This window comes from Sorex araneus, chromosome 2 (genome assembly GCF_027595985.1).
Source record: "Sorex araneus isolate mSorAra2 chromosome 2, mSorAra2.pri, whole genome shotgun sequence".
In the NCBI taxonomy this organism is placed as follows: Eukaryota; Metazoa; Chordata; class Mammalia; order Eulipotyphla; family Soricidae; genus Sorex; species Sorex araneus.
In genome coordinates, this window is record NC_073303.1 from 216387873 (window position 1) to 216676230 (window position 288358).

Genomic DNA, 288358 nt, shown 5'->3' on the forward strand with positions numbered 1-288358 from the left:
AAAACAGCAAGTTGAAGTAGCATGGATAAGCTGAAGAAGTTTTACTAAAATGCAATAAAAGTAATGAGAGACTTGAGAATTGAAGACTGTGGGAACTTGTTAAAGGAAATTGTACCTTTTAGGACAAGGAAGACAAGCTAGGATGTAATTTAATAACTGCATTAATATAGTATTCACATAGTTCCTCCCTGATAGGTAAAATAACAAAGCACACGTAAAGTACCAAATTATTTCCAGGCTCTTGAACATATTCAAACATTTTTCTCATTTAGTTCAGTTTAAGTCTTGCACCATGAGAGTAAAAGCAGGCACGAGTATAATCTGTTTTAGTGGTGGTATGACACAAACTTTATGCAGCTCTTTCAAATTAAATTTCTCCACTGCTTCTAACCTGCATCGTAGTGACTCTTACTTTATAAAAGATTTTACCAATGTGTTTAATATGGGCATTGTTCCTTAGGCCAAAGTGTAATGAAACGTCTATGGAAGCAACTTGCCTTTCAAGTGACTTTCTTACGTTATGAGTGCATTGTGGACTTGCTTCTAATTTGCTATTGAATGTCAGAAGATAAAGGGTCTTGGTATCCTAGTAACAGGTGTGTTTTTCTTTTCTATGCATCCGTCTTTAGAGGTTTGCTCTGAACCACAGCCCATAGCATTGAACAAAGCTGGTTTGCACAGAATAGCAATGAAAGAGGATAAGGACAGAACCATTATGTGTGTGAGAACATGTGTGTCATAGGGAAATAGCACTTTGTCTTTATTGAAAACGCTATGATTTTTCCAGGCTTTAAAATATATTTTACGAGGCAGATAAAGTTGCAGAGTGGCTGCATAAAACTGTCAGGAATTCTTATGTTTATTTCTAATTGTTGCCTAGATGCCTCCCAAAATAGCTTGCAGGAGATTTTTGAGACATTTCTCTATTGTTTGACTGCCAGGTTCACAAAAAGAATAGATGAAAATTTTCAATTGTCTTTGGTTTATGCACAGTTGTCACTATGTTGCCTGAAGCCTCCACTATATTTAAAGGTTCTGAAAACAATTCATTTTCTATACTTGAACTTCTGGAACTTTAGAAACTCCTATAAGGGAGAAACTTCAAACATTTAGAAGCAGATGTAGCTGACAACTTATTTGCTCTAGGAAAATTGTTTTGCAATGCATTTTTTAATTTGTTTTTTTTTCTCCATGTGTTTTACCTTGTCCAATGTTGTATTTCAAAAGTATGTGATCCTTGATTATTTATTTATATTAACAGGACATGCTGAAAGCTTTCAGTGGCTGACAATTTATGTTGCAATTGCTAGAGCAAAAGAAATCTGTATGGACTGTTTACATGACAGTGTAATCATCCCAATATAAAGGCACAGAGTGTGGTTCCAACATATGTGCTGTACTTCTATGTACTTTATTCCATGAAGATTTGCACCATCAATTTTGCTCGAATGGGCACCAGTAACGTCTCCATTGTGAGACTTCTTGTTACTGTTTTTGGCATATCAAATATGCCACAGGTAGCTTGCCAGGCTCTGCCGTGCAGGCAAGATGCTCTCGGTAGCTTGCCAGGCTCTTTGAGAGGGATGAAGGAGTTGAACCCGGGTCGACTGCATGCAAGTCAAATGCCCTACCACCGTGCTATCACTCCAGCCCTACTTGCACCATATTTTCTGACTATGTATTTTACTTTTGGCATAATACTGTTTTATCTCTTAGAAATGATACACATGTATGTTTTTAAATGGATACCAGTGCACTTTGTTGTAAGTGATGTTTTACGTAAACTGAAAAACAAAGCTAGAAATTCTATCAAATTTGGAACAAAAATTATTTTCATTTATCACTTAGGGGTTAACATTTATTCACGATAGTGTAACTGTTTATATGCTTTAGGAGTAGATGGTGTCACACCAGGCCCACTGCAAAAATACTCATTTTTCTCTATGGCTCAATGGCACTTAAAAAAAAAAACCCTTTTTATTGAATAACTCTGAGACAGACCCTTACAAAGCTGTTCATGATTGGATTTCAGTCATACAGTGTTCCAACACCCATCCCTCCACCAGTGTACATTTCCCAGCACCAGTGTCCCCAGGTTCCCTCCCCTCACCCCTCACCCTCCACCCCTTCCATCCCTCTGTGAAAGGCATTTTCTACATTCTCTCTCTGTATCTGTCTCTGTCTCTGTCTCTGTCTCTGTCTCTGTCTCTGTCTCTCTCTCTCTCTCTCTCTCTCTCTCTCTCTCACGATGGCATTCTTTAGCCTTGGCAATCTCAGTTCTGTGGTCAGTAGAAAGGTTTGTTTTCATTGGTCATTGTCTATTCCCTTCCTGTGTTTCTTTATGTAACATGCATGAGTGAAATGATCTAATCTTTGTCTGTTTCCTTCTGAATTATTTAGCTTAGCATTATCCACCCCACTTCCTTCCACGTTAAAGCAAAAGGCAAGACACCATGTTACAGCACCTCTTCTTATAGCCAAATTACATTCCATTGATAAAAAAAAACTTCTGTCTTTTTTTCCCAAATGAAAACAAATAAAATAATTTAATACTTCTCCAATGAGTGATTTCAGCAATAGAGGAAGATATTTTGTTTTATAATGAAAGTGATATTCCAAATATGTCATAAGGTTTAATAGTGAGTTCCTTCAAACTTGCCTTGATTTTGAGAATTTTGCTGGTTCCTTAGTTGCTTAAAAATAGTTACAAATGCTTACCAATCTTTGATCTATGCCTAGGCATGATAGTTGTTTGAATTCATTATGGGTTTGAAATTGCATAGTTTTATGCCTAAAAAGTCATTACTCATTCTTTGGTAAAGAAGCCTTGTCTCATCAATTAGTTCAACTTAGTTTTCTCAAAATAAAATTCATAGACCAGGCAAGATAAATGCTTATTCTTTCCATTAACTATCAATTCATTCAATTCTCTAAGCAAGAAGTGGGCACTCCAGTAACTTCCAACTGAATTGTACTTTTAATGTCTACCTGCATAATTATCAACATTGTTGGCTATGTATCAGTCCATTACGTTCATTAAAATTTGTTCATATTTTCCAATCTTCATCAGTGGAGACCTCTTCATGTTTACTTTTATGTGTGCAATGTAGTCTTTGTAAACTTTCTTTTATTGGTACAAGATATTCTAGACAAATGTTATGACTTCTACTCCAGATACATAATTTTCCATTTCCTTGAATTAAGAGAATGCCATGGCTCTTTATGGTAGCTTATGGAAGTCTCACATGAAAGTGTAAGTGTGCTAATATTTACTGGGTTTCTATCGTTTCCTGGAAATTTCATTTGACAGGACTAGAAAATGCATACAGATTATAGACTGTATGTAGGCTATAAACAGTGGTGCTGAGGGCTTGCTCCTGATTCTGTGCTCATGAGTCTCCCCTGGAGGTACTTAGGGGACTACATTCAGTATCAGGATCCAACCCAACCTGGCAGTGTGCAAGGCAAGTGCCATATTTCTGTATTAAATTTCTGGTCCCAGGAAATGCATACTTAAAAAAAAAAGTTGGACCAAACACACAGCTCAATGGGCTGTTAATGTCTCTTTATTGCATCGTCATCTAATATAAAAAATAGCTTTAAAACAATAAGTGCATTTTTTCTATTTAAAATCAGACTGCTAAATCAACTTTAATATTTTTAACTTTACATATGTTATCTCGTCACTGTCACTGTCATCCTGTTGCTCATAGGTTTGCTTGAGCGGGCACCAGTAACATCTCTCATTGTGAGACTTATTGTTACTGTTTTTGGCATATCGAATACACCTGGGTAGCTTGCCAGGCTCTGCCGTGTGGGTGGGATACTCTCAGTAGCTTGCCAGGCTCTCAGAGAGGGGTGGAGGAATCGAACATGGGTTGGCCGTGATCACAAAAACGGTTGTTGGGTTAACCAAATTTCAGTGTCTTAGAGACAATGTCAATCAAATTTTCAACTTATGTCACTAAGACTCTCTGGAGTTGTCCCAAGTCTAATTTCTTAGACTTGATTTTTACTTATGTGAATTTCCTGTAAATTTCGATAAATTCTTGTTTCCTGTAATAAGAATATCTTCGTTTTTGGATCATTCCCAGTAGTGCTTAAGGCTTACTCCTTGTTCTGTGCTCAAGGATCACTCCTGGTGGCAGTCAAGGGATTATATGTGGTGACAGGGATTCCTGGTCACCACATGCAAGACAATCTCCCTACCTGCTGTATACTGTTCTGGCCTCAACAAGACTGTCTTGGATTAGGATTGTGGTGAAGATGGCTGGGACAGACACATCCAGCAGTAATCGGGGATTATTTCTGGCTCTTTGCTCAGAAGTGACTGCTGACAATGCTCTGGAGACCAAATAAATTTCCAGGGATTAAATTCTTGGGGTCAGCTGCACGTGAGACAAGTATCATCTCCTCTGTACTACCTCTCTCACCCTACAAGACTATCTTGGTGAATCAAAAGAGCTATCAATGAAGGAAATTGTGTCATGGATAAATTAAACAAGGTGCAAGTATATATTTTTCCTTCATCTTTTGAAATGGTCAATTTTTCCTAAAATTATACTTTTTTATATTTTACTTAATTTCAATTGAAACTCTGATGTCTCTTCTCATGATCTCTTCAGTTTGGTGAACATCAGAATGAACATCAGGATGTTCCGATCATCAGAATGTTGCTGTGATGTAATCTTTATACAGGGTCACCAAGGGTTCCTTCTCATGCACTTGAGTACTGAGCTGAACATTTGTCCCCAGCCGTTGAAATGGCTGAGTTCTCCCTCCTCATTTTTTCCCCAAGATTCCATGTGGTTGAGGGTGGTAAGGGTGAAGTAGTGATCTGGGTCTCCTGTTCATGCTTTCAGGCTAGTGCTTATGCCTCAACTGATTTCTGCTCATCTTGGCTGACATTTGAGATTTCTTGAACAGAACCCATGGGGGTGGAGCTAGCTCCTTAGATGTGGGAAGCAAAGCCTGGGCTGGGTCCTAGGTACATCCAGGTAAAGGTTTAGTCAACAGAAGAAACAAATTGGTTTACCTGCGGTGGTAGGAAGCAAAATATGAACCTGAAGCCTGGAAGGACTTAGGATATTTGTAACATGTTATCCAGGTATATTAAGTATGAAACTTTCAATAATTTTGAGTCAAAGGCCAAAGAGCACAAAGAAGAAAAATATTTAACAAAGCATAGATAGATGGACTTTCAGTATTGGTGCCCTCTCTTCATTGTGTGCTAACATGCATATGTACATATGTGTGTATATGTGTGTACATTCACAAGTGTGCTGTTTCTATTGACATAGGTCAAAATTTATTCATATTCTGCGAGGGTCTTGTGGTTTATTTATTTTTCTTTTTTGGTCACACCCAGCAATGCACAGGGGTTACTCCTGGCTCATTCACTCAGGAATTACTCCTGGTGGTGCTCCGGGGACCATATGGGATGCTGGGAATCGAACCCGGGTTGGCCGCGTGCAAGGCAAACACCCTATCCGCTATGCTACCACTCCAGCCCCCAGGGTCTTGTGGTTAAAATGATGTAACAAACATCAGATTGTTTAAGATTATTCTCTGGTTCTCTGGTAAAACTAAACAACAAATCCCCAGAAGTGATTCCTGAGCAGACAGTCAGAAGTAAACCTTAAACACCACTGGATGTGGTCCAAAAGGAAAAAGAAGACTATGCGATAAAAGTGTGTTTTTCTAGAAAATATGAACTTTGAAAATATGAATTAAATGGACAGACAGAAAGCAGTATATACTTTAACAGAATATAAGAATCAGGCCAAGATTCTACTCTTTTGTTTCTATATTTTATTCCAGAAAAAGTATATGCATCAAATTAAATACTATTCAACTTTAAAAAAAATATTGAATCAAAATGAGATGCACAGTTACAAAGTTGTTCATGATTGGGTTTCAGTCATAGAATGTTCCAATACCACTTCCTTCACCAGTGTACATTTCCCCTCTACCGATGGCCTTAGTGTTCCTCCCCCTCACTTCCTCTGCTTCTATTGCAGGCACGTTCTCTATCTCTCTGTATTCCTCTCTCTTTCTGATGTAACTTAATTTTTTTAAAATTGATTCACTGTGAGATAGTTACAAAGCTTTCATGATTGAGTTTCAGTCATACAATGATCCAACACCCATTCCTCCACCAATGCACATTTTCCACCACCAGTGTTCCCATTATCCCTCCTGTCAACTCCCCTCATCCCACCTTTTGACTATGTGGCAGACACCTTCCTTCTTACTATTTCTCTCTACTTTTGGGCACTATGGTTTGCAATACAGGTACTGAGAGGCCATCACGTTACTATTCAACTTTTTGATTTTTTAAAATTTCAATCAATGTTATGCCTTTGACAGCCGTTGTGTACTATTACTTCATATTATAGATGGGCCAGAGTTTACTTTTCACTTACTGATGTATATCTGGGTTGCTTCCAGGTTTTGACTATTAGAAAATAAAACTTCCAGGAGGACAAATATACAAAAATTTTGACATATACACTTTTAATAGTAAATAAATATCTATTCCTTTAAGGCAAATGCCCAAAAGTGCAATTGCTGAGTATATGTATATGGAAGTTGCATGTACAGTTTTAAAAACTTTCCAAGTTTTTGTAGCAACTGCACCATCTTTCATTTCCAGTAGTAATGTATGAGTGAATCCTTTTAACTCTATCCCCGCCAGAACTTGGTATTGTCACCATTAAAAAATATATATTACTTAAATAAACACTTACAACCATCCATTCATATATGCATGTTTTAAGTCCATATATTCAACCAATGATAGATTGAATATATGTACTATGCAGTATATAATTTCTTCTGTGTGGAACATGTATAGACCTATTTTAATGTCACTAATTTATAACACAGCTTAACAAGTATTTGTATATATTTTACATTTTATTGGATATTGAAGTAATCTAGAGGTGATTGAGTCTATGATAAGACGTACATGGGTTACATACAAATACTATATTATTTTATATAGGCATACCTCGTTTTATTGTACTTCACATTTTGTGCATTCTGATATTGCATATTTTATAAATTGAATGTCTGTGGTTAGTTAAATATCAGTACCTATATCTGCACCATTTCTTAACATCATATTCTTCAAGTTTACTGTCTTTGTGGCACATTTTGGCAAATTTTGGCAACGAGTTAATTATTTTATTATTACTACGTCTGAACGTGTGGAGAGGGGCCTTGAACGTGTCTGTGGCTGGGTTCTGGAGGTCTTCTGCTGCCAGATCTCTGCTCAGGGTAGCGATGGAAACACACCCCACCCTCTCCGAGGGGCCCCGGTGAAGACACCCAGGTGCAGGGGCAAGAGACTTTGCATCACTCTCTTCCGGGAGCTTGGTTTTAGAGGAATCCAGGTGTGCAGGACCCTGGATTGAGATCTCCAAGCCTGCTCGGATCATGCCTGGGCCTCTTCCACCCAGATCCCCCATTTTCCAGTAGCTAGGCAGTCACACCCAGAAACTTGCCCCGGTGCCATGTAATCCCATCAATGGACAACATCTAGAGACTATAAAACCAAGCTCCCAGAAGCGCACGGCTGTGACATCTTATAGCCTGGTTGTCCCTCTTGAAGAACATGGCAAGCTACCAGAGTTTTCCTGCCCGCACTAGAGAGCCCGGCAAGCACCCCGTGGCGTATTCATATGTCAAATACAGTAACAATGATGGGTCTCATTCCCCTGATCCTGAAGAACCGCTAATGCGGCACCATTGGGAAGGACGAGTAAAGAGAGGCTGCTAAAGTCTTAGGGCTGGGATGAATGGAGACGTTACTAGGCCCATTCATCAAATCGAGGATGGGATGATAGTGATAGTGATTATTATGTCCATGATAGTAATCCATGATCAATGATCTTTTTTTTTTGGGGGGGGGGCACAATCATCAGTGCTCAGGGCTTGCTTCTGGCCCTGCACCTAGACATCACTCCTCATGGTGTGCAGGGGATCATACAGAGGATTAGGATTGAATTCAACTAGGCCACCTGCGAGTCAAATGCTCTATCTGCTATACTATTGCTCTGGCCTCCATGATCAATGATTTTTGATGTTGCTATTATAACTGCTTAGAGACACCATGAATGATGTCCATAGAAGATAGGAAATTTAATTTAGAAACTGTTGCATATGTCACAACTGCTCGTTAACTGACTCATTTCCCCATGTTTCTCCATGTGCCTGCCAATTTCCAGAAACACAATATTAAAATTGGGCCAATTAAAAAATTCTACAATGATCTCTAAGTTTTGTAATGAAAATAAGATTCACACATTTTCCCATTTAGCAAAAATTGTAGAAATAATTAAGTTTCATGAGGGAAGCGTGCAAATGCTGAGATCGATTGTCAGCATTGGTTAGCCAGGTTGTCAATGAAAAATAGACACTTTTGAAGGAAATTCAAAATGGCAATCCAGTGAATACAAGAGTAATGTGGAAGCTAGATGGCTTTATTGGTGATATAAAGAAAGTTTAGTGGTGTACAATAAAGAACCCACCATCCACAGAAGTTCCTTAAGCCAAGGCTGATGTATAGCAAGTATTTAGCTCCCTTCAACTCTGGTAGAGGTGAAGCTTCAGACGTTTAAAGCTAACTAGGACTGGTTCTAAGGTACAAGGAAAAACACTATTTTTAAAAATTTTTTAAATTTTATTGAATCACCGTGATATAGTTACAAGCTTTCATGTTTGGGTTACAATCTCACAATGACCAAATACCCATCCCTCCACCATTGCAAATTCCCCACCACCAATATCCCGGGTATACCCCCCCTCTCCCACCCTCCCCCTGCCTCTAAGGCAGACAATATTCCCCATTCTCTCTCTCTACTTTTGGGCATTATGGCTTGCAACACAGACACTGAGAGGTCATCATGTTTGGTCCATTATCTACTTTCGGCATGCATCTCCCATCCCGACTGGTTCCTCCAGCCACCATTTTCTTAGTGATCCTTTCTCTATTCCATCTGCCTTCTCCCCTCCCCTCATGAAGTAGGCTTCCAGCTATGGGGCAATGCCCCTGGCCCTTGTATCTACTGTTCATAGCCTCATGAAAAACACTATTTCTATAACAGCAAAGTGAAGCAGCAAGTGCTGATGTAGAGATGCAGCAAGTTATCAGATCTAGCCAAGATCATCGATGATGGTGAACACACAGGAAACAGATTTTCAGTATTGGCATAGATTTGGGGGAAAAGGAAGCTTTATTCGTAGTTGTTGGAGAATGTTGACTGGTTAAGCTCACAGTATTTGGAAAACTAAGTGGACATTTTTGAAAAAAATGAATAACCCAGAAATTCCACTTCTCTGTACTTACCCCAACCAAAAGCTTAAAAACACTGTTTCAAAAAGACGTTTGCACTCCCAGGTTTATTTCAACACTGTTCACAACACCTCAGATCTGGAAACAAATTTGGGTAAGGGTAAGGAAATGATAGTATATATACCATGGATTACTACTTAGCTGTAAAAAAGGATGAAATTGTGCAATGTGCTGGCAGGTGGGTGCAACCAGAGAGTAACACACTGAGTGAAGTTAGCTAGGAGGAGAGACAGATACAGGATGATTCGTCTCATATGAAGGATATAGTAGGGAAACAACAAATGTCCAAAGACAACAGAATCTGGAACTGGTCTGTCCAATGGTGCTTAGCAAAATATGGGGTAGGGGATAATTGGGAAGGGAACCTGAGACGATGGTGGAGAGAAGCAAATACTCTGGGGAGAGTGTGGAGTTGCAATGTTGGAATGTTGTATGCATGACCCTTATCATGTATCAGTATAATAAATCATGGTGTTCTAAAAACGTGTAAAGTAAGTATTTCAACCTAATATTTAGACTGTTTTTTTTCTTTTTTTGGGGGGGGTCACACCCAGAGATGTTCGGAGTTATTCCTGGTTTTGTACTCAGAAATCACTCCTGTCGTGCTCAGGGGACCATATGGGATGCTGGGAATTGAACCCGGGTTGGCCATGCACAAGGCAAATGCCCTACCTGCTATGCTATTGCTCCAGCCCCTAGACTGAGTTTAGAAGTTAAAGCCAATATCACTATTTTAAAACATGAGATATAGAACCAAACTTTCTCCAGAAACTTTCTAACAGCAGATGTAGGATTTGGCCCTGAGCATTGCCAGATGTGGTCAAAAAAATCAAAACAAAATATAGTCCCATAGCAAAATAAAATACTCTAAACAATAACCAAAAATTTCACCATTGCTACAAGCATTTTGTGTTTTAAATATGCTGATTTCAGTAAGACAAGTAACATATGAATACTTTTCATCTTGCAAAGTCAGTTAGAAAGTAAAAATGCTTACCTCATTCCTAGTTCCAGTTTTTCTCAAAGTAATTATCCATCAATAGTTTTGTATGCATTTACTTAATATGGGATAATAACTGCATACTATATTGGATCACAGAAATGATATGTTATATGTAATGCTGCATGAAGTAATGGAAATTTCTGTCATGTAGTAGTGAATGCTTTTTATACCAGTCATATATATAGACTTACATTATTCATTTTAACCATTGTGTAGTGTTACACAGTATGGAGATATCATTTGTTTCCTTTATGGTTGCCATTTGTTAAGTTTTTATAAATCATAATGTTAAGTAATAGGTAGCAAACACTTTATAATATAAAACGACACATGATATTAGAAAAGACTTTTCACAGTAGAAGAAAAATACTGTAATCTCCCTGCATGTTGCTTCTTAAAGATAGAGGATGTAGTTATCTTATTTTCACTGTTACTTAGCATCAGTGTTCAACACTTAAAGCCAGTGGGAAAATATTTGTTGACTTTGAAATCCCTGGTTATATTGATTATATTTCTAAAAATGGTTCGTGCAGTTGCCGATTTGGAGGAGTCAAGCAATCCAATACTTTTGGAGTTGACTTTAGTAGATCACTATCACTGTCATCCCATTGATCCTCGATTTGCTTGAACAGGCCCAGTAACGTCTCCATTCGTCCTAGCCCTGAGATTTTAGCAGCCTCTCTTACTCATCTTTCCCAATGTTGCCACATTAGAGGCTCTTCAGGGTCAGGAGAATTAGACCCATCATTGTAACTGTATTTGACATATGAATACGCCACAGGGAGCTTGCCGGACTCTCCTGTGCACGTAGAAAAACTCTGGTAGCTTGCCATGTTCTCTGTGAGGGAGAACTAGGCTATAAGATGTCTATAAGATGCTTCTGGGAGCTTGGTTTTATAGTCTCTGGATGTTGGCCGTTGGTGGGATTACACAGCACTGGGGGAAGTCACTAAGTGTGACTGCCTAGCTACTGGAAAATAGGGGATCTGAGTGGAAGAGGCCCAGTCCCAATCCAAGCAGACTTGAAGACCTCAGGCCCGGGTCCCACACACTTGGGTTCCTCTGCAGGTTCCTTCATGCATGAGGCTAGTCCAAATGTGTGGAGAGGGTCATTGAGCATGGTTCTGGCTGGGTTCCTGAAGTCTTTGACTGCCGGGGCTCTGCTCGGGCGGGGAGGAAAACTCAACCCACCCCATCCGAGGGGCCCTGGTGAAGTCAGCCAGGTGCGGGGGCAAGAGACACTGCAAGGTAGATATAAATTGTAATATTTTTGCAAACAATTTATAAAAGTTAAATATTGATTATTGGTTTAATCAATCTTGTCATTTGGCCTCAATAACCACAGAAGGGATGACAGATATAGCAAAAACTTTATGTTGAATGTCTCTAAATGTGTTACATATTTACTAACATTTCTGCATTGCACACGTGAATGTATGAATGTGTATGTTTGTGTATGTTGTGTGAAACACATTTATCATATGGAGTAGTGAATCGTAAATTAGGGGTGGAGACAAGATTGACATGAATCAACCAAACTGTGGCTTTTATTTCTGTGACAAATGTTATTTAGAAAAGAAATGATTTTGGAAGGTTTACCACAGTAGAGATGTTTATTACTTCACTAGTTTAATTGGGAAAAATTCTTGGCCAAAATGACACCAAGAAAGGGTAAGTAATCATTCGGGATGGGAGATATGTGCTGAAAGTAGACAAAGGACCAAACATGATAGCTTCTCAGTATTTGTACTGCAAACCATAATGCCCATAAGTAAGTAGAGAGAGCGTCACTGTCACTGTCACTGTCATCGATTTGTTCGAGCAGGCACCAGTAATGTCTCTCATTGAGAGACTTATTGTTACTGTTTTTGGCATATCCAATACGCACGGGTAGCTTGCCAGGCTCTGCCTCTCGGGCTCGATACTCTCGGTAGCTTTCCGGGCTCTCTGAGAGGGGCGGAGGAATCGAACTTGGGTCGGCCTCATGAAAGGCAAACGCCCAACAGCTGTGCTATAGCTCCAGCCCAGAGAGAGGGTATGGGAGAAATTGCCATAGAGACAAGCGGGGGGAGGTTGGAAGGGGAGTGGAAACTGGGGACATTGGTGGTGGACAATGTGCACTCCTGCAGGGATGGGGGTTCGATCATGGTATGGCTGAAACTCAAACATGAACCTTTGTAACTTTCTCACAGTGATTCAATTTTTTAGAAAGCTGTTTTGTATGATTACATAAGTAATTTTCTGTTTCTTTTTTAAAAAAGAAAAGAACTGATTTGTTTTGGGCCACCCAAGTAGGGCTCAAGGGCCTTAGGAGTCATGCTCAGTGGCACATGACTTATCAGGCCAGAAGAATCAGTGCTCAGAACCAGTGGTGCCTGGGGATCCACCATGGTCACACACAGGGACATTTGGGGGTTGCGAAGACCTAACTCAGGTCCCTGCACATATGAGACATTAAAAAAATTGATTATTTGCCATCTCCCCATCCCTATAGTTTAACAATAAAGATTTCCCCACAAAGTTGAGTTCAGTAGCTTTCTTTTTCCCCTCATAGAATTTAATAATCTCAATCAACAACTCCAAGGCAAAATTGTAAATGTTTTCACAGCCCATAGAAGACTCATGACAAGGCAAATGAAACGTGAGAGTCAGATGAAATGACTTGATTATGGAAGCTCTGAGTTATTTGAAAATCTCAGTTCATTTACCTTTGATGAAAATTACACTGTTAGAGATAAAACCAAGGACAGCAACACAAGAATATTTCTTCAACAAATAGTTATTTGAGGAAGCATTTCTCTGAGATAGAAAAAAGAGACAGAACAGTGGATAAAATACTCTCAATTCTTGATATGGACATTAACTGTAACCTTGCAACAAATGAACACAATTATATAAATTCCCATCAATAGTATGTTTAAAGACTCTACCTTACTACCTATTGATAACACTCTCTTTTTCTTGATAAATGATGCAGTCACAAGAATGACATTTTTGGAGAGGTTGGGAGAACCTTTCAAGCAGTGTTCAGAAGGCTGCCCCCCCCCCTTCCAGAGATACTGAGCTAGGTGGGACAGGAATTCAGTGAAAGAGCAGGAGGATATGGTGTGCTGGAACCCTGTGGTGCCAGAGATGACTTGGGTGAGGCCCTAGTCAACCCTTCAGGGTCTGACTAGGTAGTGTTCTGAGGGCTACACCTGACCATGCTGGATGGGCATGTAATACCAGGGTTTGAATTCATGAATTCAGGTAAATACCATGTGCCCAATGACTATTGGTCTTATCTATCCAGCTCCAAGAATTTTGGGGGCAGAGTGTTAGTACATCAAGTGGGGCATTTGCCTTGCATGTGGCCACCTCAGGTTCAACTCATCCCACATGGTTGCCTGCACCCGCCAGGGACGTTTCATCTATTTCTCATGAAAAAAATGTCATGAGTATTTTTCTGGGAACTGTATTGAATATGTACATTGTTTGGGGGAGTATTAGGATTTTGATAATATTAATCTTTCTAATCTATGAGCAGGGGTGCGCTTTCATTTCCTGTGTCCTGTTGATAATTATTCTTCTCTGGGAAGCTCTGTTTGCTACTCAGAGAAAGGAATAGCATTGATGATTTAATTGGATCTTTTCTTTCTATCTGTATAAGTCATGTCATGATTCCAACATTACACCTCTTCCACAAAACTCTCCGTAGATACAGAGTTTTGTGCAAACTCCAAGTTGCCTATAGTTATAATGCAAGCTCCTTGGGGGGCAAGCCTAATATTTTTATATCCCTCACAATGAGTAAAATTCATGTAATAATCCCAAAACATCTTTGTGAACTTCACAAATGACATGATGCCAAACTTAAACACAAAGAAGAGATTTGGGACATAGATGTAACGTTCATAAATTGGTTTTTCGGTTTGTTTGCTTGTTTATTTTGGTACTTCTAACTATAACCATTGAAAATATAAAGGACACATCCTAGGGGAGTGAAGTTTCATCTTGCCTTCCAAGCCATGAAAAATAAGTATTTACTTTGGAATTTAGATTTATGTCAGCCAATCCCTTATGAGTTTTAATGTATAATGTATAGGAAATATTTATAGAATGTATAAGACACATGATTGAATTGTTTAGATTCAAAGCTTGGCAGAGAAAAGGATCAACTTTGTGATTGAATCCTGCAGCATCTCTAAGACTCAATTATCTTAAATAAAAATGAGGGTAATAATATTACTAATGACGAAAATGATTGCTGTGACTTTTTGGGGGGTTAAGAAACACCCAGTGGTGCCCAGTGATTGCTCCTGTCAGAGCTCTGAGACCATATGGGATTCTAGAGATTGAAACCACGTTGACTGCATGCAAAGCAAGCATCTCACCTGCTGTACTATCTCTCAGGGAGGCCTTAATCATTTTTAAATTATGTTATTTAGGGAACGATAGCAGAGCGGTAGGGCGTTTGCCTTGCACGTGGCCGACCCGGATTCGATTCCTCCATCCCTCTCGGAGAACTGGGCAAGCTACCGAGAGTATCTAGCCTGCACAGCAGAGCCTGGCAAGCTCCCTGTGGTGTATTCAATATGCCAAAAGCAGTGACAAGAAGTCTCACAATGGAGATGTTACTGGTACCCGCTTGAGAAATCGATGAGCAATGGGATGACAGTGACAGTGACAGTGAAATGTTTCGCTCTACAGAACTCATTATGGCGTGACATAAATCATTAAATCGCTGAAGAAGACAAGACCTGGTTTTCAGTAGGAAGCGTTGGTGGGTGGAGAAGGTGGAATAGGACAGGAAAGAAAACAATAAAACTAGGATGGAGAGAAATGGTCCACCAGGGGTGCTGAAAGGCGGGAAAGTGCTGTTCATGAGGCCCTATCAGTAATAGTACTGAGAACCACAGTGCAAAAAGATTATTAAAAAGTGCCTATCATAGAGGTAGCCTACGGGTGGGAGGAAATGAGGGACATTGATGGAGGGAAGTGAACACTATTGAGGGGATTGGTGTGAATCCCATATGCTTGAAACCAAATCATGAATAACATTGTAATTTGAAGTGACTAATTTTTTTAAAAAGGAAAAAAAATTCTTAAATCTTTCTTCAAGTTTGAATTCAAGAAGAATTGAATGAGAAATGAGCTTAAATAAAAATTTTTGTAGTTTATAAATTATAAAATGTCTATAATGGGTGGACCACGTATAATTAACTTTTATACATTCATAGAAATCATAATAGTAAAATAATGAGAGTAAATTAACATTTTTAATCACAGCAAATATGAAGTCAGAGTTACAGGTGTAATTATTACAGAATAATTTTCATAGGAAATATTTTCATAGGAAATAAAACTTTTGGTGACAGTTTTAATGTTTGCTTGCACCATTTCTGTATAGAAATTGTTACTAGATTTAGCAGCCTTTTATGTGGTATTATTATTATTATTATTATTATTTTGATTTTGGGGTCACACCCAACAATGCACAGGGGTTACTTCTGGCTCATGCACTCAGGAATTACTCCTGGTAGTGTTCAGGGGACCATATGGGATGCTGGGAATGGAATCTGGGTTGGCCATGTGCAAGGCAAACACCCTACCTGCTGTGCTATCACTCCAGCCCCATGTGGCATTTTTCTTAAGAAATATATAAAGGGTTATGTGGCTCAGCAATTGGCCGACACAGAGCTCTACCAAATCAGGTCAGTTCTGAAGGAGCATGCCAAAACGAATTACTTTTCCTAGTCAAACTTTGTGACTTTTGCTCTTCTGAGTTCTGTCCTAGTTTTTGTGTTTTCTTCTTTGTGAGTAAATTCTCAGTATTTTAAAACTAATTGATTCAGTTATTCTTTGACAGTTAACCCCAAGACCTCTCCTGTAGACATAATCCCTCTGCGTTTGATCATTTTTTCACTGTGCTGGCAGGCAGAAAACAGAGCTGAGAACTCACTCTGTATCTCATTATTTTCCCAGGATTGTTTCTTCAATATTTTTGACATTAAAAGATGCAAAAACATTAGAATGATCACAAATTTCAAATAACCCCAATTCCACTTTTCCAACATATACTGTGACACACAAATATTTAAAAAATGAATTGATTTTGAAGTTCATTTTTGAATGATAAATTAAAAATAATGTTAAGGATTAAGTTTTCCTTTTTATTTGTCACTGACACTCACTGTCATCCTGTTACTCACCGATTTGCTCGAGCGGGCCATTAGTAACATCTCCACGTGAGACTTGTTACTGTTTTTGGCATATCGAAATACGACATGGGGAGCTTGCCAGGCATGCCAGGGTAGCATGCGGGCGAGATACTCTAGGTAGCTTGCTGGGCTCTCTGAGAGGGGTGGAGGAATCTAACCCAGGTCGGCCGCGTGCAAGGCAAACACCCTACCCGCTGTGCTATCACTCCAGCCCTTTTTATTTATCATTTATTTATTTTTGGTTTGGATGCCATATCCAGTTGTGCTCAAGGCTTACTCCTGGCTCTCTGCTCAGGGATCATTTCTGGCAGGATGTAGGGGGGCCATGTGTGGTACTGGAGATCCAATTTGGGTCTGCCACATGCAAGGCAAGTTCCCTCCCCACTGTACTATCTCTTGCATCTTAAGTTTTTATTTTTCTAATATATTCTACATCAAAAAATTAATATCAGAGCAAAGATACAATTTGTTCGATGTCAAAATATACATGAAAATACTAGCATTTCTAATTTTTTTCATGTGAAATCACTTTGATACTTACAAGGAAATTATATGCGTTAAATTTTAATTTATGCCTCATTTCAGTGAAAACTTTGAGCCATATGGGTACTAGGAAATAGCATCATAGCACTGTAGCACCATTGTTCATCGATTTGCTCAAGCGGGCACCAGTGACATCTCCATTGTGAGGCTTGTTGTTACTGTTTTTGGCATACCGAATACACCACGGTGAGTTGCCAGGCTCTGCTGTGCGGGTGGGATATTTTTGTTAGCTTGCTGGGTTCTCCCAGAGAGATATAGAAATCAAATCTGGGTCAGTTGCATGCAAGGCAAGTGCCCTACCTGCTGTGCTATCGCTCTAGTCCACTTAGAAAATAAATTTCATAAAAGATAGTTTTGAGGGGACCTTAAGAGATAGTATGGGTTAAATGCTATCTTGCTCACGGCTGACTCTGGCTGGACCCCAGCACCAAAACAGCCGGAGCACCACAGGTGATTCCTCTTGAGCAAAGCCAAGAGAAAGCCCTATATACTGGTTGGTGTGGCCCAAACAAACAAGCAAGCTAAGCAACAATACAAATAAAGTAGTTTTAAAAGACTTCTGTCTTGCATTCTGTAATATTCATCTTTATTAACATCACCAACAGTTTCCAATTGCATTTTATTTTACCATACATTATTTTTTTAATTTTTTATGGAATACCTGTGAGATAGACCTTTACAATGCTATTCATGATTGGGTTTAAGTCATACAATGATCCAGCATCCATCCCTCCACCAGTGTACATTTCCTACCACCAATGTTCCTCGTTTCCCTCCCACCATCCCCTAACTGTCCCCTCTGACCCTGCCTGCTTCTACCGCAGGCACTTTTCTTCTTTTTCTGTCTCCTTTTGTGCATTTTGGTTAGTAATACAGGTACTAAGAGGACTTCATGTTTGTTCAGGGCATTCAGTATTATTATAGGAAAAGTAAGGCTGGAGTAGCTTTTTTAATTGGATGGCAACTTTGGGGATCTGGATGTGACTGCCAAGGCTTCCGGAAGTACAGGGAGGTGTGGGGAAATAGCCCAACCTGACCCTGAGAAAGCCTGGAGATTTCAGTCACAAATCCAAAGAACTCAAATAAAAGATACAAAGAAAGAAGGCGTGATTAGCAATACTGCCCAATGTCTTTGGTTCGTAAGGAATGACACTATGATATAGCAAGGAGAGAGGCTGAATGCATCTCTAGTTCTATACAGTTTAGCATATGGCCTGAAAGGAAACAATGTTTCTGCATACACTTATAACTTTAAAATAAAAGCTTACTGGGGACCCAAATTTGAAGGCATATTATGCTTATAAAAAGACAAAAGTTCATTTTTGGAAGATCCTTTCCCTGACTATCAGGACATGTCACAAATAGATCTGGACTGCCAACTTTCTTTTCTTTTTTTAAATTTAATTTTAATTTTCTAAAGTTGTCCACAATAACTGATTACATTTAATATTCAAACACTGATCGCACCACCATTATACCTTCCCACCACCATATTTCAAACATTTCTATCCTGAACCTCAAACCCTGTCCCCAAAGCAGAGCCAAGTAATTTATTTTGTATTGCTTGTTATTAATAATCCGCTGAAAATAATCCAAAAAGTTTTCTTAGAGGAAAGTGTGTGAAGACTGTTGCATTTCACCCAGGAGCCATTAAACCCTTCTATAAAAGATTAGTAACATGTTGTTAAAGGTTGAGCCTGCTGGGCTTATATCTATATCTGTATAAATATATTTCCCCCTAAGATTGATTGCCTTATACTTTAAACCCCTTCAGATGTGGTGTGCTACTCTTGATGTATCAGTGGCGTAAAGTATGAGATGTCCAGGAATAGATTCACTCATGGCTGAGGCTTGTCCGAGATTGTGGGGACCAGCCGTGAGCATGACGGTGATTGATTTCTGGAGGTTTTTGGCTGCCTAGGCTGGCTAAGTTGGGGTGGGGAGGGGCCTCACCTGCCCCCCCCCCTCTGGCTTACCCTGAATGAAATAGCCTGACGCGGGGTCTGGAAGCATCTGTATATGATCTGCTAACTTTCTTGTCTATTTGGAAACCTGTCCCCTTCCACGGGACTTGGTTAACGTGGGTAGCTGGAAAGGGTGCGTGAGTGAAAAGGAGACAGACACAGAAGAAAGAGACAAACACAGACAGACACACAAGAATGAGAAGGACACAAGAAGAATGGGAGCAAGCTCCAATTTTATTTCTCCTAAGCTAGTCTTTTATAATGATTATATGAGGAAGCGGGCAGAATGGGGGAATAGCAAAGAATGCAAACGTTTAACGAAACTGGATGTGGGCCCTGATGGAGTTTCCCTGGGCATTGTTCTGCAACCTTCAAAAAGTATTTTGATATTTTTCCCAGGAAGCGGTTGTTCCTTAGTTACAGGTCAGGTTGTACTGACATATTGGTTCCCAGGCCTTGGTTCCCAGCAGAAACCAATTTCTTTCAGCTTGAGAAGGACTTATTCTTTTTTTTTTTTTTTTTTGTTTTTTTGGGTCACACCTGGCGATGCACAAGGGTTACTCCTGGCTCTGCACTCAGGAATTACTCCTGGCGGTGCTCAGGGGACCATATGGGATGCTGGGATTTGAACCCGGGTCGGCCGCATGCAAGGCAAACGCCCTACCCGCTGTGCTATCGCTCCAGCCCCGAGAAGGACTTATTCTCAGAGTACTCCATCCAGCAGAGATAACAGATCTCTCTTTTTCTCAGAGTGGGAGAGAGGAGGGCAGCTCATCAACCTGGTAGTGCTCAGGATTTACTCCTGGCGCTATGTTTAGGGATTACTCCTGGCATGTTCAAGACCATATATATCACTGTCACTGTCATCTCATTGCTCATCGATTTGTTCGAGCAGGCACCAATAACATCTCCATTGTGAGACTTGTTATTACTGTTTTTGGCATATCAAATACGCCAGAGGGAGCTTGCCAGACTCTGCCATGTGTGCGAGATACTCTCAGCAGCTTGTTGGACTCTCTGAGAGGGGCAGAGGACTTGAACCCAGGTCGGCTGCGTGCAAGGCAAACACCCTACCCACTGTGCTATCGCTCCAGCTCCAGGACCATAGATGGTGCTGGGAAATCAATACACTGTACTATCTCATAGGTCCCCTGGATGTCTCATTTTGATTAAATTAACTAAAGTCTTCTTTATTCAATGAAACCAAGAGTACCAGTTCCTAAAGAAGAGTGTTTCAAGGACATGAATAGATCTAAATCTATGTACAGAATATCTATTTCATAAGCAGATTCTGTCTATAATTATTGACGTTTCACAAGTCTTTGAACTATCAGTATGTTATATCAGTAATGATAATGGAATATAAAAATGTAATATTGTTAAATCTTATAACCAGATTTCTCTCTTGAAAAAGGAAAATGAATTGGAATCTTTTCTATTGAACTCCAGAAGTGATTTCTACCTCACATGCTTCGTCACAGACCTTGTTTATATGTTGGAGTTTGGTAAATTAACTCAGAGCAGCCATTTGGTATATGGAAGGAGGTTTAAAATCCACTCCTCAAATTTATTCAATACTTTTACAACAAATCAACTCTTTTCTCTATGCACTACAATATTTCTGTGAAACAACAGGTTGATTGGTTAAGCATTACTATTTTGTTGTTCTCTGTAAAATGTTATAGTGAGTAAAATTAAATTTTTATGGTTGCAATGCTTAGAGAACACTCATGCAATACCTTTGATTTACTAACTTAATTTATATCCACATGAACTGCCACTCTCAGCAGCATTTATCTTGTTCTTTAGTCATTCCAGTCATTTCCAAATGTCACTGTTGTAGCTCTTTGTAATACCATTATTTTCTTTAATCTTGCAAGAGCTCAGACACCCTCACAAATAAGATATTTGTTATGCATCTTTAGAGAAAAGTTTCATATCCCACAAAAATCCATTATAGATAAATTTTAGAATTTTCATGGCATTTTATTCTTTTTTTTTATAACTGATGAGCTGATCTCTCCAGTTTTAATTGCTTCACATTCAAAGAGCTTATGTGTAAATTCTACATTTCAAATGATAGATGCTCCTTCCCCATATTTCTATTATAAATAAAATTGTGTCAAATAATGACAAATCCAAGATTATAAAACTGATTAGCAAGTAGTGGGGGAAGAAGTGGGGGAGAATGAAGAGGTGGGCATAAATTAGAGGACACAAATAGTGGTAGGTATCATGGACACGTCAGTGGTGATGGTGTGGAGTAACTTTCTACATCAATGCCATAGACTTTAACCCTATTGTAACCATACTACCTGTATCACTGTCACTGTCATCCCCTTGATCATTGATTTTCTTGAGCGGTTGCCAGTAACATCTCTATTCGTCCTAACCCTGAAATTTTAGCAGCCTCTCTTTACTTGTTCTTCCCAGCGGTGTTGCATTGGAGGCTCTTTCAGGGTCAGGGGAATGAGACTCATCATTGTTACTGTATTTGACATATGAAATACGCCAGGCTCTGCTGTGTGGGCAGGATGCTCTTGGTACCTTGCAGGTTCTCCGAGAGGGAGAACTAGCTATAAGAAGTCATGTGGCCACAAATGCGGCCGTGCACTTCCGGGAGTTTTGTTTTACTCTCTGGATCTTGACCGTTGATGGTATTACACAGCAGGGGTGGGGGAAGGTGTGCGACGGGTTGTGGATGTGGCTGCCAAGCTACTGGAAAATGCGGGATCTTGGCGGAGGAGGCCCAGGCCCGATCCGAGCAGGATTGGAGATCTCAGTCTCACATTCTGCACACCTGGGTTCCTCTACTGGTTCCTTCATGCATAAGGCTCATCCAAATGTGTGGAGAGTTTCCTTGAGCATGGCTGTGGCTGGGTTCCGGAGGTCTTTGGTTGCCAGGGCTCTCCTTGGGGTGTGGCGGGGAGGGAAACTCAGCCTGCCCCCCTCCAAGGAGCCCTGGTGAAGACAGCTAGGTGCGGGGGCAAAAGACCATGTTACCTAAGCTACAATTAAGTAAACTAAAGAATATAAAGTCATCTTGAAGAACAACAAATGTAAATAATAAATGACTTAATTATATGTGTGGTGGCTGCTATAAAAATATTTATTATTTTATTATAGTTGCAAAATATGTTAATGCTTACCAGACTGGTATGAAAAGCATTGATACCGCTAGTCACATATTAGAAAAAGTCTTGGCAGGTTCTGTTAAATGAGGGAATTGAATGGCTTGAAGCCAACTGTTTTCTGGGTCAAGGAATGTTTTTTATTTTTCTAGAGTGCAAATGCCAACTATTGGGAGAGATTTCTCTACAAAGGATTAAAAAGTAAATGTGTCGATGTACCAAAGTTTCTTTAACCAGTCATCTGTTGTCAGGCACTCGGATTGTTTCCATATTGTGAACAGTGTTGCAATGATTATACAGGTGCAGATGTCATTTCTACTGTGCTTTTATGCAGCTCTGCTATATATCCCAGAAGTTGTTATTGCTGGGTCATCTGGAAGCTCAATTTCTAGTTGTTTTATTTTTTTTAAGGAATGCCTATCTTGTTTTCCAGGAAGGCTAGAGCAGTTGGCATTCCCACCAACAGTGAAACATGAAAGAGAATTTCTTTCTCCCCACATCTGCGTCAGCACTTCTTGTTCTTGTTCTTCTGGATGAGAGTAGAGACAAAGAGGAAGCCTGACTCGTGTGCTGGGGGAGAAGGCAGCTGGGATAGATAAGGCATCACTAAGTCAATGGTTGGAGGCATCACTTGGGTGGGAGATGTGTGCTGAAAGTAGACAAAAAACCAAATAGGATGGCCTCTTGGCATCTTTGTTGCAAACCATAATGGCCAAAAGTCGAAAGAGTAATTACTCAGAGTAATTGTCTGCCAGAGAGTCAAGGCGGTGGGGGTGGGGTGGGGAGGGAGGGATCCTGGGGACACTGGAGGTGGAAAATGTACACTGGTGGAGAGATGGGTCTTCGATCATTGTATGACTGAAACTCAAACATGAAAGCTTTGTGACTGTATCTCATGGTGATTCAATAAAAAAAGGTAGGTGTGGCATGAAACATATGAGTGAATCTTGCATACTGTGAATAACAGTAGCTAACTAAAAAGAAAAAAAAAGTTAAAACTGAAAGTCAGAAAGCAATTTAGAATTGAGTGAGATACATTCACAAATATAGGAATCATATGCTAATGTACACTATATTTTGAGAAAGTAAATATGACAGGAGAAAACTGATATTTGCTCTCATTGTGTATTTTATGAATCATCACATTATTTGGGCTTATAATTTGGGGGTCATAGAGCTGTCTTGCTTGTACCACAGCTCTAGACTATATTAAAAAGAAATTTCTGAGGAAAAAATATTTTACAAAAGCAAGTTTAGAAAGAGCATGAAAAAAGTTGTCAGGTATAAAAAAAAGGACATTTCATTTTTATAAAGTAATTCAAAAGACAATTGTGTAAACTGTTTGAATGGAATAAAATAATAAAGAAAAAACCTCAACCATTAAAATTCAAAGAAAAGTATCAACAATGCAATTATATTCTCAGTAATGTAATAAACGCAAAGGGAACAAATGTGGATGTGAGGAATTAAAAGTAATGTTGCTGCTTTTCTCACTTGTAATCTCCTGAGTCAAGACCTCAGGTCCATTAAATTGACTAAAATGATTTTCATCTCACTTTCAAGAGCAGTCTGCACGTGTTTTAATCACAGAACACATCCCATTGCTTTGTAGCTGATAATATATATATATACATATATGTGTATATATATGTATGTGTGTAGTATAATATATAATAATAAAATATAATATAGTATATATCTTTCTTCAGTGACAGGAAATTGTGGAACAACACTGTGTATCTCTTTATTTCCAATATGTAGCATAATGTCTGGTCAAAATAGTTGTTCACAGTAACTTGCTGGAAGAGTGGATAAATTCCAAATTTATAGCTTCTACCAATGTCAAATCCCTCTCGGAATGCCCGGCAAGCTACCGAGAGTATCTCACCCACACAGCAGACCCTGGCAAGCTACCCGTGGCGTATTCGATATGCCAAAAAACAGTAACAAGTCTCACAATGGAGACATTACTGGTGCCCGCTCGAGCAAATCAATGAACAATGGGACGACAGTGCTACAGTGCTACCAATGTCAAATGGATGGATGGAAAACATCTGTTACATTAAACAAATGAAGGAAAACAAAAAAAAAATTCACAAGAAAACCTTGGCTCTCAGAATTTCACAGTCTATTGGCTTTTTGCTCCACCTGTTTTTCCTCTCTCTCTCTCTCTGTCTCTCTCTCTCTCTCTCATTGAATCACCGTGAGATATAGTTGCAAACTTTCATGATTTTCAGTCATACAATGATCGAACATCCACCCCTCCACCAGTGTACATTTCCCACCACCAATGTCCCTAATATCCCTCCCGCCACCTTCACCCCAACCCACCCACTGCCTTCATGGCAGGAACTTTCCTTTTTACTCTCTCTCTCTCTACTTTGGGGCATTGCAGTGTACAGTACAGATACTGAGAAGCCATCATGTTTGGTCCTTTGTCTACTTTCAGCACACATCTCTCTCCTGAGCAGTCTGCCCAACTATCATTGACTTAGTTGTCTCTTTTCTTTCCCAACTCCCTTCTCCCTCAGCACATGCGGCAGGCTTCCAACCTGGCTAGTAATCCTCTTAGCCCTTGTCTCTACTGTCCTTGCATGTTAGTCTCAAATTCTCATTTTTATAATCCACATATGAGTGCAGTCATTCTTTGTTCCTCTCATTCTGACTCATTTCATTGAACATGATACTTTCCATGTTCATCCACTTATATGCAAATTTCATGACTTCATCTCTTCTAACAGCTGCATAGTATTCCATTGTATAGATGTACCAGAGTTTCCTCAACCAGTCATCTATTCTCAGGCACTCTGGTTGTTTCCAGATTCTGGCTATTGTGTACAGTGATGCAATCAATGAACATACAAGTGCAGATGTCATTTCTACTGTACTTTTTTGCACCCTTGGGACACAGTCCCAGAAGTGGCATTGCTGGGTCATATAGAAGCTCAATATCTAGTTTTCTGAGGAATTCCCCTATTGCTTCCCAAAATGGGTAGGCCACTTGGCATTTTAGCCAACAATGAATGAGAGTCCTTTTCTCCCCACATCCACATCAGCACTGGTTGGTTTTGTTCATTTTGATGTGTGCCAGTCTCTGTGGTATAAAATGATATCTCATTGTTTTGATTTGCATCTCCCTGATGGTTAGTGATGTGGAGCATTTTTTTCCATGTGCTTTTTGGCCATTTGTATTTCTTTTTGTGGAAGTTTCCGTTCATTTCCTCTCCCCACTTTTTGGTGTGGTTAGAGGTTTTTTCCTTGTAAAGTTTTACCAGTGTCTTATATATCCTGCATATCATCCCCTTATCTGATGGGTATTGGGTAAATAATTTTTCCCATTCCGTGGACTCTCTTTATATTCTAGTCACTGTTTCTTTTGCGGTGTAGAAGCTTTTTAGTTTAATGTAGTCCCATTTGTTTATTTTTGTTTCCAATTGCTTGGACAGTGGTGCTTCATTTGGTCTCTCATTCTCCAGCCCCCATCCCACCCTCCCCCACCTGCTTTTTGTTTGTTTGTTCTGGAATCACACCCAGTAGTGCCCTGGAATTGATCCTGGTTCTGTACTCAGAGATCACTCCTAGCAGGGCAAGGGCGACCGTATGAGATGCTGAAGATCAAATTGGATCGGCCATTTGCAAGGCAAGCTCCCTAACTACGTACCATGGCTACAGCCCCACAGTAAAGTAGTATTGTTGAAAGTAATTTACTTAGAGAAATGTGTAAGAGAGAAAGACACAGGTACACATTTAAGAGAGAGAAGGAACTTCTCCTAAGTGGGAAAAAAAACTGGAGTGAATTTTGAAAGAAGGTTCTACATGTTTTCTCCTGAGTTTTTCTGCATACATAAAAGTTCATCTGGGTTTTGCACATGGAAGGTTTCTGAATCTCTTGATGGTCCTTTTAAGTTTTTACCAAAACCACCAGAAATTCTATATGTTCTTCACTGAGAGGATTCACCTTTTCTGGGCGATGCCTTGGTTTCTGCATCTACAAAGAGCATCTTCATATGAGCATCTCAAAGAGACGTGTTCCTCCTGTTTTTGTGGCTACTTCAAGCTAGGCAATATCTTCTTAGTTGCATCATTTCCCCCAAATTTATTACCAGGGCTCTTAATATTGAAAAGTCTTTTAATTTTACTTTGTTTTTTGAGCCGTATCCAGGATTGATCAGGGTTTACTCCTGGCCCTGAACTCAGGGCTCACTTCTGACGGTGCTTGGGGAGCATAAGGGTGCTGGGAATTGAACGCTAGTCAGCCCTGTGTAAGACAAGCATCTGACCAGCTGGCGCCCAAACTAAAAAGACAAGACTTAGTCCTCTTATCAACTTTCAATTCTTTTGATAATCTCTCTCATGCAGATTTATGGCTTTAAATAATATGGTTGATTCACGAATATTGTATGAGTAACTTCACCACAGATATTTCCTAGAACCTCAAACACGCACGTTCAACTATTTTTTAAATTGAATCATTGTGAGATATATTAAAGTTATTCTGAATATGTCTTCACCGACTTTCACATTCAGTTCTTTTCTTTTTTTCCTTTTTGGGTCATACCAGGCAATGCACAGGGGTTACTCCTGCCTCATGCACTCAGGAATTACTCCTGGCAGTGCCCGGGGGACCATATGGGATGCTGGGAATCGAACCTGGGTCATCCTTGTGCAAAGCAAATGCCCTACCCGCTGTGCTATCGCTCCAGGCCCCCACATTCAGTTCTTGACCAGAGTGATCATATCCAACTATGATTTCATACTAGTCCCTTCTCTAGCCTAACTTTCCTTTGCACCCTACACATTTGTGGCAAGTTTTCTACCATTGTCAGTCCTTCTGGCCCCTCTTCTTCCTGGCCCTGGATAGTAATCTCCCATTTGACTTCTGGGAATATAGCCTGATGGCTCAAAAACACACAGCAGAAGCACCATCTGCACTTCTATGTGGATTATAGCACTAGTCACAGTAGTGAGAATCTGGAAACAACCCAAGTGCCCAAGAACAGAGGACTGGATAAAGAAAAACGATGCTACATCTACACAATGAAATACCATGCAGCTGTTAGGAAAAATGAAGTCATGAAATTTACTTATAAGTGAATGGACATAGGAAATATCATACTGAGCGAAATGAGTCCAAAGGAGAGGGACATTCGTAGAATGGCTGCATGCATTTGTGGGATATATATATATAAAAAAGCATTAGTCTCATGCTATGTGAATGAGACTCTTGCTTTGTCTTTTTTTTTTTTTTTGCTTTTTGGGTCACACCCAATGATGCTCAGGGCTGACTCCTGGCTCTGCACTCAGGAATCACTCGTGGCGATGCTCGGGGGACCATATGGAATGCTGGGAATCGAACCTGGGTCGGCCTCGTGCAAGGCAAATGCCCTACCCGCTGTACTATTACTCCAGCCCCTTGCTATGTCTTTTATATTCCATGAATGAGTGTTGTGTCTGTTTCATTCCTTCTGACTCATTTCACTCAGCATGACACTCTTCATGCCCATCCATTTATAACCAAATTCCATGACTTTATTTTTTCCCAGTGGCTGCATTGTATTTCATTGTGTAGATATACCATGTTTTTTGTTTTTTTTTTAAAATCCAGTTATATGTTCTCAGGCACTTGGTTTCTTTCCAGATTCTGGATGTTATGCTACAATGAACATAGAAGTGTGGGTGATTTTTCTGCAGTGTGTTTTGGGGTCCCCTGGATATACTCTCAGAAGTGGTATTTATGGGTCTTACTAAAACCCAATTTCTAGTTTTCAGAATAATGCCCGTATTGTTTTCCAAGAAAGGCTGGACTAGCCAACATTCCTACCAACAATAAATGAGACACTTTTTCTCTCACATCCGTGCCAGCACTGGTTGTTCTTGTTCTTTTTGGTGTGAGCCAGTTTCTGTGGTATGAGATAATATCTCATTTTGATTTGCATCTCCCTGATTATTAGTAGTGTGGAGCATTTTTTCATGTGACTTTTCACTGTATTTCTCCTTGGAGGAAGTTTCTGTTTATTTCTTCTCCCCATTTTTGATGGGGTACCTCCATGTATCTTTTGCATATCTGTACTTAGATGGCAAATGGCATCTGAAATTTAAATAAATGTCTAATATCCCCATTCCAAGCTCATCAGAATTTTCTTAGGCCATGGGAACTGATACTGCAGTTACAATTAAAATTCTAGCATTTTCTTTCTTTCGCCAATATATCATAACCAATATATCAGTCAGTACTGCTAGCTCTACTTTGAAACCACATTCAGCATCTGACAACATCTTTAGGCATAAAACGCTTTCATCCAGAGGACTCCTTCATTGACGCCTTTCTTGTTTCTTCTTTTCCTAGCATTTTATATTTATTTCCAACAGAGTAGAGAGACTGATCATATTAAGCATATAAATATTTCTTCCAAGCCCTCAGTGATGTCCCATTTCACTAAGTGAAAGTAAGAATCAATTTAGTGGCTTAAAACTCTCCTGACCTGACCCTTCCCTGCTTTCATCTCTCATGGCATCTCAGCTTTAGGCACAGTAACTTTATTGAATTCTTTTGAAGGAAGGTAAAATCTTTTTCTGAAACCAGAAAGATAGAACAGAGCAGTACCTCACCTGCTATGTTGTGATTCTGAGCACTGTATAATCTCCAAAGCATCACAAGTTTGCTCTTTGAATCCACGGAGCTCTGCTGTGAGGTTCTGGGCAGTCCCTGGCATCACATGGACATCGCAACACCACGTCATGAAATCCTTCCGTTGAACCACCTGCATGGTTGGCCAAGAATTCCTGGTGGGACACTAGGCCTCCTGAGCACTATTTGGAAGAAACACTTCCCTCCTCCAAACCCTATCCCCTGCCCCAAACCATCACTTTTACCCATTTCACTACTTAAAAGTACAGGTTCTTCCTCCAAACTACCTTTTATTTGCATCATCTCTGTTAATTGTTTATTTGCTGTTGGACGTTAATTCTGATTATCAACTAAAGATAAAGTTTAATAATACATACCTCCTTATCATTTCAAGTCCAGCTACATTTTTAAAAAATTAATCTAAATTAAAAGTTATTATGCTCCAGTTAAGCGGTAAGTGAAACATAAAAGGAATGATTTTGATCAATATGAAAATGAAGACCACGAAAATCATTTCTTTAAAAGTAAATATCAAGAATGATTCATTCATGAAAAAAAGAAATGGACACACCATACATCTAGTAGCTCATAGGCAGATGAAGGAAATAATTTTATTATCTGTAAGGACATTCAGATTATCACTGCTCTCCCACACCCACCCCTTGCATTTGCTTACTTCTACAATCTTACCATAATGAAAATATTGGCAGTATATATTTGTTTACTTGACATTTTTATTTGAAATAACTTCCTATAGGTGAGTTTTTTGAATCAAAGAAATATATATGTATATATTATTGGATACATGTGTACTTGGGTAAAACAAAATATCTAAATAATATGTATCAGAATGTTGTTAATTGGTAATACTGTGGCATATTTAAAGCCATAAGTGAATCTTCCAGTAAAATAGAATTGAAACTTTTCTCAATGGAGATCAAAGTTCCCAGCATGTTTCTGCTGCCACCTTGCTGCCTATTCTTCCGTTGGGATTCTTACATTTTCTTTTTGAAAGAATTTAAAAATTTTCGCATGTCCCTTACTTTGTAAACCATTGTACCCAGATTTTCAAATGTTAACATTTGATTGCTTTATCTTTCTGATATTCTTCCATAGGTGTGTGTGTGTGTGTGTGTGTGTGTGTGTGTGTGTGTGAGTGTGTTTGAGAATAAATTACAATACCCCTTGAACCCTGTGAAGAATTTGTCTCTATTTTCTGATGTCTTACAGTTGACAGGGAACATTTGTAAGAAAGTGTGATACCTTTTTATTTGGTGCCAATAGGAGATTTAAGTCATGCAAACCTCTGTCTGTGTGAAGAAACCCTCATTGTAGTCCCACAGTGGAAATTCTGAATTTGTTCCCTGAATTCTATTCTCCCAAGACATATCAATTGTATAAGCAGCATGACTTTTGATATTCTTTTTCAGTATATATGCATTATAAATCTCAGTGACAAAACTAGACAGGGAAAAGCATATTTCCTATACCTGGAGAGTGATTGTAACAAATCCTAAATAAAATCTGCTATATGATAATAGTAGAATTATCAAAATAAAAAAATTAAACACACCTTTATTATCTGATCTATCAGTGCCATTTAAATGTCATTTGTGCCGTAGCAAAGTTCTTCAAAACCAAAGAAAATCTCAGATTATTTTATGAGTCAGAGGGTAGTGTGTAGAATAAACTCCTTTCTCTGAAACAGTTCTAGAGTCTTCCTTTGTTTTCTGAGAATTTTTTGTTTTTGCAGAGTTTGCACATTTTTTGTACAATGTTTTCCAGTTTGGGAATGTTTATTCATAATTAAATTCAGGTTGCGTTGTATGGGAAGTTTCCTTTGTTTTTGTCTGTTGGTTTTGTATCCTTTAACTCCAACAAAGAGCTTTGAATTTCTATTAAGTTTCTTTATATCTCTAACATAAGTTTAAGTTTCAACGCAAATCCAGACTTTATTTATTTATTTATTTATTTATTTATTTATTTATTTATTTATTTGTTCCTGTTTGGGTCACACCCGGCGATGCACAGGGATTACTCCCGGCTCTACACTCAGGAATCACTCCTGGCGGTTCTCAGGGGACCCTATGGGATGCTGGGAATCTAACTCAGGTTGGCCTCCTGTAAGGCAAACACCCTACCCACTGTGCTATTGTTCCAGCCCTGAAAATCTAGACTTTATTTTTGAATATGTAAACTTTAAGACAAGATCATTAGGAGATGTTTCCTACTGGACCTCTTGTATTGATTTTAGGATGATAAAAGTAAAGCAATTACTGGAAAGCAGTGGATAAAATCTTGGAACATTTGAGTTCTTTTAAAACTTCTCTAAGTACTGGAGAGGTAGTACCTCCAGTAGGGTATTTGCCTTTTATGTGGCCGACCAAGATTTGATCCCCAGCACCCTTTATGATTCTCTGAGCCTGCCAGAATGTTCCTTGAGTTCAGAGACAGGAGTAAGCCCGGAGCAACATTGGGTGTGGTCTTCCAAACAACAAAATGTCTTCTCTAAGTCAGGTTTTGGTTGAGATCTGACACAAAAGATGCTATGTCATGCATATGCTGCCTGAGCCCATGTGCTGCTTGCGCCCACGTGGCCGAGCACATGTGGTGCCTGAGCACATGTCGCCCGCATCTCCCCTCTTGAGATGTCTACTTTCGTGCTTTCGTGTCTAGTGCTAGGATGTGTGTAGATCTCTCTCCACCCTTGGAGAAGCCCGAGTTCTCTCTTGAGCGTGTTATTCTTACTATTCCTTCTCTCTTATCCCTTCCTTCTGCCCTTGAAAACCTCTAAATAAAATCTGTTTACTTCAAAAAAAAAAAGATGAAAACAGCCTCTTGAGTTAACCTCTTTTTGTCACCCATCTTCCAGAGGCTGCCACAACCCAAAGGGAGAATTGTAGTTTTAGCAATCATAACACTGCTCACTAGATGTTGAACTAATCAAGATTTTTCATCTCTAAAGTTGTCTTTTCTGGATTATTCACCAGAAATCACATACTCACAGCATCATCAGAAAACAATTAGGACAAAGATTTTTTTAATTAAATGAGCTAAAATTACCGCATACCAAAACTCTGTTTCTTACATATTATTGTTCTCTCTTTTGCCTGGAAGTTTCTTCATTCTTGAAAGAGTAGCAGCAAATTGATGTGACCACATTCTCATTCCCATTCAGTCCCGAAGTCACCTTCTCACATCAGATCTCTACCTCTCTGACCTCTAATCAGATGAGGCCCTTCATTTGCTTGAATCTGATTGAATATCTCTTATTTTCATGATCTGGTCCTCTACCCATCGTAGGAGTCCCACACACACACACACTCTCCTCTTCTCATTGCTCCATGAATTCAAATGTCTCTGTGGATTCAACTGCCACGTTTTATGATTTAACATCTAAACCTGTATCCTGGGCTTCTGTCTTAAATGCCAGGACCTTAGGTCCCTCTCTCTCATACACGTTTCTACCACAGTTCCTTACAGGCACTGAGACTCAGTCACCACAATATACAATGCAGTTAATGATTCCATGTCTTGTCAAGTTCCAACACCACACACACACACACACACCAATCACTTCCCTCCACCATGGTTTCAGCTTACTCTCCCATGCGACCCTCACCACTCACCCTTGGTGAGATCATTTTTCATAGACCTGTTCTCATCTTCCATTACTCTTGGCCATTTGTTATTCCCTTACTAGGATTTATATATATATATATATATGCATATATATATATATGTGTGTGTGTGTGTGTGTGTGTGTGTATCTCCACACATGAGAGAGATCATTCTTTATTCTTTATCTACCCCTCTCCTTCTGACTGATGTTACTTACAGGATGCCCTCTGGTTCTATCTACTTAGTGGCAAATTGAATGCTTCATCTTTTCATATAGTTGAGTAATAATTCATTCTGAAACACATCTTTTAAAGTTTTCTTCTGGCATCAGGGAATGGCTCAAAAGCAACCCCCTAGCATGTGTTGGGTTCTTGATTCAATCCCTGGCTTCCCAGTCCCATCGTCCCAAGAATTGTTAGAAATAGCCCTGAGGGTCCCCATAAAAAAAAATGACCAACCCCACCAGCACCAATGGGTACTGACCTATGTAAAATTATCTATTTCTCTGGCAGGGGCCAGAACAATAGTATAGTAGAGAAGATGCTTACCCACCAGCCCAAATGATCTACGAAGCTCACCAGGAGTGACCCCTGAGTGCAGAGCCAGAAGTAAACCCTAAGTATCCCCAAGTGTGGCCCAAACTCTCTCCCCCCAATAACAAATTTCTGTTGAGAATGTAAAACCATATTTCTCATTTATTTGTGCTAACATTGGATTCGTTACCACAAAAATGCCACAGCCTTTTCTTTTTAATATGAATTTTATTTATTTTTATTATTTTGTTAGCTAGTTTAATTGAGATACCTGAATTTACAATAGTGTTAATTATATTTTCCACGGATGCATCATTCTGATACTACATCTACGGCCAGGAAGTCTGCTTCTTACCACCAGTGTTTTAAGTACCCCTCCCAACCCCCCACCCATGTGAACTCAGTTCTACAGAAAAAATCTTCAGTTCTGATGACTTTGAACGTTTGTTACTCCCTTAGTTTTTTTTTTTATCCTACATTTGGGATACATCTTTTAAAAATTTTATTGTGAATGTGGCAATAACCTATGCACATTTAGATAAGTAGGCATATAAAGCAAAACTCCTAAAATTGCACAAAACTGTGAATCGAATAATAAGTTGATAAAGTAAATTCTTTTCAAAGATTATTTATCTTTCCTTTTTATAGGTATATACATTTAAGATTGATATTATAATTATGTGTTAATAAATTTTCAATTTGCATAAACTAGAAATATACAAATGCAAAACTTACTACAAAGAGAACTGAGAAAAATTTAAGAAGATAATCTTAATAGACCTATCAAAATATAAAAGTGTGTTTTATCCAAAGAAAAAGAATATTGAATTTATGCTAGAAAATATTAAATTATAGATACTGCTTAAGTATACACATTAAGAAATAAAATTTATAACAAAAATCTCTATGTATGTTAAAACAAAAAATGCCTGATCAGACATAAAACACAGTATAAATAAAATGCTTATTCATTTTTTAAAATGTATAATATTTCTTAGCAAACTTTCTTACACAAGTGTAGGGAAACCATAAACGCTATATGTTTTGAGTGCCATACTCAATGGCAAGTGTTGAGAAGTTTATATTGTCTTTTTTATTTTTTTTGCTTTTTGGGTCACACCTGGCGATGCACAGGGGTTACCCCTGGCTCTGCATTCAGGAATCACACCTGGCGGTGCTCAGGGGACCATATGGGATGCTGGGAATCCCGGGTCAGCTGCAAGCAAGGCAAACACCCTACCCGCTGTGCTATTGCTCCAGCCCCAGTTTGTATTGTCTTTTAAGGAAGCTCCTTTAATGCCTCTTGCAACACTGGTTTCAGGGCTATAAATTCCCTAATCTGTTAAACTCTGTATCATTCCTTCAAAGTGGAATGATAATCTAGCTATGTAGATTATTCTTGGTGAGTTGTTCGTTTCATTGAGTTTTTATACTGTATCCCTTCTGACTCACAAAATCTCATTTGTTTAATCTGCTATCAATTTTATGGGCTTTTCTTTGCATGTGAGTTCCTTTTTTACCTTGCTTTTTTCAACATTCAGTCTCTGTCTTTAGATTTTGTCATTTTAAGTATAATGTGTCTTGGGGTTTTTCTATTTTAAGTTTATTTCCACTGGAACTATTTAGGCTTCTTGGATCTGGGTACGTATATTCTTCAACTCTAGGAAAATCTTAGCTATAGTTTCTTCAGAACTGGAGCGGTAGCACAGTAGGTAGGGTGTTTGCCTTGCACGTAGCCAACCTCAGAGAGCCTGGCAAGTTACTGAGAGTATCCCGCCTGCATGGCAGAGCCTGGCAAGCTACCCTTGGTGTATTCGATATGCCAGAAACAGTAACAATAAGTCTCACAGTGGAGACATTACTGGTGCCTTCTCGAGCAAATCAATGAACAATGGGATGACAGTGCTACAGTGCTAATTTCTTTAATATCAAGACTTCATTGAATTCATGTTCTTCAGGGACTCTTATTCCATAGTTCTCTGGTATGCTGTTCATTTCTTTTCAGACCTTTTTTCATTCTGTTGTTTTGTAGAGTTTCCTCTATCTTCTCTTGGTGTTCTTCAATCTTTTTTTCTCTCAGCTGCTGTGATTTTTCTGCTCAGAGTTCTACTGAATTTTGATATCACCTACAATAATTTTCACTTCTATCATTTCTGATTATAGTTTTCTCATTTCAGTTCCAAAACTATCTTGTGCTTTTCTGATTACCTATGCCATCATTTCTTTAAGCCCATAAAACATCCTCAATAGGGTGTCATTGAAGTCATTCTCTGGATTTACATAGCTGATTTGTTCTTGTTGATTCTTCTGTGCTACTGGTTTTGTATATTGAACTTGGGCGGATGAATTTCTTCCCTATTGCATTTGCTGTGCTCCTGCTGTGCCAAGGATGAATCTTTGTAGTTTGCCCCTTTGGAAGTCTCTGAGGGGTTAGACCGGAAATTGCTTTCTTTTTTTCCCCACCTATCTTCACCCAGTAATAGAAAATATAGCTGTGAGTAGTATGAAATTTGATGAGCAAAAATGCAGGCAAATATTCAGGAGATATGGTAGCAGTCAGGTGTGAAAGCTCAAAATACTTATTTCTTACACTTTGTTCTTGTAGTCTAACTTTTTGATGTCTAGGTACTGTTCTTCAATGAAGCTATCATCTAACACTTGAAGTTTTGCTGTGCATTGCTCCTGTCTGAATCCAGATATTTTTAAATATGCTTTTGTTTGGTTAACTTCATCTGAAACTTCAAATAAGAAAAGCAGAAAAGAGTTCATTCATCAGAGAGCAAAATATGAGCTTGTATACTTGGATCTATATTTCTTATTAGATCACACAGCACTTCAAAGAAGGAGATTAACGTATCAAAATGTGTCTGCATTGCACGCACAGCATCATAATGAGCTCTCAGTTTGTCTAGGAAAGTTTTTACACTTCCTTCAGCATCATTTCCCAGTAATGAGGTGAAACTTATTACCAGAAAAAGAATAAATTATTTTCCCTTAAAGTTAAAAATGATAAATCCAAATAAATACTTCTACTAGAATGATTTCTGTGAAGGTTCATAGAATTGTTCATAAGGTAAAAAAAGAACTTGAAATTAACTGTTTGAACCTTTTTTAAATGATTTTTTAAATGATTCCAGTACCTTGGAATCAGCTTAACTAAAGAGGTTAAAAACTACAAAGAAAAACTACAAAGAAAACTACAGAATACTACTTCAAGAGATAGAAGAGGATACTAAGAAATGGTGACACATACCCTGCCCATGGATCAAGAGGATTATGATTATAAAAATGGCTATATTTCCTAAAGCATTATACAGACTCATTGCAGTCCCCATAAGAATACTCATGACATTTTTCAAAGAAATAGTCCAAGCACTCCTGAACTTCATGAGCTACAGTAAACTCCTCATGAATAGCTAAAGCTTCTCGGGAAGAAGAAGACGGGAGGCATCACCTTCCTCAACCTCAAAGGTACGACAAAGCAGTAATAATTAAAACAGCATGGTATTGGAAGAAAGACAGACCCACAAATCAATGAAATATAATTAAATATCCTGACACAGATCCTCAAATAGATGACCACTTACATTCATTAACAGAACAATAAATATGAAGTGGAGCAAAAAAAGCCTCTTCGATGAGAGATGCTGAGAAAAAGCTGGACAGAGGCATGCAAAACTATTAATTCAGACCTCTCTTTAACACTAGGCACAAAAGTCAGATCAAAATGAATTAAAGATTCAGTGTATATGCTGCCTGAGCCCATGTGCTGCTTGTTCCCACTTGCCTTAGCACATGTGTTGCCTGTATCTTCCCTCTTGAGATGTGTAATTTCATGTTTTCATGTCTAACACTGGGATGTGTGTACGGGCTATCTCTGCCCTTCGAGAAGGCCCTGTTCTCCTTTAAGAGCACTACTATCTCTCTGTGTCCGCCCTCCTTACCTCCATAAACCTCCAAATAAAATAAACAATTTTTTTCAAAAACAATTTTACTTCAAAAAATATTTGAAGTATCAGATATGAATCCATAAGTTGTCTGTAGCACTGTAGCACTGTGGTCCCCTTGTTCATCAATTTTCTCCGAGAGGACACCAGTAACATCTCCATTGTGATACTTGTTGTTACTGTTTTTGGCATATCGAACATGCCACGGAAAGCTTGCCAGGCTCTGCTGTGCGGGCGGAATATTCTCAGTAATTTGCCCGGCTCTCTGAGAGGGATGGAGGAATCAAACCTGGGTCAGGTGCAGGCAAGGCAAATGCCTTACTTGCTGTGCTATTGCTCCAGTTCATAAGTTATATGCAGGAAAACACAGGCAAAATGCCCCATGACACTGAAGCTAAAGGCATCTTCAAAGAAACACCAGTGACTAGGCATGTGGAAGCAAAGGTAAACAAATGGTACTATATTAAACTAAGAAGCTTCTACACTACACCTCAAAAGAAATGGTAACCAAGATACAAAGACAGCCCACAGAATGGGAAAAATTAGTTACTCAATACCCATTTGATAAGTGGTTAATATCAAAGATATATAAGGCACTGGTAGAACTTTACAAGAAAGAAAAAAAAACACTTAATCAGGGGCCACAAAACACGATCATGATCATGAACACGAAATCCTGTTAATCATCGATTTCTCGAGTGGGCTCAGTAACCTCTCCATTCGTCCTTTCCCTGAGATCTTAGAAGTCTCTTTCGACTCAGCCTTCCCAACAATGTCATACTGGAGGCTATTTCAGGGTCAGGGGAATGAGATCCAGCTTGTTACTGGATTTAGCATATGAATACACCATGAGAAGCTTGCAAGGCTGTCCCATGTGGGCAGGAAACTCTCAGAAGATTGCCAGTTTCTCCCAGAGGGAGAAGTAGGCTACAACATACCGCTTCTGGGAGCTTGCTTGTAAGTCTCTGGATGTTGGCTGTTAATGGAATTACAAACACCTGGGTTCCTCTGCTGGTACCTTCATGTGTGAGGCCTGTCCAAACGTGTGGAGAGGGGCCTCGGGCATGGCTGTAGCTAGGTTCCGGTGGTCTTCAGCCGCCGGGAGCTCTGCTCGGGGTGGGGAAGGAAGCTGGAGTCCATCCCCTCAGAGGGGCCCCAGGGAAGACAGCCAGGTGTGCGGGCAAGAGACTCTCTGCAAAACACAATGCAGAAAAAAAAACATCTGCACTTTTATGTCCTATGCAGCACTATTCACAATAGCCAGAATCTGGAACCAACCCATGTGGCCTAGAACAGATGACTGGATAAAAAAACAACAACAAAAACAAAAAAACCCAACTATGGTACATCTACACAATGGAATAATAAGTAGTCATCAGAAAAAACAAAGTCAAGAAGTTCGCTTATAGATGCATGGACATTTCACACAAGTGAAATAAGTCAGAAGGAGAGCGACAGACAGAATGATTTCACTGATTTGTGAGATACAAAAAACACAGTATATTATTGAATTATTGTGGTTCACAAAAGTATCAATGTCATTGTTTTATACTTGCAGTGTTACTACACCCTCCAAAGGGCAGAGAATGATTTCATCAATACGGCAGCTATCATACATTTTGACATTTTACCCACCATGCAGCAAATGGTTTCAAAAGAGACTTCTTGGGTACAACCAAGGGGTGGTGGGAGGGGGGGTGGTTAGTCCCTGGCACTAAGGGCCTAAGTAGTACCGCATCTTCAGGTCTTCGTTCATAAATAATTTTCTCAAGACCCAGGAAATGATTTGCAGGCAGATACTAACTACAAGTGCCTAAGTAGATTTTAAAAATCACTGATTAGGGTTTTTTTCTAACATATGAATACCCTTAATCACTAATAAATGATTTTTGCTCGAGTGAGCACCAGTAATGTCTCATTGTGAGATGTTGTTACTGTTTTTGGCATATCGAATACGCCACGGGGACCTTGCCAGGCTCTGCCGTGCAGGTGGTATACTCTCTGTAGCTTACCAGGCTCTTCAAGAGGAATGGAGGAATTGAACCCAGGTTGGCTGGGTGCAAGGCAAACGCCCTACCCACTGTACTATCACTCCAGCCCATCAAAACAAAACAAAACAAAACAGAAAAAACACAGTATGAGATTGTGGATAAACTGTAGACCAAGGAAAGTAGAAACAATCACCATGAGGACAGGTCCCTGGTTGGAAGCTTGCCACAAGTGGTGGTGCGGAGGAGAGCGTTTGGATTGAGAAAGGACCACTCCAACAACGATAGTTGGAAACGATCATCTATACAAGAACTGCGTGCTGAAAGTGGGTAAAGGGACAAATGTGGTAACCTTTCAGTACCTGTAGTGCAAGCCATATGGCAAAAGGGGGAAGAGAGAGACAGAGACAGAGACAGAAGTTCTTGCCATAGAGGCAGATTAGGGTGGAAGGGGTGGTGACAAATGTACACTGGTGAAGAGATAAATTTTGGAGTATTTTATGACTTACACCCAATCACAAACAACTTTGTAACTATGTATCTTATGGTGATTCAATAATTGTTTTTTTAAAAAAACCTATCATATGGGTTTTTTTAAAAAAAGAGGAGAAATAGGGTTACATTTCACAGAGTCTTTTTGACATAATTCTATTTGTCGCTATACAACATCTTCCTTCTGTGGCCATAGAGAGGATGTAATTAAAAATACATAATAATTTGTAGTTGGGAGAATTAAATTCACAATCCAATTTTGAATGAACATTTTTGCTAAAATTAAATGTGCTACTCCTTTTTGAAGAGAAAATTGACATATGTGTACAATAGTGGCCCTCTAGAAAATCACGTAAAATATTATCATCTATTAAAAACACATTACAGTGTGCTAACATAAAGGAAAGAATGAATGGATGGTAAAAGGTGAAAGTCAGAGATTTTACTCAATCACTGTCACTGTCATCCTGTTGTCATCGATTTGCTTGAGCAGGCAACAGTAACGTCTCCATTGTGAGATGTGTGTTACTGTTTTTGGCATATCGAATACGCCACGGGCGACCTGGCTCTGCTGTTTGGGTGGGATATTCTCAGAAGCTTGGAGATTTTACTCAATATCAACATTTATGAAGAACTTTAAGGATGATAACAGTAAGGAGATTCAGAGTGAGACTGATGTATGTGTCCATAGTACATTATTTTCATATTGTATTCAGAATCAACAAGTTAAGTCTCTCTACAGTTTTGTGAGATTTTCTTTTGCATAACAAGGAATATTTAATTTAGAAAATACCTCACATTACACCTCAAAATTGATATTCAGTTTAGGTGACATTCTTCAGGGAGTCATGCCTCATAGAGTATTTGTTTCTATATAATAAATAATCTTTTATTCAGACATCCTGCTGAGCAGATCTCATCTTCTAGCAAGTATGTTTATTTGTTTACTTACTTGGAGTTCTCAGAGATAAAAAGTTTTAATCCTTCTTGCCACTAGAAATATTTCTTTTTCTTATATTAAGTGAAGTGGATCTCTGGGCAACCTTTTATATTTCTTCCAGTAGAATTACTAATGTTTCACTCATTGAATAAATGTGCAAAGTGAAAGGGCACGTCTGTACTGAAGATTATAAAGTTAAAATAAATGAATATTTGAGTTCTCACTTTTTCCTAGAAATTTTGGTCCTAACGAACAAGAGAGGCTTTGCAACAGTGAACAGAGATGACTGAGAAATAGTGATGCTTGTCAAGTACATAAAAAATTCAATTCATTATAAAATCAAGGAATATCAATGCTGTATTTTGCTACTTTCAATAGCTATCAAATATCTCTACAGTAAAAAATATGTTCACTAAATATATTTAAGTAAATTTCTATAGTGTTTAATAAAACATTATAGGGTTTTCTTTTGGAAAAAATCAAAGAAAAGTGGCTGAGAGATAGCAAAGTTTCAAACTATTTGAACTATTGCTTTAAAATAATAATCTGGCTCTTTGCAATGCTTGAATTGAATCTGTTGCTCTTCATTAGCTCTTTAGTTTTGTAAGCCTGAGTGAATTCATACTTATTTCTGGTAAAAGTTAGCAAACGATTCCAAATATTTCTTTTAAATTCAGAATCACTAAGAACTAGTTTCTCATTTCAGAACTATCTTTAAGATAACGAGACTCTGCTTCCAAGTTTTTGTAGGATGAACATCCACACACAAGTATTTTCTCAAATCTCTTGATGTCTGTATAAAAATTTACATTTAGAAATTTTAATTATTATACTAATGCAATGATAGATTTTTTAAAATTATGTTGAACACACACATATTAACAAAATCAAGCACTTATAAAAGGTATAGATTAATTATCTACTAAGTCATCTCATGTATGCAATATTCAATCTACAGATTTGTTTTTAAGCTTAAAAACCAAACATGCTTTGATTCATCATGTTTTTAAAGATGTCATAAATTGTTGGAATATTTATTTGCTTGGGCTGGAGTGATAGCACTGCAGCAGGGCATTTGCCTTGTACACAGGTGTCCCGGGTTCGATTCCTCTGCCCCACTCGAGAGCCTGGCAAGCTACTGAGAGTATCTTGCCCGCATAGCAGAGCCTGGCAAACTCCCTGTGGCATATTTGATATGCCATAAACAGTAACAAGTCTCACAATGGAGACGTTACTGGTGCCCACTCGAGCAAATCGATGAAGAACGGGATGACAGTGACAGTGGCAGTGATTTATTTGCTTTGTTTTGAAGGGCTACATTTACTAGTTTTCAGGGGTGACTCTCAGCTCTGTGCTCAGTTTCACTCTGGGGATCATACAATGCCAGGAATAGTGCAAAACAAGCGCTCAGTTTATTGAGTTATCTCTTTGGTCTTGTTAAAATATTTTATGTATGAAGTGATATGCCTAAAAATAGTTTAGAAGTGCCAATGATAGTAGATATTATTATGGTTACATGTACGTTCTTATGCCAAGTAAATGTAACTCTGATATTGTTAAATGTCTCTGGCACAGACATTAATTGCCAGTAATACTTTTGCCACTGACATTACCAGAATTTTTCAATACATTCTCTTCAGTGCTTTTCTAGTGGGTTATGAAGATACTCAATAACCACTGGCATTAGTCATTTCCAATTACTGATATCTCAACTTAACAGGTAATATAGTCTCTCAAATTATCCTATGACCCTAGCAAGTATTTTCAATAAAGCTTGCCAAAACAAAAACATTTTCCCCTATCTATTACCACTTGTATGTGCCAATATCACAAGCTCACAGCTTTTGCTGACTTTTCATAGTCTACAACATGGTATGTTTTCTTTACTCATTCCATTTTTCATTCAATAGACATTTATTAAGTTACTTCTAAATGTGAGAAATAAAGTATATGAAGACAAAATATGGTATTTCTTTTCTTTTCTCTTCTTTTCTTTTTCTTTTTTTCCCCCTTTTGGATTTTTATTGGTCACTCAGTGATGCCTAGATTACTTGACTCTGCACTCAGGAATTAGTCCTAACAGTGCCCTTGGAACTGTATGGGATGTCAAAGATAAACTCTGGATTGGCCACGTGCAAGGCATAAGGCAAACACCCTATCTTGTGTATTATCGTTCCAGCTCTTTTTTTTCCTTTAATAAAGTAATATTGATTTGGACAGGCAGACAAATAAATAACAAACTCAGTAGGTGCTATATAGAGTATGTAGGGAACTAAAACATATCTATGAGAGTTTACTCTGAAAACCTAAGGATCTTAAAAAAGGTAGGGCTTGGGCAGCTTTATTTACTTTGTTTATTTTTATTGTGGTTTATCTAACTTAGTTTCCCTGATAATAAGTAATGATAAATGTTTTTCATAGGCCTATTGACCATCTGTATCTTCTTTAAGGAGATGTCTACAACTTTCCTCTCCCTATTTTCTTTTGTAGGGGCATAAGTTTTGTTGTCATTGAGATTTATGGGTACTTTTTATATCTTTGATTCTATCACTTTTTCTGACATATGGTGTGCAAATACTTTATTCAGTTAAGTAGGTTTTCTTTACTTTAGTCAGACATTTTTGTGCAAAAAAGTTTTTAGTGTGGTGTAGTTCCATTTGTTCATTTTTGATATTATTTTCTTTTTCCACTGAAGTTGAATTATTGAGAACACCTCCAAAGAATTTTTTACATGTTTCCCTAAATATCTTTTATGGATTCTGGTCTAATTACAACCTCTCTAATTAATTTTGAATATACAGTGTCAGCAAAAAAGAATGAAAAATTATGCTTCAGCCATGTGAAGGCCACTCTCCACACGTTCAGATGAGCCTCACGCATGAAGGAATTGGCAGAGGAACCCAGATGTGCAGGACCCGGGGCCCAGATCTCCAAGGCTGCTCAGATTGGGACTCAGCCTCTTCCACCCAGATCCCCCATTTTCCAGTAGCTAGGCAGTCACACCCAGAAACTGCCCCTGGCACCATGTAATCCCATCAACAGCCAACATCCAGAGACTATAAAACCAAGCTCCCGGACATCTAATAGCCTAGGTCTCCCTCTTGGAGAAACTGACAAGCTACAGAGAGTTTATTCCCCTCTCGGGAGAGCCTGGCAAGCTCCTTAAGGCATATTCATATCCCAAATACAGTAACAGATATATACATACCTCTCAGAGAGCCCAGCAAGCTACCGTGAGTATCCCACCTGCAAGGCAGAGCCTGGCAAGCTACCCGTGGCGTATTCGATATGCCAAAAACAGTAACAATAGGTCTCATTCTCCTGACCCTGAACGACCTCCAATCCCTGGGTAAGACTAGTAAGGAGAGGCTGATAAAACCTCATGGCTGAGTGTAATAGAGACGTTACTGGTGCCCGCTTGAGTAAATCAACGAACAACGGGATGACAGTGATGCAGTGATACAGTATCAGCAAAAAAGAATGAAAAATTATGGCCAGATCAAGAAATGCAGAGAAAAGTTTTTAATAAGGTTCAAGATCCATTCATAATAAAACTTTTTAACAAAATAGGAGAAATGTACTTCACAGTCAATGAAAAAGAAAAATGAAAACCTTTACTCTGATAGCAGGCAAGAACGCCCACTGTAATCTGTATTGCAAACCATAATGCCCAAAAGTAGAGAGACAATAAGAGGGAAATTATCTGCCTTAGAGGCAGGGTGGGCAATTGGGTGGGGTGGCGGGAGGGATTCTGGAGACATTGGTGGTGGAAAATGTACACTGGTGGAGAAATGGCTGTGTTCGATCATTTTATGACTGAAACTCCATCATAAAAACTTTGTAACTGTATCTCATGATGATTCAACTAAAATATTAATAAATAAAAGGACATCCTCTGTATTTTGGATTATCAGTATTGTTTTGGAACATGTCACAGCAATCAGACAAGATAAGTAAATTAAGGCATTTAAAATGGAAAAGATAAGTTAAGCTATTATTATTTGCAGATAGTACTGTAGCACTGTCGTCCTGTTGTTCATCGATTTGCTCAAGTGGGCACCAGTAACATCTCCATTGTGAGACTTGTTGTTACTATTTTTGGCATATCGAATATGCCTCGGGGAGCTTGCCAGGTTCTGCCATGCAGGCAGGATCTTCTCGGTAGCTTGCCAGGCTCTCCGAGAGGGACGATGGAATCAAACCTGGGTCAACTTCATGCGAGGCAAACACCCTACCCGCTGTACTACCACTTCACCCCTATTTGCTGATAGAATAATAACAAATACAGAAATTCCTAAAGAATATACTTAAAATTCTGAAACAAAAAACTTTCAGGGCTTCATTATACCAGTGATATGAGAGAGTGGGGCAGCCATAAATCCAAAACACAGACTCAACAAAACTGAAGACATTTGATCTAAGCTGCAATCACAGAAATTTTGTAATATGTCTGTCAAATTGACAGGCAGGGATGGGTTGGAGCTGGGGGTGGGGAGGGAATATAGGAACACTGGTGAAGGGAAGTTGACATTGGTGGGTGGGATTGGTGTCGAAATATTATATGCCTAAGACTCACTATCAATAACCTTGTAAATCAAAGTTCTTTAATAAACAATTAAAAATATATATAGCAAACGGGTAGATTACATAATGGACACACACACAAAAAATCTGTTGCATTTATATATGCAAACAATAAACTAAAAGGGAAATAAATAAGAAGACAGCAATTTAAGTAATATACCAAAACATAAAGTACCTAAGAAGTAAATTAACTAGCCTGGCAAGCTACCCACGGTGTATTCAATATGCCAAAAACAGTAACAACAAGTCTCACAATCGAGATGTTACTGGTGCCCACAGGACAACAGTGCTACAGTGAAAGATTTACACATTGAAAGCTGTTATAATTGAAAGAAATAGAAGATACCAGATAATGGAAAAATATTTCTTGTTTGTAGATGAGAAGAAGCTACATACTTAAAATGACCATTCTAACCAAAACATTTATATGTATTTGATGCCATTTCTACCAAAATTATTACTTTTTTAAGGTCTTAGACTAAATGTTATTAAAAATTTGTATGGAAACATCCTCTCTAGAGAGTCAAAGCAGTTCTACAAAAGAAAAGAAAGAAAAAGATGTGTTGTTATATTTACAACTTTAAATTATACTGTAAAGCAATGGCAATCAAAACTGTGTGGTACTTAAATAAAGGTAAACTTTTAGATCAATGAATGTAATTATGATTCCAGAGATAAGCACTCATATATAGGAACAGTTAGTATATAACAAAGGAGTTGGATGTACGAAGGGGAACAAGGAAAGCTTTTTCAGTAGTAGTGTTGGGAACACTGGATATCCATTTACAAAAATAAAGAAATTGGAACCCTCCTTCATACCATACACAAAATTCAGTTAAAATTGGGCTTTGAAAGCTTTTAAATAAATAAATAGAATTTTATTTTTCTTTTACAAAATTACCCCAGGCGCAGAGGATGTGGCTCAAGTGATGACTTCTGAATTCTATTCCTGGCTCTGTACACTGCTGTACCTAGAGCCATGAGCTACAACAATGATAATAAAAAAATTTTCACTAGGATATCAAAATTTAAATTAGAATGCCAAATGAATAATTATAATTTTCTTATAATTGAAAGAAAGCACATTTATAAAGGAAATTTATAAGGCAGGAATGACTATCAAGCCCTGTGCTCACCAAATACCAGATTATTCACTTTTCCAGGAGACCATATCTTCCTCATCTTTACTACTTTTACTAGCCAAACACTGGATCAAAATTTCTTTTTTGAACCAAATTTAAGGTGATTGTTTTGAAACTTAAAACCTTCAGCAAAAAATTCTGACTTTAGATAGTACCCCTGGCCCCTCCAAAAGTACAAGTAGACAAAAGATGTTGGCAGAATTGTATTTTTTTATGTTTCATAAACTAATTGGATTATATTTTTCGTTTGTTTCTTTTAAACCTAATGGAAGGCACTAACTTGGAGAATAATATCTACAAATTTATAACTAAGGAAAGCAAATATCAAAAAGACCCACAATTTTCACAGCTGGCCACTGATTTTGGTATAATTCATTCAACAAACGTATGCAGAGGGCACTACTCTCCTTGGCTATAGCATCTGTAAGAGGACCAAGGGGTGGCACAAAGAAGTGAAACAAAGCTTGCAGGAGTCCTGGGTTTAAGTCCTAGGACCACATGGTCCTTCACCAGTACCAGGAGTAGACCTTGAGCACCCTGGTTATGGCATGAGTTTCTAATTTATAGGATGCCATTTACAAAAATATACAATTATTCCGTACTCTTTATTTTCTGAATATATTTTGAGTCTTTTCCACCTTTTACTGAAAAGAAAGTTTTCAATCCTGCTATAGGTCCAGAGAATCTGTTTTTTTTTCTTTTTTTCTTTAATTTTATTGAATCACCATGAGATAGTTACAGGTTTTCATGTTTGGGTTACAATCTCACAATGATCAAAGACCCATCCCTCCACCAGTGCACATTCCCCACCACCAATACCCCTGGTATAGCCCCCCCCTTTCCCACCCTCCCCCTGCCTCCATGGCAGACAATATTCCCCATTTTCTCTCTACTTTTAGGCATTACGATACTGAGAGTTTATCTTATTTGGTCCATTATCTACTTTCATCACACATCTCCCATCCCGAACAATTCCTCCAGCCATCATTTTCTTAGTGATCCCTTCTCTATTCCAGCTGCCTTCTCCCCTCCGCTCATGAGGCAGTCTTCCAGCTACGGAGCAGTCTTTCTGACCCTTGTATCTTACTGTCCGTGGGTGTCAGTCTCATGTGATGTTATTATATAATCCACAAATGAGTGCAGTCCTTCTATGTCTGTTCCTCTCTTCCTGACTCATTTCACTTAGCATGATACTCTCCATGTCTATCCATTTATAAGCAAATTTCATGACTCATCTCTCCTGACAGCTGCATAGTATTCCATTGTGTAGATGTACCAAAGTTTCTTTAACCAGTCATCTGTTCTAGGGCACTTGGGTTGTTTCCAGAATTTGACTATTGTGAACAGTACTGCAATGAACATATAGGTCCAGAAAATCTGTTTTGAGGGTGAGCACTTCCCTATCACAGTTTCCTTAACCTTAGTGATGAGAGGGAGGAAGCAAATCTGTCACATTTTCTGTACAGTCCTACAGTGCTCCAGGCATGTTACTTTCCAGAAATTTCTCTGTCTGTAGGAATCAATGAAATGGGGGAATAAGTTCAGATGACTCACTGACTGATAACACTGGTTTTGTGTTTGTGTGTGTGTGTATGTGTGTGTGTGTGTGTGTGTGTGTGTTTGGAGGCAACTCAGGGTGGTGCTCAAACTCAGTTCTCAGGGGCCTCTAGAATCACATTAATCAGATTCAGTGCTGTTCAGGTCAGGGACCAGGGGATCCCAGTGATCAGAATCAGAATGTTGAACTTGCTAAGCATCTACTCTACAGTTGAGCCTCATCTCCTTCCTCTACATTTTTTTGGGAATTACTCTAGTGTCTAAGTACTACCGGGATGCTCCTGGTCACCATGGCATATAAGGTTCCTCAAAGAAACTCCTTGTGCTGCTTCGCTTCATCTTTGAGACTGCAGCATACCACATTTAAAAGGGTGGTACCCATAGCATGCCACAGTTAGAAGGCTTGCATCGGGTAGAGAAGAAAAGTGTCTGCTGTTGCAATGGTGATAGTGATAGTGTTTGTCCATACAGAATTTTGGGAGATTCATTTTAACTAATTTATCTTTGGGGTATAAATAATGCACCGTGTGTACTATGATAGCAAACACATGCCTATTATAGTACTCAAGAAGGAAGAACGCATTGCAATTATTGGTATTTCTATCACCATAGTTATTAATACTATCATAATCCCTTACCTTACAAAAGACAGTGTTTTTTTATTGTCTTTTGTTTTGTGGATTCGAGCTAATGAGCTCAGTTATTTCAAGCTGAAATTGCCAATTTCAAATGTTGCTTTTTAATGTCCAGTTAAAAAATATAAACATAATAGAACCAGTAGCAATTTTTTGGATAGTCTAAGATTTTAAATAATATTCAGCTTTCATTTCTTCCAATTGGTAGAAACCCAAGAAAAAGACATAGTCAATTTTGAACGTTCAGGGCAACCACCCTGGTCTGAGTGGGTTTATCCCAAGGTGCACTGTCGTTATTCTAATTTTTATTCTTAAGCCTTCATCTCTTGAATTATTTCAAGCACTAAACTAACTAGCCCTCAAAAGGAAACTAAATTGAGTAGTGGATAGACAGTGGGTGGATCAGGATGTTGAGAAATAAGAACCACAAAACGAAATGCTTAGACATAGCATTTATAAATAATTAAATTATTCTTATTCTTCGTCTCAATCGTTTTCTCTCCCTCTCTCCTTCCCACCCAAGTTGAAATAAGGATTCTATTACAAAGTTTGAGGGCTATGAAATAAAGTGTCCAAAATCTGATGGTGCCTTATTTCATTTTCCTTGGAACACATTATGTCTCGGTAAAATTATCCTGTAATGCTCACCTGTTGGATACCTTGAGATCCAAAATAAACATGGATTTTTGAAAAATCTATTAAAAATAAGTTTAAATAAAATGGGCTCAAAGAATAAGTTTATAAATGATTTGGTTATGATGTCAGAATTCTCACCCCAGATTTAATATTATGTTTTAAAATATTGGTATATTGCAGCAATATTATTTTTATATTCATGTCTTATGTGGGAATGGGTATATAAGAAAGAATTTCCATACTATAGAAACAAAGCCATAGTGAACCTTGGAAAGGCTGTATGTATCATGGACCAGAATGTTTAGTTTTATTCATTATTTAACTATCTACTGACAACCCAATAATTATCAAGAAATATACAAGTTAGTGGTGCGATTGAAGTGGGGAGTATTTGTTTTCTGGATTTGAATGTCCATTTTCTTAAGTTTACTAGGATTCAAAATTCTAAGTGTGGTCTCATCAACCTCAACTTCAGGCAAGTTACTGCCAAAAAAGGTCTGTGAGTTTCAGTACATGTTCGCACAGCTGTGTACACTAATGGGGCAGATGGAGAGTAGCAGATCTATGACTGAATTCTCCTTTAACATCTGTGTTAGTGAATGGTGGGCCACCTTTATAAGCATGAGATCACCTTAGTACACCCCACCTGCAATTTTGGATAGAAAGCCAGTCAATTTTATGTGGGAATTGACCTCAAAATTTAGTGTGTGTGTGCATGTGTGTGTATGTGTGTGTGAGGGGTGGGGGGGGGGAATTTACTTGCTCTTGAACTCATTCATTTTTAGCAATTTCTTAATAAGCTGAGCGAAAGTAAGACTCTGCTCATGGAACTAAAAGTTAATTCTCTTCCAAAGGAAGGTGCTAAGAAAACAACATACCTACAGCAATACATGCACATGTAGAAGCAAAATTTGGCATAACATAAAAATAATAAAATGAAATATTTTCCTTCAGACTCTAGTGCTTATTAAACATGTAAAACAAATCCACTGAAAATAGTTCAGGTGCAATTGTCGTAAAGCCCTGAACTTAAAAATTATTTCAGATATTTTTCATCCCATTTTTTATTGTCTGGAAAGAGCATGTAAAATTTAACTACCCAGCTAAGATATATTTTGCCTTTTAATTAATTTTTATATATTTCTGAAACTTTGTGTTGAATAACATTGCACTTTAGCATTTTAAAATAAGTTTCAGGTGTGCATCATTGGAAATAAATATGCTTATATCCTACGTTAATTTTACCACTTAAATTCCAATTCCATCCTCGACAATTGTCTCCTTTGTTGAAATTTTACTCTCCTCTTGCCCACTTCCCTTCTAAAACCTGCTACTTAACCTTGTAGTTCAAAAATTTATTTCTGTGAGATTGTTAGTTCATCTATTTTGTATACATACATGCATACTGTATATTACATAAGCATGAAATCATTTGATGTTTGTCTTTCTCCATTTGGTTTGTTATATTAGATATAGTCCTCAGAATCTATTCATAGTTGTGTTTCAAGAGCACCGTGATGGGTATTAGTGAATAATCCCCATCAAAATGCTCGAACTTCCTTGTCAGACTTCCTCAAGACCCTAAATGAACAGTTTGATGCTCTTCGTGTTTGTGGAGTGAGCAGATGCCATTGGGCTACACTAACACGTGACAGGAACAAATGGAGACATTACTGGTGCCCACTCGAGCAAATCAATGAGCAACAGGATGACAAGTGATACAAGTGAAGTGATTACTCAGTAAACCTAAGCTTCTTGTGGCAGAGGAGAAAGCACAAACCGATGTTATCCTACACTGGGTGTCCCGGTAGCTGTACTCAGGGAACCGTGTAGTGCCAGGAATTGAGTCTGCTAAGTATGAGGTTTAACTGCTCTACTATCTCCCAGATGCCAGAAATACATTTTTTTCTTGAGTAAGTTACTGAAAAAGAGCTATTATGTAGTATTTATTCTCCTAAACTATTGTTTATTACCATGCACAAAAGGAGCATAACGCGATGCAGAGTGTAAGATTCCTGTGATTAAGTTGATACAGAGCACCAACTATTTAGTGCAGGGCTGGTGTCAAGTAAATAGTTGATCATTAATTCCTACATTCTCTTCAAAACCTGCCTTGTTCCCAGTCACCAATACCAAACATCCTTTCTTTAATATGGAAAAGCTGATGACTCACAATTAGATCCAGGGTATTTAGAGAAACTACACCTGGGGTAAGAATGCTTATGGTAGGCAGTCCTTAGACATTTACACTAAAAAATAATATATTCACATGACTCTTTCCAGAAAATATTAGAAGAAAGGGAGAGTACTGGATATCTGAAATAGGAAACAGAAAGGAGAATAGGGCTAGAGAGAGAACAGTGGGTAGGGCACCTTCCTTACACATGGCTGACCTGGGTTAGATCCCCAGCACCCCGTACGGTCCTTCAAACCACAGCAGATGTTATCTCTGAGTGCAGAACCAGGAGTGAGCCTGAGCACTGCTAGGTGTGTTCCCAGATTAAAAAAAAATAGAAATAAAAATCCAAACAAACAAAAACTCCTTAAAAAGGAAAGAAAAGAAAGAAAAATAAGAAGAGATTCTACTCAGAAAAAGAGGAGACCAAGTTCCATGAAAATAATTTAATTTTTTTTCTATTTGAGAATGAATGTATCTCTTATTTACCGTGTATGATTACTCTTGTGAGATTTTGGTCTTTGGCAGAAAATTTAACTTATCAATTACAAATGAATTTCCAATATGAAATAAAGTTTCCTATTACTCCAAGTAATCAACATAGGCCTTCTTATCAATTTTATGGTATGACAAGTAAAACTTTTAGAGTAAAACTTTGAGTAAAAATCTCAAAGTAAAACGTTATTGATGCATGAAGGGTTTCTCCTTCTAAACTATAGTCAAAGTCCCTTTAAGGTTAATCAATGAAATTTTTAGCCCAAATATCAAATTAAAAGGGGAGTTTCTATAGAACAGTGACAGTTGTTTTTGTTTGTTTGTTTTTGTTTTGCTTTGCTCACAAGGACTCAGGTGTGATCCCTCACATCATATATTAAACCCCGAGCACTGTCAGGAGTGATCCCTTACCTCAGAGTCAGAAGTAAGCCCTGAGCACTGAGTGATGGGAGCTAAAACAAAACCAAAACAAAGGTGGAATTTAGTTCTTGGTAGTAAGTCAAGTATTTGTTGTAGTTCAAGCAACAAGAGTCTAGCCTGCATGTTTATTTTGGAGAGATGTGAATCTGGCAATGACATTTTATATGACTTGTGAATCAAACGATAACTTGCATCTGCGATTTCACCAGAACAGACCGTAATAAATACAAAATGTGGTTAAAAATCTAATCATTTATCCACATGTACTAAGCATTACCTTTATTGACTTGTCAAATGATATCTAAAAATAATTTTCCATCCTTTTTGAAATAAGGCTCTCGGATAAGAACATTGGAAATCTTGCTGGAGTATGTCTAAAGTACGTTCTCACCTTTGAATTTCCTCATTTATGCATTTGTTTGTTTTACTATTTTACTGGGCTGGAGCGATAGCACAGTGGTTGGCCGTTTGCCTTTCACACGGCTGACCCGAGTTCGATTCCTCCACCTTTCTTGGAGAGCCCGGCAAGCTACCAAGAGTATTGAGCCCGCGCAGCAGAGCCTGGCAAGCTACCCGTGCATATTGGATATGCCAAAAACAGTAACAATAAGTCTCTCAATGAGAGATGTTACTGGTGCCCGCTCGAACAAATCAATGAGCAACGGGATGACAGTGACAGTGACTATTTTACTATTCTGTGTGTAGAGTCTTCATTTCTCATCATTGAAAGTGATTTTAGGGGGAAAAAAGCAATTATCCTAAAGAAATTTTGTCTGCTAAGAGTCTTTAAAAATTTTTTAATTTAATTTTTATAAAGTTGTTCACAATAGTTCACTACAGATAACATTCAAAAACCGATCCCATCACCGTGCACCTTCCCACCACCATAAGAGGAAAGTGTGTGAAGATTGTTGTATTTCATCCTGGAGCCATTTAAGCCCTTGTGTAAGATATTACACTCAAGTATGTAAAGCCCAAACAAAAGTGGGCTACTTTTGGTACATCAGTGGGCTACAGTATGAGTTCACATGACACCCCAGGGTGTTCTGAGTTGCTCTCTCCCGGGAGCCTTATTTCATAGTCTCTATATCTTGGTCATTGGTGAGATTATATGGCATTGGAGGCAGTTTGTTGGTATGACTACTAAGCTACTGGAAAACTGGGGAGCTGAGGGGAGGAGGCCCAGTCCCATTCCAAGCAAGCTTAGAGGTCTCAGTCACAGTCACAGGGTCACAGGGTTACCATACCTGGGTTTTTCTGAAGGTTCCCTCATAGGTGAGGCTCATCAGAGGCTGTGGAGAGTGGCCTTGAACATGACTGTGCGATTGGGTTCTGGAAGTTTTCAGCTCCCGAGGTTCTACTGTGGTGGGAAGGGAAACTCAACCCGCCCTCCTCCGAGTTGCCCCAGTGAGGACAGCCTGGTGCCAGGTCAGGACATTCTTGTCCACTAAGAATCTATAGAAGGCAGCAATGCATTTTTTTATTGTTTGCTTGCTTCAGCAGTGCTGAGGACTTATTCCTGGCTTTGCATTCAAGGATCACTCCCGGTGGTACTCAGGGGACCATAAGGGATGCCAGAGATCAAACCCAGGTCAATGGCATTCTATACGAGCACCTTACAGGCTATACGATTTCTCTGGTCCAAAGAGTGTAATTTATTTATCACAAAGTTCCTGTCATCACTGAGGGAGAGTACTGAACACCACTGTGTCAGGCATTGTGTTAGGGACAAAAGATCCAATGACAAGACAACTTTGCCTGCCAGGAGAACACAGTTAGAACAGGGTAAATCTGAAGACTCTGGTGTATCTGGCAGAGCTGCAAATATCTAAGCTTGACCCAATATCTCTGAATCAAAATTTGTGGCACCCTAAAAATTATACCACATAAACGTTTGTGGGTTAGAGATTGTGTCTTTTTCATCAATTTATTCCCAATACTAAGAACAAATCCTGAGCAGAGTAGACACTCAAGACCAATTTTCAGCTTCATTCATTCCACAAATATTTGAGTGATTTCTACAGAACAGACATGATTCTCACAAATATTTTTATTTCATGCAGTTTATATGCATGAAGAAGGGGATACAACAAACATTAAAAGATTGAAGTCATCTTTAATAAGTTAGGGCATTACCCTCTTGACAAGATGATATTGGAACAAGTGCTTGAAAGCAATTCCCACAGATATTTGAAGGAGAGAAAAAATCAGGAATAGAGAATAGCTAGAGAAAACATACTTATGCAAGAATTGGTCTCAGAGTCCAGAAGCAGAGTGAGTAGAAGAGATTGGAGGAGTAAGGTAGAAACAAATCCTGTGTAAACTTTTAGTGGATTATAAGAACTTTAAGTTACAGGAAAGGATGAATGAATGATTGAATGAGCAAAAGAATGAAACTGCTGCCATGTTGTCCAGCAAATAATAATAAATGTAGTGGATATCAGAAGGTGCCCATTGTTATAAAATTAGACGTTAAAGCAATGAAGATCTAATTAAAATGAGCTATTTTATTCTTCTAACTATTCTGTATCTTGTCACTGGCTAATCAAAACTATGGTTCTAAGAGATACATTCTTTCTTTTCTTTCCTTAGTATGTCAACAATTTTTAAGGAGATAAATATATTTATTTTGTTTTCTTAAGAATAAGTGGGGGCTGGAGTAATAGCACAGCTGGTAGGGCATTTGCCTTGCACGCAGCCGAACCAGGTTCGATTCCCAGTATCCCATATGGCCCCCTGAGCACTGCCAGGAGTAATTCCTCAGTGTATGAGCCAGAAGTAACTCCTGTGAATCGCCGGGTATGACCCAAAAAGCAAAAAAAAAAAAAAAAAAAAGAATAATTAAGTAAACCAACATGGCAGAAGTTGAATAAAAGTCCAGTGTCTTGTCTTTTAGTTCCAAGTTGCTTTCATTATCTCACATTGTGGAAGATTTCTAATATATCTGACAAACCAGGCTTATAATTTCAGTGATCAAAAATCAAGTATAGCCCAAAAGAATGGCCCTAACATTGTTTCCACAAAATAAAAATAAAACAAATAGAATTATATTATATGTGTGTTTATTGTTTACACAGTGCTTAATGCAATCACAATTATACATACAGATTAATGTATCAGTGTTTTCTACAGCTTTTATTCAAATTCTTACTAAGAAATCAAATATTTCTCATGAGGAGTTTCAGCCAGGCTATTTAATACTGTTTAATAAGATTATATAAATTACTTTGTTATAGAAAAACTACATTTTCTAAACAAGCAGACAAAATAAAATTCTGCCAAACAAAATAATAAGTACATATTCTACTACATAAACATACTTTAACTATAGAGCAAATTTCAAGAATATGGAAACAGACAAGAACAGGAGAAGAAGTGTTATGTTTTCAACCTATTTTACATAACATCATTAAGCTAATTTTAGAATCTCTAAAATTTTTCCCGTTATACATAGTTATAAATTATTATTAATGGTATCATCATTACATTAGTACCTTTAAATATCTATTTCTACTCCCACACATATAATAGAATCATAATTTAAATGTGATATTAAATAATAAATCTTTAAATTCTTCTCATCTTTTATTCAGACTTTAATGATACTTTTTAAATCACTTAAAGTATTTGGGAAATCTTGTGTTTTATTTTTACCTAACATTAAACAGGTCATGTTGCACAGTTCAGTTTATTGTGTTTTATATGAATAATTCCTCAAAATTGAAATACTGGTTCATGGAATTATTAAATAGCAGTTATTCTAATAAGAAGATTGCTTTACTCATACTGTACCCAAGGAGTTGTGAAAATTTGGTAATTTGCAAAACCATCTATATAAATGGAGTATATGCAAGCTTATCTTAAACTTGTATAAATGAACCCTGTGAACCCACATAGTTACAAGTTAATAATTTCTTTACATTGTATTAATATGCTAAATCTTTTATGCTGTGGAAAATGTGTTGCACATACATTTGAAGTTTATGTTCCTTTGGGGAGTAAGAATGGGAAATGCATCACTGAACCGTTACATGAATATTAAAACTGAATTTTTTTTTCTTCCGTGATTTTTGGATTTTTGTCATCTAAGAACTTAGAGTAAATAAGAGGGGAAAAATGAAAGCAAAGGAACCCAAAAGAACAAGGTCTTTGCATTTATAGCTTGAAGTCAGCCATACAATTGTATATTTTTTCAATCCCCTGAGCACAAAAAGCGTACTAGCTCTGCATTGCTAAGATCAAATATTATAGTTTAAAATTTTAAGCTGATTGTGTCAAAAAAAGCACAATATGTCCAGGAGGAAAATAAATTATTACAAGTAATACTTAAAATATTGTTATTTTTAATGTCTTTTTTTCTAATTAAATCACCCCAAGATATACAGTTACAGAGCTGTTTATGGTCAGGTTTCAGTCATACATTGTTCTAACACCCATTCTTCCACCAGTGTACATTTCCCACAACCAATGTCCCCAGTTTCTCTCCTCCCCTCCTCCCCTCCTCCTCGGCACCCAGGAAGTCTCTATGACAGGCACTTTCTTCTTTCTTCCCTCTCCCACCTCTCTCTCTCTCTCTCTCCCTCTTTTTTCTCTCTTTCTCTTTCTATCTCTCTCTGTCTCTGTCTCTCTATCTGTCTCTGTCTCTGTCTGTCTGTCTCTTTCCTTTTAGGCAATACAGATACTGAGTGGTTATTATGTTCATTCCTTAACTTATCTTCAGCACACAGTTCTTATCCAGAGTGATCATTTCCAACTATCTTTGCCATAGTGGTGCCTTCTAACCTCTTTTTAATGAAATGTCCTTTTAATAGCTTTTTAATGAGAAACTTTTGTTGGTTTTGGGGTGGCCACACCCAGCAGTGCTTAGGGCTCTGTGGTGCCTCATGGTTGGTGCTCAGGGACCATATAGGATACAGGGGATTGAACATGGGTTGGCCATGTGGAAGATAATCACCATACTCACTGTGCAACCGATCCAGCCCCTGAAAATGTCTTTATTTAAGTTCACTGACTTGCAAAATCTACTGATCCAATTTAAAGTACCGTCTTCAGTGGCCGAGTCTGAGATACTGAACAATTTAAGCAAAAGTGCAAATAGAACCTCCCAGGAAACACCCTTTCTAACAGATTCCCACACCTTTTTTCATAAAATGTCGGCTTTTTCATTTCTTCTTCCATCACCACATTCTTTCTTCTTTCTGCCATCCTCTTCTCACTTTTTCCTTGACTTTTCTCCTCTCCTTTTTGCACTAGGATTTTGCTTGCTTCTTGGACTTCCTTTCTGGTTCCCTCTTTCATTTGGTTACATTAAAACTCCTTTTTGGCAAAATCTTCTCTTTAGATACATCAGGGCCCTTGCATGAAATGCCTGGAAAATTAATTCCATGTACATTTTAGGAAATCTTGCACACAGCTGCATTTTTCCATTAGAAATGGTTTCAAAGGCTACATAAAAAAACCACAGCCAAATGAGGCAAAGTTTAAGTGAGAAAACATGTGTGGAGCATTAAGCCATGTGACAGGAACAGGGTTACGTTTTTCAGAGAAGCAAAGAAGTTCTGTAAATGCTTTTCAAATAAAACAAGAACATTTTCTGAGCTTAAAATAAAAATACAATTACCAACACAATAAAATAATAAAATTAACATTTGGTTTGAAAGACAATTATAGGTGAACTTCTGAGACGATTGGTAAACAGGAAAATTGAAACATACCTGATAATGAGAGAAAAACAGATCAACTAAAATCACATTCCATCCATTTGTTACCTCTTTTCATTAAATATTTTATCAGAATAATTATTTTTAGGCCACAGTCACTAAAATTCCTGTGACATCATGTTTTCACTGATTTGGCTCATCAACTTATGATATCTTCTATTACTAACTCACATATTTTCTCTTTCCTCAATTTGTACAATTAATTTCTTTTCTCACAATTTTAAGATGGAAAACAAATACAACTGATATAAATATTACACAATTATTAATATTAGTAATAAAAAGATGATTTAATCTTTAATATCCAGATCACAGATCTCCCCAGAAGCCCAATGAATATTGTATACAGGTTATGGAAAGTATAAGATGAGAAAATACAGGGTTCAGGCACCTAGGACCTCTGTTCGGTACTGGCAATGCATGTACTGTACCAGTACTCTAGACAGGACCCTGCTTGTATGGGGCAGCACCTGACCAGAGCTGTTCTGCCTAGTTGGTGAAGAACCTTGGGGATTGGACCCAAGTTCTCTGATCACTACTTGGAAGGAACATTAAAACCACAAAATTAAAGTACATGAAAATATAGCAATCTTTTATCTGTGATATATAATTCGAGAAGAAAAATTAAATAACACATTTATTTACATCATCCCAAGTTTAAAAAAATTATTAAAGCACCATGATTTACATTTACTTATAGTTGTCTTCACCAGGGCCCCTCAGAGGGGGGTGGGTTGAGTTTCTCTCCCCATCCCGAGTAGAGCCCCAGCAGCCGAAGACCTCTGGAAGCCAGCCACGGCCATGCTCATGGCCACTCCACACGCTCGGATGAGCCTTACATATGAAGGAACCAGCAGAGAAACTCAGGTGTGCGGGACCTGGGGCTGAGATCTCCAAGCCTGCTTGGATCAAAACTGGGCCTCCTCCACCCAGATACCCCATTTTCCAGTAGCTAGGAGGTCACACCCAGAAACTGCCCCCCAGGGTCGTGTAATCCCATCAACAACCAAGATTTAGATTCAATAAAACAAAGCTACCGGAAGCTTGCAGCCACATTTGCGACCATGCAATCTCTTACTATCTAGTTCTCCCTCTCGGAGAACTTGGCAAGCTACTGAGAGTATCCTGCTCACATGGCAGAATCTGGCAAGCTCCCCGTGGCATATTCAATATTCCAAAAACAGTGACAGTGATGGGTCTCTTTCCTCTGACCCTGAAAGAGCCTCCAATGAGGCACTTTTGGGAAGGACGAGTAAGGAGATGCGGCTAAAATCTCAGACTAGGATGAATGGAGATGTTACTGGCACCCGCTCGAGCAAATCAATGAACAATGGGATGACAGTGATACAGTGACAGTGATAGTTGAGTTTTAGACATACTATGTTCCAGCACCAATCCCACTGTCAGTGTCGTCATCTCTCCAGTAGGGTCCCCAGGCTCCTTTCCAACCCCCACCCCCAGTCTATCACCTTGACCATCACATTTTTAAATGTAGTTATTGAAGCTTGGATGTAATATATATATTACACATATATTACATATGTATATTACATATATATATCAATGGTGATATATATGTATATATACATTACATCCAACCTCTCAGAGAGCCTGGCAAGCTACTAAGAGTATCCCACCAGCACCGGCAGAACCTGGCAAGCTATCCATGGCACATTTGATATGCCAAAACCAGTAACAATAGATCTCATTCTCCTGACCCTGGAAGAGCCTCCAATCATTAGGAAAGATGAGTAAGAAGAGGCTGCTAAAATCTCAGGGCTGGGAGGCATAGAGACATTACTGGTGCCTGCTCAAATAAGTCAACGAACATGACAGTGAAGTTTGGATATCTTGTTTTCAGTGTCATTGACTCTGCGATTTGGATATTTAGTGATCCCACTTTTTGACACCACCAATATACTACGACTCCGTAGAACCCCATTCCCTGTTGCATCCTATCTTTTCTTGACACCCTCAGTTCTTTTCTTCTCTGTCCTCTTCCCTATACTCTGGGCCAAGGGTGATTTATGCATCTGTGTGTCTTTGTTTCTGTGATGCTTAAATATGTAACCATTTTTTATTTTATGCAGATGAATATTTAATGTGGTTCCAGACCTTGCACATGAACAAAGTACTGATGTGAAGGACTGACTTGATTTCTGGAGACCTCTTCTATTTTGAAAAAAAGAGTCTCAGGAGGAAGTAACAGGGAAAGATACTGAAAACAAAGGCTATACATCTGTGACTTTTTGTTTTTTGGTTAGCCTGGAAAGACCAAATATGAATTAAGACCTCTATTTAGATAAATCTCCAACTATTCCCTCACCTAATCAGCTTGTGTTAAAAATATTTGATAAAAGTATAAAGGACCTGCCTTCTCTCCAATTACCCCATGAATATCTCCAAACACTGATTTAAGTGCTCCTTTCTGGCTCTATTCTGAAATGTTTGGAATAGTTTGGAACAAATGTAAGCATTTTTTTTAAAATCATAAGTTGTTTATGGGATGACTTTAAATGTCACTGTCCAATTCAGCACAGTTGAAGGACTTTTACAGTCAAGGAGCTGCAAAGCTAGAGAGCACATGACCAGGCAAAATTCTTATAGGCGAACAAGTGAAAATGTTTAAAAGCATATAGACAGAGTACTAAATGGAAACGTTCCCACATCTATGAGAATAATGTGTAAAACTTATAATTCTGCTGGGACAAAAAGTTCTTTGTTTGGACAGAGAAGATATATGCATTTGAGATATTTCTATCCTTTCATGCTTTTGTATCTTGATTTTGGTTTTGGAGGCCACACCCAGAGGTGTTCAGGACTTTCTCCTGGCTCTGTGCTTGTGGATTACTCCTTGCAGTTCTGAAGGGATAATATGCCTTGCTGGGGATTAAACGTAGGTCATCTGCTCAAAAGACTAGCACCATGCCAAATGTACTATCTCTCCAGCCTCTGTATTTAAAAGTTTTAATTATTTGTTCAAAATAATATATGGTTCAATCAAATAAAGTTAAGAAGAAAAAAATCCATGATACACTGACTTCCCAATACTTTACCTAGTTACCATAGAAACCTTTATTTTCGCTTAAAAGTAGGCTTAAAGGCTTTATGAAGAGTACCATGAAAGTTTACAATGTAATACTATGCTATATAATTACTATATAACATTTGCTCATAATTTTGAGTATATTGGTTTTAGTATCCTTGACTTTTTACCATGTTCTCCACATTCGAAAATGCTCTTTCTGAGCACTGTTTTACTTATTTGGTCTCTATTTTAAATCAGTCTCCACAAGTGGCAGGTGATCTTCGCTCATTCATCCATTTTGAGCTAGTGAATTTTGTTCATTTTGAGCCACATTAGATAATGCTTCAGTGTGGTAACTCCTGGATCTGTGCAGGGTGGTGGTTTTGACTGTTTGGCTGCATTTGGTGCCCTGGGACCTTGCAGTACAGGAGGTCGAACGTGGGTCTCCTAAGTGTCAAGCACATGCCCTGTTCATTAAGCTATGATTCTCTCCTACCTCTTGATTCTCTCCTACCTCTGTCCACATGCAGGTAACACTGATTACTGATGACATCCTATAGAGCTCATTTGGAAATATGTTGGCACATATACAATTTATTAACTGATAGGTTTTCCTCTAGTCTGATGAACTGACCAAATTTTTTCTTGTATAATTCTATATTTAAGAATTTGTGGTACTTTACTTGGAAGCAATTTTGGTACCTTTCTTGGAAGATAATTTTCTGGGGCCATAATATACTTGTCTCTTGCCCAAATTTAGGAGTGAAAGCCTGTTGTCATCAAGGGGACATAGTTGAGGCTGATTACACTGTTCAGTATGTTAATTTTATTTTATTTTCATTTTTCAAATCTTTATCTGGTCAAATCCAGAATTTGACTTTTATAGATAGCGTTCTGTGTTACTGTGTTACTTTGGCTTATCTGGCTAAACTATTGATAACAGTTTACAGCACTGACTATTGTCCACCTACATTGACTATTTAAAATACAGCTGTAATAAACCAAGAAAAAAAAAAGCTTTACTTTTCCAGCTAACCTTTCAAACATATTTTAACTAAATACAGATATAACAAAGCTATAGAGTTCTAAGGTCATGGCATATGCCTTATTATGAAACCATAACTGTAAATAATGAGGGGCTGAAGCGATAGCACAGCGGGTAGAGCATTTTCCTTACACATGGCTGACCCGGGTTCGATTCCCAGCGTTCCATATAGTTCCCCAAGCACCGCCAGGAGTAATTCCTGAGTGCAGAGCCAGGAATGACCCCTGTGCATCGCCAGGTGTGACCCAAAAAGAAAAAGAAAAAGAAAACTTAAAAAAATCTAAATAATGAATTCAAATATCGTCTCCGTAGTTTGTGAGCAACAGTATTTTGTAAGATATGCTTTCAAACTGATGTTCCTGATACTAAGATCAGTATGTAGCAGTTTAGCTGTGAATTTACAAACTAAACTCTGACAAACAACAGAAGAAACAATTCTGCTAATTGAAATAACGTTTTTCAAAAACTCTTTTAATAGTTTAATAAGATGGAAAATAGCTGTTGTTGAGATATAGCAACCTTTATATTCTATCTCATCAGTATCTCTTTTAGAGGTCTGAATAAAATGACTTCAATTTGGTATGTATGTTCTCTCCCACCATATCTTTACATTGGAAAATAACAAATCTGTATCTTGAGAACTAAATATTAAAGCCAAGATCAAAGTCTCTTTGTAATTTTTTTTTTTCTGAGCAAATCTGAGAGAACAGTCCTAGGAAACATCCTATGGTCTGGTGGTATGGACAGGTGAATCCTGTCATACAAAGTCTGAATAGGCCTCAGCTGTCACCAAAATTATAAAACAATCACAGGTATACCATATTACTAATGCACCAAGCGATCTTGCTTTTCTCACATAAGTCTATGGGTAGACTGTTACCCTTTGGTTGGTGAGGGGGCTAGAGAAAGGGGATGTAGGAGGTAAGAAAAGCTCACACTGTCACACTGTCCTCCCATTGTGCATCCATTTGCTTGAGCGGGCACCAGTAACGTCTCCATTGTGAGACTTGTTGTTCCTGGTTTTGGCATATCAAGTACACCACGGGTGGCTTGCCAGGCTCTGCCGTGCCGGTGGGATATTTTTGGTAACTTGCTGCGCTCTCTGAGAGGGATGGAGGAATTGAACCCGGGTCGGCCGCGTGCAAGGCAAAGGCCCTACCTCTTGTGCTATTGCTCCAGCCCAAGAGAAAATAGCCACAGGCAATGTTCTCTGGAGCTGACCTGGGGCACAGCAGTGGTGGGTGGTCTTCAGGATGCTTCCTGACTCTAGAAAGCACTTCTGTTTCTAGGTATTCATTCCTGCTGTCTCATCAGTAAGATACAGACTGGGAAGAGCTAGTTTATGTAGACAGTAATAAACAAATATCAGCCCTTAGATTGGATGGTTGGACTGTTAATGTCTGGAATTGGTTCTCATAATATTTCTTTTTCAGACGTCAACGATGGTATCTACCACCAAGATTGCAAGAAGTCGCTGAGGTGAATCCTGTTACTGGATTAGTTTCTGGAATTTTGTGTCCCATACAGTCTCTTGCCTCCAGTTGTTGTGTCTTAAGAGGGAGGTTTTCATTTTAACTGTTCCTTCCCCAGGGCAAAGTTATGCAGACCCTAACTGCTGCTTCAAGATACACTGGGATCATTGAACTCTGCCTCACCCTGCCTCCTTCCCAGGGGGGCTTTTCTCTTTGGCTTTGGATTACTGGCTGTAACTTGTTCCACAGTGAGTTGCTCTCCCATAGAGAATAACTGGACTTTTCAATAGGTCCCGAGGCAGGAGATTCTGTATAAATTCTTTTACTTTTTCTAGAGATAAGTACCAGGAGGATTACTCTACAGCTTAGAAGTTGGCCTCGCATGCTGGGAGAAAAGGCAGCTCAGATAGAGAAGGGACCACCAGTAAAGGGTATTGGGAGGGCCCGCTCGGGATGGAAGATGCGTGCCGAAAATAGACTATACACCGAACATGATGGCCACTTAATACCTCTACTGCAAATCACAACACCCAAAAGGAGAGAGAGAGCAAAAGGGAATGCCCTGACACAGAGGCGGGGTGGAGTGGGGGAGGGCAAGTTGGGGGTGGTGGGAGGGATGGGAGGGAGCTGGGATCATTGGTGGTGGAAAATGGGCATGGGTGAAGGGAAGGGCACTTGACCATTGTATGACTGAAGTGCAATACGAAAGTTTATTAAGTCTGTAACTGTACCTCACAGTGATTCACAAATAAAAAATTAAACATTCAAAGAAATAAAAAAATAAATTCTTTTACTTTTTCTGTGGATTTTGCAATGATCATGAATGAGTTCGGCTTGTCACGTGCTTGCTTTTGGTCTGGGGGCCAGACCAGTCTGTATTCAGGGATTCCCTCCTGGTGGAGCTCAGAGTGATCAAACCGGGGTCAGCCACACGCAAGGCGAGAGCCTTAACCTCTGTACAATCTCTCTGGAGAGGAGATTTCTCGAGATTCTGTTGAGCCATCTCACCAGGCTGTTGAAAAAGATTCTTTACTGATAGCGCTTGCTTCTTACAGGTGGCAGTCTCTGTATTTGTGTCTCTGAGATCATTTACCACCAGAGGAAACATCATCCCTTTGCATGGTCATGCCTTGATCTCAGTCTGTTGAGTACCTTGTAATGCATACTAGAGAAGCACACCGTCCTTACGTGTACTCCTTACGTGTCCTACTTATTGAGCACAGTGTCTTTCTGTCTATCTGAACATTTCTATGATGTATGGAATGCTGCTTGCTCCCATTCTCTAGAAACGGCACACTTGTACTCCTTTTTTTTTTTATGAAAAATGGAATCTCGTGGGTAGAATCAATCACTTCTCCATTCAGTCATTTGTTCATAACTATGTCATTAATTTACTAGCTCTGACAATAGATTTCTTAAATTAGCCATAACATACAAGCACAAATACATTAAAATTTATCATAGATCTAGGGCTGGAGCAATAGTGCAGAAGGTAGGGCATTCGCCTTGCACGAGGCCAACCCGGGTTTGATTTCTCCGCCCCTCTCGAAGAGCCCGGCAAGCTACCAAAAGTATCTTGCCCTCATTGCAGAGCCTGGCAAGCTACCCGTGGCCGTATTCGATATGCCAAAAACAGTAACAACAAGTCTCACCATGGAGATGTTACTGGTGCTCACTCGAGCAAATTGATGAGCAATTGGATGACAGTGACAGTGATCATAGATCTAATGTTTAGAGTTCTAAAATTGAAAATTGTCAATTAAACAATAAATATAGTTTAGAACCTAAAATAACTAATAACTTGGAAATGAGAGAAGAGATATCTAAGAGAAGGATGGTAAGAGAAGGAAATAAATTATCTCAAAAGTGGAAGTGTCTGAGCAGGCATTGATCCTTTATTGTTTTTCTCATTTCTCAATGTCTGTCAAGGTATTTTAGCCTCAGGATATGTTAAATAGGTGAAGAATAAGTAAGAAAGTGAATAATTAGACTTTGCTTCTCTTTTGTTATTTCTAAGTGAAAATGGCATTGCTGTTTTTTTCTGAGTTGTTCTGAAGATCAGAGATAAGCAAAAAAAGGCATATGTAAGTGTTATCTATTTTATGCCACATGCCTCATTTTAATCAACAGTTCAAAATGTTAAAATAGAAAAAATGAACAAAATATTATTTATAAAAGATTTTATATAAACACTTTGCTATGGTTTATAGTTATGGTATATGACTCTGAGTCTCTAGTTCTCAGGAAAACTGAATTGAATATACATGTGCATTCATGTAGTAAGTAAATAGCAAACATGCATCAATGATCCATGAGATAGTTTTTATCATTGCTAATAACAATCATATTATTTTCTTCTGTGAAGTCATCTGATAATTGGCTGCAATTCCAGCTGGAAAATTTAAGAACCAGTTCAAGTGTTACTCTATGGAACATCTACCCTAAGACTAGTACAATTTGTTCATTCCCGGTAGACTTCAATTTATTCCAAAAATATGAGTCCAGTGTTTTCATGGGGCATTGCACATAGATAAGACAATTGCATCCATAAAGTTCTATACTTCAATGGGCACTAAATAGCAATAGGTTTTAAATTTAAAATTGAAAATACTGTAAGACTAAGTAAATTCACTCCAAAGTTCTTAAAAAGGATTTTCTATCAAACAATAAGAACTAAAAAGAAGTAATATTAATTGAGAACTACCCTGATAATTTTTTATGCATTATTAATTTCTAACATTTAATTGAACAGTAGAATCTATGTTAAATAATGCAGATACTTTCATCTTTTTGTCTTGTAAATTGAAATTTAGTAGGTAGTATATCCCAAGAAGAGGGAGATAAAGGTAACATCTTCCTTCAAGGATCCCAAGAGAATATATGAGTAGAAATACAAGTACAAGTCATTAGAAATTATGATATTGGTATGCTATGTGAAAACACAAAAGGACTGTTAGTTCAGGAGAGACATTTTACAAGATGTAGCAGCTAGACTAGAACCTAAATATGAGGTTTTTTTTTATAAAATAGAGCACAAAAGTTATAACCATAATATATATATAAATTTTATAGACTCTTATCTGATATTAAAGAATTTTTATAAGAAACATTTTTTATTAAGGAAAATGGGGAACTTTAATACATATAATCAGATTTTCATTTTGGGAAGGTCCATCTGCCTGGGTAGCACTGTTAGTAGCACTGCCGTCTTGTTCATCAATTTGCTCCAGCGGGCACCAGTAATGTCTCCATCGTGAGACTTGTTGTTACTGTTTTTGGCATATCGAATATGCCACAGGGAGCTTGCCAGGCTCTGCCATGTGGGCAGGATACTCTAGATAGCTTGATGGGCTCTCCAAGAGGGACGGAGGAATCAAACCCAGGTCGGCCACATGCAAGGCAAACACCCTACCCACTGTGCTATTGCTCCAGTCCATATATATATATATATATATATATATATATATATACATATATATATATACACACACATATGTATATATATATATGTACATATAAATGTTTCAAACAGTGTGAGTGCTAATTGTTAAATGCTACTAAAGGAACAAGTTCCAAACATGTGGCAGAAAAAAATGCAACGCATTAGGAAATGCAGTGCTGGCCCTGTAGCAATAGTACAGTAGGTAGGGAGGGCGTTTGCCTTTCATGAGGTCGACCCGGGTTTGATTCCTGGGATCCCATATGTCCCCTGAGCATCACCAGGGGCAATTCCTGACTGCAAAGCCAGGAGTAACCCCTGTGCATCGCCAGGTGTGACCCAAAAAGCAAAAACAAACAAAAAAAGGAAATGCAGTAGATATGAGGAAAGGAGGGAATTGAGTAGAGACAGATATTTCATGAGGTTTAACGTTAAAGAAAGTAGAACACAATAGTTTGAGGGGCAGGTAGATTGACAAAAGCTCTTCCTAGTAAGTAGAAAGTAAGGTATGGGGAAGATAGCTGAAAAATTAGGAAAGCAGGTAGAGAGAGAGAGACAGAATGTCCTCAGAACCGTTTGTCCTTAAAAAGTATTTATTAAATATTTACCTAGTTCTGTAGATATATAAATAGAAAGACAGAAAAGTGGAAAGAAAGTTAAATAATTTTGTGAAGGAAAGGGCGAAACTGAAGGTAATCATAGTAAAAATGATATTTATCATTAAATAAAAGAGCATTAATCTGTTGGAGGCTTTAAATGCGATAGTACTTTCCAGCTTCGTCACTTAACTGTGCTGCGTTTGTAAGTTTTTTCCAAAATTGTCTTTTTTTTAACCTTCTGAGCCTATTGAAATCTGAGATCAGCTAACAGAGTTAATCAATCCAAAGTGCTTCATGTTTTTTACACTTGTTACATGCCAGAACCCATTATGCATCTGAACTTGCTTTCTTAAACTTCCACAGGGATGTGACCAAGAGAATTTCTTGCATATAACCAATACTATAAGCTAAGAAGAATATCCACTCCCTACAACACAGATGGGGGACTGACCAAACTTTCTGTAATTGATACAGTTCAACATTTCTCTTTCAGTAGGATCAGAATCCTTTCGTTTAATGCCTTGGAAGCAATTCCAGAATAAAAGAGTACCTCTGTAGAAAGAAGGAAGCCACACACAGCTTTCTGTGCAGAAGATGAAAGACCCTAAAATAATATGTGCTGGCTCTTTCCTACATGTTGTTTGTGTCTGGACCTCCAAGGAAACAGACGAACAATTTCATAAGGTTCTGATTCAACGGTTCCTTTCGAAAGCACTTCAAAGGGTGAGGATGAGGGACACGAAAGGGATATAAGATTTCTTTCAGGGTTATGTTAATTTATTTTTAACCCAAGAACAAATTTCACAATTGCCATGGTAGGTGATTTACTCCTTCTGACTACAGTGACATCCTTGTGAAAATACCAGGTTAGGAGAAGACTGGATGAAATCCTTAATCAAATTTGCACCAACTTGCATATTAAGTGAGTCTTATGTTGCCGCCTCTGAATGTGTACCTCATGCATCGGGATGCTGATTGGCAGACACAGAGAAAAGCCAGAGCAAATTGAGGTTGTGGAGGAAAATCAGGTGGATGAAAACATAGCAGCCCTTTAGCCAGGCAAGCTTCTAATAATCTCTCTGTGAATGTAAGATCAGGCACAGAGACAAAAGAAAACCAAGAATTATTCTGTCATAACCAAATACCCTGAATGAAATTAGAAAATATATTGGATATGTAATTCAAATTCTTTTGTGTGAAGTTCAGTATTGTCCCAATTTATTCAGAAATGAAAGCCATATCTGGAGAGTCAAAATATAGGACGAATGTTTTATATATATTTTTTGCTTCTTGGGTCACACCTGGCGATGCACAGGGGTTACTCCTGGTTTTGCACCCAGGAATTTTTCCAGGCAGTGCTCAGGGGATCATATGGGATGCTGGGAATAGAACCCAGATCAGCCGCATGCAAGTCAAACACCCTGCCCGCTGTACTATTGCTCCAGTTCTGACATTAAATGTTTTAAATGAGATCATCTATATGAAGGCACCTGCTAATATGCTACATTAAGCAGTTTTTAATGATATTTCAGTATTGAACCCAAAATACTGCATTCAAGCATTTTAAAAGATCTTATTGAAAGGTCAGATAGTAAAACTGTCACTAATATATTTCACTGGTAACAATCACAACTCAAAAACAAACTGAATAACATGTGCCGGTCTCTGTGGTATGAGATGACATCTCGTTTTGTTTACATCTCTCTGATGAGAGATGGGGAGAAATTTTATGTGCATTCTTGTCATTTGAATTTCTTCTTTGAGGGAATTTCTGATCATCTCCCCAGTTTTTGATGTGGTTGAATATTTTTCTTGTAAAGTTCTACCAGTGCCTTCTATATCTTGGATATTAACCTTTTACCTGGTGGGTATTGGGTAAATTATTTTTTCCATTCCATGGTCTGTTTTTGTATTTTTTTCACAATTTGCTTTGAGATGTAGAGGCTTCTTAGTTTAATGTACTGCTATTTGTTTATATTTGCTTCCACCTGCTTTGTCAGTGGTGTTTCATCTTTGAAGGAAGACATTAGCTTCAGTGTCATAGAGGGTTGATATGCCAACATGCCAACATTTTCCTCCATGTACCATATGAATACGGGTTCTGATACTGAGGGCTTCAATCCATTCTGATCTGACTTTTGGGCCTTAAATTAAAAAGAGATCTGAATTTACTTGTTTGCAGATAGCTGCCCAGTTTTCCCAGTACCAATTGTTGAAGAGACTTTCCTCATTCCACTTCACATTTTTCTCCTTTATCAAAGATTAGTGATCATAAATTTGGGGATCTGTGTCAGGATATTTAACTCTATACTCTATTCCATTGGTCTATGGGTCTGTTTTTTTCCAAGACTATGCTGTTTTAATTTCTACCACTTTGTAGTGTAGCTTGAAGTTGGGGAAGGTGATGCTCTCAAGGATTGTTTTACCTATTTATGGGGGTTTATGTTTCCATATGAATTTCAGAAGTGTGTAATCTATTTCTTTGCAAAATGTTATGGGTATCTTTTTGGGGACCCCACCACAAAGAACAAGGACAACTAGTGTTGGCACAGATGTAGGGAGAAACTTGCTCTTATTCATTGCTGGTGGAAATGCTGACTGGTCCAGCTTTTTTGGAAAACAATATAGGCATTCCTCAAGAGACTAGAAATTGAGCTTCCATATAACTCAGCAATACCACTTCTGAGAATATACCCTGAGCGTGCAAAAACACACAACAGAAATGCCATCTGCACTTTTATGTTCTTTGTAGCACTATTCACAATAGCAAGATTTTGAAACAACCTGAGTACCCAAGAACAAATGACTGGATAGAGAAACTCTGATAAAGAAACTCCACACAGAATGGAATACTATACAACCATCAGGAAAAAATGAAGTACTGGAAATTGCTTATAAATGGATGGACGTGGAGAGTATCATGTTGAGTGAAATGAGTCAGAAGGGGAGGGAGAGACATAGAATTATTGCAGTCCTTTGAAGGAGGAGAGAGAGAAAGAAGAAAGGTGCCCATTACAGGGACAGGCCAGTGGGGTTGGAGATGGCATGAAGGAATCTGGGACATAGGTGGTGGGAAAGGTACACTGGCTAAGGGATGGGTGACTGAAACCCAAGGATGAACGGTTTTGTAACTGTGCATCTCATAGTGATTTATTTTTTAAAAAAACTGCATGAACACAGAACGTATTGAAAATATTGGAGGCAATCCAGAAACTGTGGTGCATTTCAAAAGATCAAGTTGAAAGGATGTGGCAGAAAAGAGAAAAATGTGAACCACATCCTTGTCATGTTTTCACCAGTACTTAGTGACTAGAGCATTTTGAGAAAGACATTATTGCATAGGGCTGAGGATTGCACAGGACTTGTCAGGAGCAGAGATGACAATTGCTCCCACTCTGATGCTTCTATTGCATTGAGTTCAAGAATGATCTTTGCCTGGTTTTATAACACTGGGAAAAATAAAAGGATGTTTCATTTCATTCATTATAAGGATTATATAAATGAGTATAGTACTATTCTCCACCTCTCAACATAGCAACATTCCAGTTTCAATGAACATATGGTGTCGGCAGTGATGTGAGAACACAGACTCCTTCACACAGTGCTGGCAAGTGTGAGGAGTGGCATTATCTTTCGTGCATGCCAGTCAATGTCTATCAAAAGGACAAGTTCATTGGCTTAAAAAGTCCACCACTTGGCATTTATCCTAGATTTTACATGAATGAGCTGGGGGATGACATGCACAAAACACTTCACTGAGGAAGTGTGTTGAAAAATATCTTTAAAAAGTGTAACGCTTGTCTGTAGGATGTGGGCAAAGTGAATTATAGAAAACAAATATGGTGAGAGCTATGCCACTATGTTGAATAGTGAGAACATTGCAAATGGATATAGAAAGATGTACAAGATATATCTAAAAGTAAAAATGTTAAGCTATAAATCCGTGTGCGAAATAATCTTCCTTCTGTGGAAAAATGGGGGAAGAATGACAGATATATGTCCAGATTTATACTTTCTTGCGTGTGAAAATTCTGTGGGAGGAAACACAAGAAATGAGATGACTCAGTGGCTATTGGGCTTGCCCTGCCACTGCGAGAGACTCTGGGTTTAATCCTGGATGCTATCCACGTGTGGCAAATTGATTCTGGCTCCTCGGCCCTTTGTGATTTCACTGCTGCAAGCAATAGCAAGCCACACTGCAGGCAGGCATCGGGAAGCACCGAAACTAAAAATCGGGTACAGCCCCTACTAAGCACTACATCTGAAAAGGGGTGTAAATAACAAGGACAGGAGTACGACTCCACAGAGCACAGGTATGAGCACCAAAGTTAAAGGGTGTGACCACTGGTGAGTAACACAAGAGAGAGTGTGAGCACCACAACCAAGCATGCGTGGGCCCCAGTCATCACAACAATCGAGACAAGGAAAGAGGGAAATGAATTAATGAGTTAATTTTTTTTTCTTTTTGAGTCACTCCTGGCTCTGCACTCAGGAATCACCCCTGGCGATGCTCAGGGGACCATATGGGATGCTGGGAATCGAACCCGGGTCGACCGAGTGCAAGGCAAACGCCCTACCCACTGAGATATTGCTCCAGCCCATAATGAGTTAATTTTAAAAAAAGAAATGGATGGTATCCAATACCTGTCTGATGGTGCTTGTGAACTACACCAGAGTAGAAAGTAGACATGTTACTTTCATTTTTTAGGGGTTTTAAAACTTATCAGGGGAACGATCAGGGACATTGTCTCATTTGCCAAGGCCTCGAAAATCAGATGGGCTGGACACGTAATGCCATTTAGAGATGACCGCTGGACTAGAGCTGTTACCGACTGGATTTCACAGGACATCAAAAGACCAAGTGGCTGCCCACCTACGAGATGGTCAGCCTTCTTCGTCAAAACCCTGAACGAATGGTTTGAGGCTCTTCATGTTGCTGGAGCGAGCAGATGCCATTGGACTACACTAGCACACAACAGGGACGGATGGAGACATAACTGGCTCCCGCTCGAGCAGATTGAAGATCAACGGGATGACAAGTGATTCAAGTGATTAAAACTTATATGCATCATTCTTGCAAAAAGTAAGTTAATTAGGGCTGGAGCAATAGTACAGTGGGAAGAGAGTTTGGTTTAGTCCTCAGTATCCCATATGGTCCCCTGAGCACCACCAGGAATAATTTCTGGGATCAGGTCCAGGATCCTGAGCAGTGCTGGGTATGCCCTCCCAAACAAAATAAAACAAAACAAAAATTAAATTAATCAATCAAAATGAAATTGCTCATTTAAAATCCTGTTTCCCTCACCAGATTGAAAACTATGCCTTGCACATTTTCACTACCTCATTACTTACTTTATGCGCAGCATATAAAACCTACTCTACAAATGCTAGATAAATAAAAACTGAATAATGAAGTGTTATTGATTAAATTTTTTTGAAAGAGGGGCAAACATCCTGTCTTAACTTCCAACTAGAGCTCTTTATGTGATGAGACCTAATAACATTTTATAAAAAGGGCATGGAAAAATAGAAGAAAAGCAATTGAGAAGATAAAAATATAAATTTTCAACACAAAATCTTACTTCTAGTTGATATTCACGTTTAAATTCTTTCCAAAATTTGCCTGCCAAGTTTGAGGTGGTTGAAGAAGAAAATTTCAAAATTTGCTTTGAAGAGAAAAAGCGAGAAACACAAGGATAATTTAAAGTAGAAGCAGCTTGTATTCATATATATTCAAGTGTACCTTAAAAGAATCAAGATGATTTGGGATCTTTATGGCTTCATGTAAACCATTTTTGTTAGTAGACTCGTTTTTATTTATTTATTTTCTTATAATCGCATGGCCTGGAGCAATAGCACAGCGGGTAGGGGTTTGCCTTGCATGCAGCTAACTCGGGTTCGATTCCTCTGTCCTTCTTGGAGAGCCCAGTGAGCTACTAAGAGTATCTCGCCCACAAGACAGAGCCTGGCAAGCTCCCCGTGGCATATTTGATATGCCAAAAACAGTAACAAGTCTCACCATGGAGACGTTACTGGTGCCCGCTCGATCAAATCAATGAACAATGGGACGACAGTGCAGACAGTGCTTACAATTGCATGTGTTTGTTTTATTTTTAATTTTTAATTTTTTTAATTTTATTTATTTTTTATTGAACTACCATGAGATACAGTTACAGACTTACAAACTTTCATGATTACATTTCAGTCATACAATGATCGAGCACCCATCCCTCCACGAGTGCCCATGTGCCCTCCATGAGACCACCAGTGTTCCCATTATACCTCTTGCCACCCCTGCCCCATTCCACCTCTTGCCTCTGTGGCAGGTAAATTTCTTCTTACTCTCTCTCCCCTTTGGGGTGTTATGGCTTGCAATACAAGTACTAAGAGGCCATCATATTTGGTTCATAGTCTACTTTCAGCATGCATCTCTCATCCCAAGAGATTCCTCCAACCATCATTTACTTACTGGCCCCTTTTCTATCCAGCTGCCTTTTTCCCTTAGCACATGAGACCAGCTTCCAAGCCTTGGAGCAATCCTCCTGGCTCTTATCTCTACTGTCTTCAGGTGTTAGTTTCCTATTATATTACTTTCTATTCCACAAATGAGTCTCTTGTTTTTAAAAACAATTTAGATTTTAAGTTTTTATTTAATAGCTTTCTAAAAAATATTGCTTGATATTATTTTCTAAAACCATGTTCCTTATTGCATGTACAAATTCAGCAATCTACATATGCTCACAATTGTATGATCTACACCATAGCAGAATATCTCAATCTTGTATGTACATTAGAGTTTCCACGGAACTTTTAAAATAACACAAAGGCATGAATTCTACCTCCAGTTCTATTCAATTTGTTTATAAATTGGCCAAGTCATTGAAAATGTGTTTTATATCTCCCTCAAATGATTACTGGTATATAGCATTATCCAGTCTTTATATAAAGATTAAATATTACAAAAAACAGATTAATTTGTTTAATTTGAATGATTAAATTTTATAGTGAAGACAAAAAATAAATGGTTATACCCTTTTTCTAGCCCAAGCATTTTACTATTGTTACTTTCTTATTATAGGAGTTGCACATTGTAAAGAGGCTCTCTTTATTCCATATTATTAGTCATAAGTAGCCGTAATACTAAAAGACAGTTTTTTAAGTAATTAGATTGCTATTGCTTCCCTCATCACAAGTATCCCAAATATTGTTTAGAAAAGTCTAGAATTATCTAATTACTTTTAGATAATTCTCCCGTGTTTGTTCAACAAAAGTAGCATAATTATAGTAGCAAAATACTGGAAACAATTCATATGCCCCATCTTGAAGAATAAACTATTAGTTTTATATTCACACACACGCACACACACGACATTCACTGAAATTATATGGCAAAATGGAATAATCTTAGTAACATAAGATAGTATCAAGTGTAGAAAACAATTCCCAGAACTTGCATACAACCTAATGCTATTTTACAATTTGCCAAATTAATTAAAACTACATTATGCATGACTTAGACATAGATATATCAAAAAAAGCTATTAGAAAAAAACACTCATAGAATGATAAGCAAGAATTAAGGATGACAATCATCTCTGGGGAAGGAAGAATGGAGTAAGGAGTGAAAACCCACTGGTATATATATCATTTTAATATTCCAGGTATTTATTTGTTAAAGGATTTATGGGTATCACTATTTTTAATAAAATTATTCAAATATAAACATATAAATAATAGGTCATGAAACCTCTCTGTAGTATAATCTGCTTCATATCAGTATGGTATATATTTTTTATAAATTATATCATAAGCATGGTATATGTTAAGTATAGTATATGATTTTTATACTTTATTTAGGTATGATATATATTGTGACAGTTATTGTACTGATTGTTTTTTCACAGCTAACCCACTTCTTGAGACTGAAATGGTGACTTAGATTACTAAGTTTTAATAGGAATCACGCCTAGGTACAGAGAATAATAGGGTCACTCAAGGGTCACAGTGTCTCCAGCAGTGCAGGAGGGCAGCAGGGTCACATGTGACAGTGCTCTAATGGGCATGTAGTGTCAGGAATTGAACTTGGAACCTTATATGTATCAGTCATGTATTCTACCCCTTTAAACCATATTCCCAAGTTGATTTAGTTTAAAAAGAAACATTTCAATTTTGCAATATAAAAACTCACTTTGAAAAACAGATAAGTGATAAAGTACCACCTTTCTAGAATGGCTTTGATTCTTGACATGCTCTGGGAAACATGACTATGTAAAACTCTGCTTTTCATGAGCAATAATACTAAGGAAATACAACTCTAGTCCTTCTTCTAAACTTCTTCCTGCTCTTCTTTACTCGGGTGCTACAATGAATTAGAATAAAACTAATATATTTGCTCTGTGTACACCTTAGCAGCTTAAAAAAGATTGCTTAAATTTAGAATTGCATCCAAAAATCAATTACCCAGTAATCAACTTAACTAAGGGGTAAAAATATTTGTTGAAAACCCTAAGTCACTATAAAAAAAATAAAAGAAGGCACAGAGAAATGTGAAAATGTCTCATGCTTATGAATTAGAGTAATTGACAATGTGAAGATGACCATTCTACCCAAAGCATTATGCACAGTCAGCTAATAGCTATCAAAATTCGAATGACATTTTTCAGGAACATGGAATTAATATTATTAATATTTTTTGGACTGGAGAGATAGCACAGCAGGTAGGGCTTTTGCTTTGCACACGGCCGACCCAGGTTACATTCCTCCATCCTTCTCAGAGAGTCCAGCAAACTACCTAGAGTATCCCGCCATATGGCAGAGCTTGGCAGGCTACCCGTGGCATATTCCTTATGCCAAAAACAGTAACAACAAGTATCACAATGGAGATGTTACTGGTGCCCGCTTGAGCAAATCGATGAGCAACGGGATGACAGTGACAGTGACACAGTGAATATTTTTTGGACTGGAGCGATGATAGTACAGCGGGTAGGGCATTTGCCTTGCATGCCGCCAACTTGGTTTGATTCCTCCATCCCTCTCAGAGAGCCCGGCAAGCTACTGACAGTATCCTGCCCACACAGCAGAGCCTGGCAAGCTACCCGTGGCATATTCCATATGCCAAAACCAGTAGCAACAAGTATCACAATGGAGACGTTACTGGTGCCCACTCAAGCAAATTGATGAACAATGGTTTGACAGTGCTACAGTGTTAATATTTTTATGGAGCCACAAAAATCGGTACATAGTCAAAATATTCCTGAGGGAGAAAGATCACAAGTGTCACATTCCCCAACAATAACCTATACTGTACAGCTATGATAATCAAAACAATGCTGTATTGGGCTAGAATCAAACAGTCAGAACAAATAATTGAAGTTTCAGATATAAAACCTTACATACATAGACAATTGGTTTAGAATAGAGACCCAAGAGCATAATATAGAAGAGAAAAGTTTCTTCAAAAATACTCCTGGGGAAATCAACCAGTAGAATGCAAAAGAATGAACTTGAATCACTATCTGATACCATGCACAAAAGTTAACTCAAATTAATTAAAATGCATCCCATAAAATATATCCAAAAAAAGACAAGAAACACTCCATGATATTGGTTTCAGAAGTATTCAATTCCACTGGCAAGTAAAACATATTTAAGTATAAATTGTTATCACACCAAACTAAAAATTTTTGCTTTGCATTTTGAAAAAAGTGTATGCTAAGACAAAAAGATATATTACTGAATGACAAAAAGGGTATCATACGAAGACTAATATCCAAAACACATAAAGAACTTTCAAAACTCAAAAACAAATCTTATTAAAAAATAGGGAGAAAAGCTGAACAAACATTTTAGCTAAAGAAGGTCAATAGGCACAAGAAAAAAAATACATTTCATTCTGATTCTAAGGGAAAGGCAAATCAAATTTGCAATGAGTTAGGACTCACACAGTGAGAATAGCATTTATGGAAAAAAAATCCAGAAGTTACAACTGAAGACTTCTTCAAAAATTATAAACAAATCGTCATCAACATCATCATCATCATCATCATCATCATCATCATCATCATCATCATCATCATCATCATCCCATTGTCAATTTTCTCCAGCGGTCTCAGTAACGTCTCCATTCGTTCTAGCCCTAAGATTTTAGAAGCCTCTCTTTACTTGTCCTTCCCAAAGGTGCCACATTGGAGGCTTTTTCAGGGTCAGGGGAATGAGATCCATCATTGTTACTGGTTTGGGCATATGAATACACCACGGGGAGATTGCCAGGCTCTCCCATGTGGTCAGGAAACTCTTGGTAGCTTGCCAGGTTCACCAAGAAGGAGAACTAGGCTATAAGGTGCTGCTTCCGAGAGTTTGGTTTTATAGTCTATGGATGTTGGCTGTTGATGGGATTACACAGTGTTGGAAGCAGTTTTTGGGTGTGACTACTGGAAAATGAGGAATCTGGGTGGAAGAGGCCCAGTCTCGATCTGAGCAGGCTTGGAGATCTAAGCCCCAGGTCCTGCACACATGGGTTCCTCTGCCGGTTCCTTCATGTGTGAGGCTCATCCAAACATATGGAGAGAGGCCTTGAACATGGCTGTGGCTGGGTTCCGGAGGTCTTCAACTGCCAGAGCTCGATGGCACACAGTCATATAAATTATAATTTATAATAATTTAATCAAAAATTATAAATAAAACTATCATATAATCTCGCAAATCCACTCTTAGGTATCTCTTCCAAAAACATCAAAATACTAGTTTAAATATATATATGTACACTTATGTACATTACAGAGCTATTTACAATAGCCAAGAAAATACAAAATTATCTCACTTACAAGTGTATTGCTGAAAAGAGAAAAGCAAAGTGATGGACAGCATCCAATAAAAACAAAATTTTGAGTCCAAGAACAGAAATGAGTTTATAAAAATGAGAAAAGAATGACGAGAAAGTTCCTACAGACGTAGTGGAGTGATATAGGCATTTTGATAGTGGGTGTAATGTGATGAAATTGTGTCTCTAAAATATAAACACTTCTGTTCCTATAAACCTATTTTACTTCACTAAATTAGCAACATATACTAAAATTTTTTAAAAAAATCTGTAAAACATCACCAGAATGAAAAGACAACCTACTAAATGGGAGAAAATATTTTCATTTCATGCCCAAGGCTTAATATTAAAATTATATCAAAAGCTTATACAGCTCACTAACAAAAGAGTAAAATTAAAACAGTAAAAATATGTGCAGATGGCCTGAGTAAATATGTTTCAAAAAAAAAGATATAACATACAGATGGCCAACTGTCATATAATGATATTTAAAGAAAACTCTTTAGAGAAAAGTGAAGGTGTTATTCGGAGCATAAAGTTATACAGTTGATCTTTCAATAACATAAATGTTAAGAATGTAAATTTACATCAGCAGGTCACCTACACTAAATTAATTTGACTATTTACTGAGGAATAATTGCTTTCTATCTTTTGTTTTACCTTGAGGATCTGGTCAGTAAAGAAATAATAGTGAAGTATTGTACAATTGATTAAAAATAAAAATGCAAATAATATCCATTTACTTAAAGAAATTACAGTCAAAGGAAAACAACCATTTTTAAAAACTTTTTATTGAATCACTGTGAGATAGACCATTACGAACATTACAGAGCTGTTCATAATTGGATTTAGTCATACAGTATTCTAACAACCATCCTTCCACCAGTGTACATTTCCCAGCACCAGTGTCCCCGGGTTCTTTCTGCTCACCTTCTACGCCCTCTACCTGCATACCTCTATGAAAGGTGCTTTTCTTCTCTCTCTCCCTCTCTCCTCCTCTCTCTCTCTCTACCTCTCTCTCTCCTCTCTCTCCCCTCCTCTCTCTCTCCTGCTCTCTCTCTCTTCCTCTTTCTCTCTTCCTCTCTCTCTCCTCCTCTCTCTCTCCTTCTCTCTCCTCCTCTCTCTCTTCTCTCTCTCTCCTCCTCTCTCTCATTCTCTCTCTTCTCTCTCTCTTCTTCTCTCCCTATCTCTCTCCATCTATTTCTTTCCTTTTGGGCATTGTGATTTGCAATATTGACACTGAAAAGTTATCCAGAATATACCTTACCTACTTTTAACCCTCAGATCTTGTCCAGCGTGATCATTCCTGTTATTGTCATACTTATCTCATCTCTATCTTACCTACCCTCAACCCCACACACACTTGTGGTTAGTTCCAACCATTAACCAGTCGACCTAACCCCTGCTTTCCCTGGCCATGGATATTAGTCTTCTATTTATATTTTTATATACCACAAATGAATGCAGTCATTCTATTTCTGTCCCTTTTCTTCTGACTCATTTCACTCAGCATGCTATTCACCCTGTCCATTCATTTATAGGCAAATCTCATGACTTCATTTTCCTGAAAGATGCGTAGTATTTCATTCTGTAGATGTGCCATAGTTTTGTTTTGTTTTTAATCCAGTCATCTGTTCTTGGGCACTCCAGTTGTTTCCAGATTCTGGATATGGTGAATAAGTGCTGCAGCGATCATAAGAGTCCAGATGTTGTTTCTGCTGTGTGCTTTGGGGCCCCCAGGGTATATTCCCAGAAATGGTATTGCTGAATCAAGTGGGAACTCAATTTTTAGTTTTTTTGAGAAACGTTCATATTCTTTTGTAAAAAGGCTGGACCAGTTGGTGTTCCCACCAAAAGTGAAGGAGGATCTCTTTCTTCCCACCTCCATGCCAACACAGGTTGCTTTTGTTCCTTTGGATGCGTGCTAGTCTCTGTGGTGTGAGATGGTATCTCATTGTTGTTTTGATCTGCATCTCCCTGAGGATTAGTGATGCAGAGCATTTTCACATGTGCCTTTTGACCATTCAGATGTCTTTCTTGAAAAAATTTCTGTTCACTTTATTGTCCCATTTTCTTTTGGGATTGGATGTTTCATTCTTGTAGAGTTCTACTAGTGCCTTGCATAACTTTGATATAAACCCCTTATCAGAAGGGCATTAGGTGAATATCCTTTCCCATTATGTAGGCTGTCTTTGTATTCTGGTCGCTGTTTTTTTTTTTTTTTTTAAGGTAGAGAAGCTTCTTAGTTTAAGATAGTCCCATTTGTTTATCTTTGCTTCCACTTGCTTGGTTAGTGGCATTTAGTCTTTGAAGATACTTTTGGCTTCAATACTGTGGATGACCTTTTTTATAATGTACCTTATGTACTCTGGTCTGATATTGAGGTCTTTAATCCATTTTGATCTGACTTTGGTGCATGGTGTTAGGTAGAGGTCTGAGCCCAGTTTTTTTGTTTTTTGGGGTTTTTTTTTTGCATGTAGCTGTTCAGTTTTGCCAGTATCATTGTTTAAAGAGGCTTTCATTACTCCACTTTATATTTCTTACTCCATTATCAAAGATTAGATGATCATATATTTGAGGGTATGTGTAAAAATATTCAACCCTATTCTTTTGGTCTGCTGATCTGTCTTTATTCTAATATCATGCTGTTTTAATTATTACCACTTTGTAGTACAGTTTTAGGTTGGGGAAGGTAATGCCTCCCATCTTTTTCCCCTTAAGAATTGCTTTAGCTATTCATGGGAACTTATTGTTCCTTATAAAATCAGGAGTGTTTGATCAATTTTCTTTGAAAAATATCATATATATCCTTATAGGGATTGCTTGAATCTGTATAATGCTTTGGGAAGTATTGCCATTTTGACCATGTTAATTATCCCAACCCATGAGCAGGGGATTTGTTTCCATTTCCTTCTGTTCTCTTTTATTTCTTGAAGTAGCATTTTGTAGTTTTCTACAAAATTGGCATTGGATGGGGCAAAGCAGAGTAGGGAAGGCAATAGGCCAATAATGCTGAACTTTATGCGATTGGACCTTCCTGTAAACTGAAACCTCTATACAATGTGTGTGTATTTGGCAATAAAGTGAACAGTCATTGGCTGCTTCCAGAGGTTGTTTCTCTACATGCCCCCTAATCCTTCACCCCACATCTGCCTGAACCTTGTGCACAACGTGTCCGCACATGTTGGAGAAAAACTGTTCCTCAACACATCTGAACCTAGGCTTTTGTTCTTGGAAAGATTTGATTAGTGTTTCAATTTCCTTGATAGTGATAGGTCTATTTGGATATTCCAAGTCTTGGTTCAGTCTTGGGAAGTCAGGAATCCAGGAATTTTTCCATTTCTTTTAGGGTTCTCTTGCTTCATGGCATATAGACTTTCCAAGTAATGTCTGATGATCTTTTGGATTTATTTGTTTTCTGTTGTGTTGTTCCCCTTTTCATTTCTAATTCTGTTATTTAGGGTTCTCTTTCCTTATTTGTAAGTCTTGCTAGTGGTTTATCAATCTTGTTTATTTTTTAAAAAAAGCAGCTCTTGGTTTCATTGAACTTTTGGATTGTTTTCTTGGGAATCCAATTATTGATTTCTACTCTAAGTTTTATTATTTCTTTCCTCCTGCCTAGTTTGGGCTCCTTTGGTTGGTTTTTTTCTATTATCTTAAGCTGTGAAGTCAAGTTATTTTTTACTTTTCTTCCTTCCTGATAAACTCTTGCAGAGCTATAAATTTTCCCCTTAACACTACTTTAGCTGTGTCCCACAAGTTCTGGTAGCTTGTGTCTTCATTCTTATTTGTTTCCAGGAATCTTTTTATTTATTCCTTGATTTTCTCTCTGACCCGCTGGTTGTTCAACTTTGAGCTATTTAATTTCCAGTTATTTGATTTGATTTTCTGTTTCTGTGTGTGGGTTAACTTCTACCTTCAGTGTATGTGGTCTGAAAAGTGAATTGAGACTATTTTTAATCTTCCTGATTCTATTTTGTGGCCCAGAAATTGGTCTATCTTGAAAAATGTTCCATGTACATGGGAAAAGAATATGTATTTGGCTTTGAGGAATGAAAAGCCCTGTATACACCTAATAGCCTTCTCTTTTCCATTTCTTCCTTCAGATCCAGTACTTCCTTGCTGAGTTTTAGTCTTATTGACCTATCAAGGGTTGATAAGGTGGTGCTGAAGTTTCCCACTACTATTGTATTGCTACCAGTGTCCTCCTTGAAATCTATTAGCAGTTGTTTTAAGTATTTTGCTGGCTCTTCTTTGGGTACATATATGGTTAGGAGTGTGACTTCTTCCTGAAATATATATACATATATATATATCTTTATATATGTATCTTAATTATTAAAAATAGCCTTTGCTGTCCCTTCTCGTCTTTTTTAGCCTGAAATCTATCTTGTTGGATACCTGTATGGCCACCCCAGCTTTTTAGAGGGAGTTGTTTGCTTGAAGGATTGTTTTCCAACCTTTAACTTTGAGTCTGTTTGTTCTGACAATTCAGATGTGTTTCTTGTAGGCAGCATAATGTTGGGTTCAGTTTTTAATCTATTTTTTCACTCTGTGTCTCTTAATTGGTGCATTTAGACCATTGACACTGAGAGAGATAATTGTCGTAGGATTTTGTGCCACCTTTTTATAGAGTTTCGTTCTTCTTGTGGGGTTTGCCTGTCTTAAAGTGGCCCCTTTGGTCCTTCTTTTAAAGTTGGTTTTGAGTCTATGAAGTTCCTGCGCTGTTGTTTATCCATGAAGTAGTGTATTGTTCCTTCGAGTCTGAGTGAGAGTCTAGCTGAATAAAGTATTCTTCGTGAGGTGTTCATTTTATTAAGATTTTTCATTATATCCCACCACAGTCTTAGGGCTTGGACAGGTTCCTCTGATAAGCCTGTTGTAAATCTAGAGGATGATCCCCTGTATCTGATTTCCTTCTTTCACCGTAATGCTTGCAGCATTGTGTCCCTGTCTGTGGTATTTGTCATTCTGATTATGATATATCTCGAAGTCTTTTTATTAAGGCCTCATTTAACTAGTACTCTTCAGGCTCCTTGGATCTGGATGCCTGCATTCCCAGCTCTGGGAGCTTCTCAGAAATGATATCTTTAACTATCATTATTTCACTGGGATTTCCTCCCTGTTCTTCTGGTATGCCAATGATTCTTACGTTGTTCCTCTTGAATTCATACCCTACAACTCTTACTCGCCTATGAGCTATTTTGAGTTTTTTTTTTCCTCATTGTATATTGTTTCCTGTATGCTTTCTGCAGCTCATCTTCAACTTCACTGATTGTGTCTTCTGTAGTTGTCATTCTACTGTTGAGGGCACCCACTGAATTATTAATTTTATCTACCGGATTCTTTATTAATGACACTTCTGTTTGTAGCTCTTTGATTTCTGCTCTCATTTCTTCCTGTATTTTATTGGCTGTCCATTCCACTGTTTCTTTCATGTCCTCCTTTAATTTACTGAATATCTGTTCCACTGCTTCTTTGAGATCATTGAACATCCTCAACATTTCATCTCTGAATTCTTTATCAGAAAGATTGTATCTATGGGTATTCCTTATTGATGTTTCTGTGCTCTTTTCTTCATCCACTCCTCATGGTGGGGGTCTGTGTTGTTTCCTCACGTTGCTGTGGTAGTATGGAGTTACATCCTTCCAGTTCAGTGTTCCCCTCTGGCTGCGAGGGAGGGTTCTGAATGAGTTCAGTCAATGGTGGTCTCCTTTTCCCCCTCAAGAATATTAACTTCCTCTTTGGTGCTCCTATGTGACTTGTGTGGGGCCTCTAGTGCAGCTTCAGGGGATGTGTTCTTTTACATTAGGCTTGTTCAGATTTTTGTGTTCACCGTTATTTTGGTGAGTGTGGGGATTACTTTGATTTTGACAGGCTAGTGGGCTATTGGCCTAATGTGTATGGGATAGCCAGGCTGTCTTTGTAAGAATTAGGTAATGGAGGTTGAGATATGAGTCCAAAGAGTTATGAAAGGGGAAAATAACTGCAATTGCATGACCGGCCACTGCCCTGTGGACCCGGCTTCCCCTCTGCCTCTGTACCTGTAGGGGAGGGGCCACATTCGTTTCTTTCTGGGATTAGAGCTCTACTTCCAGCACACTTTTAAAATTGCAGATGTCCTCTCTGGCATAGGTGCTCATGTGGGCACCTTAGCTGAGGAGAATTTCTAGTTCCTTGTGCAGCTTGTTCGGCACACTGTAACCAAGGCATTTTGTATGTCAACAGAAGAGGGATAAAGTTCCCCTTTCCTCTTTAAGGGAAGATCTTTCTTCCGTGTATAAGTTCCAGTAAATGCTTCCTGAAAGAGCTGACAAGGAAACTGAAGACTGTGTAAGAATACACCCAGAGAAGGCTGCTTTGGGAGGATGGAAAAACTTACACAAATACCTGTAGGACAGAGAGCATAATGCTTTCACGGGATTTCCAGAAGAGAGGAAAGAGTATTAACTACAGACAGGAAGTTGTAAGTGGCAAAAACTAAGAATGAAAAGAAAAAGCAAGTAACAGGACATAAAGGGCCTTATCTCTGCAGATCAGATTTAGACTGGCAACAAACATGGTTCCAGGATCATATATAAGAGGCAACCTTCTTGAAAAAGATCAGAGAGAAATTATGTATTGCAACCTACTAACAGAGCCCTCTATGGATAGATATCCCAAAATAAAACCAGGGAATAAAATAGATTAAAAAAATGAATAGAATGGGGAAAATGTGAGAACTAAGTTAAAAGATGTTTTAATGAAGTTGAATTTTATTCTGTAGTTAACCAGAATCATAAAAGGGATTGATGGCCATGTTCAAATTTGCATTCGAGATAGATGATTCTTGCAGTAGTGACAATAAATTAAAGGAGAGGAGATTGAGAGCTATTAGAGCAATAAAATTGGAAGCTGATGGTAACCTAAGCAAGAATAGTGACTGTAGGAGAAAGAGACTGGTAGAATAGATCTGGGAGCCAGGAATGTTCAGAATGGTGGTAGAGAAATAATACTCAGCTGCTCTGAGCCTATTTCTGAGTTCTCTGGAAAACCCTGGTTTCAGGGACTTGGCTTTCATGAAAGGAAAAAGAAAATTCCCAGATGGTTGTGGATTTAAAGAGAGGAGAGTTAAGCAGCTGCCTTCCACTGGATGTTCCCACATGGTCCTAAAGTCCAGAAAACGGAACATATCCACATTGAACATCATGAACATGGCCTTTGTTGTTTCAAAGCATCTCTTGCTTGGTCGTAACACCTAACCTTGACTGTCCCATGTAATGGAATGCAAATTTATTAACACCCTCTAGTAACTTAACTGCAGCTATACATTTGGCTGCTTTCCAAGTCTTTAAATTCTTTATTGATGCATTTCCTGAAATGGGTGTTGCTTTTATTTAAAGCCTTTTTTTTTCAATCTCTGAGTCTTGGGACTACTGTTTTTGTCTCATCCAAACTTTCATTAAAGTTGATTTTTCTCAACGTCTCATATATTTCTTTGCAAGATAGAAAAATTTAGATAGATACCACAACCTGAGCAACCATAGGTAAAGATGGAGTACAACGAAGATCTGAGTAATGTTATTTTAATTGGGACTTAAAGCCAAATGGCAAAGAGGTAGTAAAGGGCTGTTTTCATTACAGTTGTTCCATGCATGAAATGAACCATTACACATTGGAAAGGAAGAAATCATTCCAGAATGGCTTAGCTATAACAAACAAAATGAGTTCCAACAAGCTGTTTTTTAGTCCCATGGCCAACACATGCATTCTGTTGGCGTTTAGGTTTTTTTTTTTTCCTAATGTGTATGTTGTGAAATGTTATTTCAAGTTATGCTCTCTTTGTATAACATATTTGCACTGAGTAATGAGGAAAATGACCAGCTGGACTCTAGCAGTTACAAAGCTCTTTATTGGAGGCAGCAGATGGTAATTTCAGGTTGAAGTCTCACTAAGAATCGATTTGTGCAGCACCTTGTTGATATGGAGTAGTCAACCTGCCTCTCATTCAAAGGGAATCATGGCAGGGTGGTTTAAAGAGATATCCATTACATTTTATTTCCCTCTGTACGAACTATTTTTCCTTCTTTAAAATGGGAAAAAAGCTGAGGGATCAGCTTTTTTTTTCTCTGTGGCTAAAGGTATAAACTGCTTAAAACAATCCCTCCTCTGAGTTGTCTCTAAAAGCCTGGGTTATTTAAGTGTATAAAAATAAAAAGAAAAGGCGCGGGCGAGGGAAGGGACGCCTCACCGCACCGAGCCAGGCACAGGGCCTAGGGCAGCAGCCGTCTCTCCCGCCACCAGATTTCGGTAGCCTCCGGCCACTTCCCCCACCCCGGGGAGGTTGATGGCGAAGATGTGGCAGGCGAAGGAAGGAACGAAGCCAAGATGGTTGGTCTCACTTGCAGTTTATTCCAGTCTTCCCTCTATACACTCTCCGTCCTCTCTACACCTTTCCAAGCCCCCCACCTTCTCTCCGAACCCCCTTTTATTGATCATGGCCTTCCAAAGGGCGCAATACATTGATGTCACCAAAAGCACCAAAAGATCTTACAGGAAGAACATTGAGGCAACATAATTCTCTTGTATCTGCAGGCTGTTAATCTAGGCCCCCCCCCCACCCCGGAAAAAAGATACAAAACCAAAACCTAAGCCTTCTTTGGGCTGAAAGCACTCGGATTTACATCCCAAAGACCGGGCTGGGCTGCAGCCTGGAATCTACAATGTCAAATCAAGCCTGGCTAGCACCTTAGATCTGCGGGTCAAAGATCAGCTAGGTTTCTGTGACAAAAGGTTTCTGTGACAAAACTCCAGAAGGCAGCTGGAAAAGGGGAAATATTCCAACATTTAAGGAAATGAACAAGGCAAAGAATATGGGAAATAAGATCATTGGTATGGCAAAAATGGCAGAACCACTTTGGCAGAGGATATACTGCAAATCTGGAAAGAGAAGGAGTCCTTGATGAAGTAGGCAGATTAATTAAAATTGATTCTTTTGCATCTTGAGATATACCAGCCATGAACAATATTTCTGCTCATAATTTTGGAATAGGTATAGCACGGAACCATGAGAAAGAGCACTCCACTCTCTCCTTTGTTTATGATTATGAAACTGTCTTGATCTCCATTCTCTCATGTGACCTTGTAATACTCATGTCCCTTCCCATCCATTTGATGCTATAACTGTATGTCTGCAATTAATGTATCATGCTCTCAGTGACTATATATATAGAATCAGTTCAAATGATTTAGAATAATATAATAACTCTTATATAAATAGAATGGAATTAAAGTTTAAACATTTCACTAATATGAGAAAACAAATTTCTTTTTTCTTGGCGGGGGGTCACACCTGGCAATGCACAGGGGTTACTCCTGGCTCTACACCCAGGAATTACCCCTGATCGTGCTCAGGGGACTATATGGAATAATGGGAATTGGACCCAGGTCAGCCACATGCAAGGCAAACACCCTATCTGCTGTGCTATTGCTCTAGCCCTGAGAAAACAAATTTTTAAAGGTGGAATAATAAAAACTAAAAAGGCTTTTGAGATAAGACTCTAAATTGTCCAGAACATTAATTATAATAGTTATGAATATGAAGAGAACAGTAATAGTAATACATAGACCAATATAAGTAGAACAATTGCTATGAAATAAACTTGTCCTTAGCAATTCACTACCATTTTAAAATCAATGTGTCTAGCAACTTTTGCTTCTGTGGTGATTCCATGTGGCAAAGGAGTTAAGCCCATGCTCCTCCTAGTCTGGATATTTCTCTGTCCTCCATAGTCTAATATCAGGTCTCACCCTTATCTTCACAAGGCAAGATGATTCTAGTTCCATTAGCTTTTCTCCCAGTGTCTAGTTGGACTGGAGCAATAACACAGTGTGTAGGGCATTTGCCTTGCATGTGGCCGATGCGAGTTCGATTCCTCTGTCCCTCTCGGAGAGCCTGGCAAGCTACCAAGAGTATCCTGCCCACATGGCAGAGCCTGGCAAGCTACCCATGGTGTATTGATATGCCAAAAAGAGTAACAACAAGTCTCAATGGAGATGTTATTGGTGCCCACTCAAGCAAATCGATGAACAATGGGATGACAGTGCTACAGTGCTACAGTTTAGTTTCAAGGATTTTTCTTTTTCTTTGTGCTCTTTAAAAACTATTTTCATACTCTCTCAACCATTTGGACCTGAGATCATTAAAATAACAATGTCATAATGACAAGATCAGAGAAAACCTGATCTTTAAAGGCAGTTGGGCCCTTTTCATACCCAAGCCACTTCTCAGCTGGATCATCTACAATCAGTCTCTTAAATTCTCTGTGCCTTAGTACTCACAGATGTGAGTTATTTTTAAAATGTATCTGGTGCTGGAGTAAGAGTACAGTGGGTATAGGATTATTATGTGATGTGATGTTTTTGATGTGATTGATGAGTTCAATCCTAGGCATCTCATGTTGTCGATCACCCCAGCAAGAGTGACCTCTGAGTTCATTGAACATTGCTGGATATGGCCCCAAACCAATAAGCAAAAACAAACAAAAACAAAAAAGTCTGTGTCTTATGGTATTTTGGCATCTTGGGGGTCTTATAATTCTGGTAAGGGGCTGTTTTACTCAAGCCTCGTTATTTCTGCAGGATAGTAAACAGAATTATTTGAAAGTATGCATTTGATTTGAAAACCATCCATCTTTGAGTTTGTACCTCTATTCATTGTCTTTATCTTATTCTCACACAGTAGGTCAACATTTTCTTGCCCTAAACAACCCAAGTTCCAGAACACTAAAAACCACCTCTATCAACTAACATTCTCCAAATTACTCAGACTTGTTATATCTATTTAATTACTCTTCCCTTGGTGCTGGAGCGATAGAACAGCTGTAGAGCATTTGCCTTGTATGCAGCCAACCCGGATTCAATTCCTCCACCCCTCTCAGACAGCCTGGCAAGCTACCGAGAGTATCTTGCCCGCACGGCAGAGCCTGGCAAGCTACCCGTGTCATATTCGATATGCCAAAAACAGTAACAACAAGTCTCACCATGGACATGTTTCTGGTGCCTGCTCGAGCAAATAGATGAGCAACAGGATGACAGTGACAGTGACAGTGATATTCTTTCCTGCCTTTTGTTTCCTATGAAAATCCTAATAAAGAGTCCACCTCGTCATTTCTCTTGTTTCTGATTCTACTTCCTGACCAAATCTATTGCTTTTCCTACAGTTCTACAAAACATGGTCTGCATCTTTGCTTGGTCAATGTGTGTGTGAATTCTTTCAATGGACCTCTCTGTGTCATCACATAGTCACTTCTTGAAATTAAAATCCCATGTGTACAAGTACAACAACATTGAAAAACCAGGCTGAAAATTATAATAGGTGGCCACAAAAATTAAAGGACTTTATGGTGTGTTCATGAGTATAAAGTTGTATGACCAACACCTTCTAGAAAGGACTGTATGACTAAATATATTGTTACTTTTAAATAAATGTAATAATTTGTTACAATTAAATCTCTTTTCCTTATGCCATTTCTACAAAAGAATGGTTGTGAGAGTATGTCAACTATATAGAAAGGGACTATTCTGGTAAATGATTTTGATTTTTCAAAAATAATAAAGGAATTATATTCACAAACTATCAATTTTGGAAATCCCAATAGTAACTATTGCACTGCAACCTGAAAACAAAATTCTGGTGTAGAAGTCTTACTGATGTAATTATAACAATAAATGACTTCTTTAAATGACTAGACAATTAAGGTAAATATAAAGATGTGATTTTTATTTTATATAATCTTTTCCAACTAGACAGCTTCCCTGTGGAGTCCCAGCTGCTGCTAATTCTCAATCTACCCTCACTGGAAAGGAATATGGAACAGACATGCCCAGAGTGAAAATGACTGTTAGATTCCCCTTCTGTCACCCCTCTTTGTTCTTGAAAAGACTCAACCACATTTTGGAATAATTTCCAAATCAGAACCACATTTATAACAGCTTGTTTTCTCATGTTCAGTATGAACCACAAATTCTGGCCTAGGGCACTTCACTCAAAGGCCACTCTTGTGTTTTCTTGTGACCTAGGGCCCTGACACCCATCTTACTGCATCTATTTACCTTCCCAAAGTATCCCAAGTCCTATAGTTTAGAGTTATCCGAGGCACAAAAGCAGTTGGGGACGGCCAAAGGATTTCTAAAGGAAAGGCCTTCCCAACTCTAAGAGTGACACTCACCTAAAACTTTTCATGTCAAACACAGACTCTCATTTCTTTGCCCCGGTGCTGTGGTGAAAAAGAAGGGAGGTCACAAGAGGAAGGCACAATTCCTGAGAATGTTAGCATGCATGGCAGTCATCTGAAGGGTGGTTAAAAGGCAAACTGAGACACTTCAGCTTTTGAGAAGATAGAGTACACAAAATTCCTCCTATTCCTCCACTAGGTGTAAGAAAAATCACTGTCACTGTATCACTGTCATCCCATAGTTCATTGATTTGCTCGAGTGGGCGCCAGTAACATCTCCATTGTGAGACTTGTTGTTACTGTTTTGGGCATATCGAATACACCACGGGTAGCTACCAGGCTCTGCTGTGCGGGCGAAATACTCTTGGTAGCTTGCTGGGCTCTCTAAGAGGGGCGGAGGAATCAAACCCGGGTCAGCTGCATGCAAGGCAAATGCCCTACCCGCTGTGCTATCGCTCCAGCCCAAGAAAAATCACTAAATAATTTATATCTTATGTTTGTTATGAACATAAAATTCTGAAAGATGCCAGGAAGGAAGTCTGAGTAGGACCTCAGGACAAGCCCAACACAGTGCTAAGTTCCCTACCTTTCTCCCCACCCCCACCCCGCATGTATCCCAGACTTGGAGCAAAAGGAACTAGCCACCAGGAAATGCCAATGGTCTCAGACCAAGAAAATGAGAAAGAATTTTAAAAAAGAAAATAATGTCTCAACCAAAAAATAAGTAAAGAAGCAGCTGGCAAGATGAAGTATTTAGAAAATAACTGTTTTATGGTGTTACACATCATAAAAAAACAACTGGGACCAGCCCAGCAGAAGGCCAGTGGGGAGTCTCGACTTCTGTTCTAGCAATATTGAAATGAAGTACCCATGCTTCCTGAATCAGGATGGTAAAGAAAGTCCCATAGAAATCCAAGACTTTCCTTCCCTGACACCCGTAATGAGTTTCCTTCCCATCAGTGAGGAGCATGTGATGGTCCCAAATTTCCAAGACCACCTACCATCTTCCCTCTCCTCACTGAAGGGGTATCAGAGAACATCTGTTGGAGGGTTAGGCTTTCACCCGTTACTCTTCAATCGTTAGGACAGATTTACTACAGTGTCTGTGGAGACCATATGAGGAGGCAGCTTAAAGTCCTAACCTCATCCACCCAAAGAGTTCCCATCCCTTAAATAAATTTAAAATTTTTTTTTAAAAAAACGAGTTCCCATCCTTGATTGTCAATAAGGGCCAAACCAGGAAACTGAGCTTCTATTCCTGACTCTCTAACAAGGTGTCACATTGTTCCTCATTCCTCCACCAGAGCAGTGTATGAGGAAGCCAGCTGTATCAAAATTAGTGTCCTAATTTTTTTATATTCTCATTTCAATGGAGAATTACTCATTGTACCTGGAATTAGGACAAACCCCAACTAAATCAACAATAACAACAACAACAAAGATAACCAATAGATTCCAATACCAATCTGATGTCGATGTTAAAATTATTGAACAAAAATTTTGAAATTGTAAACGTAAAAATACTTTAGTGAGATCCAGAAAGATAGCTGAATGGCCTGAAGCACATGTTCTGCGTGCAGGACTTAGCTTTTGGTCTCTGACACAACTGAGAGAAACCCCGAAGCATCGGACTAGAGTATCTAGAGTATCTCCAAAAGCTCTCTATATGGTCCCCAAATCCAGAACTAAAATGAATAAAACAAAAATTTTAGTGAGGAATCTGAATTATGCCTGAGACAACATCAAATAAAGAAAAAAAAAATTTCAACAAAATAATAGAAGATATAAAGGAGTAAATGAAAATTTATACGTGTAAAATTTAAATGACTTTTTTTAAAGTTTAGGAGTTTAGCGGATAAGATTAACAGAAAAAAAAGGTTGAGGACAGAGCAGTGAAGTGAAATATGAAGTAATAAAATCACCGAATCTGGTTGGACAACAAAATAAATCTAAAAACCAAAGAGTCTTAGAAACATGAGACTACCAAAAGAAATTATAACTTTTATGTCACTGGGTGTCAGAGGAGGGGAGGACAAAAGGAGCTTTAGAAAACAATTACTCTAGGAAAACTCCTCAGCTTTGGCAAGAGTCACAAAAGAGTTATCTCCAAGGAAATCCATGCTCAAATACATCATAATTAAACTGAGAACAAAAGACAAAATCTTTATAACAAATAGATTTAAACCAACACTTTACCAATGAGAGTGAAACGATTCAATTCCAATGTTTAATCAATTTTTCTTCAGAAACCATGGAGGCTAGAAGGATGTCACATACTCATAATAATATGTAACTCCAAGTCCCAAAATAAATGTCAACCTTGAATCCTATGCACCAAAAATGTTTCTTTAGGGATGTCAGAGAAATCAAGATGTCCTCAGATGACAGAAAATTAAGATACTTTTTTTTAGACCTTCAAAAAACAGTTACAGAAACAGATCAATGAAGAGACCTTGGAATGTCAGAAAGGGAGAGAAAATGAACTGAGCAAAATTATGATCAAATGAAATAGTTTCTCCTTTTCATCTCAAATTTTCTAAATCATGGTTGATGCAAAATTTGTTACAGTGTTTTAGATGTGATACTAAATGTATGTAAAAGGAATACTTAAGATAATTTATTATAAATAGGAAAGGTAAAAGGACATAAAGTGAGATGAGATTTTACACTTCACTTGAACTATTAAAATGCTTCAATGATACCAATGCATTTTGGAAAATTGTGTGTGTGTATATATATATACATATATATACAGATATATATACACAGATACATAAACTTATGTATAATAGAAATTTTAAATTATGCAGTCACCCTGAAAGTGTAACCTGAAAATTCACTTAAATATTTAATATACATCTAGAAACTGCCATATACCACAAGTTAGCAACTGTGCACCTAGAAATTTAATTTACCTTAAAGAAATTAAGACTAATATTCACACAAAACCTGCCCACAAATATTTTTAAAGATTTATTTGTACTAGTCAAAAAGACAACCTATATGTAAATAATGTGTAGCTAAATAAATTGATGCATCCATACTCAATGAGTATAAAGAAATAAACTACAGACACAGCAACCTACACAACAAATAGCACGGTAGCACTGCTATCTAGTTGTTCATCGATTTGCTCGAGTGGGCACCAGTAATGTCTCCATTTTGAGATTTGTTGTTACTGTTTTTGGCATATCAAATATGCCACGGATAGGTTGCTGGGCTCTTCCAGAGGGACAGAGGAATGGAACCCGGGTCGGCCACGTGCAAGGCAAACACCCTACCCTCTGTGCTATTTAAGAAAATCCTGTAATATGCCAGAGGCCCTGGGTTAGATTCCTAGCATCACAAACACCCAACAACAATAACAATTTTTTTAATTATGAAATGTTATCTAATGACACTCTTAAAAAGAAAATTATAGAAATTAATAATCATTGCCAGGGGTTAAGCAAGGTCTGGAGGGGAAGAAAGTGGATTTGGCTATAAAAGTGTGATGGAAGGGACTTTATATGAAAAGAAATGTTTTGTATCTTAACTAAATCAATGTCAATACTCTGTGATTTTGTTCTATATATTTGTACAATATTACCCGCGAAAACTGAATAAAGGGCACAGGGGCTTTCTCTTGTTAAGTTTTACAAACACATACTAAGTTCCACTTATCTGAGATTTTATTGAAAACTGAAGAGTCTGAAGAGATAGTACAGTGAGGAAAGTATTTGCCTTGCATGCAGTCAATCCTCATTGGATCCTTGGCATCACATATGATACCTGAGCACCACAGGAATTATCTCTGAGTACAGAACCGAGAAACCTCGAGCACAGTTGGGTTTGACCTCAAAACAAAACAAGCAATAAATAAAAATTTATAAATGGTAATTGCTGAGTTTCACTGCCAGAGTTTTTGAATTCTTGTATTTAAGGGTCAGAGTGATAGGACAGCAGGTAGGGCTTTTGCCTTACAGGCGGCTGACCTGGGTTCAATTCCCAGCATCTCATATGGTCCTCCAAGCACCACCAGGAGTAATTCCTGAGTGCAGAGCAAGGAGTAACTCCTGAGCATCTCTGGGTATGACTCAAAAAGCAAAACATAAGCAATTTCCAAAGTAGCACACCGTATGTGGAAATTACCAGTAAACGCTTCTAAATGAAATCAGCACTTGCTACTGCTATTTGGCTAATATAAATCTTGTTACTTTCAGGGAGGCTCTTTTGTACAGTTCAGAAGAAAAAAAATGCTAACACCTGGAATACCCAAATAAACATTTCTGGTCATACTCGCTGATTTCAGTCTCTCTCTCTCTCTCTCTCTCTCTCTCTCTCTCTCTCTCTCTCTCTCTCTCTCTCTCTCTCTCTCTCTCTCTCTCTCTCTCTCTCTCTCTCTCTCTGTCTCTCTCTCAACCAGCTTACTTTTCTACTGAGTCCAGGCTTACAAAACAATATCTTAGTGAAGACTCCTCTTCTCATGTGGATGGGTTTGCCCTCCAGGGAGAAAATGTGCTGATCTCCTAGATTAAATAACTCATCAGGCTTTTCACGTTTTAGATTCTCAGTATAATTTCAGGGTTTAAAAGTTTTCTTGTTTTGTTTTTGTTTTGGGGACACACGCAGCTGTGTTCAGGAGTTACTCCTGGCTGTGTGCTAAGGAATAATTTGAAGTGCTAAAGGGACCATGGGGGATGCTGGGATCAAATCTCCAGTTGGTGCATGTAAGGCAAATGCCCTACCCACTATACTATCCCTCTGGACTCCAATTTCAAATTTACAAAAGAGGAAGGAAATACATTTATCTCAATTAATTCAAATATTAGTTATAGATTTTTGCTAGACACTATTATTCACTGGATTCTTATTGAGCAATGAAAGATATTTGCAAGGCAAAGGAAACAATTTTTAGAAGGCAAGCTATAGAATGAGAAAGGACATTTACAAATGCTACAAAATATTTAGGTAACTTATACTCAATAGCAAAATAAGCAAACAGCCAACCAAAAAACTCCATTATGTACACATAAGAATATCATTCATATTTGAAACAGCCCAGCTTGGGGCCAGGGGATAGTACAGAGTGAGGGGTTTTCCTTGCACGCAGCAGACCTGGTTAGATCCCCAACATTCTATAGGGTCCCCTGAGCACCACCAGGAGTAATTCTTGAGTGCAGAGCCAGGAGGAGTAACCCCTTAGTATCACTGGGTGTGATTCTCTCTTTCTCTCTCTTTCTTTATTTCACTATCTCCCCCCTCCTCAAAAAAGACAAAAAATAAATGAACAAAAATTAAAAAATAAAATAAAACAGCCCTGCTACCTGAGACAAAAATGGATGAATCTAGAGGATATGATGCTAATTAAAATAGTAAAGTCACAGAAAGACAAATATTTAATATTATGTAAATATCAACCCATTTATATGAAATAACTCATAGATTAAATGGAAAGGGAAGTAGAAGTAGTTGTCAGGGCCAGTAGGAAGTAATTGTCAGTCGTTCGTAGTGTTTAGTTTCAGTTATGAAATAATGAATAAGTTCCAGACATCTCCTGTTCAACGTAGTACCTACAGTTACCAATACTGCATTTTTGGTTACATAAAAAATTAGTTGAGGCTATATCTCATGTAACCTGGTCATACACAACTTTTTCAATTAAAAGAAAGTATTGAAGGCATTGGGCTAGAACAATAGCACAGCAGGTAGGGCATTCACCTTGCACGTGGCCGACCCCTGTTCGATTCCTCCATCCCTCTTGGAGAGCCCGGCAAGCTACTGAGAGTACTGCGTCTACACGGCAGAGCCTGGCAAGCTACCCGCGGTGTACTGGATATGCCAAAAACATTAACAGTAAGTCTCACAATGAGAGACATTACTGGTGCCCGCTCAAGCAAATCGATGAGCAATAGGATGATAGTGACAGCGACAGTGATTGAAAGCATTATCTAAGAAGAACATGTGAAGATGCCAAATGGTTATATTTGCTTTTTCTGGAAAAAGTCTCTTAAGACATAAATTAATAATAACTGGCAAATTTGAAGTGCTCAGAATCTCATCCTGGAAGAAAAACTATTTGGGGTATGCTGTGGTTGGAGTCACATTCGGTTGTGCTCACAGATTACTTATGGCTCTGTGCTCAGGAACCATTTCCACTGGTGCTTGGGGACCATATTCGATCCCAGGGGTAAGACCAGGACCGGCTGTATGTGAGGCAAGTTCCTTAATTCTTGGACTATCCCTCTGGTCTTTGGATAAACTAGCCACAAACGATGGTTTCTGATGATGACTTTCTCTCTTTGGATTCCAGCTTCTATATATAAATAAAGGCATTTGGTTTCAGCCACTATGCCAAAAAAATATGTTAGCTGGGCTCTCTAATGACCAGGACCATGTATTCATTTTACCTTTCAGATCAACATCGCTCTGTTCAAGCAAGAAAAGCAAAATTTCCTAATAGCCCTTTGTCACCCAAAATGCTAAATATTTGTTGAGATCTTCAAACAAACGGAAGTGTGGTTTAAGCTGGTGCTGGTAATGACATACAGATTTTCACAGATGTTGAAACATTCTGGGTCATGGTTTAGTAGCTTCCAAAGCAAGTTAACCCAGTTCCCCCCAAACACTTTATTGTCACGACATAGAAATTTAGCTTCTTGAGGAATATTCTTTGGTGCTACAGTATGTTATTTCTTTTGTTAAACATTTATGGTGATTAAAATTAGGATGTGCTTTTGAAATTAGGCATCTAGAAATATAAAACAAAGGGAAGTAGAGCTACTTTGTCTTTCTTCCAGTTTGTCACTTCAGTCTCAGTTGTCTATAAAATTAGTCTATTTTATGATGACCTTAAAAATTTATGGAAACACTGGAAAAGTCTCTAAGTTTTATTAAAGCATACTTATATTAATTTTGTGGTAGTTCAAACATCTGTCTTCTGTGGTAAACAGAAACATTTAATTCATTAGTAAGGCCTATTCATTAGTCAGTTTTCTAGAGTAAGACTGAGAATAAAATTTTCATAAATTAGAGCTCTAAATTTTCAAAGTGTGTTTTTTTGGGGGGACGTGATATTACAGGTAAAATTATCCATTTATGTGTATATTATTCATTATTTGTAACCTTATAATTTTGGAATGAAGCTCTAAATTTAATACTAAACTGAATGGATAATGCCACCTGGGTCACTCTCACTGTCACTGTCATCCCGTTGCTCATCGATTTGCTTAAGCGGGCACCAGTGGCATTGGTCTGATAAAAGATTTCAACCCCTTCTCCTAGTAAATACACAATTTTGGCAGTATTTGACATTTTATCCTATAGAATATAATTTTTTAATTATATATATAACATGAAAACACTACAGAAGAAAATATCCAGAACAGTGAAGAAGACATAAGAATAATACTGATACTTGACAATGACAATTTGAACAAGGTCAGACATAGAGCATATCCATTTTGGTACTACAAGTCAATTTTGTGTTAAGATTATTTATTCACTGTTCATATAACAATTATAAATACTATTCTTATTAGAGGATTTATGTATTATCCATTTATGCTCTACATAAAGTACTATGTCTTCACTATTTCCCAATAAATTCTAGGTATTTTGATGATTATATCTAAATAAGAAAATGGAAATTCCAAGAGTTAAAATGAACCACTCAAATTTGCATACTTATTAAAAGTGGTTATGAGACTTGAATCCAAACTCACTTCCAAGTAAATCAAATATCACGTATTAGGCTAATAAGACAAGTCATTCTCACAGTAACCAAAAGATCTTCTTATCAAACTACATAACTACATTAGAGTGGTAAAGATGTTAAATGATTCCTGTTATATCTGTACTTTCAATCAATAGACTTAACCTCCCCCATCAAGTTCATATTTATAATTCTGTCTGAGATTTTGTAATTTTGAGCAATGTCACACATATAAGCTAAAGGACACAGAGTAAAATTTGACTTAAGCAATTTCACTTGGAAGGGAAAGGATGTTGGGGAAAATGTGTTATAAAATGATAGAGAAGCTTTAGAGTTTACTTGCTACTTTACTTTTCAAACAGTTGCACAAAAGGTAATTGTTTCGGAAACTCTTCTGGTAAACATAGTGATTCCTTAATACTAAATTAAAACATTAAGCAAAGGTTAACTTGTGATGGTGTTCAGTGACTGTTGCTAACTGAAAAAAAAGATTAAAATCAAGAAAAAAAGAAAAAGAAAGAGCTAGAAGAGGAAGAGAAAGAAGGACCACGAACAATAGAAGGTGGAAATGAAGTGGCGCAAGAAGAAAATCCGGGGAAAGAGTATAAAGAAGAAAGAGTGAAAGGATAAAAAAGGAAGGGAAGAGAGAAAGGAAATAATGAAAAAATGATTTAAAGAGCAAAAATTTTTCGCTTATCTTTTTAATTAATTTTTACTTTGTGTTGAAGAGATATACACAGTTTATTATGAGGTTATAATTATTTTTGAAATTGGATATTTATTTTTTTTTTGGATATTTATTTTTAATTAAATTCATTTAAAAATGCACCAGGCATATAACGTAATTATTATATTAATTGAATAGATGGTCTTTCAGGTTTTCACTTTTCATTTTCATCCCGTTGCTCATCAATTTGCTTGAGTGGGAACCAGTAACGTTGCCATCGTGAGACTTATTGTTACTGTTTTTGGCATATCGAATATGCCACGGGTAGCTTGCCAGGCTCTGCCATTCGGGGGTTTTTCAGGTTATATTTTAAGTACACTAAGAAGAAATAAGTCAGATAATCTATTTCTGATATGAAATGACAGCAAAACAAGAATAACTGTTATAAACAAAGTAAATTTTTCTGATCATATGCATTTATATTTAGTATCTAATATACTGACTGGAAAGTATTTGAGAAACACAAATTTTTAAAATTCTTATGGGTCTAACAATAATTTTTGAACTATTTCTTTTGCCTTATTTCAAAAAACCCTCTGATACTTTTTTCAACAGAACAAATGTTTTGATATTAAAATTAAAAAGATTTGTAGAAAAAGTTCTATAATTTTAAAAGTATAGTACTTTTACTAAGAGGTCTTTAATTAATTAGGTCTATTAATTAGACCTATTAATAAAGTCTTTAATTAAAAGGAGAGGGTGAGTAAATACCGGTTTCCTGTCTTTTTCCTGCAAAGTGCCAAAATATATGGTAAGACGTATATGACTTTAAGTACCACCATCCCAAAATGTACATATATAAAATCCAATAATAGCAACAAAACTAAAGGAAATAATTTTGTGCAATATTTATTAAATAGCAAAGAATGCTTTGAGCATTCATCAAGAGTGAATTCATTTGATCCTTCCAACATCCCTGAATGATAAACAAAACTTGATTTCTTCTTAAGTCTCTTGATTACTTTTCTCTATCCCTCATCATTGAAGCTCTGAGGATACATTTCAGAGACAAATTCTGATTGGCTGCCTGTATTTATAAATAAAGTTCTTGGAAAATAGCCACACTCATTTATTTATGTATTGTCTGTGACTGCTTTTGCATTGAAAATGTAGGTGTGAGAGAGAACATATGGTCCATGAAACGGAAAATGTTTACAATTTGGTATTTAACAGAAAAAAATTTTGCCAACCCTTGAGTTTTACCATTTAAAAAGTTTAGAGAACTCTTGCCTTTTGCTTTCTAGATTTCTGAAAGGTCTGCCTCTCTTTATTTCTCCTTCCTCTATGACTTCTCCTGACATTTTATTTTGGAGTACTAGCTGAAAAGTAAGGGAACAGACTTTTAAGTCAGACTACCAAGGTTGAAATTCCATTTGCGTTGATGTATTGGCAAACCTACTAAACGCCACCGTGCTTGACATTTGTCCCTGTAACTACTGCTTTAATTTCTATGCTATTACTTCTATTTTCTTTTCCATTTTCTACCCTCGCCTCTGTTGTGTTAAGACAGGAATCTTAGGAACTAGTAGCCTTATTGGCTTCCTGGACAGAATTCCAGTTGGGGCTCACCTGCTGTCTTCCCTACTTACCCAGAATCTGTGGCTTCACATCAAACCTCCCATCTCCTGTCCTATAGTCAAAGTCATCTCACTGGAATGAACATTATTGGTGGGCAATGCTCTCCAAGCCAAATAGGGAGTCTTCTTGTAGTTTCCGGGAGTCTCACAGTAACCACATTGCTAGCTTTCTCTACCAGGATGCCTTCCGCTGTCTGCAACCCTGCATTTTATTTGGCTACGAACCATGTCCACAATCCAATCACTGGGTGAGAACACTAAGGACTGTTGTTTAAGTGCCATGCAAAATACCATATCATGGAATGAGCTCTAAACTGGTAGTGAAGTTCTCTAGATTTTTGTTTTGGTGCTATCCCAAATTGCTTCATGACCTCAAAATCGTATCCCCTTCAACTTTAAAATTATATTTTTCCTTTTCCAAAATCAGGTGTGCTTCATACTAAAGTCCTTTACAGCTAAAACATTTTTAGTGATGCTCTATAACCTGAATCCACTCTCTTAGATATTTAAATCTTGCCCCCCAAAAGTTTTCTACGCAAACATTATTTGACTTAAAATAATCAACTGAATTTCTAAAGCAATGGCCTTTGTCTTAGAAAAATAGAATTAATGGGTTACCACCTCTGAGAGGATTCTATATACCATAGAGGTTCAGAAATTGTTCTTAAGAAAAGAAAGTATTTGCACAATTGTTTAATATCTCAGCTAAATATTTCCTGCAAAAAATAATAAAATTAATGAATGACTTGTTTTTCTTAGCAATGATTTATATGCCTTAAGCTATATTTTATGTTTTTAAGACTCTGGCAGAAGAAATAGCTATTAAAGAATATTGTAGAAGCTTAAGTAGATTAAATCAATGTTTTAAAGTAATATCTTCTACAAAGGAAAAAATGATATCAAGGGACTACATTTTGAGGCAAAAAATTAAAGGTTGTGAAGAGGAAAAAAGATGACATGATTTAAAAACCAAAATGTGAACATTTGAATGGCAGAGAAATAGAAAAAGAGTTAAAGCACTTGCCTTGCATGCATTCATTCCTAGTTTGATCCCCAGAAACACATATAGTCCCCCAAACAGTATTAGGAGCAATGAACACAGAAGTAGGACTAAACCCTAAGAACAGAACTAGGAGTAATCCCTGAGTATAACCAGGTATGTGTCCAAAATATATGTATATGCTTTGAATTTCAGGCACTCAAAATAAAAATATCAAACTATTTTTATTTATTTTTTATTGAATCACTGTGAGATATAGTTAGAGACTCTCATGATTGAGTTTCAATCATTCAGTGATCAAACACCCATCCCTCCACCAGTGTACATTTCCCACCAATGTCCCCAGTATCTCTCCTGCCACCCCAAAGCCACCACACCCCCTGCCTCTGTGACAGAAAATTTCCCTCTTACTCTCTCTCTCCTTTGGGGCATTATGGTTTGCAATACAGATCCTGAGAGGTTATCATGTTTGGTCCTTTATCTTCTTTCAGCACATATCTCCCATCCCGAGGAATCCCTCCAACTATCATTGACTTAGTGATCCTTTCTCTATCCCAGCTGCCTTCTCTTCCAGCTTGTGAGGCAGGCTTCCAACTGTGGAGCAATCTTCCTGGTCCTTGTCTCTACTGTCCTTGGGTGTTAGTCTCATATTGTCCATATTGTGATTTTTATATTCCACAGATGAGTGCAGTCATTCTGTGCCTGTCCCTCTCATTCTTACTCATTTCACTTGCATGATACTCTTCATATCCATCCACTTATAAGCAAATTTCATGACTTCATTTCTCCTAACAGCTGCATTGTATTCCATTGTGTAGATGTAAATGTTAAATTATTACATATTCATTATGGAAGGAATTTATTTTTAATCTTTGTTGAAACAAGAAAATAGGATTACAAGTATTGAATTTTGATTTGTTTTCACGTTCCATTGCTGAATAAAGAATGGTTATCATAAGTGCAGGTATTTGTTCCTACATATTATAAAGAAATATTCAAGAGTTTGCTCTTGGAACACACTGATCACTGATACAGTGAAAACGTTTTTCTCAGGTGTAATTTTAAGACCATTATTATTTCTGTTTAAATGAGTTTAAAATGAAGAAGAGAGAAATAATATCAGAAAATTAGGTTCTTTGTTTTTAGTTTATGGAATTCAGTAAATTCAGCCTTAGGCATGAATGGGTAATTTTTCAAAAGAGAATATTCAATTTTGTTGTTGCTATTGGGTTTTGGGTTTTGGAAAATATCCAAGAAGTCATATAAAACCTGACACCATATGAAACCCAGGTCAAATCCATGCAAAGCAAATGCTCTTTCTGCCCCACTATCTCTCTGTATGGCTGCTACTCAAAGAGACCAAAATTGAAGGGCCACACACCCATATAACTGAGAGAAGGAGCTATTATCCTATTCTCCAGAGGTTCTCCTGGAAATATTATCTATTTTGGCTAATTATTTTTCCCTCTTCTCCAATTGGATTTATAGCACTGTAGCACTGTCATCCCGTTGTTTATCAATTTGCTCGAACGGGCACCAGTAACGTCTCCAGTGTGAGACTTGTTGTTACTGTTTTTGGCATATCCAATACGCCACGGGGAGCTTGCCAGGCTCTGCCGTGCGGGTGGGATACTCTCAGTAGCTTGTCAGGCTCTCCAAGAGGGGCGGAGGAATCAAGCCCAGCTTGGCCGCGTGCAAGGCAAATACGCTACCCACTGTGCTATCACTCCAGTCTCTGAATTTCACATACATTAAAGATCATCACTGTGGTAATGTGCATACACAGTCAATATAAATTTTATACCTAAATCAAAACTAATCAGTGTAAAAACTTCACAGTGGTTCAGAGAGTCAGAAACGACTGATAGGCAACTTCTGAGTTATCAAAAACGATGAAAGTAAAATAATGCCTATTATTTTAATGTTTTAAAATTTCATAACTAAAGCTTCTAGAAACCTGACATTTAGATCAGAATTTTTCTAAGGTAAACACCAATACACGGTGACTAGTGGTATCGTTTTCAGGTACACCAAGATCTAAGTCATATCTTAAAGGATAATGTGCTAAACAATTTCATCTAAAGTGTTTATGGTCCAGGTAGGTTGGGTTTAACTACTCTGTGCTGCAGTAAATTTTCATGATAATTTTTCTTTCAAAGTTTGTGCAGTAATGAATAGAGAATAGAGAATTCTGAGATCAGCATCATGTTTTCTTTCAGTTTACTGAGTGACTTGGATATTACTATTGGTTGGAAACAGTCTGTTGTACAAATCGAGTTTTGGGGGGTAAGGGACAGCTGGGAGGGCTGTTAATGAATTGGATGAGCCATAAGGCATGGTCCTGAGTGCATATATCAGACCAGTTGAAACTTAGATACCTCCCCAAATGTATCCCCCCTTAGGCTGTCAACACCATGGCCTAATGTCAGAATGATTGTAAGTTATTCCTCGAAGAGCAAGTGCCTGCCAAATATATAACAGGGCTTCACAGTTCTGCCCTTCTTTCATGTAGTCTCTCTTGCAGCTAGAATCTGGCACAGAAGGCAAACCTTCCAGCTGGTACTGTAGGTACATCAGGCACTAGAGACAATGACTCCACATTTATAGTTTGGTCCAACCTCACAACTGTAGCAAATATCAGAAGTTGGGTAAGAGTGCACTAGGTAGAGATACAGACCAACTCAATGGCGACCTCCCTGTCATGGCAAAGCTGCCTACCCCTCGCCAAAAATAAAATAAAATATATATATTATATATATCTCCCCAAATATACCTGGAGGCCAAAAATGGCTTATATATTATGTATATAATCATGTGCAATTTTTATGGTAAATACATAGCTAGGTATCTGAGGCAGAACTGAAACATGTTCAAGGATGTCAGAGGAAGGAACTTTCATCTTCAATGGGCATTACCATCTTGATAAAAAGCTGCGTCTTCAGTTTGTGCCAAACTCAAGTTTTCCAAAGAGCCAAGTATGTTTCCATTTGAACCATTGAATAGGCATGACATAATTGTGAAGACCAATATTTTCTAAGAAATAAATTCTTTCTTATTCACTTATTGACTTCGAAAATGGAAAAAGTATTCTACTTTTTGTTATTATAAAAAATTATAAAATTATAGTATTGTAACTGAAACCTAATCATAAACAGCTTTGTAAGGGTCTATCTCACAGTGATTGAATAATAAAATATTAAAAGTAAATAAATAAAACAAAAAAAATTGCCAACGCTGCCATTTCCATTCTCCACTGTAAGAAAATTGAATTTATAACATATGTATGTATGACTGATTACAAAGTATAGAAGTATACAACTTACACTAATTTTCCTCATTAGTGTATTTAAAATTTCTTTCCAAGATATTATTTTTTCACTACTCTGATTTTAATGACATATGATAGTCTAGTGTTAGTCCAGTATAACTCTGGCAATCAAAAAAACTCAAATCAAAAAAACTTTTGAACATTCATTTTTACCAACAGTTTTGTTTCTACACACTATGGCATAATAAATATTAAGAAGATATATGTCCCCTGAAATTGGTTCCACTTTTATATTTCCAAACATTCTTTCTGTCATTCCTTCTGTTATAATTAATCAAGCATCCACCTACATGACAAGCATTTAATTTCTCTCTTTGTCTGAAACTTTAGTAATACTCCAACATGTAAGTGACAATAAATATTTGAAAAGCTGTCACATAGAATTTGTAATGCTTCTAAATTTTCTCTAAGCACAGAATCTGAGAGGATGGTGAGAAGTTCAGAGAAGCAGATGTTCTGATCAATATGTGGACTTTAAAACATACAATGTTCTTTTAAAATTATTCATAAATTCATAATATATGCTTTGGAAACTTATTTTGAATGGTCATATTTTTGTTTGTTTGGGGTCCATACCTTGTGTTGCTCAAAATTCACTCCTTGGTACTGTACTTAGAGATCATTTTCCTGATAGCACTCAGGGGACCCTAAAGTATATCAGGTTTTGACCCAGGTCAGCAACGTGCACGGTAAGCATTTTATTCCCAGGACTGTCTCTCTGGCCTCTGAATAATAGTATTTTAAATATCACTCTGATTTTAGGATTTTGAAGAAAGAACATCAAAAACCACCAGTTCACCAGACTCTCCTAAAAAAAACTTTCTAAACATAAAATTCTAAATCTCTGCAAAATTTTGAAGAGATTAGATTTGTTCGAGTCTGTATCTTTATCACTTAGTCATTTAGCACAGTGGGTAGGGGTTTGCCTTGCACTCGGCCAACCTGGGTTCAATTCCTCAGCCCCTCTCTGAGAGCCCAGCGAACTACTGAGAGTTTCCCACCCACACAGTAGAGCCTGGCAAGCTCCCTGTGGCGTATTCAATATGCCAAAAACAGTAACAACAAGTCTTACAATGGAGACGTTACTGGTGCCCGCTCGAGCAAATCGATGAACAATGAGATGACAGTGCTACAGTGCATTTAGTCAGTAAGTGGATGAGGGATGTAACAATTGGGGCATGTATGTGGAGCACTGGCAGACTGAGGCAGGAAGTGAACTTAAGATCAAAAGAAAGATCCACTAGAGTCACACCCATGAATCACCTCTGGCGCCATGTAAGCACATTTACTAGCCACCATGCTCCAGAGACTCATAGATAATCTTGAAAAAGATCAACAAGCCACAAAAGATTTTTCCGGACACCTGCACATGGGTCAGATACCTTGGGCCTCTGGGAGTAGAATAGGCCTGGGCTGGTCTGCCCAAACAGAGCCCCTCAAGGGCTTGCTCCCACTCTCCAAAACTGCCTCCTTGCCCACACTGGATTCCACTGTCTCCACACCAAGCCTTACCCAAAATTAATCTTCTGAAAAATTCAGATATGCAGGTTTTGTGACTAAAATCTCCAGGCTTCCACAGAGTTGGGATAAGCTAACTCCCCCCAGCTCTCTGTATTTCGGGAACCCCCCACAGTCACACACACACACACACACACACACACAACCCTCAAAGCTGCCATCCAGTCAAAAATTTAACTCAGCTCCACCACCCCATTAAACGTTCCAGACTTCCTGAGGCACACAACTGCAAAACACTGATTAACAAGTAGTAGCACATTAAATTGGGTGGGATGTAACATAGTTGGCAGCCAATTCGATTAACAAAACATAAATACAGAAAGTTTCAACTGTAACAACCTCTTAGTAATCTCTTATACAAGAATTTAATGTCTCCATGGTGAGATACAACAACTTGCACAATTTTTTTTTTCCTAAGGAGGCATTTTTTAATCATTATGTAGTCAACCTATTGAATAACAAGCAGCATGGAATAAACTCTTGTCCCCTCCTCCTATGGGGACAAGCTTAAGGGATGTTTGGGAAAATTAGAAACAATGGCAAGGGAAGATAGAATGGTGATGCGATTCATGTTGGAATCTTGAATGCCTTTAAGAAATCATCATAAACAACTTTGTAAACCACAGTGTTATATAAAGAAGAGGGGGAAAGTATCCATATATAGGTCCATCTATTCCATGTAAACTTCAAACTATATTAACACAGAGTTGCTTTAAAAGTTCTAGTTATAAGAGACCAGACACGATTATTACTGGAATGGGATCCAAGTATAAAATAAAATTTAGTGTAAAATATTTTAAGATTCTAGAATTGACATGTATAAGTGAGAATAGACATTTTATTACATTGTATTAAATAGTTTAAATTTTCTTATTTACATAGATCAAGCCTTGAAACTAGACTGTAGCACTGTATCACTGTCATTCCATTTTTCATCGATTTGCTCGAGCGGGCACCAGTAATGTCGCCATTGTGAGACTTGTTGTTGCTGTTTTTGGCATATCGAATACGCCACGGGTAGCTTGCCAGGCTCTGCCATGTGGGTGGGATACTCTCAGTAGCTTTCCGGGCTCTCTGAGAGAGATGAAGGAATCGAACCCTGGCTGGCCACATGCAAGGCAAACACCCTACCTGCTGTGCTATCACTCCAGTCCATGCTCTAAAAGAGATCAACTAGCCACAATTTTTTTCAGATACCTTGTCCTGGCTGAGACCTTCCAGAGGAGGGGGGTAGGTGCAGTTCCTGCCGTATCAAAACCCTGGCACTCATGTCCCAAAGCCATCAACATACTGCCAGCCAAACTCCCCAATTAAATATTCTATATTTTCAGGAGCTTATACCTCCAAACCCTGTAACACTAACACTCCAGAAGAAGCACACCAGATTGAATGAAAATGTAACATAGAAGCCAACCAATCTTTACTAACACAAATTTTAACACAGAAGGCTTAACTTGCAGTAACTGCTTATAGTAACCCTTAGGGAAGGCAAAAAAAGATATCATAAAAGAAGAAAGTAACTATTACATAAAAAGTTTTGTCAAAACACATGAGTCACCTTCCTGCTAATGTCAGAGAGATCTGAATTCACAAGTATAAATTAGTAAAAGTTTCTAATTTTGATGTTTTGATGGCATAAAGTTACTAAAAGAAAGTAGAAGGTCTCTGACACTAATAGTTTGTGAATGTGCATTTTCATTTATATATGTATCACTCTATCACTGTCATCCCGTTGTTCATTGATTTACTCCTCTCCACTTGTCCCAGCACTGAGATCTTAGCAGACTCTCCTTACTCATCTTTCCCAACAATTGGAGGCTCTTTCAGGGTCAGGGGAATGAGACCTGTTACTTTTACTGCTTTTGGCATATTGAATATACCACAGGGAGCTTTCCAGGCTATGCCATGCAGGCAGGATACTCTCGGTAGCTTGCCGGGCTCTCCAAGAGGGACAGAGTAATAGAACTCAGGTTGGCCAAGTGCAAGGCAAACACCCTACCCACTGTGCTATCAGAAGCGATACTTATATACAACATTAGTATTATATAAGTGTTGTATATCTATTACATATTATATAAGTATTGAGTATCTTTTGTTACTACACAAGTTTTTTAGTACTTATAAGTAGTATTAATTGGTCTGAAAAAGTCCTTAAGGGCGCTTAGTAGGCTTATAAGTGCCTGGTATCCTCTGTGGTAAGTTATCTATTGTAATAAATTTTTTTTTAAATTTGAAGATTTACTTCTTTTCCTTTCTGAATCAAAAAATGCTTAAATCAAGCATAAGCCACGATGTTTTTTCCTGGGCAGCACAGTCAGGCATTGATATTTTAACTCACAACAATAATAATTTAAAAGGTAAATAATTTTTAATTTTATTTTTAAAACATTTGTTAGAAATGTATTATAGGTTAAAAAGTGACAAAAGTGTTAAAATTCGTGGTGTTGATAGACAAACTTACTACACCCACTGCTACAAAGTGCACACAATTGCCACCTGTGGTTATGTCTCCTTGAGTCTGAAGGTTCCCTAGCTCCTCACCCCATTCTGTTTGTTAATGCTTCAGTATCACAGATTTACCGTTGATTATTTCTATCTGTCTTCTTCTTTTGATTCTATTCTACAGATGAGTGAGCTCAGTCTGTATTGCTCTCCCTCTGACTTAAGTTGCTTGACATACTTTACAATTTCATCCATTTTGCAGCAAACTGCATGATTTACTGTTTTTTATAGCTACATAGTATTACACTATGTATATCTACCACAATGCGTATTTTATTTTTTGTGTGTGCTAGGACTTTTATTCTTTTTTTGTCCCCCAACTTCATTTAAACACCATGGTTTACATATGTCTTCGTATTGCATTTGTTACAGGCATTCAATATTCCAACACCAATCCCACCACGACTGTCATATTCCTTCGACCCCCATTTTTCCCAACCACCCCTCAAACCTATCCCCATAGCAGGCCCCAGAAAGTTTGTTTTATATTGCTTTTGGCAATATATGGCAGATCAAATTATCAAAAAAAAATACTTCAGAAAAATAAAAATAGTGAAAATTGTTGTACCTCACCCTGGGGACATCGAGTCCTTGTCTGCGCGTTTACTAGGCTGTTGTTGAGCCTTCTCTGTCAATGTTTTTGTTAATTGAGCTTCATTGGCTTCTACGTTACATTCCCATCCAATCTGGTGTAATTCTCCTGGGATGATAGTATTGTATAACAGGTCTTACTCCTCTGGCCCTGAAAAGAGCCTCTGATCGTTGGGAAAAATGAATAAGGAGAGTCTGCTAAAATCTCAGGGATGGGATGAATGGAGATGTCAATGGTGCCTGCTTGAGTAAATTGATAAACAACGGGATGACAGTGATACAGTGATACAGTGATGGTATTGTAGAGTTTGAAGATGTCTGAGGCCACGCTCCAGAAAATCCAGAATATTTAACTGGGCAGTGAGCTGACGTGGCAGTGGAAATGGGACATGGGTGTGGCTACTGAGGGCTGGGGGCGGGGGGAGTTTCCAGAGTTTTCAGCCAAAAAAAAAAGAGAGAGAGAAAATCCTAGTGTACCTGAAATTTCCAGCAGTTTGGCATCTCTAGGAGCTTAGTTGTGAGGGGATGGAGTCTGACTGTAGGCATGGTAGTAGCTGTTAGGGTGTGAGTATAATGCCCAGGAGACCATATATAGTACTGGGGATCAAATCAGTGTAGGTCACGTGAAAGGTAAAAGTCTGATCCCTTCTGCTAACTCACAGGTCAAATTCTTTAATCCATTTATCTGTAGTTGGATATTTGGGTTGTTTTCATAACCTGACAATGGTACATAAGCATTTTAAAGTACTAACAATCCCTAATCCATTTGTTTATTTATCTCTACTTATGTAAATCATCATAATCATCATCATCATAATCATCATTATCATCATCCCGTTGATCGTTGAATTTCTCGAGCAGTCTCAGTAACGTCTCCATTCGTCCTAGCCCTGAGGTTTTAGAAGCCTCTCTTTACTCATCCTTCCCAACAATGCCACATAGGAGGCTCTTTCAGGGTCAGGGGAATGAGACCCAACATTGTTACTGGTTTTGGCATGTGAATACACCATGGGGAGTTTGCAAGGCTCTCCCATGTTGGCAGGAAACTCTCGGTAGCTAGCCAGGTTTTCCCAGAGGGAGAAGTAGGCTATAAGATGTTGTTCGGCCGCAATGCAACCTTGCGCTTCCGGGAGCTTGGTTTTAAGTCTCTGGGTGTGGGCTGTTGGTGGGATTACACGGCACCACACCGGGGGCAGTCCCAGGGTGTGACTGCCTAGCTACTGGAAAATGGGAAATCTGGGTGGGAAGAGGCTCAGTCCCGATCCGAGCAGCCTTGGAGGTCTCAGCCCCGAGTCCCACACACCTGGGTTCCTCTGCTGGTGCATGAGGCTCTTCCAAACATGTGGAGAGGGGCCTTGAGCATGGCTGTGGCTAGGCTCCGGAGGTCTTCGGCCTTGGGAGTGCTGCTTGGGGCAGGGAGGGAAGCTGGAGCCCACCCCTCCAAGGGGCCCCAGGAAAGACAGCCAGGCGCGTGCAGGCAAGAAATTCTCTGCCACTTATGTAAATGTGCGCTCAAAAGTTATTTTGTGTTCACATATTTAGATATGCACATATAAACACATATAAGTACATGTATAACTTTGTGTCTATGTAAATTTCAGAAATCTCTTCAGTGCAAAAGTAAATATATTTAAATACATCTATGTAGGTTATTACCATTTGATTTTTAAGGGAACACATTTATTTATTAAATTCATTTATTAATCAGCTATTTGTAGGCATAGAACTAAATTACTTTTATATCTATGAAATTATAAGACTGCTTAAAAATAAATAGTTTTAAGCAGTATTACCATCGACAAATGACTCACAGATAGTTCAGATTTACCTAATTTTGTTTCAAAGTGATTCAGAAGCTTTCTGCAAAAGAAATCCAGAGTTTCTTCCTCTAGTTTCTTCCTCTAAAACGTTGTTTAGATCTCATAAAGCAATCATGAGATCTAGAATTATTATATTTGCTTGGGTATTTCATATGAGAACCAGAGATTTTCAACTTGAGTGGTATACAGTGAACATTAATTCTGTGAAAATAGATGTGCCACTATTTCTTTTTTAAGTTCAAGACACATTTATATTTTATTTTGTCCAGTTCAATTTTAAGTTTGTTGAATAACTTGAACTACTTTCCAAATATTTGAGGTCTGGCTTGATACAAATCATATTTATAAGGAACATTTTAGTTCAATTTATAAATCTGTATATATGTGTATATATATATATATGAGAGAATTAAAACACGTGCTTCTTATTCATTTACAATTAATTCAATCTGTTATTTTGCAACAGTTATTTGATGCTTAGATACCTTGCTAAAAATAGTCTCCCCAGAAATCATAGTTCATTAAGATTCAATAAGTTTACCCCTAAAAATCATCGTGTCTGCCTCAAAACTAGTTTTACACTATTTTATTAGATTCCAAACTTAATAGCAACTGCTTATTTTTACTAAAGCAAACCAATTCTTCATTTATTTTTTCAGCTAGTCATGTGCTATATAAAGTGATCTTACTGTACATTTTTTCAGAATTCTTTTGAGTATGTATATTGCAGTTATTAAAATGTGTTTTGTTGTCAAAATGGAGAGGGAGGGGAAAATCATTGGCTTGAAAAATGGTAATAGCAAGACTTTCAAATGAATACCCCTTTTCACCATTCAGACTTGAGTGAACTTGGCATTAAACCTGTACTTAATTCAATCCATCTGTTCAGTGCCCACGACTTTATTTTTAGTGTCACCATTTAAAACTGCCTGAAATACTTCATGCTAAAAATCATCAAAGAACATAACATTTCCAGGGCAACACACATGTATATGTCCACGAATCAACTGTCTTTTCTGATGTGGTAATGTTTATCTTATATTTCTTTACTACCCAGTACCTTTTGAGTGAAGAAAAAAAAAAAACAACCTAATCTTTATGCCAAGGAAGTTTAACCAGCAATCATGTGATCTATTTTGTGTGGCATCGGAGTTGAAATAATTAATTTAATGTAGTGTCAAGTGTACGTACTGAATTTTTAAAACTCACTGTCAACAAAAGTTAAGATGAATGCAAGCTTTATTGGTACCTACAATTGTCGGAGGCAATAAAAACAAACTTTGGTATAATTACTAAAATTCTATAGATGGAGCTGTCTGCAGCGGCAAATGCTCTGTTGACATTCGGTCTTTGCCGCTGTCTCCGACTCACTCACATGTTAGAACCACAGGAATGAAAAGCCACACAGCGACTGTGGATCAACACGGAGGGAACTGCGGTGAAGCTGGGAGAGCACCCAGCAAAGCCTTTCCGGTACCCAGCTCTCCCTGCTGATCCTGCTCTTTCCAAAACAGCCAGGAGTTTCTCCAAAAAAGACCTGATTGTACTGCTTTAGACTACAGCTTCAGTCTGTATATTTCAGAACCAGAGTTTCCTGTTTCAGCAGGAATTCCTGGTATTTATTTTGAAAGTGAAAAAAAAAAATCAGAAGTTTCTCATATGCTAATTTTTAAAAATGTTTCATCCAATGTATATGAGCGGGTAGTTTTCATCTACATATATATGCATATTATATATATATATATTAGCTTTTGAGATAATATGTTTTGTGCAGTTTTCTTTTTCATAAAAAGTTTTTGGGGCTGGAGTGATAGCACAGCGGTAGGGCATTTGCCTTGTACATGGCTGACCTGGGTTCAATTTCTCCATCCCTCTTGGAGAGCCTGGCAAGCTACCAAGAGTATCCCACCCACACGGCAGAGCCTGGCAAGCTACTCGTGGCATATTCGATATGCCCAAAACAGTAACAATTCTCACAATGGAGTCGTTACTGGTGCCCGCTCGAGCAAATTGATGAACAACGGGACAACAGTGTGACAGAAAGTGCTACAGTCTTTGTTTAAAAGAGGAATTTGAAAACTTTGGTAAGGGTGAGAGAATAAAAATATGTGCAGAGAAGGTCATGCACAATCCTTTGCTTCCCTTATTTTCAGCCTAATTTAAATACATAATACTGCTATTATAAGAGACTGTGTAGTCTGGTAGATAGATGACACGGATTATTCTAAAGAGTTGAAAATGACCTCAATAAGCAAATAGTCAAGTTCCTTCGTGGACATGGACAGCCATGCAAGGTTGAACAATTTCCTTAGTTGCCAATTAAAAGGCACGCCGGGTACTAGGGCTCTTTCTGAATTTACATCTGTGGGCCTCTCCTTCCCACTGGTCTGAGAGCTGGCAAATGCAGTGTTCTCTTTCTATCAACACTGTGACCTTGCTAGACCTCAGTTTTCTCACCTGTGAAATTGGGATTAGAGAGTCTAGATGATTTCTAAGGTCTTTTTGCATGCCACAAAAGTGTATGTTTGCTAGCCAGAAAGCTGCATGTTTTTAATATATAGAAGAGAAATTAATTTTTAACACAAAGGCCTATATTTGATTTTCTAATCCTGTTTGAATTGGTTTTTCAAGAGGTGTATAAAGACAAAGATTCCTGATATACCATAAATGATGCCCTTAAGGGTCTCATTTCTTTGCTAAAACATTTTTTTTCTGGGATTTTCCCTTCAGAGCTCAAATTTATCTCACCGTGTTCCTGATAGTTTCCTCTCTTCAAACTGAAAGTGCAAATCAGACAGAGATACTGGAAGAAGGGGCGAAGTAAGGCAGTAAAAAAGTTGAGGTTGGCAAATTCAATGAAGGTCTGAGAAATCTCATAATAAATAACAACAACTTCAACAACAAAATACTTGGGGAAGTCGTTCAAGGGCTGGAGCTGTGTTTTGCATGCATGAGGCCTTGAGTTCAGTCCCTGGCACTGCATGGATCCTGAGTACTGTGGACATGGCCGTGGCGGCCCCAGATATCTTAGAGCTGTCACAGCATTGCATCACCGAAGTATTGAACCATCTAGTCATGGAGGCCAGTTCTCTCCTAGAGTGGCCCCTAAATCCCCTGAACCCCACCAACATAAATAAAATGAAAATAAAGAATCTGCTTGTAAATTTTTCCTAAAATAATTCTGGTTTTCATTTTCATGATAAATATCTACTATATTTCTTAATAATATCTATTTCTTAATTATTGCCTAAATAAATAAATATATACATATACACATTATATATATACATACATACATGCATACATACATACATACATACATACCTCTCGGAGAGCCTGGCAAGCTACTGAGAGTATCTGACCCACACAGGCAGAGCCTGGCAAGCTACCTGTGGTGTATTCGATATGCCAAAAACAGTAACGATAGGTCTCATTTCCCTGATCCTGAAAGAGCCTCCAATCATTGAGAGAGGCTGCTAAAATCTCAGGGCTGGGAGGAATAGAGACATTATTGGTGCCTGCTCCAGTAAATCGACAAACAATGGGATGACAGTGATACAGGGATAGAATCTACTTGGATAGTCCACCGTGTAGAATAATGGTAGCAATCCAATGAATTTCTGGAGAATTCCTGAGAGCTCTCAGTCACCCCAAAGATTGTGAGTGTTAAGTATGCAATTAGCAGTGCCCCAAGACACCCAGAGAAGTGCTGCTACTACTCTAGGGGTTCCCTGTGCTTAATTAGATCAGCCTTTCAGGTTAAAAGCAGTCAGTACACAGCTAGTATTCCTGTCTTGCCTATCGCATATCTACAATGCGTCTTGCTATAACCCAGCACCTAGGCCTTTTTAATGCCTGGTTGTTTCCCAGATGCTTGGCAATTGGAGCCGTATAAACATTAGAAACTAATTTATCCAACTTGTGGCTCCAGCCTTTCCAAATGGGCTTTTCTTCCCAAGCTCTCTCTGAAACAAGGACTACCACATCACGTGGCAGTTGTTCTCAGCAACACAGGACAAGAAAGGGAGTTGGGACAGCTTCTAATTCCTGATACCCAGGAGTCCCCTGGACTGAAAGAAAGGATCCCTGGGACAAGCAAGATCTTATCTCTCCAAGGCTGAGTTTTCAGGCCACAACTCAACAGTAAGAATCCATTAAATTGTACTTCAGTATCCTGGAGAAATGAAGTACCTGCAAAAAAAAAAAAAAAGAGTTTAATTTTTCTTGGAGAACAGGTTACTCATGCATGCAACAGAAATCAGAGCCCAGGTTAATTTATTGTCTCAAGAATTCATGATTTTTTTTCTGTGCTCAAAGGGAAAAAGAAGGGAAACAAGAGAACAATTTTGGCTACTATATTTGCTTTCTCTTAGAGTAATGGAGGTCCTCTCTTTTTCAGGGTTCCAGGAATAATTTAGTCTTGAGAAAATCTGGTCTAACGGACTGTGCACTGGCTTACGGGGAATTAATCTTGAGTCTATTGCTGATTGGCAGATCAATCTGTATATAACTATCCCTGTACATTTGCAATTTCCTTACCCACAAAAATCAGGGAGAACTATATTTGCTTCCATATCTCACAATAGCTTTTGTGATTAAGCAATTAATGTGAATAAAGTTCATTAAAACCAGAAAGAACTTTATAAATGCTACGAAGCATTATTATAACAAACCCCAACGGCTTGTCTGGTGAATTTCCTGTTGGCCTAGATGAAAGGAGGAATTGAATTGGATTTCTGGGGTGGGTGTGACAGCATTTTTGAGTCAGCTGTACTAGGATTGCTTCAGATTGTTTATACCAACTTTCAAGTGTCATTTTCCCCACCCAGAGACAAGAATGGTTTAAATTAACTGATATTCTTTTATGCTGCAAGAAGGGGAAAGATACATTACTACTTTCTGACCCCCAATCTTGATGCCATCTTCTACTTCATAGTTGATCAGCACTTATTCTAAACCCCCGCATTATGTATGTGTCATAGGAAAAGGAGAAACCCTTCATTTAGTTAAATACACACCTTTGTTCAATTGGGTATTGGTTCATGTCATTCCCTAAGATTGAGGCGAAGTTAAAAAAAAGCCACAGTCCTATTTTATAGAAGGTCACCAACTTAGGGAGATGGATCCATTCATAGATGAAAAAGGATGGAAAGCAAAGTGATGGTTGCCACCTAGGAACAATGACAAAGTCCTCCAAAAACGAACTTCCTAAAATATAAATCGAATCACACTAATCCTGTTTAAAACACAATTATTTCTCATGGAGTATGAATCTTCATCTAGTTTAAACAAACTGTCATCTGGCTCATGACCAGCATCTCACGCTATTGCTTTCTTACCTCTCACACAGTTCTTGGTGGTCCTTGTCAATCAGTTCCACTCAACCAACACTTTTCAATGCTCCACCCACCCTTCTTTTTCTTACCTAATGTTCAATGCTTCAAATCTTATTTCGGATATTCCATCTTCTTTGAAAGGCCCCACTGATGGGAGTCATCAATTTCTAGTTCTCCTATCTTAGCTACAACTGCACAATAATTAGTTGTTGTCATATGTCTTGAACTAGACTGTTAGTTCAGGAGGACAACATATCTTACTGATACAACACCAGCACAACAGGTGCACAAAAATAGTGAGTGAATCTACTAGTGAATGAATGAATTAGTCTATAGTTCTGCCCCAGAGCTGTTAAATGCATAGCTCAGCTACAAGAGTGTTAGATACTTTTTAGTATTCAGTTTCTCAGTATTATTTCTCATGTTGGCTAAATTATATAAAGCTAGGTTATCTAGTTAGGATCACATTTCCTATACTATATTACTTCGACAGGTTTTATACAACAAATACTATTTATGCAAAATGGTTTCATAGTTTCTCTGAAATATCATTTTACCAAAAAGATTGCTACCTAGGTGTAAAATTCTTAGTGCACTTTTAATTATAACTTTGAATGGAGTTTCTGTGAAATCTATTTAATTTACAAAGAAGGGAAACAAATTTATTGGCACATCTCATCACTGTATCCAAATTGAATAAAATATGGTTTTCAAAAATTTTAATGTGTGTTGTCAATTTTCTTTTGCCCTGAAAACCCATTTTGACATTGATCCAAAGCCTTCTGTAAAAAAAAAAAAAATTGCTATTTTACTGCAAATAATTATGCAGTTCCTGTTGCTCTACAGCTGTTCTGTAGTAGTTTCATCAATCAATCAACAACACTTATTGAGTGCCTGCTAGGAAATTCTCAACACTGGGATGGGAGCGAAGGGGGAAGAGACCGAGGATAATTAGTCCGTCTCCGACCTCAGGCAGTGTGAAATCTAGTTAAGGAGTTAACTGGCATGTACAAACTAATTTTCAGAATCAAAATAATTATTCATCAGGTATAAATCCCGATATACAAACTTAGGAAAACATGATGTATATTTTTCTTTCCTTCCTGGCTACTTACGAGTGGCCCGAGGCCCAAGAGTAACTGCATCTACAAGAAGTTTGTTAGTAATGCAGATTCTTGGGTCTGGTCCTGAACTACTGAATCAGAATGTTAACAAGGCCCCAGGGCCATTGGTATGCAAGCTAGAATTTTTGAAGCTCAGCTCCCGTAGAATATTTTTCAAAGGATGACCTGTATTGGATCACCTGAGGGCACTAGTTAAAAATGCAGATTTAGATGAGACTCCAAATCTAATTTCTGAGTAGAGAATCCAGGAATTTTGAGTTTTCATAGGATCCCCCCCTGGGGCAAGACATAAACTCTCTAAAAATTGACAACCTCTGTCACACCACCTAGATGTGAGGTTGATTTAAATAATTATGGAATTGCAGTTATTTTCCCCAAACATACACATTCCCCAAAACATCATAAAATATTTGAAACATTGAATAATGAATTTATAAAACTTGTTGGAGACGAAAAAACTGCATATTGGGTGGACCCAAAAGGTACAAAATGCTTAACTTTCCAAAGTGTTTTAGAATTAAGTAAATAGTTCAACCAAACACAGTTCAATTGAAGTCAACATATTCAACTAAAGTCAACAAATACATATGTAGCACCTGCTGTAGATATAAAATCATTTTAGCATTAAATTAATCACTGAATATATTTATTAGCGTATTTATTATTTTTCCATTTGTGTTGGGGACTACATTTGGAAAGATAATCATCTTTAAAAATTTTATTTATAAATTCTATTTATAGCAATTTTACTATTGCACTGCAAATCATATCATAGTTAATGTGACTTTTCTCCCTGGATGCAGGAGCATACTCGGCATTTACTGAGGGTTCCTTTGATATTGGTCTTGAAGTCACTCCTAATAGTGCTCAGAGGCCATTCATCAGCAAAGATCAAACCTGGATCAGCCACGTGCAAAGCATGAACTCGCATCGTTAGAGTCATTTCCTCTGCCCCTATGTGACAAGTGTATTGTTCTGGGCATATCAGGTATAATTCTGTACTTATCGCTGTTACAGGAACACAAATATTTTAACCACAATTACACTACTTTTTGCTACAAAGCCATTTAAACAAAAAACAAGTTGTTGTCCTATAGTCACAAATACGATTGGAAAATTCTCAATGGATTTCAAACATTTCTTTTGTTTCTGTTTATGGGCATCACCTCTGACAAAAGGTCATTTTCATGCGGTGTCCCAGAGATTAGTGCTAATGGTGAGATGCACGATTAGATGCATGATTAAAGCATCAGGCTTGAGAAACTGCATAGAGGAACTACACGCTGACAAGACATTTCTGTCTGAAGTGTCACACTGCTACCGCTCACACTTCTCGTCCCCTCCTTTCCAAACTCACATAGCAGCCCACATTTAACAGAGGTCATATAATTTTTTGGTTTGTTTATTGGCTAGAGCGATAGCACAGCGGTTGGGCATTCTCCTTTTATGCGGCCGACCTGAGTTCAATTCCTCCACCCCTCTCGGAGAGCCCGGCAAGCTACCAAGAGTATCGTGCCCTCGCGGCAGAGCCTGGCAAGCTACCCGTGCGTATTGGATATGCCAAAAACAGTAACAATAAGTCTCTCAATGAGAGATGTTACTGGTGCACGCTTGAACAAATCGATGAGCAATGGGATGACAGTGATGACAGTGATGACAGTTTATTGGCTAGTATGCTTAAGGCACCATATGAGATGCCAAGAATCAACCCAAGGTCAACTGTGTGCAAGGCAAATGCTCTGCTACCCTTTGTACTCAAGCTCCAAGATTGAATCATTCTTTTTTCATGAAAGAATACCAAATAGTTATGTAGCCATCATAGTATGCAGAGGAAACAGTTAAATAATAATGTGACCTAAGATGCAAACTTGAGCGTAATAATGAGGGTTCTGGTGAAGTGAGAGGCAGTGTGGGCTAAGGAAAGCCAAAACGGGGAAAATCCCCGATGGAGAGCAGAATTGCTCTGGTCCACGTGCGAGTGGTGGAATGCTTGAGCCTAGGGACTCAATTTAGTTCTTCTGACTTTGGTCTTCAAACAAATGACCAGTGAACTGGTCTCAGTAGTATTTAAATCATTACCCAGAGACATCATTAGCCCCGCTCCACGGCAAATTATTACTTTACCAAAGGAACATGCCCTGAATTTAAAAACATTCAGTTTGGCAACCAGGTGTGCACTTTAGCCAGCTCTGTTAAATTAGAAAGTTCATTTTCCTTTGTTATTTCTGAATTTTTGTGCCACACCTGGTAATTCTCAGCAATCCCTGGTTCAGGACTCAGGGTCAGACTTTAGGCTCTATTGCCTGGAATCAAACCCTAGCTCCAAGTTCATAAGCACATTGAGCTATCACTTCAGCTGATAGTTTTTTTTTTCCTCTTTCACCTATTTACTGGAGCAATAGCACGGCAGGTAGGATGTTTGCCTTGTACGCCACCGACCTGGGTTCGATTCCTCTGTCCCACTCGGAGAGCCTGGAAAGTTACTGAGAGTATCTCACCCACATGGCAGAGCCTGGCAAGCTCCCTGTGGCATATTCAATATGCCAAAAACAGTAACAACAAGTCTCACAATAGAGATGTTACGGGTGCCCGCTCGAGCAAATCGATGAACAGTGGGATGACAGTGCTACAGTGCTATAGTGCCTTTCCAAACACTTACACACAAAAAACTCCAATTTTCTTTATATAAGGTCCAAGAAGTAAGAATTCCTTAGAAGCCAGCAAAGATAGTACAGTGGGTAGGGCACTGCCTTCCACACTGCTGACCTATGATTAATCTCTGGTACTATATACGGTTCGCTGAACCCCACCAGAAATGTTCCCCAATCACAGAGTGAGTACTATGCCCAGAGTAATGCCTGATATGTCTCTGCCCCTTAACCCCAAAAGAATGTTTCATTTAACTGGGTTATATGAGTCAGTGTAATAACCATCTTCCCTCCCTAAGCTCTGATTTCTTCACCAAATATAAATTATATCTAAATATGTACAATATAACTATATATAATAGATACATATAAATGTATATCATGCATAAATACATAAAATAATTTATATTTTATAAATTTTATGTATGTGATCAAATTAACATGGATTTCCTAAAGTCTACTCTTAGAGATGTAAAGATAATGCTGAAAATGGCAAAAAACATGTTCTTCGCTATCTTTGCGGTCCCATTTTGTACAAGGATATGTGAAGGCCGAGAAACGATCATTTTGCAGAGCCTCTGTCTGAATATAAAAGTCGTAAGGTCAAAGCAGAAAAGGTATATTAAGACAAATTTTCTAAGAACTCTGCTTCCTGTTGCATAACAAACAGATGTGCCCCACTTATTAAAGGAAACCAATCTCCGGAGCTTTCAACAGAGTGGGGGAATTTGAGTCACAAGGCTGGGCGGGAGGAAATTATGATAGACTGGACAGGCAAGGCTTGCAGACAATTGCCGACTGATGAGAGACAGAGATCAGGAATCAAGAACTATTGGCCACCAACCATGCTCTCTTCCTTGAGAAGTCCCTGCTTATTTAAGAAAACTGTCATCCCATTGCTCATCGATTTGCTCGAGTAGACACCAGTAACGTCTCCATTGTGAGACTTATTGTTACTGTTTTTGGCATATAGAATACACCACAGGTAGCTTGCCAGGCTGTGCCGTGTGGGCAAGATACTCTCGGTAGCTTGCCGGGCTCTCCAAGAGAGGTGGAGGAATCGAACCTGGGTCGGCTGCGTGCAAGGCAAATGCCCTACCCACTGTGTTATCGCTCCAGCCCAAGAAAACTCTATTGAGAGAAAATAAATAGCATAATTTGGGGATCCCACTTAAACACAAAACCACTGTAAATGAGACTTCGGAGACTTCACCTCAACAAGAAAAATAACTACAGCCACGTGACAAAGGTCAGTCATTGGCCCCTGCAGCTGACCTGACCATAAGAAGTAAACTCTCAGCTCCCTTCCCAAGGCCATTCCTCTTCTCTGGGTTTATTCCTTAGCTAGCCCCAACTTGTCAAATTATATCCTCTCTCAAGAACCATTTCTTCTACTTATTTATTACAGCCAAGGAAAACATTATTCTTGGTTATGTGGTCTTTTCTGCTTTGTCACTGTAAAACAGGAAAGGAAATTTCTGGCTCTCTCTGATACTGTGGGATTTTCACCCAGGAAATCCTTAAGAGACAAGATGATTACATTTTGGTTAGCTTGAGAGGTTCTGAAACCTCATGGGCCCTAGACTAAAATTGTCTGGGCCCACTTGGCTCCCTCTGGTCAGTGAAAACCCAACAGAAAATAGGATCCCTAATATGGGAGTAAGAAATACACTTGAGTGTATTTCTTAAGTGTATTTGAGGTGCCAGATATACAGAGGAGAGGGTTCCCACCTTTCAGGGGTCAATCCAGTTTCAATCACGGCATCACATATAGACTCCCAAAAGGCCTGCCAGGAGTGATCCCTATCCACAGAGCCAAGTAAGCCTTGAGCATACTATGTCTAACCCAAAAATGAGAGACAGAAAAAAACCAACTAAATATACTTGCTTGCTTTCTTCAGAAGTCTCCTACCTTAATTAAATGCATAAAGCTAATCCTATAGATGGAGAAAGTGCATCTCTTCAAAGAGACAGGTAGAGGATACCAATTACACTGAATATTATTTCAGGAGAAAGGAAAACAGAAAGAAGTGTGGAGGAAAGTAGAATATAGACGGAAAATGAAGGCCACTCAATACCTCTATTGCAAACTACAACACCCCAAAGGAGAGAGGACAAAAGGGAATGCCCTGCCGCAGAGGCAGGGTGGGGTGGTGGGGGATGGGGTGGGGGTAGTGAGAGGGATACTGGGATCATTGGTGGAGGTGAACGGGCACTGGTGGAGGGATGGGTAAATGATCACTGTATTAGTGAAACGCAAACATGAAAGTTCATAAGTTTGTAACTGTACTGTCACATTGATTCTCTAATAAATTTTTTTAAAATTAAAAGAAAAAAAGAAGTATGGAGAAAATGTGAAGATGAGAAGACAGAGGAAGACAATTTTATGTTGGTAGCACTGCACTGTATCACTGTCATCCATTGCTCATCAATTTGCTCGAGCGGGCACCAGTAATGTCTCCATTGTGAGACTTATTACTGTTTTTGGCATCTTGAATACATCACGGGTTAGCTTGCCAGGCTCTGCCGTGTGGGCTGGATCCTCTCGGTAGCTTTTGGGGCTCTCCAAGAGGGACAAAGGAATTGAACTCTAGTTAGCCACATGCAAGGCAAACGCCCTACCCAGTATGCTATCTCTCCAGTCCTTTATGTTGCTAAGTGAGTTAAATTATTGAGACTGAGAGTAGAAGGAATAGGATTAGGACTTTAGAAAAGTCGCACCTGTGATGCCTGACAGTGCTGTGTAAGCACTTGGTTGGGCTTTTCACATAGGTCTGAGGACGAGCCAGCAGAAGAGAGCATGGCTCTGTTGAGTTCATTTATCTTCATTGGAAGTCTTGGTCAGGAAATCCTAGGCAACGGGCTTTGTATTTTACTTCTTTTTTTTTTAATTGACTCACCATAAGATGCACAGTTGCTCATGGTTGGGTTTTGGTCATACAGTGTTCCATCACCCGTCTCTTCACCAGTGTACATTTCCCACCACCAACGATGTTTTTTTTTTTTTTAATTCCCTTTTTTTGCCAACATTTAAGGATAGTATTAGAAGTCTACAGCGAAGAGGGGGTGAATTTATGGGGATGTTATGTTATTTTAAGGAATTGGAAGATGTCTTTTTTGTTGTCAGGATACTCATTGAAAATGGAATCGCTGCTATTTGACAGCCCTAATAGAAGTCCACGTCACATTACAGCTATAGGGTCCCCTGCGTAAAGAGAGACTCTGAGAGAGACTCAGATGACCATAAAACTATTTTAGAACACCCAAGAAAAGAACAATAATTTACTCAATTGTTTTGCATCTTAAATCCTGCAATTTGTATTTTTTGAGAGAAAATTAATCCCAAGATACATAGTACATTTATTAATTTACTCTTAATTTATCAACGCCATATTATTTGTCAGACAATAGTCAGATAATAGACAACAGTCCTCTGTATAAGCCACGTTGCGTAGTAATTCTGCTCCGAGTAAAGAAACCAGACTTTACCCAAACTTCACTGTCACTGTCACTGTTATCCCGTTGCTCATCAATTTGTTCGAGTGGGCACCAGTAACGTCTCCATTGTGAGACTTGTTACTGTTTTGGGCATATCGAATACGCCAAGGGTAGCTTGCCAGGCTCTGCCATGCGGGCAGGATACTCTCAGTAACTTGCCAGGCTCTCTGAGAGGGGCAGAGGAATCGAACCCGGTTTGGCTGCATGCAAGGTGAATGCCCTACCTGCTGCGCTATTAACATCTACTATAGAGTATTTGTCTTGTAAAATTATTTTTTAGCTCATGGTTTTTCATAGGAAATAAAAAAACACTTATTGTACTTTTGGAGTGGTATACTGTGGAGCATGGTGACAGACACTGGTACTGATAAGACCCAACCTTGCAAAGTAGCCCAGAAGCAAAGTCTCACAAGAGGGAGTATCTTACTGTAATTTTTTTCTTGATTTTGATTTAACTCTAAGTCAGGTTTTGTAGTCTTTTTAACATGAGACAACCTACTCCTCAATATAATATTAAGCTCAGTGTTAACTGATGAGATGTATTTTATTTATCAGACACTTATGTCATCAAAGATTTTAACCAAGTCTTTATTGGGCTAGACCTGGCTACCTTCCAATTTATAATGTGCCACCTGATCATTCCACAACCATAGTGTCAGACGTAATCCAAGGCATCTATACTGACACAATAAAAACATATTAGCCATCTAAAACAAATGGATTTACAATTAGGTTATTATGAAGAAAGCCACCTCTCTCTCTAACCCCTTTTATCCATCTCTGTCAGAAATAAGCCTGCTAATTTCCCATAGTCTGTTCCCTAACCCCTGAGGTACTTGGTGAATACAAAACCTATAAACTTTTCCTCCTTCTTTTTATCTTCTGCCATTCTCCTCCAGCACGCCCTAGGTCATTTAGATAAATGTTTGTTGCTTAAATTCATTTGTCCCGGTGGCAGTGATTAATGTACATATTTAGTTTAATTTTACATGCATTTTTACATCACCCATTGTGCATTTTCAGACTTATTAAATAAGTGCTCCATCTTTTCACAAATAGCATGCGATTTATTTATGTAAGGTGCATGTGTATATTTTAGTTTTAAAGCTACCTTTTTTCTTATGAAAATACAAATACCTACATATTTAGGTACATATGGTTTTGTTTATTCCATCACACACATTATAGTGCAAAATGTAGACAGAATTGTTTTAGTTTAATAATTGGCAATATTAATTTTTAAGAGTACAGTTTCAAAGTTTAACTCATTATTAAAATGCATTATGTAGATTCCCTAATGACTTACCCAGAAGCAAATTCCTACACCATTTGTAAGGGGACATTATATTTAAATTTATAGCAAAATCTTAAGCTGATTTTTATCAATTAAGTTTACTAATGTGAAAAGTTCCCTTTTGATTTAAGACAAAGATTACTTTAACCTTTCTCTTGTAAAGATTATTCAGTGCCAAGACTATTAATTCAAAGTCAAGGCCAGTCAATCAAATTTTTAATAAGATCATTTTGTCTTTGACTAATTTATGTCAAATAAATAGATGTACAGCGAAGGTGTACTGTCACAGTGACCCTTGTTCCTCCTAGTTCCATCACCAGGAATGCAGGACTGTCATTAGACCTAGTCAATTAAGTCACTAATCTCAAAATATTTTTTTCTGCTTAATACGTTTAAGGCAATGATTTTTAATAAGGGCTCCTGCAAGTTGATTATAGTACCACTAGAGTGTTATGAATAATAAGTATAATATATCACACTACACATATGCACTGCTGGAAGACTATAGTTGAGTAAAGATATTTTGTTGAGTAGATGGGGCTTTTGCACATGGGCACATGGTCCCCTGGGCCTTTGCACACAGGCAACAGGAGACTAAGGTCTACCCCCCAAGTCCTCCAGGAATAAGCTTTGAGCTCAGAGCCAGGAGCAAATCCTGACAACTGTCTTTTTGTTGTCAGGATACTCATTTAAAATGGAATTGCTGTGCTCTTATAGGGTGTGAGCCAAAAATAAAATGAAAATATCCTTTGTTGAAGAAGAATAGCATATCTAGTGCAAAAATTTCAATCTTTGCACAAAAAATTTGCACAAAAATTGAAATTTGAAAAAAGTACTATCAATCTTGATCTTCAAAACCTCTAAATGACTCAAAGATTCTGCAAAATTCTGTAAACATTTTGATTCAGATTTTATTTATTCAGTTAGTTTATAATTTTATAAGTTTGGGTTTTTTTCATTCATTTTTTTTGAGCTATACTCAGCAGTTTTCAGGGTTTACTCCTGGCTCTGTGCTCGAGGAATCACTTCTGGCAGGGCTCTGGGCACCTATATGGGCAGGAGATCAAACCCAGATTGACTGACCATGTGCAAGGCAAGCATCCTGTCCACTGTACTATCTCTCCTGCTCCTGATTCACATTTTAAAATAATACTTTAACCTACTTCTATAACTAGGTTTACAGAGTAATAATTCCGCTCATATTTGTTCTATCACTGTATTTTACCAGTAGAGTGCTAACCAGTACAGCCAGGCTACCCAACTTTGGTGTCAATCTCATAAGGAATTTTCTCCTGCTTCTTCTGCATATATTTAAATTCTTGCAAACATAACTTTAATATGGTAGCTTTGTGTTTCTTATCCAATGTGCTCGCACGATTTTAAAATTCATATTTGGACATGTCTATATTTATAAAGATAGTTTCTGATTCGCATAGACTTGTCAATGGTATAAGCCTCACTTAGGGAAAAAGAATACATTCTTTCTAAAAGTGCACATTTGTTAAGAACTTGCTGTATTCTATACACTTTTTTAAGTTTTTTTATACAATCTCTCTCCCTTAGTTCTCACACAGGCTTGGTAAGTAATATTAACATATTTTAAACAGATAAGCAGAGCAAAAAACAGAAAGAGAAGTGATTTGCCCATAATCCAGCAGATTTTGTGAAATGTAAGTCTCATCGACCAGGCTTAATGTCCACACTCTTAACCATTACATGCAAATGTTCTTAGATAATTTAAAATTAAGATTTATAAGGTTTATTAATAAAGCTTTCTACACCATAAAATCTCTGCTATGACTTATGATGTAGAGGAAAGTTTCCTTTGTTGATTAATGTAATTTTGTTAAAGCTTTTATGCTCACATTTACCCTAACAAAAGTTTATATAAGAATATATGGTATTCTTATATATTCTTATATAATGGGACCCAGGAGCGGAGATCTTCTGCCCATTTCCCCCAGACTCTGGCAACCCCAGGGTCACACCCATAAGCCACCTCCTGCCGGCGCCAGATAATCTTGTCATTGCTCACCATCCAGTTCACACGGCTACATCACCCCGAAGGGAGCATAACATGAGGTCTCCATAGCCATGTCACCGGTCTCCCACCAGGCTGTTTCACTTGGGGCACCCCAGAGGGGGGGGTGAGAGCCCTCCTTGCCCCAAGGGACCCAGTCCTGGCAGCCCAAAACCTCCACAACCCAACTGCTGCTAGGCTCAAGGCCGCTTCCCACATGCTCGGGCCAAGCCTCACATATGAGTGAACATATTCTTGGACCACAACACATCATAAGACACATTCTCCATAATTACCACACTACATTTAATGGGGTTCAGATAGTATTCAATGAATCATAGAGGGAAATATATATATATGCATATATACATATTTTCATATATATAAATATATATACTTATATATATATTTCATATATATTTCAAATATATACATATATATACTTGCATATATTTGTATATATATTTGAAATATATATTTCAAATATAAGTATATATTTCAAATATATATACTTGTATATATATATATTTCATATATATATATTCAAACCAAAGCTCACATCACCCAAACTTTAACAACGGTAGTGATATCTTATAGAATGTCTTAATGGCTCCAAACAAAATAGAACAATCTCCACATTGTTTCCTATACGAACACTTTTTTGCAAGCATGTTCAGCAGTTCTTCATAACAGACAATACAAAATATATTGTTTCAGTTGTGTTTTGTGACAGGGATTGGAGCTTGGGATGGAAACATCCCAAATTTGGTGGTGGGAAAGTGTCATGGTGGTGGGATTGGTGTTTGAATGTTAAATGTAATCAAATATTGTGAACTAACTTATAAAATAAAAAAATAAATAAGAAGAATGTATGATAGTTTACTGGCAAAAAAAAAGAGAGAGAGAGAGAAGATGTGTAGTTCTTGGCTACAATTTTACATTCTAATATATTAGACAAGCATCTCCAGGTAATGAAGTGACATGATACAATAAAACAAAATTTCAATTACCATAGAAGGATTCTTATTGCAAATTGGAATTAGTAGTCTTCTTAGTAAGGATGACAACCGCCTGAGTTCTTTCTCTGGGTGAGAGCTGAATGGGAGCTAAGGAAGAAGATAAAGATTGAAATGCCATTACAGATAGTGGAAGGCAGTAAGTTAATCAAGATGGAACATAATAAAGCCTCAAGTAAAGGAAATCAGCGGTTATAGTGGCGATCGAGAAAGGCTTGATTAGATTTCAGTCTCTTGCTAGGGAGGAGAAATGATTCTCTTCTCTGGTTAGAGAGGATTAAAATGTGAATCTAGAACTGCTGCAATTTGGAATCTAACATAGGGTTTGGAGAAATAGTTTAAATCTATGATAGAAGTCTATGATATAAAATAAACACCAATCACGATCATGATCATGAAATCCCGTTAATCATTGATTTCTCAAGTGGGCTCAGTAACCTCTCCATTCATCCTTTCCCTGAGATCTTAGAAGTCTCTCTCGACCCGGCCCTCCCAATGATGTTGCACTGGAGGCTCTTTCAGAGTCAGGGGAATGGGATCCAGTTTGTTACTGGATTTAGCATATGAATACACCACCAGAAGCTTGCAAGGCTGTCCCATGTGGGCAGGAAACTCAGAAGCTTGCCAGTTTCTCCCAGAGGGAGAAGTAGGCTACAAGATATCCCTTCTGGGAGCTTGCTTTAAAGTCTCTGGATGTTGGCTGTTGATGGGATTACACACACCTGGGATTTTCTGCCGGTACCTTCATGCATGAGGCCTGTCCGAACGTGTGGAGAGGGGCCTCGGGCATGGCTGTGGCTAGGTTCCGGTGGTCTTCAGGTGCCAGAAGCTCTGCTCAGGGTGGGGAGGGAAGCTGGAGCCCATCCTCTCCGAGGAGCCCTGGGGAAGACAGCCAGACATGCCAGCAAGAGACTCTCTGCCAAAATAAACACCAATACTCAGAGAGACAGAAATGAAAGATGAATGAAGCCCTAGCTACTTGTTATTTGCACTCTGCATTTTTCTTGTATTACCAAATGCCACTGAAGAGTAGAAACAAGAAACAATACATCTCCTTTTTATTGGGGAGCCACACCCAGTGGTGCTCAGAGCTTACTCCTGACTCGGTGCTCAGGGATCACCTGTAGCAGGGCTTGGGGGACCGTATGAGGTGTCAGTAATCAAATCCTAGCCCATGACATACAAGGCAAGCGCCCTCCTCACTGTAGTATCTCTTCAGCCCCCAGAACCTCTTTTCAAACCAAGTGTTATGGGGCCTAAAGGAAGAGCTCAGTGGACCACCAGCCTTGAGAGCCTACGGTTGCCAGTTCAGTCACTGATGGCACCTTTCTTAGCTGGCACTTCTGCGTATCGTGATGACAGGTATCACAAAGAGTTTCAAGCACCACCACCACATCCAGGTGTGTGTAAGAATCACAACAAAAGGGCATGACCTCTAAGAAGGCACTGAAACCGAAGCATATATGAGCACCTTGACCCTGTGGCCAGGAAGTGTTACTCATGACAATCACAGCATGAGCACTGTGATAAACCTGAGCCCAGGAAGCCTCCATTTATCACCTCCTTAGCATTTAACTTGGCCACTTATTTGATTTCAGTTGTCAGAACATTTAAATGTCAGAAAGATACTCAGTTTCCTCGTCAACGCTTACTTTCCACAGTTAGGAACATTTGCATTCATTAATTCAGTAATTATTTATTGAATTTCTACTTCATTGACTTCTATACTATGTTTCCCTCTAAGCAGAGGACAGGACAGTATATAAAAGAACTCTCAGTTTCCATGGGACTAAAATTTTTCTTGTGATGTACAATCTGGCAGTGCTCAGGGTGGTAGGGGAACCATATGTGGCGGTGGGTATTGAACCCAGGTCATCCGGGTGCAAGGAAAGTGCCCTACACTTTGTACTATCTCTCCAGCCCAGTAGAACACACACACACACACACACACACACACACACACACACACATTCATCCTTTAAGTCATTATATTTTCTTTGCTAATTTTCTTCTGCTTATCACATTTATAAAGTTATATGTTCTTGTTTGTTTCTCTACTATTTCTATTATAGTCATTTTACAGGTAAGAAAAATGAGGCAAAATAATGTGTACAAGACTATAGCAAGTAAGTGATGAACCTTAACTTAAATAATACATTGACTGCCTCTAATATCCATACTATTAACTACCCTGCTCATTCTAAATGATAATTCTTCTTAATAAAATATTATTAATAATTTATAAATGTGATTTTATAATGAATTTTCTGCTATTAATAATACAGAGAAACATTAATGAGAAGCTATTACATGAGCATTTTGCATGATAACATCAACTATCTTCAGTGAATATGTTGCTAACACTACAAAGTTAAAAACTAACCTTCAAATACCAGGTTTTCTAATGCTGTTGACCAAAAAAACTAACCTAAATCAACTTTTCAATGATTCATAAGCCACTGCCAGTTTAACCAAAAGTTACTATATATGTCACATAAGTCATAAAGTCAGTTTCACTAGGTTGGTTTAACAATACCATGTGGAGTAGTTTATTTTGGTAATATTCCTACAGAATTAAAAAACACAATGTGATAGAATGAATTACAGAACCAAATTGCCTGGGATTGGATTCCATTATCCCCATTGACAAGTTTTCTTGCCAGGACAGGTTGCTTAAGCCTTAGTTTACTCGCCTATAAAATGAAGGGCTTATTTGGGTGTGCCTCAGAAAATTATAGAAAGAATAAATGAGAACATCTATATAATATACTTGGTATAGCACTCAGGATGCAGTTCATGAATGGCAATTAGTATTTTTAAAAATAAAAGAGTTGATTGAAAAATCTTTTACATAGCTCTCTCTACTAAAGCCAAAATAATAGCCTTGCTTTGAATAAGACACCTGCTTTAGAATACAATTAATGATAAAACAGTCAAATTCTTAAGCACTCCCCATTTTTCCCTTGACATATGTAGTAAATTTGAGACAACAGTAATATGCAAGGTTACCTTTGTAAATGACATTTGAAACATGATGTCAAAAATTAGAAGTCAACTCAGTTTTTCTCACTAACTGGAATAGTCAGTTTCATTCAAAGCTTCATTACAAAATTGTTCAGCAGTAGAATTCTTTCAATATGTTGGAACCTGTCCTTCATGACTACTTGCTTCAGCCATGAAAACTGGAAGATGAATTACTCCACTGAAGATAGATGAACAGTGTTCTGCAAACTGAGCCGTTATGTTTAAAGACTGGCTGGGGAGGATAACGTCCTTCAAGGCTCATATTTATAGTTACCTGTGCCACTTGGTCAGATCATCTTGTTTCAAAACCAGCCACACAGCAGCTATATCATAAATTGCAGGCGAACATTCATAAAAATGTTAATAAAATAGATATTAGTTAAATCTGGCAGCTTTGAGCTTTGGGAGCCAATTTCTAGATAAATAGGAAATTAATTGGACAATTGCTCTACTCTGAACCTAGTTGTTAGGTGTGATTCTGCCTGTTTCTGGCATTTTTTGGAAGTGCTATTATGAATACATGGGGCAAAAGAGATAGTACAGCGGGTAAGGGACTTGCCTTGCATTGGACTGATCCAGGTATGATCCTTGCCACTTCATCTGGTCCTGGGGCATCAACTAGAGTGATCTCTTAGCACAGAACCAGGGGCAAACCCTGAGCATTGTTAGGTGTGATTCCCCAAAAAGCAAAAGATTAAAAACAAAAAGTATGAATAAATGAACAATCCTGTAAGCTAGTTTCTTCTCCATAAGCCATAGCATAAGTCTGAATTTTACAAAAAAGACTTGCCAAGTTACTTTTTAAGTAAAGGAACTTAAAGAACGATATAATTTGAAGGAGCCATGTCATTTAGATTCTAACCATATAGCTCAAAATTAATTTTCATCCCTGAAAGAGACTGGTACATACATATATCAGACAAAAAAATTATAAACTCCAAGCAATTGCTTTGTCAAAATATAACATTTGAAAACACTTTTTAGGACTTTCTATTTTCTTGAAAGTGCTTATTTATACATTTGTCACTGTCACTGTCGTCCCGTTGCTCATTGATTTCTTCTAACATCTCTCATTATTTATTACTGTTTTTGGCATGTCCAATACACCATGGGTAGCTTGCCAGGCTCTGCTTGCGGGCGTGATACTCGCAGTAGCTTGCTGAGCTCTCCGAGAGGGGCGGAGAAATAGAACACAGGTCAGCTGCGTGAAAGGCGAATGCCCTACTGCTGTGCTATCTCTCCAGCCCATTTATACATTTATTAATATAAAAGATTCATTGGGTGGATTTGTTATCAACCTAAAATTTTTACTTCCACTATATTGTAAGAGTTTCTTTTTTATTATAAATATTCTCTAGAATATATAAGCTGTTCAGTATATTGAATGCACTATTATATGTATTAATGAAGTATTTGCTGGTTACACCACTTACTATGCTTCTGAAGGTAATTTTATTAATAGCAATATTGATCATTACAATTATTACAATCTGTTTTATTCTTTAAGGCCAAATTTAAACCTAGCCTGCTTCGTAGAAGTATCTAATCCCCTAGCCTAAAAGGCATAACCATATAATCTCTTAAAATATATTTTTCACTTGTTTATCTTTTATTTTTTATGTCTAGTATTAACTGAATTATCTGGAAATTTATATTTTTTATTCATCCAGTCATCATTCCATAAACACTTTTTGACTATATTTTCTATGTCAGTACTTGTGCTAAAATATGATGAGACATGGGTCAGTAAGAAGCCCAGTCTTTGACTTAGAAGATTCTAAGTTTTTGTGGGTAGCTACATGTGTACAAAGTTAAATTACAGTGTGTATAAATGGATTTATATCAAAGTATAGTGTGTAATATAAGAAGAAGCAGAAGTCAAAAAATCAAGCTCCATTAAAGGAAGTCAAAGAAAGTGTTGCAGATAAGACAGAAGAACCAAGTCTTGGAGAATACATAACATGTGAACTATGTGTAGATGCAGAGGTAAACTTGCCAAGGACTTTTTCTTTTGTCAGCTTTTAAGAGGAGAGAAATCTATTTCCCTTCTGGTTGTAAAAGCTCAGTAACAGCTCCATAGCTATGTTCCTACCATTTGCAGATACCACCTTAGAACAGGCAGCTATAACAACTGAGCCAGGCCTGGCATAACCACTGTATCATGTGCATCTTAATATGCATCTCCTGATATACATTGTCTTGAACCCAGAACGTTTCCTGCCTCAGGTAAGAATCTCAAAGTTGAAATGCCCCACCCCACCCCACCCCTTTATTCCCCCTTTTTCTCAACCAGGATGCTGGGAATTGCCTTGTTCCCATAAACACGGATTCTTTTCTTTTTCCAACTCTTCAAACTCAAATTTTCCTTCTACCAAGAATCACCCACTTGTCAAAATGGTTTATAAATTGATGTTCGTATCTGAGGGATGGGAAAATGGCTAAGCAGTAGTTTCTTCCTGAGGCAGTCCTAAATTTTAAACTCTGAAAAATGAAAGTTTCTCTTTAATAGGCACATTTGTTTTTTATAGCAGTGAAGCTTTATTTTTGTTAACTATGAGGTAAAGAAGGGAAGGTCATCTTATACCTAGAGAGACTAAGAAGCCATAAAAGAAAATGGGAATTTTCAAAAGTGAACACATTTTCAGTGGTGTTTCATCTCTTGACCCAGATGTATCAATTTTTAGTGACTATTTTCTTAGAAGCATCAAATCTCTCTGTTGATACTTAAATACAAATATAGGTACCTAAGTGCCAGTCTATAAATGGCCCTGAAGAGGAATTAGAAGTTACTACTCCAAATTTTATAGCAGTTGAACGCTTCTCTGAGTTACCCTAGTTAGACAGAATAGCTTTATATGAAAGACACAGAAAGAATGGATTAATCAAATATTGTTTGATATAGTATCAACCTGACCTTGTTGTAAAACACAACTAATATATGTGTGGGAACTAGACAATAATATCATTCTGAAAGATGTATGCAAAATATATTCAAAGACATCTTGGTTAGAACTGACTGGGACTCAGTGTCCTTGACATGTGTGAGGTGTGATCCCCAGCACCGAAAAAGAGAAGGAGGAGGAGGAGGAGAAGGATAGAGAGGAAAAGTAGGAGAAAGATGAGAAAGAGGAGGAGGAGAAGGGGCAGGAGGAGAAGGATAGGGAGGAAAAGTAGGAGAAAGATGAGAAAGAGGAGAAGGAGGAAGAAGAAAAAGAGGAGGAGAAGGAGAAAGAGAAGAGGAAGAAGAAGAAGAAGAAGAAGAAGAAGAAGAAGAAGAAGAAGAAGAAGAAGAAGAAGAAGAAGAAGAAGAAGAAGGAGAAGGAGAAGAAGAAGAAGAAGAAGAAGAAGAAGAAGAAGAAGAAGAAGAAGAAGAAGAAGAAGAAGAAGAAGAAGAAGAAGAAGAAGAAGAAGAAGAAGAAGAAGAAGAAGAAGGAGGAGGAGGAGGAGGAGGAAGAGGAGGAGGAGGAGGAGGAGGAGGAAGAAGAAAGAAGGAGAAGGAAAAATAAGAAAGAAGGAGAAGGGAGAAGGAAAAGAAGGGAGAAGAAGAAAAGGAGGAAGAGGAGGAAAAGGAGGAAGAACAAGAATAAGAACAAGAACAAGAAAAAGAAAAGTTATTAGTTAACCAAAGACTCTGTATGATAATGTCCTATGAAAGGTTATCTGAAAGGCAGTGGAATGCTCTAGATTGATTCCAAGTGTGCATTAGCTGCTCTTGCTCTTGGAAAATCACCCTGGAAAGCCTGAGGATCCTGAACTATTATTGCTGGGGCCCTCCTGGGGACCTAGACAGAAAGGTTTTGTCAGTGTATTGTGGAAATTATAACTAGGTAGCAAAGGTTTTGTGACCCCCTGAGATTTCAAAGGAGATTCTTCTCTTTGTCTGAGATGTCAACACCCCCTTTACAGGCTCTACAGGGGTCAATAGCCTACACACCTTATTCACTATAGAAGATACAGCCTCTCTTGTGGATTTGAAATGGGGTGGGGATAAGAGCAGGGAGGGGAGGAGTTGAAAAGGACAATTTTTAGGAAAGTTAGGTTGAAGCATAAAGCCAGGATTTTTTTTCTCAGATAATCTCAAGGGAAAGAGAGGACTGAAGAGACTTTAAAGAGGACTGAGAGTTTATGGCTTGAAAGAGAGAAATTGGTGATTGGGCATGACTTAACTTTGGTGCCCCATTGTGATAGAAATTTAAGGTCAGTGGGACAGGCCAACTTCTTCCTGTGGTTAAGTATTAGGATTCATTTACCAGAAAATTGTCTGACCATTTGTTTGACTTCTCAGCCAGTATAAGTACAGGAAGAACAAAGATTTTTATAGCCAGGGTCATAGTGTAAGGAAATTTGGGGAGTATGTAAGAAAGCATGTTGAGATGGAGAGTAAATCCTATTGCTATGAGGAGAATCCCAGGGAAGACAGTTTTGTAGCAGCGTGGGTTTTTTTTTTTTTTTTTGTATTTTTGTTGTTGTTGTTAGTTTGCTTTGTAGCAGCATTGGACTGGGTGGGGCATTGAGTACTTAACTGGGTCTCTTCTGTTGTAGTAGCTTATACTTTCCTCTCCATGCTTTGGGTATCTCCCTTGCAGAGCAAGTTTTATCTAGTTTGCAACTTCTGGGACCTTGAATGCCTTGAGCATAGAGATAAAAGAGTGGAAGTATCTCTCCCTAAAGGAGTTAGCTTTATGGGTCACCTCTCCATGCCTTGACAAGCAAACACTTGGTGAGAATTATAGTTATTGGTTTGGGCCTCTACCTTTTGACAGTATGCTTGGAGAGCCTACTAACTCTTGCTAATGGGTCAAGGTGACTGGTTACCTTGGAATAATGTTGTTTTCTGAGGCTCATATTACCACAGATGGTACGGGTGTTCAGGACTGCTGTTTGTGGACATTCTTACTTTCAATGTCTTAGAAGTTCGTGTTAGTGGCAGGTTCTGGACATGTTACTGGCAGAATCAGAGACTTTGGTGGAGGATACCCTCTGGTAGGCTGCTGTACCTGTAAAGCTTCCAACAATTGTGCCAGCCTTTTCTCCTGTTGGTTGTTCTCCTAACTTCGCCCTTATCATTATCTTAGTTGGAAAAGATATAGAAGATTACATTATGGGGCTCAGCAGAGGAAGTACTAGGATTCAAGGCCACCTCTTGAAATTTTCTCCTTATATCAAGAGCCCTCTGGGTAAGAGCCCTATCATGTAACACTAGATGAAGCTTGAGAGAATAAAGGTTCAAAGCGATATGGTTACAAAGGGCTGCATTCTATCTCTCATAAAAGGTCACTGGATTGGGGCTGGAGTGATAGTATGGCGGGTAAGACTTTTACCTTGTGTGTGACTGACACGGGTTCAATTATCTGCATCCCACAAATTTGCCCAAGCACTTCCAGGGATAATTCCTGAGAGCAGAGCCAGGAGTAATCTCTGAGCACTGCTGGGTGTGGTCCACCCCAAAACAAACAAACAGACAAGCATTTAGTATCATCCAAATTGTTCTTAAATCTTTTTCAATTAAACCTATGTCTTCTATGGAGAAGAGTAACTTAACTCAAGTGATCCTACCATTTCTCTGGCCATCTTTTATAACTGGCTAACTTTGACCTTGGAAGGTCAAGACATCACATATAGAGCATAAGGGGGGGGATCACAGGGACAAAGGCACTGCTAAAGTGCCTCCCCCTGGGCTGTTTTTAGTTCACCCAGATTAGTCCCTGACTCAGCTCCATTCTAGATTCTTACTGGGGAGGAAACACTGAGTAGGCCACATTTGCAGGAAATTTTTTGCAAGGTTTGCAGATGTATGGATTCCCTTGAAGAGTCAAAAGATCCGGAAAATAATGAAGCATTATCCATTTTCTTCCCTTTGGCAAAAGAGATCTAACTGGTGAATCATGCTTAAATTTATGCTCCAATTTATTGGTCATATCTTTCTTTTTTTAAAAAAAATATTTTAGTGTAGACAAAATTTACAGTGATTGACAAAATTCTAGAGTTAAAATTGATTTGATAGCAAAGCACCTATAGTAAAATCAGCAAGTATGAAAAATCAACTTTTCTATGTGAAAATTGTTATATGTAATGACAGGGCTCTTAAGTCCTTGTCTAAGAATTTATCAAGCTGTTGTTGCTAGTTGAGATTTCTGTGTTATTATGTCTGTTTGTTGCATTTAGTTGGTTTCTATGTTACTTTCTCATTTAATTTAATCTCCTACAGGAATTTCAATATTGACAAATTAGGAGGTGTCACGTGGCCTCACAGTCCAGAGATTTGGGGATCTATGGTCTGGTCAACGAGTTGACATGGTGGTGGCTGCAGGAAGTGGGTGTGACTTCTGGGGATTCTGGAAGTACAGGGAGTTGGGGGAGGCTACCCAACCCAACTCTGAGAAGACACCAGAGTTCTCAGGTACCACGGTACCTAAATTTATTTGCACTCTGGCATCTCTGCAGGCAATATTTCTGAAGAGGTGGAGTTCAGCCCTTGGTGTGGAGCAGTGGTAGGGTGTGGGTTTAACTGCCCATACAGGTATTTGGTCCACCCATTTCCCAAGGGTACCCCCTACCTCTGAGTTTTCACCTATGGGGACTGGTGTTTCCATGAATTTTAACTGTTTGGTGTGCCTCTCCTCAGAGATTTAGTCAGGAATTGGCAGAGCTGGCTGCTGAGTGAGTCCATTGATCGTATCTTTCTATCTCTAGGGTATTTTGGGGTTTGAATTACGATGTGAATAAGGGATAATTTCTTAAGAGAGGAATGAGGGATGGTAGAATGATGGTATATGATCACAAAGGTATCCCCTTCCCAATCCAGATGCCAACCTAGAAGTAATGAGGCTACATTCTTAGCGTGCCTTACTCACTATCTTGCTTTGAATGGTGTTCTGGAAGATGAAAGAACTCTAGAGTCCCTGTCCTCTGTAATAAACCTGCTGTTCCCCCTAGTTTCCAGAGAGCCTTGACTTTAGCTTTAGCTCACTGTATGTATACAAACAATATCTCAATGGAAAAAGGTGAAAATAAAATCAACAGAGACACCTCAAATGGAAAAGAAATGCTAATATTATTCATATATCACTCTATCACTGTCATCCCGTTGATCATTGATTTGCTCAAGTGGGCACCAGTAATGCCTCCATTTATCTTAGTCCTGAGATTTTAACAGCCTCTCTTTACTCATCCTTCCCAGCAGTGCTGCACAGGAGGCTCTTTCAGGGTAAGGGGAATGAGACCCATCATTGTTACTGTATTTGACATATCGAATATGCCACGGAGAGCTTACTAGGCTCTGCCATTTGGGCAGGATGCTCTTGGTACCTTGCCAGATACTCCGAGAGGGAAAAATAGGCTATAATAGATGCACTTCCAGGACCTTTGTTTTATAGTCTCTGGATTCTGGCCGTTGATGGGATTTCACGGCTCTGGGGACAGTTTGTGGGTATGGCTGCCAAACTACTGGAAAATAGGGGATCTGGGTTGAGGAGGCTCAGTCCGGATCAGAGCAGGGTTGTAGATCTCAGCCCCAGGTCATGCACATCTGAGTTCCTCTGCTGGTTCCTTCATGTGTGAGGCTTGTCCGAATGTGTGGAGAGTGGCCTTGAGCATGGGTATGGTTGGGTTCCAGAGGTCTTCCGCTGCCAGGTCTCTGCTCAGGGTGCAGAGGAAAACTCAACCGCCCCCTTCTGAGGGGCCCCTGTACAGAAAGCCAGGCCCGGGGGCAAGAGACTCTGCCTCATTCATGTCAGAGGGACAGCAATAAGAAGAGAAAATCTAAAGGGGGTGTCAGTTGAGTAGGCAGAAATTCAAGTAACCTCAATGTAAATGGAAGAAGGAGAAAAAGAGTCACCCTCATTGACTTAGAGGAAAAGTAGAACATACACAGATAAGAGCCAAGGAGTCAGGGTCTGTACGCTGAAAACTCAGACACAGATGAGATGTTTCCTTCAGAATCCAGCAATAAACGCGAGTCATAGCTCCAAAATATGTTACCACCAGTCCAAAATATTACAAGCACAATGATAGCATTCTGTCTTAAATTTATTATTGCCTTCCAATGTAGAAGACTTTACCCAGGAGGTAAGTGTACCCAAAATAGGATAAGAGAACAGAAATTTTATTAAGAAAGTAAAAACAGTATATTCTATCACCTGAAAGAGTGAAATATAGAGCACACTTCATCAGCATTGAAGTGGTTATCCTGTGTACAGAAGCAGCCCTGAACAATGTTGTGTGAGTTTTAATAAGTGTTTTTTTTCCCTTTGTGCACAATTTCAGGTGTTCCCATAATTTTTATCATTGCTGCATTACTTCCTGATTGAGAAAAGTTTCGAGGCCAAGTGATCTCATTTTCCTCTGCTGAAAGGCTCAGCAGTAGCAAGTAACCTCCCATCTCAGTATGTACTAATCTGTAGGAATTCTTATTTGGGGGTCATTATTGGACTTTAATGACCTACATTCCACAGCGATGGGGTTCTAGGCAATTGTCCTAGATGTGTCAGTACTCTGAGTGGGCCCAGGACAATATCTTCTGACTGTATCTGAAGGTATTGCCTTTCATCGTGAGCCTCTGCTTATGTCTGACTAAGCTGTCTATGCTAACACGTGTACAGAGTCATCAGCAAAGACCTTTGTTTCACTACTTTAAGTCAAACGTGTTACCTTTACATCGACCCTTGCAAAATGAGATATACTAAAGATTTTGAATGTTTCATTTTATATGGAAAGGCTCTAGTATGTGTTTATTACTTGTGTACTTCAATAGCTAATGGTCAATACTGACATTATATAAAGTGAATTAGGATGAATAAAGGGTCACTGGCCTCAAGATGATGAGTTGAGGAGGTGGATGACAGTGCAGTGATTAGGGTTCGATGCCTTTCATACTAGACATGGCCCTAGTGATTCCCAGGATGACAGCCCCTAGCAGTGATGCTTCCTCAGGCCCTCCTACTGAACTACTTAACTTGTTGGCCGACTAACACTCAGAGTGGCAGTTGGATTCCTTGAGAATATTTTAAGATCTGCCTCTCCCTTACAAAAATAAAAATAACAAGTTAAGTTGAGTTCATGACAAATCATCAATAAAATCTGAAATTGTATGAAAAAGTCAAGGGATGGGAGGGACATAATTTGAAGAATTAAATTTTTGCTAACTTAAATAAGAAGTCAGGTGAAAGGAAAATTTACATTGGTCAAATTCATCATATAGATTCATACATTTATATTTTTCTAACCTTAGCCTATAGCTTTGATGGTTCCTATATGCTTCACAACAAAAGTATGGACAGAGGAATTTTTGATTATAAAAATGTATGCAAATAAATGTTTTCAGAAGTATTTTAAAAATCACATTCACTAGATATTTGACAACTTAGTTTTCTAAATGGAAGACATTGTGCTATTTAAGAAGCAATCCCAAGGGAAAAAAATTCAGGATTTAGGAAGTGGTCCAAGGCAAACTGCAGAGGGAACGTGGGTGAAGAACAGTGAAAGGCTGGGGCTGGAGTGATAGCACAGCGGGGAGGGCATTTGCCTTGCACGCGGCCGACCCGGGTTCGATTCCCAGCATCCCATATGGTCCACTGAGCACCCACCAGGAGTAATTCCTGAGTTCAGATCCAAGTATAACCCTTGTGCACCGCCGGGTGTGACCCAAAAAGCAAAAAAAAAAGAGAAAGAACAGTGGAAGGGAATAACCCAAAGGAAGGTGTAATCTCATACCAATCCTCCAAAACTAAGGAAAGTGAATTAAACTTAAAAATTGTCTTGACCATCGCCACCATGCTCACAACCGATCTCCAGAGGCTCAGGACGAGCCTCATCCATGAATATGAATCTGCTGAAAAAATGAGGCAGTGAGTTTTGTGACCGAAATCTCAAAGTTCTCATGGAGTTAGGAATGGGTGACCTGCCCCCATCCCCCTGTTCTTCCCAGAGTCTAGCAGTCACAACCACAAACTACCTCTGGCACCATATAAGCTCATGGATGGCCATGATCCAGAGACTCACAAATAAATCTCAAAAGGGAGCCACAAGTTGCAGAGATGCCTCCTGACCACAAAGTTACCATCCAGTTAAAAATTTAACTGCCGCTGTATCACCGTATTTATAATTTTAGAATTCCTGGAGTGCCTGGCCGTGAATGCAGCTGTGTGGTATCTCATACTCTACATCACTGATGTACACATTGGTGGAGTGTAAAGTAGAAGGCAACTGATCTCATCCGATCAACACACAAAGGCTCAACACACAAAGGCTCAATCTGTAACAACATGTTAGTAACCTCTTTTGCATGGGTTTAATGGCTCCAGGGTGAAATACAACAATCTTCACACACTTTCCTCTAAAGAAACTTTTTTGGATCATTGTTAGCTGATTATTCAGAACAGGCAATACAAAAATAATCATTGAGGACCTGCTGTTGGGGCAGGCTTGGGTGGTGGTAGTGGTGGTGGTGGTGGTGGGAAAATTTGAAATAATGTTGGTGGGGTAAGTGTTGGAACATTGAATGTAATAAATCATCGTGAACAACTTTAAAACATAAAATAAAATTTTAAAAATTATCTTGACAAAAAAGAGGCAGGTACAGTGATGTGGCTCAGGGATAAAGTGCCTGACACTTGGGTTCAAACTCTGACAGCATAAAAATAACAGCAAGTTGACTCAAACCAAGGAAGATGGGTTTTTATAGTCCAGAACCCACCAGTTAAGGATTTGTAAGAGGCACCTGGAAATTTTCCAGGCACTTCCGTCTCCCTGAGGTGTTCTGTGTGAAAACTAAAGGCAAGATGATACAGATACTCCCTATTAGAAGTGAGTTACAGTTAAAAGACGAGAGAAAGGAAAAGCAATGAAGGGTGGAGAGAAGGAAATGTGAAGGAGGTGAAGATGATATAAATGAAGATTAATTCGGATATATAATCTGAAATCTATTTTAATTTTTCTTAATTGCCTTCCTGGCCACTTAGGAACTTGGTTACTAACCTTATTAATCCCAGCATCCAGGAAGGACAAAGTACCTACTTGAGGTAGGGATGAGTAAAAAGAAATTCTATATTTTTTATTCACTGTCTATCCACCATTCTCCCTCTAGATATATCCATGACACCTTAGCGTCTGGAAGTAACATATCCTAAAGAAATTCTGTCCAAGTCAATTAGCACAATCTTGTCAAGTGCAGTGGATGACCCTTCTTGTCATTTCCTTGTGCATGCTTTCTAACTTCCAGTTTTGTAACTCTCATTGTGTCTCCCCAACACACACACACACACCCCTGTGATTAGTGAGAGGTGAGAGATTACGCTTCCGAATGAAACAGGCAGGTATGTATTAGCTTGATTTCTCAACAGGGGAGAGAACTCTAAGGTAATTTGCATGCTCTAGTGCTCCAGATAACGTAAAAGTTATCTCTGCTTTCCTTGACATTGATGAAACAAGACTATACCCACAGGCAGTGGCTCAAGGTCACACTTTGGATTTTCCTTCATCTTTGATTTCCCTTCATTGGATCCCTGCAAGTGTGTATTGGTAAAATGAGCTCACTTTGTACTGACTGACCCATCTTAATGAATACTGATGTTGTATAACTTCTCATATGCTAAGTCTACCAGACATTTACATGACAGTCTCTAGTGGATTCAGCAGGTTAAAATATAATGGGCTCATGAATTCCTTTCTGTCAGTGGAACTAAATATTTCCACAAGCTTCACCAGGATTCTTTTGAAAGGGAAGTAATTCTACATTCTGATAAAGTCCTGTGCTTCGAAACTTTTGTCTGCTATATCCTCAAAACATTCCTTAGAATTATTATTTTTAATACATATGAAATGTCTACTTCAGATAGTTTCCTAATTTAATGCATTTATTAAAGACATAAAAGAAGACAGCCAGTTAACATCTACAGTTAATTGTATTTATGAACATCCTAAATTAAGAAAAATTACTGACTTTACCCCATAGAGTACTATATGCACAGTAAAAGGAATAATATAAAATATGACCCAATTCATGCTTTCCCAGCAAAAGCAACAACGTCTAGTTTAGATTCCCGGCACATTTCCAAGACTTTGTAACATGTGCATTCTCATAAGTACATGTAAAAGTTACCAGAATGTGCACTACGTGACAACCCGCGCTTCCTTCCTCCCCAAAGGAAAGAATTTAGTTAAGACTCTGTGTAGGATAGAGTAGAGTAAATGATTTACATTACTATTATTATAATTATTATTATTATTGCTTATATCATAATTGTCCTGTCATTGTCGCTGTCATCCCGTTGCTCATTGATTTGCTCAAGCAGGCACCAGCAACGTCTCCTTTGTAAGACTTGTTGTTACTGTTTTTGGCATATCGAATACGCCACGGGTAGCTTGCCAGGCTCTGCCATGCACTCTTGGTAGCTTGCCGGGCTCTCCGAGAGGGGGTGGAGGAATCTAACCCGGGTCAGCCAGCATGCAAGGAAAACGCCTACCCATTGTGTTATTGCTCCAGCCCCATCATAATTATTATTATTATTGTGTTTATATTATCATTGTTTATATCATAATTTAAACACAAAAGTGTTTAAATTACTATTATTGTGCACACGGCACACACCACCACCAAAGTGCCCAGGACCCTCCACCACTTTTCTTTTTTTTATTTTTGGTTTTGGTTTTCTGGGTACACCCAATGATGCTCAGGGGCTACTCCTGGTTCTGCACTAAGGAACTATTCCTGGTGGTACTCGGGGACCATATGAGATGCCTGGGATCAAACCCAGGTCAGCCCCATGTGAAGCAAATGCCCTACAAGCTCCAGCCTAACCACTGTTCTTATGTCATTTCTGGTCTTCCTTATTCCCACTTCTTCCTACCCTTTTTGTTGATTAACAGTTATGGTTTTGGTATATATTATTACCACCAACTAGACCCTCTATCAATGTTCTTTAGTTATTTTGGTCCACCTTAATATTGTCCCCAATACCAAGACGAGCATTCTCAAGTCTGTAATCCAGTACTCAGGTTTCATTGAGTACTGACATGATTTACCTTGATTTACTCCTCTATCAGGTTGGAACAATAGCACAGCAGCAGGGTATTTGCCTTGCACATGGCTGACCTGGGTTCGATTCCTCAGCCCCTCTCAGAGAGCCCGGCAAGCTACCAAGAGTGCACGGCAGAGTCTGGCAAGCTACCCATGGCGTATTCAATATGCCAAAAACAGTAACAACAAGTCTTGCAGTGGAGATGTTACTGGTGCCTGCTCGAGCAAAATCAAGCAAAATAGATGAGCAATGGGATAACAGTGACAGTGACTCCTCTATCAACTACGTATGAGTGAGATCATTTGGTCTCTGGCTTATTTTACTCAACATGATACCCTACAATCCCATCCAAGTTGCCAGGAATTGCAAGCCTTTGTTAATTTCTTTCTGTTGCATTGTACTTCATTGTGTATGTATACCATAACTTCTTCATCTACCCACCTATCGTTAGACACTGTAGGGTATTAATGCAATAACGAGGATGTGGAAAGCAACTTTATCATAAACTGAAAGTACACCTAGAGAAGTTTAATAGGTCCACCGACCCAAGGATACCTGAGGGTGGGCAGCCTCGGGCTGAATTCATTTCAGGCTTTGTTTGGGTCTCATTTACTTCTCATTTCTCGAGACTCCACCCCTGGGCATTTCTACTGGTTTCCTGCTATTACACTGTGCAGTGTGTAAGCACCTTTGGCTATGTCTCATGGCTTTCTGAGTAAAACCATGTGTAGGGACTAAGAACAGAATGGAACTTGACTGAGAACAAGATCAATGTCATCTTCTTATATACGTGCTCCCCTATAACATTTAAATTATAAGAGACATTATTAACTTATCCCCAAATAGTCATCCCAAAGTCTACTTCCACAACAGTATGACACAGTTCTCATAACCTCTTACTATCACAAGATTTGACTGATCTTTTATTTTTTATGATGATTAGCATTTGGGCTGGAGTGATAGCACAGTGGTAGCCCATTTCAAGTTGAAATAATTTGTGTTCTCTCAGGATGTACAACACCTCGAACATCCTGCTTTGCAATGTTGTGTGACTGAAATCTCACTCCCCGCGCATACCCTGGACTGCTCCCAATCCTTCCACAGTCCAGTCATCCTGGTCCTTACTATCTACTACTCTAGAATTATAAGTCCATAGATTTTTAAATTCTTTATTCCTTAATGATGGTGAATCATACTATGTATAAACTGCAAATTTTTATTACTAAATATGGGTTGTTAACAACTTTACATACCAATCCAGATGATCCACTTTTTTTTTCTTTTTGGGTCACATCTGGCGATGCTCAAGGGCTACTCCTGGCTCTGCACTCAGGAATTACTCCTGGTGGTGCTTGGGGGACCATACGGAATGCTGGGAATCAAACCTGGGTCGGCCGTGTGCAAGGCAAATGCCCTACCTGCTGTGCTATCATTCCAGCCCCTCCACTTTATTAAAAAAAAATTCATAGTCTGTTTATTCATAGAGAGATAGTACAGCAAGTAATATGCTTGTCTTGCATGTGGCAACCAGGATTCCATACCTGGCACCCCATTTAGTTCTTTGAGTCCTGCCAGAAGTGATTCCTGAGTGTAGGGCCAGGAGCATTGCAGAGTATGGCCCCAAAACAAAAATGAATAAAATAAACAAATAAAGGATTCATAGTAGTGCATAATGTGAAGGTATATAATATGGGAGGTTTGATTTTTTTGATCTGTTCCCTATTGATGGACAACCACAATATTTTTGAACATTCAATTAACAAATAATGCCCCGCAAACCTCTTTATATACTTAAACAATTATAAGTACCTAAAATACAATTGCAAGCTACCAGCCTGCGCTCAATCCACAGCATCCCTTTTTATTTCATGACTTTGAATTTGATATTTTTATTTTAAGAGATTTATTCTCACCTCTAAATAAATTTTTACTATATTTTTCCAATAAAAATGCTATTTTTTTTGTTGTCTTGGTTTTGTTTCTGAACTACAGGCAGCAGATGTCCAGGGGCCATTCTGACTTTCTCTGCAGGGATCACTCCTGGCAGTGCTCAGGGGATCATGGGAAACTGACAGAGATGGTGCATGCAAGAAAAAAGTCTTAACCCCTGCATTATCTCTTCAGCCTCTGTTCTTTCTCTTATACTTCTTATTTCTCTCTACTAGTTATGAATGGAGGGGCTGGAGTACTGGCAGTGTTCGAGACTTACCAATGGCTCTGTTCTTAGGGGTTAGTCCTGGAGTTGCTCAGGGGATCATATGCAGTGCTTGGGACCAGATATAGTGCAATCCCTGCACTATATCTCCAACCCCTTTTAATATGCAAATTTTTACTGTCATTGTCACTGTCATCCCGTTGCTCATCAATTTGTTCGTGTGGGCACCAGTAACATCTCTCATTGTGAGATTTATCGTTACTGTTTTTGGCATATCGAATACGCCACGGGGAGCTTGCCAGGCTCTGCCATGCGGGCAGGATACTCTTGGTAGCTTGCCAGGCTCTCCGAGAGGGGCGGAGGAATAGAACATGGGTCGGCCTCATGAAAGGCGAACACCCTACCACTGTGCTATCGCTCCAGCCCAAATTTTTACCAATTTTATAAATTATATATATATGTATACATAATTTTTAAATCGTAGGGAAAATTTACAGACCAATAGTAAACAATAGTGCTGTTAAGGAACATCTGTGCTCTTCTTATTAACTCTAATTGGACAGTCCCTGAGCACTGATTCTTAAGTGAGATGTTTGCTGTTTGATCAGCAACCCCAGTGCTATTTTAGCTATACCGCCACCTTCTAACTGTGTTTCTGGAAATGTGACTCCTTTAAATCAATCATGACTATCCATTCCCCAGGACACTACGGAAAGCGTAACTCAAGCCCCGAGATAAAATAACTTCCCTGGATTTTTTGACCAGTTCTCCAAAGGAAAATTTCCTCTAGTGTTTCCTCACTATGTGAATCTGACATTGCTCTTGGCATATTTCATACAAGATATTGAGTGAGGACTTTGGGGAAGGGAGAGGAAAAAAGGGTTGATGGGATGTGACAATCATTTGTTCCCTGAGTGACTCATAAGAATAAAAAAAGACATCTCTGTCTTTGCTCTCCTCAGACAGCAGGTCTGCTTAGCACCTCTCTTCACAGGAACATTTTTACCTGAGTAATGAAAATTCCAGAAACTTTACTCTCTGAACCTTTTCCCTAAACTTTATCTTTGAAATAGTTTTTGCTTTCCCTAAGCTCCGTTCTCAGAGTTGTTTTTTATAGTTGAAATAAAATCTATTACTGATTGAGATTCCATAGCTTACAAAACTGTTAATGATGATTCTCATGAATATAATTCCCATATCTCACCCTTTACCAGTGTACCCACCTCCCTCTCACAGGGACCCTAATTACCCTCTCAGTTCCTCACTACTATCAACTCAGTTGTGTGGATTAGGTCTCCCCTTGTGTTGCCCTTGACCTTCTGTTGCTACTTTGCAGTGTATTTTTAAGTCCCACATATGAGAGAGATAACTCTGTATCTATCCCTTTCTTTTTGATGTCCAGGGTTCTTTATTGTATTGGTGTGTAACTCTGGTCCTAACCTCATCTGGTTCCTGTTCATCTTATCAAGATGTGCTTATTAGTAGTGCCATAGAAACTCTAACCTCTAACCTGAAGATTTGTTGGGTTTATAACTCCCAGTAAATGGCAGAATCATAAAAATTTCCTTTTTTGATCCTTTATAAATCTTCTGGACTGGAGCGTTAGCACAGAAGGAAGGTCATTTGCCTTGCATGCAATAGACCAGGGTTCGATTCCTCTGTCCCTCTTAGAGAGCCTAGCAAGCTACTGAGAGTATCCCACCCACACTGTAGAGCCTGGCAAGCTCCCCGTGGCATATTCGATATGCCAAAAACAGTAACAAGTCTCACAATGAAAGTGCTACTGGTGCCCACTTGAGCAAATGGATGAACAGTGGGACAACAGTGCTACAGTGCTATAAATCTTCTATTCCAAATTTTCACAAAAGTCCCAAAGCTGAGGTGACTCACTCCGAAGCCTGCCCATCTAACCAGGTTTCAACCTGAAGTTCCCCCATCAGGAAACCCCACCACTCAGGTAATCACGTGTGAGTACCGCTTTTACTCCCCTAAGAACCCTTAGAAAAATTATTAAATTTTCCTGAGTCTTTGAGTTATGAGAGCATAACAAAATTTCTACTAGGAGATGAAATTTCTACTAGAAAATGAAACTGTTACCTCAGAACTGGCTTAGTTCTTATGATGGTCCTTAGATTGTGTGTACAGAATTAGCTACAAAACTACCCAGGCATGCTGGGACTGGAGCGATAGCCCAGCAGGTAGGGCGTTTGCCTTGTACATGATCGACCCGGGTTCGATTCTCAGCATCCCATATGGCCCCCGGAGCACTGTCAAGGGTAATTCCTGAGTGCATGAGCCAGGAGTGACCCCTGTGCATCGCTGGGTGTGACCCAAAAAGAAAAAAAAATCTACCCATGCTTATGATATGAAAATTTCTCTAACGTACAATTTACGTAAGTAGCTTTTGGTCATCCCCAATGCCTGGGCCTCGCTTTGTGTTTACAGTGACACTGATCTTGTCTTCTCACTGACCTTTCCAGGATACTCCATCCCTTATCTCTTCCCCCATTGCTCCGAAAGTCCTTTTGTCCTTTGCTGTGCTTTTGGTTTGAGGTCTGCTGCTCTGTATTCAGTTCTTGGGGCTTACTACCTGTCTCTCGGGGCCCATACCTTTGTCGCTTTTTTGTCCCTCTCCTTTGTTTGCAGACTATATGGAGAAGAACTGTTGCTTTCCTGATGTCTGCCCGGCCAAGGTCAGAAGTCCAGGAGGAAGTTGCTTGATGTGAGTTCCCTTTTAACTATTTTTATGTCCACTCTATAGACATCCCCATTATTTATCTGACTATCTTTCCCTCACATTAAAAAAATTTTAAATGACCAACTGTCTTTACTAGATTACCTGGAGTCCCTCTACCTCCACCAAAACAAAACGGTGGTAGGAATGAGATCACCCTCAATGAGATCACTGGAGAGTATCATGCTAAGTGAAATGAACCAGAAAGAGAGGAACAGACATAGAAAGATTGCACTCATTTGTGGAATATAAAGTAACAGAATGGGAGACTAACACCCAAGAACAGTAGAGATAAGTACCAGGAGGATTACTCCACAGCTTAGAAGCTGGCCTCCCATGTTGGGGGAAAAAGACAGCTAAGATAGAGAAGGGACCACCAAATAAAGGGTGTTTCGAGGGCCTGCTCGGGATGGGAGATGCGTGCCAAAAGTAGACTAAAGACAGAACATGATGGCCACTCAATTCTTGCATTGCAGAGCACAAAACCCTAAAGAAGAGAGAGAGTAAAAGGAAATGTGCCTGTCACAGAGGTATAGGGGAGAGGGTAAAATTTGGGCGGAGGGGAGGGATACTGGGAACATTGGTGGCACTGTGCCACATTGGGCACTGGTGGAGGTATGGGCACTCAATCCATTGTATGACTGAAACGTAAACACAAAAAACTTGTAAGTCTGTAACTGTGCCCCACAGTGATTCATTACAAAATAAATAAATAAATAAATAAACAAATAAGATTACCTATGCCAATTATGTAGTACAATCCCTGATATATAGCACCATAAAGTCTCTCTCTCTCTCTCTCTCTCTCTCTCTCTCTCTCTCTCTCTCTCTCTCTCTCTCTCTCTCTCTCTCTCTCTTATTTTTACCTACCAAGTAGTTTACATCACAATCACTTGGGAAACATTTCGTACATTCCCCTCACTTTCTCCCTGTAGTTGTGTCTGTCTTCAATATTAGAAAGCCTCATAGGGGCTGGAGCGATAGCATAGCGGGTAGGGTGTTTGCCTTGCACGCGGCCGACCCGGGTTCGAATCCCAGCATCCCATATGGTCCCTTGAGCACCGCCAGGAGTAATTCCTGAGTGCAAAGCCAGGAATAACCCCTGTGCATCGCCGGGTGTGACCCAAAAAGCAAAAATAAAATAAAATAAAATAAAATAAATAAAAATTAAAATTAAAAAAAATAGAAAGCCTCATAAGTGATTCTGCATAACATCTGGGTTCTGTGAAAATATGGGAACCAACCAGTTCCAGCTTCTTATAAAGATCTTCTGTTCGTTAAGCCAACATTAACATCCACTGGTATTTTTACTTTATCTCTGAGGAGCAAATCAATCAAATAACATGTTCTCCTTGACAGTCCTTAAGTCACATGAAAGCAGCTATAGTCTCCCCTGCTTCTTTTTGCTTCTCCTGGCTAAATATGCCCAATGTTTAGGAGCTAAATATCTCAGCCACTTCTTTAGAACACCATTTTAAGTCTCTTCATATTTCTTGCATGCTATCCTCAATATCTACAACAAAGTGTAGCACTTCAGATTTCTGCTGACTACTTTGGTACTGTCAGCATTTGTTTTCTCTTTTTTGAGAGCCAGGCAAGATTTTTTTGTTGTTGTTGTTTGTTTGCTTTTTGGGTTACAATGGCAATGCACAGGGGTTACTCCTGGCTCATGCACTCAGGAATCACTCCTGGAGGTGCTCGGGGGATGATATGGGATGCTGGGAATCGAACCCGGGTCAGCAGCATGCAAGGAAAATGCCCTACCCGCTGTGCTATGGCTCCAGCCCCAACAGGCAAGATTCTTTAGACCACTGTTGTTTCATCAATGTGCTTATTGCCACTTGAGACCTTCTTTCCTCTTGGCTTCATCTCATCACTGTGGGTAGCAGAATTTCTTGATTCATGCTCACCTCTGATATTTATCTCATTACCTCTCGTTTTTTATATTCATTCTGTCCTGTCTCTCAGATTTTACTTGAATCCCAAAGCAATCATCCGATGCAGTTGTCACAATCCTACTGATTTGTGACAGCATCTTACAACAACATTAGCAAAAACATTGACAAGAAATGAAATGAGAGGAGGGTTTGATTGTATAGCAAGAGATAATACCTTTTGTCCTTTATGTGCCACCAGACTGGGAGTTAGACTCTGAATAAGAATATTTGATCCCAATTGCAACCTCTCTGGAAAGTTTGTAACCCTAGAGAAGTTCATCAGTGACTAACTCAATGATCTCATGAATAAAATGGGAACAAAATGGTGATAGAACTAATTTCTAGGATTTTTTTAAATGAGAATTCAGCAGAGTTTTATTCAAAGTAAGATAGGAGAGTTAGTAAAGCCAGGAGTTGCTGGTTAGAGGAATATATTTAGATTCAAGCTGTGTTACCATTCACTACTTATGAGTTGTTTGAGCATAAGGAAGCGTTAATGCATGCAAAGTATTTGGTACTTAGAAATCACTAAATTAAATGTAGCACTCTTGCTGAAATTGTTGTTATTTATAATCTTATTCTGTCCTTTTTATTTTCTATGCATTGTTCTTGCCATTATTTTATATTACACAGATACTTCTGCTTCAAAATCAAACTATTTGGCCAAAGTGTCTACATAAATCTTTTCTTTTTTTAAGGAAAGAAAAGAAAATGAAATCAAATTAAAACGTTCATGTGTAATACCCTCAATTTTTATCTCTCTACAATAGACTTCTAAACATACTGCTTAGAAAACCATTTCAAAGAGTTAATAAATCTTTGAAGCTCTTTATTTTTCTAGTTCTGCTCCCAGTTTCTTTTATTATGTGTAGAAAAAGCGTGCTATGACTTTAGAATACTTCCCCTGCTAATTTAGCAGTCTTGAACTGCCCTTGACATAAAGCACAGCCTTCTCAAATTGTTGTTAGTGCAGAATTCTCAATTGAGGAACAAATGGGTGTATTTGAAGACCCTTACCAAACCTCTTTCTGGTACCCCGAGTACATATGAGCCATTGCACAGAATTCCACCCAAATGCCAGTTACAAAGGAAAGATCTGATATTGGAAATAATGATTGATGGGCACAATTGCTAATGGGAAGTTCTTCCCAGGGGCCATCCTAGCAGATGGAGACGGGAAGAATGGTGTGTCTGTGCTCCTGGAATCCATGCATTGCACCTTTGCTTTCCCATCCTTAGCACCTGCTCAAGTTAGAACACTGTCTGCAAACCCATGTATATTCCGATGCTCCTTTAAAGATTGTTTTCTGGGATACTGTATCCAGATTGGCCCCCAGCCTTCTCCTACCAGGCTCTCTACACTCCACTGATCTCAGAATTCTTTCTTTTGATTGTTTTTCTTACATATAGGAATCTGAAATCTTGTCCCTCCCTCTTGCCACATTTTTGTTTCCATGCCAGCTCTCCAAAGAGCTGACCCCAGGCACATGTAATCTGGAATTCTATTAGCTACTCAGCTGATTATTCTATTGAGAATGTGGTAAAATACAGATGATGGATTGCCCAATTTATTCTATCTTGGGTGGGACATAGAAATCTGTATGATGAAAAAGTTTCCCAGTTAATCCTGATATACTTCTCAGTTTGGGAGCTGTCTTTCACCTATCATCACCACATCAGTTTTCCTGAATCATGACTCAGATCATGTCAAGTTTTCCCCCAAAAAACCTTAGATGTTCTTTTACCGCCTACCTTCAAATTAAATATAAAATCCCAAATTTTATATATAAGATAACCATAATTTGACTCTAACAATGATCTACTTTTCGTATTGAATCCACATGATTTACAGTAGTTTTAATGTTCATGTATTTTTTCCATGTACAGCATCCCTTACATACAACCATCAACACCCCAAATCTTCTACACTGTCTTTCCCTTATTATCACATATATAATTTTACTCTATCCAAATTCTGCCTATAGTATCACACAGACTTTCTCACCTTGGTGGCTTAACAACTGCTTTGCTCTCCACCTTGAACTCCTTTCTCTTCCCTCTATGAACTATTTTTGTTTGTTCGGGCCAGGATCACACTCAGCAGTGCTGAAATGTTACCCTTGGCTCTATGCTCAGGGATCACATTGTGGCTGGCTCTGGGAACCAACCACCTGTGGTGTCAGGAAACCAACCTGAGTAATGGCATGCAAGGCAAGCACCCTACCGAATGCACTATTGCTCCGGCCCCCTATCTACTAGCTGTTTTAAACCTTACCCACTTTGGAGGGTCAACTCGTAATCTCCATCACAGCTCTGCTTAACCTCCATCCTTTTTTATTCCTAGTTAAAAATTGCCATTTGATTAGTTTAATCAGCAATATTTACGAAGAAAGAGCAAGATGCTTGGTGGCAAGGCACATGATAGGAAATAGGACTCACAAAATAGCCTGTAAGGATCTTGTATTCCAGCTCAAAGGCTCATCTTACTGGGAATGAGCCTTTCAACCCTTCCAGCTCTTCATTTCTATCTTTCACTAACCTTGTTGAAGTTTTTTGTGAGTCTGCCCTGAGTCCTCTCTTAGTCTGTCAATCCACTTATTGTGCCCTGGAGCATCCACTGTAGGTTTGTTCACATGGCTGGTGCTCATCAAAGTGTTATTGGACTGAATTGAATTCCTCCACAGGGGTGAGCACAAAGTAGATGCTCAACATTGATTGGCATTAGGCACATCAACTAGTGCAGATTGTTCGTGGCAATAGAAAATAGGCTTTACGGTTACCAAAGCAGAGCAAACAGACAAAATATTACCGCATTTCTCAGGATAAATGCTTTCTCTCAAAATGTCTCTAATATTAGAATTTAGAACTTGAAGCCAGACTTTGAATTATCCTTCAGAGGCAGGTACTGGGATAATTAGAAACCCATGTATGTTTTGTCAGTCACATTGGTGAACGGAGATAAGAGAATGAGTACAGGGTGTCCGTGTCCGCTTAATTCTTAGGAACAAAGATGGAGAGTTTCCTTTCTTGATATCTCCAGATAGGCAGGCCTAAGAAGAAATAATAGTCATAGAAAAGCCTTGGAGGTATGTGACTAGCCTCTAAATTCCGTAATAAATGTGCTTTGTTGAACATTAGTGTCAGCATGTCATAACATCAGCTCATTTGGTGTGGCATAACTCCTGAAAGTCTTCTTGAAATGTCAAAATACCAACTATAGCTCTCGCTCTCTTTCTTTTCTCCTGTGGAGGAAATAGGAAATAGTAATAAATTTCTCTGCTGTATGCAGACTGTTGGACAGGTCTGTTTCCCAGCTCCCATGCGGGTTGTCAAGTGGCTCTACCCTTGAGGACCATGAAATGTTGTTCCATGGGTATTTGGTTATTGCTCTCCTGTGTTTACTGAAGGGCTGAAAGGCAGAATTCTCAGGGTCATGTAGGGAATGGATGATGAAAATAACCAGAATAAAAGCTCTGCTCAGAAAGTATTTGCTTGCCCTGTGCCTCTGGCCGAACAATGCCAGAGTAGACACTGCTGGCAGATGAATGGCACATGGGTTCTAATTCCTTTCTTCTGGGATACTCTAGAATTGGGTTAAATCCTTTAGAATTCTATGGACCTATAGCTAAGCTAAATCCCTTAGAATGCTATGGATCGTATTTATAGTGATTTCCAAGTGACAGGGTTTCAAAAGAAATGCGGAGAAATATAATTTGACCTATATTGACAACTTCCCTTCTGTACTTTGTTCAGAAATAAACTGTTATACCAGCAATTTTAAGCTTGTCCAGTGCCGAGCCTCAAACTCATGCTTCTCCATAGCTCCTGCACACTTTTGAGCACCCTTTCTGCAAGTTTATTAGAATCTGGAGTGGAAAGAATGCAGACAAGAGAAACTTTTGATGTCAAAGTATATGGCAAAGCTTCAAGTTACCACAGGAAATAAGGTGATACCACTCCCCACCTTCAATTCCAGACTTCCTGAGTCAAAGCTAATTGTGCTCTTCTTATATTCTCCTGCATATTCCAGTTTCTCCTCGCAAGTTTGTGCTCCTCTATATCATTGCTGGAGTTCTAGAACTTTGCAGGATAATAGACACTACTCACATGAGTACTTTCTCATCTCACAGTAAGCCAAACTTTTCCTCCTCCATCTGTTGGCACTCCCTTCCTAGATGGTGAGTCCATTTCTTTGGTGGACTCCTCGGAATTTTTGTTTCCTTGGAGTGGTTGGGAAAATGGAGATAATGGTGGAAGGAAGGTGACGGTGGTGGTGAGATTGGTGTAGGAATACTGAATGCCTGGAACAAATCATGAACACCTTTGTAAACCAGAGTGTTTAAATAAAGTGTGTGGGGTGGGGAAAGTATGTTTGGATCAGAGAAGTACTGCAACCATCTGAGTGAATGTCTTTTATGTGGGAGGCTTGAGTTAGATCCCAGCAATGATAATTCCCTGAGAACAGCTGAAAGTAATCTCTGAGAACAGAGCCAGAAGTAGTCCTAGCATTGCTGGGTATAGACCAAAAGCAAAATAAAAAAATTTCAAATTTAAAAATCATGTTTTCTTTGGTAGGATGGAAAATGGGAAAACAATCAAAGAGTAAATTTAATATTTTTCCATTAAAAGTATTTATTGAGTTCCTAGTATAGGTGCCATGATTTTTGACCTTATAGAAATTTACAATCATTTGGGAAAACAGGATTCAGTTTAAATAAGCTACAAATCTCACCATTTTAAAAAATGTATGACTTTTTAAAATGGAAAACAGAAAGTAGTACATCATCGAATTAAATTATCTCTGGAAGATGTAATGGGGCCAAGTTGAAATCTGAATGCTGCTGTGATCGTACATGTTAGAATCAAATTAGATATTATAGTCACAACAACATAATGCAAACTTTACATTGCCTAAACTAATTTAATTTGATAGACCTGGCATCAAATGACAGTTCCATCACTGACTAGTTACTTGTGTGTTCTAGTGCAAGTTCTTCATACATTCAAAACCTAGATACTTTCTCTGTAAATTCTGAGCGATAATGCTACTAGCATGTGAGGTTTGCATTGAAGATGATCTATTTGTGCTCCAGCATTTGACACATAACTCTCATTAACTAGCTGCCATTGCTGTGATTGTTACTTCCTTTAAAAAAAACCTCCCATGTGCTATACTGTGTAAAAAACTAAGGCATGTGAGGGGCATGTGCACTCTTGGGCTCTCCGTGCAGCTCTGTCTCACTGCCCACATTCAGTGCTCTGGAACCGCTGTGTATGGGCTGGATTGGAGCGGCTGTTGGCCAAGGACAGGTGAAGGAAGAACGAGGACCATGCTGGTTGCTGATTAGTTACCGTTTATTCAATCTACCATCTTTCTCATCTCCCGCACTCCCAGCTCCTTCCTCTCTCTGGATCTACTGCAGCCTCTTGATTCTCCCTCACTAGTCTCTCCCCCTCCTTGTCTCTCTCCACCATGTCCTCTAGGCTACACACAGCCAGGTATCAAAATCACATAAGGAAGCCCTTCCTGATGGCCTGCAGATAAAATACCTCTTAAGGTTTTTTCTTCCTTCCTTAGTCCAAAAACTTATTCACATCTGAATAACTAGTTATTTTTGTATGGGCATAGCAAGAGATGCATTGAGGCTTGCAAGACAGCTCTTCTGGCAACATTTTGCCGCAGACTCAGACAACAGCACTCAGGCCAGATTAATCATTCCTAACCCTAGCAGGGTCCGAATCTAGTTATCACTGTTTGGATCATTACAACATTTGTCCATGTCAAGCTCTTAACTTATAGTTAAGCATTAGGCACTTTGGCCAGGCCCATCTCGATGCCAGGGTAGCACACAACTCACCGCTTGTCCTGGGCCCGTCCCGTCCCTCGTCGGGACCCTGCTTTTGGGGGTGATAGGAAGTAAGGGCAGCTGAGGCTTAGCTGAGAGAACAGATGCCGAGGAGGAAAATATCATGTATAGTCAAATGACTCCCAGGTTACAAATGCATAGCATTTGCTAAGTCTTCCTGTGTCCATACAAAAAGGACATTGCTCTGAATAAACTATGCAAAGGACTCAAGGAGAAGAGAAAAACAATACTTACAAGTCAACAGAACACTAAGAAAGAAGGTACAAATAAGCACAGAGGAATGGGAGCACTGTCATGGGAGTTACCCAATAAACCTTAACTATGAGAGGCTATGTTATCCTACAACACTGTACAAATCAACCTCATTAACTTGAGTGCTTATTTTTCAGCATACTCTTTCACTGGTATAACTGGTCTTTGCCACAAACAGCTTAATGGTATGAGTGGTGTTTATATTCTTTAAGTTTATGATTGCCTGTGATGAGTACTAGAAGAAGTAGAAGCTGTGTTTCTTATTTGGCAGACAGCAATGTAATGTGAGGATATCTGCTAGTGGGCATGCATTCACCCAATGATTAACCAGCAGCAATTCTGTAAGGGGTAGAATATCTCCCAAATCATAGAATCTTGGAAAATGACATTGACTCACTATTTTAATCTTCCATAGTTTATTAGTTTGAGAAGGCTGCTGTAACAGAGCACCCCTAACTAACTGGCTTAAACATCAGAGATTTTTCAGTTCTTGGAACAAGATCAAAACGTTGGCAGGGCTCATTCCTTCTGCCAGTTGTGTAGAATCAACGTCCTATCTTCTTATTTGTGGTGATTTTCAGCATTCTGCAGTCTATCCTGGCTTGTTAAAGCACCAAGCCGATATCCTCTTTATACATCTTTCTCCTTTATGTGTACCTGTGTCCAAATTTCTCATTTTTTATAAGGACGCCATTCATACCCAAGTGTGCCCTTATTTTAACTAATATATGTTCAATGACTGTCGCACTGTCATCCCGTTGTTCATCGGTTTGCTCGAGCGGGCACCAGTCATGTCTCCATTGTGAGACTTGTTGTTTACTGTTTTAGGTATATCGAATATGCTACGAGCAGCTTGCCAGGCTCTGCCATATGGGCAGGATACTCTCGTTAGCTTGCTGGGCTCTCCGAGAGGGTCAGAGGAATCAAACCTGGGTTGGCCGCGTGCAAGGCAAATGCTCTACAGCTGTGTTATCACTCCAGTTCAATGACACTGCTTTCAAGTAAGTTAACAGTTTTAGGACATCAAGTGCTTTTGGGGGACACAAATTGAATCAGCAGCATAGTTGCGCTACACAGCAGTCTGCATGGTTCCATGTCCTTATCCAGAATCCTGATTGGTTCCTGCTCCCCTCTTCCCTGTTACACAATCCATTTTCCAACTAGAATAATAGGCCCACATCCCTGAATCACGTAAGGCAGTATTCTATATTCTAATTACTGCTTATTTCCCATCTTTCAATGTGTCGGGGGGGGGGGCTCACACCTGGCAGTGCTCAGGGATTACTCCTGGCTCTGTACTCAGGGACCACTCCTGGTAGGGCTTGGGGAACCCTATGGGGTGCTGGAATTGAACCCACGCTCCACCCACTATACTATCACTCCTGCGATACAGTTAGGTTTCATGCTCTGGAGAGGAAGCAAATTAGGTATCTTTGGAGAATTCCAGGTAATGAAACAAAAAGAAAAAAAAATAAACCTTGTTTGAATGCCCTTGGATGACCTGCTCTTCTCCATCCACATACCCGGGGCTATCTTTGCTTGTGTTCCCTTACTTGTTGACCTTTCCTTATGGCAAAATCCTTCAAAGAATTTCCCTCTTCCTTAAAGCCCAGTCCACCCACAGCAAAAAGAGTTGGTATGCAGACGATGCATAGAAATGATCAGCAGAGGCACCATGGGGCAAGGTTAATGAAGAACAGTTTTAATTCTATGGCCATCTTCACACCCCGCCTCTCCATTTATATTTTCAACATATGGTTGGCGTTTTTTTTTAATGTCACTTTAATGTTTTCTCTTGTATTTAATTATTTAAAGATTTAATAACAAACTGCTGAGAATCAATGGCCCACCAGGGACTCATTTTGAATTCTTGTTCTTTTTGCATAACAGTTAATTTAAGCCACTGGAACCTAGAAGCACGCAGCTAAAAGGGGGAAAAAAGAGAAGTTAGATGCTTTTAGAAAAGGATATCTGTAGGTGAAATCAAACACTCAACAATATGTGATTTGTAGCTTTTATCAGCAATAGGAAGTACTGATAGTCAAGGAACACCAAAACAATTAAGTTTAAATTAATTTTGTTTCTAATAATATAAAGGAGAGCTATAAGTCAAAATTTTATTTTCTATTTAAAATAGGTTATTTGGGGACTTTATTCTGGGTATTGGAAACAGGGAGAGGGGAGGTTAAGGACTATTATAGAATTCTAGTTTTACTGACAGAGAAAATAAATTTTCAAACTTTTAGTTGGAAAACTAAACTTTTAGTATTTTATTTATTTAATAATTTTCCTTAAAGGTACTGTGCTTGGGAAATAAGACGGAGAAAAGCAAACACCATTTAATTTTACTTTTAGAATTTTATTAATTAATTTTGAGGGGTTGTGTAATATTGTGTAATAATGTAATAATGAGCCGTGCTCAGGGGTTACCCTCAGCTCTGTATTGTTAGAATTTGACCTGGACAAGGCAAGCACGTTAACCCTTGTACTACCTTTCCAGTTCCAATCTTTAACAGTTTAAATGGCTTTTGCTTAGCTTAGTGTCTCCTTTCCCCAATTTTAATTATCGTCTGGATAAGCTAGAAAGGAAGATATTTATTTACTAGAATATACTTAAATGTTTTGAATGAATGGGGACTGAAGTGATAGTACAGCGTATAGAGCATTTGCCTTGCATGCGGCTGACCCAGGTTTAATTCCCAGTGTCCCCTGTGGTCCCCCGAGCACCGACAGGAGTAATTCCTGAGTGCAAAGCCAGGAGTAACCCCTGAGCATTGCCAGGTGTGTGTAGAAGACGAAGATAGAAACTGCTGGCAGTGAGCCACATCTATTCAAGCGTAATCATCCGATTTGGATTGTTAGGCATTCGAATTAATCAATGCTCATGGTCAAGTTCCTGTTGACAAGGACACCAACACTACTGACGCCTCTGTTGTCGCATGTTCCGAGGAACAATTCTTCTCCAATGTCGAAAATGGCATGATGTGATCGATGTCTTCTCGTTTTGGTCAGACCAATGATGTCATACTTGATCTTCTGCACTTGCACCATCAGGTCCTCGATGGATGCTTCCGATGCCAGTGTATGTGCATTGAAAGTACAGACAGTCATTTTAGTCTTTCTTCGTTTTGGCAGTCTAGTTTGTCCCTGAGATTTTTTCAGCCTCTCCTTGCTGAATATACTTAACGCTGCCATATCTTTCTTAACGATGCCATATTGGGGGCTCTTTCGGTGTCAGGTGAATGAGGCCCATTGTTGTTATTGTTTTGGGCATATCGAATACGCCACTGGTAGTTTTCTAGGCTCTGCCATGTGGGCTGAACTTTCGGTAGCTTGCCAGGTTCTCCAAGAGGACCAGGTGTGACCCCCCCAAAAAAAAATAAAAGCAAAAAAATGTTTTGAATGACCAACTCTATGTAACAGCCTGCCAGTTACTCAGACTCCAACCAGAAGTAATGCTGCCAATTCCATCTTTGCTTTCACAACCTCTCAGATTCACCCTTGGGAAAGAATTAAGTACCATTATATTGTGTTCTGATGTTGGAGGTACAAGATAGTTTGGAAAACTAGAAACAGGATACCTGATCCAGATTTGGAAGAAATGGAAGAAATGACAAATACCCTGAAACCTGAAAAATCATCAGGAATACCCGTCAAGTGAGATATTTTTTTTATAAAGAAGATAAATATTGGACTTTGGAATGAGAATAACTTTTTGCACCCTATGTGTTGCTGAGATGGAAGCCAGGTGGGCTATGCGCAAGGCAAGCTCTTTATCCACTGTACTATCTATCTGGCCTCTCACTATCATTTTATTTATTTATTTATTTATTTATTTTTGCTTTTTCAGTCACACCTAGCATGCGCAGGAGTTATTCCTGGCTCTGCACTCAGGAATTACTCCTGGCAGTGTTCAGGGGACCCTATAGGATGCTGGGAATCAAACCCGGGTCGGCCACGTGCAAGGCAAATGCCCTACCCACTATGCTATCGCTCCAGCCCCTCACTATCTTTTTAAAAAATATTGTTGTATATTTCATAAACATCTATACTGAAATAATTCACCAAAGAGCTTTATATAGACCAAAAAAACTGTTTAATATAATGACCTATGATATTATATAGTGTATATCTATTTTAATTGCACATGATTTGCCAATAAGTGCCACTGCTACAGGTGTGAAAGTAGAGTATTGATGAATATAGCATTTGGAGAATTTCAAGGTCTGTGATTTTAGCCTCCTGACTCTTTCTGAATCTTTCTGATTCTTTCTGGGTGATCCATTGACCAAAAGTTGGCATTCCAAGTATTTAAAATGCTCTGATCCAGTGAACCCTAGAGTCATTTAGATAATAACTTAGGTTTTACTTCTTAGCAGTGTTACCATCACTGTCCCTGTCATCCCGTTTTTCATCGATTTATTCAGCAGGCACCAGTAACGTCTCTATTACACTCAGCCCTGAGATTTTAGCAGTCTCTCTTCACTCGTCTTTCCAAATGATTGGAAGCTCTTACAGGGTCAGGGGAATGAGACCTATTGTTACTGTTTTTGGCATATAGAATACTCCACGGGTAGCTTACCAGGCTCTGCTGTGCGGGCGGGATACGCTCAGTAGCTATTACCATATTCAGTATATAATAATCTTCACTGCAGAGTTACCACATCCAAGGGGTTTTTGTCTTCACTGCATTTTTTTTCCAGTCTGGAAATTGATTTATAACCTTTCATCATGTGATTGTCACATGCTATAATTCTGTTCATTGTGCTACATAAAAGATACACAGGAAATAATGCATTAACCAGTGGCATCAGGATGGGAATTTATCTTTTTAGGCTCTTCATTGACAGCCTCAACCCCAGAATTTTCAGTGTTAACCCGTTAAGTACCAAGATACATTTTGGTTTTGCTTTTGGGTCACATCCGGCAATGCTTAAGGGTTACTCCTGGCTCTGTTCTCAGGAATTACTCCTGGCAGTGCTCAGGGGACATAGGGGATGCTGGGAATTGAACCCGGGTCAGCCGCATGCAAGGCAAACACCTACCCGCTGTGCTATCACTACAGCCCAATATATTTTTTCTGTAAGTAGTGGATAATGTGTGATGAACGCCAATTGATGTATTCTGTAAATATCAAAGACCCATTCTTAGAACTTTAAGAGTTGGGACCTTATCTCACACATAATAGTTGTCAAAAGCTTGAAGAAAGTAAGAAGTTCCCATGCATCAAGTGGATCTAACACTGATGCACAGTGATGACGACGTAAATACATCTGATACTACTAGCGGTTGGGAGGAGAGTGCATCATTGACAAAAGACATGACAGTGCATAGAATCTTCAGACATAGAAAATTATTTTGGAAGGTGGGCGGTGCTCAGGAAAGGTGGAGCCAGGGTCCGAGGAAGACGGCGCGGGGTGGGGGGGCGAGGAGAGTGAAAGTAAAGTGAAATTTATTAGTTACACAGGCAGGGGGGCTAAGGGGAGGGCTAGGGGCGTGGGGGGGTTAGGGGTGTGGGGGGGCGGGGTGGAGCTATACTGGGATTCTTGGTGGTGGAATATGAGCACTGGTGAAGGGATGGGTATTCGAGCATTGTATAACTGAGATTTAAACCTGAAAACTTTGTAACTTTCCACATGGTGACTCAATAAAAATTTTTTTTTAAAAAAAGAAAATTATTTTGCACATATGTATGATGCAACACTACAACACTCTTTTTCAATAGTAATATTTAGACTAAAGTGCACAAATCAATAATAACTAATCTGTTAACTTTGTTATATAAAACAAAAAAGTTTACTAAACTGTCAGGAAGAAATGATGTGTGTTTAACTTGGACTATTCAGTTTTAACAAATATCGATGAGTATTTTGTGCATTCCAATAGAAAACTAACAAGTCAGATCAGTCACTTGGTGAGAATTTTTCTAGAAAACATCAGTGAGGTTTTGCTATTAGTGGGACCATTTCAGAGTTACCCGTAAAATACTTGATAATTTCTAATTCTCAAATCATACATACATACAGGAAAAGATTGAATAGTTGCAAATTCACTGAGTATTGACTGTTTCACACCCACCCCCGCCAACAAAAAGAATATCAGAGCTTACTCCTCGCTCTGTGCTCAGGGATTACTTCTGGCAGTGCTCAAGAGAACCACAGGTGGTCTCATAGATTAAACCAGGTTGACAGCATGAAAGGCATGTACTTTAACTCCTGTACTATCCCTCTTGCCCCCAAACTATTTTTTTAATTTCATAATTTTTTTTAGGATTTAATTTTTGAAAATGTTAGCCTTTGTTTATTATTCCAAGTGCTATGACAAATTTTTCCATCTTAACAAAATGCACCCATTGTCTGTTGAATGAGAGAAAAGAAACAACACTCATGGTTTTTGTAAAACATTGCTTAAGTCAATTTGGATCATCCTATCTTTACAAACAATTGACATTTATTTCAAAAGGATAGAGCATGCTTAAGGAAATCACTGGCAGAAGAGGGAGCCCTCGCCAGGTGTTTATCTGCCCAAGGAAAAATGAATGTTCACACACACAGAGGAAAACGTTTAAAAGAAACTCTTAAGTGGACGTGGAAAATTTAAAATGCCTTAGGAGTTTGGTGTCTGGAATGGAGTGAACAATGGAAATCGGTAAGCAAGTCCAGATTACATGAGGGCTCAACTGCCTATGTGCTCATCTTTCTGCTCTTCCTCTGGGTAAGAAAGGAACTCCTGGGAGTGTCTTGAGTAGAGGTGCGACATTGCCCTGATTGCTGAGTTGAGGACACACCACAGATAGGGTGAGAGAGGACGTGGAGACCAATTAGAAGACTCTTCCATTTGTCAGCAAAGAGATGATGGGTGGTCTGAGTTGAGTGATGGTGGTTGACAGAGAGCTTAGTAATCAGACATGGAATTAATTTTGAAGGTAGAGCCAATAGAATTTTCCTATAATCTGAAGGTGGTATGAAAGAAAGAGGGAAAAGAAAGTTGAGTGATTATTATTATCATCATCATCATCATCATCATCCCGTTGATCGTGGAATTTCTCGAGTGGTCTCAGTAACATCTTCATTCGTCCTAGCCCTGAGATTTTAGAAGCCTCTCTCTACTCATCCTTCCCAACGATGCCACATTGGAGGCTCTTTGAGGGTCAGGGGAATGAGACCCAGCTTGTTACTGGCTTCAGCATATGAATACACTATGGGGAGTTTTTGAGGTTCTCCCATGAGGGCAGGAACCTCTTGGTAGCTTGCCAGTTTCTCCCAGAGGGAGAATTAGGCTATAAGATGTCGATTCCAGGAGCTTGGTTTTAAGTCTCTGGGTGTTGGCAGTTGGTGGGATTACACGGTGCCGGGGGCAGTCCCTGGGTGTGACCGCCTAGCTACTGGAAAATGGGAATCTGGATGGAAGAGGCCCAGTCCCGATCCGAGCAGGCTTGGAGGTCTCAGCCTGGGTTCCTCTGCTGGATCCTTCATGCATGAGGCTTGTCCAAACGTGTGGATGGGGGACTTGAGCATGGCTCACAGACCTGATGATAAATAATTGCAGAAAGTACAACTACATGCTGATTCCTGTATGTCTTCCTGGCATAAAACAGAACTGGGGCCATATTGTGCAGCATACATACATACATACATACATACATACATATTGGAGGGGGGCTTTAATCAACTTTTTTATTTTTAATGAATCACAATGAGTTCCAACCTCCATCGAAGACTGAGGATCAGGGACACTGTCTCATTTGCCAAGGTGTCAAAAATCAGATGGGCTGGACACGTAATGCAATTTGGCGATGACCACTGGACTAGAGCTGTTACTGACTGGATTCCACAGGACATCAAAAGAGAGCCTGGCCACCCACCAATGAGATGGTCAGACTTCTTCGTCAAGACCCTGAACGAACAGTTTGAGGCACTTCATGTTCTTGGAGCAAGCAGATGCCATTGTGCTACACTAGCATGGGACAGAGATGAATGGAGACATTACTGGTGCCCGCTAGAACAAACTGATGAACAATGGGATGACAAGCGATACAAGTGATACCATGAGATACATAGGTGCAAAATTGTTCATGATAGAATTTAATACCATGTTGCAATGCCCTTTGCCAATATACATTTCCTGCCACTAATGTCCCCAGTTCCTCCTTCCCCAGCTGCCTCTATGGTAGACATTTTTCTTCTCTCTCTCTCTCTCTCTCTCTCTCTCTCTCTCTCTCTCTCTCTCTCTCTCTCTCTCTCTCTCTCCCTTTCTTGTTATCTTTCTCTCTCTTTCTCTCTCCTCAACCCTCCCCTCTCTTTTCCCTTTTTTCCTTCTAGGAACTTTGAGACTATGACGTTTTAACCTCATAGTTAAAAGGTCAGCGACTTAGAGGAAGGACTGAGCTGCCTTTAACTGAGCTGGGAAGATTTCAAATGAGGCCCATATTTTCTTGGAAGAATACAAAAATGCGCGCTATCAGAAAGTACACTTTATCCTCTCTCCTTCAAGCTAAGGTACAGACTTTCCATTTTTTTAAATATGAATGTTGTCATGTTTCACATTATTGATCGGCAGCATAGTTATTCTGAAAAGCACTTACTGACAAACGTATTTGAGTGGAAAAATGAAAAACAAAACAAAACTGGGAAAAAATAAGGTGATATATTCGTTCTTTATTCATAAGTTTTGCCCTTTTGCCATTTGCCATTGACATTTCTAGTTGGAGCTGAAATACAGACATTTTCCTAAACCAAGAAATTTCCCTCATCACTTCCTCTGGCAAGGGTATTTGCAAGGCGTGCTATGGGGCCCAGGCTGGCCTAAGCTTGACCAGGATCTGAAATAGGAGGCAGAGGTATCATGTCGCTGGTCCCATCTTGCCAATTGACCTCAATTTTACTGTTCTCTCTCCCAGCAATCATACTTTATCCTTGAAAAATAAATCTAAGTGACTCAAACACATTTATAATCTCTTTTCTTCAATTTCTTTCTCTGGTAAATCATTCCATGTTTATTACTCTCTTTATGTGAAATGGTTCTGCCTGAACTATCCATTTACTTTCATTTTCTGAAATGTTAAGATACCTTCTCCTCCTTTTCAGACCCCTTTAAAAATCATTTCATCACTCTCCATCATAAATCTGAAAATCAACATCAACATGACCTTCATCATCTTCAAATTGCGCTTACTAACAAGGAGTTGATGAGGTTGGTTATTTACTTCAGGCCACGAATGATAAACTTTAAAATTTTTCCTTTTTGTCTTAGTACTTGAATGATAAGTTGTTGAGAATAATACTTTTTTCCTTAATAACTTGGAAAATTCGTGTCGCAGTGAACACTCTGTTATTAATCTAGCCTAGCCTCTTCTGACTTTTACTCTCTTAATTTGAAGTATTTTCATTTTTCTTTTGCTTAAAGGTTTCACAAATATATTTCTCTTGTTTCTTTTTCAGTTTCTTCTTTCTTCTCTGCTGTCTTTATTCATAACAAACATATTACTTTCTTTTTTTCCCCACTCATTTCTTTTCTATTTATTTTATTTCTTCTACTGTTACCAGGTAGATAATTAGATATTTAGAGGGTCGGTATTGCAAACACATCTCCCATATTTAAGCAAAAAAAAAAAAAAATAAGCGTCTCCCCCGCCCTACAGCAGAAAATTTGCTATTCACAGAAATGTAATTCAAAAAATGAAAGAATGTGAGCAAAGATGGAACTTGTTTTCTAAGTCTCAAGTTCCTTCTCAGTTGCTTTGTTTTGCTTCATTCCCTGGAATCAATGCACATGCTAATTTCCCTCATAAATCAATAGCTCCATGTGTTTAAAGAACTGTTCCCATGTTTCTAAACTAGAGCAAAATCTGGTTTAGCCATTTCACAGTGGAGACTGGAGTGGGTGGTCCTCTTGACCTTTTAATAATCTTCAACTAGCTATCCTTTGGCTTTTTTCTACTTGCAAATCTTATGTCTCTGATACAAATTGAGCTGGAACATATTCATTTCTACTCTGAAAGTTCTCAGGAGCTCTTCTATCAGTTCAAATCATTTGCTACGTATATTTTCAGAAAATCCTTAGCATTTCTGGATACCTGATGGTGTCCTTGCCCAGTGCTGCTAAAAAAAAAAGTTGGTCATTTTAAAAATATTTGTATGTAATGGGTCAAAAATGTGGGCATCTTTCTGACGTAGAGTCCATGCTAATCTTCGTTGCAGCATTCCAATTTTAGTATATGTATCAACCGAAATGAAATCAGTGAGTTTTTTAACTGCATATTGGTATGCAGTGGCTCTGAATTTCTTGGGTTTCTAGTTTCACTGTGTAGTTTTTTTATGTGTTCCTATCATTTCAGTGGAGGTATGAAAAAAATAGATTTGAATGAGAGTTTTTGAATCATTTTAATTGCTCATGTGCACACCTGTTTTTAAACACTTTCCTAGCAAGATATCCATATAACCTTATTTTTGTATTCCCTGAGAGATAATGAATATAAAATGGAAATTATAAAATGAACAATTGATCAAATTTTGTAGAATGACTTGTATCAATTGTATCACTCGTCATCCTGTTGATCTTCGATTTGCTCAAGAGGGCACCAGTAACATCTCCATTGGTCCCTGTCACATGCTAGTGTAGACCAGTGATATCTGCTTGCTCCAGGAACAGGAAGAAACTCAAACTGTTCATTCAGTGTTTTGACGAAGAAGTCTGACCATCTTGTTGGTGGGTGGCCATGAGGTCTTTTGACATCCTGTGGAATCCAGTCGGTTACACCTCTAGTCCAGCAGTCGTCTCTGAATCACCTTATGTGTCCGGCCCATCTGATTTTTGATGCCTTGGCAAATGAGACTGTGTCCCTGATTCTTGACTGTTGACAGATGTTGGAACTCCAGATTCCTTCTCTCACTTGAGTGAAACGTGATACTCCTAGCATAGCTCTTTCGATTCCTCTCTGGGATACTTGAATAGAATTCTCATCCTGTTTGCATAGGGCCCAGGTCTCTGAGGCATATGTTAGTGCAGGAAGAAAGATGGAGTCGAAAAGATGTGCCCGAAGCCAGAGGTTCTTTGTCCTCTTAACCACTTCTTCGACACTCCTGAAGGCGTTCCATGCTGCTCTCTTCCTCCTGTGCAGTTCTGGCACCAAGTCATTCCTCATGTTGAGTTCTTGACCCAGGTACACATAGCTGCTGCATTCGGAGATGTTCGTTACATTGAGAGCAAATGGAACATCAGGGACTAGTTCGCAGAATGACTATAAATAATTATTTTATTGCATGAAATTTCCATAAGTAATAGGAAATACTTAAGCAAGGCCAGAGAGATAGTAGCATGAATAAAGAGATTGCCTTGCATTTGGTTAACCTGAGTTCAATAACCTGATACTGCATATAATTCCCTGAGCACTGCCAGAAGTGATACCTGAGTTCACTGCCAGGAGTAAGCTCTAGGTGCAGCCAGATGTAATTCAATCACAGACACAGATACACACACACACAAACACACATAATTTTAACTAATGTAACTTCTTTTTAACTTACCATGAAATGAGTATAGGAGAGAAAATTTTTCCTATGTCTGTTATACTTCTAAGTTATATGCAGATAAAAGGTTTATTCAAGAACATGCCACTTTATAGATACTCAAATAAGAGTGTAAGGAATAGTTGGTTGGTGGGAGAAAGAGAGAAGCAGAGGAGAATAATTAAAAATTGATTCTCAAGTCTTCTCCTTTTGTCCTTACAAGAAAATCCATGTCTGCCTCTTGTCTCATGCATTTCTCCTTGTCTATGCATTCTTTTGCTTTTTTTTTTCTCTTTGGGTCACACCTAGTGATGCTCAGGGGCTACTCCTGGCTCTGCACTCAGAAATTACTCCTGGAGGTCCTCGGGGGACCATATGGGATGTGGGGGATTGAACCCTGGTCAGCTGCATACAAGGCAAACTCCCTCGCCACTGTACTATCGCTCCGGCCCCATGGCTGTGCATTCTTGGTAAGCTTCATTTCCCTGGCTACTACTTTCTGGATTTTTATCTTAACCTACCTTATTCAGGTTACTTCAGTGAACCCACTTCCTGATTTAGGTGAACCTACATCCATTCCTTGTTTCGGTCCTTCCAGGCTATGCCAAAACATACTTATTCTCACCCTAAAAATAAGAACTGGGCCGGTTTGAACTTTTGCCTGTCTTAGATTTATATTTAACTCTAATAAAATTAGTATAGTAATTGTCTATCTCCTTCCATCCAAGAATAACGGGAAACAATACAGTTTTCAGAACCTCCACAAAGCATAAAGTATCTTAATATGCAAGACCCATGGTGATAATGAGCAAAAAAGGCAGATGAAATAGTCAAATATTGAACCTCCTATGTAATAGGCCACACACCTTACACCTGGCCCCTGCATTCTACCCCTCAAAATAAAAGGTGATTAAAAATTGCATTCACTAACACATCATATAATGAATCATAATTTTTAATTACATGTAATATGTGAAAAGAGCAAGAAATATTTTTGTAGCAATGTAAGGCAAAAAGTTTATGATTGAATTCATTTGTATGTATTACTGTTAGTCATTTTAGAAGCTCGTGTAGCCAACCTTTTCCTTATCTGAAGAAGAGGTGTTGCTTCTGTTCATTTTGAGGCACCACGTTTAATGAACTGCAAATTATATGCTGAGAATTTCAGCTTCTGGCTAGAATTTTTGCAGTGAAGTATTACTTTTATAATTCAGGATTAAGCCTTGATTTATTATTTGGATTTGTTAAAACAGGCCAGTTTGTGGAGAGAAGTAGGAGGCATGATATTAACAGAAGCACTGTAGCATTGTCATCATGTTGTTTATTAATTTGCTTGAGTGGACACCAGTAATGTCTCCATTGTGAGACTTCTTGTTTCTGTTTTTGGCATATTGAATACGCCATGGGTAGCTTGCCAGGCTCTGCGGTGTGAGCGAGATCCTCTTGGTAGCTTGCCAGGCTCTCTGAGAGGGACAGAGGAATTGAACCTGGGTCAGCCATGTGCAAGGCCAATGCCTTTCCCTCTGAGCTATCACTCCAGTCCTATAATAACAGTATCAGGTGAAAATAAGTGAGAATAAATAATCACTGGAGATGAAGGCATTCAGCCAGAAGGTTATATGTACTTTTTTCTGGATTTTTGAGCAATACATTTGGATATGTTTGAGACATTAGAGAAAGGAAGCTTGGAAAAGCTGAGTGTGGCAGAAACTGACCAGATTTGCACAAAACTCATTCCCTCCTCCTCCAGCACCACATGGAGGCTACATTTCCCAGACAAACTGTCTAGGGCATACAAAACCATTTACACTGCAGGGCAACAATTTCTTCTCAGTGACCTTCATTTTCTCCCTCCAGTCTCTTAAGTAGCGTGGAAAATACTGAGGTTCTAGAACAGGACGGAACAAAAAGATGGAATGAATCTGAAATCAAGGAACACTGAATTGATACGCACATCTGAAAGAAGTTTCTATGTTTATCCATCATGACTTTGAGATTCATCCATTATGACAGCTACCATTAACATTATTGACTTGTTATACTTACTTATGAACTACTGGCCAACCTTTTAAAATTAGAATTGATCACTCTAGCAAAGGAACATTGAATAATCTTTAATGACCAAGGAAGTAGGACAACAGCTAGATAGTTGGTAAGAGGTCAACCGCAAACCTGCACCAACATTGATGTCACTTGGGTTTAACTAAGGTTTTTAAATACTTTCCTTAATAGAACAGAGAGGTAAAAGGGTATCTCCGAAGACTATCATAGCACACTAACCATTCTAGGTCTCTATAGAATTAAACATTCATCATTTTATTGATCTTGAACCAAAATTTTATTATTTTGTCACTTTTCTCTTACACGTCATCCCTATGAGAGGACAGAACTTGCTGGTCCTCCTGTTCAATGTCTAGAAGCTGGACTTGACCATATTATTTATTCAATGATATCACTGTATCACTGTCACTGTCGTCCCGTTGCTCACCGATTTGCTCAAGCGGGCACCGGCAACGTCTCCATTGTGAGACTTGTTGTTACTGTTTTGGGCATATCAAATACGCCACGGGTGGTTTGCCAGGCTCTGCCATGCGGGCAAGATCTCAGTAGCTTGCCAGGCTCTCCAAGAGGGGCAGAGGAATCAAACCTAGGTCGGCCACATGCAAGGCAAACGCCCTATCCGCTGTGCTATTGCTCCAGCCCATACAATGATAACTTTGTTGAATTAGCAAATGGCCCTTGTTGAAGACTGAAATTTGTTTTATTATTATTAGACCCATTCTCCAGCCAGCAATACCAATGTGACTTAGGACAATTTTAAGACATTAGTCAGAGTCCTCAAAGAACCTGTTTAGGTGAAGAAAGACAGCACATGATAAAGCATAACAACTGTTAAAGGATAAATGCTAACTCTCACTAAGGTGATAAAAGAAAGTTTTATTTGATTTCAGAGTAAAAAAGGTAGTTAAATATTTTATTAGAAAAATCTTTAAGAACTAGCAGAAATTGATAGCCTCATAATTGTTGACCAGGTAAAATGAGCACACAGAACATCTGGAGTAGAGAATGAAATGATTCATTAATTAAAATGTGTATTTTACTCTTTTTGTTTCTTTTTTGATTTTGGGCCACACCTGGCAGTGGTCAGGGCTTACTCCTGTCTTTGTGCTCAGTGATCACTCCTGGCAGAGTTCTAAGGATCATATGGAGAACGGGGGATCAAACCTGGGTTTGTCACATGCAAGGTGAGTTCCCTACCTGCTATTCTATCTCTCCACCCCCTGTATTACTAACATCTACCGTGTGAATTCAAAGTATATATTCACGCAATTCACAAGTTAAGCATGCACTAATGTTGGGGGCAGGACCATAATCAGAAAGGTTAGAGATGAGAGAGAGAAGGGATTTTGGTGAAGAGACATGGAGAAGACATAGGTGTAGGTGCATAGAAGGGCCATAACTAACCCCAGCTTCAATGACACAAAGGGGATTGGGTAATTTAATGTTGGAATGAACAGTTCTCACCAAATTGTGGAGTATATTAAATATCAATACAGCATGCCTAAATATCAGTAAGGCGTTTGATTTATGACTCTCACCTCATGTGCCTATGTTCAGCATCTCCATAAGAGGAGCCCATATCAGTTAAGCATGTATAATCACAATTGGCTGTGTCTTTGTGGGCCCCACACTGATACACTCCCCACATAAAAGCCACTGTGAGTTTTTAAAAACACAAATGGAAGTATCCTACTCCCTTGCTCAAAATTTCAAATAATATCCTAATTTCTATAATCTTCTGATGATCTCTCCTCTATCTTTTTTACATCATTCTGTCCTTTGGATCCTATACATGAGCCAAATTGGTTCATCCTTTTGTTTCTCCTTATATCTGTATTCTCTTTCCTTCCACAGCATCAATGCAGAGTTGTGTTCCCCTCTGCGTTAGTGTTTCTTCCATGACTTGATGGTTATTTGCAGATCATCCAAGTATCTGCTATGATATGTCCTTCTATTCTATCTCTGTATATATGTATATATATAAATATATGTACTTATATAAACACCACTGTACCACTGTCATCCTGTTGTTCATTGATTTACTCGAGCAGGTGCCAGTAATGCCTCTATTCGTCCCCAGCCCTGAGACGTTTGGGCTCAACTCTCCTTACTCGTTTTTCCCAATAATTGTAGGCTCTTTTCAGGGTCAGGGGGATGAGACCGTTATTATTACTGTATTTGGCAAATCAAATACGCCACAGAGAGCTTGGAGCTTGCCAGCTTATGTGGGCTGGATACTCTCGATAGCTTGCCAGGCTCTCCAAGAGGCACACACACACACACACACACACACACACACACATATATATATATATATATACATATATATATAATTTCCCTTTATGATGATGTGTGTCATCGTGATATAAACATATGCATATATTACATTGAGAAAGAGCTAAATAGATAATAAGTGCATGTGTTCATATATGTATGCATAAGCATAAGCACGTTGATTAGTTTACAGAGTACTTTGACAAAAATCCTTTGGCTCCTCATCCCAACTTTTGACAGTCAGAAACAGACTGGTAGATGGAATAAATAAGATTAGAAAAAAATGTGATTTTTGAGACTGACACCCAAGGGCAGTAGACACAATGGCCAGGAAGATTGCTCCATAGCTGGAAGCCTGCCTCATGAGCGGGGGAAGAAGGCAGCTGGAGTAGAGAAGGGATTACTAAGAAAATGATGGCTGGAGGGATAGGTTGAGATAGGAGATGTGTGCCAAAAGTAGATAAAGGACCAAGCATGATACACTCTCAGTATCTATATTGCATACCACAGTGCCCAAAAGTAGAGAGGCAGTATGGAGGAAATTGTCTGCCATGGAGGCAGGGGGAGGATGGGAAAGGAGGTGAATACTGGGGAGATTGGTGGTGGGGAATGTGCACTGGTGGAGGGATGGGTGTTTGATCATTGTATGATTGTAATCAAACATGAAAGTTTGTAACTGTATCTCACAGTGATTCAAGGAAATTTTTTAAAAATTCAAAAAAATGCGATTTCACTAATGATTTCACACTGATCCAAAGTGCCAAGTCAAGGATTCTACTACTTTCAGTTGGCTTAAAAATATCTTGATTTTTCTATTCTGTAGCTCAGGGAGGCAAAGATAAGTTTCAAGGAGAAAGGCAATGTAGAATATGAAAGGAGAGACAATAGAATCTCTTGGTTTGCAAAGAAAAAAAAATGAAAGTATAGCAACTAGGAGGTCAGGAGTAACTACTGGCAATAGACGGAGTTAACAAGTTCATTTGTTGAACCAAAACATTCACTAAATCCCTGCCTTGTGCAAAGCATTACCGAGGGCAAAATCAGCAATAAGTGGTGGATTCTATTCCCTAAGATGGACTTTTTAAATCACGTTAGTAGAAGTCAAATTAAATAAGGACAAGACAGAGTGCTCTAAAGAAAGAGAAAGAGCACACACAGGTCAGTCTTCTGCAAATCTGGTTGTGAAAAAAAAACTCAGAAGAGCAGCAGGTGAAATAAAGGTTGTATTCCAGATTCAAGATTCAAGGCAACCAGCAATTAGGTGCACCTCTGCTTCCCCAGCCTGACATTGTTCTGTGGACTTTTCAGCTTACATTAAGAAATTTACATTTTCACCTGAGGCCTCCAGTTACTAGCATTTCAGCGGTGTCATCAGATAGACTTTTCCTAAGGCCATCTTCTGGGATGCAATGCATGTCAATTTTGAAAGCATGTATTCAGGAAGAGGTGATGTTGACTCAGAAAATGCCCTTCAGAAGATTGATGCTCTTGCTGCCTCAAGTTGGCAGAGTGACATGTTAAACCTGATCAAAATGAACTCTTATCTTACTTTGGAGGAGTCAGGTATCATCCGTACATGCTTACTTAATGAATTTCCTTTAATTCAAATGTATTGATAAGTAAGGTGTATATATTGGATATGCCAAAAACAGTAACAATAAGTCTCTCAATGAGAGATGTTACTGATGCCCACTTGAACAAATCAGTAAAATCAATATATATGTATATGTATATATATGTGTGTGTGAATATATATATGTGTGTGTGAATATATATATGTGTGTGTGAATATATATATATATATATATCACTGTGTCATCAATTTGCTCGAGCAGGAACCAGTAACATCTCCATTGTGAGACTTGTGTTACTGATTTTGGCATATCAAATATGCCACAGGTAGCTTGCCAGGCCCTCCAGTGCAGGTGGGATACTCTCGGTAGCTTACTGGGCTCTCCAAGAGGGACGGAGGAATGGAACCCGGGTTAACCGAGTGCAAGGCAAACACCCTACTGGCTGTGCTATATATTTTTTCAATAGATCCAGAAATAACTACATTAGTTATGAAATATAATTCAATGGTTCTCAACTTTGGATGTGCATCCAAATCTTTTGCTGGCTACTATCAAGTCCCACTTCAAAGTAATAAAATCATATTCTGTGAATGTTCTATCTTCCTAGGTTGTGAAATTCTTGGGCATCAGAGTTAAGCACCATTGATTCAAAATTAGAGGAATGTAGATCTGCAGAATGGCTATTAATCTCTGCTTCACGCATTCATGCTGTGACCTTATATAAATCACCTACTCCCTTGGGTTTGATTTTCTTTCTCTAGAAATTGCTTTTGGCCTTAATGTCTCCGTTCTCTACCCCTTTCAATGAAACTAAATGTTCTACAAATTCCATACAGTTTTCAAAGTTTATGGTTTCTCAATGACTACAAGAGGCTCAATGGAACTTCTTGATTTTCAGCTTATAAAAAGATCTCAGGATAAAAGGTATTAAACTCATTAAGAGATGATAGATTGCCAATGGTAGGGGTGGGGAACCTTTCTTTATGACAAGGACCATTTGGATATATGTAACACCATCCGCTGGCCATACAAAATTACCAACTTAAAAGTCTAGGCAGCTCTTTGGTCAAACACTTAATTACCATATTGCAGCTCTCTTAAAATATTGGTGAAGGAACCTGAGGAAGAAATTTATAACACGGGGCTGGAGCGATAGCACAGCGGGTAGGGTGTTTGCCTTGCATGCGGCCAACCTGGGTTCAGATCCCAACATCCCATATAGTCCCCTGAGCACCGCCAGGAGTAATTCCTGAGTGTAGAACCAGGAGTAACCCCTGTGCATCGCCAGGTGTGACCCAAAAAGCAAAAAGAAAAAAAAAAGAAATTTATAACAGTGTATCTCAATATGATTGAATTACTGAAAAGATAAAAAGACAGAAAGAATGGGGGAGGCTGAGAGGACATATTTACTGATGGTGGGAAATGTGCCCTGGAGAAGAAACGGGCTGGAACACTGTATGACTGAAACTCATTTTTGTAACTGTGTATCTCACTATGATTCAATCACTGTGTCACTGTATCACTGTCACCCTGTTGCTCATCAATTTGCTAGAGCGGGCACCAGTAACATCTCCATTGTGAGACTTGAGCAGGTAGGGTGGGTTCGATTCCTCTGTCCCTGTGGGAGAACCCGGCAAGCTACCGAGAGTATTCCACCCGCACAGCAGAGCCTGGCAAGCTATTATGATTCAATAAAAAAATATATTTTTTTTAAATTAATGATACCCAAAGGAAAACACTGATTTAAAATCCAGTAATATATTATTTTTAAAATGCTAAAAAACAAACAAACAAGAGACCCCACCAAATGATTTTGCAAGCCTTATACGGCCTGCAGGGAGGATCTTCCCATCCATGGCCCAAGGTGAAAGATAGAAAACTCCTGGCAAGGAGCCAGGGATAGAGCATGAGCAGCAGAGCAGACACAGAAAGTGCCAAACTTCCCAAATGTCAACTCTCCATAGACTTAGGAAGAAAACAATAAGGAAACAGATAGCCCAATTACTTCATAAAGCAGCATAGAGAAATTGGACGATCAGACAATATTGGTGGATTTGCTTTAAAATTTTCAATTCTACATTTTGCAGAAAATTTAACTAAAAAAAAAACTTGAACTGGTCTTATTGTATTGGACTCCTATGTCTAACACACATCTGTCTGTCTGTTAAAATATACAAACATCTGTTAAATGTCAATAGAAGTTCATTTCACGAAGAATGCAGTTTCATTAAACAAATATTTATTAAGCAGCAATTATGTGTTTTTGTAGAGAGGTTCAGAATATACAAAATAGCAGAATTTTCTTCCCTATGCGAACTATCATTCTTGGTGAAAAAGAGAGACTATTAATAAGATAATTATTTGCTGAGAAGGGCTTGATAGAAAAATATTACTGGGAAACAAAATACCCCAGGCTTGGAGGAAAAGGAGAAAGATTTAACTACTGAGCCTGAAAAATATAATCCCATGTATCTTTGCATTTAGATTCAATTAACCTTGTGTTCCACCTCTGAAATAAAGATTGTTTGCTTTTCTTGCCAGGTGTGTTGGGAGCAGTAAACGAAATTTTGTATAGTGCTTAAAAAGGGACTATTAGGCTCCATTAGTGAAGAAAGGAAAAGGGAACAGTGCCAACTGGATAACTAACGCTGTGTGGGAGAATCTCAACTCAGGGTGTTAGTCTTTTGAGCAAGACTCAGATTCTTGTGGGATTAGATTGAATAGTGGTTCTGAGCACTTAAAGTTATGGAAGCCAAACTATATCTGTAGGAAAAAGTGCAATATCTACAACAGCAGAGATGGCTGCTTCAAAATAAAATTTACAGAATATCAAATACTAAATTCAAAGGGTGATTCATAAAATTCAACAATATTGAATCTGAAGGAACCACACATCTCTAGGTTTGTTTTGTGTTATACTGTACGCTGAGACACAATCACCCTTGACTAAATCAACTTTTTGTATATTGCTTTAGTTTATTTTAGAGTGTATGTGAATAAGTGGATTTTCAGCTTTCTGATGAGAATACAAAAAGTGCCATTTCAAATAAATATTTGCTCCATAGTCCCATCATGGTATTTTAATGACCAAAATTTTGAGTTCCAGGGTTTTCCTTTTTAAATTGCCTATATATAGATTGCCAAATTGCCAAAATTGCCAAAAATATAGATTGCCTATATTTTTTTCACACTATGATTTTCATTTACACTCCCTATATATATATTTCTATCCCTCCCCCTATAATGGACATCATTCATTAATACCACTTTCGGACCACAATTTTGTTCTTCTCTTACTGGCTTCCAATAGCCCTTAAGTCCTAATGAGAATCATAAGTTCTTGAAACTGATGCTCCCTAGGATTTGAAAAGTTAGGTCTTTGGCTCTTGTCCTCTCTAATTCCTGCTTCTTTCTTGTTCCTATCTTCCTCTTCCTCCTGCCTCCTGCCTTCCTCTTTCTCTACCTCCTACACGGAGTCATCACTAGGAATGCGGTCCTCATTTCTCTTCCCAGCTCCCTCTGTTAATCTGTTGTTATTTAGATCATGATGCCAATTATCATCTGTATGCTGTGTCCAAGACAGAACTCCAGGAGGCTCAAATACATACATAAATATTTACATAAGGACATGTTTTTTGATACATTTCTTTTTTTCTCATAGGGATAGCACATTCAAAACAGAAATTCTTTATCCTCAAGTCCTTAGTCCCTTTCTTCCTCTGTCAATATGCTTTACCTTTGCACATGTCCTGCTCACCCACGTTTAAAAGTTTCTACCGCTAAACTCTTTTTGGGCTGGAGCGATAGTACAGCACGTAGGGCATTTGCCTTACACTCGGCCAACCCTGGTTTGATTCCTCTGACCCTCCCAGAGAGCCCAGCAAGCTACTGAGTGTATCTCGCCTGCACGGCAGAGCCTGGCAAGCTACCTCTGGCATATTCGATATGCCAAAAACAGTAACAACAAGTCTCACAATGGAGACATTACTGGTGCCCACTAGAGCAAATCGAGGAGCAACAGGATGACAGTGATACAGTGATAAACTCTTTTTACCTGTGCTTTATCCTCATACTTCCTTATGTCCTCTCATACAGATGAGAGGACATAAGGAAGTTATGGTTCTCTGGGAGAACATTTCCAGATTCCCTGTGATTCATGCTAATAATGACTCCCCTGAGAGAGGGTGAGAAATTTCACCTAATTTAACATCTTTCTATCCTCAACTCTTCTATCACTTAAAGTTATTAATCAGTTATTTATAATTACTACTTTCCCCCTTAGGACTGGAGCGACAACACAATGGGTAGGGCATTTGCCTTGCACGTGGCTGACCTGGGTTCAATTCCTCCACCCCTCTTGGAGAGACCGGCAAGCTACCAAGAATATCCTGCCCACATGGCAGAGCCTGGCAAGCTCCCCGTGGCATATTCGATATGACAAGAACAGTAGCAGCAAGTCTCACAATGGAGATGTTACTGGTGCCCACTCAAGCAAATCGATGAGCAATGGGACGACAGTGCTACAGTCCTGCTTTCCCCCTTGTTACCCTTGACACCTAGGAATCACCGGCAGGAGTCTTCCCGATGACCTGGAGGCCAGCCTTGGCAGCTTTTTCCTCTCTGCTCCATTGTGTACCTCAGCAGAGGAGGCAAGCTGCCTCAGAGGGTGGGTGAGCACGCGGAGGTGCAAGAAAGACATGCTCTCTGGGTTCAGTTCAGAGAGGCAGCTCATTTATTGCAAACAGGGTCAACCTTATATACTATAAGGGGCAAGAAACAAACAACATAAGGGGACTTCCAGGATGTACTTGCATAAATGCCCTTGCACAAAGTGAAAACAAGGTAAGACAGGATGTTGATTCCTTTTGTTCATGCAAATGTTTCCTGGCACTTTTTGACTGAGTTCATGTTTACAGCTCCTCCATCCCTCTTGGAGAGCTGGGCAAGCTACCGAGAGTACCCCGCCCCCACGGCAGAGCCTGGAAAGCTCCCCATAGTGTATTCGATATGCCAAAAACAGTCACAAGTCTCACAATGGAGATGTTACTGGTGCCCACTCGAGCAAATCGATGTGCTACATGTTTATAGAAGGGGAGTGGGACCATTTCAGGGAAGCCAAAAGGAGAGTTTTGAGGGAGAGGCCACCTACTACTCGTCCCTTTTGGGTCAAGTCTGGGGGCTAGATCCTCACTGCCCCAAACATGAAACATGCCCCACGCCCTTTCATCCTCAAAGGCCCAACCATCTGCTTGTGCCTCTAGCTAACATTTTTAAGAGAGGATCATGCAGCAAAGCCAGGGAAAGCGTCTTAAAAATCTCTTTGTAATGCTGTTAACAGTGAATGCCTGGGACTGGAGCAATAGCACAGTGGGTAGTGTGTTTGCCTTGCACGCGGCCGAACCGGGTTTGATTCCCAGCATCCCATATGGTCTTCTGAGCACTGCCAGGGGTGACTCCTGAGTACAGAGCCAGGAATAACTCCTGTGCATTGCCAGGTGTGACCCAAAAAGCAAAAAATATATATATATATTGAATATACTACTGAATGCTTAGCTTCCAGGCTGAAGATTCAAAACAAATTCCATCACCATAGAAATTGATGTGCATGTATAACAGAGAAGAAAGCCTTTCCTAGATAATTAATAGCAAACTCAGAATCCTCCCAAATATACTCGGCTCCTGGGTTCTAACTACTTGGATAGATCCTGTATACTACCTCTTCATAATTACTTCTGGCGCTGTAGAGCTGCCTCTGTATGCTTGTGACTTTTCTCTGTTATTCCATTCAAGGAAAGAAATGAATTTGTAACTGCAATGCAGTTTAAAGATTTATTTTTATTAGTCAAAAATAGAGCATATGAAAAATCATTTCCTTGGGATGTTAATTCTCCAAATGCTTACATTTAAATTTGTCCTTGGCATGCTACTTCTCACATTCTTGCTCACACAATCTCAAGTGCTTTGCCTGAGCATGCTTTCCATCTTTGCTTTGTTTGGGAGTTTAGTATATTAGACTACAAGTGGTGCAAATTTTGAACTAAGCAGGCCTCAGTTCTGGGGAGATTGATGGGTCATACCAAAGCATACCTGTGGCAACGGTAGGAAAAATACTTTCTCACAGGCTTCCAAGTGCATTTTGGGGAAGAAAACTCACAGACCTCAATCAGATAATAACTCAAAATTAGCTTTATAGTAAATAAATACTCTGAATCTACTCAGAATTATGTGGAATTTTTCTTAAGTATTCTATTGTGGCAACAGAATGTATTGTTAGGACCTGCAAGAATTATCATACTGGAACAAAGACTTAGAATTGATCTAAAAGAGAAAGGATATCAGTGATGTTCAATTAGCCAGAAATATAAAGCATATAACTGTAGCGCTGTGAGTAGTCATCAAAGTGAACTCCCTGGAAAACTGAATTCAGGTAGAGAGAGAGAAGAATCTGCGCAACCAAGTTCTCACGATTATTTTATTAACACTAGCACCAGATGAAAGTCGCCTGAATCCTTTAAGGTATGCCTTGAGGAAGCTTGTTTAGATTTGTCCAGAATATATCTAAGAAACTAGATTCTCAATATAAAAATGCCATAAAATCCTCGAATAAACTCTAATTTGGAGTGAGGATGAATGAGGATGATAGAAACAAATCAAAATCACCTTAGTTGAAAGTCCTACTGAGCATATGTTAAAATAAAGCAGAAATAAATTTGATACCAAAAGGCCTTCATTTGTTCTGCAACCTTGCATTTCCTTTCTTTTCCTTTTGATTTTATTCTTTTTCCTTCTCCTTCCCTCATGTATCAAAGAACCTAACAAAAATTAGCCAGTAGCTCTTAAACCAAAAAAAAAAAAAAAAAAAAACTAACAGTGAGACATTTCTGCTGCTTACCTTAATTAACCAAAGAGTAAATTCAAAGACTTGCTCAGAGTGAACTCCTGAGGATCTTTGTGACAAGTATGATGTCAGGTTTCAAAACCCACCACAGTACCTAGCAACCTTCTCTAGTCTCTAGGAACAGATAATCTGACTGAACGAACAATTTGAATGAATGATTAAAGTGACTTAGATTAAGTAGTAGCCATCCATCAGTGAGTTGTCAGAGCCCAATGTGTGAGGGACAAAGATTCAGAACTCAAAAGAGTTTTTTCACCATCTTACTTAAATTATCATCATCATCATCCTGTTGATGGTCGAATTTCTCAAGCAGTCTCTTAAATTATAATGTAAATAATAAATGATCTAATTGCTATTATTTATCCTAAGAAATTTAAATATTTCTCCACGGGGATCCAGAATATTTTAGAAATCTTATCACAAATTGGGATAAATTACAACAGGTACCACAGAAATATTAAAGGTCCTAAAAACTTACTTAGAACAACTCTTTACCTCTAAGCTGGAATATCTAGAAGAACAGAATGAAGTCATAGAATTATACAACTTCCCAAGACTGAATCAGGGGGAAGTAGAAACCCTAACAGATGAATCACAAGTAAGGTATTTGAGCAGTAACTTAAAAAGTCCCCAAGAACAAAAGACCTGGTTTAAATAGGTTCTCTTGTAAGTTCTATCAAACTTTTAACATTTAAAGAAGTCTTATGATCTCTACTTTTCAAGTTCTTATAAACTATCAAAGAAACAAAATTCTTCTTAGTAGCTTCTACGAAACCAATAACACCCTAATACCAAGAGCAGAGATACATTAAAAAGTAGAATTACATACCAATATCCCTCATGAATATTGATGTAAAGATCCTCAACAAAATCTTAGTGAACAAATTTATCAATATATTTAGATAATAATATGATGGTATCAAGTTGAATTCAGTCAAGGGATGCAAGGATGATTATATATATATACATAAATCAATATAATATACCATAGAAGCATAAGGAAAGATAAAAATCCTATTATCATATCAATAGATACAGAGATCACTTGATAAATTTCAACAAAGCTTCTAAAAATAACACAACTATAAAAACTCAACCTGCAATGAAAAGATACACCACAGAATATGAGAAATTATCTGCCAACAATAGGCAGATCGTGGATTCTGGGCTAACAGATGTTAGATTAAGGGCTAACATCCAAGATACATAAAGTACTAAGAAGCTCAACACCAAAACACACAAACAAGAACAAGAAAAAGTGGAGTGAGAAAAGAATAGACACTGCTCAAAAGAGAACAAATGGGTGGCAGGGAGACATATGGAAAAAATGTTTTCATCACTTATTATTAGGCATATGGAAATCAAAACAGTAATGAGACATCGTCTCACACCGGTGAGAATGGCATTTATTAGAAAGCCTGGAACAACCATCATCGATGGGGATGTGGTGAAAATGAACCTTCTCTCAGCATTGTTGGGATTGCTGTCTGGCTTAACCTCTATGTAAACAGGATAGAGGATGCTCAAAAAAGTAAGAAAAGAGCTTCCATATGACTCAGAGATTCTGCTTATTCGCATCTGTCCCCTAAGAAAAACCTACTTCAAAAGCGGGTATGGCATTTGCCTTGCACGCAGCTGAGCCAGGTTTGACTCCGTCCCGCTCGGAGAGCTCGGCAAGCTACCGAGAGTATCGCACCCACATGGCAGAGCCTGGCAAGCTCCCCGTGGTGTATTCAATATGCCAAAAACAGTAGCAAGAAATCTCACAATGGAGACGTTACTGGTCCCCACTCGAGTAAATCGATGAACAACGGGACGATTTACAGTGCTATCTGCTTATGATCATTGCAGCTCTTCCTGCAATGGCCAGCATATGGGAACAACACAACTGTCCAGTGACAGATAAGGGGATAAAGTTGTGTTGTATATACACAATAGAATACTATGCAACTATCAGAAAACATGAAATATTAAAGTTTGACACATCTTGAATGAAACTAGAGGGCTTCAGGTTAAATTAAATGAGTCAGAGAGACGGACAAATCATCTCAGTAACCTGTGGTATACAGAGAAACTAAAGAAGGGCATAGAGAACATCATATAATGATAAACCCTTGGCCCTGCATAACAAACATTGCTGATGATCAGGCAGCAGAGAAGAGGTAAAGAGGCAGGCTCGAGTATGGAGATTAAGGAGATTAATGTAGGATCTCAGTTACTTTGGTGATGGTGAGTGAGGTCCAGTAACTGTTTACATCAAAACCATAAAAGCTAACACTGCTGTTAACTCTGTGACCTTAATGATCAAAACAACAACAACAACAAAGAACAAGAAAGAAGTCTCATTGCTGCCTAATTCATCCTACTTCCTGCCCTACCTACACACAGTATGAAGAGGCATGTTCACACCACGGAACTTTGTCCAGTCCATTTGGTGTGCATACTTCTGAAGCAAAATGGACTCAAAGGGTCCCAGACTTACTGTTCTATTTTTAATTGTTTCTGTATATACTGGATAACATTTTTTTGGCTTTTTTGGGGTCACACCCAGCGATGCACAAGGGTCATTCCTGGCTCTGCACTCAGGAATTACCCCTGGCGGTGCTTAAGGAACCATATGGGATGCTGGGAATTGAACCCGGGTTGGCTGCGTGCAAGGCAAATGCCCTCCTCACTGTGCTATCGCTCCAGCCCCCTGGATAACAATTTAAAATTTGAGCCATTTCAGTCCACACAAGGTCTGACCCACGTTTGCTATTCTCTAGGCAAGTTCCAAATCTGATTTAAATTAATTCTTTACACTCATTTTGTTACTCTTATCTACTCCAAACTGTGCTTTGTTCTAGAATTTCAGTATAAAAGTTACCATAGATGTGTCTTATAGATCTTGTGACTCTTACCTCACAGCAGTGCCTGATAAATACTTAGTATTAGATGTGTTTGTTGAAGAAAGGAAATAAATATTTCTCTTCCTTTACCCTACATCCCCACCCCTTTTAAACAGTGTCTTTGGGTTTTTCTATCTCTGTGTATCCCTTAATTAAGGTCTTCACCTCTGTATTGATTTTTGCCTATAGTTTGATGTGGTTTTATAAGCATCTTTGGCTGTAAATTCTGTCTGTTTTCCTAGTGGGGCTGGACATTGAGATTTTTTTTTAGCCCCACTCCCCCACCCAGGAAATTGGAGACATTTCTAGTAAATATGTGATTAGAAAGATTTTTTTTCAATGACTAACTAAGCTGTCATAGGCATTTAGCTCTGGCAAATAGTAAAAAAAATTGACACATCTCTGTAGACAATTTTCTTTTATTTATCTATATGAAGCATGCAAATGTTTCGTTTTGCACTTAACACAAGCTTCAGAGAGATGCAGCAAGAAGCAAGCTAGTAGGCAGGTTATTGGGCTTTGTTTGCATAATATGTGATTTCATAATAATTCCGAAAGCTGATTTCTGAATCATGGGGTGCTTTCAAAAATCATAACTCCTTTTAGAATAGCAATTTTCTATAGGAGCAATAGCTTAGGATTGTTAGGAATGGAATTAGTGAGCAGGGTGGCTTTATTTCTCTTTTATCTTTGAAGGTGGCAAATAACTTTCCTTCTTATACTTGGAGGCTTTCTTGTTCGTCCTTTTGGAATGAGATCTGATGTTTCAACATTCTGGGACTTTCATCTTCCAACTTTGCCGGAGAGTCAAGTGAAATGGATTAATTTTGAGAACTTCCAGCAATAGTTAATCAAGAGGTAGAACGTTTTTCATTAATATTTTTAATCTTGCTCTTACCAAACACATATTACAGGCAATGGATCACTTAATTTCATCATGCTGATGAGGAGTCTAGAAATAGTTTTTGTATCGATTAAAGACTTAGAATTTCTGCCCCACGTACCTGCTTGCATCTTAGGCACCTTGTAGGAATAAAGGCCTCACCATCTCAAGATAATCTGATAAGCTGATTGTTTTAATTAAGTTATGTATTGATTTTAACTTTTTAAATTGAGCTTGATAGAAAAAGAGATTGAGGTGGAGGGGAAGGTTTCTCATAAAATGTCTCTACCGAGAGAGCACAAATTTTCTACCTATTACAAAAAGTCTCGTGTCCAATTTCTGAATTGATCTGTGGGCTGTGGCCATGCCAGCTGTTGGATTTTATGAAAGAATCTGTAGAATGTGACTAGCTTGTAAGAGAAATATGTGTTTCCTTTGACGGAAAGGAGGCGAGATGCAGGATGCATGCCAACAAGTAAGAAGATTCTACGTGAACTTACTGTACTTAAAGATTAAGTACTGACAAGTCAAAAATTAAAAGTTCAAGCTGAAAAGATAGATCATCTAGTGTGATTGCATACTTTGCCTTCAGGAGACCTGGTTCCAATTTTGGCTCCATTCGTGGTTCCATTCATGGTCTTTTGAGTACCAAGTTGGGAGTATTCCCAGAGTATGTAGTATGACCCCTAAAATAAAATCAGAATTCAAAATTCAAATAAATAATCATTGAACATCACTGAACAAAGTTCAAAATTCAAAAGTTTTGAATTTTGGCAGCATTTTATTTTTATTATGAGTCTTTATTTAGATATACCATATACGTATACAGAGGAATCGATCCCGGGTCGGCCTCACGCAAGGCAAACACCCTACCCACTGTGCTATTGCTCCAACAATAACACAGTGGTAGGGCGTTTACCTTACATGCGGCCCACCAGAGTTCGATTCCTCCACCCTCTCAGAGAGCCTGGCAAGCAACCGAGAGTATCTCGCCTGCACCACAGAGCCTGGCAAGCTACCCATGGTGTGTTCAATATGCCAAAAACAGTAAAGACAAGTCTCAAAATAGAGATGTTACTGGTGCCCACTTGAGCAAATCAATGAGCAATTGGATGACTGTGATAGTGACAGTGACAGTGAACATCACTGGCATTTAAGAAACCATGGGTCTGACTGTCCTGAAATGTATGGTTTCAGGATGTTAGCCCTACTTGAGACTCCAGGCTCAAGTACACCAAATACTTGCATGAACTCTTCAATTCTGTTATCAGTATATGAAATGGACAGAGATGAGTAATTATGCTAAGCTTAAGCAGAGAGAGAGATTAATCAAGGCACTGTGAGTTGCTTCCAGACTACGAAAACCCTAATATCCAATTAGGAATGTTAAAATTTACCTATGAGTAGAATTAGGACTGAGTTTGAGATTTCTAGTAAAAGAGGCTAGAGAGAAACCAGAGTAAATATTTAAAATGAAACTTTAGCTTTTGTATTATCCAGGTTTTTGTTTGTTTTTAAGGCTGGAGTGATAGTGCAGAGGGTAGGATGTTTGCCTTGTATGCCTACCACCTGGTTCAATTCCCAGCATCCCATATGATCCTCCGAGCTGCCAGGAGTTATCTCTCAGTGCAGAGCCAGAAGTAAGCCCTGAGCACTGCAGGTATGGCCCCCAAACAAATAGAGAATGAGAGAATAAAATCAATGCCCTAATTAAATTTTAAATTTTGTGCAGCTTCACCATTAGACCTTTCTTTCATAGCTGAGGATTCAAAATTGTTGTTTTATTTCTATTTAAAATTTTTTTAGGCACCATGATTTATAGTGTTGTTAATAATAGAGTTTCAGGTAAACAATATTCCAACTCTACAACCATCACCAGTGCAGAGTTCTTCCACCAAGACCCCGTACTCCCCATCCCCCACCTTAGCCCCTTTGAAAATTAAAAAAAAATGAAAGTATTGTAGTTTGGGTCACATGTTTATAATGGTGTTAGTACTTACACTTTTGATGTACCAAGTTATATCACTTTGCTCCTATTAAAACATCCAAGTCCCTCCAGCAATTAACTTGTGTTATTTCAGATGCACTCCATTATATACTGCCCCAAGTTTACTTGGCAATTCAATTTCAGCTTTATAATCCATGGCCAAGTGTTGTCATTACTCATAAAATTCTATTCCGTTGACTTTTTCTATATATACTAAAAATGAGTAAGATTCATATGGTATTTGTCCTTCTCCTTCAGACTTAATTTTTCTTACCGTGGTACTTTCCAGTTTGTCCAAATTGTAGAGAACTGCATAACTTCATCTTTCTTTACGGCTGCATAGTATTTCATTATGTATGCACTGTAGCACTGTCATTCCGTTGATCATCAATTTACTCGAGTAGGCACTGGGAACGTCTCCAGTATCAGACTTGTTGTTACTGTTTTTGGCATATAGAATACACCATAGGTAGCTTGCCAGGCTCTGCCATGCGAGCTGGATACTCTTGGTAGCTTGCCGGCTCTCTTAGAGGGATGGAGAAGTTGAACCCGGGCCGGCCACGTGCAAGGCAAATGCCCTATTCACTGTGCTACTGCTTCAGTCCATTATATATATAGATGCCAACATTGTTTACTCATACATGCATTTGGCTGTTTCCATACCCTGCCTATTATATACTATTGGTTTAAATCTAATCGTGAGCTCAGGAAAGAGGAATGCTTCTAAAGATCCTACTTAGATGTTTGTAGAAAAGTCACATACACATAGAGAGAGAGAGAGAGAGAGAGAGAGAGAGAGAGAGAGAGAGAGGACAGTGTTTGGGGCAGGGAAGTTCTGTCCTCTCTGGGAAACTATTGGACACTTTGGGGATAAAATATATTAATTTTATATTTCTCTATATAAAAAATTACCACAAAAATTAGAAGTTTTAATTGATACTATTTTTAGATCATGATTCTGTAGATCATAAGTCTAGTACAACTTGGTGGTATCTCTACTGAGATACCATGAGGCTAATTAAAGGCTAATATGAAGGCATTAGGTAGATTGAGTTCTCTGGAAACTCCACAGGAAACCTCAGCTTCCTAGTTCATTTCTGTTGCAGTTGAAATTCATCTTTTTGCAATGATAGGAGTGGGGTTCTTGTCGCTTCCAGCTAGCAGCCACTTTCAATTCCAAGAATCATCTGCACGCCTTGCTCTACGTCATCTTCATAGTCAAAGCAGAAGTGATGCCTCAAATCCTACCCACAAGACCATAGTCTGAATTACTCTTCCCTGACCAGCTGGAGAAACTCTTTTTAAAAGATTCATGTGGAACTGCACACAAAACACCTCCTCTGCTCCTTAAAGACTATGATCCTGGAGTGCTACTAACCACTTTTGGCACCCAGTGGCTTCTTATAGAAATGCATCTAGACTGTGAACTGACCTACAACCCCATGCCACCCCAGGAGGGGAAAGTTTTTTCTCTCTCGACCTTTTCTTTCGGTGCGGGTGGTGGCAGCACCCACATGGCGACCGCCATCTTCTAGAACTTACTACCCAGAGGTACAAGCTTGCAGTGACGTAGCACGCAGGAGATCTTGGGATGGGAGTGTTACCAGCACGCTCTCTGCCCAGATGAGATCCGGAGCAGTCGCACACAAAACTGTGATCTGAGCTAAAATATCAGAAATCCAAAACTGCATGGCCACGACAGCTCATATATTCTTCATTCTCAGTAATGGAAAACAAATTATCAAATGATACTAGGTTTGATTGTTGGAAGAAAATTCTAAATAATAATAGTTTTCTGTTGAAATATTAAATGTATTCAAAGTCTAGAGAGAATAAAATGAAGATCATTAGCCACACAGGTCGGGGGGGAGGGGGTTATATTGGGTTTCTTGGTGGTGGAACATGTGCACTGGTGAAGGGATGGGGGTCTGATCATTGAGGGACTGAGACTTGAACCTGAAAGCTTTGCAACTTTTTTCATGGTGATTCAATAAAAAAAATAATAATAAAATAAAAAATAAAAGACTCATGTGACAAAGTCAGCAGGACCAGAGAATCTCCCTGTTCTAAAATCAATTGATTTTCAAGTTAATTACATCCACAAAATCTCTTCACAGCTGTCTTTAGACTAGCGTTGGATTGAATTACTGGGAGAGGTGCATCTTAGCTACCCAGAATCTTGGTGGGACCTCCCATCAGACTGCAGGTGACATGTTTTATTTCTGTTGGATGCTGCCTGTCACTCTCACCACAAGGAAACACGAGCACTTCGATTACTTCTCTCTGAGTATCAAAAACAATTCCCTTGTTAGGAGGCTGGAGAAACCCAGCTTAGGTATGACTCAGGTAGCCTGCCTTGGAATTATCTATGACAAGTCTGTGTCCCCATTTCCCAGTGCTCCCCCAAAGTCTCCATTTTTATTTGCATCTACAGGCTCCTTGGAAATTATGACGCTGGAAAACAACCCATCTTTTGCAATTCCAAAGAACTTTACTTTTTCAGCTGTCTCAGGAATAGGATGGATTGTCATGAATAAGCTCAACTCAGTCCTGTCGAGAAAGATGAGGCCATGTGTGGAATGGTTAAGAGAGCAAGCTGCAGATAAGCCCAGCTGAGTTTTAATACTGCCTCCAGAATTACTCTCTATGACCTGAGGCAAGTTTCATAACTTCTAGGCTTTGATCTCCTTATCATCAAAATGGAATTTTGCACTAAAATCTATTTCCAGGACTAGTGGGAGGATTTAATAAGATAGAATAGGTAGAGTACCTAAGAAGTCACTCAATAAATATGAGAGCTATTGTTTTATTGTGCCATTATTATTACTATAATTTCTAAGTTCTTATTATCATCACTCTTAAGCAAGACATATACATAATGGCTGCCTGATACCTTGGGGTTACTTCCCCACTGCTCCAGGGTGTCCTTTTTTTTTAACTGTCTAATGCACCATCACTGTATTTCCATGTGCAGTAAGGAGAAGAGGGGGTTATCACAAGTGCAGGAGAGATGGCAATAAGCATCCCATAGATTTTCAATAAATTTGGATGCATTCCCAAACCCAGATCATAGTGCAATAAAAGAAATACACAAAAAAATTTGGAAAATAAACTAGCATAGACAGAAAAGCTGATTATTTGTCATTGGAAAAATTTGGATTACAACCAGAAATAGATAATTATAGGAGACATCCATGCTTACTAATATGATGGGAGAGATAAATCACATACTGACTGCCAAGAAGCTGCAACAACCACCAGTGCTACTGACTGCTCAGCTACTGCCTCTGGTCCTACGGTGCAAAGCACAGAACAACCTCCGAAGAACAATACCTGGTGAGAAGATTGTGAGGGACTGTGAGCTGAAGCAATGATTTCAAAGAATGCTAAAGGAATTTTAATGCTGCGGCTCGTAGGAAGAAAGACAGGAGTATAAGCTTAAAAATAAGATAAAATATTTCATGATGGGCTGGAGCAGTAGCAGAAAAAGCACTTGCCTTGCCCATGGCCAACCCTAGTTCAATCCCCAGCATCCCCTCTGATCCCCTGAGCTTGCCAAGAGCAAATAAGAGTGATTCATGAGCACAAAGGCAGAAAAAAACCCTGAGCACATTTATATATATATATATCTTTTATATTTACATATATACATACATATGTATGTGTGTTTGTATGTGTGCATGTATACACATATACATATGTATATTGTGAGTATATTTATGTATATATGTGTGTATATGTGTATGTATATACATATTATAGCACTGTTGCACTGTCATCCCATTGTTTATGGATTTGCTTGAGAGGACATCAGTACCGCCTCCATTATGAGACTGATTGTTACTGTTTTTGGCATATTGAATATGCCACAGGCAGCTTGCCAGGCTCTGACATGCAGGCGGGATACTCTCAGTACCTTGCCGGGCTCTCCAAGAGCGACAGAGGAATCGAACCCGAGTCGGGTTGACTGCTTGCAAGGCAAATGCCCTATCCACCGTGCTATCTCCCCAGTCCATATACACATTATACACTTATGCTATATAAGTGTGTAATATGTATATATACATATTATATAATATATAATTATATATTATAAACATAATGTATAATCATATAATGTATACAAATATATGTGTGATATATTATATATACATAGGATATATATTATATATAAGTGTATACATATATACACTTATATATAATATATATATATAGTATACATATATACACTTATATATGTAATTTCCCTTGCACCCTAAACCTTATATATGGATAGTTTCCCACATTAATGAACATTCCCATCACAGTGATATATGTGTTGCAACTGATGAACCTACACAGACATTTCATAAGCACCCCAAATTAATCTTTTTGATTAGAGTTCACTCTTAGTTACACACACACACACACACACACACACACACACACACACATACTCTCATTTTTTTAAACTACTCCAAAAACAAAAGTCAAGGGCAGATGAGGTAGTACAACAGGTAGGGTACTTTCCTTGCATGCAACCGACCCAGGTTTGATCCCAGCATCCCATATGGTCCTCTGAGCTTCACCGTGAGTGATCCCTGAGTCCAGAGCTAAGAGTAAGACCTCAGAACCACTGGATGTTATAAAGTGGCCCAGAATCTGAACGGCAAAAAAAGAAAACAAAAATCTAAAAACCTTTCCAACTAATCAGTAGAGAACATGCAACCTTTCCTGAGTGGAAATGATGGCTCCTAGCACAGAGCCTTGAGTCACAGGGGACATTTCAGTCCTTGGAATCTAGGAGTGAAGTTTGCTTGGCAGGATTTCACAATTGCTTAGAAGAGGTGGCTTCTCTTTTTCCTTCAGTTCAAGTCCCCTTTGAATTGGAGTATTTATAGGTTTAGACAGCATAAATGGCATGTGTTTATTGTTATCATAGCATGAGAATATTTTTCACTGTTTAAAAATTCTCAATCTATTATTTCGACCCCCATGTTCTGAAACTTGATATTTTGTTGGTTTGGTTTGATTAGGTTAGACGGGCTACACTCAGCAGTGCTCAGATGGTTTTTGGAGGAGACCTAACTTAGGCTCTGTGCATGGAAAGCAGTGCTCAACCAGTGGAACATGTCTCTAGTTCTTATCGCTTTTGTTTAATCTGCATCTACTTGATGACATATGAGGTGATGCAATCTTTTAATGTCTTATTTACTATATGTATGATGATAAAGTTGATTTAATGTCTTTGGTCATTCTTATTATTGACTTTTAATAATTCTTTTAGTATTTTCAATAACAGCTTTAGTGACCCAAGAGATAGTACAATGGATAGAGAGCCTGCCTTGTATGTGGCTGACTCGGGTTCAATACTGTGCACTGCCTAGGCTCCTCTGAGAACCACTAGCAATGATCTCTGAACACAGAGGTAGGAGTAAACCCTAAGCACTGCCGGGTGTGCCCCCAAAACACATAAAAAGAAAACAAGGAAAAGAACAGTCCTTTATCATATGTGTCTTTAGAAAATATTTTCTCTATGTCTGTGGGCCTTTATCTCATTCTCTTAAAATTATCTTTCATATAGAAGTCCATTATTGTTGGAGTCACTGTCACTGTCAATGTTATCCTGTTGCTCATCGATTTGTTCGAGAGGGCACCAATAATGTCTCTCATTGAGAGACTTATTGTTACTGTTTTTGGCATATCCAATATGCATGGGTAGCTTGCCAGGCTCTGCCGTGCGGGCTCCATACTCTAGGTAGCTTGCCGGGCTCTCCGAGAGGGGCGGAAGAATCGAACACAGGTCGGCTGCATGAAAGGCAAATGCCCAACCGCTGTGTTATCGCTCCAGCCCTTTTGTTGGAGTATGGCTTCTAAATGATTTCATGGAATTTGCCTGTGGCATTGTTTCTAAAAAATTCATCATACTTAAAGTGATCTCCTATCTCTAGGAATTTTATGCTTTCACATTTTACTCTTAGATCTTTGGTCCATTTTGAGTTTATTTTTAGAAACTTTTGAAAGCTGATATCTAATTTTTTTGCAACTACATACAGTTTACATAATGCCATTTGTTGAAGAGATAATCTTTGTTCCAATACATTGCCTTTGCTGCTTTCTCAAAGATCTGTTGGCTCTATTTAATAGTCATTATCTGGACTTCCTATTCTGATCCACAGATGCCACATCTTAATTTATAGCCTTTAGCATCTAACAGAGTCATTAATATGCATATTTATAATAAATAGTCTGAATTGAAGATTTACTGTCTTGACTCGTATGGCTTTATAGTAAATCTTGAAGTTGAGTAATATCAGTCCTCCAATACTCCTCTAATGTAAAATATTAGTTTAAATATTTTGGTTCTTATCCCCTCAGTATAAATTTTACAGTCAGTATTTTGATATCCACAAAATAACCTCCTTATGATTCTTATTGGAACTGGGAATTAAATCTATAGATCAAGTTTGAAAGAATACATGGACACAACACTCTCTTTTTAATCTATAAACATTAAATGTCTCTATTCAGTTCTTTGAGTTTATTCAACATAGTTCTAAAGCATGCCCATACTGACCTTGTACATAATTTTGTGAAAGTTAGGCCTAATTATTTCACTTGAGGAGATGATAACATCAATTCAGTTATTTTAATTTCAATTTTTTTAAACATTCCATATAGAAAAGAAATAGATATTTTATATTAACCTTGTGTCCTGCAATCTTGCTATGATTTCTTACAAATTCCAGGAAGTAGCACTGTCATCCTATTGTTCATCGATTTGCTCGAGCGGGCACCAGTGATGTTTCCATTGTGAATACACCACGGGTAGCTTGCCAGGCTCTGCCCTGCGGACAGATACTCTCGGTAGCTTGCCGGGTTTTGGAGAGGGATGGAGGAATCGAACCCGGGTCGGTGGCGTGCAAGGCAACGGCCCTACCCTCTGTGCTATCGTTCCAGTCCAAATTCCAGGAAATAGCACAGCAATTAGGATGCAGTAGCTAAGAATATGCTCTATTGGGGTTCAATTCCAGTCACCACGTGACTCCGCCAAGCATTGCCAGGTGCAGCCCTGGAGATTCTGAGCACCTTTGGGTTTGGTCCTGGAGTCCCCGAGAAAGGATATTTCTTCTCAGCCGGCGTGGGGATATGGCTTAGTTCAGTCTATAGAGGGCGTGGGGATATGGCTTAGTTCAGTCTATAGAGATGGCTACCACTTTGGTAGCCTTCAATATTTCAGCACAAGATTTACTATTCTTGTTAGGATTTCCCACCAAAGTCCGACCCGTCAAAAAGGAACCATTTCATATTGGTGATGATTAAATGACAATAGGTTGCGCGGCCATGGCAGCGGCCTCGCGGCTTTGAATTTCTGTATAAAGTCCAGGGAAAGTACAGCCAGAAATTACACATCGCTACAAACTTTAACCCTATTATGGTCCCCCCAAAGTCCAACCCATTACAAAGGAACCATTTCATATTGCTGATGATTAGATGACATTAGGCTGCCGCGCGATTTTGGGTTTCTATATAAAGTCCAGGGAAAATTCTGCCTAAAATTCTATCGCTACAATCTTTTACCCTTCAATAAAAAACTCAGTACTATTGTTTGGAGTTTCCCCCCACGGTAAGCCCTGCCAAAAAGGAACATTTACACGTTGCTGACAATCAAGAGATACTAGGTCTTGGATTTCTATATGAAGAGATATTAGGTTTTGGATTTCTATATGAAGTCCAGGGAAAATTCTTTTGGTAATTGCATCACTCGCTGGCAGCGCCTGGGCCAGATGCTCCGAGCACACAGTTTGGAGGCATTTTGGGGGCGCTGCTCGTGTCCAAAGTGGTTCAGTTGCCTCCGGGGTCGATCTCGCGCGGGGCCGGAAAGGAGCGTCCCCACATGGCTCTGCGCTTAAATGTCGGCCGGCACGGGGCGGATCCGGAAGTCCCGCCCCATCGGCTTTCCCGGGCTTCCTGCATAGTCTAAAAACCGGCTATTGCCTCGCTGCGTTCAAAAAGAAAGAGTTGAGAGAGAAAAGACCATATCCCGCTGGCAGCACCTGGGTCTGGCAAAGTTTAATGTATTAAAATTGCGCCACCTCACCTGCCAAAATTGTCCAATTTTTCTTTTTTTCTTAAGAAATGTATTATTAGGGCCATAGAGATACTACAATGGGTAGGACGTGTGTCTTGCATGAGGCTGACCTGGATTCATCCCTGGCATCCCTTAGGAACCCCAAGTCCTGTCAGGAGTTAACCCTGAGTGCGGAGCCCGGAGTAACTCGCAAGCATCATCCAAAGCCCGCCCCCTCCCCCACCCCCACTCCCACCAAAGTAACGGTTTTACTGTGTGCCCTTTTGATCATTTTAAAACAAAAAATGGGAATCAAACTAAATGTCATCACTAGTAAAACCCGTTCCTCAGTTAATATCATTTATTCCATGTCAAGAAGTTATAAACTATAAACCGATCGTGGAAAATAATATATTTCAACCTAGTTCTCTTATTTTATAAATGCTAACAAAATTTGTTGGAAAATGCATGTTTTTTTAAAAAAAAAAACAAAAAAATCCATGATACTTTTTAAATATATCAATTCTCAGGTTATAATTTTAATAATAAAAAATCAGAAATATAGACAAGTAGAAAAACATTCATCCATAATTTCACCTTTAGAAATGATCATTTTATTAGTGCCTTAGTTAATTCTTATATTTTATGCTAAATACATCAATATGTTGTACATATACATGCAGGATACTTATTATAAATTAAATAACATTTAAATATTTTTTGCAATCTACTTTTTAACCCTAAAATCACATCTGAGTATTTTAAGTAAAACTATTAATTTCTGAGATATACTTTCAATGACTATGTAGTAATCCATTATATAGATCTTCTTGAATTTTGCTTATTCAGTACCGTTTTACAATATCTTAAGGTTATTTATGCCTTTGAAAATAATGCCACATAAATATAATTGTTGGGAAATTATAAACCAGCATCAAAATCACTGTCACTGTCACTGTCATCCCATTGCTCATTGATTTGCTCGAGTGGGCACCAGTAACGTCTCCATTGAGAGACTTATTGTTACTGGTTTTGGCATATCGAATACACCACAGGTAGCTTGCCAGATTCTACCGTGAGGGCGGGATACTCTCGGTATCTTGCGGGGCTCTCCAAGAGGAGCAGAGGAATTGAACCCAGGTCAGCTGCATGCAAGGCAAGCACCCTACACGCTATTCTATAGCTCCAGCCCAGCATCAAAACATAATTTAAAAAATCAAAAAATTCTATAAACTGTGAAGCCTTACAAAAACCTTGCCTGTAATAAATCAATATTGCTAATAGTCAAGGAAAAATCAATATGCATTTGATAGGGTTAATTGTTTTAATTATTTTTTAATAATTGTTCCCCTGATTATTTTTCTCCAGTAATAGGTCAAAGATCACCTGATTCAGAAGAAAACTTGCTTATTCATTCTGTCACATTTTTTAACCAAAATTAAAATTATTACAGGACTGGAGTAATAGCACAGTGGGTAGGGCGTTTGCCTTACACTCGGAGCGTTCGATTCCTCCGTCCCTCTCAGAGAGCCAGACAAGCTACTGAGACTATCTTACCCTCACGGCAGAGCCTGGCAAGCTCCCCGAGGCGTATTCGATATGCCAAAAACAGTAACAACAAGTCTCACAATGGAGACATTACTGGTGCCCAAAATGATGAACAACAGGATGACAGTGATACGGTGCTACTGAAAAAATATATCTCTGATGGGAAGGTAAACATTTTCTGCTAATTCAAGAGAGAGAACACAAGAGCCCAGAGTGATGGCCCCAGACAACAGTAAAGAAAATACAAGCGATTAGTTAACTGAAAGTTTCTAATACCACCATCATTTTGAAAAAGTCAGGATCATATTAACCCAAAATATGAATATAATGCTGGCCTTCATACCTTGGGTTTATACTGTATCTTCAAGTGAACTACTTCCAAGCCAAGTTTCTTCACCGTTGCTACAAATGCTGCCCTAATACAAATTATAAAGTGACCTCCATTGAGTCATTTGTCTTGAATTCTTGCTCAGACACTCTGCCTTTCTTTGTTTAAAACCCTGTATTGTAGAGGTACAGAAGTAAACTCAGGAAGAATCAACTGTTATTATGGGTTAAAATCATTTCCAAAATGTTCCTGACTACCTTTTTTTTTTTTTTTTGGTGAGGCACTAGTTTAATCAAGTGAGTCCAACAAATAAATACCCTCTTGAAGCCCTATTAGACACACTAATACTTCACTAAGACAGTACATCTTTAAATTCTTTCAAAATATAATTCCTTTCCTCTAAGTGTACATGGTAAATTCTTTCAAAATAGAAGTGTTTCTTCTTGTTGCTGTGTACACAGATTACATATAGCATTTTAATTGAATTCCATTTATTGTCCAATAGAATTTAACCTGGCACTGCTGAAATATCACTGATTAATCTGAAAGAGATAACTTTCATTCTTGAACTCAAGCCTTGTTTTTCCATTCCACATATATGGACATTATCACAAGCTAGACTGTGAAGATATAAAGATGAGAGACAGGGGGACAAAGTTGGCATAAAGTACAGTGTCTCCAGGATTTAGAACTCTGCCTGATAGATCTTCCCAGGGAACACGGAACAGATAGAATACACAAAGAGCCATGAGGGAGAGAAGAGAGACAAATGGAGAACAGAAATTTTTCCCTTCATGACTTAAAAATCTCAGCATGGGATTATAAAAGGCTGTAAGTGGGCTGTAAATAGATGGTACCTGGGTTCCCAGGGCTCTTCTAACCACCTGGAATGGGAGAATTTCTTCTCTTTCCTTGACCTTCATTATTTCACCCCTGAAACTATAATCTGTTCTCCATTTCAGTTTAAAGACAAAGAACAATTTATCCAAAAGTGTGATTGCTTATATTCCCAGGATGTCCTTTGTTAACAACATGGCTAAAACTCAAGTCTCTCTGTCTCCACTTCTGGCTGTTCTTAAAAAAAAAAAATTAAAGATTATCTTCTACTTCTATCCTGGATTGGGGTGATAGCACAATGGGTAGAGCATTTGCATTCCACTCAGCCAACCTGGGTTCAATGCCTCCGCCCCTCTCAGAGAGCTTAGAAAGCTACTGAGACTATCCCGCCCACACGGCAGAGCCTGGCAAGCTACCTGTGGTGTATTCAATATGCCAAAGACAGTAACAAGTCTCACAATGGAGATGTTACTGGTGCCCGCTCGAGTAAATCGATGAACGAGGGAACAACAGTGCAGTGCTACTTCTATCCTAATCCTGCATCTTTAGCTAAGCATTGATTTCTCCTTTTGACAACATCCAGAACTTTCTCTTTTTAATGTAAGGGAAAGTAGGTAGCTATTTTGCTCAGAAAAATAGCACACCATATGGACCTCTAAGTCAGAAACATGGTATAGCAATGCCACAAGTATAAAACAATAATAGGCATTATTGTAAAATATGGAAATTCACAAACAAAATATAAAAACTAAAGAGACCCACCATCAATGCAGGTTCTTTCATTTTCCTTTTGGCAGGGGGTTGGGAAACACACCTGGCTCGGCAATCATAGGCAATGCCCATAATGTGAGTCAAGACTGATGCAAGCAAGTGCCTTACCTTCTGTACTCTCCCTCGGCCCAGAAATGCAAGTTCTTCTCCTCATAAGTGCTCTAAGGTTCTAACTTCTTACATTCCCCAAATCTGAAATAAGTCTAGGAAAATTTGCTTGGATCTTAGGAGGAGAAGAAAAGGGCCATGTTTGTCTTGGTGAGGTAAGAAGCATGGAGACTATTAATGCTGCTTTTCCTGTCTCAGTTTGGCTGGTGCCTACTGGGCACCCATTAAAAACCTCTTGTATGATAATGACTACTTTTGCTTTCTCAAAATGTCACAGAACCTATTTAGCCAATAGATCACCTCATGCGAGGCTACAACTTCTCTTTTAAATATTACATTAATCGTTTAAATGTCGAGTGATGTGAGTTATTGGCTTGGCAACAACATGGCTTTTCCTCTTGGCTCTTTTTATTCTTTCTCTTGTTATTACAGAAGCCAAACTAATATGTCATGAGGACTACATATGCCATGTCCTTGGAATCTATGTAATGTTCTCTGTTGTTTGGTTGTTGTTGTTATTGGGCCATACCCAGCAATGTTCAGTTGTTGCTCCTGGTTCCGCACTCAGGAATCACTGCTAGTGTGGCTTGGGGGACCATAGGGGATGCCGACCATCAAACCTGTGTTGGCTGTCTGAAAGGCATGCACCCTAGCTGCTGTCCTATTGCTGCAGCCCCAGCTCCATTTTTTTTCTTTTAGTTAAACAAGCTGATAAATATTTTTCTTGTTGGAGAAAGCTCTGATTTGTATCTTGAACTCTAAGTATCCTTGGACACTATATGTTCAGGAAGTGAATTCACACCTCTTCAAATGCATGTTCCCACACCACATCCACTACCAATACAGGACTGCTTTTCTACCATATGTCATGGTTTCCATCCATTATTTCCTTCTCTTGTTTCCTTTGGGAACTTAAATTCAGTGTAGTCAGACTTCACGAGTTTGGTTTATTTGGGTTGTGCTATGCTTTGCTATGCTATGCTTTAGAGGTTTAGAGGTTTGTTAGAAGCTTACTTCCCCAGTTATGCCTATCAGACATGGACATACCATTGACCTTATCTGCTAAGAGGACCGGGATGGTTCATAGCTGAGGAAGGCTGGGGAGAAATTGTCCAGATTGATTCATTCAGAATCTAGATTTGGTCTAACTCTGTTATACATCAGTTCTGCAACCTGGGAAAAGGAAATTCTACTATATGGTGGGACAAGAGGCATAATCTCTAAACTTTAAAATTCTGTAACCACCAGATTCAACTGGCAGTTCAAACTTGGGGCATTTGGGCTGGCAAAGGGGCTGGTTAACAGAGCAACATTTTTTTGGATCCAGTCTCAGTATTTTGTCTTCCTGAAGTTTATTGCAAAAGAGGTATAGTGAGGTAGGGAGAGATTTCTGACTATCTACCTCCCTATACCTAGCCACCAGAACTAAGTCATCATCAGAATAGAATATGTGCAGGGAATTGTTTCTATAGGGTACAGAGGTGATTTTTTTTTCTGCACTGGTTTCCTCTTATCCCTCTATTGATCACTTAGCAGAGCAACTGTTCCTGTGTTTATGCATTCTAAGTTTCTTTATCAAGGATATTACAACAGCTCCTATGTGGAATTAGTATGAGTATTTTTATAATAGCATGCATAAACTCGTTTATACCCCCCAAAAAGTTATTTTAATAGAGATGTTATTGTAAGAAAAAAATAACACCCAGGATCTTTGTCTTTTAGCACAGAATCTGATCCATTTAGCCAAGCAGCTAGACAGCCACAATCACTAGTTTTTTGGATATTTTTTTTGTTTGCTTAGGGACCATGCCTCATGGTGCTCAAGGCTTACTCCTGGCTCTGTGCTCAAGGATCACTCCTGATAGTGAATGGGGGACCATATGTGGTGCTAGGAATTGAACCTGGGCTGGTCATGTGCAAGCACCTTAATCCCTGTACTATGTCTCTAACCCTCAGAGTCTCTAGCCTTGCATTTTATAATCTGACGCTCTACTATTATGGTGGGAAAGAGGATTTATGGAATAAACACTACTTTTAAAATCAAAATTCTTAAATCAAAGGAAACTAACTTTGAAATTTACAGACTAAGCTTTCTGCATTTGTTTATTACTCTCTTTGGAATAATGAATACATTTATTTTCCTTATGGCTTGTCGAAGAATGCCTCTGTAGGTGACATTTATGCATGAAAGACTAGCTTTACTTTTGTACTGGAGAGCAATTAAATTCGCAAGATTCTATATAGATCTGAAGGCAAGAAGTTAACAATGTTATTATTATTGTTATTAACTTTTGGTTAGTTCAGAAAAGGTGTATGCCAGGCTCTGTACTAAATATTCTCTATATACCATTAATCATTTATTTATTAAGCACTTACCATGTTCCAGCAGCTATAATCAAGGGTTTCTCATTGGGAAGCCAGGTTTCTTGTCTCTGCATAATAATATGCCAGATTAAAAAAATAAGAACCATGAATCATGATTTTCTAGATATCTTATAACTATGTACTGAAGATAAAACTTCACCTATGTACTGAAGATAAAAATGTTTGTTCCAAGAACTGCTACAATAATCAAAAGAGGAAATAAGCATGTGACTTTGTGAATAATAAAGATATTCTAAAAATATAAACAGGAGAAACACTGAAATGTTTAGTTTAGATTTCCCTTTTGTTCACTTATTTGTTTTAATAGATCCTAAAATACATTTCAAATCATCTCAGATTTCACTAGGTTGCCTTCCAAAGTGGAGATAAATTTTCACAGTTTTACCAATGCTGTTAAGAATCAGATTAATTCTATCTTCCTGACATACCAACCATACTTTACTGTTATTATTCATGATCACTCAGCGGCTCTTTCAACTCCAGGATTGCATCCACATCAGAAAATTTGGTCAGATAATTCAGAAAAAGAAACATTTTTACAACTATACTTATTGTGAAAGATCAAATGTCATATGACTTTATTCATATGAGTGATATAAATAAACAAAGCAAAGAAGTGGACACAACTCAAATAACCAAACTCGTGAAGTCTGACTACAGAATTTAAGTTATCAAAGGAGATGAGAGAAGGAAATAATGGATGGAAACCATGGAGTGTGGTAGAAAAGCAATCCTGTATTGGTGGTAAATGTGGTATGGCAATGTGCATTTGAAAAAGTGTGAATCCGCATCCTGAAAAATACAGTGTTCAAGGATACTTAGAGTTCAAGATACAAATCAGAGCTTTCTCCAACAAGAAAAATATTAATGAGCCTTTTTAACTAAAAGAAAAATGGAACGAGGGCTGGAGCAATAGGACAGCAGCTAGGGCGCATGCCTTGGAGGCAGCCAACACAGGTTTGATCCTCAGCATCCCCTGTGGTCCCCCAAGCGACACTGAGTGATTCCTGAGTGCAGGACCAGGAGCAACAACTGAGCATTGCTGGTGTGGCCCAATAACAAAAAAGCAAAAACAAAAAAAATGAAAGAAACAGTATCTCTTTGGTTGTATATATATATATGCATATAAATATAAAAAGTAACTATATATTATATATACATATAATATATATTGAGAGATAGGGACAATGTTCCTTAAGATAAGTCATCTGTGGGTATTTATGTTAAAAAAATTACCTTTTATAATTATTGCATACCGAGAGATTAGAAAGGAAATTAAACGGACAGGTGAAGCATAAATTGACTTGTTTTTGTTGTTTGTTTATTTTTTTAATTGAATCACAGTGAGATAGTTACAAAGTTGTTCATCTTTGGGTTTCAGTGGTATAATTCTCCAACAGTCATCCCTTCACCATTGTACCATTGTACATTTCCCACCAATGTCCCCAGTTTTCTCCCCACCTGCCTCTATGCAGGCACTTTTCGATTTTCTTCTCTCTCTCTCTCTCTCTCTCTCTCTCTCTCTCTCTCTCTCTCTCTCTCTTTCTCTCTCTCTCTCTCTCTCTCTCCTCCCCTTTTTGTGTGTATTATGGTGTGCAGTGCAGATACTGAAAGGTTATCAGGTATATCCCTTTACCTATTTTCAACATTCAATTCCTGTCCAAAATGATCATTTCCAACTATTATCATCATTCGGTCCCTTCTCTATCATAACTGCCCCTCCCCACTCCTGTGGCGAGTTTCAAACTATTGAGCAGAATTCCTGGCCCCTGTTTTCCCTAGCCTTGAATATTAGTCTCATACTATATTCATATATATATGTTTATTTATATCCCACAAATGAATGCGGTCATTTTATATCTATCCCTCTTCTTCTGGCTCATTTCACTCAGCATGATGCTCTCCATGTCCATTCATTTACAAGCAAATTTCACGACTTCATTTTTTTATTTTTGCTTTTTGGGTCACACCCGGCAATGCACAGGGGTTACTCCTGGCTCTACATTCAGGAATTACTCCCGGCGGTGCTCAGGGGACCATATTGGATGCTGGGAATCGAACCCAGGTCGGCCGAGTGCAAGGCAAACGCCCTACCCGCTGTGCTATTGCTCCAGCCCCTGGCCCCAACATTTTTTCTGGTGACTGTATAGTATTCCACTGAATAGATGAAGCATAATTTCTTTATCCAGTCTTCTGTTCTCAGGCACTAGGGGTGTTTCCAGACTCTGCCTATTGTGAACAAAGAACACAGAAGTGCAGATGGCATTTATGCTGTGTGTTTCGGGGTCCCCAGGGCATATTCCCAGCAATGGTATTGTTGGGTCAAATGGGACCTCAATTTCTAATTTTTGAAGAATGGCCATATTGCTTTCCAAAAAGGTTGGACCATTGGGCATTCCAACCAGCGATGAATGAGAGTACCTTCTCCACATCCAGGCCAGCACTGGTTGTTCCTGTTCTTTTGGATGTGTTCCAGTCTCTGTGGTGTGAGATAATATTTCATTGTTGTGTTGATTTGTATCTCCTTCATATATAACGATGTAGACCATTTATTTCATGTGACATTTTGCTGTCTGAATTTCTTCCTTGAGGAAGTTTCTGTTTATTTCTTCTTCCCAGTTTTGGGGACTGGGTGCTTCTCTCTTGTAAAGTTCTACCAGTGTCTTATGTGTCTTTGATATTAACTCCTTATCAGATGGGTATTGTGCAAATAATTTTTCCCCATTTCATAGGCTGTCTTTGTAGCTTAGTAACTGTTTCTTTTGAGGAGCAGAAGCTTTATAATTTTACGTAGTCCCATTTATGTATCTTCTCTTTCACTTGCTTGGTCAATGGTGTTTTAACTTAAAGACACATTTTACCTATGTTTTCTTCCATGTAACTTATGGATTTAAGTCTGATTTTGAGAACTTTAATTCATTTTGATCTGACTTTTGGGTCTTGCATTAGAAAAAGGACTGAGTTTATTTTATTTTTTTATTGTTTTTTATTCTTCTTTTTTTTTAATTTATTTTTAATTCGTGAATCACCATGAGGGCACATTTACAGATTTATACACTTTTGTGCTTATGCTTCCCTCATACAAAGTTCGGGAACCCATCCCTTCACCAGTGCCCATTCTCCACCACCAGTAAACCCAGCATCCCTCCCACCCTCCCCGATCCCATCTCCCCCCACCCCACCCTGCCACTGTGGCAGGGCATTCCCTTCTGTTCTCTCTCTCTAATTAGCTGTTGTGGTTTTGCAATAAAGGTGTTGAGTGGCTACTGTGCTCAGTCTCTAGCCCTCATTCAGCCCGCAACTCCCTTCCCCCACATGGCCTTTGACTACATTATAGTTGATGATCCCTTCTCTGAGTTGCCCTTTCCCCAGAATGTGAGGCCAGCCTCCAAGTCATGGAGTCAACCTCCTAGTACTTATTTATACAATTCTTGGGTGTTAGTCTCCCACTCTGTTATTCTATATACCCTAGATGAGTGCAATCTTTCTATGTCTGTCTCTCTCTTTCTGACTCATTTCACTCAGCATGAAACTTTTCATGCCCATCCACTTATTTTTTAAATGTAGCTCCCCTGTTTTTCCAGCCCCACGTTTGAAGAGACTTTCCTTGTTCCACTTCATACATAATTCTTGCTCCTTGATCAAAGATTAACTGATCATTCGAGGAACTGTGTTAGGATATTCAACTCTATTGCATTGGTCTGTGGATCTTTCTTTATTCCAATACCATGCTGTTTTAATTACACTGCTTTGTAGTACAGTTTGAAGTTGGGGAAGGTGATGCATCCCATCTTCTTTTTCGAAAGGATTGCTTTGGCTATTCGTGGGGGATTATTGTTCCCCATGAATTTCCTAAGTATTTGGTCTATTTCTTTGAAAAATAGCATGGGTATCCTAATTGGCACTGCGTTGAATATCTATAATGCTTTGGGAAATATTGTCCAAATGGCTAACCCAACCAAGTCAAAAACATTACCTTATAAAACCCTAGAGGTAATGTATTTTAAATTGCTAAGTTTTGAGTAATTTGTTGCATAAATGTAGATCAGGACTTCTTAAAATTTTTTTCATTCAAAACTCCCTATTTGCCTGAAAACTTTCATGTGACCTTTGGAATACAGCTATGTAAATGAGGTATATAAATAAAAAATTTAATTGATTTTTTAATGCTTTTAGAAGTTTCATGACCACATAAAGGCTTATGACTCCTAGTTTTAAAAGTTAAGATATAGATTAACCTATGTTCATATATAATACCATACTGAATAAATTGATAATGTTTATTTATTATTATATTTTTTGGCTGTGCTCATGGTTTACTCCTGGTTCTGTACTCAAGGATCACTTCTGGAAGTGCATGGGAGACCATATGATGTTCCTTGGATAATCCAGGTTGGATGAGTACTTGGCAAACACTTTACATGTTCTACTATTGCTTTGGAACCTATAATTTTTAAATATTTATTTATTTATTTATTGTGGACTGGAGCAACAGCACAGTGGGTAGGGCATTTGCCTTGCATGTGGCCAACCCGGGTTCAACCCGAGCCCAGCAAGCTACCAAGAGTATCCCACCCGCATGGCAGAGGCTAGCAAGCTCCCTGTGGTGTATTTGATATGCCAAAAACTGGAACAACCAGTCTCACAATGGAGATGTTACTGGTGCCTGCTCAAGCAAATCGATGAACAATGGGACAACAGTGCTACAGTGCTACAGTGCTACAGTAAATACAGTATTTTAAGAAGCATTATACCTCTAAAGCTCTTATTTAACTTTATTTTATTACTGATTTTAGTACATCAGTTTACATGACTGTATATGTAATAGGGGTGCAATTGTGCCCCTTTTCATAGTGTATACCATCAACAAAGCACCAACATTCCTCTCCTGCAGTCCATTGAACCCCTCCTGCTTCCCTCTCCCTTCACTCCCCTTCCTCTCAAAAGACAGCAGCTCTGCTGTTTGAGCCCACAGTTGGTTTTGTTTCCTTTGGGTTTTTTTTTGTTCCTGTGCTTTTATCCTCTACTGAGATGACATCCATTCACAGGACTATATGATTTAGAGAAAAGCTTTTAAAAATGTGTATCTCTGAGTTAGGAATTTCATGCTGGGAATTATCAGGCAACAGCAAAGCTATTTGTACTAAAGTGTGTTACTCATTACATCTTTGGCCACGGGCACTCCTAAAGGATCTGTTCCACCTGCAGGTCTTCCTGGGTGGCGACTTTTAAAAATAAATTACTGAAACAACACTGGTTCAAAAAAATACATAGATTTCACTCTACAGCATTATAATTTGACTTCTATGTATTCTACACTATGACCGCCAGCCAAAGTCTAGTTTTTATCTATCATCAGACAAAGAATCCCCTTACCCCAAATTTTAATTTGGTAAGGGCTGGAGCGATAGCACAGCGGGTAGGGCCTTTGTCTTGCACGCGGCTGACCCAAGTTCAATTCCTCTGCCCCTCTCGGAGAGCCCAGCAAGCTACTGAGAGTATCCCACCTGCACGGCAGAGCCTGGCAAGTTCTCCGTGGCATATTAAATATGCCAAAAACAGTAACAAGAGGTCTCACAATGGAGATGTTACTGGTGCCCGCTCAAGCAAATTGATGAGCAACGGGATGACAGTGATGCAGTGATATAGTGAAGTAAAATTTGGGATTTTAAAATGAGGTGAACATTACTTCATTCTCCCAGAGTTGAATGAACTAAGAATTGAGCTATCCCAGTAGGGAGTAAGCCATAGATTCTAGACAGAGTTCTAATTGGTCAGGCAAAAGATGATTAACAGAGACAGCATCAAATCAAGAGATTAGAATTTGGGGGTCCATGGGGCAGTCTCGGGCCGGGACCAGTGCTGAGATTCGACCCAGGTGGCTGTGCCTTTGCACAGCCACTTTGCTGCTGAATGACCAGGATCCAGAGACAGCTATATTACTTGGGGTCCCAGCGAGTGCTTGCAGCCATGTCTCCAGACTGTGAACTAAGCTTTTGCTCCATGCTGCTCCAGGAAGGGAAATGATGCAATTTCCAACTTAAATCTCCCTGGACTTAATTACTAAAATACAGAAATCCTAAACCTCTTCCTATATCTCTTCATTCTCATCAGTGCAAAACTAATTATCAAATGTTTCCTTGTCAAATGTTTCCTTGTCAATTCTTGGGGGATAAACTCCAACAAGAATAGTGAGTTCTGTGTTGAAACTCCAACAACAATAGTGAGTTTTGTGTTGAAATATGGAATGTAATCAAGGTAAAGAGAAAAGGAAGTGAAATTTATCAGTTATGCAGGGGGGATGGGGGATGGGAGCTGAGGGGGTGGGAGGTATACTGTTTTTCTTTTTTTTTCTTTTTTTGGTGGTGGAATATGGACACTGGTGAAAGGATGGGTGTTTGAGCATTGTATAACTGAGACATAAGCCTGAGAACTTTGCATCTTTCCACATGGTGATTCAATAAAATGAATTAAAAAAAAAAGAATTTGGGGGTCCAGAGATAAGAGTCAGATTATAGGGTTAAGGGTGGCCATGATTTCTTTTTTAAATTTTTCTATTTTTAACTTTTAAACTTTATTATGGACTGGAGTGATAGCACAGCGGGTAGGGCATTTGCCTTGCATATGGCCAACCCAGGTTCAATTCCTCCATCCCTCTCAGAGAACCTGGCAAGCTACTAAGAGTATCCCACCCACACAGCAGAGCCTAGCAAGCTCCCTGTGGTGTATCCGATATGCCAAAAACAGTAACAACAAGTCTCACAATGGAGGCACTACTGGTGCCTGCTCAAGCAAATTGATGGACAACGGGACGACAGTGCTAGAGTGCTAAACTTTATTTCCATATAGTTGTTCACAATAATTGATTACATTCAATATTTCATTACCAATCCCACCACCATTTCTCCTTCCCACCACCATTATTTTGAATTTTTCCACCAACACCAAAACCTGCCCTACAGGCAGATGCTAAATAATTTCTTTTGTATTGCTTGTTATTCATACTGGAATTCTAAAGTTTTAAGCATTTGGGGTCTGGACGCATCTCTTCAGAATGCTGGTCTCTTCCAAGATTCATTTGTAAGTCTCTGGATCATGGCCATTAATGTGCTTACATGGCACCCAGAGGCAGTCATGGGCGGGACTACCAGGAGACCGGATGGGCAGAGAGATGGGGTGGGGAGGGCCCATTCCTGACTCCTGAGGCCTGAAGGATTTAGTCACAGGTTCCTCATACCTGGGGTTTTCAGTGAATTCATTCTCATGTGTGGGGAGCTTGGTACCAGCCTGTGATGGTCAGCTGTGAGCATGGCAGCAATTGGGTTCTGGAGGTCTGTAGCTGCTGGGGTTCATTTGAGGCAGACAGAGAAACATAGCTGCCATACTCCAAGGTGCCCAGATGAAATCAGCCTGGCTGGGGTGGGGAGACATCTCTGCGACATGCTGCTCTCTTCTCAGATTCATTTGTGAATGCCATTATTTCTTAAAAGAAAAAATATTAAAAATGCATAAACATAATTATGAGGAAATAGAGGACAGTTGTTAGTAAGAAGAGAATGAAATAGAACCACAGGGAGAAGCAGTTGCCATAGAACTTCTTTATGGCACCATATGTCCACCCCATACAGATTATTACAACAAAATACCTATTTTATTGAGGACCGTCAAGTGATATTTCTGTACCTTGAAATTAAAATCCTCTTACAAAAATCACTCCGAACTGAAATAATATGTAAAGATGTAAAGTTGTGAAGATGAGACATATTGATTACATGATGAATTCATGAAGATAAAGTATTTTGCCTCTACATGATATGCAATTTGAACCATAGAAATATTAATTCATGGGAATAAACTTAGTAGAAAGTACTTTTGATTACAGTATCAAGTGATATTTCACTTGATATTTCACTTGATGGCATTTTGAACTCCCCTCCAAAAAATTAAATTTTGTCAAATGTCTTTGAGACACACGACAGAATCTCAATATTATCTTTCCTTCCCTGGTATTTATATGTGCAATATACACAAATATTGGCAGGTCAGAAAGCATTAATAACAAAACATTGACTGTGGCTATCTCTGAATGGTGATAGTATTGATTATTTTCCTTCATTGGTTTCTAATACACCTGTCACTGTCGCACTGTTGTAGCACTGTCATTCCATTGTTCATCGATTTGCTTAAGCGGGCACCAGTAACATCTCCATTGTGAGACTTGTTACTATTTTTGGCATATCAAATATGTCACAGGGAGCTTGCCAGGCTCTGCTGAGCGAGCAGGATACTCTCGTAGCTTGCCAGGCTCTCTGAGAATGACAGAGGAATCGAACCCGCTAAGCTGCATGCAAGGTGAGTGCCCTACCCGCTGTGCTATCGCTCCAGCTCTCAAGTATACCTATAATGGAATAATAATTTCTATAAATCAAACCTACGATTTTATGAATATTGGCATGTTTAGATATCATTCCTTTCTTTTTTCTATGATTATTTCCAGGCGGATAATTTGAAGATCCAGATTGATGGTCAAATTCTTCACACTTATCAACAGGAATGAGTGCTACTGGTCAGAAACATATTAAGGGTTGGCCCTGCTGTTGGGCAGAGAAAAGGTGTTGATAGTTTTAAACAACTAAGCCATTTCATGAACACCATTAGGACTCCTAATTTTTGTATTCACAGCTATCCTCCTTTGTTAATGAGAATTAGGAGAAAACGCGACAGATTCTCATAGGCAAAGCAAATAACTGATGCATAACTCAACATCAAAATTTTATTTTAATGAGAAAAAAATTAGTAGCTGAGTTCATTTTTGTGACAATTCTTTGAATCAAAATCACCTAATGATCATTTAGAATTTAAGATGGTTGTTCAATGTTAGGTTATTATTACAGACTACTTATTTGGTAATGGCTTTAAAATAGATTCTATTTGTAATCTTTAGCAAATAGGATTTTAATAATCAAGAAATTGTTACTTTTCTGCCACGTTAATCATTAAATTGAGCCAGGAAAAAAACAGAATTGAATCAAATGAAAATATTAAATCTGTAGCAGGATGCTGGATAAAACCATTTGATCATTCGAGGCTTATCTATGAGTTAACTCATTGTGAAAGGATAATAAATGATTTAATTATTCCCCATCTGTTAGAATTTCAGTTAAACGCTGTTTAGTTTCTGTAACTACAAATCTCTATCATTTCAGTCTCAGTATTACTTCTACTGCATACAGATTTCACTGAATGATAAATTATAGCTATTCAAATAGTTGAATCCTATCATAGATCCATGACAGCCATGACTTATATGTACTCTAATTTTTTCTATTGCATTTTATTCACTTAGCATTTATTCAGTAATATAAAAAGCAGTCAACCCATAAGTCAACAGGCACATTTAGTCTTTTACCTTAGCTTTTATCTAATACATGAAAGTTTATTCTGCACTTATTTATCAGTGCTACCTGATATACTTATGTAGCTACTTTAAAAATCTGGGATCACTGTATCACTGTCATCACTGTTATCCTATTGATCATCGATTTGCTCAAGCAGGTGCCAGTAACGTCTCCATTCATCCTAGTCCTGGGATTTTAGCAACCTCTCTTTACTCATCTTTCCAAATGGTGCCGCATTGGAGGCTCTTTCAGGGTTAGGGGAATGAGACCCATCATTGTTACTGTTTTTAGTATATTGAATATGCCACGAGGAGCTTGCCAGGCTCTGCCATGCGGGCAGGATGCTCTTGGTAGCTTGTCGGGTTCTCTGAAAGGGAGAACTAGACAATAAGAGGTCGCTTCCCAGAGCTTTGTTTTATAGTCTCTGGATCTTGGCCATTGACGGGATTACACGGCAGGGACAATACTTTGTAAAGTAAGGGAGAGACAATATCATTCACTATAGAGTAATGCTACAAAAATAATTAAAAACAAAGTTGACTGAACCAACCTGTTAGGGAAAAATGCCATATTTTTATTAAATAAAATAATTTTATATGCATTCTCTTTTCCTTCCAGAAACTTTGTAGAATAAGGGGAGGTGTGATATTATAAGACCTTTTCTAATTATGTAAGTACTATATATACTGGCTACTAGGAAACATATCTTATTGTTTAGCTGAAATCCTTACCTTAAATGTATCTGTATATGTGAGTATAAGAATAAAAACTGAGATATAAAAAATAAAGTGTTTGACATAATGCAGTGAGGGAATTGAACTCCCTTGGCACATTAAAGAATGGAGAGTTTCCATTAAACCTGAGAATTAGAAAATCGCATTTAAACTACCTTAGTAAAGAAACAGTTTCCTGTAGTTTGAGATTTAAGAAATAAAAGATCAATTTTGGATCACTGCTATGTAATTATTTGTAAATGCTTATTCTATGTTTCTACACTTAACACATGGTAAACCAGTAGCAGGTAACTTGGGTAATATTAGTCTACGGGGAGGGAAGGTGAAGGATTCTCAAGAATAAGAATCTAGTGTTGATATTCTTGTGTTAAGAATAGTGTTCAATTTTAAGTTGATGTTGAGATTTATATTTAACTACCCAAAGTTTTAGAGTTTTTTCTTCATTAAAATGCTTTTTAAGAATAAATTTGGTTTTACTTGTAGCTGAGGGCTAGGGGAATTCAGACTACAAAAAAGAAGAGGGAAAATGCTCCATGTCTTGGTCAGGGCAGAGCCAAAAAAAATAAAAAGAGTATATGATGATAGATAAATGTTTAAAAAGATCAAGAAAACAAAATCAGAAAACAAAAACAGATTTCAAAGACTTAATCTGTAGATTCCTGACTTCACAAAAATACCACAAACAAACTTATGGATAAAGTAAAGTTAAGTATGTTACTTGTTGCAATAGAAGAAATTATTTCCTTGACAGAATCTTAATATCTTGAGATAAAACAAAAGAGAAATAGCATAAAAGTCTATTTTAAGGTTGTTCCCTCAATGCAGGAGCAGAATTGGGTCATGTTTATTATATAATCACAGATATAGAAAGGACAGGCATTTGCTCATGGAACTTTGTTGAGTAAACTATCCTTTGATAAATCCGGCTCAATAATTTGCTGTTCAGCTGGATCAGCAAAGGGTTATTTATCCTGACAAGAGCTGGTTTGGTAATATAACGTTAAAATAAAAGAATTTAAACACCTGATTAAGGAATTCAAAAAGTCTGATTCATGTAACAAACATTTGTCTCCCAAAAATACTACTGTCGCACTGCAGCACTGTCATTCCATTGTTTATCTATCTGTTCGAGTGGGCACCAGTAACGTTTCCATCGTGAGACTTGTTGTTACTGTTTTTGACATATCGAATATGCCACTGGTAGCTTGCCAGGCTCTGCTGTGCGGGCATGATACTCTCTGTAGCTTGCTGAGTTCTCCGAGAAGGACAGAGGAATCAAACCCGGGTCGGCAGCATGCAAGGCAAACGCTTTACCCTGCTATGCTATAGTCTGATTAATTTAGAGTGTGGAATGGTAAAATAATGTTTATGACATCACTAAGCTACAGGTTCAGTTCTGAATCAGCAGCAATTGCAAACTCTGTAAGAGGGATTAGAGTTCTCAAAGGGTTTAAAAAGGAAATTTTATCTCACAGGATTCCAGGCTATGTTAGTTATCCCTACCATTCATTCAACAATGAGAGGCATGTTTGTAGGGTACCTGTAAATATGTATGGAAAAAGAACAAGTAAATAAAACGGTGTGTGAACTAGCATAAAACCATGACATAGTTTGAATCAAAGTCCAGTTTTTAAATATTTACTATAAAATTATTTTTAGCATTTTCTATTTTATTAAGATAACAAAAAGCAAAATGATCTAAGTTCAAACACAAGCTTATAACCAAGTCTGATAAATGCCCTGGAATCTTCAAGAACCCTCCTGCATTTGTTGGGAGACAGATCACCCTGCATTAGCTCTGAAACCTGAGCAAAATAATTTCTGATAAACTGATTTCTCAGGCTGAAGAGGTAGCGCAGGGATTATGGCACTTGTCTTGCATCCCTATAACCTTGGTTTGAAAAACAAGCACTACATACGGTCTTCAATGACCAACCAGGGGTCCAGCCTGAGCACACAGCCAGGAATAGCCTAAGTATCCCTGAGTGTGACCCCATAATAAAAAACTAAAATAACAATAAATACATAAATTAACTGGCGTCTCTACCCTTTGGAGCCAGTCAGAACCCTGAACTCAGAATCTTGCCTGATTAATTTGATTAAATGCCTCCTTTTGTGTCTTTATAACTTCTACTTGTCTGGCCTGGGCTCCAAATGATAGGGATTCTCCTTACTAGATGAAAAATAAATTCAGTTTGATTCCACACCTTCACTTGGTGATTTTTTTTTGGAGACTAGCAGTGGTAACATAATAAGAATCTGGAAATATAAATGAGTAACAGACTATGAATAAAATCCTAACCCCACCCCATTATCAATGGGACACAAATTAATCTTCCCTACTTCCTTCCTTCCTTCCTTCCTTCCTTCCTTCCTTCCTTCCTTCCTTCCTTCCTTCCTTCCTTCCTTCCTTCCTTCCTTTCTTCCTTCCTTCATTTCTTTCCTTCTCTCTCTCTCCCTTTCTCTCCCCCCTCTCTCTCCCTCCCTCTCTCTCTCTCCTCTCTCTCTCTCCCCCTCTCTCTGTCTAACTCTCTCCTTCCTACCTTTCTCCCTCTTTTCCTTCCATTTGGTTTGGGGATACAATTGGTAGTATATAGAGGGCTACTCAAAGCTCAGCACTTAAGCAGCATTCCATTCTAGGGTCCTTGCATTGATCTACCAGTGAGGCTCAGGGTTCTTTTTTTTTTCCGCTTTTTTTTTTGGGGGGGTAACACCCGGTGATGCATAGGGGTCACTCCTGGCTCTGCACTCAGAAATTACCCCTGGCAGTGCTCAGGGGACCATATGGGATGCTGGGAATCGAACCCGGGTCGGCCGCATGCAAGGCAAACACCCTACCCGCTGTGCTATCACTCCAGCCCCAAGGCTCAGGGTTCTTGTAAAAACTGATTCAGAGATAATTCCTCCCTGAAAAAATAAAGAGTTATAATAAAAAATAATATATAATCACTAAGAATATAGGGCATTAGTCATCTCTATATACTCACTCACTATGCAGTTGGTCAAGAGGAAACGTATGATTTGGACACACGGCATATGTTAGGAAAAGTGAATCTGAGTGCCTAACTTCCAAAGGATGTTTGGAACAGAAAGGAAGTAATGCAAGCTAACAAACCCTGGCCTAGCAATACCATAGAGAACTGGAAGCACCCTGATCTGTATAATCAAGGAATATTCCTCAGAAATAAATTACAAAAGGAGGTCTGGACCTCATTCTGTGAGCTGAACCTGCCTGTAGTGTTTTCAACATATTTGTCACTGAAGGTGACAAATGATAGGTCTGAGTAGAAAAAAGTAGCTCAGAGCTTCACTTGTATCACTTGTTGTCCCGTTGATCTTCAATTTGCTTGAGCAGGCTCCAGTAACGTCTCCATTTGTCCCTGTCGCGTGCTAGTGCAGCCCAATGATATCTGCTCACTCCAGGAACAGGAAGAGCCTCAAATCATTCATTCAGGGATTTGACGATGAAATCTGACCATCTAGTTGGTGGGCAGCCACAAGGTCTTCTGATGTCCCATGGAATCCAGTCGGTAACAGCTCTAGGCCAGCGGTCGTCTCTGAATCGCATTACATGACCGGCCTATCTGATTTTTGATGCCTTGGCAAACGAGACAGCGTCCCTGATTTTTGACCGTCGATGGAGGTCAGAACTCCGGATTCCTTCTCTCACTTGAGTGAGACATGATATTCCCAGCATAGCTCTTTCGATTCCTCTTTGGGATACTCTAACAGCGTTCTCATCCTGTTTGCATAGGGCCCAGGTCTCTGAGGCATATGTTAGTGCAGGGAGAACAGTGGAATCGAAAAGATGTGCCCGGAGTCGGAGGTTCTTCATTCTCTTAACCACCTCTTTGACGCTCTTGAAGGCATTCCACACTGCTCTCTTCCTCCTGTGCAGTTCTGGCACCAAGTCGTTCCTCATGTTGAGTTCTCGACCCAGGTACACATAGCTGCTGCATTCGAGACGTTCGTTCCATTGAGAGCAAATGGAGCTTCAGGGACCAGTTTGTTTTTCATGAGCATAGTCTTGCTGAGATTCAGCTGCAGTCCGACCCTTCCACACTCGTGGTTGAAGTCACAGCCACTGCCACGCTCCAGGCCGCTCTCCAGCTCAGAGCTACAGATGATTAAAATATGTTTTTTTTGTCTTTCCAGATGACTTTGGGCTTCTGGTCAAATAGTCTACATTTAAATTCTGTTGGAATATTCTGTTGGAATACTCAGTTTTATCTTATGGGGTCAGCAGGGGAGTTCTTTGGGGCCACACCGATTAGTGCTCGGGACTTACCCCTGGCACCGTGCTCAGGGATCACTCTTATCAACTGCTCAGGGGGGCATATGCAGTAGCAGGGATTAGCCAGAGTTGGAAGCATGCAAGACAAACACCTTAGCCCCAGTACTATCTCTCCAACAGCAGTTCATTTATTTTTAATTAAAATGTTATTGAGATTCCAAAACTGCTATGGATATTAAAAGCAGATTGCAAAGTTTACATATGTGATACAATGTCATTTAATATTCACCCACTCAGCTAATTTGGTAAGTCCAGAGGGAACAACAAAATGTAGCTATGACTTTGGCCCCTGACGCTCTCATACTAGTTGGCTCCGGTGGGGAAGCTCTCTCCAATTCAAGAGTACATGCTTCTTTGTTGTCGACAGACTTCCCCTCTTTGAGTCTACAAATAAATTATCTATCACCAGTCTATCTGTGGAAATCATGGAAGAAAAGAGAGCAGAGACTCTCGACCTGCTATCATTTCTGATAAGAAAAGCAGTCTCATGGTCATCAGAGACCGTGAATAAAATGTAAACTAGACACCTTGAAATGATAAAAGATTCCAGTGCGTGTTAAGCTGTCCTCAACAGTTAGGTACAGGACCCACGGGAAAGAGAAACTCTAGGCAGAATGACAATAGCACGACTACTGTCTCTCTCATGCCTGGCTCCTACCTTGTGAGAAGACGCTGAAGGTCCTTAGAAGAATAGCTTACCCAAATCCATACTTTAATGGGAAATTAAAGAGCAGTCAAAATCCACTCAGTAAAAATGATGCTATATATCATACATCAGACACTGTAGCACTGTCGTCCCATTGTTCATCAATTTGCTTGAGCGGGCACCAGTAACGTCTCCATTGTGAGACTTGTTGTTACTGTTTTTGGCATATCGAATACTCCACGGGAAGCTTGCCAGGCTCTGCCGTGCAGTCGGGATACTCTCAGTAGCTTGCTGGGCTTTCTGAGAGGGACGGAGGAATCAAATCCATGTGCAAGGCAAACGCCCTACCCGTTGTACTAAATTTAAAAAAATAAAATAAAATAAATTTATTTTAAATAATTTTATTTTATTTATTTATTTTTTGCTTCCAGGTCTCTATGGTATTGCTATGCCAGGGTTTGTTAGCTTGCATTACTTCCTTTCTGTTCCAAACATCCTTTGGAAGTTAGACACTCAGATTCACTTTCCCTAACATATGCCGCGTGCCCAAATCATATGTTTCCTCTTGACCAACTTCATAGTGAGGGAGTATATAGAGATGACTAATGCCCTATATTCTCAGTGATTAAATATTAAGTTATAACTCTTTATTCTATTTTATCGAATAAATTTCCTCGCCCGCTCTAGTCCACATCATACGTAAAGGATTAATATTCAAGACATATAGAGGAACTCATATACCAACAAAAGCCCAAAATAATCCAATGAATGGCCAGGGGCAATAGGATCTGGGAGTGGCCTATAGAACTGAGTCTGCCAAGTGGAAGAGGAGAGGGAACCTGGAGACATCGGTGGAGACATACTGAGACTCTAGTGGTGGGTGTGGTGCTGAGTCATTGTATGTCAAAAGCTCTGTTATTAGCAGTAACAAAAATCAGTACATAACACTATAAATAAATTTGCCTAAATAAAAATGAGAATAAATAAAACAATGAAAGAACATGTGCTCTCAAAAAGAATCATTCCTCACCATCCTGCAGTTCCTAGTGGATTTTGCTCATCAGATTTGGGATTATCAACCTCTGTTATGTCTGCTTTTTTCCTCTATTGTGTAATCACCGAACAACTAGAAATCTTGGGGCTTTCTCTTACCGCCTGCATTTGGTGGTCTTGGGCCACTCCCCAACCTGGGACAACCAATACCATGGGCGGCCGAAGGAGGAAATGAGGGTCAAGCTGGTTGGTGGTCGGTTGTCATTTATTCCATTCTCCCCACATGCCTGTTCCAATCTCACTAAGCCCCTCATTCCAGTCTCACACTGCCCCTCATTCTGTCTCCTCTCGTCTCCTTCTCTCGTCTCTCGATGGTCTAACTCACCACCTTGGTCTTTCTCAACCTTTCTCTCTCAACCTCCTAGCATTGGGGGTAGCAACCAGACCCTGATCCGGTAGCACAATCAACGTATTAAGGGCTAATTACCAACTAGGGTGAGTTTCTCCTTCCTTTAGTCCAGCAGTCATTTAAGTAACATCGTAATTAATTAACTGGAGTGATAAGCACAGTGGGTAGGGCATTTGCCTTGCACGCTGCCAACTCGGGTTCGATTCCTACATCCTTTCTCGGAGAGCCTGGCAAGCTACTGAGAGTATCCTGCCCAAACAGCAGAGTCTGGCAAGCTACCCGTGGCGTATTCAATATGCCAAAAACTGTAACAAGTCTCACACTGGAGACATTACCAGTGCCTGCTCAAGTAAATCGATGAACAATGGGATGACAGTGCTACAGTTCTACAGTGCTTAATTAACATCTTAATTCTACTTCTTAATATTAGTTATTTTGTATGGACACAGTAAGAGATATATTAAGCTTGTAGAGTGGCTCTCCTGAGGACATCTCGCTATAGATCTCAGACTGAAGTACTCAGGCTAGATTAATCTTTCCTAACCCTAGGAGGGTCCTAATCTAGTTGTTACTTTGGGATCATGACAGAATTTGTCCATGACCATGCTCTTAACTTAGAGTGAAGTATTATGGTGCTTTGTCCTGGCCCATTTCCATACCAGGGTAGCTCATAGCTTTCCCTGGGTCCATCCAGTCCCTCGTCGGGACCCTGCTTTGGGGGGTGCTAGGAAGTAAGGGCAACTGAGGCTTAAGTCGAGAGAACAGATGCTCAGGAGTGAATATATTCAGAGTCAATTAACTCCCAAGTTACAAAAGCATAGTATTTACTGTCTCCCTGTGTCTATACAAAAAGGACTTTGCTCTGAATTAACTATGCAAAGGACATAAGGAGAAGAGAAAAGCAACATATACAAGTTAACAGAGTCTGATTAGGGGATACAGGTAATTGACCAGTTAGGGATGCAGAGCACAAAGAAGAGATTACAAAAAAAATAAAAAACAAAGAGGAATGGGAGTGCCTCGGGAGCACTGTGAATATGTGCAACCCAATAAACCTAAACTCCATGTGGCAAGGCAGAAAGGACAAACCATTGTTTTCCTATGCCTTATTATGTGTTCTAGGTCTGTGTATTCAGGTGGCCTTGTATAATAGCAGTCATTGACGTGAGTCCTGCTATAATCTAGAATGACCCAATCCTTGTCCTGATCCTTTGGGATGTACATGACCTCTATGGTTCCAAGAACAAGCAGGTTTTCTGCCATCAGAAATCCTACACTGACTTCAAAAATTTGTTCTTTAACACTGCTATAGAATTATCTGATTTTCAGCCAAAGGCAGTTATATCTAGTGTTAAGCTGTATCTTATGTTTGTACTTATCTAAGACCTAGTGAACCTAGAGATTCTAAAACTTGTTCTATCCTTCAAAGAGGTTCAAGTTCTTGTTCCTTTAGCACAGCATTTAATTATAAGTTTTTAGGACCTCCTAGAGAGCTTCTCTAACTCACTTGCCAAATATTGAAAAATATTCTCTTTTGAAAGGTTATTAAACACTCAACACACCCTTACATTTATGGGATTCACCTTACGAAGAGAACTTGAGAAATCTAAAATCTGATGAGGTAGGAAATACTGAAAAATATCTCCTGTCCGTTTTTGGTGTTCCATTCTTCCTTTTCCAGGAAATAATATGCTCCAATCACTGTATCACTGTCATCCCATTGCTCATCAATTTGCTCGAGTGGGCACCAGTAACGCCTCCATTGTGACACTTGTTACTGTTTTTGGCATATCAAATACGCCACGAGGAGCTTGCTAGGCTCTGCCATGCAGGCAGGATACTCTCGGTAGCTTGCCAGGCTCAAATAATGTTTGAAAATACAGTGATATTATGTAGTGCTGTAGCGATAGTGGGTAGGGCACTTGACTTGTACCAGGCTGGCCTGGGTTTGATTCCTGGAACTCCATGTAGTTCCTCTAGTTCTGCTTGGAGTGATTCCTGAGCACAGGGCAAGGAGCAAGCCCTAAGCACTTCTGGGACTTACTAAAAAGGAAAATCAGGGGGCTGGAGCAATAGCACAGTGGGTAGGGCGTTTGCCTTGCACGCGGCCGACCCCGGTTCTAATCCCAGCATCCCATATGGTCCCCTGAGCACCGCCAGGGGTAATTCCTGAGTGAAGAGCCAGGAGTAACCCCTGTGCATCACCGGGTGTGACCCAAAAACCAAAAAAATAAATAAATAAATAAATAAAATAAAAAGGAAAATCAAATTAAAATACAATGATATTAATGGATGTTTCCTGAGTGGTAGTAAAATTTTGGTTAGACTTGTGCTTGGACAATTCAGTTCTTGTCAAAGCTAAAACAGGGAATAAAAGTGGTAAAGGGAGTAGCAAGGAGACTATTGAATAGATTATTTTGAGATTAGAAGAATTGTAAAGCAGGAGAGGACCAAAAAGAACAAAGTAGTCATGAGCCTTCTGTTCAAAAATGCACTGCTTCAATTGGCCACCTTCCCCATTGTAGCACTGTAAGCACTGTTGTCCTGCTGTTCATTGATTTGTTGGCACCAGTAACATCTCCATTGTGAGACTTGTCGTTACTGTTTTTGGCATATAGAATAGTCACGGGGAGCTTGCCAGGCTCTGCCATGTGGGCAGGATACTCTCACTATCTTGCCAGTCTCTCTGAAAAGGATGGAGGAATCGAACCCAGGTCAGCTGTGTGTAAGGCAAATGTCCTACCCGCTGTGCTATCACTCCTAATTCAGACTTTACTAGGCTGTTGGGAAACTATATGTTGGAGAGATAATGAGTGGTGCACCAGTCAGGGAAGGTAACAAGATTGTGCTTTGATACTGGTGTTTAGGCTAAGCAACATCAGGCAAAACAGGACATCTCTAGGTGCTCATAATAGTGGAACGCCATTATATCCGCTATAGAAGGCAGGATACTCTGCTTAATAAATATCAAATGATTGAGAAAATAGAAAAACAGCTGTGTTTAAATAACACCTTTCAACAAATTTGTTTTAGACCAGTGTGTTTGTTATTTAAAAGTACTAAAAAAAAAGTAACAAGTCAAAACAAGTCTTAAAAATAACCCAGAAAGTGGTAAGGAATTAATTTAATGACTATTGTTTTAGAAAGAATTATACTTGGGAGTCGCCATTTCCATAGAGAAAATTGAATGTCTAAATACTATTTGGAAAAAATTCTTTTTCCATTTTACTGTAAAAATTCTAAAGAGAAGGGTGTTTGGAATTGTGTCACACTTATCGGGCACAACAAATCTGATGTGAAAAAATTATCCCATTTATCATTTTTGCATGCTTGCAAAAAAATTCAAAACAGAAAATATGATGCAATTTAAGAACCTTTAACCTTATCTCATATGATACTGCACTGTTTGTCATTAATACTGTTTTGATTAAAAGGCTATTGGCTCAATAGATACTCTCCATTATATGTTGCTGCTTTAAAAGCGCAAATCTAACTTATTAGAAATCAGCAAAGCATGTAAGTGCTTTGTTCAATTGACAATAAGAGAAAGAACCAGTGGAAATTTATGACTGGAAAACATTATCACCAAAAGATATTCACTGAGTGGACAATTTTTTGGACATTTCCCATGTTGCTTTTGAAAAATTTTGTGCTGTAATCAAACCTTTCAGCATCACCAAATGACATCTTATTGAACTCTTTGTCATATTTTCAAAATTTGGAAATGGAGGTAAATAGAAAGGCTTTATAATGATTAATTTCCCTGAGATGCAAATCCATATTCAGGATTTGCCTTTTTATCTCCCCAACTCCTACTGCTAATACCGTCAAAGCTAAATTTGAACCATTTGACTTGTGTGTTCCTGAAGCCACATTTCTCAAAATGTCTAAAACAAAAGAAATTTTTTGAAGATAAACATATAAGATTAACAATAATACTGCTGAAATAATCTTGATGTTTTCTGATAAATTCCTTTTTCTCTACAGGGATCAGGGGAAAACTGATTCCTACTCAAAGCAACATATTCTGTATGGAGTCATTCACTCTATCTTCTAATAGTCTTAGAGATTCAGTACTCTGCTTGCTTCTGCCTCTTCTACGCTATATGTCTCCTAAATTTATCATAACTTTTACAGTTAGGACTCAGCCTTACTACATCATTCCACTATCTTATTCGTATTTCAACTTCTATTACCTTCTGATCATGGGATGTGTATCCTCTTCAGAGTATGGGTTTGTCCACAGGATCTGAAGTTTTTCTGTTCATTCTGCTTATATATAATAACATTATATATATTATATAATAATATATTATAATAATACATAATATATCATTATAATAATATATAATAATATTATATTATTATATAATAAGGATCCAGAAAAAAAAATGTAGTAGCCACAGCCTGATAGAGCAATAAAAACTTTTGATGGCACTGCAGAGAATACTGCAGTGGGTATACACTGAGAATAGTGATTGTCTTCCAAAAGATAGTAAAACCCTAAAAAACAATGACCATTCTGCAATGTATTGAATCCTGTATGTTCTACAAGCAATGGATAAAGTAGCAGAGGACACATCATTCCAGTGACCTGTCTGGGGAATCTGTGCTTCTTAAGCCTTCAGCGTTTTGTTTCTGAGTTTCTGGAGGTTCTTGTCCCCAGGAAGGAAATGCCATAGTCAAAGTTTTATGTAACTTTAATCTACAGTGCAAACAGTTGGCTTCTGTTTTTTAGTTTTGGGGTGTTTTTGGTTTCTCTTGTATTTTCTTTTGTTTTAGTTTTTTGTGCCCAAAATCTGTGCACAAGAAAAAGTGTCAAAAGTTCGACACTAATAAGCTGATCATAATAAAGAAATAGGGCTGCTTTTATAAGCTGAGTCAGAGAGAAATATTGATGACACTCAGATATCCACTGGGCTTATCTGGGTGCTCCCTTAATAACTCTGATGGAAAGTGAGACATACACAGTAGTCATCACCCGACAAAAGATACAGTGAGCAAGGACTCAGAACCCACAGGGATAAGAGTCTGGAAGAGCTTTTTAGGAAAATCATATTAGCAGAGGTGTTAGGCAAGAGTAAAGACTCTAATATGACCAACAAAAGACATAAAATAAAAGTATCTCTCAAACTGCCACAGCACATAAAGCTAATTTGGACCTACTATCTCCTCTCCTGAATCCCCACCTCCGCCCCCACCCCTACACACAGTCTTTCAAATGTTTATGAGGCAGCAAGATCAATCAGAATGCTGAAAAACTTATTCCTGAAAAGAGGCTCTAAAGAAACAGATGGATCCTAGGAACAAATGTTGTAAGTTGTGAAAATACCTTCCAGCTCTTTCCTTCAAGATTGAGCCACTGACTCCGTGTGCTACTGACATATGTCCTGTGTGTGTGCTACACGACATGTGTAGGGATTGTCCTCTGCTTATGGAGTTGCCTATCCTGAGAGGCAAATATTCTCCACTGACTATTCCAGGTGAACATTTGAAGGACTCCCCAACTCCCAATTAAGATAACAATACCTGTAAGTTCTTGCAGTGTCCGACCTCCATGGGGGATTTATAAGGCTTCAATTCAAGTTTTCTTCTGCCTATCCATGCTTCCCTTACTCTTAAAATAGTGCTGTTTTAGCTACCCATGGGTATTTGATATGCCAAAAGAGTAACAAGTCTCACAATGGAGACGTTGCTGGTGCCTGCTTGAGCAAATCAATGAGCAACAGGACAACAGTGCTACAGTGCAGTGCAGTGCTATTACCACCAGTGAGAATTGCATGTATCAAAAGCAAAGGAAGCAATCTATGTTGGCAGAGATGTGATGAAAAAAGAACTCTCATTGCTGCTGGTGAGAAGGTTGCCTCGTTCAACATCTACGGAAAACAGTATGGAGAGTTCTCAGTGAACTTAAAACTGAACTACCATAAAGGACCAAACATGGTGGCCTCTCGTTATCTGTATTACAAACCATAATGCCCATAGGTAGAGAGAAAGTAAGAGGTAAACTGTCTGCCATAGGGGTAGGGGGAGGGGTGGGAAGGGTGGGTGGTGATGTGGTAGGGGCATGGGGACATTGGTGGTGGAAAATGGAAGCTGGTGGAGGGATGGGTGTTAGATCATTGTATGATTAAAACTCAAACATGAAAGCTTTGTAAGCGTAGCTCACGGTGATTCAATAATTAAAACAAAATAAAACTGAACTACCCTAAAAAAAATAATGCTATTTAGTGCTCCCCAGTTAACCTTCTGTACAAAAATCAGAATCTATTTCTCAGGCCCCAATCTCTCCAGCCCCAGAATCTGTTTCTCAGGGAACTTTAATCTCATAAACCTCAGTTGCCTCATTTATTCTACAGTGACAAGTTGGTATAAGGACTAAATGGAAAACTTCATATAAACCATTTAGTGTGGATGCTTAGTTGTACAATATTCAAGAAGTGCTCATTCTCATGTTCTATTAATTCTTATTTGCATGTCATTAGTTACCACTCATGTTTAGAAAAGCTGTCATTTATTTTATCGTAAAACTAATATTGTAAGAAACTATTCTATATTTTACATGCCCTCTCTCAATTAGCCTGTCTCCTAATGTCAACTTTAATCCTAAGAAAGATTTTGTGGTATTGTGGCCTTTCTCCTTATGCATGAAAAAAAAGAGAACTCCCCAGTGTCATGAAAACCATGGAAGAACATGATAACATCTGGATCTGGAAGAGAAGTGATTTTCAAATTATTCCTAAAGTGATTGAAATGCATGTTTGAAGACTACAAAATGAGAATTCCAGGATCTGTTATTGACATTAGGCATATGAATACCCAATTCTGGGCACCAAGTTTTCAGTCTGAAAGCCCTTGATATGTCTTTGGAACAATATCAAGCAAGGAGCTTATGTTTTAGGTGTGTCTCAGAACTCTAGTTCAATATTGCCTTCTGCTAAAAATGGGAAGACAGAGGATTATTCTCCTCTCTGTGTAGTCTTCTATCTGTAAAAAAAATGATAGACTGGTGGAATAAAGGTGAACTGGCTATTTATTGGGAAATTCTCATGTTTTAGGTTAAAATATGAAAATAACAAGTTATTGCCCAATCATTTGCATAACTCATAAACTAGTATAATCTCCTCCCAGTCTCCAAAGGGCACACCAGTCTTTGATCATTCCATGCCAACCTTTCTCAAGGTTGTCATTTTTCACCACAGTAAACCTGACATGCCTAAAATCTCATGGCAATGATTGATACATTGAGTTTCATAGCGATGAATTTATATTCTTTTTATACTTACCTATCATTTTAGACATGGACTAAGCAGTCCTTTAGGGAGAGAATCATATTCCAAACAAATCTGGAGATGCTAATCCAGGAAAATGGTGAATATCAACCATTGGCTATATTTAATGGATATTGATCCAATACATCTATTCAACATATTTCTCCTTATGGATGAAATAATGGATGAAATAATGGACACTAATTAAATATGTTTGATTAAACAAATCAATACATTTATTCCTCTGGATGAAGTAAAGACCTTAATTTATACTAACATTCCCTACTAAAAGCAACCAAGATTCTTTGGAGAAATAATTGATTCCAGAAATATGAAAAGAAGAGAGAAAATGAAGACTATAACATCTTTAGGTCTCAAAAAATCAAAATGCATATAAATAATTAGGACATGTTTAAAATGAATACAATTCAGTTTGAAAAGTTTTCCTGACAAATCTAATAGGAAATCTAAAATTGATAGCAATTTAATAAAATAGTTACAGATCATTGAGTAAAACAAAGACACATGAATATATCTTGATAAATATCCATCTTTTATGTTCTAGATCACAAAGTTTATAGTTCTATTTTTCTAATAAGTTGTGTTAATTTATGTTTACGGATTTGGGTGCCTCAGCCAGGTGATGCTTAAGGGACCACAAGGGATGCCAGGAATTGAGCCAGGGTCTTCTAGAAGTTTTATAGTTTGAGAATTTATGTTTAAACCTGTGGTATATATCAAATTAATTTTTTATATCATGTGAAGCACGGACCAAAGCTCATTATCATCCATATCATTATCATCCATATTTTACCCCATGCTTCAGTACAGTTATTATGAAATACTTCTCCTGATTAAATTTTTTCTTGGTTAAAAAACATCAATTGACCATATTACGTGAATCTATTTCTGTTCTATGTTTTCTTCTATTTTTTTGGTTCCCTTTTTATGCTGATACAACTCTCCTGAAAAAGTGATTCTATATTTAAAATCTTGTGAAATCTAACAGATTAACTTTTCAAGATTATTTGCTTCCTACCTTTTAGAGATACTTTCTGTTTCTGGCCACATCATAGTCCGAAAGTTTGCCCTCTTATTCCTCAGATTGGTAAAACTGTGACTTTCCCATAGATCATCTGAAGACTAGAAAAAGCACCTTTAGGAGAAGAGCTTGTGGTTGTGGATTTTAATGATAACATTAAAATTCCTCTATGTCTTAATAATTTTTGGATATCAGGGTTGGTGGGGAGGAGAAGGGAGTGAGGGGGGAGAGAGGAGAGAAAGATGCCGAAACTTCGATCGTTGTCAACAGATGAGTTCACTCAACCCAAGCCATTTGGTTATTAATGGCAAGAATATATGCTTTCTACAGGTTTTTTTATTTCTAGTTTGTGCTTATAATATCTCCTCTCAACCCTACCTGCCATGGCCCTGTATTGGCCCTCAATTTTGGCCCCGGAACTTTCTCTATTTTCTTCTAGATTCGGACCCATTTTTCCCATCATCTTCCTGAAAGCACCCAACACACCATGGTAGTTTTGTGTTCTTCATTGACTGTCTAGTTTCTGTCTGTGATTACATTGTTCACAGCCTCATTCAAGTGGGTATAGAAGCAAATCGAGAAGCTCCTATAAGCATCACAGCAGGAAAAAAATAAAAAGAAAAGAAAAAAAGGAAGAAATGGAAGGGCCCTTGTGGGAAAAAACAAAGAGCAGAAATCTTAGCCAAGGTGAATAGGTTTGTATAGGGAGGAGACTCCGGGGCCAGGATGTTAAGGGTTAGAACAAATTCTTTTCTATGGGGGAGCTATTTGTCAATGTCTGTTGGTATTGAAGAAAGAGTTTTATTACTCTATTGACACTGTCTCTTTGTCTTCTCTGGGTTCACTAATCCCATAATTATTCCCAGAGGAACTAAAACTATAATTACACTTCTAGCTACCCTTGATTCCCTGGGGAGTCTGGACATCACAGTCATATCAAACTTCCCTTCCCTAAATGTGGATTCCTTTGTCTCTTTTCCCTTCAAAGGCTGTCATTCCTATTTCTGAACCTCCTTTATTACTAATCCTTTTCAATTTTGAAAGAAAAACAAAAGCCAAACTACATATTTACTAATGAAAAGGTAACTCATCCTCCTTTGGAAACTGTGCTTGTCTTTGAAAACTAAGTAGCCATTTCAGGGTAAGGGCATGAGGAAACAAAAATTATTAAAATCATCTTCAACCCTGCGACTGCAGTTTAGGATGTGAAGAGCCTCGGGTTATGGAACTCAGGCCAGTATTTTCTTTCATCAAAGAAAAAGAAGGAAAATCCTAAACAAATCCAGCTGTCTGACTGTTTCTGAACTTTCATTTAATGGTTATCGGTTGTGACTCTGCTTTCAAACTGACATTTAAAAGGGACTAAAAATGGAGCCAAAGAGATAGTACAGCAGGTAAGATGTTTGCCTTGTACACTGCCAATTTAGGTTTGGTCCTCAGCATCCCATATGATCCCCCAAGCACCACCAGGAGTAAATCCTAAGTGCAGAGTCAGGAGTAACCGCTGAGCATCTCTGGGTGTGGCCCCAAAACAAAATAAGCAAACAAAAGGAGTGAACATGCTTTCTTAGAGGAGATTCCTATTGACCCAGCTTTTGTTCAGACTATGATGCTTTGGCAAATTAGCTCAGGAAAATGAAATAAGAAAGCACTATCTTTATTTCTGCTTGTTATCATCTTTAATATTACCAGAGCAGTTATTTTCCATATGTTCCCAAGTCTGCATTCTCACTAAGGAATAGAATCTGCATAGATTATTGGGTAGTAAACGCCTAACTAGATTGTAAGGTCTATGAGTGAGGAATTTGTTTGAAATTCCCACAGCACTTAGAATACTTCAGGGAACCTGGAAAGTACTCAATATTTCTTGTTTTATTATGTAGCACACATGTTCAATATTAATAATATTCTCTAGTAAGCTCTGTTTATCTGGATGCCAAGAATCTGTAATAATTGTGCACTGATTATGTGTCCATAGCAATGTCTTTTTCCCAAGATTTCATAAATATAATAGGAAAATCTTTCATAACTCTGGTTAGTGAGTTTTATCTTGAGTTTATCTTAATCTAATTGGACGAGATAAGGCCATGGAACACACTCAATTCCGTGAAATAATGCTTTACATTACAATGCAAGTGCTATTTTAGCACATTCCATACCAAGAATTTGTTAGCTTGGAGTGTAGGTTAATGACTTAAATATGTTTTAACCAACTAGTGCTTACTAAATAATACCAAATAATATCAAATCTTTTTCCTATACCTAGTTTTTGTAGACTGACATAGGAAAAATTAATTAGGAAATTGAAAGGAACTGGGTCCCTCTTACATTTTGTCTCTTAGCTTATAAAAGGAAAATCATGATACTGTCCCAGCTTATCTCTTAGATTTGTTGTGAGGGTCAAATTGAATAACACTTGAGAAAATTATTTGTAAACTGCAAAGCTTTGCACAAATAAAAGTTGTTATTATAATTTGCATCGCACATAGGTCAAAGCCTTACTGGGCAAACATCCATTCTAAACTTCTTGAATAAACATTTTAAACCATTTCTAAATCTATAGTGTGTAATGTAAACTAATTCTTTCTGTGCCGCAGTTCGATGATGATACTGCCTAGTCACTTATTTCATCTGACGGGCCCCTAAATAAAAATAATTAAAAGCTGATCTGCATACCACACATTCTTCATTGCCATATAGAGCCTTACAAGCTAGTAGCAGATCAATTAATCAATATTTTTCTCAATTACAGTCTGTCAGCAGATAAATCTACCAAACCAATCAAAAGTATTATGGGCTTTGAGTTGTTCAGGGATGAATTTTGCCACTGCTGAAACATTTCTCTTGAAAGAAAAAGGGTGATAAATGACTATTTTAACTCACTTTTCCAAAAACATAAGATGTTTCCAACTTCAGAAAGGGTTATGTTGACAAAGGGCTATGTCACAGCAAGATGCTCGGTGTCCACATGTCAACTTTGTGATGACCACATCACCAGCCCAGAAAACCTGAGACATTCTAACGAGGGCCTCCCACTTTTTCTTTTCATCACGTCAAGGAAATGAAGCCCCCCTCAATCTATTCCTCTGTGGGTAATAAAGAACATACAGTCTGTTTCTGAAGCTACATAAAATAATTGGTAATATTATGATTACTGTGGGGAATGTGAGGATATTTTTTCTGCATATTATTTTGATATATTGGACAAGAAAACAGTTGCCATGAAGCACAGAACCATTTTAATTTTTTAAGCAAATGCCAGTAAGAAGAATTTTTATATTTTTTCTAACATCTAATGAAGGAATTAATATATTTTATTTATGACTGAGCCTCATGTTGCTTTACTTGTTCTTCTATTATTTCTTGGTTGGAGAATATAATTAGGGGTCAAATGCAGGAACCTGATCCCTTAGAAAGACTAGTCCACTGTGCTCGACTTGCTGGTTTGTGGAGCTCCTGAAGGTTTGTCTTCTTTACTTTTATAGATTATAAAAAACTTAAAGCACAAAGGACCGTTTAAGATAGTTCTTAAACAAGTACTTACTTCTAAGGTGGTGGGTTCTAGGTAATTGACATGGATTTATGGAACCTCAAAATAGTTTGATAGATTTACCATAAAGTTTCTACTTGCTTTTTCCTTTCCTCCAATATACTCTCTCCTCTTCTAGATAATTTTACCTATATATTTTTATCCATGTCTGCAGAAATTTAACATTTGTTTTACAAATGATTTCTGTCATAAAAATCTGAATAATATACTTAAAAATTAATTTATTGAATCAATGCTATTTTTCTGTTTTCAAAGTACATTATAATCCACACCTATATATTCTGCACCAGAATTAGCATCCAAAATATAGTTTCCATCATCATACAATAGCCTACCTTTACTCTTTCATGCACTGCCCAACCCCTTCTCCTATGCTATAACACACTCAAACCACCAATCTGTTCTTCATATTTTTGAGTTTTTAAAGTATATGTACTTTTGCTTATTATTCTCCTCTCCATATATAAAGCTCTAAAGGTTTGTTCAAGTTATCATAAATGTTTATTTGAAATTATAACTCATATTCCATTATATACAAGATATCTACCATGTCTTCTTTATTTATATCCCATCAATGGGCACTTATGCTGTTTCCTCACATTTGGTATTATAAATAGTGGTTCAGTGAACACAGGAATGCAGTTGTATTTTTGATAGTGTTTTCACACTTTTCAGGTAATTAACCTCCCTGGTAATTTAAATGTGTGGCTAAAATTGAAAATTACAGTCTATAATATGACATGTAATGGATCTTCAAAAATTTAACTCTTCTTAAGAAATGCTATAGTTTTCAGAAATTATTTTTATGTTATAAACTAGCATATGACCTTACCTTATAAGGCCATGTATTTTACTTTCACAGATACTGTGAATATGAATCGCGCATTGTATAGTACTGTCTATGTATCATTCTGATTTTTTGCTACTTCAGAAAACTAGAGTCTATAAAAGAGTTAAAGTGAAATTCATTCACTTTTGGAGATTCAGGAGGAGCAACAGAAGCCCCCATAGATGACCCTGGGAAAATACCTTGACTGACTCATTTCTTTAGGATAGAAAAGTAGTAGATTTATTTGTTAGAGAGAACTTCAATTTATCCATGAAAACAAAAGATGATAAAGTGTTTATGTCAACAGTCATAACTATTTAACTAGTCAACCTGAGTTTGATTAGTTACACAAAGTTCGTGTTTTGTACCACTGTAAATTTAATTTAACTAATATCAACATATCTTTTGGAGTTTTCTGGAGTAAATCATGAAATGATAGATATACTTATATATAAGTATATGTTATATCTATCTAGACATAGATATTTATATTTATCTAGGTATATTTATAGATATACTTAAATATATTTAAAATAAATATGTACATAAAGAGGTTTATAAAATCTCAGGGCTGAGTGTAATAGAGACATTACTGGTGCCCACTCGAGTAAATTGATGAACAACGGGATGACAGTGACAGTGATGTACATAAATATATTTTTATATTTATGGCATTATGCAATATTATATATTTATATGTATTCACATTTAGTAGATATAAAGAAGCAATGATGAATTAGAGCATTCATTTCTCAAAAGCACTTGCATGACATTTCAAACTGCAGTAACCTCTTTTAAGTAGCAACTTGTCAGGAGCTCAAGATTTAACTGCAGTAGAACACTGGGGCTGGAACAATTATACAGTGGGTAGGGCACTTGCCTTGCATGTGACCAACATGAGCTCAATCCTAAGCACCCCATATGGTACTCAGAACCAGTCAAGAGTGATTCCTGAGTGCAGAGCAAGAGTAATCCCTGAGCACCATGCAGTGTAGCCCAAAATTGAATACAACACACACACACAAAAAAAGAAACTGGTAGAACTCAAAAATATTTTGTGGTAGTGTAGTTCTCAGTGAAATGAATAGATCTACCTCTATTTTGAAAACCCATCCATCTTCTCTCTCTCTCTCTCTCTCTCTCTCTCTCTCTCTCTCTCTCTCTCTCTCTCTCTCTCTCCTTGATCTGGATTCTTAATCCTATTTGTTTGGTGTTGCTTTGTTTTATCTCCTCCTTTAAAGCTGGCAGCATAGAAGGCAATTTTAGAGATTCCTCAAAAGGAAAAGCAGTGTTCATTTTAAATGTTCAAATCCTAGAGCGAGGATTGGAGGAAAGCAAGTTTAAAATAGGTGGTTTAAGGCTATTCTTCAAGTGATACCTTCTTGAAGCAGGTGCACAAATGAAATCTTTGAGGCTCTCATAGAGGTGAAAACCACATATCTTTATGATGATACATTTCATTTGGAAATAAGATCCCCATGATAGGAAACTAAAGAAGTGATGGGTGAAATATTCAGCTAAAATGATTGTAGAACTTTTTTTAGTACACCACAGTATTACCTGGCGCCATGTAATCCTGTCAATGGCCAGCATCCAGAGACTTAAAAGCAAGCTCCTGGAAGCTCCTAGGAGGCTATATCTTATAGCCTACTTCTCCCTCTGGGAGAACCTGGCAAACTACTGGGAGTTTCCTGCCCACATGGGAGAGCCTTGCAAGGTCCCCATGGTGTATTAATATGCCAAAACCTGTAACAAGCTGGGTCTCATTCCCCTGACCCTGAAATAGCCTCCAGTACAGCATTGTTGGAAGGACAAGTAGAGAGAGGCTTCTAAAATTTCAGGACTTGTGCCACCTGGAAAAGCGCCCCCTGCGTCCCGTGCCCGCCCGCGGCAGCGGGACAGCTCGGAGCACCCCCTCCCCGCCGGGCAGGTCCCAGTCATTCGCCCACCGCGCCTGATCCCGCCCTCCCGTGTCCGACAGGTATATTGGCTCTTCCCCTTGGAGACCCTGTGCCACCTGGAAAAGCGCCCCCTGCGTCCCGTGCCCGCCCGCGGCAGCGGGACAGCTCGGAGCACCCCCTCCCCGCCGGGCAGGTCCCAGTCATTCGCCCACCGCGCCTGATCCCGCCCTCCCGTGTCCGACAGGTATATTGGCTCTTCCCCTTGGAGACCCTGTGCCACCTGGAAAAGCGCCCCCTGCGTCCCGTGCCCGCCCGCGGCAGCGGGACAGCTCGGAGCACCCCCTCCCCGCCGGGCAGGTCCCAGTCATTCGCCCACCGCGCCTGATCCCGCCCTCCCGTGTCCGACAGGTATATTGGCTCTTCCCCTTGGAGACCCTGTGCCACCTGGAAAAGCGCCCCCTGCGTCCCGTGCCCACCCGCGGCAGCGGGACAGCTCGGAGCACCCCCTCCCCGCCGGGCAGGTCCCAGTCATTCGCCCACCGCGCCTGATCCCGCCCTCCCGTGTCCGACAGGTATATTGGCTCTTCCCCTTGGAGACCCTGTGCCACCTGGAAAAGCGCCCCCTGCGTCCCGTGCCCGCCCGCGGCAGCGGGACAGCTCGGAGCACCCCCTCCCCGCCGGGCAGGTCCCAGTCATTCGCCCACCGCGCCTGATCCCGCCCTCCCGTGTCCGACAGGTATATTGGCTCTTCCCCTTGGAGACCCTGTGCCACCTGGAAAAGCGCCCCCTGCGTCCCGTGCCCGCCCGCGGCAGCGGGACAGCTCGGAGCACCCCCTCCCCGCCGGGCAGGTCCCAGTCATTCGCCCACCGCGCCTGATCCCGCCCTCCCGTGTCCGACAGGTATATTGGCTCTTCCCCTTGGAGACCCTGTGCCACCTGGAAAAGCGCCCCCTGCGTCCCGTGCCCGCCCGCGGCAGCGGGACAGCTCGGAGCACCCCCTCCCCGCCGGGCAGGTCCCAGTCATTCGCCCACCGCGCCTGATCCCGCCCTCCCGTTTCCGAAAAGATATTTTTCTTACCAGTCCACGCATTGTCCTTTGACTACAATTGATTGAACCCACTTCTCCGAAGAACTCCCTCATCATCTTAGTTACTATATGTTGATACTCAACTAACCTAGCCTATCCTAACTTCACAAAAACTGTCAATGAACACATCAACTTGCACGGAAAAGTACTTTGTCAAAAGAGCATAACCAAAAATCTTTAGTCGAGGTTCCTCCCAAGTTAACGAGAGCTCCAGATAGTAAAGCCCATAACAACATGAAGAAACTGAGAAAATCCCCACCACTAGGAGAGAGCCAAGAAAATATCTCACTAACCTCAGCAGCGACCTCCCAGAAATACACCCTCCTCTCAGATAGAGAATTCAGAGAGGAAATTGTGAGGATGATTCATGAACTCAACACAACTATGGAACGAACATCCAATAAATTAAGGGAGGATATGGATGCCGCGTTGGAACGCTCCACCAAGATAATCCAGGAAGAAATGAGAGCAGAAATTTCAAAGCTACGAACAGAAGTCACACAACTAAAAGAATCAGTAGATGAAATGAAAATCTCCGTAGGAGCCCTCAATAGTAGAATGACTACAGCCGAAGACAGAATCAGTGAACTTGAAGATGAGCTGCACAAAGCTTATAGACAACAGCAAATAATGGCAAAAGACCTCAAAATGGCTCTAGAGCGAGTTAGAGTCCTAGGGGACGACCTCAGGAGAAACAACATAAGAATCATGGGAGTGCCGGAACCACACGGAACCAATCCCAATGAAAAAAACACCATTAAAGACATCATTGCTAAAAAATTCCCAGAGCTAGAGAATGTGGACTTCCAGATACAAGGAGTCCGAAGGGTGCCAGCTAAAAGGGACCCAGATAGAAAATCCCCAAGGCATATCATAGTCAGAATGATGGATGCCGTGGATAGAGACACAATACTGCAAGCAGCAAGATCAAAGAAGGAGATCATATACAAAGGCGCACCCCTTAGATTCACAGCAGACCTATCAGAAGAAACCCTCCAAGCCCGAAGACAATGGTGGGATATAGTGAAAAAACTTCATGAAATGAATGCCTCACCAAGAATACTCTACCCGGCTAAACTCTCAGTTAAACTTGAAGGAACCATACATTATTTCATGGACAAGCAACAGCTCAGGAACTTCATAGACTCAAGACCAAATTTAAAAGAAGGACTCAAAGGGCTACTATAAGACAAGGAAAAAGACCTATAAGAACAACAAACCCTACAGAAAAATGGCACAAAATCCAATGACAATAATCTCTCTTAATGTTAACGGGCTAAATGCACCAATCAAGAGGCATAGAGTGGCAAAATGGATTCGGAAACTAAACCCAACCTTCTGCTGCCTACAAGAAACACATCTGAATAGCCGGAACAAACACAGACTAAAAATCAAAGGATGGAAAACAATCCTGCAAGCAAACAGCCCCCTCAAAAAAAAAGCAGGGGTGGCCATACTAGTATCCGATAGCATTGATTTCAGGCTGAAAAAGATCAGAAGGGACAGCAAAGGTCATTTTATATTCATCAAGGGATATGTGCAACAGGAAGAAATCACACTCCTAAATGTATACGCACCTAATGAACGACCAGCGAAATACTTAAAAGAACTCCTAACAGAATTTAAGGAGGACATAACTAGCACCATGATAGTAGTTGGAGATTTCAACACTGCCTTATCACCTCTGGATAGATCGACAAGAACAACACTCAGCAAGGAAACGAAGGCCCTGAAGGAAGAAATGGAGGAGACAGGGCTAATAGACCTATACAGGGCTATATACCCCCAAAAGAAAGAATACACATTCTTTTCCAGTGCACACGGAACATTTTCCAAAATAGACCATGTTCTGGGCCACAAGTTATACCTTAATAGAATTGGAAAGATAGAAATTGTATCAACTATCTTTTCAGACCATGATGCACTGAAGATGGAAGTTAATCATGCACAGACTCGGAGAACCAAATCAAACACTTGGAAATTAAACAACTCACTATTGAACAATGAGTGGGTCACGGAGGAAATCAAGAAAGAAATTAAGAGATACCTCGAAACAAATGAGAATGAAGACACAAGCTACCAGAACCTATGGGACGCAGCTAAAGCTGTGTTAAGGGGAAAATTTATAGCTCTGCAAGCCTTCCTCAGAAAGGAAGAAAGGGCCTATATAGATAGTTTGACTTCGCAGCTCAAGATCTTAGAAGAGGACCAGCAAAAGGAACCCAAACCAGATCGAAGGAAAGAAATAATAAAACTTAGAGCAGAAATTAACGATATGGAAACCCGAAAAACAATCCATAAGATCAATGAAACAAAGAGCTGGTTCTTCGAGAAAATAAATAAGATTGATAAACCGCTAGCAAGACTCACAAAGAAAGAAAGAGAGAAAACCCTAATAAACCGAATCAGAAATGAAAAGGGGGACATCACAACAGAAACCAAGGAGATTCAAAGGATCATCAGAGACTACTTTGAAAGTCTGTATGCCACAAAACAAGAGAACCTAAAAGAAATGGATGAATTCCTTGACTCCTACAACCTCCCAAGACTGAGCCAAGAAGACGTGAAATACCTGAATAGGCCCATAAATATCAAGGAAATCGAAACGGTAATCAAAAGTCTCCCCAAAAACAAAAGCCCAGGTCCAGACGGATTCACTGGCGAATTCTTCCAAACATTCAAAGAAGACTTGTTGCCAGTTCTCCTTAAGCTTTTCCAGGAAATCGAAAGGACAGGAACCCTTCCGAACAGTTTCTATGAGGCACATATCTCCCTAATACCAAAAGCAAACAAAGACACCACTAACAAAGAAAACTATAGACCAATATCCTTGATGAATACCGATGCGAAGATTCTCAACAAAATACTAGCAAATAGAATCCAACAACTCATCAAAAAGATCATACACCATGACCAAGTGGGATTCATCCCAGGGATGCAAGGTTGGTTTAACATTCGGAAATCAATCAACATAATCCATCACATCAACAAAAGTAAAGATAAAAACCATATGATCATATCCATAGATGCAGAAAAAGCATTTGACAAGATCCAACACCCATTCATGATAAAAACTCTCACCAAAATGGGTTTTGGAGGAACTTTTCTCAAGATAGTCAAAGCCATCTACCATGAACCTATGGCGAGCATTATCATCAATGGAGAAAAACTAAGGGCTTTTCCTCTGAGATCGGGGACAAGACAAGGATGTCCACTCTCACCACTTCTCTTTAATATAGTACTGGAAGTATTAGCAATAGCCATCAGGCAAGAAAAAGATATTAAGGGGATTCAGATTGGAAAGGAAGAAATCAAGCTCTCACTATTCGCAGACGATATGATACTATACCTAGAGAAACCTAAAAGCTCTAGTAAGAAACTCTTAGAAACAATTGACCTATACAGTAAAGTCGCAGGCTATAAAATCAATACCCAAAAATCCATGGCCTTCCTATATGCAAACAATGAGACAGAGGAAAGGGACATGAAAAAAGCAATCCCATTCACAATTGTGCCCCAGAAAATCAAATACCTTGGAATCAGCTTAACTAAAGAAGTAAAGGACCTCTACAAAGAAAACTATAAAACGCTACTTCATGAAATAAAAGAGGACATGAGGAAATGGAAAAATATCCCCTGCTCATGGATAGGGAGAATAAACATTGTCAAAATGGCAATACTCCCCAAAGCATTATACAGATTTAACGCGATCCCTATGGGGATACCCATGGCATTCTTCAAAGAAGCGGAGCAAGCAATCCTGAAATTTATATGGAACAATAAACGCCCACGGATAGCTAAAACAATTCTTGGGAAAAAGATGATGGGAGGCATCACCCTTCCCAACCTTAAACTCTACTACAAAGCGGTAACAATTAAAACAGCATGGTACTGGAACAAAAGCAGAACTGCAGACCAATGGAACAGGGTGGAATATCCCCACACACAACCTCAAATGTATGATCATCTAATCTTTGATAAAGGTGCAAGAGATGTGAAGTGGAGCAAGGAAAGTCTCTTTAACAAATGGTGCTGGCACAATTGGACAACCACATGCAAAAAAATGGGCTTAGAACTCGATCTGTCACCATGCACAAAAGTCAGATCAAAATGGATTAAAGACCTCAACATCAGACCACAAACCATAAGGTACATTGAAGACAAGGTAGGCAAAACCCTCCAGGATATTGAAGATAAAGGTATCTTCAAAGATGACACGGAACTAAGCAATCTAGTAAAAACAGAGATCAACAAATGGGACTACATTAAACTAAAAAGCTTCTGCACCGCAAAAGAAACAGCGACCAGAATACAAAGACTATCTACAGAATGGGAAAGGATATTTACACAATACCCATCAGATAAGGGGTTGATATCAAGGGTATATAAAGCACTGGTTGAACTCTACAAGAAGAAAACATCCAACCCCATCAAAAAATGGGGCGAAGAAATGAACAGAAACTTTACCAAGGAAGAGATACGAATGGCCAAAAGACACATGAAAAAGTGCTCTACATCACTAATCGTCAGAGAGATGCAGATCAAAACAACCATGAGATACCACCTCACACCACAGAGGCTAGCACACATCCAAAAGAACAAAAGCAACCGCTGTTGGAGAGGATGTGGGGAGAAAGGGACCCTTCTACACTGCTGGTGGGAATGCCGGCTAGTTCAGCCCTTTTGGAAAACAGTATGGACGACTCTCAAAAAACTTGAGGTTGAGCTTCCATTTGACCCAGCAATACCACTGCTGGGAATATATCCCAGAAAAGCCAAAAAGTATAGTCGAAGTGACATATGCACTTATATGTTCACCGCAGCACTGTTTACAATAGCCAGAATCTGGAAAAAACCCGAGTGCCCTAGAACAGATGACTGGTTGAAGAAACTCTGGTACATATATACAATGGAATACTATGCAGCTGTTAGAAAAAATGAGGTCATGACGTTTGCATATAAGTGGATCTACATGGAAAGTATCATGCTAAGTGAAATGAGTCAGAAAGAGAGAGACAGACATAGAAAGATTGCACTCACCTGTGGAATATAGAATAATAGACTATAAGACGAACACCCAAGAATAGTAGAAATAAGTACCAGGAGGTTGTCACCATGGCTTGGAGGCTGTTCTCTCACTCTGGGCAACTCAGAGAAGGGAACAGCAAGTAAAATGTGGTTGTTGGTCATGTGGGGGAAAGATGATGCGGGCCAAATATAGACTAGAGACTGAACGCAATGGCCACTCAACACCTTTATCGCAAACCACAACACCTAACCAGAGAGAGAGAACAAAAGGGAATTCCCTGCCATAGTGGCAGGGTGGGGTGGGGGGAGACGGGACTGGGAAGGGGGGGTGGGATGTTGGGTTTACTGGTGGTGGAGAATGGGCACTGGTGAAGGGATGGGTTATCAAACTCTGTAAGGGAGAAACATGAGCACAAAAATGTATAAATCTGTAACTGTACCCTCACGTTGACTCACTAATTAAAAATAAACTATAAAAAAAAAAAAATAAAAAAATAAAAAAAAAATAAAATTTCAGGACTTAGATGAATAGATACCGCTCAAGAAATTCGACTATCAATGGGATGATGATAATGATGAAAATGAAGATGTGGATCCTGATCATCATTCAATGTTGTTACACTTTGCTTTCATAGTATTTCCCTACCTCATTTTCTTCTTCATTTAAAATCATTTGCTTTACTATGTCTTGCACAATATATTGCTTTAATTACTATATCAAATACCATTATGTCTGGTCATACTTGTATGCCCCGATCCTGGTCTGAGCCACATTTTTTAAACTAAAATACCTAGGGAATGTGAAATTTTTGTTAAAATGCAAGAGTCTATATCTTCTCCTATGTTCTGTTATCAAGGTAACTAAAACTTTACAAAACCTCTGATGTTGGCTGAAAATAAACAAATAAAATCATAAGAACAAATATTTCTTGGTGAATTGTGAATTAATATCTGACCCTCAGAGTCATTCACCTTTAATTTCTAGAATCTGGTACTAAACTATTACTCTTACATTTAAAAATTCATTTTATTTGCCAGAGTTATGTGATAATAATAGGATAAAAGAAATACTCTGGTTTTTAGCTTGTTTCTTTTAAGAAGCATTTACAAGGGTCAAAATAATATTATAGTGGGTAGGGTGTTTGCCTTACATGTGGCCAAACCAAGTTTGTTTCCTGGCACCCTATCTACCCCTCTCCCCAACCCTATCAGGAGTAATTCCTGAGTGCAGAGCCAGGAGTACTCTCTGAGCACTTCCTGGTGCATCTCCAAAACAAACAACGCACACACACACACACACACACACACACACACACAATTTTACTTAATCATCCACTTTGAGTTGAATAAAGGCAATTATTTCTTGTGGTACTGCAGAGTTAATTAGAAGTGAATGAGAACATTAGCAAGTGAGAACATTGCAGTTATTTTCATTATAGTGTGATTCAATTTAACGCTCCAAATGTTTATTTTACATCCCAGCTCTTCAGGAGAGGGCACAGAGGCCATTTGATAAATTTGCCGGCCCAGACTTTCATTTCATATTGACAAAGAGGAAGATACAATCACTCTCAACCAAAAATGAAATATAAATAGAAGATGGGAAGATAAAGTTCTATAGCAGGTTCTCTCTTCAAACACGACGACAGTCCAATGCATTCCAAATGCAGGGGTTGAAGAGTAAGGAACTATGGATAACCTGTAATTTTCTACAACTTGCAAGTTAACGAGTTATTCAGCCACACGTTCAGAAGGCTGGCAGAAGACTTGAGACTCGAGGTCAGATGTAAAGACTTCATACCTCACAGCACAGCAAGCAACATTAACTTTGTGTTTAGGTCAATGCCCTCCTCCTCCCTGTGCCCACCTCATCTGGAGGCAATCTGGAAAAGTCCACGTGGATGACGAGCACGCAGAGGGTTTGCATCACCTCGGAAAAATCCAGCGCATAAGGTTCCCAAGTCCTTTATAATTGGATACAAAAAACTTACCACGACCTTTGTCCAAAAGGAAAGATTACCTTTATTATATTCAAAGTCAACAAATCTTATCTCTGCTCCATGGAGAAATATTAGCCCTATCTTCAAAGACTATTTGCTATATGAAAAAATATTTGTAAAGATAATCCACAATAAAAGACTGCCACAGCTAATAAAATTTGCAAGGCTTCATGGAGAATGGGTCCCTAACATCATGCTTATTATGAAATGTCAGTCTTTCGTAGCTCATGTATTATTAAGTAACAGTCCATATTTGTTTACTTTCTAATAATCTATCTCTTCCCAATTATGCTATGAATTCCTAGAAGCAAGAGATGTTCTTTATACTTAAAGAACACAGCCCAGAGTAAATAAGATGCTTAAAATACAAAATATATGTTTTAAAAATAAGCAAAGGATTGGGAACACACAGAAAATTTTATTTTATACTTTACTAAAAATGTAAAACATGTGATGTTCAATATAAATAATTTTAATATTTATGTTCAAGAGTTAACTGGTTCTGAATAAATGTTAGTAGTGCCCCAAGAAAAAAACCAAAGTCTTAATATACACATATTGATTAAAAAAATTTTTAAAGCAATTTTATGATTGCCTTAAAATGGAGATCTTTTACTTATGGTTAATTAGTATATTGGAAAAGTAGCTAAAACAATTTCTTGGCCTACATCTAATTCTCTTAATGACAGGTAGTTAAATTAAGTAAGGTTTATATGGTTTTGTGAAACCACCAAAAGCAATGGCTTAGAAATACTAAAATAATCACTAAGAGAAGTCAGAGTACTTCAATATCTGGTCATCAAATTTTGATCATCTCCCCTATTACAGCACTGAACTCTGTTTCTGTTCTGGGTCACTGTCACTGTCATCCCATTGCTCATTGCTTTGCGCAAGCAGGCACCAGTAACGTCTCCATCTTGAGACTTGTTGTTCGATATTTTGGCATATCGAATACGCCACAGGTAGCTTGCCAGGCTCTGCTGTGCAGGTGAGATACTCTCGGTAGCTTGCCGGGCTCTCCGAGAGGGGCGAAGGAATTGAACCCAGGTTGGCCACATGCAAGTCAAACACCCTACCATTTATGCTATCGAACCAGTACTGGGTATTATTTTAAATATGCATGCGTGATAATCACTGTTATAAATATAAAACAAAAACAGTGATGTGATAAGTCTTAAATTTGTCTTGAAGGTCATCAGTAAAGTGAGATAAGAGTTTAAAAATGGCCCCAGAATGATGGTCAAATCTAGGCCCAGGAAATAAGCAAGATATCTAAGACCCTTGGTCAGTTTTTCTAAGACTTCTGCTCAGTTTTGACTCTTTGGTTGGACCCAGAACCAGCCATGGAGTAAAAGGAACACCCACATTAACCCGCAGATACATGGATGTGTTTTAATATGCATAATTCACTGACATGAGTCATTCATCCTAACATTCATTTTGTAGTTGGCAAAAATCTAGCTGTTAGAATCATAGATTCCATTTGAGAAGACCACCCTGACTTGAAGTAGATCTGTGTCATGGTATGGTACTGCATACGGTACTCAGTGAATGAATGTTTGTAAAAGGGTCTCACATCCCATGACATGAATGGTAGTTACTCTCTTTGACATGTAGATGTGGAATAATAACAACAGTTCTGGTATTATTACTGCTAGCATGTAAGAGTTTTACTTCCTTCCATGCCTTCAGTGAAAAATCAGACCACCAGAATTGGGGGGGGCAAAAATGATAGAAATAGTACTAATTTTTTTAAATAAGAGAGCTAATCAGCTATTGGGGAGCAGAGTGACAGACACTGGTGCAGATGAAGACCCGACCTTGCAAAGCAGCTCAGAAGCGAAGCCTCACAAGAGGAAGTATCTGGGCGAAGCTGGCAAGAACAGGGTGTCAGCCCGCCACTGTGAGCACAGTGGCCACTCAACACCTTTATTGCAAACCACAACACCTAATCAGAGAGAGAGAACAGAAGGGAATGCCCTGCCACAGTGGCAGGGTGGGGTGGGGGGAGATGGGACTGGGGAGGGTGGGAGGGATGCTGGGTTTACTGGTGGTGGAGAATGGGCACTGGTGAAGGGATGGGTTCCCGAACTTTGTATGAGGGAAGCATAAGCACAAAAGTGTATAAATCTGTAACTGTACCCTCACGGTGATTCACTAATTAAAAATAAATAAATTTTAAAAATTAAAAAAAAAAAGAACAGGGTGTCAGCCAACACCCGGTGTTCGGCCTTGAGCCTCACTCGACCTCCTGGTCACATGAGCCCTAGACACAGAGACTGTGACTTACACTTAGCAAGTTATCCTAACTGCAGCATCTAGCACTGACTGAGATTGGACCGGGGCACAGCAGAGAAGGAGCGGTGATAGGCCAGTAATGCTGAACTTCATGTGATTGGACTTTCTTGTAAAGCCGAGACCCTCTAGAATATATGTGTGTATCTGGCAATAAAATGAACAGCCATCAGCTGCTCCCGGGAGGTGTTCCTCTGCGCGCCCGTTCTCCTTCGCCGAGTGTCTGCCTGGACCGGGTGTGCAACGTGTCCGGGCACCGTTGGGGGGAAAAATGTTCCCCAACAAGACATCTCTCTATAAATGTTGTAATAGTCATGAAACGTCTGAAGATTTCATAGTAGGTACACAATCTGAGAAGAAAGTGGACTAATTTTTTAAATACCTTTGAGAAAATCTGTTTTTAAATTCCCTATACATTCACCACCCTATACTATCATCTCTTACGTTGAGGGAGGAAGGAAGAAGGAGAGAAGAGAGGGAGGGAAGAAAGGAAAAAGAAAGAAAATGAGGAAAGAAGGGAGAAAGGGAAAGAAAAGAGAAGGAAGAAAAGGATGGAGCAAAGAAGCAAAGGAGGGCAAATAATTAAGTCTTACATAATAGTTTGGAAGAAGCCGTAAAATTTCTATTTAGTTTTGAGCGATAGCACAGCGGTAGGGCATTTGCCTTCCACACAGCGGACCCGTGTTCGATTCCTCCACCCTTCTTGGAGAGCCCAGCAAGCTGCTGAGAGTATTGCGCCTGCAGGGCAGAGCCTGGCAAGCTACCCGTGGCATATTGGATATGCCAGAAACAGTAACAACAAGTCTCACAATGGAGATGTTACTGGTGCCCACTGGAGCAAATCGATGAGCAACGGGATGACAGTGACCGTGAGAGTTTTCTCTTGATCAATAATTCTAAACTGGTACTAAATTGATCAACCTTTGTCCCACAGAGGCATCCCTTTAGTAAATCATAACAATTGATGATTGGTTGGCTTTTTTTCTTTATTATGAAGTAAAAAAACAAAAAGTATGAGCCCTTTTGTGACCCCATTAATGCACACAAGTTCTCCCTCAACTGCAGTCTTGAAAAGAAAGCAAGAATTTGCCACAAAATATCTGCTAACATTCCCATTTACTTATTGATGAGCTAAGCATTGTACATCACCCTTAAAAGTTCCTCAAGCCCCTCTCCTCTGGGCCTCAGTAGTCAGAATATCAGCAGCTTAAATGCCTTCTTCTGATGGTCTTCCTTGATTCTCAGTATGCCTGGTCTTTCCTTTACTATTCAGTGTGGACCATGGACTCTTGGCTAAACTCACAGGTTTTCTTTTATCTCCACATCTTCCCTATACCTAACACTGTTGTTCCTTAAAGCCTCCAGATGTCTGAATTCCATTTCCCTTTAAGCCCCTTGATATTTGTAATATAGTTGGCAATGTCTCCCCTCATTTTTTAAAAAATGAATTTATTCAACAAAATATATCCATTGCCTATAAGATCTTCCAATGAAATTTCTATACTGATTATGCAATTAATAGATCGTTTTGCATTATTCATTTCTAACTTTGCCATTTTTTGATATACTGCTGTTTTGCAGATCTATGATGAAAGTTACTTCAGAAGAGCTGTCACACATTTACAACTATTCCAATTCACTGAATCAAAGCTCTATTAATGTAGTAAATATAATTATGAACATGTGAATTAATGTCACTTATGCAACTTGGTGAACAAATGAGTAATGTTTGGGGAGGTAAGAAAGAAAAATTCAGACTAGATGGCTAACACAACTCCACAATTTTTTCAAAACCATCATTACTCTATAGTAGACTAAAACCCCTTTCTAGCTTTAAAGGTCAAAACAATTAGGAAAATAATTGACATCATTCTTTCATTTCCTAAGTCTCTAATTGCTAGATTATTTTTCAAATTCTAGTCATACATCTCTTCTAAGTATAGTGAAGGACAGTATTTGAATAAAAGGTTTAGGGGGAAAAGGGTAGGAAAACAATCAGAATAGGAGAAAAAGATTCATGAAAGTCTGGTAGGATGGTTTAAATATAACAATCTTTATTTTGGATTGTGCTGTGTTGACTTGTATGATAAATTTAGTTTACGATCATTTCCATTTAGGTTTTCAATTCTCTCTCTTAAAGAGTACTCAGCCACTAAGCTAATTGCTTTTACAATTCACAAAGACGAATGTTAAGTCAGATCTCCTCCTCAAAATAATTCTAAAGTTAAAAAAGAAAAAAAAATTAGAAGATACAAAATCCCACTTCACCAAAAGGACAGTCCGGGGCATAGGAAGGAGCAGTTGATACTTTTGCTGAGTTCAGAAAAGATTCATTTAGAGAGCGACTATGAAATCAGGTAGTGAACCAGCAACTTAGTTAAATTGCTGGCTGGAGGGCAAGCCCGCTCGGGCATCTCTCTCATCCTTTGCTTCCTCATCCACAGCCCGGGAACACCCACCCAGATCCCCTGCAGAAGTGCCGCACTGCCATCTACAGGCACCTTTGGGTGCCTGTCTGGGTCCAGTCATCCTTTCCACTAGGTCGGCTTTTGCGGGCTCCCTTCCCGGAAGATCCTAGTGAATATCTCATTAAGAGCAATCACTCTAACTGTGAAAAGTCCGTGTCATTGTTTAATTGAAATCAACAATAAATGGACTAACTAACTAACCTTTAGGGGGTACATTTCTTTGTCTTCAGGAAAGCCGTTTTAAAAGCTTAAGGAGTTTCTTTAAAAATTTAACAAATCCATAATGTAGCTACTATATTGTTTTTCATTGTCAAAATACAATTAGACAAGCAGCAAGCATGAAAACTAGGAGCTGAACGTTTTCTTTGACCTTTGTTTCTAAAGTAGTCTCCAAATAGGGAGCTCATTGTTCCCCCAAGAACATACAGAGCAATGAGTTGAGGGTTCCTTTAAAAACAAACCAAAAAAAAAAAAAGACTTGTATATTTGGTATTTGAAAAATGATTATAAGTTCCTCTCTTGACAGCACAGCTTAACTCAGGTGGTTTACATGGTTCCCGGATGACACTTTGACTCTGTTCAGCCGGTGACGATGCAGAGCAATATCAAATTATTCTTGAGCTGATCCCTCTACAAAGGCATTTTCAGTTTTTATTCATGTTATTCCTATTTTATACAGAGCAGGATAAACTTTTTTCACATACAGCCAAAGATGACCAAAAAAATACAGAAAAAGCTCAGGATGTTACTGTCTCTGCTTTGATCCTGTGTGCATGCATGGTTTGAGGAACCACAGGCAAGACTAAGCCATGCCAAATTGTCTTTCTACTCTGTACAAATACTCAAAAGACAATGGTTTAAGAGACAGGTTTGGAGCATATTTAGGAGGATGCAGAAGACATAGAAAATGGGAGGTTTCTTTCACTGCTTTCTGGTTGATAAATGAATCGCAATTCTGAGAGCAAACAAATGGGGATGACATCACACTAAGACACTTCTGTAGTGTAAAAGAAACTATGACCAGAACAAAAAGACACCACACAGACTGGGACACAGCATCTTGCTTCCCCTTCATCTGATAGAGGGTTAATATTAAAAATATATAAAGTACAAGAAAAAAACAACCCCATAAAAATGGAGGTTGGGGGAAATGAACAGAAAATTACTCAAAGAAGACATACTGTCACTGTCACTGTCATCCCGTTGCTCATAGATTTGTTCGAGCGAGCACCAGTAACGTCTCTCACTGAGAGACTTATTGTTTATGTTTTTGGCATATCGAATACACCACGGGTAGCTTGCCAGGCTCTGCCGTGTGGGCGGGATACTCTCGGTAGCTTGCCGGGCTCTCTGAGAGGGGCAGAGGAATCAAACACAGGTTGGCCACATGCATGGCGAACACCCTAACGCTGTGCTATCCAGAGGGTCAAAAAGTATGTGAAAAACAAACCATAAGGTACATTGAAGACAAGGTCGGCAAAACCCACCACGATATTGAAGATAAAGGTATCTTCAAAGGTGACACGGAACTAAGCAATCTAGTAAAAACAGAGATCAACAAATGGGACTACATTAAACTAAAAAGCTTCTGCACCGCAAGAGATACATTGACCAGAATCCAAAGACTATCCACAGAATGGGAAAGGATATTTACACAATACCCATCAGATAAGGGGTTGATATCAATGGTATATAAAGCACTGGTTGAGCTCTACAAGAAGAAAACATCCAACCCCATCAAAAAATGGGGCGAAGAAATGAACAGAAACTTTACCAAGGAAGAAATACGAATGGCCAAAAGGCACATGAAAAAGTGCTCTGCATCACTAATCATCAGAGAGATGCAGATCAAAACAACCATGAGATACCACCTCACACCACAGAGACTGGCACACATCCAAAAGAACAAAAGCAACCGCTGTTGGAGAGGATGTGGGGAGAAAGGGACCCTTCTACACTGCTGGTGGGAATGCCGGCTAGTTCAGCCCTTTTGGAAAACAGTATGGACGATTCTCAGAAAACTAGAGGTTGAGCTCCCATTTGACCCAGCAATACCACTGCTGGGAATATATCCCAGAGAGGCAAAAAAGTACAATCGAAACAACATCTGCACATGTATGTTCATCGCAGCACTGTTTACAATAGCCAGAATCTGGAAAAAACCCGAATGCCCCAAAACGGATGACTGGTTGAGGAAACTTTGGTACATCTATACAATGGAATACTATGCAGCTGTTAGAAAAAAGGAAGTCAAGAATTTTGTAGTTAAGTGGATGGGCATGAAAAGTTTCATGCTGAGTGAAATGAGTCAGAAAGAGAGAGACAGACATAGAAAGACCGCACTCATCTATGGTATATAGAATATCAGAGTGGGAGACTAATACCCAAGAACTGTAGAAATAAGTACCAGGAGGTTGACCCCATGGCTTCGCGGCTGGCCTCACGTTCCGGGGAAAGGGCAACTCAGAGAAGCGATCACCAACTACATTGTAGTTGAAGGCCATGTGGGGGAAGGGAGTTGCGGGCTGAATGATGGCTAGAGACTGAGCACAGCGGCCACTCAACACCTTTATTGCAAACCACAACAGCTAATTAGAGAGAGAGAACAGAAGGGAATGCCCTGCCACAGTGGCAGGGTGGGGTGGGGGGGAGATGGGATTGGGGAGGGTGGGAGGGACGCCGGGTTTACGGGTGGTGGAGAATGGGCACTGGTGAAGGGATGGGTTCCCGAACTTTGTATGAGGGAAGTATAAGCACAAAAGTGTATAAATCTGTAACTGTACCCTCACGGTGACTCTCTAATTAAAAATAAATAAATTATTAAAAAAAAGTATGTGAAAAAAATGTTCTTTATCACTTATCATTATGGAAATCTAAATAAAAATAACAATAACAATGAGATACTATATCAAACCAGTGAAACTGTCACATATCATAAAGAGTAAAAGCAACCATTGTTGGCAGGGATATCAGGAAAAGGGGAACCTCACTCACGGCTGGTGGGAATGTCATGCCAATTGGTTTGGCCTTTCTGGAACACAATATGGACATTTCTTAAAATGCTAGGAGTTGAACTTCCATATGACCCAGCAATTCCAATTCTTGGCATCTGGTCCAAGGGCCCATAAAGACTTTCAGAGAAGCCATGTGCACTCTTAGACCATTGCAGCACTATTCATAATAGCCAAGACTTGAAAACAACCCAAGCGTCCAAGAACAGATGACTGGATAAAGAAACTATGGTATACATACACAATGGAGCAAGACTCAGCTATAAGAAAAAGATGAAATTTGCTGCTCTGTGGATGGATCTGGAGAGTAAACTGCTGAATAAAGTTAATCAGAAGGTAAGGAACGGACATCAAGTTAGTCAGAAGGTAAGGAGTAGACATCTCCAAAGGCTCTGAGAGGAAAATTCTTGGCTACTTCTAGCTTCTGGAGTTTCCAGGATTCTTTCTGCCCATTAACTTGGAGGTACAACACTCTAACTGTTGCCTTCCTCTTTACATGGCCTTTCCCCTGCATCTCTGTTCTCACCTGGAACTCATTTCACCCTCTGTCCAAATTTCTCTCTTTTTAGGACACAAGGCATTGGATAAGGGTCCACCCTTTCCAGTATTATTTCAAGATGAGAACATCGACAAAGGTCACATTGTAAGGTAACAGGGCAGGTATGCATTTGGAAGGGGTACGGTACAGTATTTTAAACTGGAATAATAAGAGTATGGTGCTGTCAACAGGTCAACCTGTATCTGCAGGGTGAGTGCATCAGCAGTCTCATGGTGCCTTCAGGCTTTCTGACACCCCTCAAAATGTCTCTATGCCTCTGGCTGGACCCCAATGACTTGGGACCAAGTTTACTAAGAAATTAAATGGCCAAAAGTGAGGTATGTGGGAGCCATGCCCACAAACCACCTCTGGCTCAGCTATACAAGCTCATTCACTGGCCTTATTTCAGAGACTCATAGATAGATCTCGAAAGAGATCAAAAGCTACAGGTAATATCAGACCCACACATGGCTGTACAGACTGAGGTAAATCAGAGGCGGGCAGGTTGGCCCGTGCCTGCCCAAGCAGAGCCCACAGCGGCCACTTGCTTCCACAATCCAAATTGCCACCAATCCTCTGGCCTGACTCCACCATCTCAGGACGGACCACACCAAGATATAATCTGCTAAAAATTTGGGTGTGCGGGTTTTGTGACTGAAATCTCCAGATTTTCACTAAATGGGGGTGGGCTACCTCCCCTCACTTCCCAATACACATGGAAGCACTGGGAGTCACCCCCATGAACCAACTCCATCGCCACCCTGTAAACTCTATTACTGGCCTTGCTTCAGAGACCCATAAATAAATCTCAAAAGAGATCAAAAGCCAGAGACACAGCAGCGAGTCCTGGAAGACACCAATGAACCAGAGATCTCTCCCGGCCCCATACGGAACCAATTTCACCTGGACACCCTGATGAAGCAGGTGCAGTCTCCCCGCCTACTGCAGATGGAATCCTGGGGACCAAGAGCTGCCACAAGGAAGACCCAAGTATGCAGGTCCCAGGACTAAATCTCCATGCTGCATGGCTGTAGAGGTGCCTGGTTATCCCACCCCAGCTCCGCACCCGCTTACTGGCCTGGCTGTCACCCCCGACAATGTGCCTCTAGGCACCATATTAGCACACCAACAGGCCTGGTCCAGAGAAGCTTCGTTAGAATCCCAAAATGGATTAGTGCCCTACAGAAATGTCTCTGAAACCCAACCACTTAAAATCTAGGATTCCAGAAGTGCGTGGCCATGACACCCGTGATATTCAAAATGAGCAATGGACAATAAATGATCTAGCATCTGCCCCTGGCAGGCATACTTCAATGGTGGTGGGAAAATTCTAGCAAAACATAATGGCCAAAAGTAGAGAAAGAGTATTAGGGAAATCACCTGTCATAGTGGCAGGGTGAGGACTGGGATGGGAGGAGGGGATATACTGGGGACACTGGTGGTGGAAAGTGTGCACTCGTGGGGGGATGGGTGTTCAATCATTGTATGGCTGAATCTCAAACATGAAAGCTTTGTAACTGTATCTCATAGTGATTCAATAAAAAAAATAATGTGGAATTCATGCCCAATTCAATCAGCTTAGTTAATGACTGAATAAATAGCAGTACTCCTACATTAAATAAAAATTGGAATAATAACCCTATATGAAAGAGCCATTGTGATAAGTACACAAAGGTATGTGTTATAGAATGAGCACAAATTTAGTGATAGCTATTATTAAAATTCAACCATATCTTCACTTTATATAGCCTTGCCTTGTCCATAGTGTTGGCTGAGAGCTCAAATACAAATGGCTTCTTTTGAGTGTTTCTCTGTAAAGTTTCATTGGTTAACTTTCAGTATTTTGTAATATTCACCAAACCAATCATTCAAATTATATATGCATATATGTAAATTTATATATGTATATATACATACATGTATTAATGACAATCCAAGGCAAAGAACTTCACTAATTTTTTGACATTTGTAGTGTAAAGGCAGGAAGCAGAGTTGTGGTGTTGAAAGATTTTTACCAGCTCCTTGCTGGCAACTAGAAACTTTTGATCTGGGACCCAGCAGCTCTTTCAAAATTGGTTTCCCTGGACACTAAGAATTCCACTTAATGGCACCTCCTCTCCTTCTTCTAGAAACTGTATGTGCTATTTTTTCCTCTTTTTTCCTCTTTACTCATCAAATAATCTTTTTTCCTCTTTACTCATCAAATAATCTAGAGAAAATTTCAATAATCTAGTGAAAATTTAAAGACAGGGCAGAGATAACAAGAAAGAACATGTTTAGATGCAGTTCAAGACAACCCAAAAATTATTAGACTTGAGCAGAATCAAAAGAATCTGCTTTGTAAGAAAAAAAAGATATGATCATTCTATCCATTTGATGTTCTTGTTGACCTAAAAGACTTGATGCTTTGTTTCAGAGAAACTTGGCATGGAATGAATCCTCAATATTATCCTCATACTTCATTCACAGAGGACCAGCGTAGGTTTACCTAGCTTAACAATGACTTTGCCTTAAAATACTTTAATGTTTGTCTTCCCCACTATTAGGTAAATGCAGGCTTCACTTGACCAGAATAAATGCCCTCTGCATACAACACACTGCAATGCCTGCTTATTCTTGCATCCTAGCAGCCAATCCTGGAATTTTTCTATAGAGCATGTTGATGCCAACACAGAGATGTAGCTATTGGTGCATGTTACTAGCATGCCCATAAGGTTCATAGACCATACTGCCTTCCTTCACTGTATGACTGTATCACTGACATCCTGTTGTTCATTGATTTGCTCAAGCGGGAGCCAGTAACATTTCCATTCATCCCTGCGGCATGCTAGTGTAGCCTGATGGTGTATTTGGAGGTTCTTTCAGGATAGGGAAATGAGGACCGTCGTTGTTACTGTTTTTGGCATATCGTGTATGCCATGGGTAGCTTGCCAGGCTCTGTCGTGCAGGCGGGATACTCTCAGTAGTTTGCCAGGCTCTCCGAGAGGGACAAAGGTTTTTGGGGCAGCCTCTAATCGCCTTTACAGGTATTCCCAGTCTACTGCATGTAAGCTTTTGGTCAACTGGCATGTTGTAACAATCAGCACACTGACAAACACGCACATGCCTGCATCTCTGGGCAGCACCTGGGACATCTGCGACCTAAGGTTGATCTCCTTGAGGTTGATGGAGTGTGCCCAGAGGTTGTTGAGCACCTGGCAGAGCAGGACCCTATTGTGTAGGGCCTGTGCCCGGTGAAACAGCTGCGCTGAGTCCCAGGACACCCGTTGGTTGGCCAACAGCAGCCCACAGTGGATGAGCCACTGTGTGCACTGCTGCCACGGCTCTATGTCCGACGGCGCTGTGACTCGGCCTGGCCAGGACAGGCGGCCGATGCTGCAGCCACTGCCGCAGTTTCACCATGTCCCACTGACACCATTCTGTTCGAATCGTGCAAAACAACTGTCAGTGCCCATCAGGAATCATGTGTAGAGTTCCAGCAGGGATTATGCGTAGAGTTTCATGCCTGGAGTGCTGAACCATGCGTTGTCTAAGGTGATATGGTGATCCGGGTTCGTGAGAGTGTGAGGGGTTCGGGCGGTGTTGGCACCATCTTGCCTCCACTCTGCACAGCCCGCGTTGCCCCCAGACTCAGGCATTCTGTCCGAATCTTGCAAAACAGCCAGCGATGTCCAACAGAAATCACATGTAGGGTTTCCGCATGGATCACATGTAGAGATCCATGCCTGGCGTGCTGAGCCACATGCTATCTAAGGTAAGTCAGTTTGGGGAGAGTGCAAAGGGCTCGGGCGGTGGCACCACCTTGCCTCCAATTAAATATGGTGTGGTAATTATGGAAAATGAGTAGGGAGTGTCTTATAATGTGTCACGCGGCTGCTTTTGTGGCAACATGGCTTAGGAATTTGTTCACTCGTTCATGAGGCTCGGCCCAAGCGTGTGGAAAGCTGCCTGGAGCGTGGCAGCAGTTAGGTAGTGGAGGTTAACTGCTGAGGCTGGGTCCTTTGGGGCAGCAAAGGCTCTCACATGCCCCGATCTGGGCATCCCCAGTGAAAATAGCCCAGCGCAAAGTCCGGTGGTATGTTTTTGGGGCCCTCATTTTACGCTCCCTTCCAGAGGAAGCAGCCGTGAGTTCTGGACAGTGGCCAATGAGGAGATAATCTCCTCATCAACTGCCTTCCTTGGGACCTCTAGTAATGGAGGTTTAGTTTCATTATGAAGGATCAACTCTAACTCTAAAATGAGTTTACTGGGGCTGGAGCAATAGCACAGCAGGTAGGGCATTTGCCTTGCATGCGGCTGACCTGGGTTCAATTCCTAGCATCCCATATGGTCCCCTGAGCACCGCCATGAGTAATTCCTGAGTGAAGAGCCATGAGTAACCCTTGTGCACCACCGGGTGTGACCCAAAAACCAAATATAAATAAATAAATGAACTAAAATTAGTTTCCTCTCTCCCTTGTTCAGCAGGCCTACCCATACCTACTTCTTTATAATGACCAAAAATATGCTTTCTGTAACATATGGCTGAAGTTTGTTAGGCTTCATTCTACCTTGGGAAAAGTTGGAGCAATTTTCTTTCCTAAGATGTTAATGTCTCCTTTTGTTGTGTCTCCCCAATTCATTGGCCACTCTTCTCCTTTTTTTGGACTGTACCAACTGTTCTTTAATGAACAGTTTTCTACTGCCTGTATTAAAAGCATGGAGCCTAATCTAAATATAACATCCCAACATTGCTGGTGGTACAAGGTAGACAGAAAAATTCTTGATTGCAGTACATTTTGATTAGTTAACAAACATAAAATCTCAAGGTCTTCAGTTCTTGAGCAACCCTGTCTAGAACCCTCTTTGGGAACAGCAGGGAGAGAAGATTTGATGCTAAACCTGTAATTGAATCACGCAGAAGGTACTGGTGGTCAAAGATGGAAAGAGAAACTGTCAAAGAATTCAGAGCAAAGGCCTCAGTAGCACTTGTTGAAATATCAAGAACCTTGAGCAGTACATTCTTTGCTCTAAAGGCTTTCATTGAACCAAGAAAATAGACAAGACATTGATAATAGCTTGATTGCTCCTGTCCCCTCTGTAATCCAACCAAGTGAACACCTGCTCCATTGCAGGCACGATTCTGACATGTTCCCATTTCTCACGCAACTTAAAGCTTAATGTAACCGAACAAATAAATAGATAATTATACATTGGAATGAGGGCTATAAAGGAAAAAAATTAGAGTGCAATAAACAGGATGAGAGGTGGGGCCTGCTATAATTATAGATTATCAGAAAACATGTTTCTAAAATTATGTTTAAGTTGACAACCTAGTGTAAAATAAAGGGCTATCCAGGCTAAGATTTGAAAGAAGAGGCTATGGCAGTAATGGGCCAAGTATTATAAAAATATGCAATGCATATTTTAATTTCAAAGAGATTCCACCTCCAATATATTGCTCTGAGAAATGTCGGTTGCTATTTTTGTTAGTCATGGGAATAAGATTTTTTGTTTCCTTTGTTGTTCTTTCATCCTGGGAAGAAAAGGGTTTGATTTATTCCATTAGTTACAAAAAGTCAATGCCTGATTTAGGGATGAATTAAAAGTAGCTGCCCCTTCTATGAAGTATCGTGAGACTTCATTTGTCATGCAATTAAACTTCCCCTTAGAAGCACTTTGCTTTGCCACACCCGGCTGGACTCAGGGGTTAGTCCTGGTAGTTTGGGGGACTGTACGTATGGGGTGCTGGAGATTGATCCTGGACTGAGTTCATGCAAGGAAGATGCCCTCCCTCCTGCACTATTGCTCCAGTGAAGCACTGTTTTAAAGATGGCACTGTTATGTTATTTTACAATATCATCAGTGGGGAAGTTTTGATCTGATTCACATGGATTATTAATAGCAACACAATCAGAGAATTGCCCAAAGAGTAGCAGCTTTGAATTTCAAATTCAAAGTATAAATTTGAGAAAGGAAAAGACACTGTGATGAATCCTGGAAGCCAAGAGTCATGACAAAGTGATAGATCTTCTAGGATGTGGAGGAAGAAAATTCATCATCTGATCCAGAGAAATAAACAAAAATGGGTGTCCTCACAAGAACCTCAGATCTCAGAAAGAGTCCAGGACACTAGTAGATCCTTAAAAGTAATCATTCATTTTTTGATAGTTGCTGCAACACAGGTAACCTTGAAAATATGCTAAGTGAAATAAACCAGTCCAAAAGGAGGATGACAATATGGTTATGCTTTTGTAAGGTACCTAGAGTAAACAAATCCATAGAAATATAAATTCCAAGATAGGTTACCAAGGGCTGGGAAAATGAAAATGGAGCATTCACTGTCCTTGGGTATTGGGTTTTTATGTAGCACTGCAGCACTGTCCTCCCATGGTTTATCGATTTGCTTGAGCGGGCACCAGTAATGTCTCCATTGCGAGACTTGTTGTTACTGTTTTTGACATATCGAAGATGGCACAGGGAGCTTGCCAGGCTCTGACGATTGGGTTTCTATCTAGAAGGTGCAAATGTACTGGGACCTGGATAATGGTGATGGTTGCATGATATAGCATGCATGAAAGATGCTGAATTATGCACTTAAATGGGTTTCATTTTACGCATTACTTGGCATGATGTTGCTCTGTTTTGTTGCCATACCTGCCTTTGCTCATATTCCTGGCTCTCCTCGAGAATGGACCACGGTAATAATCTGGGAATTAATTGTGAAGTCCTGTGGAGGAAGCATGGATATACCACATACAAGACAACTTCCTTATCTTTATCTTCCAAGCCCCAACACTCTGGATGTTTTGTTTCTAAGTTGTTTGACCCTCCAAAGCAGTATTCAGGAGGCAGGGAGGTAGGGGAGTGGGGCCGAGTGGGCTCCTGGGGATTTCTTCAACCAAAGAAGCAAAAGTTCAATGCGAGGGCCTGAGAATGTGGTGCTTCTCAGACCTGCAGAGCCAGGAATTACCAGGGACACTTTAGCAGTGCTTGGGGGCTCCAGGCTTTACGCCACCTCATGTTATTTGTGGACCCTGAGGCTCTGAAGTCTCCTGCCCGCGCATCTGGATGTCTTCCGGGGCCCCTCGGAGGGGGTGGGCTCCAGTTTCCCTCCCCGCCCCAAGCAGAGCTCCCGGTGGCCGAAGACCTCCAGAGCCTAGCCACAGCCATGCTCAAGATCCCTCTCCACATGTTCAGACGAGCCTCACGCATGAAGGTACCGGCTGAGGAACCCAGGTGTGTGGGACCTGGGGCTGAGACCTCCAAGCCTGCTCGAATCAGGACTGGGCCTCTTCCGCCCAGATTCCCCATTTTCCAGTAGCTAGGCAGTCACACCCAGAGACTGCCCCGGCACCATGGAATCCCATCTAGGGCCCACATCCAGAGACTTAACACCGAGCTCCTGGAAGCAATAGAGTTTCTCTGAGAGAACCTGACTAGCTACCAAGAGTTTCTTGCCCACATTGGAGAGCCTGGCAAGCTCCCAATGGTGTACTCATATGCCAAAACCAGTAACAATGCTGGTCTCATTCCCCTGACCCTGAAAGAACCTCCCATGCGGCATCATTGTGAATGACAAGTAAAGAGAGGCTGCTAAAATCTAAGGGCTAGGACGAATGGAGATCTTACTGAGACCGCTCGAGAAATTCTATAATCAATGGGATGAGGAGGAGGAGGAGGGGGCACTGAGATCAAATCCAGGGCAGACTGAGTGGGCCTTGATCCCTATACTTACCTTTTTGGCCCCACTACATGAACTTTCCATGCCTGGCTGTCTTCACACCCCTTAGAGGGGGGTGGGTTGAGTTTCCCTCCCTGCCCAGAACAGAGGCCCTGGGCAGCAGAAGACTTCCAGAACCCAGTCACAGTCATGCTCAAGGCCACTGTGCATACTCTCGGACGAGCCTCACGCATGAAGGAACCAGCAGAGGAACCCAGGTGTGCAGGACCCGGGGTTGAGATCTCCAAGCCTGCTCAGATCGGAACTGGGCCTCCTCCACCCAGATGCCCCATTTTCCAGTAGTCATACCCACAAAGTGCTCCTGGTGCAGTGTAATCCCATCAACGGCCAAGATCCAGAGACTATAAAACAAAACTCCCTGAAGCAACCTCTTACTGTCTAGTTCTCCCTCTCGGAGAACCTGGCAAGCTACTGAGAGTTTCCTGCCCCCTTGGCTGAGCCTGGCAAGCTCCCCATGGCGTATTCGATATACCAAAAACAGTAACAATGCTGGGACTCATTCCCCTGGCTCTGAAAGAGCCTCCAATGCAGCACCGTTGGGAAGGACAAGTAAAGAGAGGCTGCTAAAATCTCAGGGCTAGGACGAGTGGAGATGTTCCTGGTGCCTGCTTGAGCAAATTGATGAACAACAGGATGACAATGATACAGTGTCAGCAGTACAGTAACGGTTACATTGTTTAAAGGAATCACTGAACAAATTCTTGTGTACTAATACCTCCCCATGATTGTTCTAAAGATGAAGTAAAATGGTCAAAATAGGAAATGGTTGCAGATATTCATTGTTGTTGTAGTATTACTGTAAAATTATTGTGTTTATACTTTGAATTAAGATAAAACTTCATATTTGGAACACAAGATGTCTGTGCCCCCCCCCCATTTGGCCACATTTTAAACTGTGCTCAGGGATTACCCCTGACTCTGTACTCAAGTATCACTGTTGTTTGTTTGTTTGGGGGTCCAACCATGCTGCTGAGGATGGCTGAGCCCCTTACCTGCTCTACTGATCTCTTCATCCCAAGAAGTCTATATCTAGAAAGCAGATTTTAGGACTGGAAAAGTCTAAAACAAGTAGGGTGCTTGTTTTGCACTGGGATGACCCAGGTTGGATTCTCAACACCACGTGTGATCCTTGAGCATCACCAGGTAGAGTCCTAAAGCAAACAAACAATAACAACAGCAAAACCCTCACAGACTTTATAGCAATAGGCCTTTGCAAATAAGGTCATAGATCCCATTCATTATGAGTCTGGGCAATGCTAGACGACATGATCTTATCTGCAAACTATCAAATACACTGGATGCTAGTGACTGTATATTTCACAAATCTACTTCACATGTTCATCTTAATCCGCCAAGGATATAAACATTTTATTGTGGAATTCTTCCATTTTTATAGTAAGCCTAAAAAGTCAATAAAATTTAAAAGCTAAGCAGTTTCTAATTTTGGTTTACACATATTCTGTAAGCTGAAAAGGCCCACTAGAGACATATTTTATGCATAATAAAAACAGGCTTCTTTTTTCAGAGGGGAGCTTCATACCATAAGATGCTCACTGTTCAAGAAAGAAAATGCAATTTCTGATCTGTAACTGAGAGCACACCCACGTGTCCCTTCTTCCCTAATGAGATGAAATTAGAACGGGGAGAACAATTTGCAAATATCCTCCCCGGAGCTGATTTATGCTTCTACAATGTGTGTCAAATCCTTTCTGAATTCTTTCTTGCTGCATATATTGGAAGACATTTAGAAAAGGTTTGAGAATGCTTCTAATCTTCTAAATCAACAATAAAGGAAAAAATAAAGCAAAGGTCAAGGTTTTGATACACTGCTTCTGAAATACATCCCACACTGAGTAAAATGCCATGAAATCATCTGTCAGAACCAACTTTCTTCTAGAGTCTTCATTCCAAGAGCGTGAAGAGAGTTGGAGTGACTATTGATGGTTTTCTTAGATTCCAATGCACCTCTAATCATATTCACAAAACTGTACTTTTTCATCACTGCAGGAGCAGACAGAATTTTGTGACAATTCTGGGAAATACTTTCAGATGGCCCCTTCTATGAATTATGAATGTTGCACAAAGCTCTGTGGTAAGTGGAATAGCCATGTTCGCTACAATTGCAGGGAATTAGGGGGTAATCTTCATTCGTTTCATTGCCTTGGAATTTAACAACATTTGAAAAAAAATAAAAATTAAATCCTGATAAGGTAAATAGGCTCTAATTAATTAGGAAAAATCCTTATTTATTAATGAATATTTTGTACTTTTCACAGCTACTCCAGGAGGTATCCATCAATAGTGAATATATTACTAGTCTGAGTAGTTTAAAGTCATGTCTCTTAGGCGCAATGAAAATATCCTAGTGATTCTCATGATTCCTTGTGGCTATGTTATATAAATTAATTACAAAACCTCTAAGGTTGAATTAGTGAGTAAGTACTGAACCGTTGTTCCAAGGGAAAATGCTGGGTTAGGTTCCTGTGAGTCACAGGTCACAACCAATTGAGTAGTACGGGACCTTGTTTACTGTATACCTGTCCAAAGATACCTCTGCAGCATGGGTGGGGGATAACTCAAATCATAGAGAAAATGCTTAGCATAGGAGAGGGACCACCTGGACTACTAAGCACCATCTGATATTGTCTTGGTAACCCCTCTACACTGCCGGATGTGGTGCTGTAAATCAGAGCACTTCCTGGAGTACTGCCTGTGAAAAAATCACAAGGATACCTACTGACTACGCACTGTGGTTTCATTAACATTGGATGCAAAGTCAACACCACCACCATTTATGCCTCAATTAAACTTATCTAAATCACGGGGGGTTTTTTTCCCCCCATAAGAGACATTGTAGTCCTGTTACATTTGAAAACACCACCTGCACACTTTAGCGTTAAGCTCAGGGTCATTTTATTTTTATTTTTTTATTTATTTTTTTTTTTTTTTTTGCTTTTTGGGTCACACCCAGCGATGCTCAGGGGTTACTCCTGGCTTTGCACTCAGGAATTACTCCTGGCGGTGCTTGGGGGACCATATGGGATGCCGGGGATCGAACCCGGGTTGGCCGTGTGCAAGGCAAACGCCCTACCCGCTGTGCTATCGCTCCGGCCCCTCAGGGTCATTTTAAACACTGCAAAAAATAAGCACAGAAATAAGAAGAGCGTTTGCCTGTTTGATCTCGAATAGACATGCACATCAAGGAACTGAAAGTTTTCCTGCTATAGACATATATTACAATGAAAATGCAAAGGAGCAGGTGAATTAAAAAATATGAATTCTATGAATAATAAAGACCAATGTTATTCATTCTAACTTGAGACAACTCTCAGGTCTGAGAACATTTTTACTTAAAACAGTTGTGGGGGGTCAGAGCCATAATACTCTTCTGAGTATCATATAAATACATCTCGGCCTTTGCTTCACATGCATTCAACCCAAGTTCAATCCCTGGCACCTGAACACCACCAGGTGTGATCTCTGAGCACAGGGCCAGTAATAAGCCCAATCCAAGTGTGCTCCCACCCCCCACTAGAAAGAAACAAAAGCAGTTGATTGTCAGGAGTGAGGAAGACCCACCCAATTGCTGGAAAATCAATACAGTCGCTGTCTACACTCTATTTCCAAAATCTTTACGTGGTTTTACAATGAAAGTTAACTTACCCCCTTATGTTCCACAGATCCTCCCATAAATGAATTTGGTATTAGAGCAAGACTGGAAACTGTTACCCTAATAGGAATATACTGAACTTTGCTGGACTACTTGCCGTTTGTGGCAGGGCCAGTTAGAAAGTGTGGACCACAACCAAAGGCAAAATGACACAGAACCCAGGTCTAGAGACATTTGGAGCCACAAATTCACTTAAATAAATGAGTTCGTGATGATGAATTCACTTAATCCACTCAGAAGGTTAAGTTGGAAAAGTGAGTGTAAGGTTAAAACTGAGAAAATGAGGCAGGTGATAAGAGGATACAAAACAGGAGGTCAAGGCTTCAAGGAGTTCCCAGGTTAAGTGTAATTAGTTCACAAAAAGATAAATCTATTATTTTCATTCTCTGGGGTATTGGGTATGTGGGTCCTAGACTAAGGAAAGTTTGATTTAGGAAAAAAAAACATGTGAAATGGAAGATGATTTTTATGTCATAATCATTAATTCTCGCTCAAGTTTAATAGATTCTCAACTGTATGACTTCAGGAAATATGATCTATATCTTGTCTCTGACAAAAGTTTACCAAAGACAATGATGAAAATTATATAACTAGAACATCATCATCATCATCATCATCATCATCATCATCCCGTTGATTGTCGCTTTTCTCAAGCAGTCTCAGTAACATCTCCATTCGTCCCAGCCTTGAGATTTTAGAAGCTTCTCATTACTCGTCCTTCCCAACAATGCCACATTGGAGGCTCTTTCAGGGTCAGGGGAATGAGACCCATTATTTTTACTGGTTTTGGCATATGAATATGCCACGGGGAACTTGCCAGGTCTCCTATGTGGGCAGGAAACTCTCCGTAACTTGCCAGGTTCTCCAAGAGGGAGAACTAGGCTATAAGATGAGGTGCTTCCAGGAGCTTGGTTTTATAATCTCTGGATGTTGGCCACTGATGGGATTACATAGCACAGGGCAGTTTCTGGGTGTGACTGCCTAGCTACTGGAAATTGGGGGATCTGGGCAGAAGAGGCCCAGCCCCCATCTGAGCAGGTTTGGAGATCTCAGCCCTGGGTCCCATACACCTGGGTTCCTCTGCCAGTTCCTTCATGTGTGAGGCTCATACGAATGTGGGGAGAGGGGCCTTGAGCATGGCTGTGACTGGGTTCCGGAGGTCTGCGGCTGCCCGGGGCCTCTGCTCTGGGAGGGGAGGGAAACTCAGCCCATTCCCCTCTGAGGGGCCCCGGTGAAGAGAACCAGGCATGGGGGCAAGATACTCTGCCATAACTAGAATAAATGTCTCAAAATTATCTTCCTACCTGAGCCTCCAACCCTCTCTGCATGGATAATGCCATTGTATTTCTAGTACTATCAAAAGTGGTAAGTTTTAACAACCCACTGGTCATTTATTGCTGTAGTTTTATCAGAAATTTGTCTTCACTAAAGATAGGATTCTTTTTATGACTTTCAGGTGGGTAATCAAAGAACTCTCAGAAATTATCCATCTCCTAATAAGTCACTTGAGAAAAGTCAATAAGGAAGTATTTTTAATCAAATTTTCTATCAAAAATTTTATGACATTTTCTCCACCAGAAGTAGGCATCAAGATTCTTTCTCCAACAGGTAGCACAAAATGCCTGCAACATTTCTTCCTTATTGTTACTCTAATTTTTATTTTTGCTTTTGGGGTCACACCTGGGAATGATCAGGGGTTACTCCTGGCTCTGAACTCAGGAATTACTCCTGGTGGTGCTCGGGGAACCATATAGAATGCTGGGGATTGAACCCAGGTCAGCCACATGAAAGGCAAATGCCCCCAAAATTCTTTTCATATCATAACAGTTTCATTGTGTGATAAATATGTTTATATATTTGATTTTCCTTTATATTCCAACCTTCCTTAATAGAGGAACTGTGCCTTGTTTATCCCTCAGTACTCACAAAATGTTTTATGAGGAAATGAATTAAATTATATTCCTACCTCTCTCTGCCTATCCAATGTTATCATCAACCTTTTGTCTATATTAAATAACAAAGTGGAGAATGGATAGATATTCAAGTATTTCTAAGAATTAATACTGTTCTGAAGTTTTCTTAACATCATGTAAGTATATTTGGATCATGATAAAGATGTTTTCAGGGCCATGTAGATAGGTGTAGAAAGTAAGGTGCTTACCTTGTCTGTGGTGGACCCTGGTTCAATGCCTGGCATCACATGTAGATGGGTTTCAATTTTAGCCAACATTCAGATAGCACAGCAGGTAGGGCGTTTGCCTTGCACACGGCTGACCTGGGTTCGATTCCTCCATCGCTCTCGGAGAGCCCAGCAAGCTACCGAGAGTATCCCGCCAGCACGGCAGAGCCTGGCAAGCTCCCTGTGGCGTATTGGATATGCCAAAAATAGTAACAACAAGTCTCACCATGGAGACGTTACTGGTGCCCGCTCAAGCAAATCGCTGAACAGGACGACAGTGCTACAGTGTCCTTGCACAGAGCTTATGGGCTCAGGAGGTGTCAGCAGTGATACCCTTAGCTAACAGCGTACATCCTCCCTGCTCTCTGTACTTATCTCAGTGAACAACTGTTCCAGTCATCTCTTTCTGGTCGTTGTGGCCTTGGCAGCTTGCTACTCTATGTCTTAGTTGTAGCTCTGCTGCTCTGCTCTCTGCTAATACAGTATGCTATTTTCCCGAGCCCTCGCTCTCTCTAGTGGCTCCTAGTAGCAACTTTCTTCGCCTTTCCTCATCGTGGCAGCCTCTGCTCTCCTTCTCTTCTGTAAGACAGGATCCAAGACAGCAGCAACCTTCTCCTCATCTCCTTTAGCCCATTTTAGCTTCCTCCATTAGTGCCAGTCTATTTTAGAACCCTGTCTTGTGGGAGGGGGTGTGAAAATTCAGCACAATTCCTTGGACTTTTTCCCTAAAATGCTCAAACTAAAGTTAGGGAAAAAGCTCAAACTTTTTCCCTAAAGTGCTCAAGGACATGCTGTTTTCCTGGGGTTCCTGTCTTCAAGGTTCCACATTTTGCTAATGGCCTAATGATGCATAGTGTGGTAGGAAAAACCTAACACTATTACTTAAAGCCTGACACATATGTTTGACTCCTGGCATGTGTATATGTCTATCCATGGCCAGGGAAAACAGCGGTTAGGAGGATTGGTCAATGGTTGGAACTAGTCACAGTGTGTGTGGGACTGAGGTATAGTGAAGAGACCGGTATGATAATAATATCTGGGAGTGGTCATGCTGGACAAGATTGGAGGGTTAAAAGTAGGTAAAGGGAAATGGAATGCCCTGCCACAGAGGCGGGGTGGGGGGGATGGGATTGGAGGGAGGGATACTGGGTTCATTGGTGGTGGAGAATGGACACTGGTGGAGGGATGGGTTCTCGAGGGAAACACAAGCACGAAGATGGGTAAATTTGCAACTGTACCCTCACGGTGACTCACTTATTAAAAAATAAAGAAAGAAAAAAATAAAATTTAAAAATAATAATATTATTTTATATATTCCGGTGTCCGAAGACCAACAAAACCTAGCTACAGCCACACTCGAGGCCCCTCTCCACATGTTCAGACAGGCCTCATGCATGAAGGTACCGGCAGAGGAACCCAAGTGTGTGTGATCTCATCAACAGCTAACATCCAGAGATGTAAAGCGAGCTCCCAGAAACGATATCTTGTAGCCTACTTCTCCCTCTGGGAGAAACTGGCAAGCTTCTGAGAGTTTCCTGCCCACATGGGACAGCCTTGCAAGCTTCCCATGGTGTATACATATGCTAAATCTAGTAACAAGCTGGATCCCATTCCCCCGACCCTGAAAGAGCCTCCAGTGGGACATCTTTGGGAGGGCCGAGTTGAGAGAGACTTCTAAGATCTCAGGGAAAGGACGAATGGAGAGGTCACTGAGCCCGCCCGAGAAATCAACGATTAATGGGATTTCATGATCGTGATCGTGAATAAAAAATAAAAAAATAAAAGCACACAAAAAAATAGGTAAAGGGATATTTTTTTGCCTTTATTTTTTAAATTTAATTTTATTTTATTAGTGAATCACCGTGAGACAAAGTTACAGACTTACAGGTTTTCATGCTTACGTTTCAGTCATGCAATGATCGAGTGCTCATCCCTCCACCAGTGCCCATTTTCCACCACCAATGGTCCCAGCATCCCTCCCACTACCCCCACCCTGTCCCCTTTACCCCACCCTGCCTCTGTGGCAGGGCATTCCCATTTGCTCGCTCACTCTATTTGGGTGTTGTGGTTTGCTACAGAGGTATTAAGTAGGCACCTTGTTCGGTCTATAGTCTATTTTCAGCCCGTATCTCCCATCCCTAGTGGGCCCGCCTAGCACCCTTTGCTAGGTGATCAAAGGGATATTCTTGATAACCTTTCGGTACCAATATTGCAAACCACAGTAGCCAAAAGGAGAGGGGGAGAGAGAGAGAGAGAGAGAGAGAGAGAGAGAGAGAGAGAGAGAGAGAGAGAGAGAGAGAGAGAGAGAGAGAGAGAGAGAGAGAGAGAGAGAAAAGAAAAGCGTCTGCTATAGAGGCAGGCAGGGGAAGCAGGGGGTGCAAGTGGTAGATGAGGGGAGGGAACTGGGGGGCACTGGTGCTAGGAAATGTACACTGTCAGAGGGCTGGGTGCTGGAATACTGCATGACTGAAATCCAATCACAAACAGCTTTATAAGGGTCTATCTCACGGTGATTCAATTAAAAAGTTTTTAAAAAGAATAGTGTAGAAATTATAATATTGTGCTTATTTAGGGCTATTATTGTGAAATAATCAAGAATCGATATTCTTCTTCTGGTTTCAGGAAACATTTGTAATCTATCGTAATCTATTAAGTAATAGGAGCTTTTGATATCAAGCCCCTCGGTTTCTGGAATGCCTTGGATAATCATATAATTTATTCAATAGGGTCCTGGATGGGGTGTAGTCCAAAGACCAAAATTATGGTTAAGAACATGGGACTTTCATCCCCACCCTCCATTCTTCAAAAAGGAGAGTAAATGGAAATAGAGTTAATAATCAATCATGCCTGTATGATGAAGCCTCTATAAAAAAAATCCCAAAATATAGAACTTAAAAATATCCCTTGGGTAACTATTGATCTATCCTTCTATACCCCCTTTTACAAGAAGTGGTTTATAGGAATTACATTATCCTAAGAGCATCTCATATCAAATGAGCATTCAAAATAGCATTATCTAAAGTATGCCGAGAACACCCAATTTGAAGTCTGAAGGTAAGGTTCAAATCATATCTTTTATAACAAACTACTGGTCGACATCTGAGCTTCATTCCCCTCACATAAAATAGATATGATAGCTATTTGGATAATATGCAAATAAAGTTATGTGAAAATGTTAGATAAACTAAAAAAGTATGCAAATATAAGTCCTATTAATTGAACTGTAGACACAAGTACTCTAACTGTTGCATAAATGTGTCAAATTCATTTCTGTCTCAAGTACTTCAGACTTATTACTCCATCTACCCAGAAATCTATTGACTAGCTCTTCCAATCCCTATTTTAATCATGTGTCTACTCAAATGGCCTCAGATGTGATCTCTCACCATTCTTACTAAAATAGCTCTTAAAAATTAAAAAAAAAATTATTGAATCAATGTGAGATAGATCCTTACAAAGTTGTTCATGATTAGACTTCAGTTATACAGTATTTCAACACTCATCCCTCTATCAGTGTACATTTCCCAGCACCAATGGCCCCAAGTTTCTTCCCATCACCCTCCACCTGCACCCCTGCCTGCCTCTATGGCAGGCACTTTTTTTCTCTTTCTCTCTCTGTCTCTCTCTCTCTTCTCTCTTCCTCTCTCTACTTCTCTCTCTCGCTCTCTCTTAAGGCATTGTGGTTTGCATATTGATACTGAAAGCTTATCAAGAATATCCCTTTATCTACTTTTAATTCTCAGATCTTGTCCAGCGTGATCATTCCCAGCTATTATTTATCATACCAGTCTCTTCTCTATCTTACCTACCCTCAGCCCCACACACACTTGTGGTTAGTTCCAACCACTGACCAGTCATCCTAGCCTCTGTTTTCCCTGGCCATGGATATTAGTCTTCTATTATATATTTTTATACCCCACAAATGAATGCAGTCATTCTGTACCTGTCCCTCTCCTTCTGACTCATTTCACTCAGCATGGTACTCTCCCTGTCCATCTATTAATAGGCAAATTTCATGACTTCATTTTTTCCTCACAGCTGCATAGTATTCCATTATGTAGATATGCCATAGTTTCTCTATCCATTCTCCTGTTCTTGGGCACTCCAGTTATTGAGCACTAAGGATACTCACCCAATATCTTTCTGATAAGGGGATAATATCAAAGATATGCAAGACACTGGTTGAACTCTACAAGAAAAAAAAATCTAATCCCATAAGAAAATGGGGCAAGGAAATAAACAGAAACTTTTTCAAAGAAGAAATTTGAATTGCCAAAAGGCACATGAAATAAAAAATGCTCTTCATCACTAATCATCAGGGAGATGCAGATTTAAAAAAGCAACGAGATATCATTTCATGCCACAGAGACTGTTACACATCCAGAAGAACAAAGAAAACCAGTGTTGGCATGGATGTGGGGAGAAAGGACTCTCCCTCATTGTTGGTGGGAATGCTGACTGGTCCAGCCATTTTGGAAAAAAAATATGGACGTTTCTCAAAAAACTAGAAATTGAGCTCCCATTTCACCCAGCAGTACCACTTCTGGGCATATACCCTGGGGGCTCAAAAATACACAGCAGAAACACCATCTCCACTCCTTTGTTTATTGCAGCAAGCACTGTTTAGTCAGAATCTAAAATAGCTCTTTTCTTATGTTCACCTGCTTTATTCTTTCTTGATAGTATGCATTGACTATATTATGCTTGGTTATTGATTGTCCCTCTGCCAGTGAGAAAAAGTTGTTTAAGAACAGGATATTTTTCCTACATCATATCCCTAAAAGATGTAAATGCCCACACATAATAGATTTAAGTATTTATAAATAATAAATATAATATAAGATAAAAATGCAGTGATGAGATACAATTTAAGTCAGAAAAATAACTAGATAATCAGAAAAGATTTGATTTAAAGTAAAAATTTAAAATAAAAAATTAAATTAAATTTTAGGATTTTGTGAGAGAACTTCCAAGTTTTTCATAGCATAAATTATTAACCTCTTGAGCTTACATATAGATTGCAAATTACTTGAGGACAAAGAAAGAAGTTAATTTGATCTTTCTGTACCCTCTCTTCCATTGCCAAACAAAATGCCTAGAGAAACTAGATAAAATGTTAGATTATTTGTTTACATAGACATCACTTCAATGCAATGCCCTGACAACTTACTAGAGTATTGATCTAGTACTAATTTAGAGAAAAGATAATAGCCCCTAGACAACCTATAAACATGGCTTATGTCACAATTATATATCTTAGTGATGTCTTCCCTAAATAAACCTAATGCTTGTAAACTTTTGTTAAAAATCACAACCTGAGGTAGAGCAGAGTGTTCAGGAATAGAAATTTATAAGGGAAAATGTCTGTCTTCCCATGAATTCTCCCTGCTTGTTGCTCTCTTCCTGCAGTCACAACATTGCAAGCTCAATCATGATGGTGATCAATTAGAGGAGAGGATATGATGAGAGGTCTTATTGGAAGAAGAGAGAAGAGGCTAGAATGTTCAGAGATAGAATCCTCAAGACAGCAAATTAATATGCCAGGAAATCTATGAACCAGGAATGTGTACCTTGTCAATGACCTATTGTAATAGAAAGCCAGCAAAACAAAAACACCTAAAGAATCTTGCAAGCTATAGAAGGTATCATGAGGGATTTACTTTAGCATATTTATAGAACTTCCTTATTAAAAAGAATTTTCATAAAGTTAGTCTTCATATATGTCAAATATATTAAATACTAACCATAATACCTAATTATGGAATTTTTATTTTAATTCGTATTAATATTTGTATTAAATATTATATTTTTATTACTTTGGACTATTAGTCAGCTGCTTACATTTCATACTATTAGACATTCTCATTTTTTCATAATTTCACTTAATGAGTGATAACAGAAAGATTGGTGTAGGGAACTCAGAATACATGAATTATTTTGCTTGCCCTCAAAGAACTTACATTAATATGAAAATAGGTAAACAAGTATGTACTGTATGTATGTACTGTAATAAGACTTGATTTTTACAGCTGCTTGTTTGTGTTTTATAGCTACATGGAAAACATAAGAGTTGGAAAGTGAGGGGCTGGAGCGATAGCATAGTGGGTAGAGCGTTTGCACTCAGCCAACTGGGGTTTGATTCCCAGCATCCCATATGGTTCCCTAAGCACCGCCAGGAGTTAATTCCTGAGTGCATGTGCCAGGAGTAACCCCTGTGCATCACCAGGTATGACCCAAAAAGCCAAAAAAAAAAAATTCTAAAGTGTGCCAAAAGACATCTAGAAGCAATTTTAAAAAGAAGATGCCATTGGTACCTAGAAAGGTATTCATAAGGAGGAGATAAGGAGAAAGGATATTCTAGGTATAAAAGAAAGCAGGAGCAGAAGTAGATCATGAAACTATATAAGATATAAGATCTCTTTGAGGTGACTAGGCAGTGAGATATAAAATGATATGGTTTCAAACTGCAAAGAAACACCAACAGTGAGGTTTGGATGCAGTCAGGAGAGCTGAAGTAAATGGGCATCCAAAATTTTCCAGTGTCTCTTTAAAACTATGTGGCTGTTGTGATTAATTAGTAAATATGAGAGAAAGTGGCATGTGCCCAACTAGACCTAAAGCATTAAATTACATTAAATGACTTTCTTCCCTTGCTTCTCTGCTAGATGCCAAAACCAATGCTACCTGGAACCATACTAGAGTTGACAAAAATGCCACCATCTTAAGTCCCTGAATGCCTTTAAAACCAAGTGGGCTCCAGCTTCCCTCCCCGCCCCAAGCAGAGCTCCCGCGGCTGAAGACTTCTGGAGCCTAGCCACAGCCATGCTCAAGGCCCCTCTCCACACGTATGGACAAGCCTCATGCATGAAGGTACCAGCAGAGGAACCCAGGTGCGTGGGACCCAGGGCTGAGACTTCCAAGCATGCTTGGATCGGGACTGGGCCTCTTCCGCCCAGATTTCCCATTTTCCAGTAGCTAGGTGGTCACACCCAGGGAGTGTCCCCGGCACCATGTAATCCCACCAATGGTCAACATCCAGAGACTTAAAACCAAGCTCCCAGAAGCACCTCATCTTATAGCCTAGTTCTCCCTCTTGGAGAACCTGGCAAGCTACCGAGTTTCTTGCCCACGTTGGAGAGCCTGGCAAGCTCCCCGTGGTGTATTCATATGCCAAAACCAGTAACAATACTGGGTCTCATTCCCCTGACCCTGAAAGAGCCTCCAACTTGGCATCATTGGGAAGGATGAGTAAAGAGAGGCTTCTAAAATCACAGGGCTAGGATGAATGGAGACATTACTAAAACCACTCGAGAAATTCGACGATCAACAGGATGATGATGATGATGATGATGATGATGACCACTAACTCTACCACTGTTTTTTTGCTATTCCCATTAGAAGACATGTCTGAGAAATAAGTTTATAATATTAACTCACTAAGATTTATGACAGCCTAGGACTGAAAAAATTTCAAGTTGCAATAATAATTCAGGATTTATACAACAATTTGAAGAGCTAGAGTGCAAAGGTGGAAGGAAAAAAACCACAGCTGGCTTCCAGAAAATATAGATTGACAGGAATCATAAGAAAGCATCTACTGATAATCTCCCCTGACTGGAGTACCAAAGCCAGTGATTTGCAGATGCTCTCTTAGAAGCTACTGTAAATCTCGAGTCTGCTGACTTCCACATGTCTGCCTATAGCTAACACCAGAAGAAAAATGACTTTCTCTTTGTCCTAACTTCCAGATCTTGTGCTGTGCTTCTTTTTTTGCTAAAGCCAACCCATATCCCTACTACCAAAAAAAAAAATCGGAAAGATTTAAGAAGTTAGCTGCTTCTTCCTGGAAAGCAGAAGAAAATTTAGAAGAGTATGAGGATGATACTGAGTTGATAACAATCTGAGTCAAGAAACAGGGAGTGGATGAGGGAAAGCAATCCTATCATGGATGAGAGGGAATTTAAGGGAAGCGGTATCAATGTTACAGATGTGTCATCTAGAAGGAGACTTAAAGAAACTTCTTGGGTAACAAAAATGTCATCACTGTCACTGTCATCCCATTGCTCATCGATTTGCTGGAGCGGGCACCAGTAACTTCTCCATTGTGAGACTTGTTGTTACTGTTTCTGGCATATTGAATATCCCACGTGGAGCTTGCCAGGCTCTGCTGTGCAGGGAAGATACTCTTGGTAGCTTGCCGGGCTCTCTGAGAGGGACAGAGGAATCGAACCTGGGTCAGCTGAGTGCAAGGCAAACACCCTACCTGCTGTGCTATCACTCCAAAACAAAAATCAAAAAACCACTGCTGACTAAATGGAATAAAAGCCCCCAAACATTGTGGAACTAGGTATGTGGGCAGAATTTCAAGTACAGAATGACTGAGATAAACCACATCATCAAGACCAGAGGCAACCTCAAGGAAGTACTAGACTGGCTTTTTAAGAAAATCAAATTTAAAATTTTTTTATAGAACTCACACCCAACATCAAACTCAGGGCCCTGCACATGGTAGACATGGCTTTACCACTGAACTATTTTCCTGGACTGTTTTTAATTTTTGTGTCTTCTTTTTTAAAATTTTATTTTATTTTTATAAAGTTGTCCACAGTAATTCATTACATTTAATATTCAAAAACCAATCCCACCACGATTGCACCTTCCTACCACCGTATCTCGAATATTTCCACCGCAAATCCCAAAACGTGGCCCCCAAAGCAGAACTGAAACCATTAATTTTGTATTGTTTATTATGAATAATCCACTAAAAATGGTCCAATAAAGTTTCCTTAGAGGAAAGTATGTAAAGACTGTTGTATTTCATCCTGGAGCCATTAAGCCCTTATATAAGAGATTATAAATGTGTTTGTTAAGACCAATCAAATGTTGTATGCCACTCTTCTTTGTACATCAGTGGGATAGAGTATGAGAGGTCACTTCAGGAATTCTAAAATTTAGAATACGGTTATGGAACAGATTCATTCATGGGTAAGGCCTATGTTGCTCTGTTCTGGGAGCTTTGTTTCTGAGATTTTTCGGCTGCCAGGGCTCTGTTGGGGCAGGGAGGGGAATTCAACCTGTCCCCACCCCCCGAGTTACCCAGGTGAAGACAGCCTGGCACAGAGTCAGTGCACTCATGTCACTCTCCCAGGGCTTTATTTTATTTCTGAGTCTCTGGACCCTGGCCATTGATGAGGTTAGATGGCACCAGGGGCAGTTTGTGGGTGTGACTGCCAAGCTACTGGTAAACTTGAGAGCTGAGGTGGTACGAAGGCCCAGTTCTGGTCCAAACAAGCTTGGAGATTTCAGTCACAGGTCTCGCATACCTGGGTTTTTCTGCAGATTCGCTCCTTGGGTGAGGCTTCTCTGAGCCTGAGGAGAGTGACCATGAGCATGGAGGTGACTAGTTTTGTTTCTTTTTTCCTTATTATTTATTTTATTAAAAGGCTTGATATCATTTTCTTTGAGAACTTTGACTATTTTAACATTTTAATCCCATATTAAGATTTTTGGTAAACTAACAGTTTTTTGAAATGAACTAGTATAACCTATTGGCCAGTTAATTGGCAAGTTTACATGCCAGAAAACAAGTTATAGAAAGAAAGTAGAATCCAGACAGAAAAGAATATTGCAAATAAACCAGGCAGAAAGGATGAGTTTTGTACCAGTATTACCAATTCTTTACTTCCCAGATCAGCTTAAGATTCTATGAAACTTTTCTATGGGTTAAATTGGAAAGATAAAGGTTCATGTTATGATCTGTCATACTATCTTTTAAAGAAAAATCTGGAGTCTGTCTTAAGTTCTGGTGTACCATGATGTGAGAATGCATCCGGGTGCCAGAATGGCAAAACTAAAACACTGACAATCTCAACTTGTCAGTGAAATAATGAAAAGGAAATAAAAGAAATAAATGGAACTCCCACAAGTTTATTTCTAGGTAGATATCCAGAGAAATGTGTACTGACTCTACTGTGATTTAATTGCCAAAGTCTTGTCAAATTAAGATAGGCAGGTACTAGGAGGCATTTGGCTACTGTAAGTTCTGGCCTTAACTTACTGTCTCCTGACCCCAGGAACAGTTTTATTTCTATAACATTAAATGTTCTCTAAGGATTCTTCCAGCTCTGAAATAGCACAATTCTTTTGAAACTCAGAAAACTATGCAATGCACTTCGCAATGAGCACAAAAGGAACACTGTTAGGATGCTTTTTCAGTTTTGAGGTGTAACAAACTCCTTCTGCTTTCCCTTTGAATTTGAGTTGAAATATATTCCTTTTTAAAATTTTTTAATGAATCACCGTGAGGTACAGTTACAGACTTATAAACTTTCGTGCTTACCTTTCAGTCATACAATGATTGAGTACCCATCACTCCACCAGTGCCCGTTCTTCATCACTAATGTCCCCAGTATCCCTCCCATCACCCCCACCCCAACCCCTTCCCACTTTGGAAATTCTATGGATAAAGAAAAGATTGATTTGGACTAGGTTCCAGAATATGAGAGAGATAATCACCACCAGAGATATTTTAAATATTTGACCAATAGCACAGGTGATGACAAAGAATGCACCATTAACTCGACCCTTCCACATTTATAGTTTTCTTGGCAGCACTTAGCAATCAATGAGATGAATGAGAGAAGGTAAACAGTGGGAGGTTCTACTGGTGGGAAGAGCAAGCTATGTAGTAGAGAAAGAGAATGAGATCACACAGAAAGTTTTCAAGGGCATTGCATGAGCAACTGAACGTGCCATGGAGCTTGAGTCAAAAGGGTATGGTCCATGGTAAAGAGCTAGGAGAATAGAACAGGAAGCGATAGGGCCCAAAAAGTGATGAGGATGCAACCTAGATTTGGGAGTGAGTAAGATGTGAAACATTATTTGATCCAGAGACAAAGTGCTCAGATATGGCCGGACTTGAGAGAAGCTACATCTTATGGAGATGCCAGACACCTGAGTGTCAAAGTTTAAGGAACTATGTCACCACATTATTGGAAAATCATCAGTGTAAACACATTATTTGCTGAAGGAAATGTTTAAATTATTATTGAGAAATGGATACCTTGAAAAGTTGGAATTTGGGGGACTGGAGCAATAGTACAGCAGATAGGGTGTTTGCCTTGCACGTGGCCGACCCGGGTCCGATTCTCAGCATCCCATAGGGTCCTCTGAGCACTGCCAGGGGTGATTCCTGAGTGCAGAGCCAGGAGTAACCCCTGTGCATTGCTGGGTGTGAGCCAAAAAGCAAAAACAAAAAAAAAAAGAAAGAAAAGTTGGAATTTTTGAAAAAAAAAGAGAGAGAGATAATTGAAAAACAAACAGAATAACAGCCTGTAAGTTGTTATGGGGGGGGGGGCAGGAAGGATGATGGCATGGACTCCTTTTTAATCCCAGGGAACAGTAGGGAATAACATGCATTTAATAAATAGTTAAGTACTCTGTATATAACAGATTCTGGACTAGGGAGTGAGCCTGCAACACACACTCCCAAACTTCCTGCACACACACCCTGTGCCTTCCTCAGTCTGCTCTGTTCTCATCACAGAGGTCCTATTGATCTTCCTTGCTACGGTACCTCTAGTTCCTCTGTCCTGCTGCCCACATCTCATCCATCAGTGAGACTTGCTATTTCAGCTTCTTAAGCAAATCCTCTCAAATCCTCATCACCTCGGCCATCTTTATCTGTTCACTCTGTGGTTCAACCTATCCCCATCTTCACCTATAATAATAATCCCTAGGCTTGGGATAAAAAAAACAGGGAACAGGTCAGCTGTGCCGCTTCTAGGAAGCCTAAACAAGAGACATTTGAAGCTGAGATATCTGATTCTGGATAGATCTTAGTAACCACGCCTTTCAGCTTGTACTCAGAGAGGGGGTAGACTGCTCTGAATACACACCTTTCCAGTGGAACGGGAATAAGAGAATCAGAATGATCAGAATGATGCGCAGATGAGAGTAGTTAAATTTGTCAGATTTTAGCCTTCTGCAGTAACAAATGTAGCATTGAGGCTTTTGTGTCAAATATATTTGAAACCTAATCTGATCTAATTGGAAACTCTGTGGGCTTCCATAAGGGCTGGAGCTATAGCACAGCGGGTAGGGCATTCGCCTTGTACGCGGCTGACCCGGGTTCAGTTCCTCCGCCCCTCTCAGAGAGCCCGGCAAGCTGCCAAGAGTATCTCACCCGCATGGCAGAGCCTGGCAAGCTACCCGTGGCGTATTCAATATGCCAAAATAACATATCAACAAGTCTCACGATGGAGATGTTACTGGTGCCCACTCGAGCAAATGGATGAGTAACAGGATGACAGTGATACAGTGACAGTGATGGGCTTCCATGAGGCCTTTGACCGGAAGCCTAATAGGAAAGGGATGATCTTGAACCTTCTAAATATATCATTCTTGCTACTCAGAATTTTTAATGATCATTCTAGTGAGGATCATTATTGATCACTGACTTACAAGTTTATGGAATTTCTGGGGCTGGAGTGATAGCACAGTGGGTAGGGCATTTGTTTTGCACACAGCTGACCCAGGTTAGATTCCTCCATCCCTCTTGGAGAGCCCGGCAAGCTACCGAGAGTATCTCGCTCGCATGGCAGAGCCTGGCAAGCTACCCGAGATGTATTTGATATGCCAAAAACAGTAGCAAGTCTCACAATGGAGACGTTACTGGTGCACTCTAGAGCAAATTGATGAACAACAGGATGACAGTGCTACAGTGCTAGAAATGAAATAATTTCTTCCTGATTAATATCAGTGAAATAACATCTAGTTACCTTTGGTCCCTGCAAACACTGCTTTTAAGTGAAAATGCAACGTATTTCTTTGTCTGCTGTGTGTATGCACTTATGACCCACAGATACTGTTTAACCTCTCCTGCAATGCCGTCAGAGAGCAGCTAAAAGGACACGATTGCTAATAAAATTTTTACACCAGTCAACTTGACTTGCAGAGCTGTTGTAAAAACCCCACCGATTGTCATAAGCATTCATTCATGAGAATGCACAGTACTGAACATATGTGGGACAGGATGTTTTGCTCTGCCAAAAGCGAATTTTCATGCTGTTGAATTTATGCATTTCCCACAGCTACTCAAAAGGCTTGTCTGAATGTTCAGGCAGGGGAGTGTGTTCTCTGTAGAAAAATGTTCTTCTTTCTGTTTGTGTCAAAAGGTCTGACCTAGACTCTAGTCCTCATTCAAAAAGTCATTTGCAGACTATGTTAGATAGTCTTCCAGAAAGCCAGAAGAAAAGAATCCTGGGTTAATTCTGTTTAAAAAGAACAGGGCTATAAAAAGCGTATTAGAAAGGGAGAAAATGGTCTTAAAATGGAAACCAAAACAGGCATTTGGGAAAGATAAATGCAACATCCCCTTCACCCTCAGGAAATGAAATTTTTCTGACAGGGTCAGAGACTCTGCTTGGCAAACCTTCTTAAATTAATTACCTTCTTGACATTTTAAAGGAAGATTTCAGATTGTAAATTTAACCCAGACAAAGCATTCTTTTTAATCTTGTCAGTATGCAAACTACTTTGCACTGCAGTCTGTGAATTATTTATCAGAGGAACGACCCCAAAGGGCGAATGGGAAAAGCAGGCATATTTGATCTGAGATTCTGTGGCTTGATGTAGTTCTTCGCCTTAGATCTGTACCTGTTGCAGCTACTTAACTTTTCCTGCCTTTGATGTTTTTAATACCCGGAGCATTTGTTGTCTTTGAGAGGAAGAGATTGGGTGCCGCTTTAACATGTGCTTATTAAGATGAGTAACATACACGAGCAGTTTTACGTGGCAACCACTGTCAGAGTGGTGTAAGAAACAATAGGGCTTCCTTTCAGAGTACTGTCACATTATATATTCCAGACAAGTAACATCTTCACCAACACTTGTGCCCATGTGAAATGGAGCCTGCAGAGACAAACTGTCAAGGAAATGAACTCTTCCAAGTATCGATAAACAGGTGTACACGCTATCCCAACAAACAGTAGCAGATTAGTTTAGGGCTTAAAGAAAACCAAAAATTTATAATGCCTAGAAGCTATAAAACAAAGTTGTGGTGTTAGTCCTAGAATTAAGTGTTCTTAATTTCAATGATTTTAGTTCAGCAACACCCAGGCAAATAGGACCTGCTTATTAGTTCTGACACATGATAGCTGTGGTATGCTTTAGAACAAGAATAAGGCACCTAAAGCAATGTGGGTCCACTCTGCTGACTTCAGGGAGTTTTTGGAGTGACAGCAAGCTGCAACTTCAAAATACACCCCAATGGTGTAGGTCCTGAGAGAGCAGCAGGATCAACAGAGCACATCCTCCCTGTTCATGCCCTGTTCCCACTGCTGCTCCAGACACCTTCCCTTGAGAGAAAAGGTGGGCATGCAGCATCACTATCCTCTCTGACAGGTGAGATCGGTTCCCTTTGAACAGCCATCCCTAGCCCAAATCAAAAGACCAAGGGTACCACTGGCAATTGTAAATAAATACAGCACACATCACTATATTTCTATATGAGGCATTCCTTTCAAAATCCATAAATGTGGTAGTGAAATAAGACTAAAATTTTGACAACTTTGTATGCATAAACTATAAACATAAATATATATCTATAATTCTCCAGACTATAGGGAGCTGATTTATTCTCCTTAAAATGCCATTTTTTATAACAGCCATTTATTGAGCAATTACTGTAGTCCACAATCTTGCCACTCATCTCTGAGATGGGTAGGCTTGTTCTCTCCCTGTCCTACCACTGCTTTCTGTTTACAGTTAAGAAAACAGAGGACTTGAAGAGAGGCTAAGTCTCAAGCCTGTGGTCCTGTAGGCAGTAAGCTGAGATTCAAAGCAAGGTCTCCATGATTATCAGAGGAACTTTTTTGGTCATACCCGGCAATGCACAGGGGTTACTCCTGGCTCTACACTCAGGAATTACCCCTGGTGCTGCTCAGGGGACCATATGGGATGCTGGGAATCGAACTCGGGTCAGCTGCATGCAAGGCAAATGCCCTACCCACTGTGCTATTGCTCCAGCCCCCTATCAGAAGAACTTTTAATCAAGGTCTCCATGATTAAAATTCTATATGCTACACTTCTCTAAAGGTGAGGTGCAATTTCAATTCCTTCTGGTTGCCTATAATTCTTCTTTTCACACATATTTAAATTTGGTAGAAGTATTATACACTTCACAGAGTTTCCTGAATAAGAAACTGGTCTCTATATTGGGGAGTTATACTTAGATTTTTTTTGAGACTTGTATATGGATTTAATCTATCTATCTATCTATCTATCTACCTTGCAATGAATTTATTATGTGCAATTAATTTAATAGTTTCTTAAAACATCACATAAATATGATTTTTCAGTATCTTTGCTAGAATTATGTAGGTACCAACCATGGATACAGCATGAAAATAGCTGAGAATAAATTGATGTTTGTTAGTCTATGCTCTCTCAAACTCTCTCAGACACACAGGGGTTTTACCTCTTAAATAGAACTTATAAGAGCAAATCCCTGGAGCATGAATGAGATACTCTGAGACTTATCCGTTTATAAGGCTGTCACACATACTAATTCAAGAGCTACAGATGTCTTACTCACTTTTTTGGCAAATATATATGTACATTTTCAATTCACCTTTTGAGTAAGCACCAACACACACGATACTAGAATCTTCATCAAAGGTCATCTTTAGTCAAGCTGAACTTGAAGCCCAATCTAGGAAAACTGGCCTGTTACTTAAATTTTTTTATTAAAGAACTATGAGTTACAAAGTTATTGATAGTTTGGTTTTGTGTCTATACTATTTCAATAACAATCCCACCACCAGTGTGAACTTCCTTCCACCAGTGTTCCCATATTTCCTCCCCACCCCAACCCCTAACCCATCCCCACCTGTCAGCTTAACAGACACATTACAAAATTTCAGTGGTTGCAACTTAGGTTTCATATTTTCAATGTTGTTGAGTTTATGGCTACACTATTCACCCATATGACAAGTATAGTTACTATTCACCCATATGACAAGTATAGTTGAGATCCTGATGGATGTTCATCTGTTACTTCTCATTCTCTTCTTCCTCCCTTGATTTCTTTCCTTCTCTGTCGTAAGCAAGCTGATCCTTAAAATAAGGTCTTATTTTCCTAAGTAGAAGAAAATATATCATTCAAATTTTTTATTTGCTAAGAAGTGAGTAAATCCAAGCTGTACAAATTCTCTGAGATATAGCAAGAACGAAATAGATCGCCCATGTCTTGAGGCTTGTTCTGGCTTTAACTTGGACCAAACTTCAGTTGTAATATGTTAATGCCAAATGAATTAGTCAGAATTCTCCGAAGAATCAGGACCAGTACCAATGTGTATATTATGAAATTTGTACTGTGCATATTCATTTTTATTTATGTTGATTTAAAGTGATGGAAGCTGACAAGTCTTATTATCTATAGAGTCCATCAGCAAGTAGAAGATAGAGGAGCGGCATTGGTCTTATTTTATTCGGAAGGTTGGAAGGCTCTAGATCTAGGAGAAACATAGATTTGGGTTCAGCTTTAGACAGTATAAAGCAGGCATGAGGGAAGTCAGGCAGGAAAAACTCCTCTTTATTCAAGGGAGTGTCAGTCTTTCTGTTCAAGTCAAGTCTTCAATTTACCTGTATCACTGTATCACTGTCATCCCGTTGCTCATCGATTTTTTCAAGTGGGCACCAGTAACATCTCCATAGTAAGACTTGTTGTTACTGTTTTTGACATATCAAATAAAGCACGGCTAGCTTGCCAGGCTCTTCCTTGTGAGCAAGATACTCTTGGTAGCTGGCCAGGCCCTCTGAGAGGGGTAGAGGAATCGAACCCAGGTCAGCTCCGTGCAAGGCAATCGCCTACCTGCTGTGCTATTGCTCCAGCCCAGGTAAATTGAGCTGGGCTTCAATTTACCTGCATCACTGTCATCCCATTTCTTATCGATGTGCTCAAGCGGGCACCAGTAACGTCTCCATCGTGAGACTTGCTGTCACTGTTTTGGCATATTGAATACACCACAGGTAGCTTGCCAGGCTCTGCCGTGCAGGCAGGATACTCTTGGCAGCTTGCTGGGCTCTTGGAGAGGGGCAGAGGAATCGAACCCTGGTCCGCCACGTGCAGGGCGAATGCCCTACCCACTGTGCTATCTTTCCAGCCCTTCAATTTACCTACCAGATTTAAATGTTAATCTCATACAAAATTACTCTCACGCAAACACTTTTTTACCAAACATATGGATAGCTGATGGCTCAATGAAGCCAACACATGAAATCATGACACTTCAGCTAAAGATTATATTCTATTCATTCGTACATTTTTTAGTTTCTCTAGTGGGGGGGAGAAGCTGTGTCTGGAAACATACTTGACAATGTTGAGGGACTACTCTCAGCATGGTGCTCAGATTTGGTGGACCCTTCTTCTGTGTTTAGGGAACCATGGGGTGCCAGAGATGAAACCTGAGTCTCCCACATGCAAAATATGGGTTCCAGACATTTTAACTCTCTTTCTGATCCCATAGACAACTTCTTATGTTGAAAGGTTAGAAAAAAAAGTCATACGTTTATATATTCCATAATTATTTTTAAAACATCAAATAAATTGCCATTATTTATTTTTTAAAAGACTGTCAGTTCAGTGAAGAGGTGAATTTGCATTGTGTAAAATCCTTAGTGGCAATTTCTGGTCTGTCCAATGTTTTAAGCCAGATATTTAAATTTTTTATTCTTATTCTCTAAAATAGAAGAACAGGGGCTGGAGCGATAGTAAAGAGGGTAGGGCATTTGCTTTGCACGGGGCCTACCCGGGTTCAGTCCCCAGCATCCCATATGGTCCCCTGAGCACCATCAGGAGCAATTTTTTTTTTTGCTTTTTGGGTCACACCTATCGATGCTCAGGGGTTACTCCTGGCTCAGGCACTCAGGAATTACTCCTGGCGGTGCTCATGGGACTACATGGGATGCTGGGAATCAAACTCGGGTCTGCTACATGCAAGGCAAATGCCCCACCCGCTGTGCTATCACTCCAGCCCAGGAGTAATTCTTGAATGCAAAGACAGGAGTAACCTCTATGCATTGCCGAGTGTGACCCCCCCAAAAAAAGCCTAAATAAATAAATAAAACAGAAGAACAAAACTTACAGATTTAAATAATATGCTTGGTCTCAAATTCTACCTGAATTCCATGTTTGTGTCTTAAACATGTGAGTTTATTTAGACTGTTTAAACATGGAGTTTAGTTAGAATGTTTAGTTAGCCTGTCATTGATTTAAAAACAAAAGCAAAATGAGCACAAACAAAAGCACACAACTCCGCCCATACTTTGTACCTAACCTGACAATCAATGAGTCAGCCTCTCCAAGGGGGTTCCTGTTACAACCAGTGAATCCAGGCTTTCCTGCTCAGCTTCCTGAAGGCCATCTGGGTGCTAAGCACCCCAAGCTTACCCCGAGGAAAGGCAGGTTCACCTGAAGGATTGTGTTTATTGTTGCTACAAATAGGATTGTCCAACCTTCTACTTGCTGCTGAATTTATAAAGTGTTTTATTTTTAGATTTCTAATTATGTGAATGTTGCTTCACCTTTGAATATTATTTAGATGTTTAAATCTCTCCGAATATACAGAAAATCTAGAGCATTGTAATGCGTTGCCTAATGATAGGAATTGATGTGAAACACTTTACCTTATTTATTCAAATGTGGATTATATTTTTATAGCAATAGAAATAAGACTAGCTTGCCATATATTTGTTAACTAAATTCTTTAAAAAAAGATATAGTTAGGATCATTAGTGTATTGTGGTTTTAATATACGATTACCAATTGGGGGATACTTTTCAACTTCAATAGGTAAACCTTAATTCTCCCTTTGCTTGACATCCAGTATAGACAAGTGTTTCTTCTTCTTCTTTTTTTTTTTGACCATAGCCACCTTCCAATGTGTTTCATTCCTGTGGGCCCTGGCCTACGATTTGGTCACTTAGCTTCATACCCTGACTCCCATTCATGTTATTTATACCTATGGCTCCCCTGAAATATCCTGGAAGTCTGAAAAGTGCCATATGGCTCAAGATTTAGAAACATTGATCTAGATTTGATGACTCAAGTCTATTAAGATTATAGCAGTTATGGTGTACAAATTCTGGGTTTACATTATGAAAAGTATTAAAGATTCTTCCATCCTCTTGACTGGATTGCTTTTGGGGAAAAGTTCCAATGACAATATCATCAGAACACTTACATGGATCACTGGAAAGGTTCATGTGACAGCAAGAGGTCTCCTCTCAGCATTCAGGAAGCTGAAAGCTCCTGCCAATAGTCATGCCAAAAGGAGCCACTGAGATGAATATCCCTCTATATCCAGCTGTGACTTTATTGCAATCATCAGTAAGGTTTTCACTATGAATGACTCAGAAAGAAAGGATCCTAGACCAGAACTATCTGACTAATCTTGTCTCACAAAGATTGTCTCCTCATCTACAAAATCATATTATAATATTTGTAGTTTTCAGTTGCTAAGTTTTCAATTGCTAAGTTGCTAAGGAGATCATTTGTTATGCAGTACTATGTAACTCACACTGTGATTTCTAAATTGCCATTATCTTAGTACTTTCTCCATCTATTATTATTCAGCTACTGCATATAATACTCATAATTTATACATCAAGTGTGTGTGTGTGTTTTTTTACATCATGTGTTTTAATTAAGGGGGATGTTGCTTTTTTATTGATTAAGATTCTGTGGTTTACAATACTGTGAATTATGGTTTCTCAGGGAATATTGCTTTATGACACTGTATAGGTTTCAGGTGTGGTTGCTCATCTCTGCAACTACAGATGGCATAGCACACCTCCAGCAGATGCCTAGTCACCTCTCACCATCAACCTCAGCTGACTCTAACTGTTCAACATCTTTTCTTCTGTTGTTGTCAGGGACTAATCGATAGCATAGCGGGTAAGGCGGGTAAGGCGTTTGCCTTGCACGCAGCCAACCCGGGTTTGATTCCTTCGTCCCTCTCGGAGATCAAGGCAAGCTACCGAGAGTATCTCGCCTGCACAGCAGAGCCTGAAAAGCTCTCCGTGGCGTATTCGATATGCCAAAAACAGTAACAACAAGTCTCACAATGCCTGCTCGAGCAAATCGATGAGCAACGGGATGACAGTGCTACAGTTGTCAGGGACTAAATTTGTTTTGTTTTGTTTGATCATTTGTTTTGTTTCTTCATATTCCACAAATGAGTCAAGTCATATGTATTTGTCTTCCTCCTTCTGACTTATTTCACTTAGCATAATCCACTCAAGTTCCATCTATGCTGTTTTAAATGGAAAAATTCATTTTTGTAGCTGTTTTTCCCACAGGACTAGTAGTCCATCATGTATATGTTCTATCAAATCCTGCACTTTTAAGTCATAATATACATAATGTGTGTATCTATAGGATTTTTTTATTATTTGTAAAACATTATTTTTCTCATATGAATATCACTTGGGGCATAAGTGATAAAACTGTCAGTGTTTTAGGGAAACAAATGTCTTTGTTACAGTAGCAAAAGCTTAAAATTTATCATGAAACCCATCTTAGACTTAATCCTTTTCTTTTCAGTCCTGATACAGTTCTGTGAAAAACTATAAATGATGGCTGGAACTTCCATCTTTTCATTTAAAAAGTTCAAATCCAAGTGAAAATCTCAGCTTATTTTTCTACCAGGGGGCAGGGTGGGTGGTAGATGACCATACCCATCAGTGACCAAGAACCATATCCAGATCTATCTTTGGATTTTGTTCCTTGTAGTTCTGGAGAGACCACACATGCCAGGAATTGAACCAGGATCAACTGCATGCAAGGTAAATATCTTATCCACTTTAAACTCAAGTCAAAAACACAATTAAGTATTCAAAATAAGGTCTCCCATATAAAATAATTAAACTTTGTAGCAATTTCTCTGATTGAAAATATTTCTCCCTCCACTCAGATCATTTCTTATTTCCTACACTCATTTTTCTTTGATTCATTTCATTTCTCTTTTATCTACCATGCAATCTTATATGCGATAGCACAGCAGGTCGGGCGTTTGCCTTGCATGCTGCCGACCTGGGTTCGAGTCCTTCATCCCTCTCGGAGAGCCCGACTGGCTACCGAGATTATCCCGCCCACACGGCAGAGCCTGGCAAGCTCCCCATGGTGTATTCTATATGCCAAAAACAGTAACAACAAGTCTCACAATAGAGAGTTGCTGGTGCCTGCTTGAGCAAATCCATGAACAACAGGACAACAGAGCTACAGTGCTACAGTGCTCTTTGATAACCATACTACTTTTCTTTTTGTTCTACCCCTCCAGCAAGGCACAAAGCTCTGTCTTCACTTCAGCTGCCCTTATAAATGCAGCTCTTTAAAAAGAAAATACACTATTGCTTATACCAACTTCCAATTATTTCAACTATGTCATTCTTAGGGACAAAGAGATAGTACAGTGAGAAGGGCACTTGCCTTGCATGCACTTGACTTGGGTTTGATTCCTGTACCCCATATTGTCTCCTGAGCATGGCTAGGAGTGATTTCTGAGCTCAGAAGCAAAAGTAAATCCTAACTACTGCCACATGTATCTCCACAAACAAACAAACAAACAACAAAAAATATCATGCTTGTCTCTGAAATGTTATTCAACTTTTTAAGGTTTGCTTGCTTTGTTTTTTTAAAATTTGATGATTTTCCCAGTGCTTAGATATAGAAAACATTTGGTAAAATTATATGACATGCATTTATTTCTTTCTTCCAATGACCCAAGGAAATATCCTAGCATCATACTCTGCATTTTAGAAGAATTTTATCTGATATTAAACACAACTGCAAAAAAAAAATAGAAGTACTATAGGATGCAGAAAGTTATAGAAAGAGGAATAAGCATGAAGACATATAACATGAAGAGACATAACACTTTCATGACTTCTAAATACTTTCTTAAATTCATGTTAGCTCCAGGGAAGGACACAAAATCATTGAGCCTCTCTCCTTTTATATTTTTCTTTTGACTCTCATTATGATAGACCAGCAAAATATAGGCAGTGTCACTGACCTTTCAGAAAAGTTAGTACTTAAAGTTTGCTTATATCTGTCCAGTCAGCTGAATTCACTATCATTTTATACTTGCCTGCATATCTATATCTATGCATCTTTTAGAATCTGTGTTCCCCAAAATGCTGATCACAATATGGGTTGGTTTAGCGATAGCACAGTGGGTAGGGCATTTGCCTTGCATGCAGCCAATCCAGGTTTGATTCCTCCATCCCTCTCGGAGAGCATGGCAAGCTACTGAGAGTATCCCGCCCACATGGCAGAGCATGGCAAGCTACCCATGGTGTATTCGATATGCCAATCAGTAACAACAAGTCTCATAATAAAGATGTTACTGGTGCCCGCTCAAGCAAATCGATGAACAATGGGATGACAGTGCTTCTTTTTTGGGGGGACAGGGGACATTTTTTATTTTCTATAGTAGAGTTGGAATATAGTGGTGGATGGTTTTGCCTTCCATGAGTTTATTTTCTCATTGTACTTTCTATTCTAGCATCCAGTACTTATTTTTCAGCATTGACAGCTAACTGCTATTATATATATATATATGTTTGTATGTGATTATATTTCACAAAATGGAAGGTCAGAGAATAAAAATGGTATGAGGAGCAACATGGAAACATTTTACTAAAAAGGATGAAATTTCTGTCAATGACGGTCATAAAGCAACAGAAATATAGTGTTTGCCATTGTGCTCTTTTCAGAGATTTGTGTTTGTATTAAAGAATGGGTACTAATTTTCTAGATAGAGAAGTAATGAAGTCCAATGAAAGATATATATCCAGAAAGAATGTGGCATGTTCATAGAAAACAGGAATTAGGTAGGGCTGAAGTTTGTGTACCTGAAGGTGAGAAAATATTACATTAGGGTAGAGTCATGCTATAAACAAGATACATTGCCCTTGTTATTATTAAAAAATATATATGGAGGAACACTATCATATTACGTTAGATGAACAAATCAGTCTCAGACTCTGCTCTTGGGTTTCTTCTCCTCTAGGCATGTCATGAGAGAATTTGAACTTGATTCTCTGATTCTATGGTAGGTGACTCCAGATTTTACTGGATCAAAATAAAACTCTTTGGTTTTACTTTATTGGTAACAACTCCTGACTCATACAGATGGCCATAGTGCTTCAGGTTTTCCCGAGGGCCGAAAGATCAGTTAGAGGATTATGATGATGGTTTGTAAGATTAAATATTCTAAGATAGAGGGTTTAATAAGGCACTACTGGGAGATGAAGAAGAATGGTTGGAATTAACAGGATTAATTTACTAAATAGATGTGGTCTGTGACATAAAGGGAATCAAAGGACAGAAATTTCCAAGGCTACTACCCTGTAGGACAGAATGAGTGGAAGGAGACAGGAAATTGAGAAGAAATGGGTTTGTTTTTAAAGACAAAATAATTTATCCCTGAAGCTGGAGATATAGTAGAGGAAGTAAGGTCTTTGCTTTGCAGGCTGCCAACCTTGGTTCAATCCCTGGCACCATATATAGGCCCTAGGTACAGCCAAGGAACACTTATGAGCACAGAGTAAAGAACTCCTGAGTATTGTCAGGTGTGGCCCGAATACTGCAGCCTTCCCCCAAAAGGTAATTTGTTCCTGAATGGAGTAAGTTTAAAAATGACCTTCAAAAGTGTTTTAGGAATCTAATCAAATTCCCACAATCCTAACCAACTTCCCATTCCTCTCTCCTCACCTTCACTCTTTACACTTCTTGACCTGATAACTTTTGGGAGGTGGGAAACGTAGACAGAAGCAGAACATGATCAAAATGTGTGGGGAAGGAGATTTCAGAAGTCTAAGCCCTTGTCTGCAAAATGCCAACCCACAAGCAGAAACGTGGAAACTTCAAGGCCTACTAGATATATGATTTATATGTAATCAAATAGTTGTTTGAATTAATTTACTGGATTGGAGTTTTATAATTAGCTGAGTAAAATTAAAATTTTTCTGTAACATCTACAAAACTCTTTCCAAGTCCATAACAAACACCATAATGTTACTTCCAGCATGAATTATAAATAAAGACTATAAAGGAGTTCTGTCATATTACAATTTTCATTGTATGGATAGTTTTAATTCTTTGATCTCAGACACATCAGGAGAGACAGTCTACCCCAAATATCTATTAATAGATTAAAATTCCAGCATAAATGGTCTAAACAGTTATCTGGTCTAATCAGAACCACCTTGAAAATATAGGTGGGTGTTAATATGCATATTATAGAAGCTGCACATGCAAATTTGATATGTCTTTATGAAGTATGTCTTCCCCATCTGATTGCTCTTTTCTATGTGGCTTATCTCTTTTTTTTTTTTTTTGCTTTATGCACAGGGGTCACTTCTGGCTCTGCACTCAAGAATTATTCCTGGGTATGCTTGGAAGACCATATGGGATGCTGGGGATTGAACTCAGGTCAGCTGAGTGCAAGACAAACACCCTACCCACCTTACTATTGCTCCGGCTCCAGATTATCTCATTTTTCAGTCAGCTCAGTTGTCACTTCTTCTTCACATATTCTTTTCAACTTCTATGTGTCTGCCCAAGACTCTCTCTCTCCCTCTCCCTCTCTCTCTGTCTGTATCTGTCTGTCTGTCTGTCTGTCTGTCTGTCTCTCTCTCTCTCTCTCTCTCTCTCTCTCTCTCACACACACACACACACACACACGCACGCACACACAACTCCCTGGAGATAATATATTTTACCTTTCCTCCTGTGTTCTCACACCTTGTGCATGTGTTTCTATTAAACAATTAAGCAATTCTCATTACATTATAATTTGGGTTTGGGGATCTTTCTTCCGTATTGTCAATGACCTTTAAAAGGTAGGTTCCTCCATTGATGTGATATACCCTATATCCTCAATTTCAGAAACAATGAAAATTAAATAAAATTAAATGTTTATGGTTGAACTGTAACCAGAATAGCATCCCTAAATGAGTAACCCCTTCCCCTCCCAATGCCAGTTATTAAAATAAAATTAGACTAAGAAAATGACTCTAGAGATTACTCAGACTACCTGGAACTTTGGTGGGACGAGGGTCATGACCCCACGATCCCATTAATCTCTGTGGGACAGAGTTCTCTGATCAAATAGAAACATCTGCCACAATATAAGAGGCAACAGTGGCAGCACAATTATTTTCTATCCCTGAAATAGGTTGTACTCTCAGTAAGGTAATCATTTACTCACCCAACAAATATTCATCATGCATCTGGCACTGTTGCTAAGCGTCAGAGGACAGAACAAGCAGTTAATGAGCATCCAGTCCCTACCCTCAGGGATCCCAGGGATCTGGAAGTAAATGATGTGACAACTCCTATAATTTACTCAATTGTATAATAATATGCTAGATATGAAGTAATGATGCTTGTAGAAAAAAAAAAAGAACCAGAGAATATATATGTCATCTGTCTCTTAAAATGCTCAGAAAGAGACTGGATTGACCAATACCAAAGAGAATTCCAGTCCCCAAGAGAGGTAAATGCATCGTATCTTCATAATTAATAAAACCATTCGATTGCTCACTTTACAAACATCTACTGAATGCTTTCTACATGCCAAAATTGTATAAGCCAGCAAGTAAAAATGATCTCAGTAAGAGGCCAAAAGCAAACACATAATTGTAAAATAAAATACATAATTGCAAATTATGATGGGTGAGAGCATCCCACCTTATCCTTAGTCATACCGACCATATGATGAATGTAATTCTGATCCCTGGATGGACTTCCTTAATGAGGCAGAAATGCATTAAACAATTAACATAAATATTTCATTCTGGTTTTCTCTGTCATAAGAAAGGGACCTATGAATTAGTCTCACATAGTCAGTGGTTATGCACCAGTCTCCAGAATATTCCACCTCCAGATATCAGTGCAATTCTAGATAAAAAAAATACCTATGGGCATCACCTGGACTGATTTGATTTCAAAAAGTTTGTGATGCCAGTATTAAGAGCCAATTTTCTCTTAATATCTTTTGGCTATTTTAAAACATACATTTCAAGACAACTTAAATACTTACCAACTCAACAACAAAAATCCTACCACAATTTATTTGTAAACATTAAATACAATTTAAAAAAGCCTCTAAAATAAA